At 40.9% G+C, this 288,358-nt stretch overlaps 12 protein-coding genes and 2 non-coding genes across 20 annotated transcripts in view; 8 read left to right on the top strand and 6 right to left on the bottom strand.

Annotated features, from left to right (window-relative positions):
• The window catches only part of LOC104673142 (olfactory receptor 11H12-like), a 942-nt gene extending 897 nt beyond the window's left edge, over positions 1-45 (bottom strand). The window contains exon 1 of the mRNA XM_010377089.1: positions 1-45. This exon is cut by the window's left edge and continues 897 nt beyond it. Within this exon, the coding sequence (XP_010375391.1) occupies positions 1-45 (45 nt within the window).
• A 32,096-nt stretch (positions 46-32,141) lies between these two features.
• Positions 32,142-33,119, top strand: LOC104673143 (olfactory receptor 11H6-like). Its single transcript, XM_010377090.1, has one exon. The coding sequence runs from the start codon at positions 32,142-32,144 to the stop codon at positions 33,117-33,119; it is 978 nt and encodes a 325-aa protein (XP_010375392.1).
• A 12,749-nt stretch (positions 33,120-45,868) lies between these two features.
• On the top strand, positions 45,869-49,084 carry LOC104673144 (olfactory receptor 11G2-like). Its single transcript, XM_010377091.2, has 2 exons — positions 45,869-46,793; positions 49,035-49,084. Exons 1-2 carry the CDS (start codon positions 45,869-45,871, stop codon positions 49,082-49,084), a joined length of 975 nt encoding a protein of 324 aa, XP_010375393.2.
• A 14,598-nt stretch (positions 49,085-63,682) lies between these two features.
• Positions 63,683-64,713, top strand: LOC104673111 (olfactory receptor 11G2). The gene has a single exon (XM_010377041.2). The coding sequence runs from the start codon at positions 63,778-63,780 to the stop codon at positions 64,711-64,713; it is 936 nt and encodes a 311-aa protein (XP_010375343.2). The 5' UTR covers positions 63,683-63,777.
• Positions 64,714-76,095: 11,382 nt separating this feature from the next.
• LOC104673145 (olfactory receptor 11H4-like) lies at positions 76,096-77,058 on the top strand. The gene has a single exon (XM_010377093.2). It carries the CDS (start codon positions 76,096-76,098, stop codon positions 77,056-77,058), a length of 963 nt encoding a protein of 320 aa, XP_010375395.1.
• A 10,393-nt stretch (positions 77,059-87,451) lies between these two features.
• LOC104673146 (olfactory receptor 11H6) lies at positions 87,452-88,507 on the top strand. Its single transcript, XM_010377094.2, has one exon. The coding sequence runs from the start codon at positions 87,452-87,454 to the stop codon at positions 88,505-88,507; it is 1,056 nt and encodes a 351-aa protein (XP_010375396.2).
• Positions 88,508-93,191: 4,684 nt separating this feature from the next.
• Positions 93,192-94,142, top strand: LOC104673112 (olfactory receptor 11H7). The gene has a single exon (XM_010377042.2). It carries the CDS (start codon positions 93,198-93,200, stop codon positions 94,140-94,142), a length of 945 nt encoding a protein of 314 aa, XP_010375344.1. The 5' UTR covers positions 93,192-93,197.
• Positions 94,143-118,334: 24,192 nt separating this feature from the next.
• On the top strand, positions 118,335-119,404 carry LOC104673113 (olfactory receptor 11H4). Its single transcript, XM_010377043.2, has one exon. The coding sequence runs from the start codon at positions 118,382-118,384 to the stop codon at positions 119,354-119,356; it is 975 nt and encodes a 324-aa protein (XP_010375345.2). The 5' UTR covers positions 118,335-118,381; the 3' UTR covers positions 119,357-119,404.
• Positions 119,405-154,093: 34,689 nt separating this feature from the next.
• On the bottom strand, positions 154,094-170,902 carry TTC5 (tetratricopeptide repeat domain 5). The gene is made up of 10 exons (XM_010377044.2): positions 170,750-170,902; positions 166,665-166,797; positions 165,432-165,643; positions 164,018-164,168; positions 163,521-163,612; positions 161,567-161,623; positions 160,882-161,028; positions 160,483-160,697; positions 156,831-156,975; positions 154,094-154,565 (listed from the first exon to the last, which is right to left on the bottom strand). Exons 1-10 carry the CDS (start codon positions 170,798-170,800, stop codon positions 154,446-154,448), a joined length of 1,323 nt encoding a protein of 440 aa, XP_010375346.1. The 5' UTR covers positions 170,801-170,902; the 3' UTR covers positions 154,094-154,445.
• A 3,309-nt stretch (positions 170,903-174,211) lies between these two features.
• On the bottom strand, positions 174,212-194,904 carry CCNB1IP1 (cyclin B1 interacting protein 1). Of its 3 annotated transcripts, XM_030930655.1 has the most exons (8): positions 194,794-194,904; positions 191,716-191,863; positions 189,235-189,312; positions 188,027-188,141; positions 185,590-185,668; positions 178,741-179,074; positions 176,316-176,649; positions 174,212-174,592 (listed from the first exon to the last, which is right to left on the bottom strand). In XM_030930655.1, the coding sequence occupies exons 5-8, from the start codon at positions 185,616-185,618 to the stop codon at positions 174,390-174,392; spliced, it is 900 nt and encodes a 299-aa protein (XP_030786515.1). In that variant the 5' UTR covers positions 185,619-185,668; positions 188,027-188,141; positions 189,235-189,312; positions 191,716-191,863; positions 194,794-194,904; the 3' UTR covers positions 174,212-174,389. The 3 variants fall into 3 exon arrangements, with proteins under 3 accessions (XP_030786515.1, XP_010375347.1, XP_010375349.1); XM_010377045.2 differs by lacking the exons at positions 185,590-185,668; positions 194,794-194,904 and adding an exon at positions 194,686-194,748 and having other exon boundaries at positions 191,667-191,863; XM_010377047.2 differs by lacking the exons at positions 185,590-185,668; positions 194,794-194,904 and adding an exon at positions 194,686-194,728.
• LOC115898032 lies at positions 186,251-186,398 on the bottom strand. Its single transcript, XR_004057794.1, has one exon. It is a non-coding gene; the product is annotated as a small nucleolar RNA SNORA79 (small nucleolar RNA).
• Positions 188,969-189,045, bottom strand: LOC115898044. The gene has a single exon (XR_004057803.1). It is a non-coding gene; the product is annotated as a small nucleolar RNA SNORD126 (small nucleolar RNA).
• A 15,296-nt stretch (positions 194,905-210,200) lies between the features above and the next one.
• On the top strand, positions 210,201-223,780 carry PARP2 (poly(ADP-ribose) polymerase 2). Its single transcript, XM_010377048.2, has 16 exons — positions 210,201-210,338; positions 211,603-211,758; positions 212,066-212,136; positions 213,493-213,543; positions 216,794-216,890; positions 217,315-217,390; positions 218,534-218,636; positions 219,973-220,135; positions 220,697-220,835; positions 221,629-221,692; positions 221,774-221,908; positions 222,186-222,313; positions 222,469-222,568; positions 222,928-223,026; positions 223,273-223,397; positions 223,513-223,780. The coding sequence occupies exons 1-16, from the start codon at positions 210,293-210,295 to the stop codon at positions 223,670-223,672; spliced, it is 1,713 nt and encodes a 570-aa protein (XP_010375350.2). The 5' UTR covers positions 210,201-210,292; the 3' UTR covers positions 223,673-223,780.
• A 3,446-nt stretch (positions 223,781-227,226) lies between these two features.
• TEP1 (telomerase associated protein 1) lies at positions 227,227-275,444 on the bottom strand. Of its 5 annotated transcripts, none has more exons than XM_010377049.2 (55): positions 275,348-275,444; positions 270,110-270,701; positions 268,474-268,644; positions 267,568-267,702; positions 266,729-266,890; positions 265,847-266,008; positions 265,500-265,571; positions 263,597-263,721; positions 263,130-263,287; positions 258,779-258,888; positions 258,017-258,107; positions 257,611-257,788; positions 253,091-253,259; positions 252,430-252,588; positions 252,174-252,251; positions 251,101-251,231; positions 250,729-250,788; positions 249,421-249,579; positions 248,272-248,448; positions 247,900-248,020; positions 246,826-246,950; positions 246,441-246,554; positions 246,232-246,349; positions 245,879-246,073; positions 245,584-245,759; positions 245,329-245,485; positions 245,015-245,194; positions 244,467-244,559; positions 244,067-244,199; positions 243,772-243,922; positions 243,411-243,544; positions 243,171-243,259; positions 242,792-242,906; positions 242,098-242,338; positions 241,789-241,912; positions 240,847-240,971; positions 240,618-240,717; positions 240,244-240,399; positions 239,887-240,099; positions 239,463-239,616; positions 239,142-239,354; positions 237,955-238,115; positions 237,605-237,718; positions 236,294-236,401; positions 235,532-235,664; positions 235,361-235,437; positions 235,124-235,256; positions 234,852-234,988; positions 234,579-234,703; positions 233,083-233,226; positions 232,812-232,908; positions 231,245-231,350; positions 230,907-231,139; positions 230,353-230,457; positions 227,227-230,120 (listed from the first exon to the last, which is right to left on the bottom strand). In XM_010377049.2, exons 3-55 carry the CDS (start codon positions 268,597-268,599, stop codon positions 229,998-230,000), a joined length of 7,275 nt encoding a protein of 2,424 aa, XP_010375351.2. In that variant the 5' UTR covers positions 268,600-268,644; positions 270,110-270,701; positions 275,348-275,444; the 3' UTR covers positions 227,227-229,997. The 5 variants fall into 5 exon arrangements, 3 of the variants coding, with proteins under 3 accessions (XP_010375351.2, XP_010375352.2, XP_030786792.1); XM_010377050.2 differs by having other exon boundaries at positions 229,878-230,120; positions 275,314-275,428; XM_030930932.1 differs by lacking the exons at positions 267,568-267,702; positions 268,474-268,644; positions 270,110-270,701; positions 275,348-275,444 and adding an exon at positions 267,078-267,241 and having other exon boundaries at positions 229,878-230,120.
• Positions 275,445-288,358: the final 12,914 nt, after the last annotated feature.

The raw sequence follows: 288,358 nt of genomic DNA, 5'->3' as shown, positions 1-288,358 counted from the left end.
CTCATTCACAAATCCAGAGATATTAGTAGTCTCCAAGGTCCTCATTGGTCTGCCCTGTAGAGGTGACAGAGATAGTAAGAACCACAGAAATTCTGCACTGTCTCTCTTCTATCTCTTCTTCTGGTGAATAGATATATGTTTATTTTCTTCAATTTGGGTTTGTGATACTGCTATCTTCCCCTTGGAAGGATGAGCTGTTCTTTCCATCTCCCTTCCTAGTTTATTCAATAAATAGTCATTTTGCAAATTATTGTTCTAGAAGATAAAGAACAATGAGTAAAATAAAAAGAGTCCCTGATCTTATAGAGCTTATGTCAAATACCTTTTGTTCAAAGCAACTTCAAGCAGTACGTTGACTGCTCCAAAAGTTTTATATAGAGGAGGCCTTGGAGCATACATTTACTGGAAGAGATCTGAGGAGATTTACCTTGGAACATCATTTGCATAGCAAAGATACTGTTTTTACTTAAATTGTATGCTTGTGATAACTTCACAAGAAGCTGATACAGATTATGGGGTTGATGTAAGCATCCCTCCACCTATACCATAATGCTGCCATTGACACAGTAGCAATAGAATGTGACAAAAACAAAACTTTTTGTGGTTGTCTGAGACACACAGAAATTATTCATTTGGAAATAATAACAAAAGACTTTTGAGAAGAAAATGAACCTTGACAAAATATAGAATTTTCCATGGTGATGGAGGGAGAATATTATTTGCATATAATAATAATGTAGAAAGATTTGGATACAAAAATTTATACCCAGAGAAGAGTCTAAAATAGTACAAGTGTATTTTCAAAAAAGTTGTGAGATATAAGGTATGAATATACGGTAATCACATGGCAGAGGACTTGCTGCCAGTCTAACTAGTTCAAGTTTAATTTGCTAGTCAAGGGAAAACAAGATGTACTAGCAGAAGAATGAAATAATTGAAGCTTTATGAAAACAGCATTTTGCAAGACCATTTGGTGCAGGTTAATAAAATTAGCAAAAAATTTTGGAAATTATTTCAATAGCCCAAGGAAAAAGTATAAAAAACTTGACCTGGGGCAATGTATATACAAACAAATACCAGGGAAGGGACAGTGGTAATTACATTCTGCCCAAGAGGTAGAGGAAGAGAACAAGAAAAAAAAAAAAAGCAAGGTTTCACTTTCCATTTGCCACAGATAGTCCTCTGCATGGAGTATCTCACAGGCAAGAGCCACTCCCAGCACAGTAGTTGTGCACTGAGGCACTGGGGACCTTTCTCTTCCTAAAGATTAGCCTACTGAAGGGTCATGTTGGATATCTCTTAGATCCCCCAGTCCTTTTTTCTTTTGACTCTTTTGAATCAAGGTGTTATATTTTATGAAATAAATTAGCTACCACTTACAAAGTTTTCTCTCCAAGTCACACACAATGAGTGAAGATGCGCTATGCTGTATCTGTGTGAAAGAGAACAATAAACAAGAGAGTTAGTCCAAATTATTGCCCAAACCTGCACCAAATGGTCTTGCAAAATGCTGTTTCCATAAAGCTTTGATCATGTCATTCTTCTAGTACATCTTGTTTTTCATTGACTAGCAAATTAAGCCTGAACTAGTTAGACGGGTAGCAATGACTCCCATTTTCTTGTCTTCTAAGAATATAATCCTTTTGAAGATAATCTGCAAAGACAAAATTACAATTTGACAAAAAATTCTTAATCCCATGCCTAATAAGCCTAATAATAAGAAAGCTGTTTGTAAAGGAAAATAGTCATGAAAATTTATGCTCCTTTTTATACCAACATCTAAAACAAAGTGGACTTCAAGATACAGAAAAGTTACTGCTCCACCTGCCCATAATTCCATATCCTAAATGTAGCCCAGGAGTAAAATCATCAGCCTCTAAGTAAAGCACCTTTTTGTCCTTTTCTTCACAAAGGCCCCTTTCAGGTTTTACTCAGATATAGGACATGCCACAGATCTCCCCATTCCTCATTACTTATCCCTTCCAGACTCTGAGGCTCTGTCTCTGGAGATCTCAATTCTGGGACCAGTGGGGGCAATTAATGTGTGTTATACAGCCTTGAGTATGTTTCATCTTCAGAGATAATAATATTGGAGACAAAAACTACATGAATATGCATACACACTCATGTGCACTCACACACACACACACAGATCAGGCTGTTAACATAGTAGTATTCCTTCCAGAGTTTCCTCTCCTAATCTTAATAAATTATCTTTGTGCTAACAAACTTTTTCTGCCATGAGAGGCACAATTACCTTCAAACTTTGTTAATCTCAGAAACCTAAACCCAGAATTTTTCATCCATGTTGCCCGATTGGCAGTTTGAAGATCTTGCCCACTAAATCCAGAAGGATCCTATTCCTAGAAATCCACAGAGCTACCCATCTTTATTTCTTATAAACTGTTTTTCTCCACATATAGATCAAACAAGATGGATGTTAGTCAACCCGGAAGTTAAGACATCAATTGTGTGAGACACACAAATCCATTTCCTCGTATTCAAGTGTAGATCACATTTCTAAGTCCCCTTTGGAGTTAGGTGTGGTCATGTGACTGAGTTCTAGTTCATAGAAAACTATTAAAACTGCAGTGCAACACTTCAGGCCCTACCTGGACAAGGGCCTTGATGATTTTTGATACCGTTGAGCACAATGACATTGAAAGACACTTTTGTAGATGGTGAAGTCAAAGAGAAGTCCTGAATTCCAGAATCAGCACTTGAAGAACCTGCCAATCAGAAGCACCCATTTGGATTTTAAGTGAGCAGTAAACTTCTTTCAGCCCAGCATGGTGGCTCACACCTGTAATCCCAGCACTCTGGGAGACAGAGGTGGGTGGATCACCCGAGGTCAGGAGGTCGAGACTAGCCTGGCCAATATGGCGAAACCCCGTCTCTACTAAAAAATACAAAAATTAGCTGGGTGTGGTGGCATGTGCCTGTAATCCCAGCTACTCAGGAGGCTGAGGCAGGAGAATCGCTTGAACCCGGGAGGCAGAGGTTGCAGTGAGCCAAGATCACGCCACTGCAGTCCAGCCTGGGTGACAGAGCGAGACTCCGTCTCAAAAAAATAAATAAAGAAACTTATTTCATGTTTGATCCACTTAAAAAAAAAATTGGAGAAGAACGTGACCAATTGAACCCAGTATTTTTACATTTTGAAGACTGTATTAAAAAAACAATTTGTGAATGGCTGTATCAACATATAATTCAGTGGCTTATTCCCTTCAAAGATTCAATTCTAAAATAACTGGAATAAATTAATGAAATAATTTTTGGAGACTGAACAATTACTAGGAAGGAATAGAAAGTGAATGTTAGTGAATACATTTACCACAAGATCACCATTAGGTTGTATTTGAATTTGAATATGATTTCCTTTGAAATACATGATCTTGTGCCTATCTACATTCACAGCAAGCATAATCTTTCTTTTAGCTTGAGCCAAAACCTGTGTTGCAGAAATAAGAAAAACTTTAAGCAGTAGGAAGCAGTGTGGAGTTTTTTAGTTTTTTGAATGCAAAAGTTTACAGAGACCTGAGGACCTTGAATTAAGTCAACATAGTTACAAGGGGAAAAAATAGTAAGAACTAGCCATACCATCAGCATTCAGTTAAGAGTAGTGAGAAAATACAGCTGTAAACCCAGCTGCAGAAAGTTGAGGATAGGACAAATTCAGAAGCTCTTAAAATCCTGGTAAGTAGAATTAAATTTTTTTTAAAGCCGGCCATGAAAATTAAAAGTTGTAATTAAAGTTTAATTAAAATGTAGAGTGTTTAAGACTTTTTGTGAGTGGTATATATCACTTTCTGAGATACTATAAAATTAAATTAGAAATATTGATAGAAAACATGTTCTTGAAAATATTATTTTACTACCCTGTTTCAGGTATCTCTATGTCTACCAGTTCAATTCCTGTCTCCCATGGGTTTGCTAATGCTGATCTTTCTGCCCATAATGCCCTCACTTTCTATCTCTGCAATAAAATGTCACCATCCTTCTTCGGCAAACCACACACTAGCTCTTAAAACTTCCATCTGAAAATTACATGCCATTACGTCTATTCAGAAATCGATAGGCAATTCAGTGTAGTCTTTTGGTCACACCTAATTTCCAAGTGTCAGGGAGGTACAATTCTATCATGCACTCAGGAGAATAAAACAAAATATTGGTGAACAGAGTAACAACTACCACAACCTTTAAGCTTCCTTTGTTCTTCGTGTAAGCATATAATTAAATATTCATTAAAAGAATGTAAAACAATTACATGTTTAAATTGACTGTAATACTTTAAGCTCTTTGATGCAAAGGTCCTTTCTTGCCTGTTGTCTTTTTACCTTAGAAAGCCCTCAGGACCGTGGTTTCTTACTTTGTATCTAATAAATTTTTTAAAAAATTTCCTTTAGTCAAAAATTCACTGAGTGAAGATGAGTACTATGTACAACCTCTTCCAGGATACTCCTTTCTGGATATTGGTCATGCATATACTCAACACCATTGCCAAAATGTTGACAACTTACTCTCAGAAAGATTTATTAGCTACTTTGTTAAATTTTGATTCTTCTCTTTTTCTACTTAGTTTCTACCCTTGAATCACAGCATTTCACATATACATTGCTATACATACCAGAGCTCAGTACAGGATAGAAAAACAACTCCAAATATTTTAAGCAGAAAGAAATTTAACAGGGAATTAATGCTTGATTAACCCTTTTTCCTTGTTATTCATATTCATCCTTAGAGAGTAGCATAATTTTACCACATTAGGATAATCTGCACTTTTGGTATCTTGTCTTTCAATATCTTAATGTTTCAAAATGTTCTGTACTATACATTTGATTATATTTATCATAGATGGTATCATTAATTCATTCAATCCTTGAGTCAATAAATATTTGTGGAATAACTACTATTCACCAGGCACTTTTTTCACTCACTCTTGATATCACAGTAAGGAAATCTTCCTCCAAAAAGTAATTAATTTGTGACATAGCAAACCGCAGAAGGAAAATTTGAGGTAACATGATGAGTTCACCTGAACTCATGGTGAACTATGTGTCACTGAGATATCCAAGTAAAGACAACCGGTCAGCAATTGGACATAAAAGTCTCAAGCTCAGGAGTGGGTAACAGATATATTAGATATTAGAAGCTGTTAGCACAGAAAGGGCATTTGGACCTGAAGTGGGTAATACTGCCTAAGAAATACGTATGAGAAAAGAGAAGAGAGTCTAATGTCAAGCCACCAGTAATGCCATAATAAGCACAAATAAATATATAGTGGATATAGTGTTTTTAGTAGAAATTTTGAGTTTTTAGTAGAAATGTTGGCCAGGTTGGTCTCAAACTCCTGACCTCAAGAGACCCGCCCACCTCGGCCTCCCAAAGTGCTGGGATTATAGGCGTGAGTCACCGCACCCGGCCTAAGTATGCACACTTTAAATTTTGGTCAATATGGCCACATTTCCCTCCAAAGAGGTATCAGTGCTTTCCTCATTACTGTTGCTTTTCTCTCTATCCTTGGCACCAAGGCCTAACTTTTCACTAGTTCTTCAAAATGAGCTTCACAAATTATTTTAGCCACAATGTTTTATGGCTTCATTATGGTGATATGAATACTGTCCATATCAGTGACATTAATTACTGTCAGTTGAGATAATATGGTACATATCCGAAGTAAGACTCTTTCATCAAAGGTGATCCATTGTCTACCCTTTAAATCTATATTGTACACACTTAATAATAAAAGGTTAATGACCACATGAAATAAAGATATGGAGTAGGAGAAGGCTGCACCAACTACCCACAATCCATTATAGAGCAAACCTAGCACTGCCACTATTTCAATATGGGCATAGATGGATACATGATTCTTCAGAACTCACTAGATCTGTTACCAGGTCAACCAGTTATTCCCCATATAACTCATGACTTTGTACAAATCATTTGCTGGAGAACTTTTATATCCTAATTTCTTGAGATGGGCTCTATGTTGTGGCAGATGGCTTTTTGACCTCTTAACTATACACTCAAATTTTATCTGGCTTGTAGAAGCTCTATGACATTGAGCACAGACTGTATCATACATTCTATATGACACAGAAAAAAGGCTCCCAAGGATATATGCTATAAACAAAGGTCTTGCAGTAATGTAATATAAGGGAGTTATAGTTGTTGCTATCATTATTATTATTACTTTTTCATTGTAATTGACATACTAATTATATGTATTTATGGGATAAAATGTGATGCTTCAGTACATGTATACATTGTGTAATGATCAAATCAGGGTAATTAGCATATCCATCACCTCAAACATTTATAATTTTTGCTGTGAGAACATTCAAAATCCTCTCTCCTAGCTATTTTGAAATAGTTAGTACATTATTGTTAACTATAGTACCCCTAATGTTCAGAATCCAAATATGTGACAGAGACCTCAGGGATTATTCTTCTCTTTGGTTCTAAGGTGAATTAAGTTTCTAAAATGTTAGTTTGAGCATGCACAATTAGAAATAAGATATGATTTTAATTGAATGCCTACCCAACTGAAATACCAAGCCATTAATCAATTTAAATTCTGACCACATTCATGTAAACCGATTTCTCACCATGATTTTTTCATACTTTGAGATGTTGGCAATGTTTTCAAGGGGAGTTGTGAAATTCTCAAAAGATTTCAACAATGGGATTAATTTGAATTCACCTTCTCCTTAAAGTTAATTGGATAGCTTACAACACAGTTGAGAAGGAGCTAAATTATGATATCAAACAATGAAACAACACAGAATCTCAACTTTAAAATGCCAAATTTTCTTTAACTTTTATTTGAAGTTCAGGGGTACAAGTGAGGTTACATAGATAAAATTGTGTCATGAGGGTCTGTTGTGCATATTATTTCATCACCCCGGTATTAAGCCCAGTACCCATTAGTTAGTTTTCCTGATCCTCTCCCTCCTCCCATCCTTTACCCTCTGAAAGACCCCAGTGTGTGTTATTCCCATCTCTGTGTCCATGTCTCATCATGTAGCTCCCACGTATAGGTGAGAACATGCGGTATTTGGGTTTCTATTCCTTTGTTAGTTTGCTAAGGATGATGGCCTCCATCTTCATCCATGTCCCTGCAAAGGACAGGATCTCATTCTTTTTGTATGGCTACATAGTGTTCCATTTTATATGTGTGCCACATTTTCTTTATCCAATCTATCACTGATGGACATTTAGGTTGATTCCACGTCTTTGCTATTATGAATAGTGCTGCGATGAACATATGTGTGAAAAACGGCAAATTTTCAAAAATGAAAATCTTATCATGTCACTTCCATGGATTCAATCTTTAAATATTACTTCTCACCTATGAGGTCAAGCTCATCCTATTTAGCTTATTTAAATTCCTGCATTTCTAATTTCATCTCCTTTCAGGTCTCTCACATTCACTCTATACTCCATCATACGTTAGGATGGTTCTATATGCTCCTCCTTGTGTAACACCAGTTTTCATAAATTTGAGAGCCCAGTACAAATGTTAGTTACAATTACTTTGCTCTGATTCCTGGGAAAATTAAATTCTCCTTTCTGTGAGTACTTTGCACTTAAAAATAAATAAACAAGACTCATCCTTCTGCTATCTGCAAGAGACCCATTTCAGGTGTATCTTTTCTTTTAGCATATTTTTTATTTATTCTTTACAATAGGACTTAAAAGAAATTTTATCCCACCAAAGTGTCTCCCATTCATGTATAAATGTTAAACTGTATACATAACTTTCCTCAGGTCAACTTTCATCTCCTTATTTCTGAGGCTATAAATCAGAGGGTTTAAAAGTGGTGTCACAATTGAGTGGAACATGGTCACAAATTTCTGTAGCCCAGGCTGATTGGCTGCCCCTGGGCTTACATTCATAACCATGACTGAGCCATAGAACAGGGACACCACCACCAGGTAGGAGGCAAATGTGGAGAAGACTTTTTTCCTACCTGAACCTTTGGGAGCATGAACCACAGCTCGAAGAACCAGAGTGTAGGATGCAAGGATTTAGAACAAAGTGATGAGGAGTATCACAGCACTGAAAGTGCTACAAGTCAGAGTTGTCTTGGGGACACAGACACATGATATGGCCAGCATTGCCCCTAGTTCACACAGGTAATGATCAATGACATTTCAACCACAAAATGGAACTTGGGAGACAAGGGTAGCCAGAAGAAAACCCCCACCCAGCAGGCAGACACAAGAGTTCTGCAGACTTTCCTAGTCATTATAGTAGATAGTGTAGTGGATGACAGATGGCAATATATCTATCAAATGCTACAAGGACCAGGAAAAAGAAATCTGTGGCACAAATGGAGAGGAAGATGTAGAACTGTAAGATGCAGCCATTATAGGAGATGGTCTTGATCTTGCAGAGGAAATTGAACATGTTTGGCACATTGGAATTGATGGAGCAGATCTCCAGGAAAGAGAAGTTAGCTCATAAGGTATACATGGGGATCTGGAGGTGCTGGTCCCACCACACATCACAGATAATAGCATCATTGCCCAAAAACAGCCAAGTTGTAGATGATGGAGAACAAAACACAAAGCAGAATTTCTACTTCTTGGCTATACAGGAAGCCCAGGAGGATGAATTCATGAATAGTAGCAGTGACATTACTAATATGTGAAATATGCATTTCTTTCTAACCTGTGATATGTATAGACATAATCAGAACTACATATTAAGTCTCCTATTTTAATTGGAAGTAGGTGGTATTGTAAGTAGAAAATAAAATTGAATGTTAATACTTAGTCAACATAGAAAATGTTTATCAAAATAGCACAATTGGAAGGCAAACAGGAAAACATCATTGGTGTTGGGCATTTTATTTTAAACGTTTCCTCCTGAGTAATTTTTTTCCTGTTTCAGCCTGAAAAATAAAAGAGAGCTAAATCATTATCACACCTTAACCATCTTTATTTAACTTAAATACAACTAATAAGCTTGAGAAAGGTATTTCTGTCCTTGAGGTGGGCTTGAAATGTTTCATTGCCTACATTATCATTTCAGTCAGAATCACAAGGTCTATAAATTCTCCCTATTTAGCTACATCAGTATAGACAATTACTAGGTCAGTCACAATAATAATGCACATTTTATATCTGTGCATTTATATTTATATTATATTTATATTTATAACTGATATATCACATTTATATTTATAACTGATATAATTATATCAGTTAATCCATAAATTAGTCAACCTCCATTTAAAACTCACACCCCCAGATGATTCTGGTAAGAAAGACAACTCCTGGCATTAGAGAATTACTGTTATGCTGTATGGATGACAGAGAAGTTTGAACACGGAGAAAATTGTTTCAGAAGCTTTAAATCAACAATAATGTTTCTTCATTATTGAAATATGCAGGCTATGTTATTGAATTAGAAGCATAAGTCTATAAAATAGACAGTTAATAAACAACTAGACATCAATTCATCAATTCACAGCCTAATTTGAGAAATGTAGCATGTGCATTAGAAATATGTTTAGAAATTTCTTTGTTCATATTCACTACAGCCTTCTAGCCCTATTTGCAAAATTTGCCAGTTTACTGTTTTTAGAATGATATCACCTACTTTGTCAGGTAGAACAAGTTCTTCACTCATCTATTTTTTCCTAAATATTTTACATTATTTTAAATACCCCTCAATTTTTATTAATTAAACATATAGAGCTTAGTGAAAAAACAGAGGTCTTGACATCTGAATGATTTCTGAGTGGAAAGTCAAAGTGAGTTTTTAAGAATGAAGAGTCATTACAACTCAATAGCAAAAAAAAAAAGAGAGAGAGAGAGAAAAAAAGAAAGGCAAAAGGCCTAGTTTAAAGACAGGCAGAGGACTGAGGCATTTCTCCAAAAAATACATACAAATTACCAAAAGGTGTATGAAAAGATGCTCAATCTCACTAATCTTCCGGAAAAATGCAAATTAGAACCACAGTGAGACATTATCTAACAGCTGTTAGGATGGCTAGAATCAAAAAAAAAAAGTTAACAAGCGCAGGCAAGAATATAGAGAAACTGAAACGTTTATACACTGTTGGTAGGAATGCAAAACTGTGAAGCCTCTATGAAAAACAGAAAACAAGTTCCTCAAAAAATGTGTTTAATTAAAAATAAAACTACCATATAATCTATCAATCACACTAACCCTGCTGAGATATAGCCAAACTCCAGTGGAATCCAAGGATCCTGTCTGCAGGAAAGCGTCATAAATTTCTAGCATTCACTCACTTCTGGCTTTGATGTATTTATTATTTAAGAAAAATACATCTTCTTTGTCATAGTTACTCCCTTTCCTTTAATGTGTTTGCTTTCTCCCAAGGTTCCAGTAAAAGGAAGACTGGGAGACATTCTGGTTGCCCTCTAGGGCACACAGATTTTTTTTTTAAAGAGTTGTGAGAAAGAGGCAGCTTGGATGCACAGTTTCCGGGTCCATTGTGAATGCTTCTTTGAGAACTATTTTTCAGATGAGAACAGATATAATTTGGCTGGATCAGTTTCCCTCTTTGTATCACAAACTTCAAAGTAACTGCCGTTTCAATTACCACTGCAGATAAGTAATAAAGATAAAAACAAAGAAAAGGTTCACATATTCTATAACTTGTGCCCCTCCTTCTTTCTTCTTTTTCCCAGTTTTTTGGTGGCAGTCATGCAGTTGTTGATTGTCAGTGCAAAATAAACATGATAGCACTGGGGTTGTTGCCATTATTTTAGTCAAAGAACATCTTTATTTCTGCCTTCATTTAGTTATTTACCCAGTAGTCATTCAGGAGCAGGTTGTTCAGTTTCCATGTAGTTGTGTGGTTTTGAGTGAGTTTCTTAATCCTGAATTCTAATTTGATTGCACTGTGGTCTGAGAGATAGTTTGTTGTGATTTCTGTTCAATTACATTTGCTGAGGAGTGCTTAACTTCCAATTATGTGGTCAATTTTAGAATAAGTGTGATGTGGTGCTGAGAAGAATGTATATTCTGTTGATTTGGGGTGGAGAGTTCTGTAGATGTCTATTAGGTCGACTTGGTGTAGAGCTGAGTTCAAGTCCTGGATATCCTTGTTAACTTTCTGTCTCATTGATCTGTTTAATATTGATAGTGGGGTGTTAAAGTCTCCCATTATTATTGTGTGGGAGTCTAAGTCTCTTTGTATGTCTCTAAGGACTTGCTTTATGAATCTGGGTGCTCCTGTATTGAGTGCATATATATTTAGGATAGTTAGCTCTTCTTGTTGAACTGATCCCTTTACCATTGTGTAATGGCCTTCTTTGTCTCCTTTGATCTTTGTTGGTTTAAATTCTGTTTTATCAGAGAATAGGATTGCAACCCCTGCTTCTTTTTTTTCTTTCTTTCCATTTGCTTGGTAGATCTTCCTCCATCCCTTTATTTTGAGCCTATGTGTGTCTCTGCACGTGAGATGGGTCTCCTGAATACAGCACATCAATGGGTCCTGACTCTTTATCCAATTTGCGAGTCTGTGTCTTTTAATTGGGGCATTTAGCCCATTTACATTTAAGGTTAATATTGTTATGTGTGAATTTGATCCTGTCATTATGATGTTAGCTACTTATTTTGCCCGTTAATTGATGCAGTTTCTTCATAGCATCAGTGGTCTTTACAATTTGGAATGGTTTTGCGGTAGCTGGTGCCAGTTTTTCCTTTCCATGTTTAGTGCTTCCTTCAGGAGCTTTTGTAAGGCAGGCCTGGTGGTGACAAAATCTCTCAGCATTTGCTCATCTGTAAAGGATTTTATTTCTCCTTCACTTATGAAGCTTAGTTTGGCTGGATATGAAATTCTGGGTTGAAAATTATTTCTTTAAGAATGTTGAATATTGACCCCCATTCTCTTCTGGCTTGTAGGGTTTCCGCCAAGAGATCCACTGTTAGTCTGATGGGCTTCCCTTTGTGGGCAACCTGACCTTTCTCTCTGGCTGCCCTTAACATTTTTTCCTTCGTTTCAACCTTGGTGAATCTGACAATTATGTGCCTTGGGGTTGCTTTTCTTGAGGAGTATCTTTGTGGTGTTCTCTGTACTTCCTGAGTTTCAATGTTGGCCTAGGTCGGGGAATTTCTCCTGGATAATATCCTGAAGAGTGTTTTCCAACTTGGTTCCATTCTCTCCATCACTTTCAGGTACACCAATAGAACGTAGATTTGGTCTTTTTACATAGTCCCATATTTCTTGGAGGCTTTGTTTCTTTTTACTCTTTTTTCTCTAACCTTGTCTTTTCACTTTATTTCATTAATTTTGATCTTCAATTACTGATACCTTTTCTTCCACTTGATCGAATCAGCTACTGAAGCTTATGCATGCATCACGAAGTTCTAGTGCCATGGTTTTCAGCTCCAACAGGTCATTTAAGTTCTTCTCTACACTGTTTATTCTCATTAGCCATTAGTCTAACCTTTTTTTGAGGTTTTTAGCTTTCTTGCGATGGGTTTGAACATGGTCCTTTAGCTCAGAGAAGTTTGTTATTACTGACCTTCTGAAGCCTACTTCTGTCAACTCGTCAAAGTCATTCTCTGTCCAGCTTTGATCTGTTGCTGGTGAGGAGCTGTGATCCTTTGAAGAAGAGGCACCCTGGTTTTTAGAATTTTCAGCTTTCCTGCTCTGGTTTCTCCCCATCTTTGTGATTTTCTCTACCTTTTGTCTTTGATGTTGGTGACCTGCAGATGGGTTTTTGGTGTAGATGTTCTTTTTGTTGATGTTAATGCTAGTCCTTTCTGTTCGTTAGTTTTCCTTCTAACAGTGAGGTCCTTCACCTGCAGGTCTGTTGGAGTTTGCTGGATGTCCACTCCAGACCCTTTTTGCCTGGGTATCACCAGCAGAGGCTGCAGAACAGCAAATATTGCAGAACAGCATATATTGCTGCCTGATCCTTCCTCTGGAAGCTTCATCCCAGAGGGGCACCTGCCTATATGAGGTATCTGTCAGCCCCTACTGGGAGGTGTCTCCCAGTTAGGCTACACAGGGGTCAGGGACCCACTTGAGGAGGCAGTCTGTCCATTCTCAGAGCTCAAATGCCATGCTGGGAGCTGCTCTCTTCAGAGCTGTCAGACAGGGACATTTAAGTCTGCAGAAGTTGTCTGCTGTTTTTTGTTCAGCTATGCCCTGCCCACAGAGGTGGAGTCTATAGAGGCAGTAGGCCTTGCTGAGCTGTAGTGGGCTCTACCCAGTTCGAGCTTCCCAGCCACTTTGTTTACCTACTCAAGCCTCAGCAATGGCAGATGCCCCTCCCCCAGCCAGGCTGCCACCTTGCAGTTCAATATCAGACTGCTGTGCTAGCAGTGAGCAAAGCTCCGTGGGTGTGGGACCCTCCAAGCCAGGCACGGGAGAGAATCTTCTTGTCTACCAGTTGCTAAGACTTTAGAAAAACCGCAGTATTTGGGCTGCAGTGTCCCGTTTTTCCAGTTACAGTCTGTCACAGGCTTCCCTTGAGTAGGAAAGGGAAATCCCCCAACCCCTTGCACTTCCTGGGTGAGGTGATGTCCCGTCCTGCTTCGGCTCACCCTCCAAAGGTGGGTGCACCCACTGTCCAACCAGTCCCAGTGAGATGAACCAGATACCTCAGTTGGAAATGCAAAAATCACCCATCTTGTGCGTAGATCACGCTGGGAGCTGCAGACTGGAGCTGTTCCTATTCACTCATCTTTTCTTTCTGTGTGTGTGATTGGGTTAATTTGAAAGCTTTATCTTCAATCCCTGAAATTCTTTCTTCTACTTGGTCTAGCCTATTGTTAAAACTTTCCACTGCATTTTGAAATTCCCTAAATGTGTTTTGTACTTCCCAAAGTTCTGATTGGTTTTGCTTTCAAATATCTATCATTTTAGAAAATTTTTCATTTGTATCTTGAATTGTTTTTTACATTTCTTTATGTTGATTATCATCTTTCTTTCATCTCCTTGAGTAACTTAATAATCAACCTTTTGAATTCTTTTTCTTTCCAACTTTTATGTTCAAAGGGTACATATGCAGCTTCGTTACATGGGTAAATTGTGTGTCACAGGAGTTTTGTGTACAGATAATTTTGTCACCCAGGTAATCAACATAATATCTGAGAGGTAATTTTTAAATTCTCACACTCCTACCACACTGCCCACTGAACTAGACTCCAATGTCTCATCTTTGTTCCTTTATCTGTGTCCTTTCTTCGTGCTCATGTGTTCTAAATATTTAGCTCCCACTTATATGTGGGAATATGTGTTCGGTTTTTTGTACGTGCATTAATTCACTGAGGATAATGGCTTCCAGCTACATCCATGTTGCTGCAAAGGACATCATCTCATTCCTTTTTACGGCTGCATAATATTCCATGTGCCTTTTGAATTCTTTATCTGACATTTCAAAGATTTTTATCTGGTTTGGATACATTGCTGGAGAGCCAGTGTGATCACTGGGGGTATTACAGAACCATGCTTTGTCATATTGCCAGACTTACTTTTCTGGTTCCTTCTTATTTGGGTAGATTGTTTCTTCTAATTATCTTTTAATTTATTTTTTATTCAACTGTGTTTATTTTTTCATTGTTTCTCCTTGAGGGTGACTTTAATGATTATAATTCATTGTAACCTAAGTTGACTCTAGGTGTTTTCAGGAGTAAAGACTGTATGAGTTCCTTGGTTATAGAGTCTTTGTATAATGGCTTTCTCAGATGGTGGTTGTAGTAACAGTGCACTCAGTGTGTGAGCAAGTTTACTGTCTCCTGTGGGGTTGGAATGGCAGAGGTCTCTTGAAGCTTATCTCATTCCCCAGTGGTATGCATTTATTCACTTATTTATATTCTTTTCCAGTATTTTATTTACTGGGTTGAACATTTCAGGCTTCAGGCCAGTATAGGAGGTGTCCATGGCTGAAAACTGGCTGTAGCTAAAGCAGGTGGGTAAATGCAATACCCAATGGTGAGGAGAGATCCCCACCTTGACAGAGGCAGCTGGGGGAGCTCTTAGTGAAACATGTTGATATCCCTTCAGGGAGAAAGGAGGGAGCCACCTTAGTTCCCCTACCATGCCAGCAGAAAGCAATCTGCCTCCCAGCCACACTCTTGACCTAGTGTTCCTGCCACTCAGATCAGGCAGGCACCTCTTTTCATCTGCAGGAATGTTGATGTTCCATGTAGAGAAGGATTGTGATTCTACCCTTCATGCAAGCCTGAACCTGAAGGGCATTCCCCCAGTGGAGATGCAGTCACCCTGAAGAGTTCCAGAAAGGCTGTCTACAGGTGCACTCCCACTGAGCTCCCGTGGGAGAATCCTCAACTCTGTCTGCAGTGGTGGGTGATGGGGAGAAGCCCCATTCTTTAAGAACCATCACTAGCACCAGGGCTGCCTGACTGTTGTAGTAGAGCCCACACAGACTTTCCCCCACTGAGCCCAGCACTGCACCTGTGCCTCTGCTGAAAGAAACTGCCCACAGGTGGAAGGTTCTGGGACTCAAGGCTTGCCATCTGAATTATTTTGTCCCACATGGTGCTCCCTTGATGTAGTGCACTGCCGCTCACACTAGGAGTCAGAGTCCCTGATAGCCAGACTACTGTGAATGCTGCTGCCCCTCCCGGTCTAGCTGCCCAGTGAGGCTGCCAAACTTCAGGCTGGTGCTGGGGAATGTCTTCAAGGGATCCAGTGATGTGACCTGTCCTCTGGTCTCCCAGCAGCAGGTACCAGCACAGGCTCTGATGGGGGTGGCAGAGGAGTGACACAGACTTTGAAAGATTCCTTTGTTATGTACACCCTTAGTGTGTTGGCTTTCTCAAATGCCAGCTGTAGCAGTAATGAACTGTCACATAGAAAGACTCGGGGCCTCTCATTACCCAGGGTGATACAGGAAATGGTGATAGTTGAGATTACACACAAGTTTTCTCCTTTCTGGGCAGTGTGTTATTCTGCCTGCAGATGCTGTAATGAACTGTGTTGGTTGGCCTCCAGTCAGTAGGTGTCGCTTGCAAAACAGCACCAGCTGCTGTGGTAGCAGTGGGATTTGTGCCTGCCTTATGTTATCCAGGTGAGGTACTCTGATGTCTCAGGCAACAGGTAGGGACATAGAGCTCCCAGAAGCTTCTGTCCTTTGTGTTAAGCTACCAGGGAGGGTGAAGGGGCAAAGCCAGGAAAGGACTGGATCAGGGGAGTCCACTCTCTGGCTCTCCACATGTGAGTGCCATCAGTGTCCCCAGTAGGGATCGGAAGGCATTACCCTGGCCACTGGGGTAATGTTCCAGGGAGGAGTGCAGCTGCCTCTGCTGCACAGAAGAGTCCACACTGGGAGTGGAAAGAAGGAGGTACCAATAAGCGCCACTCAGTTCCCACACACTTGGCAAGGCAGGTCTCACACGTGTTCCAGGTGTTCCACTAGCAGCAGCTAGCTAGGTTCCAGGCAATCTATACTTAGAACTCGAAACTGCTTCAGGCCATAGCCTTCCCTGCAGAGATAGAAACCTCTGCTCTTAGGTTACGCTCTCCTTGCCTGCCTGTGAAGCAGTGGTACCCAGCTCCTGTGCCGGTAACTACAGCCCACTTCCCACTCACTCCTTTGTTCTGGCCAAGGAGGCTCATCTCCACTTAAGATTATATTGCAAATCTCAGTTGGGAGCGTCTCTCAACCTATGACCACTGCCTGAGCTAGCTGGCAGACTTCTACAAGGTCCCCCATGAGATAATCAGGAATGGCTTCCCTCTGTCCCCACTGGAGACTGGGAGTGCATACAAATGATGTCCCAATGCCACTTGTTTCTCATATACTCCCCAGTGCTCACCAAATCAGCTCCAGCACTGGGTGAGGTTAAAGTCTTCTCCCATGTCCTGGATTGACAGGTTCCCCACTGGGAGTGTCTATCCCAAAGCCAGTTTATCACCCTCTCACACTCTAGGGACTTACAGTTTTCTGCCTGGCTCATAGTGTAGGCTGCAGCCCACCCCTTCTGTCAAAGGGTCTGTGGTTTCTTTGAGTTTTCTTCTTAAGTTCCTGTATTGCTTCTTAGAAAGAAGTTCACAGTGTGAATCTCTACACATTATTTTATCTTTCCAGGTAAAGAGGCATGCTAACAATGCCTTTAATTGCCATCTTGGAAAAATGAAAACATGAAATAAAATACCTCCCTAGAGTTTTTAGTACTAGCTCTAAACGTTCCAAAATTAAGGGCTTCAACCAACCTTGACAACTATTAGAGAAGCAGCTCATTTTTCTTCTAGGGCCACTTCCATTGAGAGAATAGCTAAAGACTAAGGCTGAACTGCGTGAAACATCCAAACAGGTATATATCGGTCAGAGTTCTAAAATACAGGGCTTGTCAAAATATGTTTCTCAAAATAATATTTTCATGAGACATTCATAGATCTTATGCAACAAATAGTATCATGCAGAATAATTTCAGTACTACTATTGTAGTATCATATAGTTTCACTATTCTGAAATGTGAAAAGTGCTAATATCCCTAATAATCTGTGCTCTGCCTCCTTTCTCCCCACTAATGGCTGACAACCACAGATCTTTTTACTGTCCCTCTAGTTTTGCCTTTTCCAGAAAGTTATGAATCATCCAGTAGGTAGCCTTTTCAGATCGACTTCTTTCACTTATTAATATGCATTTAAGTTTCTTCCATATCTTTTCACAGCTTGGTAGCTTATTTCCTTTTAGTGTAAAATAATATTCCATTGTCTAGATATAGCACAATTTATACAGTCACCTACAGTTTATCCAGTCACTTAAGATATCTTGATTGTTTCCAAGTTTTGACAATTATGAATAAAGCTGCCATAGACATCCATGTTCAGTTTTGTGTGAAGACAAAGTTTTTGATTTATTTGAGTAAATACCAGTGAATGTAATTGATGAATATTATGGTAAGAGTATGTTTAGTTTCATAAGAAATCACCAAATTGTCTCCCAAAGTAACTGTATCATTTTACATTCCCATCAGCAAACAATGAGAGTTTCTGTTGCTCCATATCCCCACCAGCATTTGCTGTTTTGTGTTTTGGATTGTGGCCATTCTAATGGGTGTGTAATAGTATCTTGTTTCAATTCACAATTCCCTAATAACATATTATGTTGAACATCTTTTTATCTGTTTACTGGCCATTGGTAGATCTTCTGTGGTGAAGTATATGTTCAGGTCTTTTGCCCATTTTGTTATCAGGTTGTTCATTCTGTTATTGTTCAGTTTAATGGTTATTTGTATGTTTTCAATAAGAGTCTTTTTATCAGATTTGTCTTTTGCAAATACTTCTCCCAGTCTGTAGCTTGTCTTACTGTCCTGACATTGTCTTTCACAAAACAGGTTTTAATTTTAATAAAGTCCAGCTTATCAATTGTTTCTTTCTTTGGATATGCCTTTTGCATTGTTTCTAAAATGTCATCACCATATCCAAAGCCTTAAAATTTTTCCTATGTTATGTAGACATTTTGTCATTTTGTGTTTTACCTTTAGGTCTATGATCCATTTTGAGTTCATTTTTGTGAATGGTGTAAGGTTGCCTGTGGATGCCCAGTTGTTCCAGCATCATTTATTGAGAAGACTATCTTTGTTTCAATGTATTGCCTTTGCTCCACTGTATTGACTTTGCTCCTTTGTCAAGATCAGCTGACTATATTTATGGGGTCTATTTCTGTGCTCTTTATTCTGTTCCATTGATCTATTTGTATATGCTTTTACCAATGCCACATTATCCTAAATACCGTAGCCTTACATTAACTCTTGAAGTCAGGCATTATCAGTCTTCCAATTTTGTTCTTCTTTCATATTGAGATAGCTATTCTGGGCTTTTTACCTCTCCACATAACATTAGAACAACTTTAATAATATCCACTAAATAACTGGCTGAGATTTCTACTGTAATTGCATTGAATCTGTACATCAAATTGGGAAGAGCTGATATCTTTACAATATTGAGTTGTCCTATCCATGAACATGAAATATCTCTCCATTTAATTACTCTTTCTTTGATATCTTTTATCACAGTTTTGTTGTTTTCCTCAAATAGATCTTATACATATTTTGTTAGATATATACCTAAGTATTTCATTAGGGAGGGGGATATAAATATAAATAATAATATTTTTAATTTTAAATTCCACTGATTTATTACTGATATATAGGAAAGCAATTGACTTTTGTATATTAACCTTGTACCCTACAACCTTGCTACAATTGTTTATGAGTTCTGAAAGTTTCTTTGTCAATTCTTTCAAAAATTCTACATTAGCATTTATACAATTATAAACAAAATTTTATTTCTTCCTTCCTGATCTGTACATCCTTGTTCCCTTTTTTTCTTCTTGCATTAGCTTGGAATTACAATATAATGTTGAAAAGCAGTAGTGAGAGAGGACATCTTTGCCTTGCTCAAATTTCTCACCATTAAGTATTGATATGGTTTGGCTGTGCCTCTACCCAAATCTCATCTTCAGTTGTAATTCATTAATCCCCACGTTTCGTGGGAGGGTCCTGGTGGGAGGTAGTTTAGTCATGGGGGCATTTACCCTCATGCTGTTCTCATGATAGTGAGTGAGTTCTCATGAGATCTGGTGGTTTTATAAGGATTTTTCCCCCCTTTTGTTTTGCACTTCTCCTTGCTGCTGCCATGTGAAGAAGGACGTATTTGCTTCCCTTTCCACCATGATTGTAAGTTTCCTGAGACCTCCCAGTCATGCTGAACCATGAGTCAATTAAACCCCTTTCCTTTATAAATTACCCAGTCTTGGGTATGTCTTTATTAGCAGCATGAGAACGGACTAACACAGTAAGTTGGCACCGAGGTAATGGGGCATTGCTATAAGATACCTGAGAATGTGGAAGCAACTTTGGAACTGGGTAATGAGCAGAGGCTGGAAGAGTTTGGAGGACTTGGAAGACAGGAAGATGTGGGAAAGTTTGGAACTTGCTAGAGACTTGTTGCAATGGCTTTGACCAAAATGCTGATAGTGATATAGACAATGAACTACAGGCTGAGGTGGTCCCAGATGGAGACAAGAAATTCGTTGGGAACTAGAGTAAGGGTGACTCTTGCTATGCTTTGTACAGAAACTGGTGGCTGTTTGCCCCTGCCCTAGAGATCTGTGGAACTCTAAACTTGCAAGAGATTATTTAGTGTATCTGATGGAAGAAATTTCTAAGCAGCAAAGCATTCAAGAAGTGACAGAGCATAAAAGTTTGGAAAATGTGCAGCCTGATGATGCAGCAGAAAAGAAAAACTCATTTTCTGTGGAGCAATTCAAGGTGGTGGCAGAAATTTGCATAACTAACAAGGAGTCAAATTCCAGTCATGAAGACAAGAGGGAAAACGTCTCCAGGGCATGTCAGAGACCTTCACATCAGCCCCTCCCATCACAGGCCCAGAGGCCTAGGAGGGAAAATTGACTTCCTGGGCTGGGTCCAGGGCCCCCTTGCAGCCTCAGGACTTTGTGCCCTGCATCCCAGCCACTCCAGTGGTGGCTAAAAGGGACAAAGGTACAACTCAGGCCATTGCTTCAGAGGGTGCAAGCTTCAAGCCTTGGTGGCTTCCACATGGTGTTGAGCCTGTGGGTGCACAGAAGTCAAGAACTGAGGTTTGGGAACCAACCTCCAGCAAGATATCAGAGGATGTATGAAAATGCCTGGATGTCCAGGCAGAAGTTTGCTTCAGGGGCAGAGCCCTCACAGAGAACCTGTGTTAGGGCAGTGCAGAAGGGAAATGTGGGGTCAGAACCTCCATACAGAGTCCCCAGTGGGACACTCTGGGTTGATCACCTGAGGTCAGGAGCTTTCAGTGAGCTCCCTTAGTGGACCTGTGAGAAGAGGGTCACCATCCTTCAGACCCCAGAATGATAGATCCACCAACGGCTTCCATTATGCATCTGGAAAAGCCACAGGCACTCAATACCAACCTCTGAAGGCAGCTGGAAGGTGGGCTGTACCCTGCAAAGCCACAGAGCTGAGCTGCCCAAGCCCATGTCAGCCCACATCTTGTATCAGTGTGCCCTGGATGTGAGACATGGAGTCATAGGAGATCATTTTGGAACTTTAAGGTTTAATGACTACTTTATTGGATTTTGACCTTGCATGGGGCCTGTAGCCCCTTTGTTTTGGCCAAATTCTCCCATTTGGAACTGGTGTATTTACCCAGTGCCTGTACCCCCATTGTATCTAGACAGTAATTAACTTGCATTTGATTTCACAGGCTCATAGGTGCAAGGGACTTGCCTCATCTTAGATGAGACTTTGGACTTGGACTTTTTAGTTAATGCTGGAATGAGTTAAGACTTTGGGAGACTGTTGGAAGGCATGATTATAGTTTGAAATATGAAGACATGAGATTTGAGAGGAGCCAGGGGTGCAATTATATGGTTTGTTTGTGTCTCTAACCAAATCTCATCTTGAATTGTAGTTCCCATAATCCCCATGTATGATGGGAGGTTCCAAGTGGGAGGTGATTTAATCATGGGGATGGCTACCCTCATGCTGTTCTCATGATAGGTAGTGAGTTCTCATGAGATCTGATGGTTTTATAAGGGGTTTTCCCCCTTTTGCTCTGCACTTCTCCTTGCTGATGCCATGTGAAGAAGGACGTGTTTGCTTCCCCTTCTGCCATGATTGCAAGTTTCCTAAGGCCTCCCCAGCCATGCTGACCTGTGAGTCAATTAAACCTCTTTCCTTTATGAATTACCCAGTCTTGGGTATATCTTTATCAACAGTGTGAGAATGGACTAATACAAGTATTATGTTAGCTACAGGTTTTTGTAGATGTTCTTTATCAAGTTATGGATGTTCTAGCCTATTCCTAGTTTGCTGAGAGTTTTATCACGAATGAGTGTTGGAGTTTTTCAAATGTCGTTTCTGCATCTATTGACATGATCATGTGATTTTTCTTTTTTAGCCTATTTATGTGGTAGGTTACATTAATTTTCATTTGTCACACTAAGTTTGCAGACCTGAGATAAACCCCACCTGCTCATGGTGTATAATTCTTTTTTATATATTGTTGAATTTGATTTACTAATATTTGGTTAAGGATTTTTACATCCATGTTCAGGAGAGATGTTTGCCTGAGTTTTCTTTTCTCGTGATGTCCTCATCTGGTTTCAGTGTTAGGGTAAGGCTTTTCCCATAATGAGTTAGATGTATTTCCTGTGCTTCAATTCTCTAAGAGTATAGAAAATTGGTATAATCTCTCCCTAAAATTTTTGGTAGAACTCACCAGTGAATCCTTCTGGGCCTGGTGCTTTCTGTTTTGAAAGGTTATTAATAATTGAGGCTCAATTTATTTAAAATATAATAGGCCTATTCAGATGGCAAGACCTCATCTCTTAAAAAAAGAAGAAATACAAATGTCTAATAAATAAATGATATATATAATTAGGGACCAAAAAATGCAACCTTAAAAGTGAGATATGAATGTTTTTCTTCTATGAATATACAGATAAAGTTTTCAAATACTGTAAGACAGCATCCTCATCAACACATATTTCAAGAATATATTTTGAGGCCAGGCACAGTGGCTCAAGCCTGTAATCCCAGCACTTTGGGAGACTGAGGTGGGAGGATCACCTAAGGTCAGGAGTTTGAGACCAGCCCAGCCAACATGATGAAACTCCATCTCTACTAAAAATACAAAAATTAGCTGGGTGTGGTGGCATGCACCTGTAATCCCAGTTACTCAGGAGGCTGAGGCAGGAGAATCCTTTGAGCCTGGGAGGCAGAGGTTGCAGTGAGCTGAGATTGTGCCACTGCATTTTAGTCTGGGTGATAGAGCAAAATTCTGTCTCAAAAATAAAAATAATATCTCTTGAAAACAAATTTAGCAATATGAGGCCGGGTATGGTGGCTCACTCCTGTAATCCCAGCACTTCAGGAGGTCAAGGCAGGCGGATCACCTGAGATCAGGAGTTCAAGACCAGCCTGAACAATATGGTGAATCCCTGCCTCTACTAAAATTACTAAAATTAGCAAGGCATGGTGGCTTGTGCCTGTAGTCCCAGCTGCTTGGGAGGCTGCAACACAAGAATTGCTTAAACCCACCACTGCACTCCAGCCTGGGTGACAGAGCAAGACTCCAGCGAGGCAGGAAGGCAGGAAGGCAGGAAGGCAGGAAGGCAGGAAGGCAGGAAGGCAGGAAGGCAGGAAGGCAGGAAGGCAGGAAGGAAGGAAGGAAGGAAGGAAGGAAGGAAGGAAGGAAGGAAGGAAGGAAAGAAGAAAGGAAAGAATTTAGCAATATGTATTGAGGACATTTAATTGTACATACCTTTTGACCTTAGAATTTGAGATAATCTACTCTAGGGAAATATTCTAATTTTAATTAACCCCAAAATTTTTGTTGCATTATTTTAAGGTTAAAACATTGAAAATAGCCTAAATACATTAGGAGAATGTTATAAACGTAAGATTCATCATTTTGCAGCTTTAAAAATATTTTAGTTTTAATTGCATGAAAAAATGCTTATGTAAACAGGATACAAAAATGTAAATGTATGATTTTGTATGTGTAAAGAAAAATGGTTAGGACAAAAAAATAGGAAATATGCCAAGTTTTTACCTGAACTTATGTTTGCCTGGCAAAATTACTGGTAATTTTTGCTTCATTTCACTTTTCTGAATCTTCTAAATGTTTACATGTTTAAACATATGTTGCTTTGATAACCAGAATAAAAAACCCAATTCTGAAAATTTGTAAGAGAGGTACCTGGCAAGAATTAAATACAATGACTTACACATAAGAATTTGTCACAGTGCCTGGCATGAGAAGAGTTATCAATAAGTATTGTTTTCCTTCCCTGCCATGTCAAGATTCAGGGCAAATAGTTTAATATTTAAGAACTCCGGTTCTTTTCTCAGAGAGAATTGAACTCAGAGATTGGATTTTTCATTTATTTCAAAGTAAGACCTTAAGCAAATTATTTATCTAAGCTTCAATGATCTCACCTATAAAATAAAGATAATATTAATATCTAACTCATTGTATTATTATGGGAATTAGATGAGCTTATTCATAAAGGTTATCTCAGTGCCTGAAATATTAACTGATAATATTTGTATGGCAAAGTGAAAGTTCAACTACAGGTGTGGATAGACTTTTGGGTCCATGTAATGAATTCAAAAATGAGTAAACAAAATAGATTTCCCTTTAAACAGAGAAGGGGTCTCCGAATTACATGCCAAATGGGCAAAGTGTCAAACAGAAAAAGAGTAGCTGATGTTTGAAATAAACTCATCCAAGGATGGGTCTTTGGGGTAATGTTAAACTAGCTGAGGAATCTCAGCAAAAAGATTCCCCTTTAGGGGAGCTGTCTTTAGCATCAAAATAGTTTCACCAGGGGCAGGTAGAGAATTCCAGCTTTCATTCTTATTACTCCTGGGGGTGCAAAGGGGTGGAGTGGGGAGGAAGTTTTGTTTTCTCCACATTTGATCTTAGCCAAAAGGCTGAGAAGCAATACGTCATGTTTTTTCTAACTTATAAAACAAAAATCCCCAAATGCACTCAAAGTGCAAGCACAAGGGACAGAACTCTGAGCTCCAGGGGAAGTGAAGAGCAGGGAAAAGGCTTATCTGCATTGTTCCCTATTCCAAATCAGTGCCTGAATGCACTCTTTTAACAAAGGCAGGTGCTCATATTTCATTAATATGGACACCAAAACATGAATTTTGAGTATGGAAATGTAAGTTTAAGAAAGTACCTTTCTACCTTACCATTTCTAGCTTTAAACAAAAAGCACACAAACATTACTTTCAAATGGTATCAACTGAAAAAGCAAAAGAAAAATGGAAAGATAATTATATTGCCATAATTTAATCCTTTCTACTATCGTCATAATTTTTTATCTTTATTCGAAACTGCAGCATTCTCCTTTAAATAAAACTTACTAAAGTAAAACCCAAAATGCAAACTAATGCCATTTTTTATTGTTTCTTTTAAGAAAGAAAACTAAGACTGAGGATATGACTTCTTCCAATGAGAGAAGAATAACAGTATAGGTTTTTTTCAGAAGCTGACAGTTATTCCTCATAACATTGCATTCATTTTTTAAACTTAACTTCTAATCCCTGCCTAGGTTTATGAAATGGTATCATTCATCTAAAAGCAAAATACAGCTTTTAGGATGCCGTTGGGAATTTTCTTTCTCCTCAACCCTGGCTGACACAGACGCTGACTTCATTGGCTTTAAATCCAAGTAGCAAGTGAAGGAAAGATGATATCCAACAACCTATATGGTAAGTCAAATGGCACAACAGGGCGCTTACTAGCACCTGGGAACACTCTAGGAATAGCAAAGGTCACAAAAAGTGCCTAGGGAAGGTAGGTGATCCAGAAGAGTGAGTACCTTCAAAAACAATATTTTATAGTGATTGTTTCTCTCAGCTTATAAAAGTAATATATGTTGCTTATAGGAATTTTGAGAAACATAGACTTGTATGCATAAAGAAGAAAATTACAGAACCTGTCATCTGATCTTGTAATACTTCCCCCTGTTAATTTTAAGTTTTATTTCTTTACAGGAATTTTTCTGTACCTTTGTGTTATCTACTTTTTTCTACAAAAATGTATATAAAGACTATATAAACTCACTATGCAAAGAACTCTGTAAAGATTACATAAGAAACGATATAAACCTTAGCTACTCAAAGTCAGCATTACCTTATGGCTTATTAGAAATGTAGAATCCCAAACCCCATTCATTTCTTTTGAGTCAGAATCTACATTTTAACAAGCTCCTCAGGAAATGTTTCTGCACTTCTATAATTAACTTCTTTATTATTAATTTTTTCCACATCTCCAATTTCTATTTAACGGGTAGAAATGTTTAAAAGCTCTGAGTATTTTTAAGTGTCCCAAAAGAACATTTTTTACAAGTTTATATTCCCTCCAGTAGTTTTTCTGCGCATCGTTTTATTGCACCTCCACCAACGGTGGTGTCATAATTATTCATCTTTGCAAAAGAGAAATTATATATCTCATATCTAAATTAACAACTTTCATCTAGAAATGTGAAAGTTATTAACTCTCAAAATATACACTGAAATTTTATATTCACCTTTTTAAATACCCCTTAATTTTATTGAAAAGAATATTTCCAATTTTAAAAGCATTTTAGCATGCACGTATATAAATATACGTTCCAAAATATACATTGCATTGAAAAGCATATAAAAACATAGTACTCACTTAGTAAATTTTTGTTGGATTTTTGAAGTGGTTTAGGCCAGTAATCGGCTATAAAGTAGAATAAAATTTTTAAAAGCCTGAAAAGATTGTATCTATCACATGTCTGCTCAATAAATGGTAACAAGGTGACATTTTATATAAAATGAACTAACATTCATAATGAAATAGTAATCAAAAAGTTAATGCTGTTATTTAAAGCAATTTTGCTGAAAATATGTTAAGAAATATTGCTCTTTAATTATACAAGTGCTGAAATTGTATCAGATGAATGATACTGTAGCCAGTTCTTAAATTACCCAATATCAGAAATCTCAAGTCATCATGTCATCTTAGAAGTAACCATAAGGGGAAAAAAAATTGGAGAGAGACAGAGATAGAAACAGAGATAGACAGAGATAGACAGAGAGGGAATGGTGAAATAAAGTGTTTATAAAGAAAGAATGGGCCGGGCGCGGCTCACGCCTGTAATCCCAGCACTTTGGGAGGCCGAGGCGGGCGAATCACAAGGTCAGGAGATCGAGACCATCCTGGCTAACACGGTGAAACCCCGTCTCTATTAAAAAAAAAAAAAAAAAAAAAAAATTAGCCGGGCATGGTGGCGGGCGCCTGTAGTCCCAGCTACTTGGGAGGCTGAGGCAGAAGAACGGCATGAACCCGGGAGGCGGAGCTTGCAGTGAGCCGAGATCCTGCCACTGCACTCCAGCTTGGGTGACAGCACGAGACTCCGTCTAATGAAAAAAAGAAAGAAAAGAAAAGAAGAAAAGAAAAGAAAAGAAAAGAAAAGAAAAGAAAAGAAAAGAAAAGAAAAGAAAGAAGGAAGGAAGGAAGGAAGGAAGGAAGGAAGGAAGGAAGGAAGGAAGGAAGGAAGGAAGAAGGAAGGAAAAGAAAGAAGAAAGAAAGAAAGAAGAAAGAAAGACAGAAAGAAAGAAAGAACAGAAAAGAAAGAAAAGAAAAGAAATAAAGAGAGAGAAAGAGAGAGAGAGAGAGAGAAAGACAGAAAGAAAGAAAGAAAGAAAGAATAAAGAAAGAAATAGAAAGAAAAGAAAAGAAAGAAAGAAAGAAAGAAAGAAAGAAAGAAAGAAAGAAAAAAAGAAAGAAAGAAAGAAAGAAAGAAAGAAAGAAAGAAAGAAAGAAAGAAAAGCTTTCTCTACAAAATTTGGTGATCTTGTCCCTGGACCAAGACCTAAACAAAAAGGTCTTTCAAACTTCAGCTGATAGCATTGTGGTGAGAGGGTCTTCCTGCTTGCAAGGTTTATGAGATATACGAAGGAGAACAAAAAAGACTGGGCCATCTCCTGCCCTCAGAAGAGAGAGGCACTGGACCCATCATAAACTAGAATACGAACAGTTCCAAAGGATTATCTCCATACCAGAGAAAAAAGAACAAAAGTGTAAAAGACAATTGACATGAAAATCCAGCAAATCTCAATTGCTTTAAATAGTGTAAGTTCCCCCAAACACAGGCAAATTAAATCAAAGGGTGCTGAGAGAATTTACAGATGTGATTTCAAGACCATTATTGATTTTCTTAAAGAAACCTGGAGAATGGAAGAAAATTTTTAAAAACTTAAATTGAGCCAAACTATTTTAATGCCATAAAGTACAAAAGTTGCTTGTAAAACATTTTTATAAACCATCTATTTAATAATGCATGCCAGAATGTTTTCCAGAGATACAATGTCATTTTTTTCTTATAGTTCAGAGGTCTTTTTTTTTTTTTTTTTTTTTTACACCTATTATGCTATGAATTCATAGGGAATAGGTTCCAGCAGCTCAGGCTCCTTTCTACTGGTTCTCACAAAGTGTGCTTCTCTGGGTGGCACATGGTGGCAAGTTGAACCCAGGTACCTTTTTTTTTTTTTGGCTTCTTTCTTTTTCTGATCATTTTCGCGTTTCAGAAAGCTATCTTGGCTCTTAGAGCGCTTAATGTGTTCAATACGCATGTTAATTCTCTTGGCAAGAATCTTGCCCTTCGTTTGTTTACAACAATGCCAACAGCATACTGGGTCACACTGTAGACTCTTCCAGTTTCGCCATGGTGACACTTGTGGGGCATTCCTTTTTGAATAGCACCCCTTCCCTTGATGTCTACAATATCACCTTTCTTATAGATTCGCATATACGTGGCCAAAGGAACAACCTCATGTTTTCTAAAAGGCCTAGAGAACATATATCTGGTGCCACTCCTCCTTCTCTTTGTATTCATCATTTTGGTGAAGTAATGGAAGATGGCGGTTCCGGCCGAAAGGCTACAATGTCATTTTCAATACCTTTGTACCATTTATCTATTTTTAGCTTAGCTATCTGTATACAATTGTTGCTAACAAGAAATGTTAACCTGAAAAGACATTTTTTCATGTCCTACATATTTTAATCAGACTTACATGAAACATACAAGAAATGTTTCTCAAATAAAATAAAATAGAAAGGAAAGCTAATGCTTTGAAAGTCAATGCAAAGCAAAAAAGATCTCAATAGACTGAAACCGTTGGTGCAATTCAATCATTAACCTCCCTCTCTTCAAAAACTCAACAACACGAGTATCAGATAGGGCCAATCTGATTTTAAACCAATGTATTTGTCTTGTGGGCAACTCTCAGTGCTTTAGTAAAATGCAAAACCTCAATAAAAATCAAAAGCATAAAGTAATTGACCACAAAAACTAATGTTCACTTAAGTCTGCATGAATTTCTAAAGCAAAAAAGGTTATAGCACCTCTGCTCTGTGTCAGTCACACAGTATAAGGGGTATTATGTTCAGTTTTAGTACATCGTATTTTCAGAAAAACATGATCAATCAAAGGAAGGCTACCAGGATGATGAGCGTCTGGAAATCACACCATATTCAATTGAAGAAACCAAGAGTGCTCAGTCTAAACAGAAAAGACTCAAAGAGGACATGGGTGCCTTCCTCAAATATTTTTCAATGCTGCTGTATAGACTTATTCTGAGCACAGCATAGCAAAAAGAACAAATTATGCCCAGTGTTGCCACTTACTGTGCATCTGGGCTGGTTACTCAATACTCCTGTGGCTCAATTATTATTTCTGTAATTATTGGAAGAGTAAGAAGGGTAATGCATGTTCAAAATCCTAACAGAGTATGTTCATAGGATGGGCATGTTATAAGTGTTAGTTTCCCCTTTCTGAGGCAGAAGTGAGACCAAAACAATAAATCAAAATGGGAAAGTGACTCAGAAATATAAGAGAGAACAAGAAAGTTTATTGCAACTTCTAAAACTGAAAGCTGCTCTGAAAGAGATACCCTACTTTCCTTTGTAATGAGCTGTTTATCATTGTTTATTCCAGCAGAAGCTAGATAATCAACTAGCAAGAAGGTAAAATAGAGGGACTCTTAGAGCTACTGGAAGTGAGGCTGGAGAACCCTTAAAGTCTCGTCCAGCTCCAAGATTCAGTGAGTTTAGATCAAGGAGAAAATGGGATCTTTAAGGTTCCATTCTAATCCATAATTTATCTGAGGCCAGTGAATGCAAGCAATACATTATTCCAAAAAATAGAAGGCAAACTGGACTGTATTTCCTCCAGAACACAGGAGAAAATGGGTGAACAAGGTACAATGTTCCATTTCCTTAAGAGGTTCCCTAGGACATAACACATTGAATCAGTTGTCCCTCGTGCAATATTCCATTTCCTTAAGAGGGTTCCTAGGACATAACACATTGAATCAGTTGTCCCACGTGCAATAAAAACAAGTAGAAAACAGGGGCTCAAGGAGACAGTGGGAGAAAGGGAATATATCTAATTGATGAAAACATTAGAAATAATAAAAGTAATCATAAATTAAGGGCTCCAAAACAGATTTAAAAACTGCTCACATCTTGGGGGTTACATTTATGCAGGAGTTTACTGGATTTTTTTTCTAAAGAACTGATGTGGTTAAGAAAAGGTGGACAGAGCATTTGAGTTCTGGGCTTCTAGATTGGAAAGCATGTAGAAGGAAAAAGACAGGTGAAGCAGGGATGAGAGGTCCATATTCCAAACTTCTAGACTAAACTTTGGCCTAAATCAAAGCCTAAAATTTGGAAAGATCTCTATTTCCCTATATTCAAAAAATGTAGCCAGGTTTCTCCAGGGATGAATACACCACTAAATCGAAAAACACCAGAGAGTAAAGAGGTTGCATGCAAACTGGACTTCCACACGGATGCCTGTTTTGAAATGATGGTTTTTAGTGCTGTTCTGTTATGGTTATGAGTGCAGTCTGATCCTCACTCCCATAGGAGTCCCCCAGAAAGCAGGGTGAGGGGGAGCAGGGTATGGGAAGAGATCAACCAGGAAGTTTTCCAGATTGCAACCTAAGTGGCCTTAACACAAACTACAGTGTAACCATCAAGAAATGATCCTATAGTTTAAGGCTACAGTGATATCCCTGCCAGGGAAGAGAGCCCATTAGGAAGAAAATGAGAATTCAGGTATGTCTGATTGGCAAAAAAAAAAAAAAAGAAAGTTTTTTTAAATAAAATGTATTGTGTATATTTAAGGTATACAACATGATTTTACCAGATACATATATAAAGAAAATGATTACTATAGTGGAATGAATTAATATATCCATCATCTCACAAGGTTACAAAGTTGTCTTATAATAACAAAGTCCACAGCCCATTCCCCCACCCCTTGTGGCAAGTGTACCTATAATCTACTCATTTAGCAAAAATCCTAAATACAATACACTAATACGAACAATTGTCTTCATGTCGTGCATTAGATCTTTTGGCTTGTTCAGCCTACATATTTGCTATTTTGTATTTTTCGACCTAAATATTTCCATTTTCTCAAAAAAAAAAAAGGAATCTTATCATGACAGAGTTACGTCTTTGGTGTGGTCTAAAGGGCCTGGAAAGTCATATATACAAACACACACACAGAGAGAGAGAGAGAGACACACACACACACACATACACACTTCTACTTAACCTGTCACAAGGCTAAAATTTCTCAGGCAAAAACACATTCTTTTGCATTTTGAAACCACTTTAATTTGTAAGATTAACAGGGGATTGTAATATCCTAGATAATAATACCTGAACAGTTTATAATAGCTCATATTTCTGTGGTGTTTTATAATCTGTAAACTACTTTTGCATATACATAACGTTTCATGCAATTCTCATGTCAGCTTTGCTATGTATGTATTATTATTCACATTTCACAGAGAAAGTAACGTAGGCTCAGAGATTAAGTCCTTTGCTGAAGAAACACGGCTTACTAAGTGACAGAGCAAGGATTTAAGCCCAGATCTGTTATGTCTTCAAAGCCCATGCTCAGCCATACTGGTGGATTACAAACCCCATCTGGATCCCAGAAATGTATACATTCCAAAGCCTTCTTCATACAACTCTTATAATAACAAAGTCCAGAGCCCATGACTCCACCATCTTACAGGTAGGAAGTAAATACTGATAATGGCCTAGAAATAGTCACTTAATGTAGCTAAGTTGTAACTTGCTTAAAATCACTTTGTCACTATGTGGTTATTTTCATGTCTGGTTTCTTAAGTCTCATGTTCTCTCCTATATTTTGCTTGAGTAATATTACTGTTTTGTTTAGTAAATCTGTTAATTTTAATTTTTTAATAAGTGAGTTGCCCATACCAACACTGACATCTCAGTTTAGCTTTAGCCAGCCACCTATATGTATTGTCTATCATGTTCTCCAAAGCTGGCTGCACCAGGCAGCCCAGTGAGAATGCAGAAAGGAAATTTTGAATTTTTATTTTTATTTTAATTCCAATAAAACTTTTTCAAAACTTTACCAATTTTTATTATGTTGATGGACGGTAGTTTATATATAATTTGTAAGTGAATAGTCTTATATAGAAGTCTACACTCAGTAACTGTATTGTTGTGGTGTCTGATCAAAACAGAAGTAGAAACCACTGGCCTAGTCTATACCCGCTTCCCTACGACCAGAAAAGTGTGCTTGCTTTCCTGGGGAGGAATTGGGAAGAATAATTCCCTCTGGATATGCGATTTGTGCTAATCCTCACAGGATGGCAGAAAATGACCTCAGAGGCCAGAAATATCTCCGACACTGTGAGTGACTTCATCCTCCTGGGCTTCTCTTGCCGCTGGGAAATACGGATCTTCCTCTTTTTCACATTCTTTGTGACTTACATAATGACTCTCCTTGGAAACCTGGCTATCATGTGTGCAGTGAGCTGGGACCACCGGCTCCACACCCCCATGTACATTCTGCTGGCCAACTTCTCCTTCCTGGAGATATGCTATGTCAACTCTGATGTGCCCAACATGCTAGCCAACTTCCTTTCCAAAAACAAAACTATCTCCTTTGCTCGATGCCTCCTCCAGTTGTACTTCTTCTTCTCACTGGGCACAACTGAATGCTTATTTCTCTCCATCATGGCCTATGACCGGTTCCTGGCAATCTGTCGCCCCCTACACTATCCTACTGTCATGACTATAAAGTTTTGTAGCAGCCTGATCATCATTTGCTGGGTCTACGGTTTCCTCTGGTTTCTACTCCCAGTTATACGCATTACCCAGCTGCCATTTTGTGGCCCAAACGTGATTGATGACTTTCTATGTGACCTCAGTCCCCTGCTGGCCCTGGCATCAGCCTGTGTCCCAATCCCAGGGACTGTTCTCATATGCGGCACCATGAGTTCCCTCCTCATCTTTGCCACCTTTTTCTACATTATTGGCTCCTATACCCTGGTGCTGAGGTCTGTGATGCAGGTACCCTCTGCTGCTGGCCAGAAGAAGGCCTTCTCCACCTGCTCCTCACACCTGACTGTCGTGTTTTTATTTTATGGCTCAGTCATGATGACATATGTGAGCCCAGGGTCAGGACAAGCAGAAAGCATGCAGAAGTTCACAACTTTGTTCTACTCAGTTTTGACCCCTTTGTTCAATCCAATGATCTACAGCCTCCGGAATAAAGAAATGAAGGATGCCTTGAAGAAAGTTCTAGGAGGCTCCTAAAATTGGTCTGTGATGTTAGTGAGTTATTCCCAAGTAAGTTCAGACTGTGAGCACCCTAGCAGTGAAGAGCTGAGAAACTGGCAAGTAGATGTGAACTTTTCAAAGGACCCATTTCAAAATCCTCAATGCCATATTATCAATGAAGCTTTCCCCAGGCAGAATTAATTGCCTCTTCTATAGCACATTACCTGCACTTCTATTTAACATGACTTTTATTCTTTCTTGTATTACACTTAGCTATTTACAAATGTGTCTTCACATGCCTCCCATCCTTATTAGATTTTAAGTTCCTTGAGAGCAGGAACTATGCTTTATTAATTTCTGTAAGTCCAGAACCTAACACAGTACCTAGCGTATATGTCAATAATATCAATTTAAATGAAACAGATATATTTCTTCATATTTCCTTATTAGTTTCTATCATTTTTCATGGTCAGGACAATATCTTAAAAAACCAGACAAACTCTGTAACAATCTAAATTTTATATGTTTTATACATGAAATGAAAGGAACTTTCATATAAGAACATGAGGTCAACCTTGACTGGTAGGACAAGCCATTACCTGATAATCAAATCAATGGAAAAGTTTTACCAGATGAAAGTGAATGTCTAAGAAATCGTCTCCTCCCTTCCCCTTGTCAATCCCTTTGTCTGATGTCAGTTGCATTATTTCATTTTCTTCTTACCAACCATGCTTCCACTCCTGTATATTTTAAAATATGTCCCACAATCCTTGCTACTGAAAGTGTGGTCTTTGATCATCAGCTGGGCATCACTGGAGAGTTTTTTAGAAGGCAGGATCTAAGGACTCTGTCCTAGGCCTATTGAATCAGAATCCATGTTTTAAGGACATCCTTAGTGGATTTATTTGCACATTAAAGTTTAAGAAGCATTTATCTACAAGAAATTCTCTGAAAGAGTCACAGTAATCACAACCACATGTAGGACTTCCTATTGACACCTACCTTTATCTGAACAACAGTTCTCTACCTACTGACTCAGAATTGGGGTTGGAGCCAAAGTACAAGCATTTTGAAAAGTTCCCTCAGAAGATTGTAATAAACAGAGAGGGTTAAGAACCACTGCATTGGAATTTAGGAATTTCCACACTCTACAATAACACAGGATAAGACCATATCTACATTTCTTTTCTTTTCAAAAGCCACCCTGGTACCAATCAACCAAATTAGATTTAAATCATGTTTCTGGACCAAACTAAGGGTCGGACTGCTATTTCTCATGGCCCAATAATGAGATGCAGATAAACTGGGAAGGAAGAGAGTTTTTATTTCTGTAACTAGTTACAAGGAGAAGGCCTGGAAATTATCACCAGACTAACTCAAAATTACAAAGGTTTTCAGAGCTTATATACCTTCTAAGCTATATGTCTACATGTAAGTGGGCATTCATCTAAAGACATAGTGATTAACTTCTTTTAATCTATAACTAAGGTCTGCATCTTGAAGACCTTCTGCTAGAGCCTCAGTAAGTTTACTTAATCTAAATGGGTTTAGGTGCTGAGGTGATTACCCTTATCTCGTCTCCTGCTAAATCACAGAGGTTTGGGGAGTTTCTTCAGACCTCCAATAAACTTGTTTGTGGAGGACTGGGGGATTTATTCAGACCCCCAATGAAACTTGTTTAATGCTGAGTATGTCCTGTTAAGAATTCCTTCATTATTTTGTCATGCTTTAAGGCCCAGGAAAGGCCTAGGCAAAACTCTTGATGGGTTTTTGTTACATTCCAGCCTTTGTTTAAGGGCACTGGCTTTTTTAGCTTCAAATATTTAACTTTACCACTCAGTCAGTACGGAAACAGTTGTGATGGAGGCCTGTGTCAGTAAAACCTGGCCTGCCACAATAAGACATGTTATAACCCAACTATAGTGTTCATCACTTTGCTAAAAAAATGTTGTATCCAATGTGGAGAAATAGGAACACTTTACATTGTTGGTGGGAGTGTAAATTAATTCAACCATTGTGGAAGACAGTGTGGTGATCCCTCAAGGATCTAGAACTAGAAATACCATTTGACCCAGCAATCCCATTATTGGGTATATACCCAAAGGATTATAAATCATGCTACTATAAAGAAACATGCACCCATATGTTTATTGCAGCACTATTCACAATAGCATAGACTTGGAACATAGACTTGGAACCAACCCAAATGTCCATCAATGATAGACTGGATTAAGAAAATGTGTCACATTCGTGAAGGCCCGCGGTGGGTGTTGACGCGATGTGATTTCTGCCCATGGCTCTGAATGTCAAAGTGAAGAAATTCAATGAAGCGCGGGTAAACGGCGGGAGTAACTATGACTCTCTTAAGGTAGCCAAATGCCTCGTCATCTAATTAGTGACGCGCATGAATGGATGAACGAGATTCCCACTGTCCCTACCTACTATCCAGCGAAACCACAGCCAAGGGAACAGGCTTGGTGGAATCAGCAGGGAGAGAAGACCCTGTTGAGCTTGACTCTAGTCTGGCACGGTGAAGAGACATGAGAGGTGTAGAATAAGTGGGAGGCCCCCGGCACCCCCCTGTCCCCGTGAGGGGGCGGGGTGGGGTCCGCCGGCCTTGCAGGCTGCCGATGAAATACCACTACTCTGATCGTTTTATCACTGACCGGGTGAGGCGGGGGGGGTGAGCCCCGAGGGGCTCTCGAGCACCCAATACAGGAGCACCCAAATTCATAAAGCAAGTCCATAGAGACTTACAAAGAGACTTAGACTCCCATACAATAATAATGGGAGACTTCAACACTCCACTGTCAACATTAGACAGATCAACAAGACAGAAAGTTAACAAGGATATCCAGGAATTGAACTCATTTCTGCACCAAGCGGACATAATAGACATCTATAGAACTCTCCACCCCAAATCAATAGAATATACATTCTTCTCAGCACCACATCGCACTTATTCCAAAATTGACCACATAATTGGAAGTAAAGCACTCCTCAGCAAATGTAAAAGAACAGAAATTATAACAAACTGTCTCTCAGACCACAGTGCAATCAAACTAGAACTCAGGACTAAGAAACTCAAGCAAAACCGCTCAACTACATGGAAACTGAACAACCTGCTCCTGAATGACTACTGGGTACACAACGAAATGAAGGCAGAAATAAAGATGTTCTTTGAAACCAATGAAAACAAAGATACAACATACCAGAATCTCTGGGACACATTTAAAGCAGTGTGTAGAGGGAAATTTATAGCACTAAATGCCCACAAGAGAAAGCTGGAAAGATCTAAAATTGACACTCTAACATCACAATTAAAAGAACTAGAGTGGCAAGAGCAAACACATTCAAAAGCTAGCAGAAGGCAAGAAATAACTAAGATCAGAGCAGAACTGAAGGAGATAGAGACACGAAAAACCCTCCAAAAAATCAATGAATCCAGGAGTTGGTTTTTTGAAAAGAACAACAAAATTGACAGACCGCTAGCAAGACTAATAAAGAAGAAAAGAGAGAGGAATCAAATAGATGCAATAAAAAATGATAAAGGGGGTGTTACCACCGACCCCACAGAAATACAAACTACCATCAGAGAATACTATAAACACCTCTACGCAAATCAACTAGAAAATCTAGAAGAAATGGATAATTTCCTGGACACTTACACTCTTCCAAGACTAAACCAGGAAGAAGTTGAATCCCTAAATAGACCAATAGCAGGCTCTGAAATTGAGGCAAAAATTAATAGCCTACCAACCAAAAAAAGTCCAGGACCAGATGGATTCACAGCTGAATTCTACCAGAGGTACAAGGAGGAGCTGCTACCATTCCTTCTGAAACTATTCCAATCAATAGAAAAAGAGGGAATCCTCCCTAACTCATTTTATGAGGCCAACATCATCCTGATACCAAAGCCTGGCAGAGACACAACAAAAAAAGAGAATTTTAGACCAATATCCCTGATGAACATCGATGCAAAAATCCTCAATAAAATACTGGCAAACCGGCTTCAGTAGCACATCAAAAAGCTTATCCACCATGATCAAGTGGACTTCATCCCTGGGATGCAAGGCTGGTTCAACATTCGCAAATCAATAAACGTAATCCAGCATATAAACAGAACCAAAGTCAAGAACCACATGATTATCTCAAAAGATGCAGAAAAGGCTTTTGACAAAATTCAACAGCCCTTCATGCTAAAAACGCTCAATAAATTAGGTATTGATGGAACGTACCTCAAAATAATAAGAGCTATTTATGACAAACCCACAGCTAATATCATATTGAATGGGCAAAAACTGGAAAAATTCCCTTTGAAAACTGGCACAAGACAGGGATGCCCTCTCTCACCACTCCTATTCAACATAGTGTTGGAAGTTCTGGCTAGGGCAATCAGGCAAGAGAAAGAAATAAAGGGTATTCAATTAGGAAAAGAAGAAGTCAAATTGTCCCTGTTTGCAGATGACATGATTGTATATTTAGAAAACCCCATTGTCTCAGCCCAAAATCTTAAGCTGATAAGCAACTTCAGCAAAGTCTCAGGATACAAAATTAATGTGCAAAAATCACAAGCATTCTTATACACCAGTAACAGACAGAGAGCCAAATCAGGAATGAACTTCCATTCACAATTGCTTCAAAGAGAATAAAATACCTAGGAATCCAACTTACAAGGGATGTAAAGGACCTCTTCAAGGAGAACTACAAACCACTGCTCAGTGAAATCAAAGAGGACACAAACAAATGGAAGAACATACCATGCTCATGGATAGGAAGAATCAATATCGTGAAAATGGCCACACTACCCAAGGTTATTTATAGATTCAATGCCATCCCCATCAAGCTACCAATGAGTTTCTTCACAGAATTGGAAAAAATGGCTTTAAAGTTCAGATGGAACCAAAAAAGAGCCCGCATTGCCAAGACAATCCTAAGTCAAAAGGACAAAGCTGGAGGCGTCACGCTACCTGACTTCAAACTATACTACAAGGCTACAGTAACCAAAACAGCATGGTACTGGTACCAAAACAGAGATATAGACCAATGGAACAGAACAGAGTCCTCAGAAATAATACCACACATCTACAGCCATCTGATCTTTGACAAACCTGAGAGAAACAAGAAATGGGGAAAGGATTCCCTATTTAATAAATGGTGCTGGGAAAATTGGCTAGCCATAAGTAGAAAGCTGAAACTGGATCCTTTCCTTACTCCTTATATGAAGATTAATTCAAGATGGATTAGAGACTTAAATGTTAGACCTAATACCATAAAAACCCTAGAAGAAAACATAGGTAGTACCATTCAGGACATAGGCATGGGCAAGGACTTCATGTCTAAAACACCAAAAGCAACGGCAGCAAAAGCAAAAATTGACAAATGGGATCTCATTAAACTAAAGAGCTTCTGCACAGCAAAAGAAACTACCATCAGAGTGAACAGGCAACCTACAGAATGGGAGAAAATTTTTGCAATCTACTCATCTGACAAAGGGCTGATATCCAGAACCTACAAAGAACTCAAACAAATTTACAAGAAAAAAACAAACAACCCCATCAAAAAGTGGACACAGGATATGAACAGACATTTCTCAAAAGAAGACATTCATACAGCCAACAGACACATGAAAAAATGCTCATCATCACTCGCCATCAGAGAAATGCAAATCAAAACCACAATGAGATACCATCTCACACCAGTTAGAATGGCAATCATTAAAAAGTCAGGAAACAACAGGTGTTGGAGAGGATGTGGAGAAATGGGAACACTTTTACACTGTTGGTGGGATTGTAAACTAGTTCAACCATTATGGAAAACAGTATGGCAATTCCTCAAGGATCTAGAACTAGATGTACCATATGACCCAGCCATCCCACTACTGGGTATATACCCAAAGGATTATAAATCATGCTGCTATAAAGACACATGCACACGTATGTTTATTGCGGCACTATTCACGATAGCAAAGACTTGGAATCAACCCAAATGTCCATCAGTGACAGACTGGATTAAGAAAATGTGGCACACACACACCATGGAATACTATGCAGCCATAAAAAAGGATGAGTTTGTATCCTTTGTAGGGACATGGATGCAGCTGGAAACCATCATTCTTAGCAAACTATCACAAGAACAGAAAACCAAACACCACATGTTCTCACTCATAGGTGGGAACTGAACAATGAGATCACTTGGACTCGGGAAGGGGAACATCACACATCGGGGCCTATCGTGGGGAGGGGGGAGGGGGGAGGGATTGCATTGGGAGTTATACCTGCTATAAATGACGAATTGATGGGTGCTGACGAGTTGATGGGTGCAGCACACCAACATGGCACAAGTATACATATGTAACAAACCTGCACGTTATGCACATGTACCCTAGAACTTAAAGCATAATAATTTAAAAAAAAAAAAAAAGGCAAATTTAAAAAAAAAAAAAAAGAAACCCAAGGAACCCGTTGCCCTTCCACCACATGTGGAAGGACACAGCAAGATGGCACCATTTATGAACCAGAAAGTAGGCCCTCCCCAGAGTGAATTTGCTAGCACCTTGATCTTAGACTTTCCAGCCTGGAGAACTGAGAAATCAATTTCTATTGTTACAAGCTGACCAGTTGATATAGTATTTTCTTATAGAAGCCCAAATGGACTAAATACGCTTTGACATTTTCTGGAGGGTAAAATTACTCCTACACATGCTGTTGGAGCTGCCACTGTGTGCTTGGGTGGTTTGGTTTTATCAAGATGTAGAGACACCTGCAAGAAATCTGGGAAGTGGGACAGAAAAATTAAGGAGGCTTCACTGCAGACTGCCATATTTACCAGGCTGAGGACTTTGAAATATTTTGAAACACAAATGGAAACAGGGAAGTGAGCTGAATTCATCAGTGTTTTAAATGAAAACTTATGACACGGTCGGGAGAATGAAGAGATAAGACTTCAGTTGTGTTAAATGATCTGCCCCTCTGATAAGGATAGGAAACCTCAGCACCCTGCTCCAGTTATATCTGGTCAAAGAGGGCGCTGGTTTAACTGACTATAGCTAGGAACATCCTTTGACTTGGAAAGTCCCTAGATGTAGCTGTCTTCTTAGAGAGGCCTAAATGAAGTCTCATGGAGAAACTTTCTGCTTCATGGCCACCTTATTCTATGTTAGGTTTGTCAGTGCCATTTAGTCAAAGATCTCAGGAATACCTGATGAACAAGTTGTGTTTATCACTCAGCATAGCAAGGGATAACATATTTCAAAGGAGAATCCTGGAATGTCTCAGTATGAAGATGTTAGAAAGAACCTATTACAGGATTTGTGCTATGGTTAGGTGATTTCAGGGAGGGTCTAAGGAAGTAGTAGTTTGCTCCAATTGGATGCTGTCAGAAAGCAAGGGCAGTTCTATGAGTAGGGTTTTTGTTTGTTTGTTTGTTGTTTTTTGTTTTTTACTTTAAGTTCTGGGATACATGTGCAGAAAGTGCAGGTTTGTTACATAGGTATACATGTGCCATGGTGGTTTGCTGCCCCTATCAACCCATCATCTGTTTTAAGCCCCACATGCAGTAGGTATTTGTATGACTGTGTATTTTAACAAATCTAATCTATACAGAAAGCAGAGAAGAAAGAGAATAAAGCTGTAATTGGCTTTTTTCTGAAAGATAGCAGTCACTTATTTTAGAATGTTTGATATTTTACGGATAGCAGTAATCTTGTTTTTGTCTGTTAGACAAGATAATGAAGTGGTCTTGTTTTGTCTCATTTTATTACTGTCTCAGAGAGAACTTGACTGAGGGTGTATTCTGTGAGATTACGTTCAACGAAAAAATAGCTATGAGTGTCAAACCAGCTTGAATATCTTGGAGATTTGCTGTAATATCAAATAAGTTATAGATGTCTGGGGCTGTTTTTCTACCTTCCAGCTTATAAGACTTTTTCATTGGCCACATGGTAGAGACAGTTAGGGAGTTAGAGATATGCTATTGGTTGATTGGTTAATCAGTCAAGTCAATTGATTTATTAATATTGTGTTCCACCTGCGAGAGGTTTGAAGAAAGACAAAGGCACTATTTCCATTTTCTTAGAAAAAATAAACAGAAATTAAGGAATGCCCCAAGGGATGTAAATAACAAGCACAGAACTGTCTCTTGACACTGCTCTCCTTTTAAAAGCAGAAAAATGTGTCCTCAAGGATCAGAATATATAGGCTAACTTACTTCTGGGAGGATCTATTTATACCCCTCCATCCTTCAGCAAAGTCAAGAATCCTTATCAGAATTTCCACCCTTTTTCTCCTCTCTAATTATTACCAAAAAGACTACCATTTTACTCTAAGAAAATAAAAAAGAAATATCTGAGAACCTTCATTTGGGACTTTCGTTGCTGATACAGGTAAAAAGATGATAGACTTTCCAGCCTTGAGAACTGAGAAATCAATTTCTATTGTTACAAGAATAGAAAAGTCATAGTATAGTTGCAGAATCTAATAGCCTCTACCCACACCTCTCTTTGAATTCACCACAACCACACACATACAACCAATATTTCTTAAGCTCTTACTGATCAGGCACTGGTCAAGGTACTCCATTTCATACAGTAATCTTTGCAACAGCCCTTAAAAAAGGCATAATTATGACCATTTTATAGTTAAGGAAACTAAGAAAGTATTAACTTCCTACGACTAGTAAAGAAAACTCTTGACTCTAAATCCAGGACTTTTTCTATCTTGCACAGCTGCCTGCCACTTGTCCCAATCTGGAAAATTATCTTATCCTTACTTTTTAAAGAACTTTCTAGAAACAGATTGCCCAACATTACAGACATGGCAGCCCCCTCACTGAACCTGCGCAAACAAACAAGAGGAGGCAAGTGTGTTGTCATGAGACGTCTCTGGGCTGGTTGAGGAGGGGGAGTCAACCAAGTTAGATGTCCAGACTTCTACTGTATTGAACTTTGGGGGAACACTAAAGCATCAGGGAAATGCCTTCGTATCACACTGCATGTGACACAGCTTGGCTCATTCAATCATAGTCTCTCTTCACCCCGCTTTCTGGGGTTGACTAATTTAATGAGTAAACAGATTTTTTAAGTAGTTTTTGTTGTTAATTAACTTGGTCCAAGCAGCCTGGGTAGAAAAACACAATGTTGTGCCCGTGTTCACAGTGCCCTCTACAGTCAATGCAGGGTGAATCAGCTAGATTTTTTTCTTTTTCTTTTGTTTTGTTTTTTTACTTTTTTTTCTTTTTTTTTTCAATCCAGCTGGGATTTGTGGCAGGTAAACATCATAGTTTCTTCTGCACAGAAGAGATAAGTAGTAAAAGGTGAGTAACAATACAGTCTGATTAAGACTGTTAACTCAAAAGAATATAAAGTCATTATGCAAAAGTATAACCACCCAAAGTCATTCTGCCTTGAGGTGTTCCCAAACAGTGATTGGAAAAGGAAGCAAAAATACGTAAAGTTTTTTTCTTATTTTCAAGTTTCCTGCTAAACCTATCTTAACATTGGATCACTAATATCAGGTTCTACTGTTTACATAACTAGAATAGGAACCAATGGACTTTGCAGACTCATATTCCCAACCAGACAATCAAAGACCTGTTTCAACAAGACAAAATTAAACCTGATTCTATTCCTCAGCTCTATCTACCCTTGATGGATGGGGAACTATTTTAACAGAAGTGAGAAGCAGCTACCTACTATTAATTTGAACATTTTACTCCTAAAATTGGTAAATTGCATCACCAAATAGCATGAATCAATGAGTTAGTTCACTATCTTAAAAGAGAAAAGTGATTTCAAATAGTTCCAAGGGTCTTTTGTTCCACAGACACATAATCTGAGTCATCCTTGCCCAAAAGTATTGTGTGGATGTGATCCCTTTCTGGGAAATAAGAAAGTGTATTTATTTATTCATTCATTTTATGGATATTTATTGAGAGCTTTCTCAGTACAAAGCACTGTGCTAATGCCTAATCATCTCTGGTAAAGTAACTTCTCAAATTGATTTCAAGCCCATGACAAAATTCTATTTGAAACTCGATGCTCAGGAAGATGCTGTTGAGTGAGTCAGTTCAAAGAATTCTCCCTGGGTAGGGGCATATAGGAAAAGTAAAAGGTACAGTAAAGAATGGTTTAAATAGTAGGATTGATAAGAGAACTCATCGCGACAGTTAATGAACTTCCCAGAGAGGCTATAAATTACATCATGCCTTGAAATGTTCTCCTCAGCCACGCTTGAGGACAGTTTTCTTTATCACTTCTGCAATATTTTATCTTGAAAGCAAAATGGTTTTGATATAACCACCTACTTTAAATAAAAGTACTACCAAGAAGAGAACTATCCACGGTAATATTACCAAAAGAAAAAAAAGAAATTGTTAAAATGTAATCTATATATCATTCTGAAGACTCTAGTAAATACAGACTTTAATGTTAGAGAAGGATATTGACAATGAGAACTCTAACATACTGCCAATGGTAGTGAAAAATAGTCCAATAATTATAGAAAACTTTAGCTTAATTTTCTACAGTTGAAGATACACACCTCCTATGATCCAGCTAATAGAAATGCATGTACATGTGAACCAGGAGAGATAAACTATATGGTCATAGTGTAGCGGGAAATCAGAGACTGGAGAGACCAACTGCAGTTCGGGGGGTATATTTTAGGTGTACATAGGCTCAGCAGACATGCATCCTGAAAGTGTGAGCAGCAAAGAAAGAAAACGAATGCCTTGGGCCGGTGCGGTGGCACAAGCCTGTAATCCCAGCACTTTGGGAGGCCGAGGCGGGCGGATCACGAGGTCCGGAAATCGAGACCATCCTGGCTAACATGGTGAAACCCTGTCTCTACTGAAAATACAAAAAATTAGCCAGGCGTGGTGGTGGGCACCTGTAGTCCCAGCTATTCGGGAGGCTCAGGCAGGAGAATAGTGTGAACCCGGGAGGCGGAGCTTGCAGTGAGCCGAGATCGCGCCACTGCACTCCAGCCTGGGTGACGGAGCAAGACTCTGTCTCAAAAAAAAAAAGAAAGAAAGAAAGAAAAAGAAAACAAACGCCTTTTTTGCACCTTGAGGCGGGAATTACAGGAAGCTGGCTTACAAAAGCGAGAACAACGCAATTAATTATCAGGTGACATTCTTAGGACTCAGCTTATATCTTGGGAAAACATGTCTTGCAACTCATGCTTATCTATCTTGTGACCTTGCAGCTGCACAGCAAGAAAAACAGGAGCTTACAGAACTTAGAAAATACGTGGGGGAGAGATATGGTTAATGCTTCACAGACCTTACAGAGGAGCAGTTAATATTCTTTCTTAACTCTTACTTCAGGGGAGGGGGGCTACTTCATGCCCATTCTAGCTTAACCTTACACTGTAAATTTAATTTCTCTTAATGTTTCCACTTTAATAGTAACATTACCCCCTAACAGCCCCAAACTGGAAGTAAACCAAAATATTTATCTGTTGTAGAATGTTTAAGTAAGTGATGGTTCCGGTCAGGCGCAGTGGCTCAGGACTGTAATCCCAACACTGTGGGAGCCTGAGGCAGGCAGTATCACTTGAGCTCAGGAATTCCAGACCAGCTTGGGCAACATGGAAAAACCCTGTCTCCACCAAAAAGCAAACAATACCAAAAAACATCCACAAAATTAGCCAGGCATGGTGGCACGATCCTAGCTACTCAGGAGGCTGAGGAGGGAAGATTTCTTGAGCCCGGGTGGCAGAGGCTGCAGTGAGCCAAGATGGTGCACTGCACTCCAGCCTGAGTGACAGAGAGCGACCCTATCTCAATCTTTTTAAAAAGTTATGGTTCATTCTTGCAATGTAACAGTATAGAGCAGTAAAAAATTGTCAGAATACAGACATATACAACAACATGACTTTCACAAACTTACTGTTGAACAAAGAAACCATCCAAACGTATAATAGTATGATTTCATTTATGCAAAGAACAAAAGCAAGCAAAACATAATACTGTACTATTGTTTAGAGGTGTGTGCTTAGTTACTAAATTGTAAAGAAAAACAAGGAAGTGATGATCATAAAGAAGAAAGAGGGTTATGATTAGAGGGAGGGAAGGGCAGAGAGTGATGGGGATGGGGCATGTGAGAAGATTCTAGGACGCAATATTTTATTTCTTGACCTCAGTGGTAGTTACAATGATGTTTCCATTATGATCTTTTATTAAGATGTATATTTATGTATTATGCATGTTTCCATACATTTCACAATAAGGAAACTTCTGTGTTTATTCATGATACTGACTTGTAGTATATTTTACAGACCAACAACTATTGTCCAAGTGGACAATATTTCAGGATTAGACAAAAATAGTCACTACTGGCCAGGCACAGGTGGCTCAGGATGGTAATCTCAGCATTTTGGGAGGCCAAGGCACGAGGATTAATTGACAAGACCAGCCTGAGCAATACAGGAAGACTCCTTCTCTACAAATACTTTTGAAATTTTCTTGGTATGGTGGCACATACCACATGGTGGTCCCAGCTACCCAGGAGGCTGAGGCAGGATTGCTTGAGCTGGGGAGGTCAATGCTGCAGTGAGTCATGATTGCGCCACTGCACTGTAGCCTGGGCAACAGAGCAAGACCCTGAATCAAATGTGTGTGTGTGTGTGTGTGTGTGTGTGTGTGTGTGTGTATAGAGAGAGAGAGTCACTATTGATAGATGTGCTTATTGCATTCCCAGAGATAGCTTAAATATAAATCTGAGTTCCCATCTATCCTTGCACTGTCATCCAGTAATTGCTAGTGATTTTACAGGTCACAGGCACATGAAAATCTTCAACACCCCCAGCAACTCCAGCACCTTCACTGGCTTCATCCTCCTGGGCTTCCCTTGCCCCAGGGAGGGGCAGATCCTCCTTTTTGTGCTCTTCACTGTTGTATACCTCCTGACCCTCATGGGCAATGGTTCCATCATCTGTGCTGTGCACTGGGATCAAAGACTCCACACCCCTATGTACATCTTGCTCGCCAACTTCTCTTTCCTAGAGATCTGTTATGTCACCTCTACAGTCCCCAGCATGCTGGCCAACTTTCTCTCTGACACCAAGATCATCTCCTTCTCTAGGTGCTTCCTCCAGTTCTACTTTTTTTTCTCCTTGGGTTCTACAGAATGCTTTTTCCTGGGAGCTATGGCATTTGACCGATACCTTGCCATCTGCTGGCCTCTACACTATTTGACTATTATGACCAAACATCTCTGCAACATTCTTGTGGGCAGCTGCTGGGTACTTGGTTTCTTGTGGTTCCTGATTCCTATCAGTGTCATTTCTCAAATGACCTTCTGTGGATCTAGAATTATTGACCACTTCCTATGTGACCCAGGTCCTCTGTTAGCCCTCACCTGTACCAGAGCCCCTCTACTAGAGTTGACTAGCTCCACCTTAAGTTCTCTACTTCTATTTATTCCCTTTCTCTTCATCGTGGGGTCCTATGCTCTGGTCCTGAGAGCTGTGTTGAGGGTTCCTTCAGCATCTGGAAGAAGAAAGGCTTTCTCTACCTGTGGCTCCCACCTGGCTGTGGTTTCACTGTTCTATGGCTCAGTGATGGTCATGTATGTGAGCCCAGCATCTGGGCATGAAGCTGGAATGCAGAAGATTGTGACTCTGTTCTATTCTGTGGTTACTCCCCTTATTAATCCTGTCATATACAGCCTGAGGAACAAGGAAATGAAACATGCAATGAGGAAAATACTGAGAACACAAAATTAAGAGTCTTAGTTTACAAGATTTTGAGAGACAGAATCTTCTTTATTTAAAGAAACATATCACTCAGAAAATTGTTTATATTGTTTTTGAACTTTATATACTGTAGTGTTTTATTTTCTAGAACTCATAGGGCTACAAGAAACGTCAAATATGTATTCTATCTCTTTAATTTTACAAATGATAGGCCTGTAAATTGAAAAAATTGGGTTGAGTTTGTTGGGGAAATATAACTAAAAACAAATCTCTTACCAACCCAGAAAACTTCTCCACAAAACTGTAAGAGAAAGAAAGTAGTTTTATTATTGAATAAGTATTAAACCAGAATGTGATACATATCACAAACAATCCACTGAGAGACTGCAAGGACAGAAATACATCTCTCCCTTTCACATAGCAAAGTAAATACAACCCAATACATGTATGTTCTCAAAATAAACAATAACTAGTCCTCAAGAGGACTTGACAGCACAATTTATCACACATAGTTCACCCTGGGTTCACCTGGTAATTGGAGTGACCATTGGTATTTGCTCATTGACTTTATACAAAGGAAAAATAAATTCATATCTTTATGACAGGAAATCGTTTTGCAATTTAAAAATTAGACTGCCAAAATTAGGGTTCTACCCTTTCACAGAAACAGGGAGATGGGAGCACTAACTTCCTTTTTTGAGGTCCTTGAGAAAGACATTCCTGGGTCATAAAGCTAACCAGAGGCTTGTTTAGCTTTTGCAAAAATTTATAGGCCAGGTGCAGTTGCTCATACCTCTGATGCCAGCACTTTGGGAGCCTGAGGCAAGAGGATCGCTTGAGACCAGGAGTTCCAGACCAGCTTGGGCTCAAACCAGCCTGGGCAACATAGTGAGATCCACCTCTACAAAATAAATAATTTTAAAATTAGCTGGGTGTAGCACATATTTGTAGCCTTAGCTACTCAGAAGGCTGAGGTAGGAAAATCACTTGAGCCCAAAAGTTCAAGGCTGCAACAAGCTATGACTGCACCATTGTACTCCAGCCTGAGCAAGAGTGAGACCCCATCCCTAAGATAAGGAAAAAAAAAATTTACATACACCTTCACCAAAAAATTACAAGTTTTCTAAAGTAAATGCTCTATGCAAAGGGAGAGAAGAAAGTCTCTTCCCTTATTTTCAACAGGGATAATTAAGCCTTTTATTTTTTTTTATTTGTATTTGCCCTTGCAAGTTACACAAGGTCATAACCTTAGGGCAAAATCTAAAGTTTTCTATTTCCCTTTCAGCAACAAGTTGACTTTATTTCTTTAATTGAGCTTATATTTATGTCTTCCAGAATATTCTTCATGGTAATATTATAGACAAAATACTAATATCTTTGATATATCATTATATCTTCAGATCAATAAGAAAAATGCCATTAGCACAACCATAAAAATTCTAGAAGATAGCATCGAAAACCCCTTCTAGACATTGGCTTAGGCAAAGACTTCATGACCATTAGCACAATAGGAACAGTGTCAAATATCTGAAAAAAGCCAACAGTAAAAAGCTTTTAAGCAAGTAAAAAGACACTCTGTTTTATCATAAGGTGAGAAAGCAAATAAAACTATAATAAATATATGGGGTTTTCCCCAAAATTAACAAAGATCAAAGATGAAGTTGGAAAAAATGGCAGTTTTTGCTAGTAGAGCATAAATTCATACACCATCTATGGAGGATATCATGCCAATAATTATTAAAATTTAAAAGTCATTTCCTCTGACTCAACAACTCCAAAATCCTAGATGTTTATCTTACTGGTATACTCACACAAGAAAAATGGCACATGTACAAGAATATTGGATCAATCTAAATTCCCACTGAGAACTGATCAGGTAAATTAGTGTATAATCATAGGGTGGAATACTATGTAACTTTTTAAAATGAGGATCTGTATGTATCTTTTAATATGAATGTATCCTTATGCTATATTGTTAAAAAGCAAGGTGGAGGAGTGCTCTATCTGCCTCTCTTTCATATGAAGAAGAAAGACTGTACAGATATGTATATATTTATGTCCATAAATACATAATATGTTTCTTGAAGAAGAAACTAGTAACAGTGATTGCTGTTAGTAAGGAGAATTGGGTTTCTGGGGACAGAGAGAGGAGATATTCCCCTTGACATGCCTTTGTATTTTTTAAACGTTCTATGTGCCTGTATTGTGTTTAAACAACATCTAATGTTAACATTAAAAAACAAATTTTAAAACTATCTCACTACTAAATTAGAAGCAGGGAAACATTTCTTCATAACTATTTGATCCTTTAGGAAACTAGGAAGAGAACTGATTATTGATGGAAAATGAAAAAAGAAGGCAATTGACACACTCTTAGTGTCATCTCACTCAAACGCTTTGGCTTTGTTCGGAAGAAGCAGGAAATGTCCTCCTTCCCTGAGGACCTGTGAGACTAAATAAACCATGAAAAACTGAAGTTAGGCCGGGCGCGGTGGCTCAAGCCTGTAATCCCAGCACTTTGGGAGGCCGAGGCGGGCGGATCACAAGGTCAGGAGATCGAGACCATCCTGGCTAACACGGTGAAAGCCCGTCTCTACTAAAAAAATACAAAAAAACTAGCCAGGCGAGGTGGCGGGCGCCTGTAGTCCCAGCTACTCGGGAGGCTGAGGCAGGAGAATGGTGTCAACCCGGGAGGCGGAGCTTGCAGTGAGCTGAGATCCGGCCACTGCACTCCAGCCTGGGCGACAGAGCAAGACTCCATCTCAAAAAACAAAAAGAAAAAAAAGAAAAACTGAAGTTGGTCATTTCATTATCATTGTGTATCATCTTCTTCATGGCCACTTATTTATTTAAAAAATCAGACTTATTTAGTATTCTAGGCCCTGAGCTAGAGGGTGAATCATACACGTAAGTGAACAAAACACAGTTCCTTCCCCTGTGGGGCCCATAAGCCAGTGGTAGGCCAGTGGCAGATGCAGCAAGATGTGCTATAAACCAGGGCCATTATAAATTGCCATGGGAGCAAGTAGAAGAAAAGCACAGATAAAAGCCAGGAGTATTAAGGGATGAAGGAGCAAGGCAAGTTCTGAAAACTGCATATAGCCATCCTCAAGTCACCGTCTATTTAGAAGCATATCACAATATACAGAATGAACGTGTTCTACGGATACATGGGATAAGTATCCATACAGCATTTACTATCTATCATAATTTATAATTAGCCACACCTATTGACTTATTAATGGGCATCCTTAATCAAATAAGTATGGCTCAAAGATGTAATATAATTTACAATTCAACTAACAATTAAATAGAGACATATACATAGATGAAAAGAAAAAGGCAATAAATACGTCATTTGGGTATTGAAATATGAAAATCAATATTCAAAGTGCATTAAAGTTCAAATATTATACTGATATTTAAAATATTATGCTCAGAACTTGTTTTCCTTTGAGACAGAATCACATTATCTGGAATGTACCTGTGTATCTGACCTTCTTTTATGAATTCAGTATTTAGCTTTCTTTTTAACTCCAAGGGACACAGTGACATTTATTTCTATTCAAGAAAGACTTATTTAATGCAATGGATCTTTTTGTTCGCAATAAGAAAAAATAGCTTGCTCTTTTATCAATATATAAATAATACTCACTGTAATAATTATCAAACAGTATAATATAAAAAATATTTAGAAATCATCTAAAATCCCACCACTCTGAGTAATCACCATTAATTTTAGTTAACAGCTTCTGTATATGCTTTCATACACACATGCACACACACATACTCACAAGCACAACTGGAAGTGTTGTATATGCTGATTTTTTTATAGACTCCTCTGTTTTTTCCTTACTACTCCCCCCCACCACCACCACTTCTTCCCCAATCTACTTTTCACTCTACCACCTTCCATCTATGCTAGACAAGCAACATTAACAACCCAGTATATTCTTTCATACTATTCTCCATGCTTCTAATTCTATATAAATATTTATTATCATATATCAGGTTTTTTCATTGTTTATCTTTAAAAAATCTAATTATATCACATAGTCTTCTCTGTAGCCTGCTTTTGCATTTAACCTTACAATATGCGAATCCCTCCAAAGTAAGATTAGGTATATCAAATATTTTTACTTCATATAGTAGGCCAGAAATAGATAATTAAGAAAACCAGAGTCCTTTGACAGGGCAGGAAGATCTGTTCCTGAGCTTTGGCTTATACTCATTCCATAAACAAAATAACTGAAGATAGGTTTCAAGTTCATATTGAGTAAGGTGTAACTGAGGAATTTTAAAACTAGAGTCTTTATGGAGAATATCATTATGATACTGTGATTTATCATCTTCATTTATACTAAATGGTCAGATATGAGATTCACACACATCATCAGATGGTTTCACAGGACAGAGACACCACCATTAAGTGAGACCCACGGATAGAAAAGACATTTTGTTGGCTAGCTGCTGAAAGCAGCTGAAGCATAGCTCTTAGGATCAATGTTTATGGTCCAGGGATGCACAAAATACTGAGAATAATAAGAAAATTTACATAGTGCATGTTCTAAGATGTGGCATCAGCATAGGGCAAGGCTGTCGGTGGGCCCATGTGTTGTGTAGTAGATGTTATAACGTGCTGCCCAGATCTTTCCTTCAGGCCTGAGGCATGCATTCCCCCAGCTGCCAGAAGTGTAGTATGCTGATGACTAGATCATAGCTAAATCCCTTGCCAGAAGTTGCCCTAAGCCAAAGGAACTTGTCATTGATTTTCCCTCCTCCCAGGGACAGCTCAAATCCAACAGTTGGTCAATGCTGGCATACAAAGGCCTGACACTTGGTGACAACTATAAATGGCCATCCCAGTTCCAGAGCTCCACATGGCATCAGCTGAGATGTTTGTTGCAACTCCATCACAACTCAGCTTCTGCCCGATCCTACTTTCATCACATTCTTCCCAAGAGAACTCCACAAGAAATCTTCTGCATACAAATGATACGATCTGTTTCCAGGGAACCCAACCTACAACACCATGCCACTTAGAAAGAAAATTTAAAAAGAAAAGAAAAAAAAAAGACACATCATGGTGTGTCTCTCTCGGCTGGTCAATTTCCTTAAACATTCAATCTCTATTTTCATCAATCACAAGGATAAGACAGTGCAGTGGGTGGCAGATGCCCAAGTGCTGGCCACTGTCCATGACACAGTGAATTGTGATGAAGCCATGTTAGCAATATTTTAAACTGAAGATTGTTATCAATCAAACTGTACAGTTTCTCCTGCCACATACTCCTGAGTAGATGTATCCCTAAAAAGTTGTCAGATTGTTCCTATTTCATTACTATTTAAATTGATTTTCTTACAAGTATAAATGAACTGCTAGAATGAAGTGAGTAGCCTGTAAAATATAACACAAATAACAATTGATAATCCAGTCTACTAATTTAAATATAGATAGATGATTAGATAGATAGTTGAGCTAGAGATTTGATATATACAAGTATATATACTTGAGAAAATATGAAAAATATTTCTTGGCAGATGTCACAAACTATAAATATATCACTGGAGAAGCTCTCATTTTACTCAGTGATAGAGCCTCATGAAATATGTTTTGGGTTATGAAAAGACCTTTATATTTACAATATGCATCTATTTCTATCTCAAGGTAAATGCCCTTTAGAGATCCAAAATTCTTATTTGTTAACTAATTTTATAAATTTTCTGTGGCATCTTTTTAAATTTTTATTTTAAGTTCAGGGCTACATGCAGATTTATTATATATGTAAACTTGTGTCATGGGGGTTTGTTGTACATCATGCAGGTATTATGCCTAGCACCCATTCACTATTTTTCCTGATCCTCTCCCTCCTCCTACCCTCCACCCTTCAACAGGCCCCAGTGTGCATTGTTCCCTCTCCCATGCATGTGTCCATGTGTCCTCATTATTTAGCTCCCACTTATAAGTAAGACCATGCAGTATTTGGTTTTCTGTTCCTGTGTTAGTTTACTAAGATAATGGCCTCCAGATTTATGAAAGTCCCTCCAAAGGACATGATCTCGCTCTTTTTATGGCTGCATAGTATTCCATGATGTATATGCACTACATTTTCTTTATCAAGTCTATCATTAATGGGCATTTAGATTGATTCTATGTCTTTGCTATTGTGAATAGTGCCGCAATCAACATACCCGTGGATATGTCTTTATAATAGAATGATTTATATTCCTTTGGGCATATATGCAGTAATAAAATGACTGTGTTGAGTGGTATTTGTGTCTTTAGGTCTTTGTGGAATCACCACACTATCTGGCACAATGGTTGAACTAATTTTCTCTCCTACCAGCAGTGTATAAGCATTGTTTTACTCATGGCATCTTTTTTATTTTTTTTTCTGGAATATTAGTGTTAATTTTCCCATGATAAATAAATGCACTGTATATGGGGACAATCTTTTACAGATATTTGAATGTCTACTTCTCCAATCCTCATAATCATTCTCAACCCAGAAAACTGGTATATACATAGTAAATGTTAACTAACTGATGACCGATTTCTAGGAAGTTGTATGCTTAGCCAGGCATAACCACAAAATATCTTTGGTAGAAAGCAGAATTCTCTCTACCTACTTACAGGTCACTACAACTAAAATCATTCCATACAGCTTTTGCACACATTTTGCATTTTTCCTTCTTGACATCTTCACTAGGACCCAGTTAAATCATAAGGAAAACTGAATTCTTTGCAAATGTTTAAAGAGAGAATGTTCTTTCAAATGTGACCTGGAGAACCAAAAAAAAAAAAAAAAAAAAAGCATTCTTGATAAGTACGGGTAATCTAATAATTTTTTGTAATTTTTTATTTTGAAATAATTTCAGGTTTACAGAAAAGTTGCAAGAACTTCCATATTCCCTTTATCCAGATTCCAAACTGTTAAAATTTTACCACATTTGTTTTAGTTTTCCCTTTCTGCCCTTCTGTGGCTCTGTCTTTCTCTACATATATGCCTTTTGAGAGCACATTACAGATAGCTTGCCCTTTACCCTAAAGTGCTTCTGCTGTGTCTTTTCTAGACGCAAGACTTGAAAGATAGGGCAGTGCTACGTTGCAGGGCCTTACTAAGCAGGATATGGATTTTGAGTTTTTTTCACTGGCCTTGGGAAACACTGAAGGTGCTTAAACTAGAAGTGAGAGGTTTAAGATAAAAATTTATCAGCTGGGCCAGGCGCGGTGGCTCAAGCCTGTAATCCCAGCACTTTGGGAGGCCGAGACGGGCAGATCACGAGGTCAGGAGATAGAGACCATCCTGGCTAACACGGTGAAACCCCGTCTCTACTAAAAAAATACAAAAAACTAGCTGGGCGAGGTGGCGGGTGCCTGTAGTCCCAGCTACTCGGGAGGCTGAGGCAGAAGAATGGTGTGAACCTGGGAGGCGGAACTTGCAGTGAGCTGAGATCCCGCCACTGCACTCTAGTTTGGGCGACAGAGCGAGCCTCTGTCTCAAAAAAAAAAAAAAAAAAAAAATTTATCAGCTGGGTGTGATGGCTTACACCTGTAATCCCAGCACTTTGGGAGACTGAGGCAGGTAGATCACTTGAGGCCAGGAATTTAAGACAACGTAGTGAAACTCTGTCTCCACTCAAAATACAAAAATCAGCCAGGCATGGTGGCACACGCCTGTACCCTCAGCTACTCAGGAGCCTGAGGCAGGAGAATCACTTGAACCTAGGAGTTGGAGGTTGCAGCGAGCCAAGATCGCACCACTGCACTCCAGCCTGGGAGACAGGGTGAGACTCTGTCTGTCTCAAAAAAAAAAAGAAAAGACAAAGAAATCCTTCACGGTATAGGAAAGGACAGATGATGAGTCATACTAAAAGACATGATCTTTTGTTGGGGATGAAGAAACCTTGAAGCCCAAACCCCAGTTGCAGCTTCTCTGCACACTGCTACAGAATGGCCCTGCTACGGGTCCCTGACCAAGAGCAGCTTCAGGCCTGGTAAGTGTCCTGTGAGAGGCAGGGTTCTTCAGTGAAACTCTTGTGATCTAGAAGCTCTAATTGCAAGAAGAGAGAGAAATATCACCAAGGAGGCCATGGTTTTCCTGAGGAGAGAGTGATGCCCACTGAAATACCACAGCCCCCTTGCCTAAGATCCATTACTCCCCCAGCCAGTCTGCCCTTTCTCGTGGGAACAGGTGATCTGTCCTTAGAACCCACAATTCACATCAACTTATCAGAAGGAAAAATTAAACTCCAGCAACACAGATATCTTACCCTGGGTCTCCAGACAAGAATGGGGGTGAGCAAGGGAATACCCAGTAGAGAGCTGTCTCCTAACACTGTTCTTCAACAGGCAGTAAATGAATCCTCAAGGAGCAAAGGACAGACTTAGCTTACAGTACTTGAATTCTACAGCAAATACATTTTGCTCCATCCCAACATATTTTCACACCTACTCTCCCAGCTGGTATTACAAAGACAACTGCCTCTGTTCTCGGGAAAGCCTACAAAAAGCTGAGTAAGGACCTCCCATGGAAATTCCCTTTCCTGCTTTCAGGAAAGAAGGTAATGTAGTGCTTAGATGAGAAGACACATTAAAATATAGCTGGAGAGGAGCAAGATGGCCAAATAGGAACAGCTCCAGTTTCCAACTCCCAGCGCGAGCGACACAGAAGACAGGTGATTTCTGCATTTTCAACTGAGGTACTGGGGTCATCTCACTGGGGAGTGCCAGAGAATTGGTGCTGGTCAGCTGCTGCAGCCCGACCAGAGAGAGCTGAAGCAGAGCGAGGCACTGCCTCACCTGGGAAGCGCAAGGGGGAAGAGAATCCCTTTTCCTAGCCCGGGGAACTAAGACACACAACACCTGGAAAATCGGGTAATTCTCAACCCAATACTGTGCTTTAAGCAAACTGGCACACCAGGAGATTATACCCACACCTGGCCGGGAGGGTCCCACAGCCACAGAGCCTCCCTCATTGCTAGCACAGCAGTCTACGATCTAACCGCAAGGTAGCAGCGAGGCTGGGGGAGGGGCGCCCGCCATTGCTGAGGCTTAAGTAGGTAAACAAAGCTGCTGGGAAGCTCGAACTGGGTGGAGCTCACAGCAGCTCAAGGAAACCTGCCTGTCTCTGTAGACTCCACCTCTGGGGACAGGGCACAGCTAAACAACAACAGGGAAAGCAGCAGAGGCCTGTGCAGACGCGAACGACTCTGTCTGACAGCTTTGAAGAGAGCAGTGGATCTCCCAACACAGAGGCTGAGATCTGAGAACGGACAGACTGCCTGCTCAAGTGGGTCCCTGACCCCTGAGTAGCCTAACTTGGAGACATCCCCACTAGGGGCAATCTGACACCCCACACCTCACAGGGTGGAGTACACCCCTGAGAGGAAGCTTCCAAAGTAAGAATCAGACAGGTACACTTGCTGTTCAGCAATATTCTATCTTCTGCAACCTCTGCTGCTGACACCCAGGCAAACAGGGTCTGGAGTGGATCTCAAGCAATCTCCAGCAGACCTACAGCTGAGGGTCCTGAATATTAGAAGGATAACTATCAAACAGGAAGAACACCTATACCAAAACCCCATCAGTACGTCACCATCATCAAAGACCAGAGGCAGATAAAACCACAAACATGGGGAAGTAGCAGGGCAGAAAAGCTGGAAATTCAAAAAATAAGAGTGCATCTCCCCCTGCAAAGGAGCGCAGCTCATCGCCAGCAACGGATCAAAGCTGGTCAGAGAATGACTTTGACGAGATGAGAGAAGAAGACTTCAGTCCATCAAACTTCTCAGAGCTAAAGGAGGAATTACGTACCCAGCGCAAAGAAACTAAAAATCTTGAAAAAAGAGTGGAAGAATTGATAGCTAGAATAATTAATGCAGAGAAAGTCATAAATGAAATGACAGAGATGAAAACCATGACACGAGAAATACGTGACAAATCCACAAGCTTCAGTAACCGACTCGATCAACTGGAAGAAAGAGTATCAGCGATTGAGGATCAAATGAATGAAATGAAGCGAGAAGAGAAACAAAAGAAAAAAGAAGAAAAAGAAATGAACAAAGCCTGCAAAAAGTATGGGATGATGTAAAAAGACCAAATCTACGTCTGATTGGGGTGCCTGAAAGTGAGGGGGAAAATGGAACCAAGTTGGAAAACACTCTCAGGATATCATCCAGGAGAACTTCCCCAACCTAGTAGGACAGGCCAACATTCAAATTCAGGAAATACAGAGAACACCACAAAGATACTCCTCGAGAAGAGCAACTCCAAGACACATAATTGCCAGATTCACCACAGTTGAAATGAAAGAAAAAATCTTAAGGGCAGCCAGAGAGAAAGGTCGGGTTACCCACAAAGGGAAGCCCATCAGACTAACAGCAGACCTCTCGGCAGAAACTCTACAAGCCAGAAGAGAGTGGGGGCCAATATTCAACGTTCTTAAAGAAAAGAATTTTCAACCCAGAATTTCATATCCAGCCAAACTAAGTTTCATAAGTGAAGGAGAAATAAAATCCTTTACAGATAAGCAAATGCTTAGAGATTTTGTCACCACCAGGCCTGCCTTACAAGAGACCCTGAAGGAAGCCCTAAACATGGAAAGGAACAACCGGTACCAGCCATTGCAAAAACATGCCAAAATGTAAAGACCATCGAGGCTAGGAAGAAACTGCATCAACTAACGAGCAAAATAACCAGTTAATATCATAATGGCAGGATCAAGTTCACACATAACAATATTAACCTTAAATGTAAATGGACTAAATGCTCCAATTAAAAGACACAGACTGGCAAACTGGATAAAGAGTCAAGACCCATCAGTCTGCTGTATTCAGGAGACCCATCTCACATGCAGAGACATACATAGGCTCAAAATAAAGGGATGGAGGAAGATCTACCAAGCAAATGGAGAACAAAAAAAAGCAGGGGTTGCAATCCTTGTCTCTGATAAAACAGACTTTAAACCATCAAAGATCAAAAGAGACAAAGAAGGCCATTACATAATGGTAAAGGGATCAATTCAACAGGAAGAGCTAACTCTCCTAAATATATATGCACCCAATACAGGAGCACCCAAATTCATAAAGCAAGTCCTTAGGGACTTACAAAGGGACTTAGACTCCCATACAATAATAATGGGAGACTTCAACACTCCACTGTCAACATTAGACAGATCAACGAGACAGAAAGTTAATAAGGATATCCAGGAATTGAACTCATCTCTGCACCAAGCGGACCTAATAGACATCTATAGAACTCTCCACCCCAAATCAACAGAATATACATTCTTCTCAGCACCACATCGCACTTATTCCAAAATTGACCACATAATTGGAAGTAAAGCACTCCTCAGCAAATGTAAAAGAACAGAAATTATAACAAACTGTCTCTCAGACCACAGTGCAATCAAACTAGAACTCAGGACTAAGAAACTCAATCAAAACCGCTCAACTACATGGAAACTGAACAACCTGCTCCTGAATGACTACTGGGTACACAACGAAATGAAGGCAGAAATAAAGATGTTCTTTGAAACCAATGAAAACAAAGATACAACATACCAGAATCTCTGGGACACATTTAAAGCAGTGTGTAGAGGGAAATTTATAGCACTAAATGCCCACAAGAGAAGGCTGGAAAGATCTAAAATTGACACTCTAACATCACAATTAAAAGCACTAGAGAGGCAAGAGCAAACACATTCAAAAGCTAGCAGAAGGCAAGAAATAACTAAGATCAGAGCAGAACTGAAGGAGATAGAGACACAAAATCCCTCCAAAAAATCAATGAATCCAGGAGTTGGTTTTTTGAAAAGATCAACAAAATTGACAGACTGCTAGCAAGACTAATAAAGAAGAAAAGAGAGAAGAATCAAATAGACGCAATAAAAAATGATAAGGGGGATATCACCACCGACCCCACAGAAATACAAACTACCATCAGAGAATGCTATAAACACCTCTATGCAAATCAACTAGAAAATCTAGAAGAAATGGATAATTTCCTGGACACTTACACTCTTCCAAGACTAAACCAGGAAGACGTTGAATCCCTGAATAGACCAATAGCAGGCTCTGAAATTGAGGCAATAATTAATAGCCTACCAACCAAAAAAAGTCCAGGACCAGATGGATTCACAGCTGAATTCTACCAGAGGTACAAGGAGGAGCTGCTACCATTCCTTCTGAAACTATTCCAATCAATAGAAAAAGAGGGAATCCTCCCTAACTCATTTTATGAGGCCAACATCATCCTGATACCAAAGCCTGGCAGAGGCACAACAAAAAAAGAGAATTTTAGACCAATATCCCTGATGAACATCGATGCAAAAATCCTCAATAAAATACTGGCAAACCGGATTCAGCAGCACATCAAAAAGCTTATCCACCATGATCAAGTGGGCTTCATCCCTGGGATGCAAGGCTGGTTCAACATTCGCAAATCAATAAACGTAATCCAGCATATAAACAGAACCAAAGACAAGAACCACATGATTATCTCAATAGATGCAGAAAAGGCTTTTGACAAAATTCAACAGCCCTTCATGCTAAAAACGCTCAATAAATTCGGTATTGATGGAACGTACCTCGAAATAATAAGAGCTATTTATGACAAACCCACAGCTAATATCATACTGAATGGGCAAAAACTGGAAAAATTCCCTTTGAAAACTGGCACAAGACAGGGATGCCCTCTCTCACCACTCCTATTCAACATAGTGTTGGAAGTTCTGGCTAGAGCAATCAGGCAAGAGAAAGAAATCAAGGGTTTTCAGTTAGGAAAAGAAGAAGTCAAATTGTCCCTGTTTGCAGATGACATGATTGTATATTTAGAAAACCCCATTGTCTCAGCCCAAAATCTCCTTAAGCTGATAAGCAACTTCAGCAAAGTCTCAGGATACAAAATTAATGTGCAAAAATCACAAGCATTCTTATACACCAGTAACAGACAAGCAGAGAGCCAAATCAGGAATGAACTTCCATTCACAATTGCTTCAAAGAGAATAAAATACCTAGGAATCCAACTGACAAGGGATGTAAAGGACCTCTTCAAAGAGAACTACAAACCACTGCTCAGTGAAATAAAAGAGGACACAAACAAATGGAAGAACATACCATGCTCATGGATAGGAAGAATCAATATCGTGAAAATGGCCATACTGCCCAAGGTTATTTATAGATTCAATGCCATCCCCATCAAGCTACCAATGAGTTTCTTCACAAAATTGGAAAAAACTGCTTTAAAGTTCAGATGGAACCAAAAAAGAGCCCGCATTGCCAAGACAATCCTAAGTCAAAAGGACAAAGCTGGAGGCATCATGATACCTGGCTTCAAACTATACTACAAGGCTACAGTAACCAAAACAGCATGGTCCTGGTACCAAAACAGAGATATAGACCAATGGAACAGAACAGAGTCCTCAGAAATAATACCACACATCTACAGCCATCTGATCTTTGACAAACCTGAGAGAAACAAGAAATGGGGAAAGGATTCCCTATTTAATAAATGGTGCTGGGAAAATTGGCTAGCCATAAGTAGAAAGCTGAAACTGGATCCTTTCCTTACTCCTTATACGTAGATTAATTCAAGATGGATTAGAGACTTAAATGTTAGACCTAATACCATAAAAACCCTAGAAGAAAACATAGGTAGTACCATTCAGGACATAGGCATGGGCAAGGACTTCATGTCTAAAACACCAAAAGCAACGGCAACAAAAGCCAAAATTGACAAATGGGATCTAATTAAACTAAAGAGCTTCTGCACAGCAAAAGAAACTACCATCAGAGTGAACAGGCAACCTACAGAATGGGAGAAAATTTTTGCAATCTACTCATCTGACAAAGGGCTGATATCCAGAACCTACAAAGAACTCAAACAAATTTACAAGAAAAAAACAAACAACCCCATCAAAAAGTGGACAAAGGATATGAACAGACATTTCTTAAAAGAAGACATTCATACAGCCAACAGACACATGAAAAAATGCTCATCATCACTCGCCATCAGAGAAATGCAAATCAAAACCACAATGAGATACCATCTCACACCAGCTAGAATGGCAATCATTAAAAAGTCAGGAAACAACAGGTGTTGGAGAGGATGTGGAGAAATGGGAACACTTTTACACTGTTGGTGGGATTGTAAACTAGTTCAACCATTATGGAAAACAATATGGCAATTCCTCAAGGATCTTGAACTAGATGTACCATATGACCCAGCCATCCCACTACTGGGTATATACCCAAAGGATTATAAATCATGCTGCTATAAAGACACATGCACACGTATGTTTATTGCGGCACTATTCACAATAGCAAAGACTTGGAATCAACCCAAATGTCCATCAGTGACAGACTGGATTAAGAAAATGTGGCACACATACACCATGGAATACTATGCAGCCATAAAAAAGGATGAGTTTGTATCCTTTGTAGGGACATGGATGCAGCTGGAAACCATCATTCTTAGCAAACTATCACAAGAAGAGAAAACCAAACACCACATGTTCTCACTCATAGGTGGGAACTGAACAACGAGATCACTTGGACTCGGGAAGGGGAACATCACACACCGGGGCCTATCATTGGGAGGGGGGAGGGATTGCATTAGGAGTTATACCTGATATAAATGATGAATTGATGGGTGCTGACGAGTTGATGGGTGCAGCACACCAACATGGCACAAGTGTACATATGTAACAAACCTGCACGTTATGCACATGTACCCTAGAACTTAAAGTATAATAAAAAAAAAAACAAAAACAAAAAATAAATAAACAAATCAATCAATCATTATGGATTGTGTTAAAATTACTCCCTCAGTTCACACCACCAACAATGAAATTGTATTCTTCCAACATAAACCTCTAAGTACCCACATCTATGATTGAGAAAGATATCAACTTGCTGCCAACATCTTTTGGTTTTGGTCTTGTACGTTTACAGAACTTAAATATTCTAGTAAGAAATTAGTAGACTCTGCAGGGGAGGAAAAAAAAATTTTTCTCCTATCCTTCTAGGTTCTTCAGCTGGGGCCTTTTAAGTAAGACTGACAAAACACAAATCAACAAGAGAAAAACAAACATAAGTTTATGAGCATATGCATCATAAATACACATGGGAGCGCTGGGAGATGAGTAACTCAAAGGTATGATTAGACGTTAGGCTTTCATAGCATCTCAACTAAAGAATAATAATTTTTTAGGGAAGTGACAAGACAAAGAAAAAGAATTTTGCATTTCTAGGGTGGGAAACTGGGGGAAAATAAATATTATGGGCAAACTAATGGAAGATACAGGCTAAAGTTGGTAAAACTGTTATATAGATTCCTCTGGTGCCATCTCCAGACTGAAAGGGTTTAGAGTTGTCTCTGGTAACTTTACCTAGTCCTTCATGGTAGCGAAGGGAGGAAGGCCACCCTTGCAAAATTATGTCCTGCCTCTATGCAAATAATAGACAGATAAGTTTTCTTGTATATGCTTTGTTCTCAATTACCCTCAGCTGAAAATAATCTTATGCCAAAGTGGCATATTTGGGGGCAGCAGATTCTGCTACCTTAAAACTTCCTGGGTCCCTGTGCCAACTTCAAAAAGTAAAATGTGGATCTAACATAGAAAGAGGGGCACAGACTTTCTTTAGTATGCTCATTTATGCACTCATTTAGAAAGGGCTCTAACTATTTCCAAGGCCTGAGTACATTAATGTTTAACAAAGATATTCTAATTCACTTAAAACAAATTAAAGGCATCATGCAGATATTCAGCCTTCAAAAACCACTCTACCTTGAGATGTTCCTAAGTGGTTACTGGGAGATGGACCACAGTTTTAGTCTAATATCACCTACAAATGAACTTGTTATTTAGAATGCCATGTTATCAATTATATCCACAATTTGTATTATTGGAATAGAATTAATTATATCTTTATAGTCTAGGCAAATTTGTATATTCTTCAAGGCAAGCACAGACATGTTTCAGCATGGCCAGTTAATAATTCTTGCCGGGCGCGGTGGCTCAAGCCTGTAATCCCAGCACTTTGGGAGGCCTAGACAGGCGGATCACGAGGTCAGGAGATCGAGACCATCCTGGCTAACCCGGTGAAACCCCGTCTCTACTAAAAAATACAAAAAAACTAGCCAGGCGAGGTGGTGGGTGCCTGTAGTCCCAGCTACTCGGGAGGCTGAGGCAGGAGAATGGTGTAAACCCGGGAGGCGGAGCTTGCAATGAGCTGAGATCCGGCCACTGCACTCCAGCCTGGGCAACAGAGTAAGACTCCATCTCAAAACTAATAATAATAATAATAACAACAACAACAATAATTCTTTCAGCCTGGTCTACTGAGGATGGCTAGGACTGCTGTCCTAACAAAAAAGAAACTAACAACAGCTAATTGCCTCTAACTGATTTGACTGTGTTACTCATGAAACGAGTGAATAATATTATAACGTTAATAAGTTAGCCATTTAATTTAGAATAAGACCAGTGTCAAAAGTTATATAAAAGAAGTAATTCAGTTTTATAGGCCCATATTGCATGGCTACACAGTTTCACTCAGTCTCTGCCACAAAAAGCTGCAATGATTTCACCTTCTGAAAATGAAATTCCATTTCTGTAAGAATATACATAAATACATATTCTGTTATGTATTTATACAAAGGTTCTTGAAGGGACTTGTTGTCAATGTGAAAACTACAAAGGCTTTACACTTGATAAAATATATATGACAGCTTATCAATATTGGTCAATATTGGTCAAAAGTTTTCTTGAGCCTATGGTAAAAATGTGAACGCGAGCAAAGAATCAATCCAGATCAACATGTCAGTTTAAAAGAAAAAAAGTGACTATTGATGTATCTGCATTCTTTTTTTTTATTTCAATAGCTCATAATATGCATTTCTTTCCCAAAATGATTTAAATATAAACCTGATTCCCCATCTATGTTTGCACTGTCATCCAGTAATTGCGGGTGCTTTTACAATTCACAGACACATGAAAATCTTCAACGCCCCCAGCAACTCCAGCACCTTCACTGGCTTCATCCTCCTGAGCTTCCCTTGCCCCAGGGAGGGACAGATCCTCCTCTTTGTGCTCTTCACTGTTGTATACCTCCTGACCCTCATGGGCAATGGTTCCATCATCTGTGCTGTGCACTGGGATCAGAGACTCCACATCCCCATGTACATCCTGCTCGCCAACTTCTCCTTCCTGGAGATCTGGTATGTCACCTCCACAGTCCCCAACATGCTGGCCAACTTCCTCTCTGACACCAAGGTCATCTCCTTCTCTGGGTGCTTCCTCCAGTTCTACTTTTTCTTCTCCTTGGGTTCTACAGAATGCTTTCTCCTGGCAGTTATGGCATTTGATCGATACCTTGCCATCTGCCGGCCTCTACACTATCCAACCATTATGACCAGACGTCTCTGCACCAATCTTGTGATCAATTGCTGGGTGCTTGGTTTCATCTGGTTCTTGATTCCTGTTGTCATCATCTCCCAAATGTCTTTCTGTGGATCTAAGATTATTGACCACTTCCTATGTGACCCAGCTCCTCTTCTAACACTCACTTGCAAAAAAGCCCCTGTGATAGAGCTTATCTTTTCTGTCTTATGTCCTCTGCCTGTCTTTATGCTCTTTCTGTTCATCGTGGGGTCCTATGCTCTGGTCCTGAGAGCTGTGTTGACAGTCCCTTCAGCAGCTGGGAGAAGAAAGGCTTTCTCCACCTGTGGGTCTCACCTGACTGTGGTTTCATTGTTCTACGGCTCAGTGATAGTCATGTATGGGAGCCCACCGTCTCAGAATGAAGCTGGAAAGCAGAAGATTGTGACTCTGTTTTATTCTGTTGTTACCCCACTCCTTAACCCTATGATATATAGTCTTAGGAACAAAGATATGCAAAAATCTCTGAAGAAACTATGGGGGACATAAAATGTTAATCAAAAAGGTCCTTGCATAATTAATCTTGTCTCTAATTTGGGGGGCTAAAAAATACTGGTCTTATACAATTAATTGTTCATCTTACTATTGGCCAAAGCTAAAACACCTGTGAGCATGTTTCTGTTATTTCTCCTTTCAGATCATGATTATTTGCCCAGTTGTGTAGCATGCCTCAGTGTTTTTTAATTGACTGGTGGGCATTTTTTTAAAAAACTATAAAGACAATATGTGCAGTAATGAAGGTTAAGTGTTGTTCTAGCAAGTAGATGGAGGAGAGGCAGATCACAATGATTCTATTCAAGCACTACTTGTATGTGTTCTTAAATGGTTTGTGCTCATTTTAGTTTTACTCCTATAGTGTGGCTTTTACTGCAGGAACATAGCCTTTCTGAGACCTTGGGGCGAATCTGGACTGTTTAGAAGGCCCCTCCACTTCAGCTGATCCTAGCCTCCTATTTAAGTGCTTCTTGAACCCCATGACTCCTGAAACGTCTGCTTTGCTCTTTAGACTCTCAGCTTTAGTTTCTGCTAGCTATTTTGAGGTCTCACCATGTACACACAGCTTAGAAATCCAAAAATGCCTTGAAGGAGAATTGCGTCGTATTTCTAGCCTAGCTTCTGTGGTCCTCCCCTCTCTAGGAATTGTTTCGCAAACACTAGCAACTTTGGCAACTGAAAACACCAAATTCTCTACCTTCTCAGTTCAGTAAAACTACTGCTTTCTGCTCAGGCTTTATTCCTCCTTTCCTCATACTCTCCCAACCCAGTAAATGGTCAAATATCCTCAGGGAAAAACACATGGTGAATGTGAAACTCACCTCCCTTTTCTTCCCTTCATCTTGGACTGTAGCCCATGAAGGCTTGCCCATGCCAATTGCTCTGAGTGCCTTCAAATAGTTGTTTTACGTATTTTGTCCAGATTTTACTTTTGATAGAAATTACTTTGGGTTTAGTACAAGTTTTTCAGTCATGACCAGAAAGTTTTTTCTACTCTATCTAGATTCCATACATTCTCACTTCTTCCTTCACTTTCAGAAGATGATCATGTAGCATGTGTGTTCCAAAGCCCGCAAATCAGAGGGACAGGTGGATATAGAGGCTGGCATAAACACAAATCGGGGATGCACACCTGCTTTTCTTTTCATTGCAACCAGCAAAGAATCCCTGAGGACTCTTCCCCTGCAAGAAGCAGGGGAAAGGTTACCTATGGTCAAATAAATGATAAAACCGGGACCACAGATTTAGGCCTTCTTTTCATGGAAGGCGCCCAGTAATTGTAGGTCAGGAAAATAGTTACCCAGAATTTGTATTAGAAGCTTGGGCTAGTTCTCCTTGAACTTTCCCCTAGGCCTGGAGTGAAAGGTCATGCTGTGAATGAAGTGTCTTCACTAATCCAAATACCTGTTTTTCAGGTTAAATCAATAGGAATTGGGAATCAGGGAGCAATTGGCTGAGGATAATGACTTTAACAATTCAAAACAAAAAAAAAAAGTTCCTATCCACCACCCTTTTAACTAGCCCAAGTTCCCTTCTCTTTGAAAAGTAACCCTGAATTTCCCTTTAGGACTTCTCGCTTATTTGCCAGTCATATCACAATAAGTTTATTTCCTTAATATAAATGAAACCTGTAAAATAGTAAGAGAACAGAACAGTATCGCAGTAAGAAAATGAGCAAAAGGATATAAATGAATAACATCCAGAAACAGATTCTTAAACATGGAAAGGGCACTAACTAATTCATAAAAAGGTAAAAATAGAATAAACCTATAAATATATCTCACATTTTATCTATTAAATTGACAAAGATCAAGAAGTTTGATAACACACTTTAAGTCTAAAGATTGTGAAATGGGTTCTCTCACACTTAGCTGGTGGGCATATAAGTTTTACAAACACTATATAGGGTGACAAGGCGACCTCCATCAAAATTTAGAAGGCACATACCCATTAAAACAGCAACCCAACTTTTAAGATGTCTAGCCTACAGATATTTTTACACACGTGGGAAATGTTTACTGCAGCATTGTTGTAATAGCAAAATATTGAAAAAAACATCAGTTCCCATTAATAGAAGACTAGTAAAATGAGCTATGGTGAGTTATACCATGCAATATTATGTCTTCAATTTATAAACTATGAAGCAGTTCCATATGCAATGATATATATGTCCAAGACATACTGTTAAATGAAAAAAGCCAAGTGAGTAGCAGAGCATATTGTAGTTGCCTTCCATGGAAACGTGTATATTTCCTGAAAGAGCTCCAAGAAACTGATAACAACGGTTGTTTCAGGCAGGAAGAATTTGGTGTCTAAGGAACAAGAGAGTAAAGGAGACTTTTTTCTCATAACTCCTTTTGTGCTTTCAAATTCTTTATCATTTGCCTGTATTATTTATTGCAAAAATAAATAATAAAACATATTTTGTCAAATTTTTTTATTTCCATAGGTTATTGGGGAACAGGTGGTGTTTGGTTATATGAGTAAGTTCTTTAGTTAAACAAAGAACAATTCTTTTTTTTTTTTTTTTTGAGACAGAGTTTCGCTCTTGTTGCCCAGGCTGGAGTGCAATGACACCATCTCGGCTCACTGCAACCTCCGCCTCCCATGTTCAAACGATTCTCCTGTCTCAGCCTCCTGAGTAGCTGGGATTACAGGCACCCGCCACTACACCCAGGTTATTTTTGGGTTTTTAGTAGAGACGGGGTTTCACGATGCTGGCCAGGCTGGTCTCGAACTTCTGACCTCAGGTGATCCACCCACCTCGGCTTCCCAAAGTGCTAGCATTACAGGTGTGAGCCACTGCGCCTGGCCAACAAAGAACAATTTTCTAGGGGAACTTTCTGATCATTCGATTTGGAAAATCATTTTTTCCCACAATGCTAGGGTTCCTTAGGAGCCTGTTTATTGACAGAAATGTTGAAGCGGGGTCTTCAGAGCCCCTTAACATCATTTCACTTGGACAGTTTTGTACTTTAGAAAAAACCTGAGATACATCTTCCTCATCTTAGGGCTTGTACAAATATACTGTTATAAAACTTTAACGAGTTTATCACAGTTATATTTAGACATCATCTCCCTTATTTTTCAATTATTGATTTTTATTGCCCTTATTCAGCACCTACAATGTACCAAACATTGAGCCAGAAAATAAATTTGAGACAAAGGTATGTAAGACACATTTTCTTCCCTCATGGGATTCACAGTCTTATGATAGAGAAAATTGGAAGGTTTTCTTTTTGTTAAGTAGCAAAAGTTCAGTAAGAGGGGAAGGCCTAATTACCATGGAAGCTCACGGGAAGCTGCATATGTGTAAGTATGGAACTTGTGTGAAAGAGGTTGTAAGCACAGCATAGGCATTTTCTCTTTGCAAGTGCACCTCAGGTTACAGAATAGAAGTGCTTCTAGAAATTACCTTATACCATCATATAATCAACCACACTAGTGGTTACTACTAAGGTCCCAGAGACAAAGCAAGTATGACTATAAAATATAACATAGGCTGGGCATGATGGCTCACGCCTATAATCCCAGCACTTTGGGAGGCCGAGGTGGGTGGATCACCCAAGATCAGGAGTTTGAGCCTACCCTGGCCAACATGGTGAAACCCCATCTCTCATAAAAATACAAAAAAAAAGTAGCCGGTCATGGCGGCGTATGCCTGTAATCCCAGCTACTTGGGAGACTGAGGCAGGAGAATCGCTTGAACCCAGGAGGTGGAGGTTCCAGTGAGCTGAGAGCGTGCCATTGCGCTCCAGCCTGGGCGACAAGAGTGAAACTTCATCTCAAAAAATAACAATAATAATAGTAATAAAATAAATTGAATACCAAAGAGAGATATTATTTAAAATGTTAAGTAAATATAGATTTTAGTAATGGAATGTTGAATTGCTTTGATCTACCATCTTGCTGTGATCAAATAAAAATACTAAATTAAAAAAACTTAAAAACATTGACGATCTGAAGAGAGAACAGAAAATGGCTAAGTCTTTTTTTTTAATGAAAGCCTGAGAGGTAAGCACTAAGGCCATTCATGCTCAGAGAGTACTTGATTGTAGTTCGAATCCTTATGCTTCAGGACAATGCTTAGCTAACGAGATGGAAACAGGAACCTGGTGCTGGGGAGGGGGAAGGTCACACAAAGCTGGTGCCCTAATGGTCTTCATCCTCAGGTAAGGATGAACCAGAGCTAGACCCGATGCCACTCAGAAGGGAATCAGTCATCCCTGGAAGTTTGTGGCCATGGTTTAGCTCGTTTGAATTTATACATGCCGTTTTCTTCAATTTCCCCATTACACTGGCCGCAATCTATTCTTTTTTTATTTTTATTTTTTATTTATTTATTTATTTTTTTTTTTTTTTTTTTTTTTTTTTTTTTTTTTTTTTTTTTTTTTTGGTTCCAAGGTGTTAGGCTTTCTTTTTGCTGTTGTTGTTTGGGTTTTGGGGGTGTTTTTTTTAAATAGTGTCTCACCCTGTCACCCATGCTGGAGTACAGTGGTAGGATCACAGCTAATTGCAGCCTCAACCTCTTGAACTCAAGCAATCCTCTCACCTTAGCCTCTCAAGTAGCTGGGACCACAGGCACATGCCACCATGCCTGGCTAATTTTTTTTTTTAAGAAAGTGGGTCTCTCTATGTTGCCCAGGCTGTAGGCTTTCTATTAAAGACTCTGCCATCCTCTTTCCTTTATTTCATTGTATGAATGGACACAACTCAAAATTTTTAAGTAAAATATTTTAATCCTCCAGCCTAGACCATCTGTTAAGTCACAAAACAGCCTTAATCATTTTGAAAGATTAAAATCGTACCTATCTTTCTCAAATCACAATGGAATAAAACTGTAAATCAACAGCAAAAAGAAAACTAAAATCTTCACAAATATGTGGATGTTCAACAACACACTCTAAACCAAGCGATGAGTCAGAGAAGAAGTCACAAGGGAAATTATAAAGTATCTTGAGACAAATAAAAATGAAAACACAACATACCGAAATTTACAAGATGAAAAGAGAGCAGTGCTAAGAGAGAAATGTATAGCTATAAAGGCTTACATTATAAAAGAAGAAAAATCTCCACTCAAAAACCTAACTTTATACCATAAGAAACTAGAAAAAGAAGAACAAACTAAATTCAAAGCTAGCAAATGGTAGGAAATAATGAAGATTACAGCAGGGATCAATGAAGTAGAAAATATAAAACAGTAGAGAAAATGAACAAAACCAAAAGTTTGCTATTCAAAAAGACAAACTAAGTGGACAAGACTTTAGCTAGAATAAGAAAAAAAGAAGACTCAACACAAATTAGAAATAAAGTGAGGACATTACAACTGATTTTCTAGAAATGAGGTTTTTATAACTTTTCCTAAGAACAAAAAGAAGTTATTTTGAATTCCACACAGACATCTCATCACTGCCTTTCAAAACATTCTTCTTGCCTTTGCTCTGGGGTCCAATTTGCCCTAAACTACATGAAAACTATGATGGAAGAAAGGATGCTATGCCAAGGACTCCTGAGGGAGTCATAAACCAGCCCAAGGGAAGACTGAAATCATCACATAATCTCCAAGATAAAACTTTAATTGCACCCCTGACTCGCAATGACACTTACTTCTTCATTCACCTGCACCCTCTTTCTGAAACCTCTTCATGAGGTTCATATACCACTGCTTTTGCGGCACTACTCTGCCACAAAAGTAATTCGTATATAAAACTCACCTGTTGACCTTTCTCTGCTGGACGAGATAATTGGAAGGTCTGGGTGCCTGGAGGTGACTGAGGTCCTTGATGAAAATAACCACCCTGTCAATCGAGGCCCACACCTCAAGGGCTGACCATAGGAGGGGTGTGCTTCTTTCCTCTGGCTATAACTATTGCCCAACAGAAATACCTATAAACATTTCTTTTGAGCACTTCAGGAAAGGAGAAAAGGGAGTTTCAACAGTTATCTTTATATATCCTAGGATTCTTTGGGTCAGGCTCCAGGTTTTGAGTCCACATAAGGCAAAGAGAGGTATCAATGAGAAGGCACAGGCTCGGTTTGTATTCCTAGGACTGTCCGCACATAGCTCTATTATGAAGGGTAAGTAACTTCTTCCCCGTCTAGGATTCACTTGACTTTTTCTAAGACATCTATACATGGATGCTAGCTCCAGTGAAATGCCTTTATAATATGAATACATTTTTGCAAAATTTTGTGAGTTTCTAGACATGTGATTTCATGCACAGCATCTCCAGTATAATAAGTGTTATAATGAACTGTTGACACCTGTGCCCAGCTACCCAGATCTTCCTCAGCTGAACACTTTCTTCAACATTCTTGCCTAATTATTTAGGAATTAAATAAGGAGGAATGCCTCATTATTTGGAAATTTGATAAATTACATAATTTGGTATTAGAAGTCATGCTTAATAACTCACTTTCTACAATGCCCCGATTAAATATAACTTATTCCCATTACTTTTATGCACATCCCAGGAAATGTAATGTCCTTCCTTTAATACTTTATCTTCTGCATTTTGAATTATTAACACTACTGTGTTTTTATATCTTCTTTCTTTATGTCAGACCAATCAGAATATACCAGAATATTGTGCCAGAATATACAAGAAGGTCAAAAAAATAAATCTGAGCAACTAAAAGGAGCTGTCCATAGCTTCACTATGAGATATATGGGAATTGAGTGACTTTTTAATCTAGTCATTTAGGCTCACTTAAATTCATTGGATGGGCGCAGTGGCTCATGCCTATAATCCTAGCACTTCGAGGGGCCAAGGGTTTGTAGAGAAAGGTTCTCATCATGTTCCTTAGGCTAGATACATGATGAGAACATGTCTCTACAAAACATTTAACAATTAGCCTGGCATGGTGGCATATGTCTATCGTCCCAGCTACTCATAAGGTTAAGGCGGTAGGATTGCTTGAGCTTGGGAGGTCAAGGCTGAAATGAACTATGATCCCACCACTGCACTCCAGCATGGGTGAAAGAGTAAGGCCCTGTCTCAAAAATAAATAAATAAAAATTTAAAATTAATTTATTGTTTTTCATTTAGGTTTTTAAATGATTCTGCTAAAAAATTATCCTAGCTACTTTGTAGTTATATTTATTAGTAGTAGTATTATGAACACTAACAGCTATGAGTGTTGCAGGTCCTAATATATTCCAGGAACTGCACTAGGCACTACCACATGTACTAGGAAACTGTACTTCAACTACGTTTTCCCAAAAGCTCAGCAAAACGGAAGGTAACTTGCCTACAGGCACATAGTATGCTGTACAGTATTTGAACCCAAGTCAATCTGACTTTATCATTTATTTTCTTTTAAGTCACTTACATAACAGGATTACTTTGTTAAGTATTACTAGAGTGAGTCAGTCAGTTGTAAACCTAATCCAACTGTGGTATGTCACCACATAGACTACTACAGTGAGTGTTCTCTTCCTTCCTCACCAAACTACGTGCTTGCCTCCTAAAACTATGCTCCCAGTTCTTCCTAAGGAGCAGCCCATTTTTCCTTCTAGTTCATATGTGTAGCTGCCACATTGCACCACTGGACTATCCAACTTTATGTGGTAACATCCAGCATTTAGTGATCTACCATGTGCACGAGACAGTGTTGAAAAACTTTGAGAAGGAAAATTGGCCAGGGGTGGTGGTTCATGCCTGTAATCTCAGCACTTTGGGAGGCTGAGGTGGGTGGATCACTTAAGGTCAGGGGTTCGAGACCAGCCTGGCCAACATGACAAAACCTCATCTCTACTAAAAATACAAAACTAGCCAGGCGTAGTGGCACGTTCTTGTAATTTCAGCTACTCAGAGGGCTGAGGCAGGAGAATTGCTTGCACCCAGGAGACAGAGTTTGCAGTAAACCTAGACTGCGCCACCGCACTCCAGCCTGGGTGAGGGAGTGAGACTCTGTATCAAAAAAAATATGTCTGTGGGTGTGTGGATATATATATATATACTATATATATATATACTTTGAGAAGGAAAATCAACAGGATTTGGAGATTGACCGCATATGGGAGGTGATGGAATTAAAAGGTTCCTTCAGTGTTTCTCAAGTTTCTGGCTTTAGCAAATGCTAACTGGATTGGTGAATGAAGAGTGGAGCCATTCACCAAGAAGCAAGTACAAAGTGGGACTCTTACAAAGAAAAAAAATGGAATAAAGATAAATACTGAGCAAAATGGTGATGACATGTTTGAAAATATAAATGACTAGAGAGACCAATATTTAGAGCGGATGCTCACAAATGACAGGGTCATGAGGCAAGGTAGAATTAGTGAATCACAAGGTTTAAATGTGATTTTGCTAAATGTGACCAAACTGACATGTTACACAAGACTGCCCAGTGATGTATGGACTGAGGACTCAGTGGTGATGTTCATAAACTCAGATTAGCTTTTTTGGTGACAGGCTTGGCAAGTCTGAAAGTCACCCAACCATTAATTTATTCAACAAGTGCCTACTGTGTACCAGAAACTGAGTTATCTGAGAAATGAAAGATAAATTAAACATCATTTGTGAATGATAGACGTTTTCAGTCTGTAGGGTAACATGAAACCATATGATTTGGTCATTATGGTGCATGCTCTAGTAGAAAAAATATATAACATGCTAAGTAAATATTAAACAGGAAATTTATATGTTACAGAGTTTTGTCTTCCTGACTTTAACATACGATAGGTATCAAAAGGATATCTAAAATCATCATGAAAATCTAAGACATCCGATATTGACAAGTGTAATTGTTAATTTTTAAATCTTGATAAGCTCAGGCTTTATGGGTCAAATGATACTGAGATATATGTCCAAGACTATTCATCACAGTGGTGATTATAATAGAAAACATTGATAACAATCTAAATCTATCATTAGAGGGTTGATTGAATCTATAGACAAGAAGAACAATGAAGCCATTGAGTTGATGATTCAGAGCTCTATTTTTGACACGGAAAAAAGACAAATATATTAAGTTTAAAAACAAATTATAAAACAGTTAATTTTGAAAAATTCCATTTTAATTATAAAGAAGAGAAGAGCACACTCCTCCAAAGAGTGAAAATTTGTTTTCTCTGTGAAGTAGAATTTTTTTTATCTTTTTCTATATCTTTTATGTTTATAATTATAAAAAACAATAACAGTATTTTGGTACATTTTGAACAGTGTAGCATTAATAAATTTAAAGAACAAGACATAAGCATTTTAGATCATTTGAAATGCATTGAAAAACTTAACGTTAATAAATATCCTTACATTTGGAGAAGGCTTATTGAATATTTTTACATATATATTTTCTTTCATCAACAAATGAAAGAAAATATCATCTGTGTTCAGCAAGAATTTGCCATTAGCAACATTTGGAGCTATGTTTATTTATGTCTGACTTTTTAAATTAACAAATAAAAAATTATATATATTTATTATGTGTAACATGTTGTTTTGAAATATGTATACATTGTATAATGGCTACCTCCAGCTAATGAACATATGCATTTTCTCATATACTTACCACTTTTTTGTGGTGAGAACATTTAAAATCTACTCTCTTAGCAATTTTCAAGAAAAAAATAATTATTAATTATAGTTATCCATGTTATACAATAGAGCTCTTGAACTTATTTCTTCTATCTAACTGAAGTTTTGTATCCTTTGACCAACATCTCCCCAACCTCCCAGTCCCTGTAACCACCATTTTACTCTCTGCTGCTACAAATTCAACCTTTCTGGATTCCACATATACATATAAGTGAAATCATGCAGTATTTGTCTTCCTGAGCCTGGCTTTTTTCACTTAGTACCATGTGTCTGGGTTCATCCATGTTGTCACAAATGACAGGACATCCTTCTTTTTTAAAAGCTGAAGAGTATTCCATTGTGTGCATATACCACACTTTACCTATTCATTCTGTTTGACTTTTGATCATTGACCTTCCAAACTTATCTAGATTCTGAGTTTCTTGTAGGTGGACAGTAGAGATGACATTTGAGATGTCAAAATCTACAATCTGTAACAAGTATAAGGATGAATTCTTGTAGCAGAACAATATATTGTAACAAATTGTTTATTTTAATGAGAGATTTATGTTTAAACGATTCAAAACACTGCATTTGTTTACAATAGTAGAAATTCCATTTACAGGGAAGTTTAAAAGTGTGAAGTAAATTCAAGGAACAACCTCAGGTAACTATTAACTCTCTACTCTCCAGAAAAATATTGCCATGATATTTTCTCTTGGATTCTATGCTTAGACTTAAAATTCACTAATACAGAGTAAATAATGGTCACTCATAGCTCTCAAGTATCTGAGAAGTATGTCAAATATTTTCCACCTCGGGAAAGATGTCAGAAAAAGCAGTTATTTTACTCCTAATTCTTGGTTTAAAAATTAAGTCAAACTAACAGCTGTTCTATTAGAAATAATTAGCTATAGGTGGGAAAAAGAAATACAAACAGCCACTTTGCTGGCTTTCATAGAGGATAATGGTTCTGAGCTTTCACAATTTCAAAGGGAAGGGAGATTTCTCAAAAATCACTCACTGATGAAAAATATCCAAATAATGTATATTCTACTGTTATAACCCTAATTTTTTTTTTTTTTTTTTTTTTTTTTTTGAGACGGAGTCTTGCTCTGCCGCCCAGGCTAGAGTGCAGTGGCCGGCTCTCAGCTCACTGCAAGCTCCGCCTCCCGAGTTCACGCCATTCTCCTGTCTCAGCCTCCCGAGTAGCTGGGACTACAGGCGCCCGCCTCGTCGCCCGGCTAGTTTTTTGTATTTTTTAGTAGAGACGGGGTTTCACCGTATTAGCCAGGATGGTCTCGATCTCCTGACCTCATGATCCGCCCGTCTCGGCCTCCCAAAGTGCTGGGATTACAGGCTTGAGCCACCGCGCCAGGCCTATAACCCTAATTTTAAAGAAATTTGGGGCCGGGCACAATGGCTCACTCCCATAATCCCAGCACTTTGGGAGGCTGAGGTGGGTGGATCACCTGAGAGGTCAGGAGTTCGAGACAAGCTTGACCAACATGGAGAAACCCCATCTCTACTAAAAATACAAAAGTAGTCGGGCATGGTGGTGCATGCTTGTAATTCCACCTACTTGGGAGGCTGAGGCAGGAGAATCACTTGAACCCAGGAGGCGGAGGTTGTGGTGAGCTGAGATCATGTCATTGCACTCCAGCATGGGCAACAAGAGCAAAACTCCATCTCAAAATAAAAAAGAAATGTGGGATCATTAGCATTGTTGATTTGTAGCTTCTGAATAAAAGTTAGGAGTCAGTGGATGGGTTGTTGCAAACTAATTGCCAAATAGCCAACATATATAGCTTGCAAAGATTTCCTACAAGTTTTTCAGAAAACAAAACTATTTGTATAAATGGTGTTTTCTGTCGTCTCTACAGCCCTGGAATTCATAAACAATTCAGAGACAAGCACTGTGACGGAATTTGTTCTCCTTGGCTTTCCTGGTTGTCAGGAGATGCAAAGTTTCCTCTTTTCACTGTTCTTTGTGATCTATGTATTTACCATAATAGGAAACGGGACCATTGTCTTTGCTGTGAGATTGGACAAACAGCTTCATACCCCAATGTATATTCTCCTAGGGAAGTTTGCTTTCCTTGAAATCTGGTACATTACCTCCACTGTACCCAACATGCTAGTCAACTTCCTCTCAGAGACAAAAACCATCTCTTTTGTTGGCTGTTTCCTCCAATTCTACTTTTTTACTTCCCTTGGTACAACAGAAGCATACTTCCTCTGCATCATGGCATATGATCGGTATCTTGCTATCTGCCGCCCATTGCACTACCCAACCATCATGACCCCACAACTCTGCTACATATTGATGTCTTCTTGCTGGGTGTTTGGATTCCTCAGTTACTCTGTCTCCACTGTGCAACTGTCTCAATTGCCTTTCTGTGGGCCCAACATCATCAATCACTTTTTGTGTGACATGGACCCATTGATGGCTCTGTCCTGTGCCCCAGCTCCTATCACCGAGATCATCTTCCATATCCTGAGCTCCCTCATTATCATTCTCACTCTTCTGTACATCTGTGGCTCCTATATGCTTTTACTGATAGCTGTATTAAAAGTTCCTTCAGCAGCTGGCCGGCAGAAGGCCTTTTCCACCTGCGGATCTCATCTGACAGTAGTGTGTTTATTCTTTGGGGCTCTATTGGCAATGTATGTGAGCCCCACAACTGATAACCCAGCTGCAATTCAGAAGATTATAACTTTGTTCTATTCTGTGGTGACCCCCTTCTTAAACCCCCTGATTTACAGCTTACGAAACAAGGAGATGAAGGCTGCATTGAAGAAAGTCCTGAGGATAGAATGAGAATAAGGTCATCTACCTGAGACCAAGCAAACCATTGTTCAGACATAAAAGATTAACTAAGAAAGACCTGATTTTCTGATTCTACTTCTCCAATACACACTTTAAAGAAGATATTTTCTCAGTGAGGTCCCTCATTGTTTTATTTCTTAACTAACCTGGCAGAGCTAAATCATACTGGATTCATATTACATTCCAAATGAAACAATCATATTTTCAACATGGGTGGCTCCAATAGATGATATTTGAGGGTATTTTATATGTCCTATTTCATACTGCATAGTTTTGATTACTGGAGATGGGGTGGAAGATAGAAAAGCAGTTATACTTAAGGTATTTCTTAAGACTGTGCAAAATTTTTAAAGTGAATAAAGAATCAAATTTAAATGCCTAATGAATACAGAACTAAAGGATTTAGTAACAGAACAATTTTCTTGCCCCCTTGGCTCTTGATGGTTGAAAGTCTTACAGGCAAGGGACGGACTGAAAGTTTAATGCTTATGTAAGCAGCATATGTTTTAACATCACATAAAATAGTAAAATAGTGGTCATTCTTCCATTCAACAAATATTAATTGAATACCTCTTATGTTCCAGGCACTAGAATCAAATACTAGGTCATATACTATGACCAAAAGAATCAAAACCACTATCCACCTGGCATTTACACTCTCGTAAGGGAGAGACAGACGATAAAAAACTAAGTAAAATATATAGCATATCAGAGAGTAATAAGTGCTATGCAAAAAGGGCAAAGGGGGCAGGAAATGTGGAAGAAAGAAAAGAGCTGCCATTGTTAAACAGGATGATCAGGGAGGCTACACTGAGAAGGCAACATTTAAGCAAATGCTTGAAGTAGATGAGGGAATGAGCCATGTAGACAGTGAGAGAAGAGCATTCCAAAGAGAGGGAAGCAAATTATCTTTAAGATCTGCAGGCAGGATTGTATCCAAGTAGTAGCAAGGAGTTTGGTTTGACTGGAGTAAAGAATTTAAGGCTGGGAACAGTGGCTCACGCCTGTAATCTCAGCACTTTGGGAGGCCAAGGAGGCTGGATCATGAGGTCAGGAATTCGAGACCAGCCTAGCCAATATGGTGCAACCCCGTCCCTACTAAAGATACAAAAATTAGCTGGGTGTGGTGGCATGAGCCTGTAATCCCAGCTACTCAGGAGGCTGAGGCAGAATGGTGTGAACCCAGGAGGTAGAGTTTGCAGTGAGCCTAGATAGCACCACCACACTCCAGCCTGGACTACAGAGCGGGACTCCATCTCAAAAAAAAAAAAAAGAAAGAAAGAAAATTTAAGGGGAAGAGTATTAGAGATGAAGTCAGGAAGTGAACGGCGTTCCAAATTCTGTGGGACCTTGTAAACTATAGTAATAACTTTTTCAAAAAATTATAAATTGACAAATTAGAGTTGTGTATATGTATGGGGAACAAAGTGATATTATGATTTATGAATATAATGCAGAAAAACTGAATCAGCTATCAAATCCATAACCTCAAATATTTTCTGTAGTAAGAATATTTGAAATCTACGGCCGGGCACAGTGGTTCATGCCTGTACTCCCAGCACTTTGGGAGGTCAAGGCAGGCAGATTACCTGAGGCCAGAAGTTCAAGACTAGTCTGGCCAACATGGTGAAACCCCCTCCCTACTAAAAATACAAAAATTAGTTGGGCGTGGTGGTGCGTGCCTGTAATCCCAGCTACACAGGAAGCTGAGGCACAAGGATCACTTGAACTTGGGAGGCAGAGGCTGCAGTGAGCCAAGATTGTGCCACTGTACTCCAGCCTGGGTGACAGATTGAGACTCTTTCTCAAAAAAAAAAAAAAAAAAAAGAATATTTGAAATTTATTATCTTAGCAATTTAAAAATGTATAACACATTATCATTTACTATGTTTACCACCCTGGGCAATATATTGCCAAAAAAAAAAAAACCACTATTCCTCCTACCAGAGGTTTTCCACCCTTTGCCCATCATTGCCTCAGCATTACCCACACCCCACTTCCCACAGCCTTTGGTAACCACCATTCTACTGTCCTGCTTCCTTGAGTTTGAAATCTGGGAATTCCACAAATAAGTGAGAACATGTGGTATTTGTCTTTCTAGGCTTGCCCTATTTCACTTAGCGTAATGTTCTCCAGTTCCCTCCGTGTTGTCACAAATGACAAAATTTCCCTCTTTTTAAGGCTGAATCGTATTCCATTGGGTACATACATCGCATTTTCTTTATCCATTTATCTATTGATGGACATTTAGGTTGATTCCATAACTCAGCTATTGTGAATAAGGCTGCAAGGAACATAGGAGAGCAGACATCTCTTTGACATATTGCTTTCAAATCTTTTAGGTAAATACCCAAACTGGGATTGCTGGATCATATAGTAACTCTATTTTAGTCTTCTGAGGAAGCTCCAGACAGTTTTTCATAATGATGGTACTAATTGACATTCTTACCAACTGTGTGCAAGGGCTCTCTTTTCTTCACATTCTCGTCAACACCTGTTATCTTTTGTCTTTTATTATAACAGCCATTCTGATAGCTGTGAGGTGAAATCTTATTGTGGTTTTACTTTGCATTTTCCTAGTTATTAGTGATGTTGAGCAATTTTCATATACCTATTGGCCATTTGTATGTCTTTTTTTTTTTTTTTTTTTTTTTTTTTTGAGAAATGTCTATTCAGGGCCACTGCCCATTTTTTAATCTGATTATTTGTTTTCTTTCTATAGAGTTGTTTGAGTTCCTTATGGATTTGGATATTAACCCCTATTAGATGTATGGCCTCAAATACTTTCTCCCAGTCTGTAGTTATCTCTTCATTCTATCGATTGTTTCCTTTGCAGATTAGAGCTATACTGACATGATCCTATTTGTCTATTTTTGCTTTTGTTGTCGGTGTTTTGAGGTCAAATCTATGCAATCATTGCCCAAACCAATATTGGGTAGTGTTTCCCCTATGTTTCCTTCTCATTGCTTAGAGTTTCCGGTCTCATGTCCAAGTCTTTAATCCATTTTGAGTTGATTTTTGTATATAGAGTCAAATAAGGATCCAATTTCATTCTTATACATATGAATGTACAGTTTTCCCAATACTATTATTAAAGAGACTGTCCTCTTCCCAATGTGTATTTTTGACACCTTTGTCAGAAATCAATTGACTATGCATAGGTTCACTTCTGAGCTCTATTCTTTTCCATTGGTTGATGAGTCATTTTTTTACACTAATTTTAATTGACATGCTGTTTTAATTACTATTACTTTGTAGTATAGTTTGAAATCAGTGTGATGTCTCAGCTTTTTTCTTTCTGTTCATAACTGCCTTGGCTATTTGAGGGATTTTGTGATTCCACATGGATTTTAGGGCTGTGTTTTCTATTTCTCTGAAGGCTGTCATTGGTATGACAGGAATTAATAGGGATTACATTGACTCTGGAAATCACATTGGGTAGTCTGGACATTTTAACAATATTAATGCTTTTAATTCATGAACACAAGATATATTTCTATTTATTTGTGTCTTCTTCAATTTATTTTATTCATGTTTTATATGTAATTTTGCATGAGATGAGAAGCATTTGGGAGGTTTTGAGCAGGGAAGTAACATACTCTTATTTACATTATAAAAGAATTATCCCCCTGACTGTTTAGTTGGCAATACACTAGAAAGAGAAATGGGCATTTTAAAACTCTTATTTCTAATTGTTAAATTTAGAAATTTTTTGTTTTTTATTTTTATTTTTTTTTCGAGATAGGGTCTCATTCTGACACCCAGGCTGGAATGCAGTGATGTAATCACAGCTAACTACAGCCTCAACCTCCCCAGGCTCACATGATCCAACTCAGCTGCCGAGTAACTGGGACTACAGGCATGTTCCTCCATGCCCAGCAAATTTTTGTATTTCTTTTTTTTTTTTTTTTTTTTTTTTTTGGAGAGACAGAGCTTCACCATGTTGGCTAGGCTATTCTCGAACTCCTGGACTCAAGTGATCCTCCTGCCTCAGCTTCCCAAAGGTTGGGATTACAGATGCGCACCACTGCTCTAAAAGTTCATTTCTTTTTAAAGGAATTTGTATCTGTAACCTACTGGAGGATATATATTTGGGGAGGGGAAAAGAATCCTCTAGTTGCCCCAGAGGAATAGGAAGTCCTCTGGACCCTAAGAAATTCTAATTCTGGAGTAGTTCCATGACATTAATTAAGAGACAATGCTTCTGAGGCTCTTTAATGACACTTAATCATAATTATAATTATATAGACATTTATAAAACATTTTCAAGTCTATTATCTCATTTAATCTTCATATTAGCCCTATGAGTTACACACGGAGGATAAACATGGCTTTAATAATTGAGGAAACTAGAACACACTAAGCTCTTACAGCTGATAAGTGAAAATATTCAAACTAAGACTCATACTTTCTATGTCATGATTTTCTTTATATTTTCTCACCACCTTCTGTTAAAGTTCAACTCTGTTCCCACCCAAGTGCTCCCTTTTTTTTTAACCCAGGTCACCTCATTTCATACAATGCCTGGATAATCTTCTCCACCATTTTCTGCCTATCCCAGACCTCTCTCAAAAGCTCCTCTAGATGTTTAATCTAGTAATGCTTTTCTAAATACCTAACTCTTAGCCTGACATACAAATCACCTGTAACTTAGTTCCATGGGCCAATTATCCCTTCAAATATCATTCTTAACCTTGTATCCTAAACATGTTTAATTAATTCCCAGTTCTACCGAAATCCCTCCCAAACTTAGAAGTGTTTTCAAACATCCCTAACCCAGACTCTAACGTTTTATGATCATCCATAGTGGCTTTCAAGCTTCCACGTGCGTTAGAAACACCTAGAGGGCAGGCACGGTGGCTCATGCCTGTAATCCCAGCACTTTGGGAGGCTGAGGCAGGTAGATCACCTGAGGTCAGGAGTTCAAGACCAACCTGGCCAACATGGTGAAACCCCATCTCTACTAAAAATACAAAAAAATTAGCCTGACATGGGGGTTCATGCCTGTAATCCCAGCTACTCAGGAGGCTGAGGGAGGAGAATCACTTGAACCTGAGAGGGTGGAGGTTGCAGTTAGCCGAGACCACACCATTACATACCAGCCTAGGCAACAAACTCCATAAAAAAAAAAAAAAGGAGAAAGAAAGGAAAGTAAAAGAAACACCTAGAAAGTTTGTTAAGACAGACAACTGGGCTCCACATTCCAAGTTTTTGGCTCACTAGATCTAGGTAAGTACTGAGAACATGTATTTCTAACAGGTCTCAAGTGATACTAATACTGCTGGTACAGGGATTTTATTTTCAAGAATCCACTCCACACTTAAATAGCCTTACCCTTAAGCTCAGTCATGTTCTCCATTTGAGCTCTTGCTATGTTTATATTAATCTCAGCTTCTCACCTCAGTTTGTTCTCTTTCCCCTTATATCATTGAAAGAATTCATAACCATTTACAGTGCCAAACTTTCATTTTCACTAATATTGTATCATGTCAGTCAACAGAATTAGAATTACAAATCTGCCTTTACAGATAACTGAACTTTTTCAAACACCTATGTTCAAGCTATACTTAAAATTAATAAGGGAGAAATTTTTTTTTTTTTTTTTTTTTTTTTTTTTTTTTTTTTTTTTTGAGATGGAGTCTTGCTTTGTCGCCAGGCTGGAGTGCAGGGGCGCAATCTCGGCTCACTGTAACCTCCGCCTCCTGGGCTCAAGCGATTCTCCTGCCTCAGCCTCCCAAGTGTCTGGGACTACAGGCATGCACTACCACGCCAGGCTAATTTTTTTAATTTTAGTAGAGATGGGGTTTCACCATGTTGGCCAGGACGGTCTCTATCTCCTCACCTAGTGATTCACCTACTTCAGCCTCCCAAAGTGCTGGGATTACAGGCATGAGCTACCACACCCGGCCAGGAGATTCTTTGTCTTATGTTCACTATAACAAAATTAAGCAAACATTATATAGATAAAAAAATTTTTAAGTGTTTGCAGGTTAGGCACCAAGTATGAAGCAAGCCTAGTTCAAATTATATAATAAAGATTTGCTTCATATCTTTTTATTTGAGCCCAAAACAAATATGTAATCTCTGTGAAGTCTTGACCTTGTTGGCTCCTATCTGTGTATACTCAATGTTTAACCCAGAGTCTGACACATAGTAGGTGCATAGTTGATGTATAACTGACAAATGTTTGTTAATTATATGGAATTTTTAAAAAAGAATGAAGTTTATTTTGGAGAGAAAAATCACACACAAATACATACACTCAGATACACACATGTATACACATATTCTTTCTCTCTTCTCCTCCTCCATTAACCTCCCACCTCCCACCTCCCATCCCCAGGTAGATCAGTTCCTTAGAAGGAGGATATCTCCACAAAGGGGAAAGTATTTATGGTATCTCTTAGATAGTTATCCTGACTTCTGTGTCTCACTAGTCAAACCACTGGGGAAAACATAAATTATACACAGATATAGATGGAATTCTATACATGCTCACAGGCAAAGGAGGTAGGTGCCTGCCAGTGAACACTGGGGAACTATGATCCTATTCAGAAGAGACTTGTAAACTCTTAATAATTGCTGATATGAAAAACACATTTCATTTGGTTCGGAATACTAAAGGAAGCAAGTTTCTGGAACCACAAATAACACTCTCCAACCATGACTCAGCTTGTTGGTTGTGTAAAGGATGAGATTCCTGTGACTGGAGTTTGTCTCACATCTTCCTCTTGGAGCCAAAAATGCCATTAGGTATGTAAGGAAAGTCTCCCTGCAGCAGTACACCACCGTTCCCCTGCTTTCAGTGCTGCCAGATGCTAAGAACATATGGTTCTTCTGCAAATTTGTGAATTCTTTGTTCCTTTGTTCTTTGCAGGAGCATTGGCCCCTCACTTCTCTTCTTCCAACATACTCCTGTGAATGCCCGGGTGATATATTCACATTAAGGGCTCACTCAGGTATCTCAGAGTTCCCACTATACAACTCAGTTAGGGACAATAATGGTCAAATGTCTTGCTTATTTGGGGCGACCATTAAATTCCCTTCCATTAGAATGTATCCTGAGTCTTATACCTCTTTGTTTGTAAATTAGTCAGTAAAGTTTTTATTGATAGACTGTTCTTCAGCTGCAGTAATTAAAGCAAGCTGTTATTTTTTTCAGAGTTGTTGGCAAGTGACAAGTGGCAAGTGAAAACCTCTCGAGAAAGAAGTAGAACAGCAGACTCTCCTTTCTTTTGGATTTACCTACAGATTAACTTTTAAAACGTAAATACTTAAGAGAAGAGCCCCAGCACTTATAATTCTAAAAGTGCTCTTCCGTGGGCACGTGTCTTAAATTCCCAGCAAGTGGATGGGACTGGAGGAGGATGTGACTCCCTTGTCAGTTCACATAGAATGTATTGCCCAAGCACTTTGTTCCTCCTCGTCTCTCCAATTGCCCATTTGTACTCTCACTTGAGGTGAACAGAAAGACAAAAGAGGTGAATTTGAGCTACAAATGAATGTACTTTGGTGATGGAGGCAGTAGAAATGAATTCAGTGAGATTTTTAAATTATCTGTGAAGTTTATTTATCCATCTTTCTCTGACCCTGTATTCCATAGATAACTAAAATTTCACTGCTTTTGAAATAATGTCACCAAGGTCTTGAACATTATGAAGTCAAATAATGAGCCGGTGGGGACCGGGAGCAGTGGCTAACGCCTGAAATCTCAGCACTACGGGAGGCCAAAGCAGGCAGATCACATGAGGTCAGGAGTTCAAGAGCAGCCTGACCAACATGGCAAAGTCCCGTCTCTACTAAAAATACAAAAATCAGTTGGGCGTGGTGGCAGGCACGTGTAATCCCAGCTACTTGGCAGGCTGAGGCAGGCTAAGGCATGAGAATCACTTGAACCCGGGAGGTGGAGGTTGCAGTGAGCTAAGATCAAGCCACTGCGCTTCAGCCTGGGAGACAGAGTGAGACTCTTTCTCAAAAAAAAAATAAAAATAAAAATTAGCCAGGTGTGGTGGCCCAAGCCTGTAATCCCAGCTACTCGGGGGCTGAAGCATGAGAATCCCTTGAACCCAGGAGGCGGAGGATTGCAGTGACCATGCAGTGCAGGGAGATCATGCCACTGTACTCCAGCCTGGGCCACATAGCAAGACTCTGTCTCAAAAATAATTAACAATAAGCAGGTGGGAGTCAAGACCTATGAGGTCTGGTTCCAGATCAATCATCAGTTGGAATTATATTTCTTTTCTCAGTACCAAAAATTTCCTGGCCTGTGAGTAGGATAAACTAATTAATGTTTCATTCTCTGCCTACTGCCTCGAAAGGCCCAAACTATCTAATTTATGCCAAATAAAATTTGTTATCATGTCCCCTGTACTATAAAGATGTATTCAAGTTATTTCTAACTGGAATAAATATATTTTTTCAGACCCACAGCATGCAGTTGGACATGCTGCAAAAATACACGACTCAAGGAATCTCCAGTCTATGCATGTGACTGGGCAGATGTAGGCTGTAATCTTGATTGCTTTCATAAAACCCAAGTTCCAAAAGGGGAGGAATTCTATTTTGTATATTCACCATTATACCCCCAGAACTCAACACACTGCTAGCAATATAATAAATGGTGAATAAACATGTGTTAAATTAAATTCTTGAATAAACAAACAAATATACAAAATGCTATGATTTAAATTTAGCATCCGACCTTTTTTTAAAATTGCAAGCCCAGTAATTATATTTTCCAAGAACGACGCAGCATGTAGCCTGGCAAATACAAGCAGTTATGGAAAGTATATTTGAAATTACAACTGTCCTAAAAATTTTGATACATGTGATCATGATAATTATCATTCATTAAACTGAACTGCTTGGACAAAATTTACATTTTCATAAAAATCATGTTTATTAGAGAAATTGTTGTATTTTTCCTAAAATATTGTTAACATGAATATCCAAAGTTACCTTGGCAATGAAACATTTATGCTTTTGGGTTTGTTCCAGGTTTGATTAAATACTGAAAGGCAGGCCCCTTGCTCTCTGTGGATCATATAAATGATGTAAAGATGGGATTTTGTGAGTATCTTAACAGTGACACTAACAATACAGTAAATGATCCTACTTTTAAAGTCATTACATTGCTAAACTTAAAATACTGATAGTGGCTTACCCAGCCAAATATTATGAACTTTAACAAGGATATTTGAGGACACAGAAATAAGCCTGCTGGACCAATAGTTTCTAGAAAATTGTTAGCAAAGTATCTAAGTTATTTGTCTTGTCTCAACTCCTGATTTAGCAAATATCAGAAAGATCTTTGTGGTCCCTTTTGTTCATTATTTAATTTAGTGAAAAGCAAGATAATGAAGGGACAAATTGTAAAGCTTAGGGTTTAATTTCTAGCAAAAATAAAGGCACGTGGTTTTATTACTAGAGAAATTGATTTACCCAACAGCAAGGTCCCTCAAGAGCTGAGCCATGACGTAGAATAGTGCAATTTGGTGGAGAAGGAAGCTGACAAGCAGGGAAAATGGTGGCCTGCCAAAGAAGTCATAGGTAAGGGACGTAACAGTTGCCTTCAGTTATTTAAGACCTCACTACCACCATCATGGGAGAGGAATTAGACTTATTTTGTGTAGTTTCAACAAAATTGAAGTTTACCTGCTGACTCGGGGAGTATCAAGATCAACGGGTAAAAGTAATAAAGGAGACAAAGTTTGCTCACCGTTTCGTAAAGAAGGGCTTTGGGAGAACTCGAGCTCCTCAGGAGAAAAAGGGGCTGGATTTTTCAGCAAATCCAGAGGCCACCAGGGAAAATGTGATCTAGTGGGAACTAGATTTGTAGCTTTCAAACCATTTTATAGATTCCTGAGGGTTCTGCAGCACCTCCCTGAGAGTAGCAAAAGGAAGGGAGGTGAAGACTCCCGAAAGTTTTATTCCTATCTGCTTGTTACTGGACTTCTACATATGAGGCTGTAAGAAGGCAATTTAATATAGCAGCTATTTTTGCTTCAGATTTATACTGAATTTTGCTTTAAGGTAAAAGGATGTGTCCAAAGTTTATATTTTTATGTAGAGTATCTAAGGGGCAATGATTTTACCATTAAAGATGAAACATTACTGAGACTCAGGGTTATAGAAACATTTGAAGTGAAATGTGATTTGTTCCAAACCAATCTCCAAATAGGCCAGTGTATCTGGGCGTTACTGGCTTTGTACATATGTTTAAGTGAACCCTTCAAATCTCTCTGAACTTCAATTACCCTGTCTGTGAAAGAGAAGGGTAAAGAATACCTCCTCGCAGCTCAAAGAGTCATTAGGAAGACCAAATGAGATAATGTATGTAAAAATACTTAGTACATCATCCAGCATGAGTTAGCAAAATCTCCAAATGCTCTTTATTATTCATTCTTTGATTACTTCTGTTTTTCTAACAGCTCTGGGACCCCAGAACAGAACAACGCATTTCGTGACTGAGTTTGTCCTCCTGGGTTTCCATGGTCAAAGAGAGATGCAGAGCTGCTTCTTCTCATTCATCCTTGTTCTCTATCTCATGACACTGCTAGGGAATGGAGCTATTGTCTGTGCAGTGAAATGGGACAGGCGGCTCCACACACCCATGTACATCCTTTTGGGAAACTTTGCCTTTCTAGAGATCTGGTACATTTCCTCCACTGTCCCAAACATGCTAGTCAATATCCTCTCAGAGACTAAAACCATCTCCTTCTCTGGCTGCTTCCTGCAATTCTATTTCTTTTTTTCACTGGGTACAACAGAGTGTTTCTTCTTATCCGTTATGGCTTATGATCAGTACCTGGCCATCTGTCGTCCACTACACTACCCCTCCATCATGACTGGGAAGTTCTGTGTAATTCTGGTCTGTGTATGTTGGGTAGGTGGATTTCTCTGCTATCCAGTCCCCATTGTTCTTATCTCCCAGCTTCCCTTCTGTGGGCCCAACATCATTGACCACTTTGTGTGTGACCCAGGCCCATTGTTTGCACTGGCCTGCATCTCTGCTCCTTCCACTGAGCTTATCTGTTACACCTTCAACTCGATGATTATCTTTGGGCCCTTCCTCTCCATCCTGGGATCTTACACTCTGGTCATCAGAGCTGTGCTTCGTATTCCCTCTGGTGCTGGTCGAACTAAAGCTTTCTCCACATGTGGGTCCCACCTAATGGTGGTGTCTCTATTCTATGGAACCCTTATGGTGATGTATGTGAGCCCAGCATCAGGGAACCCAGCAGCAATGCAGAAGATCATCACTCTGGTATACTCAGCAATGACTCCACTCTTAAATTCCCTTATCTACAGTCTTCGAAACAAAGACATGAAAGATGCTCTAAAGAGAGTCCTGGGGTTAACAGTCAAAACTGAGATATCTTTGAAAAAGAAGCCAAATTGGCCACTTCTGATGTTAATTTTTTATAACTATAGAGAGTAGCTTCAGTAATATGTTCTGGCTCATGCTCAGGTAGAGAGACTTATCTTTCACAGCTCCTTAGCAGTTAAGTTCAGCTCATTAATGATAAATGCCAATGCTAAATAAAACATTTTAAACATATATGGCCTCACTGAGTAGTTATGTGGTGGGCAGGTGTATATATACGTATATTATTTTTCTGTGATGTATCTTTGCTAGTTTTAATCTTAGCTGACGGAAGAAATAAATTGCATGTGTACTGAAGCCTTTCAAAAGAGTGAGATCTGGCTGGGCACAGTGGCTCATGCCTGTAATCCCAGCACTTTGGGAGGTCAAAGGGGGAGGGTCAACTGAGATCAGGAGTTCAACCCCAGCCTGGGCAACATGATGAAACCCTGTCTCTACTAAAAATACAAAAATTAGCTGGGCGTGATGGCACACACCTGTAATCCCAGCTACTCAGGAGGCTGAGGAATGAGAATTGCTTGAACCTGGGAGGCAAAGGTTGCAGTGAGCTGATATCACGCCACTGCCCCCTAGCCTGCATGATAGAGCAAGACTGCATCTTAAAAAAAAAAAAAAAAAAAGAAATCTTTTCAATTCAGAAAAAATATATATGTTTGTTTGTTTGTTTGTTTGTTTGTTTGTTTGTTTGTTTCTGAGATGAAGTTTTGCTCTTGCTGCCCGGGCTGGAGTGCAATGGCGCCATCTTGGCTCACTGCAACCTCCACCTCCCGGGTTCAAGTGATCCTCCTGCCTCAGCCTCCCAAATAGCTGGGATTACAGGTACCCATGACCACACCTGGCTAATTGTATTTTTACTAGAGACGGGGTCATTTTTGTATTTTTAGTAGAGACGGGGTTTCACCATGTTGGCCAAGCTGGTCTCGAACTCCTGACCTCAGGTGATCCACCACCCCCCCCCCACCTTTGGCCTCCCAAAGTGCTGGGATTACTGGCGTGAGCCACCACACTCAGCCAGAAAATACATATTCTTAAAGAATATGTGTGTGTCAAGAGGCTACCAGAAAAAAAAGTAGTAATAAACATCTTCCATTGTTTGAGGTTGTCTTTCACACCAAGAACAGATTATGCTTTAAACCTCTAGGCTTTATACCTCTATCCCTTAGAGATAAAAACCAAACTCTTTGCCATTCAAAGCCTTCACTCAAAAGACTGCTCCATTCAGTTTTCTCTGCTAGTGATCCATTGTACAAGTCTTATACTTCATGATCAGTCCTCAAACATATTTATTCCCAACTGGATATCTTTACTCATAGTACTTCCTCTCTAAATTAGTTGTGACAACCCCTAACTATGGAACGATGCCCTAAACATTATTTGTACCTAGCAGTTTTCATGTTAACCACAAAGCATCAGGTGCCTCTCAGAGGCTGTAGGGCAAAGTCTAAGTTCGAAAAATATTCAGAGAAAATTATGCCAAGAACAAATTTCATTTGTTGAAATAAAATGTTTCTCTATGCTGAAACAAAAGGCCATCAACTGAGAGTCGAACCTACTTAAAATGAAAACACACCTTTTAGTTATGGCCATCCCCACAATGAAATCAGGTGTGCAAGGAAGATGGGCCTGCCAGTGCTAGGTGATGTAATGCTCTCACACCGTGTTTCTCGAATCTTTCCACCAAAGCATGTTTAGCAACAGTGGTCAGAGAACATGGGGCATTGGGGGATAATATTTCTTTAAATTCAAAGTTTTATCTTAAAAATTATCATAAATTATACTTCCTAATTCATAGTACATACATATTTGGTGTGATATAAAATTACCTTTCTAGATAAAATTGGCCCCTCAGGAAGACATTTAGTCTGGGGCTTTACATATCCCATAGCACATGCTGTTTGAGCACAACTCAAGGAGACCGTGGGGTTTCCTCAGAGTTAATGTAACAGGTTATTTTAAATAATTCCTATAGGAAATGTTAACAAAAATATCAATTAAACCCCCAGGTAAAAATGTATGAAGGTCCCTAGGGACAGCACAGAAAGTTACAGAATCACATGAACATGAAGGGAGACCTGAGAATTCTCAACAGTGGCTCAAATGAGGCACAAATTAAGACCAACACATGGTTCAACACCCTCAGTGACAAACAAGCCACTAGAATCTTAGGGTACAAGAGAAGTTAAATGAGCCACGGGTGAAGCTCTCACACAGGACTTTCATATTAGAGCCAGTGAAGGAGAGAATCCACGTGGCCTCCCTGCAGGCTCTCTCCGGGATGACCTAGGAAAGCTTCCCGGTATGCAGGACGGTATTCTTTGTTGGGTGTTGCTGCTGTTATACACCACAGAGGAACTACTCACCTATACATTTCTTCATTCAACATGCTTCAGAGGTTGAGTATCAAAGAATATTGGTTTATCTTTCAGCTCAAAAACCAAAAGAAAACAAAATCCCTCAGAGTGTTTAGATCACCACGCAATTCACACTTTCCAAAATAAGTGCACTAGTCATCCACAGGTCTTCTCCTTCTCAGGAAGTGCCAAGGCACCAGGAATGCTATGACATTTGTAGAGATTTTGAGCTTAATAGTATGGAATTAGCTATATCCACTGGGACTAAAACCAACAGAAAATTGGAATTTTTTTTAAATCTTCTCTCTCAGTTTTCCTCTCTCTGTCCCTTTCATTACTCATTCTGCACCTTCAGAAGTAACATTTAAAAAAAAAAGAAAAGATAAAATCAATGTTTTTGAGGACTAAGATCTCACATAGATTTAGTGGTGAATATATTAGGAACCATTTCTTAAAATTATGTTGGAAATTATCTGTGATATTTATTTACCATGCTTTCCCTGTGGCGAATTGTTTCTCTGCAAGGTTTTTGTTTGTTGTTTTTAATGTCAATGAATGTAGTCTGAGCTCAAAGAAGCAGCTCAGTCTTGTGCATTTTGATTTTGGGTCAAAGTCTGTCAATCTGAGTTCAAAATCATTGTTCCTCCTTCTCTGTTCCAAGCACAAGTGGCTGCTCCCTACATCGCTGCTTTCTCATTGTGTTGAGGAGAGAGGTTTCTTGCTCGGACAGAAGGGGAATGTATAGAGGACCCATAGTGGGGAATCATTCTTTTATGATGTCTTACAAAAATGACCATTGATGCAGGTTTAACTTAGCTCTTCATAATCATCCTAGTTTTAAAAATTAAAAATTAGTGATCCCCATCTTGCAGTTTCTTTCTCTTTTTGGCTTCTTGTCCACCAGACTACAACCTTTTGCAAAACTAGCTCTACGAAAAGGTTTACATTTCCTTCTAGATGGGTAGATTCATAGTTCACCTTGTGCATTAGTAACTGCAACAGCTTCATGATCATAAATATATTTCTTATTTAATATAACCTCACTGAATAGGAGGGTTTTTTCTATTTATGTTCAGTGAGTACTATAAATAGTATATATATGCACCTCACTGAATAGGAGGGTTTTTTTCTATTTGATTATGTTCAATGAGTATATAAATACTATATATATGCATACACACACACACGGACACACACACACTATATATGTGTGTATATATATACACACTCACACCAGTTCAATCAAATACTATATATGTGCTACTTCTAATTGAAAAAAATATAAGGCAAATTATCCTCTTATCAGTCAAAAAAGTTAAAGGTAACTTGTTAAAATTTTTCTGAAGAGTCTCATTTGTTAAAGCTATCATTTATTCTTTTCTTGGAGTTGTATCTGATTCTTGAAAATATATCTTCTTTGGTGATGGTGTTCTAAAGAAAACAAACCAAATTTTGGAAAATGGGTAAATAATTATGTTTGAAATAACACCTTTGATTCTCTTGTATCTTGTATTTTGAATCTTTGGGGGCTATTCTTTTACATGGACTAAAGAAAGATCTTACAGTGAATTTTAAAGAAAATTCTGGCAAAAGGAATAAGAGGAGCTTTAGAAGAAAATACCTCAGTAACTGTAGTTTTCTTCTCTAATATATCTTATATGTTATCTTTAATGAAATATTTATTTTTAAATGTATATGGAGCATGATAAATTATAATGTGAAATTAATCACCAGGAAATAATTATGACATTTTGTGCTAAAAGGAAATGGTTAAATACCAAATTGTAAATAAACTGTAGTACTATATAAATGTCTGTAAATAGGAAAAAGCAAAATATATAAAGAATTTTATCATCTAAATATCCTTGTTGACTTTCTCCTGGTATCACAAAAAAAAAATTGGAAGAAAATAAATTCTCCTAATAGAAATAGCTCCAGAAAGAAAGAATCTGAAATAATGTCAAAGCACAAACCACTCAAAGCTGCAAAAAGTCTCAGATTTGAATATATTAAAAATGATGGCATATGTCTTCATATTTTGAAATGAAGAGCACTAAGGAATTGCTATATGAACATCTTTCACTGAAAAACAAATTAGATATAAAACAAACCATTTTTCCTCTATTTCAAGAATTTCTTTATATATCAAAAAAAGATGAAATGTTGATTTTTGTCCAATGTCACAGAAAATTCAAACAACCTTTTTCAAAGAATCAGACCCAAAGGACTCATTCAAGAAAGATAAATCAGGGTTTGCTTAAGAATTCTTTTAGAATATCCAATATATTCACCTGCAAGAGTCAAACTCCTTATCCCAAAAAAAGCTTCAAGATGCTTCATCAGCAAAGTAAATTGTCATTGCCTATCTGTGTTCTCTCCACAGTCTGGGAAGCATGAATAACTCACAGATATCTACTGTGACACAGTTTGTCTTGTTGGGCTTTCCCGGTCCCTGGAAAATTCGGATCATCTTTTTCTCAATGATTTTGTTGGTCTACATCTTGACTCTGACTGGGAATATGGCCATCATCTGTGCAGTGAGGTGGGACCATCGACTCCATACCCCTATGTACATGCTCCTAGCCAACTTCTCCTTCCTAGAGATCTGGTATGTGACCTGCACAGTTCCCAACATGCTGGTAAATTTTTTTTCCAAAACTAAGACCATATCCTTCTCTGGATGCTTCACTCAGTTCTACTTCTTCTTTTCCCTGGGCACAACTGAATGCTTCTTCCTCTGTGTCATGGCTTATGATCGGTACCTGGCCATCTGCCACCCACTGCACTATCCCTCCATTATGACTGACCAGCTCTGCGGCATCTTGGCGTCTCTTTGTTGGCTCATTGGTTTCCTTGGACATTCAATTTCCATTTTCTTCATTTCTCAACTACCTTTCTGTGGTCCCAACATCATTGATCATTTTCTGTGTGATGTGGACCCACTGATGGCATTGTCCTGTGCCCCTACTCACACAATAGGGCACGTGTTCCATTCTGTGAGTTCTCTTTTCATCATCCTCACCATGGTGTATATCCTTGGGTCCTATACCTTGGTGCTCAGAACTGTGCTTCAGGTTCCTTCTTCAGCTGGATGGCAAAAGGCCTTCTCTACCTGTGGATCACACTTGGTTGTGGTGTCTCTGTTCTATGGAACCATAATGGTGATGTATGTGAGTCCCACACCTGGCAACTCAGTTGCTATGCATAAGATCATCACACTGATATATTCTGTGGTAACACCTGTCTTAAACCCCCTTATCTACAGCCTACGCAACAAGGACATGAAATACGCCCTTCATCATGTCTTCTGTGGAATGAGAATTATCCAGAGCTCATGAATAGGGTCTTTTATAACCCAATGACTCTTTATGTGATTGGAAGAATAATCCTCTTCTTTTAACACAAACTGCCTTGATTTTATTCATGGTCATCACAATTCTTTTGTACAAGCAAAACTCTTCATGTATCTGATCATATTTTGATGAGCTTCTGATTTCAGAAATGTGTTCCATGGGAGGTTGGCCCCAACATATGGTAAAAATAACACTTAAAAATCTTAATATCTATTTCCAGAAAGGTTTTTACTTTGGTGTGCAGTCTCCATCCACACAATTTTATTAAGACATATGAATCCAATTGATGGTTTGCTTACATAGTTGTCTATCACTTCTTTTAAAAAACACAATATGCCTGTTGACCTGGATTTTTGGTAACACATCATTATATAAACTAAGATACACTTAGAGATTGTAAATTCAGTTTCACAATTCTTAGTTCATCATCCTCATCAACAGTGTACAAGGGGAGGCTAGAAGTTAGATTTAGAAAGAGTTGTTAGTGTGAAATCCAGCTAAGTGAAGTGAGGGTCACATCAAAAGAGCCACTTAGAAGGCTTGACCTTGTCCCCTGAAATTTGAGGGGCATCTTGACCATTCTTGATTTGAACCTGGAAAAAATGTAAAGACTGTGAAAGCAATGACTCAGAGAGAGTAAAAGGAGATGGGCTGTAGCAAGAACAAACTAAACTCCCACTCATAACAGAAAAAATACAGAATACCCACATTTGACCTAGTTAGACCCTATGGAAAGTAACCTTCTTGCTGTCTTAAAAGGAACCCTACCCAAAAGTGCTACTTGGAAAAGTAAGGCCATTTCAAAAGTCTATACAGAGTAGGTCACCCAAATCCAGGGTTAAAAGAAGTCATATGGAGCCAGCCAGTGAAGCATTGCCCACATCAGAGAACCTGCAGTTTAGACAGACCACCTCAGAAAAAGAAAATGGTTCATGAAAAAGAAAAACAACATTTAGACAATTGTTAAACCTATAAGGCAACAATATCTAAGTCAGGAAAAAAACTTTCTGCCTTTACTTCTTTCCCACCCTAAACCTAGAGTAACTGGAGTCAGCAGAGTAATATGTAGAAAAAGAGAAATAAAGGTCAGAGGGAAACAAGCAGATCAAGCCTAAATCAGATCCAGTTTAGAGGAATGAGCTTTAATTTGGATAAAAGAATAAAATTTTAGTTTTAGACTATACAGTCTGCCTTCAGTCATCTATGGATTCCACATCCATGAATTCAACCAACCTCAGATTGAAAATATTTGGGTAAAAATGCATCTTTACTGAAGACGTACATACTTTTTTTTCTTGTCATTTTTCCCTAAATAATACAGTATAACAGCGATTTACATTGCATTGGAATTTTAAGTAACTTAGAGATGATTTAAAGTATATGGGAGGAGGTTACAGTGAGCTATGATTGTGCCACTGCACTCCAGCCCTGGCAACAGACCCTGTCTCTAAAAAAAAATAAAAAATAAAAAAAGTGTAAGGGAGGATGTGCAATAAAGTGTTCTTGCATATACTACACCATTCTATATAAGGAACTTGAGTTTGTGGATTATGGTATCCACAGGAGGTCCTGGAACCAATCCCTCATGTATACTGAGAAACAAATGTGCTAGACTCTCTAATGCCTGGATAAGAGGTCATATATTAAAACTAAAAGTAGTTATAAAAGCTATCATACCACCCCAAGACAATATCCATAGGTGGAAATAAATCAGACATCAGAAAGTGTTTACAATAGACGTGGTAGGGGAAAATTAAGTTCCTTTATGTTTATGTCCTACCAAGTACAAATCATTCAATAAAATAGTTGTAGCTACAAAGGCTTAAATGTTGTGGTAGCCTAAGAGAGGAAGAAAGTTTCTACCTGAAAGACCAAGGGACTCTCCTGGAAAGCCTCCCTGGGGAACTGTAAAACACTATGCTTCAAGGTTGGTAGAAGGGCCTAAAAAGAATGGGAAAACGAATTAGAAAATCTGCTTAGGATGGTATTAAAGATAAGCTTGAACTACCAATCACAGTTTTGCCTTAAGTCAGCCCTAATATTTCAGTGGCTCAGCTGAACTCATTAGTTGAAAAGGGGCAGAAAATACTCTGTATTACTCTCAATAATTCAAAGTATCCTCCTACTGCAACTTATTAGATGTCAAATATGTAGCGCCCCCTGTCAAACACCTATTCTTTTGTTAATATTCAGCTCGGATATGACTTCTATCTGAAGACTATTCTCACATCCCAAAGCTAGACTGCATTTCTCTTCTTGATATGTCTAGAATATACAAGCTCATATTCCAATTATTGTACCTAAAGACTATGAGCTCTGTTATGTGTCAGGGTCTCTTCCCCTAAGCAATTAGGCTTTTGAAGATAAGAACAGTATCTTACCTTTTTATCCCCAGCAACTAGCATAAACCCGATTCATAGTAAGAGTAAGCATACAGGGAAAGAAACAGCTTGTGGAATTGGATAATGAGCTAGTTCTTTAGTCAACTTTCTTTAGAATTAAACATATTTTAGTCACAAAACCATTAATTGATTAGATTTTTTAATATTCATAGAACTTGTCTGTTTTCAAACCTATATTTTGATATTTATTTCTATTATAAAATAATACAAGCTTCTCATACAATTTTCAAACAATAAAGATGAGTATAAAGTTGTGGGGTTTTTATACTTTAAGTTCGAGGGTACATGTGCACAACGCGCAGGTTTGTCACATAGGTATACATGTGCCATGTTGGTTTGCTGCACCCATCAACTCGTCATTTATATTAGGTATTTCTTCTAATGCTATCCCTCCCCCTGCCCCGACCGCATGACAGGACCCAGTGTATGAGGTTCCCCTTTGTCCAAGCTCATTGTTCAATTCCCCGCTAGGAGTGGGAACACGTGGTGTTTGCTTTTCTGTCCTTGTGATACTTTGTTGAAATTGATGGTTTCGGCCAGGCGCGGTGGCTCAAGCCTGTAATCCCAGCACTTTGGGAGGCCGAGACAGGCGGATCATGAGGTCAGGAGATCGAGACCATCCTGGCTAACACAGTGAAACCCCGTCTCTACTAAAAAATACAAAAAACTAGCCGGGCGAGGTGGCGGACGCCTGTAGTCCCAGCTACTCGGGAGGCTGAGGCAGGAGAATGGCGTAAACCCGGGAGGCGGAGCTTGCAGTGAGCTGAGATCCGGCCACTGCACTCCAGCCTAGGCGACAGAGCGAGACTCCGTCTCAAAAAAAAAAAAAAAAAAAAAAAAAAAAGAAATTGATGGTTTCCAGCTTCATCTATGTCCCTACAAAGGACATGAACTCATCCTTCTTTATGGCTGCATAGTACTCCATGGTGTATATGTGCCACATTTTCTTAATCCAGTCTATCATTGATGGTCATTTGAGTTGGTTCCAAGTCTTTGCTATTGTGAATAGTGCTGCAATAAACATACATGTGCATGTGTCTTTACAGTGGCATGATTTATAATCTTTTGGGTATATCCCCAGTAATGGGATGGCTGGGTCAAATGGTATTCCTAGTTCTAGATCCTTGAGGAATTGCCACACTGTCTTCCACAATGGTTGAACTAGTTTGCACTCCCACCAACAGTGTAAAAGCATTCTTATTTCTCCACATCCTCTCCAGCATCTGTTGTTTCCCAACTTGTTGATGATCGCCATTCTAACTGGTGTGAGATGGTATCTCATTGTGGTTTTGATTTGCATTTTTCTGATGACCAGTGATGATGAACATTTTTTCGTGTGTCTGTTGGCTGCATAAATGTCTTCTTTCGAGAAGTGTCTGTTCATATCCTTTACCCACTTTCTGATGGCGTTGTTTTTTTCTTGTAAATTTGTTTAATTTCTTTGTAGATTCTGGATATTAGTCCTTTATCAGATGGGTATATTGCAAAAATTCTCTCCCATTCTGTAGGTTGCCTGTTCACTCTGATGGTAGTTTCTTTTGCTGTGCAGAAGCTCTTTAGTTTACTTAGATCCCATTTGTCTATTTTGGCTTTTGTTGCCATTGCTTTTGGTGTTTTAGACATGAAGTCCTTGCCCATGCCTATGCCCCGAATGGTATTGGCTAAATTTTCTTCTAGGTTTTTATGGTTTTAGGTCTAACATGTAAGTCTTTAATCCATCTTGAATTAATTTTTGTATAAGGTGTAAGGAAGGGATCCAGTTTCAGCTTTCTACATATGGCTAGCCAGTTTTCCCAGCACCATTTATTAAATAGGGAATCCTTTCCCCATTTCTTGTTTTTGTCAGGTTTGTCAAAGATCAGATGGTTGTAGATGTGTGGTGTTATTTCTGAGGCCTCTGTTCTGTTCCATTGGTCTATATCTCTGTTTTGGTACCAGTACCGTGCTGTTTTGGTTACTGTAGCCTTGTAGTATAGTTTGAAGTCAGATAGGGTGATGTCTCCAGCTTTGTTCTTTTTGCTTGGTATTGTCTTGGCAATGTGGGCTCTTTTTTGGTTCCATATAAACTTTAAAGTAGTTTTTTCCCAGTTCTGTGAAGAAAGTCATTGGTAGCTTGATGGGGATGGCATTGAATCTATAAATTACCTTGGGCAGTATGGCCATTTTCATGATATTGATTCTTCCTATCCATGAGCATGGAATGTTCTTCCATTTGTTTGTGTCCTCTTTTACTTCATTGAGCAGTGGTTTTTAGCTGTCCTTGAAGTGGTCCTTCACATCCCTTGTAAGTTGGATTCCTAGGTATTTTATTCTCTTTGTAGCAATTGTGAATAGGAGTTCACTCATGATTTAGCTCTCTGTTTGTCTGTTATTGGTGTATAGGAATGCTTGTCATTTTTGCACACTGATTTTGTTTCCTGAGACTTTGCCGAAGTTGTTTATCAGCTTAAGGAGATTTTGGGCTGAGATGATGGGATTTTCTAAATATACAATCATGTCATCTGCAAACAAGGACAATTTGACTTCCTCTTTTCCTAATTGAATGCCCTTTATTTCTTTCTCTTGCCTGATTGTCCTGGCCAGAACTTCCAATACTATGTTGAATAGGATTGGTGAGAGAGGGCATCCCTGTCTTGTGCCAATTTTCAAAGGGAATGCTTCCAATTTTTGCCCATTCAGTATGATATTGGCTGTGGGCTTGTCATAAATAGGTCTTATTATTTTTGGATATGTTACATCAATACCTAGTTTATTGAGAGTTTTTAGCATGAAGGGGAGTTGAAGGCCTTTTGTTGAAGGCCTTTTCTGCATCTATTGAGATAATCGTGTGGTTTTTGTCATTGGTTCTGTTTACATAATGGATTATGTTTATTGATTTGTGTATGGTGAACCAGCCTTGCATCCCAAGGATGAAGCCGACTTGATCATGGTGGATAAGTTTTTTGATGTGCTTCTGGATTTGATTTGCCAGTATTTTATTGAGGATTTTCACATTGATGTTCATCAGGGATATTGGTCTAAAATTCTTTTTTTATTGTGTCTCTGCCAGGTTTTGGTATCAGGATGATGCTGGCCTCATAAAATGAGTTAGAAAGGATTCCCTCTTTTTCTATTGATTGGAATAGTTTCCGAAAGAATGATACCAGCTCCTCTTTGTATCTCTGGTAGAACTCGGCTGTGAATCTGTCTGGTCCTGGACTTTCTTTGGTTGGTAGGCTATTAATTTATTGCCTCAATTTCAGAGCCTGATGTTGGTCTATTTAGAGATTCCACTTCTTCCTGGTTTCGTCTTGGGAGGGTGTATGTGTCCAGGAATTTATCCATTTCTGCTGGATTTTCTAGTTTATTTGTGTAGAGGTATTTATAGTATTCTCTGATGGTAGTTTGTATTTCTGTGGGATCGGTAGTGTTATCCCTTTTATCTTTTTTATTGCATCTATTTGATTCTTCTCTCTTTTCTTCTTTATTAGTCTTGCTAGCAATCTATCAGTTTTGTTGATCTTTTCAAAAAGCCAGCTCCTGGATTCATTGATTTTTTTGAAGGGTTTTTTGTGTCTCTCTCTCCTTCAGTTCTGCTCTGATCTTAGTTATTTCTTCCCTTCTACTAGCTTTTGAATTTGTTTGCTCTTGCTTCTCTAGTTCTTTTAATTGTGATGTCCGGGTGTTGATTTTAGATCTTTCCAGCTTTCTTTTATGGGCATTTAGTGCTACAAATTTCCCTCTACACACTGCTTTAAATGTGTCCCAGAGGTTCTGGTACATTGTGTCTTTGTTCAAGAGCTCCTGAAGGAAGCACTAAACATGGTAAGGAACAACTGGTACCAGCCACTGCAGAAACATGCCAAATTGTGAAGATCATCAATGCTAGGAAGAAACTACATCAACTGACAGGCAAAATAACCAACTAACATCATAATGACAGGATCAAATTCACACATAACAATATTAACCTTAAATGTAAATGGGCTAAATGCCCCAATTAAAAGACACAGACTGGCAAATTGGATAGAGTCAAGACCCATCAGTGTGCTGTATTCAGGAGACCCATCTCATATGCAGAGATGAACATAGGCTCAAAATAAAGGGATGGAGGAAGATCTGCCAAGCAAATGGAAAACAAAAGAAAAGCAGGCATTGCAATCCTAGTCTCTGATAAAACAGACTTTAAACCAACAAATATCAAAAGAGACAAAGAAGGCCATTACATAATGGTAAAGGGATCAGTTCAACAAGAAGAGCTAACTATCCTAAATATATATATACACCCAATACAGGAGCACCCAGGTTCATAAAGCAAGTCCTTAGAGACATACAAAGAGACTTAGACTCCCACACAATAATAATGGGAGACTTTAACACCCCACTGTCGATATTAGATAGATCAACAAGACAGAAGGTTAACAAGGATATCCACGACCTGAACTCAGCTCTGCACCAGGCGGACCTAATAGACATCCACAGAACTCTCCACACCTAATCAACAGAATATACATTCTTCTCAGCACCACATTGCACTTATTCCAAAATTGACCATATAGTTGGAAGTAAAGCACTCCTTGGCAAATGTAAAAGAACAGAAATTACAACAAACTGTCTCTCAGACCACAGTGCAATCAAATTAGAACTCAGGATTAAGAAACTCACTCAAAATTGCACAACTACATGGAAAATGAACAACCTGCTCCTCAATGACTACTGGGAAATAACGAAATGAAGGCAGAAATAAAGATGTTCTTTGAAACCAATGAGAACAAAGACACAATGTATTAAGTTAAAGGTAAAAGTGTCCACCCTCTCTCTTTTCATAATCCCACTTCCTGCAGATAACAGTTAACTACTAATCTAAATTTCTATGCATAGACAAGCATGCAAATGCATGCATATATAATTGTTTTCTTTTTCTTTAACAGATTATAATATAGAAAGTATTCCATGACTGCATTTTTCTTCTCTTAAAATGTTGCGGCCGGACGCGGTGGCTCAAGCCTGTAATCCCAGCACTTTGGGAGGCTGAGGCGGGCGGAACACAAGGTCAGGAGATCGAGACCATCCTGGCTAACACGGTGAAACCCCGTCTCTACTAAAAAGTACAAAAAAAAAACTAGCCGGGCGAGGTGGCAGGCGCCTGTAGTCCCAGCTACTCGGAGGCTGAGGCAGGAGAATGGCATGAACCCGGGAGGCGTAGCTTGCAGTGAGCTGAGATCTGGCCAGTGCACTCCAGCTTGGGTGACAGAGCGAGACTCCGTCTCAAAAAAAAAAAAAAAAAAAAATGTTGCAACCTTCTATAAGGTCAAATAGATATGCATAGTTGAATATTGCCCTGATATATGAATAAACTGTAACTTATTTAATTATTCCCCTATTACTAGACACACATTTTTAGAGTGGTTTTTTTTTAATGTAAGTTCAAGGTATTTTTTAAAAAGCTCTATGAAGGGTCTTGTTAAAGACACACTAAATTTATAATAAATCCTTTTTAAAAATTATGTAATATACCATGCATACAGAAGTCCATATAATATATATGTGCAAGTTTAACAAATATAAAATTTAGAAATGCCTATGCCCTTCTTTACCCAAGTTAAAAAAAAAAAAAAGGAATATTACCAGCACTTTAGACACCCCCTCTGAATAACTCCCCAACTGTATCCATCTTGCTATGTACAAAAGTATTTGTCTCAATTATCCCGTGCTTTTCTTTATCTTTGCCACTTATGTATGTATATAACTGAAAATAGTACACTAGGAAATTCCAAAGACCCATTCCTCTACAGAAACATAGAGAAAAATGTCAAAAACTGTCCAAATCTGCTTTATCAGAACTCTAGAAAATAGTCAAAGATGTACAGAAATCAAGTGAATCCTTCATCAAGTAAAAGGTGACTAAAACATGGTAGAACTCTGTGGCATTTTAATTTACCCTTGCCATATCCCCTCCTCCTCAGCTCAGCAGTCATCTTGAAGATGGCAGTCCATGTTCCCAGTATGGGTTCCTTGTTCTCAGAAGTTGTTTGTCTCTTTTGACTTGTCTAGGAGCTTCCTAAAAAATCACTACAGAGGGCTTGCCTTTATTTCACCTAAGTTGGAACTCTCTCATGGCAAAGAAAGAGCTAGAAGGAGAGCATTCCTCAAAAACATTAAAAGGCAAATAAACTACCCACTGCTTCCTGGGAGCAAAGATATCAATTGATATAAACAATAGATTCACTTAAAAGCCTAGAGGAAAACCTGGGGAGTGAGTTATTTTGAGAAATAAGGACTGTGAAGAGCTTTCACATTATCGCTGGGAATCTCACCAAATAGAAAATATCAGTAAGAAAATCAAAATTATAGTCCAAGGTAGTGGTTCATGCCTATAATCCTAACACTTTGGGAGGCCAAGGTAGGAGGACTGCTTGAGTCCAGGAATTTGAGATCAACCTGGGAAACATGGTGAGACCTTGTCTCTGCAAATTAAAAAATTGGCCAAGTATAGTGGCACATGACTGTGGTCCTAGCTACTCACTGGGAGGCTGAGGTGGGAGATTCACTTGAGCCTGGAAGGTTGAGGTTTCAGTGAGCTGTGACTGTGCCACTGCACTCCAGCCTGAGCAACAGAGCAAGACCTCTACTCAAAAAAAAAAAAAAAAATTATAAGAAGGCATCAAATAGAAATTATGGAGCAAAGCAATACAATAACTGAAGTGAAAAATTTATTAGAGGGGTTCTACAGTAGATTTGAGCAGGCAGAAATAACAATCAGTGAACTTGAATATAAGTTATTTGAGATTATCTAGTCTGATGAACAGAAAGAAAAACACATTTAGTAAAACTAACATAGCCTAGGAAACCTGTAGAACACTACCAGTTGTACCCTGTACACATAATAGGAATCCTAGAAGAAGGGGAGAGAGAAAAGAGACAGAAAGAATATTTGAAGAAATAATGGTCAAAAATGTCCCTAAGTTGGCCAGGTGCAGTGGCTCATGCCTGTAATCCCAACACTTTGGGAAGATGAGGTAGGCAGATCACTTCAGGCCAGGAGTTTGAGACCAGCCTGGTCAAAACTGTAAAACTTTGTCTCTACTAAAAGTACAAAAAATATTAGCCAGACGCGGTGGCACACATGCCTGTAGTCCCAGCTACTTGGGAGGCTGAGGCACGAGAATCATTTGAACCTGGGAGGTGGAGGTTGCAGTGAACTGAGATTGCAACACTATACTCCAGCCTGGGTGATGGAGAGAGACACTGTCTCAAAAACAACAACAACAACAACAAAACCTTAAAACTTCCCAAGGTTGGCTGGGTGCAGTGGCTCAGGCCTGTAAACCCAGCACTTTAAGAGGCCGAGGTGGGTGGATCATGAGGTCAAGAGATCGACACCATCCTGGCCAACATAGTGAAACCCAGTCTCTACTAAAAATACAAAAATTAGTCAGGTGTGGTGGTGCATGCCTGTAGTCCCAGCGACTTGGGAGGCTGAGGCAGAAGGATCACTTGAACCCTGGAGGTGGAGGTTGCAGTGAGCCACGATTATGCCACTGCACTCCAGTCTGGCAACAGAGCAAGACCCTGGCAAAACAAAACAAAAAAACTTCCTAAGGTTGATGAAAGACATGAAACTATATATCCAAGAAGCTCAATAAGCATCACATAAATAAGCTTAAAGAGATTTAGAAAGTAGCAAAAGAGAAGTGACTATCAACAAGGGATTCTAGATGAGATTAACAGCCAATTTCTCATCAGAAACCATGGAGACTAGAAGGCAGTGGAATGACATATTAGAGTGCTAAAAGAAAACAAAAATGTCAACCAAGAATTCTAGCAAGCCAGAAATGACACTAGGGACATTAATACTGTTCTTACATATAAATGGGATTATAAGAGAATACTATGAGCAATTATATATCAACAAATTAGATAACCTAAAATAAGATGCATAAGGGCACTGCCAAAACTGACTCAAAAAATACATAGGAAATCTGAATAGATCTCTAACAAGTGAAAAATTGTAATCAATAATCAAAAACCACCCAAAAAAAAAAAAAAAACAGGACCACATTACTTCACTGGCATATTCTACCAAATATTTAAAAAGAACTAACATCAGTTTTTCTCAAACTCTTCCAAAAACAAAAACAAAAAAAGGAACACATTCTAACTCATTTTATAAGACAGCATTATAAACCAAAGCCATAACAAGAAAAGGAAACTCCAAATCCATATCTCCAGTAAATATAGGTGCAAAATTCCTCAACAAAATACTAGCAAGTCAAACCCAGCAGTATATTTAAAGAATGAAATACCATGACTAATTAAGATTTATTCTAAGAATGAAAGGGTAGCTCAATATAAGAAAATAATTCATCAATATACCACATTAATTACACTAAGTCAATAATCAGAAGAGGAAATTAAGAAGCCAAATTCGTGGCTCACACCTGTAATCCCAGCACTTTGGTAAACTGAAGCAGGTGGGTCACTTGAGGTCAGGAGTTCAAGACCAGCCTGGCCAACATAGTGAAACCCTGTCTCTACTAAAAAATAAAACAAAACTTAGCTGGGTGTGGTGGCATGAACCCATAGTCCCAGCTACTCAGGAGGCTGAGGCAGGAGAATTACTTGACCCCAGGAGGCGGATGTTGCAGTGAGCCATGATCATGCCACTACAATCCAGCCTGGGTAAAAGAGTGAGATTCCATCTAAAAAAAATAAAAGCCAAATGCATTTCTAATAGCATCAAAAATAGCTAAATGCTTAGGAGTTAATTTAATTAAAGTGGTATCAGACTTATACATTAAAAACTACAAAACATTGTGAAATAGATTTAAGACAAGTAAACGCATAAACATCTCATGTTCATGGATTGGAATGCATAACATCATTAAGGTGGCAATATTTCTCAAAGTTATTTACAAATTCCATACAATCTATATCAAAATTCCAATGGGCTTTTTCACAGAAATGCAAAAGTCAATACTAAAACTTACAGAGAATCTCAAAAGACCCAAAATAGCCAAAACAATCTGGAAAAAGAACAGAGTGAAAGGACTCATACTTTCTGATTTCAAGACTTACTACAAAGCTATAGGAATCGAGGCAGTGTGGTATTGGCATAAAATAGACATATAGATCAACAGAATATAATTGGAAGTTTAGAAATAAACCTGTATATCTGTGGTCAATTAACTTTTAACAGGGGCGCCAAGATCATTCAATAAAGAAAGAATAGTCTCTTTAACAAATGGTGCTGGGACAACTGGATATCATGTGCAAAAGAATGAAATTGGACTCTTATTTCATCCCATATAAAAAATAACTCAACATTAATCAAATACCTAAATGTAAGTGCTAAAGTTATAAAACTCTTAGAAGAAAACATACATTTAAACCTTTGTATCCTTGAATTAGTCAACGGTTCTTTAGGTATAAGATGAAAAGTGCAAGAAATCAAATTCAAAAATAGGTAAGTGAGCCAGGCTCATGCCTCTAATCCCAGCACTTTGGGATGCTGAGGCATGAGGATCACTTGAAGACAGGCGCTCAAGACCAGCCTGAGAAGCAAAGCAAGACCCTGTCTCTACAAGAAAATTTAAAAATTAGCCAAGCACATGTGCCTGTAGTCCCAGCTTCTCAGGATACTAAGGTAGGAGGATCCCTTGAGCTCAGGAGTTCCAGGCTTCAGTGAGCTATAATGGTGCCAACTCCAGCCTGGGTGACAGAGCAAGACCCAGTCTCAATCAGTCAATCAATCAATAGACTTCATCAACATTTTAAAAATTTTGTGCCTCAAAAGACACTATCAACAGAGTGAAAAGGCAACCTATGGAACGGGAAAACATACTTCCAAGTCATATATCTGATAAGTGTCTGGTGTCCAGAATATGTAAAGCATTCTTACAACTCAACAACAAAAAGATAACCCAATTTTAAAATAGGCAAAGGACTTACGTAGACATTTCTCCACAGAAGCCATATAGATGGTCAAAAAGTACATAGATGCTCAATAACATTAGTTATTAGGGAAATGCAAATCAAAACCACAGTGAGATACCACTTCATTTCCACTAGAATAGTTATAATTTTTCTAAAAAGCTGAAAATAACAAGTGTTGATGAGAATACGAAAAATTAGAACGCTCATGTATTATTGGAGGGAATGTAAAATGATGCAGCCACTTTAAAAAAGTCAGTTTCTAAATAAGTTAAAAATAGAATTAACCTAAGACTCAGCAATTCCACTCCTAAATATATACCCCACATAATTAAAAACAGATGTTCGAATAAAAACCTATACATGAATGTTCATAACAGTACTATTCACAATAGCCAAAAGAACACAAACATCCATCAACTGATGGACGTATTTTAAAATGTGGTATATCCAAATGATGTAATATTCAGTCACAGAAAAGGAATTAAGTACTGATACACAATACAACACAGACAAACTTCAAAAGCATTTTGCTGATTGGAGAGATCATGGCGGACAGGAAGCAGGACTAGATTGCAGCTCCCACTCGGACAGACAGAGCAGCCTATGGAGGCTCGAATCATGAACTTTTGCTTCAGAACAACTGCAGGAATAAATCAGGAAAGCTAAGAGAATCCACAGACCCTCTGAAAGAAGTGGATTGCTCCTGCAGGGTCCAAGAGACACTCCAAACATTGCGAGTGCCCAAGCTGTGGAAGTGGGAAAGGGGAATTGTCCACTCCTGAAAACAAACGCTCACTGTGGAACCTGAAGGTCTAGATCATGGGAGAAGATACTGACCTTACCTGCAGCTGAGTCAATTTAGAGAGCCGAGTGAAATACAGCAGTAGAGGAAGATGCAGGAAAAGCCCTGTGTGCTTGCTGGGTCCCCTAGCAAGCCATTTCTGCCTTGCTTCACAGGGGTCCTCAGAGAGCGCTGCGCATGCACTAGGGAAGGGCCACATAAGGAAACCTCCAGATGAACTTTGTAACAATTTAAACTAATTAAGAAGTCTCCTGCCCAGAACTCAAGGGAGGGTGTGAATCCGGTGTGCAGACTCCACAGCTCTACTTGCTTTCTCAGCTGGAAGGCAGGTAGGCTGAGGTAAGTTCTCAGCCCCGCTTGCCCACTGCCTGGAAACAGACTCGGTGTTATTGGGGGAAGGAGCATGGTGGGAGTGAGGCCAGCCTTTTCAATTGCGTGGGAGCTGGGTGAGGCCTGTAACTACAGGCTTTCCCCCACTTCGCTGACACCTGCACGACAGGGTAGAGGCAGCCATAATCATTCTAGGAACATAACTCCATTGACCTGGGAACCACACCACCAACCCCCACAGCAGCTGCATCAAGACATGCCTGAGGAGAGTCTGAGCTCAGATATGCCTAGCCCTGTCCCCACACTAATGGTCCTTCCCTACCCACCCTGGTAGCTGAAGACAAAGGGCATATACTCTTGGGAGTTCTGGGGCCCCACCCACCACCTGTTCCCTCCCCTTACTACCACAGCTGATGCTCCTTGAAAGCACCACCTCCCGGCAAGAGGCCAATCAGCACAAAAATAGTGCATTAAACAGCCAAAGCTAAGGACCCTCAGCGTCCATTTTACCCCCACCCCTGCCACTTCCACCAGAGCAGGTGCTGGTATCTATGGCTGAGAGACCCACAGATGGTTCACATCACAGGACTCGGTGCAGACAACCCCCAGTACCAGCCCAGAGCATGCTAGACATGCTAGGTGGCTAGATCCAGAAGAGAGATAACAATCACTACAGCTCACATCTCAGGAAGTCACATCCCTAGGAAAAGAAGGAGAGTACTACGTCAAGGAAGCATCCATGGGACAAAAGAATCTGAACAACAGCCTGGAGCCCTAGACCTTTTCTTGACAGAGCCTACCCAAATGAGAGGGAACCCAGAAAGCCAACTCTGTTAATATGACTCAACAAGGTTTTTTAACACCCCCAACATATACCAGCTCACCATCAATGGATCCAAACAAGAAGAAATCCCTGATTTACCTGAAAAAGAATTCAGAAGTAGTTATTAAGCTAATCAAGGAGGCACCAAAGAAAGGTGAAGCCCAATTTAAGAAAGTCAAAAAAAAGATGCAAGAAATGAGGGGATAAATTTTCAATGAAATAGACAGCATAAATAAAAAACAATCAAAACTTCAGGAAACAATGGACACTCTTATATAAATGCAAAATGCACTGGAAAATCTCACCAATAGAATTGAACAAGCAGAAGAAAGGACTTCAGAGCTCAGAGACAAGGTTTCTGAATTAACCTAATGTAACAAAGACAAAGAATAAGAAAATATGGGCTGGGCTTGGTGGCTTATGCCTGTAATCCCAGCACTTTGGGAGGCCAAGGTGGGTGAATTACCTGAGATCAGAAGTTCAAGACCAGCCTGACCAACATGGAGAAACCCCGTCTCTACTAAAAACACAAAATTAGCCAGGCGTGGTGTCACATGCCTGTAATCCCAGCTCCTTGGGAGACTGAGGCAGGAGAATCGCTTCAACCCAGGAGGCAGAGGTGGTGGTGAGCCGAGATCATGCCATTGCACTCCAGCCTGGTCAACAAGAGTGAAACTTTGTCTCAAAAAGTAAAAAAGAAGAAAGAAAGAAAAGAGAATATGAACAAAGCCTCCAAGAAGTCTGGGATTATGTTACATGATCAAACTAAGAATAATCGGCATTCCTGAAGAAGAGAAATCTAAAAGTTTGGAAAATATATTTGGGGAATAATGGAGGAAAATTTCCCTGGCCATGCTAGAGACCTAGACATCCAAATATAAGAAGCTCGAAGAATGCCTGGGAAATTCATCGCAAAGAGATCATCGCCTACACACATTGTCATCACGTTATCTAAAGTTAAGATGAAGGAAAGAATCTTAGCTGTGAAACAACAGCACCAGGTAACCTATAAAGGAAAAGCTATCAGATTAACAGCAGATTTATCAGCAGAAATCCTATAAGCTAGAAGGGATGGGCACCCAGTTTTGTGCTGTCTTCAGCCTGCTTAAAACAATTATCAGCCAAGAACTTTGTATCCAGCAAAAATAAACTTCTAAAATGAAGGAAACATTTTTTCCTTTTTCAGACAAACAATGCTGAGAGAATTTGCCACTACCATGCCAAGGCTACAAGAACTGTGAAGAGGGGATCTAAATCTTGAAACAAATCCTGGAAACACCTCAAAACAGAAGCTATTAAAAAAAAAAAAAAAAGAGGGCTAGCAAGATGGCCAAACAGGAACAGCTCCAGTCTACAGCTCCCAGCAACATCAACACAGAAGGTGGGCGATTTCTGCATTTCCAACGGAGGTACCCAGCTCATCTCATTGGGACTGGTTACACAGTGGGTACAGCCCACAGAGGGCGACTGAAGCAGGGCGTGGTGTTGCCTCACTTGGGAAGTGCAAGGGGTCAGGGAACTCCCTCCCCTAGCCAAGGGAAGCCGTGAGGGACTGTGCAGTGAAGAACGGGGTATTCTGACCCAGATACTATGTTTTGTCCATGGTTTTCACAACCCGCAGACCAGGAGATTCCCTACACCACCAGGGCCGTGGGTTTCAAGCACAAATCTGGGTGCCCATTTGAGAAGACACCGAACTAGCTGCAGGAGTTTTGTTCTGTTTTTCATACCCCAGTGACACCTGTAACACCAGCGAGTCAGAAGAACCCTTCACTTGCCTGGAAAGGGGGCTGAAACCAGGGAGCCAAGCGGTCTAGCTTAGCAGATCCCAACCCCACAAAGCCCAGCAAGCTAAGATCCACTGGCTTGAAATTCTCACTGCCAGCACAGCAGTCTAAAGTTGACCTGGGATGCAAAAGAAACTATCATCAGAGTGAACAGGCAACCTATGGAACGGGAGAAAATTTTTGCAATCTATCCATCTGACAACGAGCTAAAATCCAGAATCTACAAGAAACTTAAACAAATTTACAAGAAGAAAAACAACCCCATCAAAAAGTGGGTGAAGGATATGAACAGACACTTGTCAAAAGAAGACATTTATGCAGCCAAAAAACATATGAAAAAAAGCTCATCATTACTGGTCATAAGAGAAATACAAATCAAAACCACAGTGAGATACCATCTCATGCCAGTTAGAATGGTGATCATTATAAAGTCAGGAAACAACAGATGCTGGAGAGGATGTGGAGAAATAGGAATGCTTTTGTGCTATTGATGGAAGTGTAAATTAGTTCAACCATTGTGGAAGACAGTGTGGCGATTCCTCAAGGATCTAGAACCAGAAATACCATTTGACCCAGCGATCCCATTACTGGGTATATACTCAAAGGATTATAAATCATTCTACTATAAAGACACATGCACACATATGTTTATTGTAGCACTGTTCACAATAGCAAAGAATTGGAACCAACTCAAATGCCCATGAATGATAGACTGGATAAAGAAAATGTGGCACATACACCTCATGGAATACTATGCAGCCAAAAAAGTATTACTTCATGTCATTCCCAGGGACATGGATGAAGCTGAGAAACCATTCTCAGCAAACTAACACAGGAACAGAAAACCAAACACCATATGTTCTCATTCATAAGTGGGAGCTGAACAATGAGAACACATAGACACAGGAAGTTAGCATCACATACTGGGGAGTGTTGAGGGTGGGGGCTAAGGGAGAGATAGCATTAGGAGAAATACATAATGTGGTTGATGGGTACAGCAAACCACCATGGCACATGTATACCTATGTAACAAACCTGCACATTCTGCACATGTATCTTAGAACACAAAGTATATGGAAAGAAAACACAATTAGAAAACAACAACAAAAAAAAACAAGGTATTGGCAACACATAGCATGATGAATGGAATAGCGTCTCACATCTCAATATTAACGTTAATGTCAATGATGTAAATGCTCCACTTAAAAGACACACAACTGCAGAATGGATAAGAATTCATCAACCAACTGTTTGCTGCCTCCAAGTGACTAACCTAAACTGAAGCTAAAGAGGTAGAAAAAGACATTCCATGCAAATGGACACAAAAAGCAAGCAGGGGTGGCTATTCTTGTATCAGACAAAACAAACTTTAAAGCAACAGCAGTTAAACAAGACAAAGAGATATATTACATAATTATAAAAGGCCTTGTCTAACAGGAAAATATCACAATCCTAAATGTATGTGCACCTAATACTGGGGTTCACAAATTTATGAGACACTTACTAACAGACCTAAGAAATGAGATAGACAGCAACACAATAATAGTAAGGGACATCAATACTCCACTGACAGAACTAGACAGGTCACCAAGACAGCAAGTCAACAAAGAAACAAGAGATTTAAACTATTCTCTGGAACAAATGGACCTAACAGTTATTAACAGAACATCCTACCCAACAACTGTAGCATATACATTCTATTCATCAGTGCATCGAACTTTCTCCAAGATAGACCATATGATAGGCCACAGAACAAGCCTCAGTAAATTTAAGAAAATTGAAATTATATCAAGCACTCTCTAAGACCACAGTGAAATTAAGCCGGCAACCAACACCAAAAGGAACCTTCAAAACCATACAAATAATGGAAACTAAATAAGCTGCTCCTGAATGATCACTGGGTCAAAATGAAATCAAGATGGAAATTTTAAAATTCTTAGAACTGAACAACAATAGTGACACAATCTATCAAAACATCTTGGATGCAGCAAAGGTGGTGCTAAGAGGAAAACTCATAGCCCTAAATGCCTACATCAAAAAGTCTGAAAGAACACAGACAATCTAAGGTCACACCTCAAGGAACTAGAGAAACAAGAACAAACCAAACCCAAATCCAGCAGAAGAAAGGAAATAACCAAGAGCAGAGCAGAACTAAATGAATTTGAAACAGAAAAAAAAAATAGAAAAGATAAATGAAACAAAAAGCTGATTCTTTGAAAAGGTAAATAAAATTTGATACACTATTAGCAAGATTAACCAAGGAAAGAAGAGAGAAAATCCAAATAAGCTTGATTAGAAATGAAACGGGAGATATTACAACAGATGTCACAGAAATACAAAAGACCATTTAAGGCTACTACAAACACCTTTATGTGCATAAACTAGAAAAGTTAGGGAAGATGGTAAATTTCTGGAAAGATACAACCCTCCCAGCTTAGGAAGAATTACAATACCTTGAATTCTAGAATACCTAGAATCAGGAAGAATTAGATACCTTGAACAGACCAATAACAATCGGCAAGATTTAAACAGTAACAAAAAATTACAAACAAAAGAAAGTCCAGGATGAGAGGGACTCACAGCTGAGTTCTACCAGACATTCAAAGAACAGGTACCAATCCTATTGATACCATTCCATAAGATAAAGAGGGAATCCTCCCTATGTCATTCTATGAAGACAGTATCACCCTAATACCAAAACCAGGAAAGAAAATAACCAAAAAAAAGCAAATTTTAGACCATTATCCCTGATAAACATAAATGCAAAAATCCTTAACAAAATACTAGCTAACCAAATCCAACAACATATCAAAAAGATAATCCACCATGACAAGTGGGTTTCATACCAGGGATGCAGGGATGGTTTAACATATGCAAGTCAATAAAAGTGATACATCACATAAACAAAATTAAAAACAAAAATCACATGATCTCAATATATACAGAAAAAGCATTTGACAAAATCCAGCATCACTTTATAATTAAAACTCTCAGCAAAATTGGCATACAGGGGACATACTTCATTATAATAAAATCCATCTATGACAAACCCACAGCCAATATAATAGTGAGTGGGGAAAAGTTGAAAGGATTCCCTCTAAGAACTGGACCAAGATTAGGATGGCCACTCTCACCCACTCCTCTTCAACATAGTACTGGAAGTCTTAGCCAGAGCAATCAGACAAGAGAAAAAAATAAAGGGCATCCAAATCAGTAAAGAGGAAGTCAAACTGTCGCTGTTTGCTGATAATACAATTGTTTACCTAGAAAACACTAAAGACTCCTCCATAAGGCTCCCAGAACTGATAAAAGAACTACCCTGAGGCCAGGTGTGGTGGCTCATTTCTGTAATCCCAACACTTTGGTAGGCTGAGGCAGGAGGATCACTTGAGCCCAAGAGTTTGAGATCAGCCTTGGCAACATACTGAGAGTCTGTCTCTACAAAAAAATGAAAAATATTAGCCAGGCATGGTGTCACACACCTGTAGTCTCAGCTACTTGAGAGGCTGAAGTGGGAAGATCAATTGAGTCTAGGAAGTCGAGACTGCAGTGAGCCAAGTATTGTACCATTTCAGCCTAGGCAACAGAGCAAGACCCTATCACAAACCAAAAAAGTACTGAGGCTGGGTAATTTATAAAGAAAAGAAGTTTTGTTTGACTCATGATTAAGCAGGCTATACAAGCATGGCACCAGCATCTATTCAGCTTCTTCTGAGGAAGCTTTTACAGCAAAAGTGAAAGTACAGCAGGTGTGTCACATGGTGGTGACAGAGAGAACAAGAGAGGAGGTGCCAGGTTCCTTTAAATCACCAGCTCTTCCATGAACTAATAGAGAACTTATTCATTACTGCAGGGAGGACACCAAGCCATTCATGAGGGATCCACCCCCATGAACCAAACAACTCCCACTACACCCCACCTTAAACATATTTCAGCATAAGATTTGGAGGGGACAAAACTCCAAACCATAGCACTAAAGATAGAAAATACTGATGCAGGAGCTCGATCCAAAGATTTTTATTTAATTTGTCTGCCATAATATCTGGATATCAGGAGGTTTTTTCTTTTTTACTATGTGACTCTAGCCAAAGAAAGTGTTAAACAGCCCCCCAGGTGTTTCTAATGACTGGCCTATACCATTGCTATTCACGTGTCCTGTGAACCAGCAAGATCAGCATTACCTAAGTGCTTGTTAGAAAATCACTCTCTCAGGTCCCAACCTGCTGAATCAGACGCTGCAATTTAACAAGATGTCCAGGTGATTCATATGCACATTAAAATTTGAGAACTCCTAGAACAGACTTTCATTGAATCTCAGTTTCACTTACAAGCTGCCCCAGTAGCCATCAGTGAAGATTTTCTCCTTGCTCATCCTTGCCAACTTTTCCTAGGAGGCATCTTTGAAGAAGTAGATTAAGAGGATCCAAGGAAGAAATCCCAATTTTTCAGGAGAAAAACAAAAGTCCAATTAATTTTTTTTAACTGAAGCTAAATCTATTTCTAATTTGCACTAGTTTCAAATTCTCCACTGTTAGAAAGCGAAATGAGTGGAAACTGACAATTTGACTAAATTTGTCGATTAAATGACTTCTCTACATAAACAATTTTGAAATTCCTTGCACATTAATTACACATCATCAAGGTCACTCAAGGCAGCTCCTTCCCAATACCAACCACGTGGTCTTTACAGTGAAAGACTTCGAGAAAATTTAGTGAATTTAATTTTTAAGTGACCAGTAGAATATAGTGTTCTGTTCCTCTATGTTAAAGCACTTCATTTAGGCTACAGAGAAAAGATGTGTTCATCAATAGTCTCAGTTTCAGAATTAGAGTCATAGGCAAAACTACCATTTATTTCACTGATTCCCACAGATGATTCCTTAATGGAATGCAATCTCTTTGCAATAGAAAGCCTCCTGCAATGTGTCTGTAATTCCTGTAATTCCACTGGCTCCTCTGCTTCCCTAATTCTAGCCAATATACTAGAATTAATAATATATATATATATATATCTACAAGCTAATATACTGAATTCTAGGTGAGCCCCCAGTGCTGGAAAGAGAATGCACTCCAGGGAAACGGGTAAGCCACTGAGACCACACGGGGAGAAACACAGGGCTTTACAGTAATCCCTGAGAGAAAACATAGATTTAACACTGACAGAGTTAAACCTCAGCAAATCCTGACAAAAGCCTCTAGGGTCTCCAGGAATGAAGGAAGGGCAATAAACCACATATAATGCCCTCAGCTGGAGTTTTCCTCATCAGAGCCAGTGAAGTGGAGATGCTTGATGCTGAAGTTATGCTCAGCTCTGCTATGCCCACCACTCTCTCCAAGCTGAACCAGAAAAGCCATCATTGTGGGTAAGAAACCACTGCTATGATCTACTACGGAGTCTCTTTGACTTTATAAACCTGATTAGGCACTGTTTCTCTGCAAAGACTCAAAGGAGGCAGTATAATAGTATAGTATAAAAGTTCCATATGTGAATCCAGGACATTCATTGGGTAAAAAGTCATGCCCCTCTCTAAGCCTCATTTGTAAAATGAAGTTAGATTATTATACCATTTCTTCTAATTCTATGATTTTATGGTTATTAACAACCATCTTTCTGAAAACAATCTTACTTTCCAGCAGTTACCAGGTGGTATGTTCCTTCTCTCAGAATACCTGGGAAGACAATATACTAAGTGAGGGGCATTCGAAAGAAGGCTATCAAATCAAGCTATCACACTTAGGGTGGGTGGATTGGTGGGTTGATTAGTTGGTTGGTAGTTTCTTGTACTGGAAAGGAATACAGTACATGAAAAAGCTGGTCTCAGCCGGGCGCAGTGGCTCACGCCTGTAATCCCAAGACTTTGGGAGGCCGAGGCAGGCGGATCACCAGGTCAGGAGATCGAGACCATCCTGGCTAACATGGTGAAACCCCATCTCTACTAAAAATACAAAAAATTAGCCGGGTGTGGTGGCGGGCGCCTGCAGTCCCAGCTACTCGGGAGGCTGAGGCAGGAGAATGGCATGAACCCAGGAGGCAGAGCTTGCAGGAAGCCGAGACTGCGCCACTGCACTCCAGCCTGGGCGACAGAGCAAGACTCCGTCTCAAAAAAAAGAAAGAAAGAAAGAAAGAGCTAGTCTCCCAGGATTGTAGCTCAAACAATGATATATCTCAAAAAACAGGAGAAACAGTATGTTTGTGGCATAAAATAATGAATATTCCATTCTAATTACCTAACTATTCCCAGATAGCATTTTGGAGACTTTGGAGGGTGGTGTTATATAGAACTTTGTGGAATCTGTTTATTCCATCAATACGAAAATTCTGAAATTGATTACTCGGGTGTTTCTATTAAGCTCTCCACCATCTGATCACTCCATTACTTATCTATATTTCTCCAAGGCTTCAGGAAAAACAATGTTGCTGCTAATAAAGCACTTACAGAGAAGGGTAGTAGAAAAGATGAAATGTAGTGTAAAGTTGTCAGTGTATAATAGAGAATGTCCTAAACTGTTACTCTCATCAAGCAGGCATTCAGAACAAAGGGCAGGGAGACTCAAATCTCACAATTCTGGTTCCCAATTTAAATCTGAGCCTGGACTTGTTCTCTGACCAGTGTATAGCAGAGAAAGGGATTTATTTATGCTTTATAAATAACAATCTGGAAATCACCTATTGAGCACCTTATTCAAGGACGACTATAAACACATGTATTTTACAATCACTGTTGATTGCAAAGCTGCAAAATTTTAGAACTCAGATACTCCAAATTTCCCTTTTTATGCATCCTTAAAGACTACCAAAGAACTAGTGATGTTGAAGTTCAAATCTTTGTTCCCAAGACTACCTGATCCTTCCTTCAAATTCTGTGTTCTTTGTTGCCCTTCACATTTGTCTTTTTACATTTCTGACAAAGTTATGGCTGGTGACCTGCAATACACAAGACAAGAGATCTGAACTTAACAAGAAACTCAATAATGAAACTATCTTTTTTTTTTTTTTTTTTTTTGAGGTGGTGTCTTGCTCTGTCACCCAGGCTGGAGTGCAGTGATATGATCTCGGCTCACTGCAACCTCCACCTCATGAGTTCAAGCAGTTTTTCCGCTTGGCCTCCCAAGTAGCTGGGATTACAGGCACGTGCCACCACATCCAGCTAATTTTTGTATTTTTAGTAGAGATGGGGTTTTGCCATGTTGGCCAAGCTGGTCTCGAACTCCTGACCTTGGCAATCTGCTCACCTTGGCCTCTCAAATTGCTGGAATTACAGGCATAAGACATTATGCCCAGCCAAAACTACCATTTTTTTAAGGCTTAATCAGCAAATTTTAAGTATTAATCAAGTATAAGATTACTGTTGTTTAAACACATTTGTATATTTTATTTAATTCTTAAATACATAATCTTGTTGCTACTGAAAAGTACATACGTAGTCAAATATTTGAAAGGGTCCTTACCTTCCTTTCAGTAACCAATATTCTAATAGATAAGATTGTAGATAAAACCCCATTTGACCTCAGATTCTTTTAGAGAATCCCTTTGTTTTCATGACCGAAAAAGCTCACTAAATAAACTAAATTTTTGTATTGAAAACATCATTTTCTTTATTTCATCTATATGGTATCTGATTACAAAAAGTAAGATAGTTCCTTTTTGTATAATATGTGTAAAAAACATAAAAATAAATACTGCAGATGTTTTTAAAATATTATCATGGAGTTGTATCTCCATGCAGCAGTCAATCTATTTTGTTTTGTTGTCAAAGATCTAACCCAATTTTACATCAGTTATCCTCAAAATATTTTTTCTAACAAGTTGGGCTAAATAAGAGAAAATTGATGAGCTCGTGCTAGAAAATCCATAATCAACATTGGAAAAACAAATCAAAAGCTGAAAAGGTCTTCTCAAGCATCCAAGGAAAAGAAAGAAAATACATTTGTCTGGTTCTGCCACTAGTGTTGAAATTCTAGCTGCATTGGATGGTATCGGATTCTAGCAAAATAACACTGAGACTTAGAACCACAATCAGTTCAAAATATAGTAGGACGTATTCTCACCTGATCTCAGAATGTCTTGTGTATTTTCCTGTATAGCTCAAGTTCTCGTCTCGATAAAGTCCTTGAGATATGTAGCAAGCAATTGGATTATACTCCAAGAGACTTGGATTACACTCATGTCTTTCTTCTTCATAGATTTAAGACCCATGAACAGGTCAGTAACACACGTCATGACAGAGTTTATTCTCCTGGGATTCCCTGGTTGCTGGAAGATTCAGATTTTCCTCTTCTCATTGTTTTTGGTGATTTATCTCTTGACCTTGCTGGGAAATGGAGCCATCATCTATGCAGTGAGATGCAACCCACAACTACACACCCCCATGTACTTTTTGCTGGGAAACTTTGCCTTCCTTGAGATCTGGTATGTGTCCTCCACTGTTCCTAACATGCTAGCCAACATTCTCTCCAAGACCAAGGCCATCTCATTTTCTGGGTGCTTCCTCCAGTTCTATTTCTTCTTTTCACTGGGAACATCTGAATGTCTCTTTCTGGCAGTAATGGCTTATGATCGATACCTGGCCATCTGCCACCCACTGCAGTACCCCGCCATCATGACCGGAAGGTTCTGTGGTAAGCTGGTGTCTTTCTGTTGGCTCATTGGATTCCTTGGATACCCAATTCCCATTTTCTTCATCTCCCAACTCCCCTTCTGTGGTCCTAATATCATTGATCACTTCCTGTGTGACATGGACCCATTGATGGCTCTATCCTGTGCTCCAGCTCCCATAACTGAATGTATTTTCTATACTCAGAGCTCCCTTGTTCTGTTTTTCACTAGTATATACATTCTTCGATCCTATATCCTGTTGCTAAGAGCTGTTTTTCAGGTCCCTTCTGCAGCTGGTCGGAGAAAAGCCTTCTCTACCTGTGGTTCTCATTTGGTTGTCGTATCTCTTTTCTATGGGACAGTCATGGTAATGTATGTAAGTCCTACATATGGCATCCAAACTTTATGGCAGAAGATCCTCACACTGGTATATTCAGTAATGACTCCTCTTTTTAATCCTCTGATCTATAGTCTTCGTAATAAGGACATGAAACTCGCTCTGAGAAATGTCCTGTTTAGAATGAGAGTTCATCAAAATTCGTGAGCCAAAGATGTGCCATATTTATAAGTTCTAATGAAGAACAAGGTTGAGATGTTGTCAGTTCTTTAGCAGTCTTTTAGTCCTCAGTCTGAGTAATTGGAGGTTGTATATTTTACCTGGAAGTGTACCCAGCTGAAATACGTTTTCAACACTGACTCTTTAAACCTTAATTAACTGGTCGACATCCACTAAAAAGTTTTCAAAGCCTGTCTTTATTAGAATGATAAAATGGAATTGCCATGTGAGATGCCCTCCTGCTGTCATGCCCCATGGTTCACCATTGTATAACTTCTTCCTCATAGCAACAAGACAATAAACCCAACTTTGTTCAATTGCAGGTATGTTCCTAGGAGTCTTTGTCTGATGGGATTCAATAGTAGCACAATACCCAGCAAAGAGTAAGGCCTCAAACATGTTTTTTAAATATCTCTATCTCGGGCCGGGCGCGGTGGCTCAAGCCTGTAATCCCAGCACTTTGGGAGGCCGAGACGGGTGGATCACGAGGTCAGGAGATCTAGACCATCCTGGCTAATACAGTGAAACCCTGTCTCTACTTAAAAATACAAAAAACTAGCCGGGCGACGAGGCGGGCGCCTGTAGTCCCAGCTACTCGGGAGGCTGAGGCAGGAGAATGGCGTGAACCCGGGAGGCGGAGCTTGCAGTGAGCTGAGATCCGGCCACTGCACTCCAGCCTGGGTGGCAGAGCAAGACTCCGTCTCAAAAAAAAAAAAAAAAAAAAAAAATATATATAATATATATATATATATATATCTCAATTTCTTTACTTACAACAATAATATGTGATTGTTGTAACAATTTCCATCTTCACTCCCATATTCACCAATTTTCCTCTCTGCTCCTCAGAGTCAATACATCTAAATCCCTCTCTCTGGTCCTCAACACCCTTCGTAATACAACCCCAGTAAATCTATTTCATTCGTTTTCCATTTCTTCCCAAAATGAGCCCTCAGTTCTAGTCAGGCCAGTTACTTTATTTATTCCACTCTATCATCTTTTCACCTTTTCTTAGGCTTGCTTGCTTGCTTTCTCTCTCTCTCTCTCTTCTTTCTTTCTTTCTTTCTTTCATCTTTCTTTCTTTCTTTTTTTTTTTTTTTTTTTTTTTTTTTTTTTGAGACAAAGTCTCACTCTGTTGCCAGGCTGGAGTGCAGTGGTGTGATCTCAGCTCACTGCAACCTCCGCCTCCAGGGTTCAGGTGATTCTCCTGCCTCAGCCTCCCAAGTAGCTGGGACTACAGGGGCACGCCACTACTCCCAGGTAATTTTTGTATTTTTATTAGAGATGGGGTTTTACCATGTTGGCCAGGATAGTCTCCATCTCTTGACCTCATGATCCACCCACCTTAGCCTCCCAAAGTGCTGGGATTACAGGTGTGACCCACCACGCCTTGATAATTTTTGTATTTTTAGTAGAGACTGTGTTTCACCAAGCTGGCCAGGGTGGTCTTGAATTTCTGACCTCAGGTGATCCACCTGCTTCGGCCTCCCAAAGTGCTGGGATTAGAGGCGTGAGCCACCAGGCCCAGCCTAGGCTGTTCTTTCAACCTAGAGAACCTCACCTCATCTTCTGCCGTGCAACTTGAGAAAGATATTTAACACTTAAATTCTTAAGTTCTTATTTTATAAGATGGGTATAATTCATGCCTTGTAACAACGTCATAAGAATTAAATCTGATCATTTCTGTAAGAGCCATAGCACAGAAAGAGACACATAGGAGGTTCTGAGTATACGTTGTTCTCTTCTTCCTGTCTTTCAAACCTGGCTATGGATACTTTTCTGACTATCATTTAGATGTTTTATAATCCTCATGGAAACCTATATACTTAAAGATGGCTTATTTAAAAGCCAGTTGGGATAGATATATATTTTATGTAACTTTATATGTAATTATATATCTTATACATATTTGTATATTTATATATGAAGTTTATATAAATGTGTAAAATCTCATATATGTATATATAATATGTATGTGTATAGATACATGTATATAGAGAGAGATAGATATAGATAAAGATTAGATGTAGATTTGGCAACCATGAAGGGATTGATTAGACGGCCAACTTTGAGTCAGACTTGTTGTGTCCTGGCTTATCTGCTTACTAGTTGTGTGACCTTCACAAGCAAGCTGCTTAAATGCTATGAACTTCATCTGTAAGATAGGGTAATAATAACACCTTAGAATTGTTGGTTTGTTATGACTTAATATTTATAAAGCACTTAGAACTATGCCTGGATGGCCGGGCGCGGTGGCTCAAGCCTGTAATCCCAGCACTTTAGGAGGCCGAGACGGGCGGATCACGAGGTCAGGAGATCGAGACCATCCTGGCTAACATGGTGAAACCCCGTCTCTACTAAAAAATACAAAAAAACTAGCCGGGCGATGTGGCGGGCGCCTGTAGTCCCAGCTACTCGGGAGGCTGAGGCAGGAGAATGGCGTGAACCCGGGAGGCGGAGCTTGCAGTGAGCTGAGATCACGCCACTGCACTCCAGCCTGGGCGACAGAGCGAGACTCCGTCTCAAAAGAAAGTGAAATGACAACTGCTATGGCTTGAAGGTCCGTGTCCCCTCCCAAATTCATATGTTGAAATCCTAACCCCCAGAACAATAGTGCTGGGAGGTGGGGCCCTTGAATTTGATTAAGTCATAAGAGAGGACCCCTCCTGAATGGAATTAGTGCCCTTATAAAATAGGCCAAAGGAGCTCATTCGCCCCTTCAACCACGTAAAGACACAGTAAGAAGGCACAATTTATGAACTAAGAAATGGACCTTCATCAGACACCAAATCTGTTGGTGCATTGATCTTTGACTTCCCCATCTCCAGAACTGTCAAAAATAAATTTATGTTTTTTATAAATTACCCAGTTTATGGTATTTTCTTATAGCAAACTGAACAAACTAAGACAAGATTTTTAGCCCCTAACATTTAGAGACCAAAAGTACATTAGTAGTGGCCAAGGACTAGAAGGAGAAGATGAGAAATGACAACTGCTAATGGGTACTCAGTTTCTTTGGGGGTGATAAAAATTTTCTGGAAACAGATAGTGTTGATGGTTGTACAACCTTATGAATATACTAAAAATGACTGAAATACATGAGTAAATTTTTCATCAGGAAACTGCAGATCAAATTCATATTAAGATATCAACCTCACATATGTTAGCATGGCTACTACCAAAAAGACCAAAGATAACCGATGTTGACAAGGATGGGAGTAAAGGGAATCCTCATATACTGTCGGTGGGAATGTAAATTAGCACAGCCAAGAATACATGGAAGTTCCTCAATAAATTAAAAATAAAACTACCATATAATCCAGCAATTCCACTTCTTGATATGTATCCAGAGGTATTGAAATCAGGATCTCGAAGAGATATCTGCACTTCCATGTTCATTTCGCATTATTCCCAATGGCCAAAACATGGAAGCAACCCAAATGTTCATCGATGAATGAACGTATTTTTTTAATGTGGTATAAACACACAATGGAATAGTATTCAGCATTATAAAGGAAAGAAATTCCGCCATTTGCAACAACATGAATGAATCCGAGGACATTATGCTAAGTGAAATAAGCCAGATACAGGACAAATACCACATAAATGATGAATGCAAAATAGTTAAATTCACAGAAGCAGAGAGTGGAATGGTGCTTATCTGGATTAATGGGAGAGTAAAATAGGGAGGTATTAGTCAAAGGGTACAAAGTTTCTGTTATGCAAGATAAGTCCTAGAGATCTACTATATAGCACAGTGCTTATAGTTAACGATATTGCTTTGTATACTTAAAATTTTGCTAAGAGGGTAGATCTTATGTTAAATGTTCTTATCACAAAATAATAATAATGATCAATAAGTGGATGGGAAGAAACTTTTGAAGTTGATGGATATGTTTACGGGCTAGAATGTAGCAATGATTTCACAGATGTATACTTCTCTCCAAACTCATCAAGTTGTATATGTTATATACCTACAAATGTTTGCATGTAACATCATATCTCAATAAAGTACTTTTTGTTCATCTAAGTTTGTTCTCCAAATAAATCTGAAAAAAAAACTCAGCTCCGCAAACTGTATGACTCTGTATGACAGAACCTGGTCTTAACTATCTACCTGTGCTCTACTAACCTCTACTGGACATTATGCTTCCATGGTATGCCTAAGAATGCACAGGAAAAAACCTCAACCCACCCAAAAGTAGTATGAAAAGGAGTATAAGCCAGGTATGGCAGCTCATGCCTGTAATTCCAGCACTTTGGGAAGCCGAGGCAGGAAGATTACTTGAGCCCAGGAGTTGAGACCAGCCTAAGCAATATAGTGAGACCCTATCTCTGGAAAAAAAAAAAAAAAAGTAAAAATTAACAGGGCATGATACACACGCCTGTAGTCCCAGCTATTTAAGAGGCTGAAGTGGGAGGATCTCTTCAGCCCACAAGTTTGAGGCTTGCAGTAAGCTGTGATCACACCACTGCATTTCAATCTGGGCAACAGAGGAAGACCCTGTCTCAAGAAAAAAAAAAAGAGAAAGAAAAGAAAGAAAGGAAAGGGGTATATTGGTTAATAGAATTTTCTAGTTAATTGCTGGCCAGAAAAAAAAAAAAAAACAACTTTGATACTGAGTGTTAAAGCATTCCAGGCTGGGTGCAGTGGCTTTTCCCTGTAATCTGAAAAGGGAAAATCACTTGAGACCAGGAGTTGGAGACCAGCCTGGGCAACATAGTGAGACCCCCGTCTTTAAAAAAAAAAAATTAGCAAGGCATGGTGGCGCATCCTACCGTTCCAGCAACTTGGGAGGCTGAGGTGGGAGGATCGCTTAACCCTGGGAGATTGAGGCTTCAGTGAGTTGTGTTTATACCACTGTACTCCAGCCAAGGAGACCTTGTCTCAAAAAAAAAAAAATCTAAAGTCTATTTTCCCACCTTTATATCTTATTATGTTGAAAATAATTTAATCTTTTACCCCACAAGAACTCAGGAAGTGCAGCATATCCGGAAAAGCAGTGAACAGGCAATCAAATGATGGGGGTGTCCAATCCCAGCTCAACACCAACCAGCTATGTGTCCTTACACAAGACGCCTGACCTCTCTGGTCTCAGCTCCCTTATCTGTAAGATAAGAAAGTTGAACCAAGTGAATTTTCTACGATTGCCTACACTCATGTTTCCTCAAAAATGTAGTATGTCTTATGGTACATACAGTGTAAGGGAGGGAAAACAGATAAGTGAAAAACCAATTTTAATTTAGTGTGGGAAATTCTATAACAGAGTAAATATAGAACGCTGTCAGAGCACATGAGAGGAGCACATAACCCATTCAAGATCTAAGGGTGTATGGGGAGGTGATGGAGAAAGTGTTAAGGAGAAGTAACATCTAAGCTGCTGACACCTACTGGGTGAAAAGGAATTATCTGATGAACGGAGATGGAAGAGAAGGAACAATATTTACAAAAGATCAGAAATGAAAGTGAGTAAGCATTCAGGAAACTAAAATTAGTTCGTTTTGGCTGGAATATGCAGTGTAAGGAAGAAATGTCAAAACATAAGAAAACAGGGGTAAGCATGGGCCAGCTCACTGAAGGTAATATACATCAAAATGAGAACTTTGGACTTTATCCTAAGACCGACGAGAAATGTTTAAAAGGTTTGACTCAGGAATGATATAATCATTTACATTTTTGAAAGATTGATATGACTACAGGATAAAGAACACACTGGAGAATAAAGGTCAAGGTTTCTTTTGTTGTGGTTTTTTCAGACAGGGTCTCATTTTGTAGCCCAGGCTGGAGGACAGTGGAATCATCATAGCTCACTGCAGCCTTGACCTCCAGGGCTCGCTCAAGTGATCCTCCCACCTCAGCCTCCCGAGTAGACGGTGCTACAGGCACACACCACATCCAGCTAATTTTTTGTATTTTTTGTAGGGATGAAGTCTCACTTTGTTGCCGAGGCCGGTCTTGAACTTTTGGGCTCAAGCAATCCTCCTGCCTCGGCCTACCAAAGTGCTGGGATTATAGGCATGAGCCACCATGACTGGCCAAAGAACACACTGGAGAAGAAAGGTCAAGAGTAAACGGAGGGGACAGGTTATAAGAGTATTGCAGCAGACAAAAGAGGATAGGACGGTGACCTAATCTCAGACAGGGTTTCTCAAAGTATGGTCTGCAGTGAGAAAAGAACAGAAATTGAGAGAAAGCTTTAGAAACTTTCATAGCAATTCAACATTGTGGTAACATCCAAGCACACGATCAGTGGTCTCTTCTCCTTGAACAAGATATAAATAAGTTTGGGTATTGTAGTACTATCCATTTACACTAGTCATGCACAGTTGAACTGCATTAAAACATAATATTTTAAAGTTGGCTTGTAAACTATAATCCAAACATAAATAAAAATTGAGAAAACATATACTTTATTTTTATAGCTTATTTTCATAATCCTTTTAAATTTTTAATTAGTAGTATAAATTTTGGAAATATAATTTATGTTATTTATGTTTAATCCTAATTTATTTATGACAAAATAACTTTACTGGACTCTTTTTCTAGAAAAGATACATCCTTTCTGAATGTAGTCATTGTAAAAAACCAAATGATAACAATAAAATGGTTCCCAAGAAATGAAGACTAGTCCATACTAGTTTTACTCAAAAGTGTGAACCATCATGTATTTTTAATTACATAGCTATAGTTGAGTGTGAAGTACTAAAACCACAGTGTGTTACTTGGCAGAGATACATTGGCTAATGATGCAATGAAACCATCAAAAATTAAGCATCTTTTGCATACAAAACATAGAACTAAGTTCAAAACCAAAAAATGTTTTAAGCAAACATTGAATTAAAAAAATTTTTTTAAAGTAAAGATTCGTTATTCCATATGAACATATGGAATATGTTCTTATGGAACATATTTGAGCAATATCTCTTAATAATGCTCAAGTATGTTCCATAAGAGCATTATCTCTTAATGCTTTGAGATCTTATAAAAAGGAATTCAAGTTGCTAAACCTAAGAATACATATACAATTCTGAGTCATTAAAGACTGTATCAAAGATGATTCCCAGCAAATCTTGGGTGAATCAGTGGCAATGAAGATAGCTCAACTACTACTTTTTAATGACTCCATAGCTCAATGTACTAAATAACTAGACCATATGATGGTTGTACAACAGTATGAATTTGCTTAACACCACTGAATTGTATACTTAAAAGTGGTTAAGTTGGTAAATTTTCTGCTATATGTATTTTACAATTAAAAAATGAAAAATAAAACTAGACCACAGAATAAAATTAGCAAATTATTTTCCATCAACTTGATGAATGCACAACTACTGCTAAAATGACAATTATTTTTGTATATATGCAACCTGCTTTATTTTATTTTTTTATTTTATTTTAGGTTCAGAGGTACATGTACAGGTTTGTTATATAGGTAAATTTCATGTCACGGGAGTTTGGTGTACATACTGTAATATACAAACGGCAAATAAACACATGAAAAGATACTCAACATCATGTCATTAAAAAAATGCAAATTAAAACTACAATGAATTGCCACTACACATCCATTAAAATGGCTAAAATCCAAAAGACTGACAATAATAAATGCTGACAAGGATGTAGATTAGCAAACTCTCAATCATTGTTGGTGGGAATGCAAAATGATACAGCCACTCTGGAAGACAGTGTGGCAGTATCTTATAAAACTAAGTATACATTTAACCATATGGAGAGCAATCATATTTCTAAGTATTTACACAAGTTATTTTAAAATATGCCCACACAAAAATCTATATACAAATGTCTATACCAGTTTTATTCATAGTCACTAAAAACTGGAAGCAACTAAAATGTCTTCAACAAGGAAATGGATAAGCTGTGGTTTATCCATACAATGGAATATTACTCAGCAACAAGAAGGAATGAGCCATTGAATCATGTAACAACACAGCCATAGATGATCTTAAATGCATTTTAGAAAGTGAAACAATAATCCAAAAAACTACATATTGTATGATTCTATTATACAATAATATTCTGGAAATAGCAAAGCTATAGGGATGGAAAACATAGTAGTAATTGCCAAGGGATAAGAAGGAAGGGAGGCCAGGTGCAGTGGCTCACACCTGTAATCCCAGCACTTTGGGAAGCCGAGGTGGGTGGATCACGAGGTCGACAGATCAAGACCATCCTGGCCAACATGGTGAAACCCTGTCTCTACTAAAAATGCAAAAATTAGCTGGGCATGGTGGCACATGCCTGTAGTCCCAGCTACTCAGGAGGCTGAGGCAGAAGAATCACTTGAACCTGGGACGCGGAGTTTACAGTGAGCCAAGATCATGCCACTGCACTCCAACTTGGTGATAGAGTGAGACTCTGTCTCAAAAAAAAAAGAAGGGCATGGCTAACGACAAAGAAAATGCACAGGAAAACTTTTAGAGTGAAGGAATTATTTTTTATGGTACTGGGGTGGGTAGTAGATACATAACTCCATGCATGTGTCAAAACCCATAGAACTGTACATCACAAAAAGTGAACTTTAACATATGCATCTAGAAAAGAATAAACCAGGATGTAGGGGAATCCAAAGGTGGGATAAGGACTGTGACAAATGAATCTAACCATATCACAAATAAGTGACATATCTACACTGACAAGGGTAGAGAAAAGAGGCACTAATCTAAGTAACTTCAAAAAAAGTATGCTTTGATTGGAAATTGTAAGGCTAAAGATAAAAGCAATTGTACATAAATACTGTGCTTTAGTTGGTTGATTTCTTTATAGTGGTGTGGTTAGCAATTCTGAAACTGCATCAGAAACAGCTTCAAAAGCATACTATGGTTAAACAAATAAGTAAATGGTAGATGGTAGCATCCAGGTTCCTCAGTTTCTGATTGCTGCTGTGATATCATTTGGCTCTGTGTCCTCACCCAAATCTCATATCGAATTGTAATTCCCAGTGTTGGGGGAGGGACGGGGTAGGAGGTGATTGGATCATGGCGGGGGGTATATTCCCCCCTTACTGTTCTCATAATAGTGAGTTCTCACTAGATCTGATTGTTTGAAAGTGTGTAGCACTTCCCCCTTTGCTGTCTCTCTCTTCTGCCATGTGAAGATGCGCTTGCTTACTCTTCACCCTTTCATCATGATTTTAAGTTCCCTAAGGCCTTCCCAGCCATGCCTCCTATACAGCCTGTGGAACTGTGAGTCAGTTAAACCTCTTTTCTTTATAAGTTACCCAGTCTCAGGTAGTTCTTTTTTTTTTTTTTTTAGATGGAGTCTTGCTCTGTCGCCCAGGCTGGAGTGCAGTGGCGCGATCTCGGCTCACTGAAAGCTCCATCCTCCTGGGTTCGTACCATTCTCCTGCCTCAGCCTCCCAAGTAGCTGGGACTACAGGTGCCCGCCACCACGCCCAGCTAATTTTTTGTATTTTTAGTAGAGACAGGGTTTCACCATGTTAGGCAGGATGGTTTCGATCTCCTGACCTCATGATCTGCCCGCCTCGGCCTCCCAAAGTGCTGGGATTACAGGCATGAGCCACCGTGCCTGGCCAGGTAGTTCTTTTAGCAGTATGAGAATGGACTAATACATGGTGCAACAAATCACCGCCAATTTAGTGGCTTAAAACAACAAACACTTATTTATTATCCTGTAGTTCTGGAAGTCAGACGTCCAGAATCAGCCTCACTAAAGTAAGGATGTCCAGGTTGCCTCTTGAGGCTCTGGAGAATCTGTTTTCTTTGACTTTGCCAGCTTCTAGAGCCTACCTACATTCTTTAGCTAATGGCCTGTTCCCCCATCTTCAAATCTAGCAACATAGGATCTTCTAATCTTAGTATCCCTCTTCATCTCTCTCTCTCTCCCTCCTTCCATCCCTCCCTCCCCCCTTTAGTTATCACATTGCCTTCTTTGTCTTCAACCCTCCTGCCTCCCTCTAATAAGGACTCCTGTAAATACATTGACCCACCCAGATAATTCAGAATAAACTCCCACATTACAATATCTTTAGCCTAATAATATATGTGAAGTCTCTTTTGCCATATGAAGTAACACATCTAAAAGTTACAGAAATTATAATGCAGACATCTTGGGATGGCCGTCTTTCAGCAGCCTACCAGCCCACCAAAGAGAGACATTACAGTAAAGCAAGAAACCAAAGCAAGAATAAACTCCGTGCTACCAGTTAGAGTCAGAGACACCCTTATAAATTCATATTTAGTGTAATAGATATACAGATAAATATAGAAATAACTATAGACATGTGTATATACATGCATAATATATGTATAAAGACATATATTATGTAGTTCTGTCTGCCGAAAGTGCCTAGAAGCAATAAGCACACTCAGCACCTTGATCTTGGTTTTTAAATACTATTCTTCAATAAAAGGTAGTAGGGCTCCTTCAAGAAATGACTGTTTCTAGGGCTGGGACAAGGGAAATACAGAATGAACCCAGAGAATTTTGTAGCACCAAAAAGCACTCAAAACTCAAAAGGATAGAAACACACATGAAGGTGATACAAGAGCCAATCTAAAAGAGCTCTCAAGATCAAAGCTGGAACAATTTGAGCAAGAAAATAATAATGTAGTATTGGATTATAACCCAAAGTATGAAATAAATATATGTAAGTATACACTGGTGTTAATAAATGACTGAATAAACAAACAGAAAAAGGGAGACAAGTTTTCCTTACAGATGACTTCCAAATAATGTATGTATATTCTCCCCCAGGAGATGGAGCTTAATCCCCTTTCCCCAAAGGTGGCCTAGACTTAGCGACTTACTTCCTAAGAATATTAGGGAAAAGGGGAAATAGTAACTTTACAGTGGAGATCCATGGCAAACACTACACTGACCAAGTGATGAACACTAACATCACCAGTGATGTCATGTGATAGTGTTTACCTCTGATATGGTGCTGATATGGTTTGGATTTGTGTCCCCACCCAAATCTCATGTCATATTGTAATCCCCAATGTTGGAGGTGGAGCCTGGTGGGAGCTGATAAGATCATGAAGGCAGAATTCCCCCTTTGGTGCTGTTCTCATGATAGAGTTTTTATGAGATCTGGTTGTTGAAAAGTGTGTAGCACCTCCGCCCTCTCTCTCTCTCTCTTCCTTCTGTTCCAGCCATCTAAAACATGTCTGCTTCTCCTTCGCTTTCCGCCATGATTGAAAGTTTCCTGAAGCCTCCCCAGAAGCCACTGTGCTTCCTGTGAAGCCTGCAAGACCATGAGCCAATTAAACCTCTTTTATTCATAAATTATGCAGTCTCAGGTATTTCTTTATAGCAGTGCGAAAACTAACACAGATGTATTGAGAAAGGCACTTCTTCTGCATGGTCTCTTTCCCCAGAATCCATAACTACAGTCTAATCACAGAGAAAAACATCAAACCCTGAATAGGGATCATTCTACACAATACTCCTCTGTACTGTCAAGGTCATAAAAAAAACAAGAAAAGACAGAAACTTTCACAGACTCAGATGGAGAGACATGACATCTAAATGAAATGTTGTACACTGGATCAGATCCTGAAAGAAAGAAAGGGCATTAATGGAAAACTGGTGAAATCCAAATAAAATTCTGGAATTTAGTTACTATCAACATGCCAGTTAAGTAGTTAGCTTCTTAATGTACCATAGAGATGGAAACAGAAGTTATTAACAGTGGGGGAAACTGGTAAGGAATATGTGGGGATTCTCTATATTATCTTTGAAATTGTTCTGTAAATATAAAATTATTCCAAAATAAGAAGTTTATTTTTTTTAAATGGCTTACCTGATATTTCTGATCATGTGAATGATCTCATTCAAAAATACCAAGGCCAACATTAATTATATTAATGTACTGAAAATGTCTATAAATTCAAAACAAAAGACAACTTTTAAAAAGTAAGCTTAAAGTGGTTTACTAGGCCAAGTGTGGTGGCTCACACCTGTAATCCCAACACTTTGGGAGGCCAAGGTATACGGATCATTTGAGCTCAAGAGTTCAAAACCACCCTGGCCAGATGCGTGGCCATCTCTACAAAAATACCCCATCTCTACAAAAAAAAAAAAAAAAAAAATTACCTAGGCATGGTGGCACACATCTGCAGTCCCAGCTACTCGAGAGGCACAAAAGTGGCTTGAACCCAGGAGCCAGAGGTGACAGTGAATAGAGATCATGCCACTGCACTCCAACCTGGGCGACAGACCGAGACTCTGTTTCAAATACAAACAAACAAAAAAAAAAAAACAGTGGTTCACTAGTAATGTTTAGTCACTTTTATTATTTGAATCCTGAAGATTTATTAAGACTAGGAGAGCAATACTGATGTATGCTTGAGGGAAATCTTAGCCATTTTTTTATACTTGATATAAGAAAGTCTGATTCACTATTAATGTAATGTTAAAAGTTTCCTCACAAGACTCTTTAACATTACATTTGTCAATGACAAGAAAAGAAGAGCTATGAGACTTAAGGCACAATCCATAAAAACTGATTTATCCAAGTTCTCATTAACAGAAAGATGTCCAACTATTATTACAGTAAAATATAAAAATCTAGAAAAGGCAATATATACCTTCTACCACTTGCTACCATGTACTTTAAGAAAACTTCTAATCACTGGTGATTATCTAGAAGTTGAAGAAATCATTACTTGAAGTTTCTATCAGGAATTGTATGAACCAAACCAAGCATAAAAATTAATATTAAAAGTCACATATTTAAAACTTATGCCCAGGCACAGTGGTTCATGCCTGTAATCCCAGCACTTTTGGAGGGCAAGGTGGGCGAATCACTTGAGGTCACAAGTTCAAGAGCAGCCTGGCAATATAGTGAAACCCCGTCTCTACTAATAAACAAACATTAGCCAGGCATAGGGGCGTGCACCTATAGTCTCAGGTACTCGGGAGGCTGAGGCAGGAGAATCGCTTGAACCCAGGAGGCAGAAGTTGCAGTGAGCCAAGATCATATCACTGCACTCCAGCCTGGGCCACAGAGCAAGACTCCATCTAAATAAATAAATAGATAAACTTACATACATATAAACAAGCTCAGTTTTTATTGAAAATGTGGTCCAAGTAGATGTGGTCAGTGAAAAGAAAAAAAAATGGAAATTATTTTATTTATAAATTTTATAGAAATTTAAAATTTAATACATCTTAATTTTTGTTGTGAATTTAATCATATTGTTATATTTTTCTTCTAATATAAAAAGAAGACATTTTTCAACATCTCTATAGAGATGCCTCCAAATCCCTTCTAGTTTACTCCACTATGTCAAACATCATTTTCTTAATGCACCATTTTCTAAGCACTGCCTTAAGGAACAGCAAGTCTGTTCAGTTAATGAATCTCTATAATATCCTAGTGAAATTAAGTTACTCTAATTCAGTTTCTCCTCCAAGAATTGTTCTTAAAGATGAATATATTTATAGCTTTAAAACTTTATGAACTTGGCTGGGCACAGTGGCTCATGCCTGTAATCCCAGTACTTTGGGAGGCCAAGGTAGGTGGATGATTTGAGGTCAGGAGTTCAAGACCAGCTTTGCCAACATGGTGAGACCCCATCTCTACTAAAAATGCAAAAATTAGCTAGGCATGGTGGTGCATGCCTGTAATCCCAGCTATTCAGGAGGCTGAGGTAGGAGAGTAACTTGAACCCAGGAGGTGGAGGTTGCAGGGAGCCAAGATTGTGTCACTGCACTCCAGTCTGGGTGACACAGTGAGACTCTGTCTTAAAAATATAAATAAATAAAAGAAAACTTTATGAACACTCTTAGGAGGTTGGTCCTATCCAATACAATTTGTCTGTATTATTCTGATTCTGTGCTCTCCTCAATTCTCTAAACATACCATCCCTGGGCAAGTTTTTTTTTTCTTTTTTAGACAGGGTTTCCTTCTGTCACCCAGGCTGGAGTGCAGTGGTGTGATCATTGCTCACTACAGTCTCCAACTCTTAGGCTCATGCAATCCTTCCACTTCAGCTTCCCAGGTTACTGGGATTTCAGGCACACACCGCAATGCCCAGCTAATTTTTTTTTCTATTTTTTCGTAGAGACGGGGTCTCTTTATGTTGCCCAGGCTTGTCTTAAACTCCTGAGCTCAAGTGATCCTCCCACCTCAGCCTCCCAAAGTGCTGGGATTACAGGTGTGAGCCACCATGTCCACTCTTATGTTTTTTCATAACAGTATTTACTACAACCACCAACTCAATGCACCCCTTGGTTTAATAAGATTTTCTCATATTTTTTAGAATAAAATTTGCCATCATTTTGAGGTTTGACTTTGGCTGCTTACTTTTTCCTAGGGTCTTGAAAGATAATATTAAGGAAACTACCACACTAGTTATGTTCTAACTATGAATAACTAGAAATCCAAATAAGTGGTTTACTAAAAGGCTGGATTAACACAGTTTTATCCTCAATTATATATTTTTCTATAAAACAGGAAAGTATAAACATCAAATATGTGAAAAACTGCATTTAAAAATTAAATCTAAACACTTAAGGAGAATTAGGCACTGTATTCACTAATCTAAACAGAATTTAATCTTTCTTGCATTATATTTTCATGGGTTTAAATAAGAAAGCAATTATTTTCACTTTCTTACTTTGACATAATAACCCCACAAATAACCCCACAAAACAGCCTGGCATAAAAGTACTGACTTGGTGGCAAGAGACCCAGACTTAAGCCTAGGCTTACCATTTACCAGCTGTATGACCTTATTTCTCTTCAAACCATTGTACAGCTATATCAAATACTAGAGAAGGTATTCCATAAACACTTATGACTTCACCTAGGAAGTCAAGTTCTCCTCTTTGCTTGCCAACTTATGAGTGGTGCTACAGCAACAGGCAAATAAGTAAAAGGAAGGGTATAGTTCTCCCTCCCAACAGTTCAACCATCTGGCAGGGCAGATGGTTGACTAGAAACAGAAAATGACCACATCAGGAAAGGAGTACAAAAAGAAGTAAAACTAGAGAAAGTGAAAAGGATAGTGGGTTTACCCCCTCACTGGGATTCCATATATCCTGGAAAGCATTGCTTTGTCCTTATCCACACTGGTCAACTATGTACTCTCCCATTCAGTGGGACCATGCTCTAAAATCTTAACACCCTGGATCTATTTCTATATTTATCTGCTGAGATTCTGGTGTAACCTCCTCTACAGCCATCCTGCCCTGAGCAAAGATAAACAGGACCATGAAGCCTTTTCTGTTTGTTTGTTTGTTTATCCTCTCTATCAATATAAATATGCAAATGCATGAAAAAATGTGAGAATCTAATCTTATAAATCTGAAGTGAGCAGGTATAGAAAAATATGCATTCAGAGAATTGTAATCAACAACAGAATAATGTTTATTCATTAAACATTTATTGTGTACTATAAATTAACACTACACTAGAATTAGACACACATTTTAGAAAGATATATTTTCTATCTAGAAGACACCACAGTATCGTAGGAGATCTTTATAGTTTACAAATTACTTATACATTACATAATAAAAATGTATACATACGATTGCTTTATCCAGAACACAGTTCCCAATAAACACTGATGAAACTATGTATAGACTAAGACTTCCGTGTCTTTCTTGGTTTTTTAAGCAAGTTTATCTAAGGGCTAAAAACTACCCTATCATCCAGTAAAAAGATTAATTCAACTCTCAACAAGTGTTTTCCAACCAGACCTTAACTGTGGCCTGGCCAGAAAGTGTTGGTAATAAATAAAGCACTCAAAGTCAAACCTACTGCATTGCTTGTCCAAGAACAGACTAAACTGGGTACTAAGAATATTCCTTTAATACTATCCATTTGTCAAAACAAAGGTTACAGGCCAAGGACAGTGGCTCACACTTATAATCACAGCACTTTGGGAGATCGAGGCAGGAGGATCACTTGAGCCCAAGAGTTTGAGGCCAGCCTGGTTAACATAGTGAGACCTCATCTCTACTACGAATTTTTAAAAAATTAGCCAGGCATGGTGGCACATGACTGTAGTCCCAGCTATGTGGGAGGCTGAGGTATGAGGATTGCTTGAGACCAGGAGCTTATGGGTGCAGCAAGCTATGATCATTCCACTGAACTCTAACCTGAGTAACAGAGCAAGACCCTGTTCCCCCAACCCCCCAAAAAGAGGTTACACAAATATGCTTGCGTATGCCATAGATATATTTACCCTCTATTGTAGCTTTAGTATCATTCTAAAATTATTTTTAAATATCCATTTTGAAAGGTAATCCATGGAGTAAGGAGTCAACCTGAAAAGGCTACATACTCTGATTCCAACTTTATGACATTCTGAAAAAGGCAAAAGTATAGAAACAGTAAAAAGATAGAGGTTTCTGGCAAGGAAGCCCTGGGATGCATAAGAAAAAAAATTTTTTTAATTAAAAAATGAAAAAAGATAGTGGTTTCCAGGGGTGAGGGAGGAGAGGAGATAAGGACAGACAGGTAGAACACACAGGATTTTACAGCAATGAAACTATTCTGTATGATAGTTTAATAAACACATGTCAGGATACATTTGTCAAAACACATAAAATGTACAACACCAAGAGTGAACTCCAATATAAACCATGGATTTGGAGTGATAATGATGTGTCAGTGTAGGCTCATGAATTATAGGAAGTGTGCCACTCTGGGGTGGGACATTGATAATGGGGAAGGTTGGGCATAAGGTGGGTGAAGAGGTATATAGAAACCCTCTGTACTTTCCATTCAATATTGCTGTGAACCTGAAACTGCTTTAAAATACAAAGTCTATTTTTAAAATAATTTTTTAAAATGTAACCCAATAATAATACTGGCCAAAGCTGCACAACTAGATTTACTTTCCTTTGGGTAGTGACAAACAGAAGCAGACAAGGTAAGTTTTCCACAAGGCCTTTTGCTAATAGAGAAGCAGTATGTAGAACAATATGTTGAGGCTCACCTTCCTCAAATGATAAGCTTTTTCATCTACTCTTTTCTCCTATCATTCGCCTCCCCCACTGTGGACACATGAACCAGATACCTAATCTTCTCCCCTCTCTGCCAGCATGAACAAAAAGTTTCAAGCTGAACACAATAGTTGCCAAAGTCTAGAAGATGTTGACATTATTAAAGCTGTCTCTGCAAAGGCAATGCCCAAAGGAACCCCATTCTCCCAGGCCTAATCCAAAGGCAAAGTTTTTTTGACAGATTAGAAAAGAAAGTTGAAGAAGCAGAGTCACAATAGAACCTAGGGTCCCTGAGAGCCAGTTTAGGGCTCTCTGCAGCAGCTCTGCCTTGGTTGATTAGCAGGAGTTGGAGTCCCCTGAGAGCCAATTAGAGGAGGAAGTCAGGGTGAGGGAGGAAGAAGTGATTCTATCAACTCCCAATTAAAAGTGAGTGGATCCCACAGCACAGAGGGACAGTGACTCAAACTCTTTCATCAGCCAAAGTTCCAATACTAACTCCCTGAACGCGAGGAAGGGCAAAGGGAAGGAGTGAAGGAGGAAGGTGAGGTGTCTCACACTCTGGCAAGCTTCCACTTCCTATCTCAAGTGAATAGATCTCTTCATTAGCCGTGAAGTAAACCCCAACACACTATGAGAGGAATTAGCCAGGGGGCTGCTGACACACAGCCGGACTACCAATTCAGAATCACTCTTGTCCAGTCAGATCCCATGTGACTCATTGTCTTTTGTGTAGAACAATAAAACTTCCATGACTACCCTCCCCTCCATCTCACACTTATAAAATAACCGGTGATTTTCAAAACATGTTCACAAACACTACTTGATCGATTTCTACAAAATCACTGAGTTTTTCCAGGTTTGTATAAGTATTTTCATCTAGGAATTTAAAGAAGTTAGTAATGAAGTTCAAGAGATTTTCCTAAAATCACACAGGCAGTGTTATTTGTATAGTTTTAAGCAATATACCACTATGCTTATATAGATAGAATATCTCTGGAAGAACACAATAAAATGGAGTAGTTACTCCAGTAAGGGAAGTAGAGGTCAGGGGTGAAAAGGAAGCTTTTTCTCTGTATAGTTTTTAATAACTTTTTGATTTTACACCATTCTATATATAACTTCCTGAAATAACCGAAAAAGAAAGTTACAATTAGGGAGCAGAAAACTGTAATCCAGTTCTCTTTCCCACTGTACAGCACCATCTCCTATGAGGGGTAAGGAGTAAGAACAGTTTGCTTTTTCCCGTATCTTCGCACATATGCCCCATTCCATCACCTCCCTATCCACATATACATGTAAAATTTTCTATGAGAACTTTCCCATTGTTGCCTGCTCTATGCAAATCTGCCAGGAGCTGAGAGTGTGCGGAGAAAATCAACCAAGTCCTAGGAAAATGTAAAACGTGACTCTGACTTCTACAGAGACTAATCTAACAACACAATTTTCATTTTGAAATTAAAAATAGCATCTTCGTCTAAATATCTTCTGAGAATAGATAAATAAACTAACACTTCAGCATAAAAGATCAAGATTAGAAAGAATGAAGGCAACAAACCTGCCAGTACCAGGCACTGTGGTTCCTCAGTACTCAACAGGGTGACAGGTCACTGACAGATGAGGAACAAACTGTCCTAGATATCATTAAAGGAGATTATTGGCTTGATGGAGAGACAGGCTCCCACAAAAAGAAAAATGAGAGGATGTCATGGGAATATATTACAAACAGTTTAGAGGAGCAAATTTGAAAATGTAAATAAAATGCATAAATTACTATAAAAATACAAAATATTAAAATTGACTCGAGAAAAATTGGAAAATTGAATAATTCAAATCAGTAAACATCAAAGACTTTAAATCAGTAGTTAACCTTTCTATTTCAAAATGTGCAGAACTGATGACTTTACAGGTAAATTTTACCAAAAAAAAAAGAAACCAATTTTATATAAACTCTTCAAATAATCACACAGAGGAAACACTCTTTAATCATTGTATGAGCTTAAATTTGATACCAAAACCAAAGTAGAATACACTAAGCAATAAAAACTAAACTAAAATCACTTGTCACCCACAGACACATAAACCTAATTAAATGAATACAGCCATGTATAAGAATATATATATCCTAGGCCGAGTGCAGTGGCTCACACCTGTAATTCCAGCACTTTGGGCAGCTGAGGTGGGTGAATCACTTGCGGTCAAGAGTTCGAGACCAGCCTGGGCAACATGGTGTGAAACCCTACCTCTACTAAAATAAAAAAATTAGCCAGGCATGGTGGTGCATGCCTGTAATCCCAGCTACTTGGGAGACTGAGGCAGGAAAATAAATCGCTTGAACCTGGGAGGTGGAGGTTGCAGAGAGACAAAATTGTGCCACTGCATTCCAGCCTGCAACAGAGATCCTGTCTCAGAAAAAAAAAGGAATAAATATATCTTGACCAAGTAAGGTTTGTAACAAGAACACAAATTTGATTTATTGATTGAAAGTTGAGTACTCTAATTCACTGCATTGACAGGTTAAAGAACAGAAAACAATCATTTGTCATTTCAATAAATACGAAAAGTCATTAGATAAAAAAAGATAAATTAGATAAAATTTAAAATTTTTGATAAAAGCTCATAACAAACTTAGTGTCTAAGAGCAATTGTATGTAAAGCCACATAACAAACATCTTATTTGACAAGAAAATGTTGAAAGTATTTTCTTTAAGTACAGAAACAAGACAAAGACGCTTGCTATCACCATTTCTACTCAGCATACTAGAGGTCCTAACTAGTACAGGGAAAAAAAACTAAACAAGGCTAAAATGATTGCAGAAGACCCCAAGTGGTCATTATTTATATACAGAAAATCCAAATGAATCATCAAATTATTAGAATTAAAGAGTTCTAAAAAGGCTATAGCTACAAAAAAAATACTAATTGTGTTTCTATTCTGAAGCACAGTTAGAAAATTTAATTCTTAAAAATGATACTACTACAAAGGACACAAACTCATCCTTTTTTATGGCTGCATAGTATTCCATGGTGTATATGTGCCACATTTTCTTAATCCAGTCTGTCACTGATGGACATTTGGGTTGATTCCAAGTCTTTGCTATCGTGAATAGTGCCGCAATGAACATACGTGTGCATGTGTCTTTATAGCAGCATGATTTATAATCCTTTGGGTATATACCCAGTAATGGGATGGCTGGGTCATATGGTACTTCTAGTCCTAGATCCTTGAGGAATCGCCATACTGTTTTCCATAATGGTTGAACTAGTTTACAATCCCACCAACAGTGTAAAAGTATTCCTATTTCTCCACATCCTCTCCAGCACCTGTTGTTTCCTGCTGGAAACCATCATTCTCAGCAAACTATCGCAAGAACAGAAAACCAAACACTGCATGTTCTCACTCATAGGTGGGAACTGAACAATGAGATCACTTGGACTCGGGAAGGGGAACATCACACACTGGGGCCTATTATGGGGAGGGGGGAGGGGGGAGGGATTGCATTGAGAGTTATACCTGATGTAAATGATGAGTTGATGGGTGCTGAGAAGTTGATGGGTGCAGCACACCAACATGGCACAAGTATACATATGTAACAAACCTGCACGTTATGCACATGTACCCTAGAACTTAAAGTATAATAATAATTTTTAAAAATGATACTACTTACAATAGTAGCAAAAACTATAAAGTGGCTAGGAATAAATCTAATAAAAGCCAAAACAAACTTTCTGGAGAAAGTATACAATTATATCAAAAGACTAAACCAGAAAGAAATAGAAATCCTGAACATATCAATAAAAAGTAGTAAAATTGAATCAGTAATAAAAAGCCTCCCAAGCACAACTAAAAATCCCAGGACTAGATGAATTCACAGCTGAATTCTACGTAATGTACAAAGAATGACTGGTACCACTCCTACTGAAACTGCTCCAAAATATCAAGGAGAAAACCTTCCCTAATTCTTTCTACGGAGTCAGTATCTCCTTGATACTAAAGCCAGGTAAGGACACAAACAAAAAAGAAAACTACAGACCAATATCTCTGATGAACATAGATGCAAAAATCCTCAGCAAAATACTAGCAAACCAAATTCAACAGTACATCAAAAACATGATACATCATGATCAAGTGAGTTCTACTGCAGAGATGCAAGGATGGTTCAGCATATGTAAATCAATAAATGTGATTCATCACATAGAACTTAAAAACAAAAACCCTATGATCATCTCAACAAATGCGGAAAATAATTTCATAAAATTCAGCCTCCCTTCATGATAAAAACCCTCAACACACTAGACATAGAAGAAACATACCTCAAAATAATAAAGGACATTTTTACCAAACCACAGCCAACATCATACTGAATGGGGAAAAGCTGAAAGCAATTCACCTAAGAACTTAAATAAGACAAGGATGCCAACTTCCACCACTTTTATTTAACATAGTATTAGACATCATAGCCAGAGCAACCAGGCAAAAGAACGAAATAAAAGGCATCTGTGTTAGGTTGTTCTTACATTGCTATAAATAAATACCTGAGACTAGGTAATTTATAAACAAAAGAGGTTTACTTGGCTCAGAGTTCTGCAGAGTGTCCCAGCATGGCTCCAGCATCTGCTTCTGGTGAAAGCCTCAGAAACTTTACAATCAGGGCAGAATGTAAAGCAGAAGCAGACACGTCATTGGTGAGAGTGAGAGTAAGAAAGAAAGAGAAGTGTCACACTCTTTTAAACAACCAGATTTCATGAGAACTCATTATCTCAATGAAAGCACCAAGTTATTCATGAAAGATCTGCCCTCATGACCCAAACACATCCCACCAGGCCCTACCTACAACATTGGCAATTAAATTTCAATATGAGACGTGATTGGGACAAATATCAAAGCTGTATCTTTCCACCCCTGGCCCCTTAAATCTAATATCCTTCTCACATTCAAAATACAATCATCTGCTCCCAATAGTGCCCGAAAGTCTTAACTCACTCCAGTATCAAACCCAAAGTTCTAAATCTCACCTGAGACTCATCTCCTTCCACCTATGACCCTATAAAATCAAAGCAGGTTATTTAATCCCAAGATACAATGGTAGTACAGGCATTGGGTAAACATTACCATTCCAAAAGGGAGAAATTGGCCAAAAGAAAGGGGTAATAGGTCCCACACAAGTCTGAAACCCAGCAGAGGAGTCATCAAATCTTAAAGCTCCAAAATAATCTCCTTTGATCCCAAGTCCCATATCCAGGGCATACATATGCAAAAGTTTGGCTCCCAAGGTCTTGGGTAGCTCTGCCCCTGTGGCTTTGCAAGGTACAGCCCTCACGGCTGCTCCCACAGGTTGCCGTTGAGTGTCTGTGGCTTTTCCAGAAGCAGGGTGCAAGCTGCTGATGGATCTATCATTTTGGTATCTGGACGGCAGTGCCCTGGTGGGGACTCTGTGTAGGGGTTCCAACCCTACATTTACCCTCCTCACTACCCTAGTAGAGGTTCTCCATGAGGGCTCCACCTCTGCAGCAGGCTTCTGCCTAGGCACCCAGACTTTCTCATATATCCTCTGAAATCTAGGGGGAAGCTGCCAAGTCTCCTTCACTCTTGCAATCCATACGCCCACAGACTTAACACCACATGGAAGCCACCAAGGCTTATGGCAGCTTGCTCTCTCCAGAGCAGCAGCATGAGCAGTATTTAAGGTCCTTTGAGCCAAGGCTGGAGCCAGAGCAGCCAGGAAGCAGGGAGCAGTGTCACAAAGCTGCACAGGGCAGCGTACTCTGGGACTGGACCACAAAACAATTCTTTCTTCCTAGGCCTCTGGACCTGTGTAGGAGAGGCTGCTTCAGAGATTTCTGAAATGCCTTCAAGGCCTTTTTTCCCCATTGTTTTGGATATTAGCACTTGACTCCCTTTTGTTCATGCTGATCTCTCTAGCAAGGGCTTGCTCCACAACCTGCTTGGATTCTTTCTCTGCCATATGGCCAAGCTGCAAATTTTTCAAACTTTTACACTCTGCTTCCCCTTTACATATAAGTTCCAACTTTAAGTAATTTTGCTCCTACATCTGATCATAGGCTGTTAAAAGCAGCCAGGCCACATATTGAACAATTGTTGCTTAGAAATTCCATTCACTGCATACCCTAAGTTATCACTCTTAATTTCAAACTTCCACAGATCCCTATGACATGAACATAATACAGCCAAGTTCTTTGCTGGGGTGTAACATGGGTGACCTTTACTCCAGTTCCCAATAAATTCTTTATTTCCATCTGAGACTGATATGGTTTGGCTGTCTTCACCCAAATCTCATCTTGAATTGTAGTTCCCATAATCCCTACATATTGTGGGAGGGACCACGTGGAGATAATTAAATCACGGAGGTGGTTTTCCCCATTCTGTTCTCGTGATAGTAAGTTTTACAAGATCTGATGGTTTTAATAGGGGCTTCCCCCTTTGCTGGATTCTCATTCTCCTTCCTGCTGCCATGTGAAGAAAGACATGTTTGCTTCCCCTTCTGCCATAATTATAAGTTTCCTGAGGCCTCCCTCACCATACAGAACTGTGAGTCAATTAAACCCCCTTCCTTTATAAATTATCCAATCTCAGATATGTCTTTATTAGCAGCATGAGAACAGACTAATACAGTAAATTTGTACCTGAGAGAGTGGGACACTGCTGTAAAGATACCCAAAAGTGTGGAAGCAACTTTGGAACTGGGTAACAGGCAGAAGTTGGGACAGTTTGGAGGGTTCAGAAGAAGACAGGAAGATGTGGGAAGTTTGGATCTGCCCAGAGGCTTGTTGAATGGCTTTGATCAAAATGCTATAGTGATATGGAAAATGAAGTCCAGGCTGAAGTGGTCTCAGATGGAGATGAGGAACTTGTTGGGAACTGGAGCAAAAGTGACTCTTGCTATGTTTTAGCAAAGAGACTGGCAGCATTTTGCCCCTGCCCTAGAGATCTGTGGAACTTTGAAATTAAGAGAGATGATTTAGGGTATCTGATGGAAGACATTTCCAAGAAGCAAAGCATTCAAAAGGTAACTCAGGTGCTATTAAAAGCATTCAGTTTTATGTATTCACGAAGATATGGTTTGGAATTGGAACTTATGTTTAAAAGGGAAGCAGAGCATAAAAATTCAGAAAATTTGCAGCCTGATAATGCATAGAAAAGAAAAACCCAATTTCTGAGGAGAAATTCAAGCTGGCTACAGAAATTTGCGTAAGTAACGAGGAGCCAAATGTTAATCACCAAGGCAATGGGGAAAATGTCTCCAGGGCATGTAAGAGGTCTTCATTGCAGGCCCTCCCATCACAGGCTCAGAGGACTAGAAGAAAAAAATGGTTTTGTGGGCCAGGCCCAGGACCTTGACACTATGTGCAAGTCTAGGGACTTGGTGCCCTGCTTCTTGGCCATGGCTACAAGGGGCTAATGTGGAGCTCAGGTGAGTGCTTCAGAGGGTGCAAGCCCCACACCTTGGTGGCATACATGTGGTGTTGGGTCTGTGGGTACACAGAAGTCAAGAATAGAAGTTTGGGAACTTTCAGAAGATGTGTGGAAATGCCTGGACATCCAGGCAGAAGTTTGCTGCAGGGGTGGAGTCCTCAGGGACAACCTCTGCTAGGGCAGTGCAGAAGGGAAATGTGGGGCCAGAGACCCCACACAGAGGCCCCCCTGGGGCACTGCCTAATGAAGCTGTGTGAAGAGGGCCACAGACCTCCAGACCCTAGAATGGTAGATACACCGACAGCTTGCACACTCAATGCCAGCCGATGAAAGCAGCCAGAAGGGGGGATTTACCCTGCAAAACTACAGGGGCAGACCTTCCCCAGGCTGTGGGAGCCCACTTCTTGCATTACCGTGACCTGAATGTGAGACATGAAGTCAAAGGAGATTATTTTGGAACTTTAAGTTTTAACAACTGCCTTATTGGATTTCAGACTTGCATGGGGCCTGTAACCCCTTTGTTTTGGCCAATTTCTCCCACTTGGAATGGGAGTATTTACTCAATACCTGTACCCACATTGTATCTAGAAAGTAACTAACTTGCTTTTGATTTTACAGGCTCATAGGCAAAAGGGACTTGCCTTGTCTCAGATGAGACTTTGGACTCGGACTTTTGAGTTAAATCTGGAATGGGTTAAGACTTTGGGGGACTATTGGAAGGGCATGATTGTGTTTTGAAATGTGAAGACATGAGATTTAGGAGGGGCCATGGGTGGAACGATACAGTTTGACTATGTCCTCACCCAACTCTCATCTTGACGTTTAGTTCCCACGTGTCATAGGAGGAACCTGGAGATAAATGAATCATGGGGGCAGTTTCTCCCATCCTGTTCTCATAATAGTGAGTGAGTTCTCACAAGTTCTCATGGTTATATAAGGAGCTTCCCCCTTTGCTGAATTCTCATTCTCCTTCCTGCCACCATGTGAAGAAGGATGTGTTTGTTTCCCCTTCCACCATGATTGTAAGTTTCTGAGGCCTCCCCAGCCATGCTGAACTGTGAGTCAATTAAACCTCTTTTTTTTTTTTTTTTTTTTTTTTTTTTTTTTTTACAAATTACCCAGTCTTGATTACCAGTATTTTGGTCACAACCTTTGAACTAGTCTCTGAGAAGTTCCAAACTTTCCCTTATCGTCCTGTCTTCTGAGCCCTCTAAACTCTTCCAACCTCTGCCCATTATCCAGTTGCTACCACATTTTCAGGTATCTTTATAGCAATGTCCCACTCCTGATACCAGTTTTCTGTTAGGCCATTCTTGCATTGCTATAAAGAAATACCTGAAACTGGGTAATTTATAAAGAAAAGAGGTATAATTGACTCAGAGTTCTGAAGGCTGTACCAGCATGGCTCCAGCATCTACTTCTGGTGAAGCCTTCAGAAACCTTAGAATCATGGCAGAAAGTGAAGCGGGAGCAGTCACATCACATGGCAAGAGCAGGAACACAGAATGGTGGGGAGGTGCCACACACTTTCAAAAAGTCAGATTTCACAAAAGCTCACTATCTCAAGGACAGCACCAAGCCATTCAGAAGGGATCCACCCCCATCACAAAAGTGCCTCCCACCAGGCCCCACCTCTAACATTGAGGATGACATTTCAATATGAGACCTGGAAGGAACAAACATCCAAACTATATCAGCATCCAAATTGGAAAACAAGAAGTCAAACTATTGGGTTGGTGCAAAAGTAATTGTGGTTTTTGCCATTTGCCACAATTACTTTTGCACCAACCCAATATCTCTGTCCACTGATGATATAATCTTATACCTACAAAACTCCAAATACTTTTATTTAAAAACTCTTAGATTTGATAAATTAATACAGCAAAGTTTCAGGATTCAAAATCAATATACAAAAATCAGTACCATTCGTATACACCAATAACAATCAAGCTGAGAATCAAACTAAAAAAGCAATCCCATTTACAATAGCTACAAAGAAATAAAATATCTGCATCCTGGCTAACACGGTGAAACCCCGTGTCTGCTAAAAATACAAAAAATTAGCCAGGCGTGGTGGCGGGTGCCTGTAGTCCCAGCTACTTGGGAGGCTGAGACAGGAGAATGGCGTGAACCCGGGAGGTGGAACTTGCAGTGAGCCGAGATCATGCCACTGCTCTCCAGCCTGGACTATGAGTAAGACTCCATCTCAAAAAATAAATAAATAAATAAAGTATCTGGGGGTACATATAACCAAGGAGGCGAAAGATCTTTACTACAAAACACTGATGAAAGAAACTGTAGATGACACAAACAAATGGGAAAATATCCCATGCTCAGGGAGCAGAAGAATGAATAACATCAGAATGAGCACATTGCCCAAAACAATGTACAGATTCAATGCAATTCCTATCAAATTACCAATGTCATTTTCACAGAACCAGAAAAAACAATCCTAAAATTCATATAGAACCAAAAAAAAAAAAAAAAAGAGCTTGAATAGCCAAAGCAACCCTAAGCAAAGAGAACAAAGCAGGAGGCATTGCATTACCTGACCTCAAATCATATTATACAGCTATAGTAACCAAAACAGCATGGTACTAGTAGGAAAATAGACACATAGATCAATGACATAGAAAAGAGAACCCAGAAATAAAGCCACATATCTACAGCCAACTGATCTTTGACAAAGTTGACAAAAATATACATGGGAAAAAAAGGACACCCTTTTTAATAAATAGTACTGGCAAAATTGGATTGCCGTATACAGAAGAATGAAACTGGATCTCTATCTCTCACTATATACAAAAATCAACTCAGGATGAATTGAAGACTTAAATGTAAGATCTGAAACTCTAAAAATGCTAGAAGAAAATCCAGGGAAAACTATTCTGGACATTGGCCTAAAGAATTCATAACCAAGACCTCAAAAGCACGAGCAACAAAAATAAAAATAGACACATGGGACTTAATTAAACTAAAAAGCTCCTGCACAACAAAAGAAATAATCAACAGAGTGAACAGACAACCTGCAGAATGGGGGAAAATATTTGTAAACTATGATCCAACAGGGGACCAATATCCAGAATTTACAAGAAACTCAAACAATTCAGTAACAACAGAAATCAAAAATACAACTAAAAACTGGGCAAGGGAAATGAATGGACATTTTTCAGAAAAGACAGACAAATGGCCAACAAGCATAAGAAAAAATGCCCAACTTCACAAATTACGGGAGAAATGCAAATTAAAACCATAATGGGATATCATCTTATATCAGTCAGAATGGCTATTACTAAAAAATAAATAAATAACACGCTGGAGAAGATACAGAGAAAAGGCAACTCCTACATACTGTTGGTGGGAATGGAAATTAGTACAACCTCTATCGAAAACAGTATGGAGATTTCTCAAAGAACTAAAAATAGACCTACCATTCAACACAGCAATCCCACTACTGGGTATCTACCCAAAGGAACAGAAATCATGATATCAAAAAGACACCTGCGCTCATGTCTCTCATAGCACTATTTACAATAGCAAAGACATGTAATCAACCTAAATATCTACCAATGGATGACCAGATAAAGAAAATGTGGGGTGTGTGTTTGTGTACATATCTATATATGTATCCAGATAGATAGACAGATAACGGAATACTGTTTGGCCATAAAAAAGAATGAAATCATATCTTTTGCAGCAACACAGATGGAACTGGAGACCATTATCCTAAATAAAACAACTCAGAAAGTAAAATACAGCACGTTCTCACTTATATGTGGGAGTTAAATAATGTGTACCCACAAGGATACAGAGTGTGGAATAATACTCACTGGAGACTTGGAAGGGTGGGAAGGTAGGAGGGGGGTGAAGAATGAGAAATTACTTAATGGGTACAATGTTCCCAATTGTGTGATGTTTACACTGAAAACCCAGGCTTCACTGCTAAGCAATACATCCATGTAACGAAACTGTACTTGTACTCCTCACATTTATACAAATGTTAAAAATAGGAAACAAAAGCAAACTGGGTGGAGAAAAAAATGCAGATCATTCCATTGTATTTAGGAAAATCAAAGAATTCAAATATATTTAACAACATCCAAATTCATTTTGACAATCAAAAATATGCAATGTTTTCATAGTTTGTTAGTTCTGCTAACAAAATACCTGACAGTGGATAATTTATTAAAAAAGAAAAAAAAAAAAAAAACACTTATTTCTGACAGTTCTGCAGGCTGAGAAGTCCAAGATGAAGGTGGCAGATTCAGTGTCTGGTGTTTTGCTGCATCCTCACTTGGCAGAAGGGCAAAAAGGTATGAATTTTAAAAGGACACTACTCTCGTCCCTGACAGCTCTGTCTTCATAACTTAATCACCTCCTGAAGGTCCCACCTCTTATCACATGGGTAATTAATGTATGAAATTTGGTGGATACATTTGGACCATAGCAAATGCCAATTAATCATTTTTAATTTTTAAAATAATTTGAAATAATTTCAAATGTATGGATATTTATCCTTCACCCAGATTCCTCAACTGTTAAACTCTTTACCTCATTTGCTTTATAACTTTTTTTGCTTTATATATTATGGCATTTTATTCATTTTTTTCTGAAACATGAAAGGGGCAGGCATGGTGTCCACCCCTAAATTTGCCATTGTGGTTTTCCCCAAGGCAAAATTTTCTCTACATAATCATGCTACCATTTAAGTCAAAAACCAATGTCAAAACATGGCTGCCCGAGCCACAGATGCCCTTTAAAGGTTCCCTCGTATGTGACAGTGTCTTGTTTTCCTTTCTGCTACAGGATCCCTGCCCTGGAACATGTGTTGCATTCGGAGGTCATACCATTTTCTTCTTCTCCAATCTCAAACTGTTCTTCATCATTCCTTGTACTTCTCACTCTCAATATCCTATAAATGAAATTGAATGATCCTCTACCGGGTCTTTCTGATGATTCTTCATGACCAGATTCAGTGACGTTCCCTTAGCAGGAAGAATACAGAAACGGTGCTGTGCCTTTAGTGTCTCCCACCAGGGATCACAGTTGCTATCGTTCCCACCCCAGTGATGTAACCATTAATGACCTGGTCTGGTTGGCATCTGCCATCCCTATGCAGCTTTAATTTACACTTTTTACTTTATATTGAATAGTATTTTGTGAGGAGATATTCTAAGGAACTGTCAGTAAGCTGTTCCTCATCACATTTCCACTACCAGCTTTTCTGTATAACTCCTGTCTGAACCATCTAACACTACGATGATTGCCTAATGGCAGCTCTAGACATGCTATAGTTGACATCTGCTCTAAGAAGGAGTATTCCCTTCTCCTCCATTTATCTATTTTTAAATTTATCTTCGTATCAAAAATACTCCTCATTTAGTATATTATCCAGTGGGCTCCATTTTGTTACAATCACTTATTTTCATGCTTATGTGCCAGATTTGGCCAGTGGGAGACTTCTAAAGCTCATATTTTTACACAAGAAATCCTAGGCTCAGCTTAGACAACTCCAGATGCCATGCTGATACTGGCAATTTCATCAAGGAATATGATTCCCTCTCATGGAACATGTTATGCAGACACCAAGAGTGTTCATACTTTATACCTTATGTGTTTCAAAATCCAATCTGATAATCACACCGCCAATGTTCCCTGCCTCTATCTCACATTCTCCTAATGCCTCCATGTCCTCAGATGCTAGCTGGCTGGCTAGCTGCCAACATGCCTCCATGTGACTATTTCCCCACTTCCTATTTGAATCCTTAGGTGCTGGCTAATACACCACTAACACACATCTTCTCTGTTCACCTTTTCCCTCACTGCACTGCCTTCTAGGGTGTTCTAACACTACTACTAAGGTAACCCAGCAACCAAGGCCAACTTCTGTGGCCAAAAGCAGATGGAAGGAAATCATAGGAAGAGAGAAAAGAAAGAGCAAGGGAAAGATACACATTTTCACTGGAAACAAAATTCTGGGCTGACCATTTTTTTCTTTCCTATTGTACCCTAAGATTGTACAACTCAAGGGGCAGAGCCGGGATTAAAAAAATTGACGGGTCTGATTGCAGTCAGTAAATGTAGAAATTAGAACGAAATTAGAATACCACTATTTGGCAACTACTACAGAAATAGTAAAATTATGTAGTCACAAAAAAAAGAGACAATGAAGACTGACTTACATAAAGAAAATGGTAAGAAGATTCAACATTATGAACGATGCCTATTCTTCCTAAACTGATCTATAAATTCAATGCAATTCCAAATAAAGTCCCCAGGAATTTTTCATGAAAAGTTACAATCTGATTTTAAAGTGTAAATGGGACACCTGTGAAGAACAACATAAAAAAACTTGTCTGATCAGATACTGACTTTTTTTTTTCTTTTTTTGAGACAGAGTTTCACTCTTTGTTGCCCAGGCTGGAGTGCAATGGTGTGATCTCTGCTCACTGCAACCTCCGTCTCCTGGGTTCAAGCAATTCTCCTGCCTCAGCCTCCTGAGTAGCTGGGATTACAGGCATGCACCGCCACACCAGGCTAATTTTGTACTTTTAGTAGAGACGGGGTTTCTCCATGTTGGTCAGGCTGCTCTCAAACTTCCGACCTCAGGTGATCCACCTACCTCGGCCTCCCAAAGATACTGACTTCTTATAAAATGATAAGGCAATATAGTACTTGCATAAAAATAAACAGAGCAGAACAGATCAGAATAGAGGCCCAGGCATGGTGGCTCATGCCTGTAATCCCAACACTGGGAGGCCGAGGCTGGAGGATCACTTGAGTTCAGGAGTTCCAGAGTAGCACAAGCAACATGGTGAGATCCTATCTCTACAAAAAATATATTTTAAAAAAATTAGCCAGGGATAGTGGCACATGCCTGTAGTCCCAACAACTTGGGAGGCTGAGGTGAGAGGATTGCTTGAGCCTGGGAGGTCGAGGCGCAGTGAGCTATGATTGCGCCACTGCACTCCAGCCTGGGTGACAGAGTGAGACTCTGTCTCAAAAAAAAAAAAAAAAAAAGAATAGAGAACTCAAGAAAGTTGGTTAAGACAGGCTGGGCTTTAAAGATCAGTGTGTGTGGGTAGGTGGAAGGATGGATGGATGGATGGATGGATGGATGGATGGATGGATGGATGGACAGACAGAAAGATAGGTAGGGAGAGAGAGAGAGAGAGAGAGACAGAAAGTTGGTTTAAGACAGACTGGGCCTTAAAGATCATTAGAGAAAGGATTGATTCTCTAATAAAAAGTGCTGGGCTATTTAATTACTCATCATGAAAAAAATTATATCCGTACATCATAACATAAAGTCATACTGTAAGAAAAGGACAAAATGATATAACTTCATAAAACAATAGAGGGAAAATGTCCTTATGACTTTAGGAGAGCTAAGAACCTCTTAAAACACAAAACGTATTACCATAAAAGATGAATAAATTCAATGACATTGAAATTAAGAACTTCTGTTCAGCGAAAGACCCAATAGAATGAAAAACAAGATAAAACTGTATACAGCACATAAAATGACAAAAGATTAGTACAGGGAATATATAAATCAATTTGACATCCAATACAGAAGTGTGCAAAGACACAAACAGGCATTATACCGAGAGAAAATATTAGTGGCTTGTAAATATACGAAAAGATGCTCAAGCTCATTAATAATCAGAGAAATGCAAATTAAGGCCACAAGGAAATAATACTCAAATCTCCTGTATTTGCAATACCTAAAACATAAGATAATACCAAGAACAGAAGAGGATGGGGAGCATTGGGGTGACTCCTCTATTGATAGTAGACACATAAACTAATATAAACACTTTGGAAATGCTTAGTTTCTCAAAAAAGCTGAACAGGTATATACTCTATGATCCAGCAATTCCATTCTATGTCAATATTCTTAAACAGTGGTTCTCAAATTTTAGTGTGCATCAGAATCACCTGGAGGGTTTGCTAAATACAGATTGCTGGGCTCTTCCCCCAGAGTTTTGAATTCAGTAAGTCTGGGTAGGGGGCTTGAGAATTTGCATTTCAAAGAAGTCCCAAGGGATGCTGATGCTGCTGTTCTGGGAACCACTCTTCAAGAACCATTGCTGTAGAAGAAACGTTTGCACTTACATATCAAGACATCTACAAGAATATTAATAATGTAGTGCTTTGATAGTAAAAAGTGAAAAACTGGAAACCCAAATATCCTTTAACAATAGGATGAATAAATTATGGTATAATCATACAATGAGATATTATATAGCTGTGAAGACAAATGAGATCACGGAGAGGTACACAAGGGCTTCTAAGTTATCAATGATGTTCTAGTTTTTAAGGCAGGTGGATATTTTACGGGTATTCTAGTTATTCCTGAAACCATATGTACAATCTTTGCATACTTACTTGTTTGTATGCACTGATTCTCTCTGGCTACCACTTACTGGCCATTTTTCTACTCTCTAGCCCTACACACAACATGTCAACTCATCTCAGAACTTGAGTAAAAGGGGAACAGTACTTGGGTCCCACATCTCTACTGCCTCAAATGCTTACACACACTACTATCCCCATCTTCCCTAGTTGCTTTCAGTCATTTCTCAAGATATTTTTATACCCCACAAGCTCCTAATCACTCTTCTATGACTGTAGGCCTCAAAATGACACCCAAAACTAAATTAACACTCCATATGTGGTATAACAGACAGTACTTGTAATAAAAACTGTCTCTTGCTACCATAGGTTTTTTTGGTGCAGTTCACGAACAGTGTTCTTGCAAACTATATCAGACTGGTTACTCATACTGACTTTAGCTTATCTATTAAAATTCTTAGTAATTTTCATACATGATGTTGAAGCTATATCTGAGAAAGTTAGCCTTTTTGAACCAAAAGAATGGACTGAAAATTTTCTTATTAGACTCAGTCTTTATGACTTCTTAGATAGATCAATCTATCGATAGATAGATAGATAGACAGATAGATAGATAGATAAACTTCTCTTATCAATGGGTTACTATCATCCATTCTCTGAGGAGGCCTCTGCATTCTTTAGAAATTTAGTGACTCATCAATGATATTCAAGGCACTGATAAAGAACTGAACAGTACTGGACCAAGAACAAAGATCTGAGTCATTTCACTAGAAGTCTTCTAAATTCATCTGTATACATTTATGTATTATAGCCATTCAGTTATTTATTGTTGTTGTTTGAGATGGAGTCTTGCTCTGTTGCCCAGGCTGGGGTGCAGTGGCATGATCTTGGCTCACTGCAACCTCCACCTCCCAGGTTCAAGCAATTCTCTGCCTCAGCCTCCCCAGTAGCTGTGATTACAGATGCCTGCCACCACGCCAGCTAATTTTTGTATTTTTAGCAGAGACAGAGTTTCACCATCTTGGCCAGGCTGGTCTTGAACTCCTGACCTCGTGATCCACCCACCTCAGACTCCCAAAGTGCTGGGATTACAGGCGTGAGCCACCGTACCCGGCCAATTCAATTGGCTATTAATCCTCACTCAAATTTCTCCATTTTACCACAAGGATATTATGATAAACTATTATAAAACATGTCACTAGACTCTAAAGAAACTGAATATCTATCTAACTCTCTCTGATCCTTCAGCCTAGTAACACTATTACAGTATTGTTCTGTCATCTTGGACCACAGTGAAGACCAACCCTAGGGAATGACAGAATGGGAAAATGGAAGAAAGCTGGTCTCTAGCAACTTTGTGGAGTTGCCATTCCTGCCCTGGGCTGTCTATTGTCAGAATTCTTTTAACTGGGAGAGAAATAAACTGCCTTGTATAAAGAAAAAAACGGGATTATTACTCCCATAAATTGAAGTGATCCTAAAGCCAAGAATACAAGCCTAGGGAGAATAAAGCAGGCCAAACTATATGGTATTTTTTTTTTCCCAAACAAATTTATTCTGTTCCAGCCCCAAAGAAGAGGAAGGACCTAAATTTTAAAAATAACAATAAAAATTGCTAAAAACAAAGCCATTACAAAATTAAGCCCCCTCCTTTAGCAATAAATACTGAACTGATATATACATATGAGGCTTAGGAAGGAGGCAACAACAGGAACCTTGGGGACTCTGTCCCATGGCAAGATCCCAAGACTTCTACCAATTCCATGCTCTTTGCTTAAAACATAGAGAGCAGGCCGGGCGCAGTGGCTCAAGCCTGTAATCCCAGCCCTTTGGGAGGCCGAGACGGGCGGATCACAAGGTCAGGAGATCGAGACCATCCTGGCGAACACAGTGAAACCCCGTCTCTACTAAAAATACAAAAAAAAAAAAAAAAAACTAACCGGGCGAGGTGGCGGGCGCCTGTAGTCCCAGCTACTTGGGAGGCTGAGGCAGGAGAATGGCGGGAACCCGGGAGGCGGAGCTTGCAGTGAGCTGAGATCCGGCCACTGCACTCCAGCCTGGGCGACAGAGCAAGACTCCGCCTCAAAAAAAAAAAAAAAAACAGAGAGAGCAGTGGAAGAGACAGGAGAGATAAGCCAGAAGAGTATGTGGCCCTGGAGAGAACTGGAACATGATGAGGACAGAGGAGAGAGAAGAGATACGAAGTGTAATACAAGCAGGGAAAAGGAAAGTTCATTTAAAACATTCCTCCCATTCCTGCTGAATCACTGGATGTGGCTGGACCAACTGCACAGGGCCTTGTCCCCTCTCCTCCAGTCCCTGTTGAGCACACAAGTCAAAGAAGGTCATTCACACTGTGGTCGCGATGCCACTGTAGCAACAGCCTGGCTGCTGGATCCCTGAGGCTTCCCATTCACCACTAGCAGGAGGGGCGTCTCCACTCGAACACTGGAAAAGGAATAGTCCTAGAAAAGACAGACAAAGGTTCAATTACAGATTCCAAGATGGAAAAAGCTCCAGCATGGGGATACACCACTTGCAACTCTCTGCACCACCTCCCCCATTGCATACCCCCTCTACTTTCATCTCACATCAGACAAAACTGAGCTAACAAAGGGGACGAAATTTTCCCAAAGTTTTCAATCTTCAGAAGGAAAACATGGAGCATTTAAGCTTATGCAGGGCCACTACAAGAATAAGATAGCTCTTTGATTCAAAAAAGGCAAGTTCCTGGCATTACCTAACAAAAGAATGCAACCAAATCTCACAGAATCTGCCTTTTCCCATGGTGTTTCCTGATAATTAACTAGACACACATGGCAGCCAGCGAGAGCCAGTGGGAATCCTGAGAAAATCTCAGTCCAAATGTTTATAAGGTCCTAAATTTAATCCACCAAATACAAATTAAAGTTACTTCTCTTTTTTATATCAAGAGGAGGAAATAGAATATGTAACAGAATTGTTATTTTCCTAATAACAAAAAGGATATCAGCTCACTTTATCAGTTCAAGTGTATTTTAAGTTGTAAAACATGTTAAATAATCTTCATCCAAAAAATGTGGCAATGAGAGGCAGGCTCTTAAGTCCAAGTAAAGTAAATTTAAAAGTTCTCATAAACCAATTTTTTTAAGTCTTCACAGAAATATCGACAAGTGACACACAAAAAATGGCAATTTAAACAAGAAATACAAATTAAAATAATATTCATACTATATTTTTCACATAAAATTAGAAAACAACTTTTCAAAGGTTTCCAACCAGAGTTGAGAAAAAAACTAGAGAAACACTTATTTACATCCCTGTTGGTAGTGACAACTAACTAGTACAATTTTCCAAAGAAATATTTGGCAATATGTATCAAAAGCATCCGAATTCTGCATACCCTTTGGACCCAGGATTCTGCATTAGAAATTCATTTAAGGAAATAATCATAGATACAAGCAAAGATACAAAAATCCTCACTGTGTTTCTAATTTTTTTTCTATTATAAAAGTACTCATCTAGATCTGAGATCATCAAAGTCTTTCTGTAAAGGGCCAGATAGTAAATATTTTAGGCTTTGTAGGTCAAATGGTCTTTGTTACGGAACAAGTCACCTCTGACACCACAGTGCAAAAACAGCCACAGACAAGCAAATGAGTGTGGCTGTGTTCCAATAAAGCTTTATTTGTGGACACTGAAATCTGAATTTCCTGTAATTTTCACACATCACAAAATATTATGCTTCTGTCAATTTTTTCATTTAAGAACACAGAAACCATTCTCTTTTTCTTTTTTTTTTTTCTTTTTTTTTCTTTTTTTTGAGGCAAAGACTTTATCACCCGGGCTGGCATGCAATGAGACAATGATGGCTTACTGTAGCCTCAAACTCCTGAGATAAAGTGGTTCTCTCACTTCAACCTCCTCAGTAGCTGGGACTACAGGCATGTGCTGCAATACCTGGCTAAGTTTTTAAACATCTTTTTGTAGAGACGCGGTCTCACTATGTGTTGCCCAGGTTGGTCTTAAACTCCTGGGCTCAAGTGATCCTCCCACCTTGGCCTTCCAAAAGTGCTGGGATTTTAGGGATGAGCCACCATGCCCAGCCTAAAAACCATTCTTAATAAAAACAAGCAGTGAGCCAGATGTGGCCCATGGGCTTTGCCAAACCCTGATCTAAATGGTTAAACAGTGGTTAAATATCTACATTCATAAGGTTTTTGTAAGAATTGAATGGGGCAAGGCAGGCAATAAAAACTCTTAGCACAGTGTCTGGCACTCAATTAAGTGTGAAATAAATGTTAACTATCATTACCATCTTCATCACCCCGTCTACTCAATGTGTGAAATATGTAAAAACATAGGAAACATTCACAAACATTTGCATATAATATCCCACTCATGATTTAAAACATAGATATAAATATATGTGTATATATTTATGAAAAGAAAAAAGACTTCAGGTATATACACCAAACTGTTAACAGTAACAGTTAAAAAGTAGTAACATCTGAGTAATAATATAACACCTGAGTGATAATATTTCACTCCATTTTTTTATTTTTTTGCTTACCAGTTTACCTTTTTAGTAAAAAACAATGTATATATATAAAACATATATACACAAATATATACACACATAACCTACACACATACTCACATATAATTATTTCTATATCTTTTATAAAAAGATAAGCTTGGTTCTACTTTTAGAGCCTATGAGTTGGAAGAGAATCCTCGCCATCGCTCACCTTTCCTTTGTGCTGAATTCGGTGAAGACGCAGGTTAGGCTCAGGGATGGCTACAGAGTCTCCAATGAGCACTCCCCAGCTCTGCACTATATTGTACACCATCACTGCATAGCAAGGTCCATCTGAATCTACCAGGCCAAATGTACTGCCACGTAAAGATAGATTAGGAGAGAGGACAACAAAAAGGTATGCAGGTAGGAAAGAAGAGCAGAAATAGTGGTTTAAAAATACTAGCAAAATACTGGACTTAAAAGTCAGTGACGGGTAATTAAAATAAAATATAAAATTTAATTAAAGTTTAAAAATAAAATACTAACAAAATAAACAAATGCTTTCTCTCAGTTACTCAGAAAACCTATGAGAGGTAACATCCTCCACTTTGTACATCTGAGTCTTCATTTTTCTGAAACTCATCAATCTGTCACTTTGCTAAGAAAGTAGGACAAAGCACACTGAAGCCATTCAACAAATATTAATGAAGAACTAGACCAAAATGTTACAGTTGTAACATTATTCCTGGTCTATCAATGTAACTATTACACTCTTTTTTTTTTTTTTTTTTTGAGACAGAGTCTTGCTCAGTCGCCCAAGCTGGAGTGCAGTGGCGCGATCTCGGCTCACTGCAAGCTCCGCCTCCCGGGTTCACGCCATTCTCCTGCCTCAGCCTTCCCAGTAGCTGGGACCACAGGCGCCCGCCACTATGCCCAGCTAGTTTTTTTTTTTTTTTTTTTTTTTTTTTTTGTATTTTTAGTAGAGACGGGGTTTCACTGTGTTAGCCAGGATGGTCTCAATCTCCTGACCTCGTGATCCGCCCGTCTCGGCCTGCCAAAGTGCTGGGATTACAGGTGTGAGCCACCGCGCCCGGCCAACTATCATGCTCTTAACCAAAGCCTCTAACCATCACTGTCTGTGTAGTTTAATTCCACAAACTTTCACCAAATATTACATATGTGCCAAGCATTGTGTTTAGCAGTAAAATACCAATCCAGCTATGAATGACCTATAGTCTAGCAGGAGTCAAACAATGAAGTCATCACTTACAGTAAAGTGTGATGGGTGCTAGAATAGCTTTTCCCTTGTGCTGAATTCAGTGAAGCCACAGATTGGACTGTGGGAGCCCAGAGGAGAACTATCTAAATCAAAACTGGAAAGCAGGAAAGATTTCCTGGAAGAGGTGATGCTCGAAGTAAATCTTAAAGGGTAAAAAACCAGCTGGGTTAAAATAGAAAAATTAATCCTTAGTAAAAATTTTAAAAACCTCTGAGGGGACAGGAACAGAGATTGCCTTGGAGGGAACATGAGGGAACTTCCCAGAATGGTGGTAATGATCTCTGTTTGGGTTATACAGATATTTTCCATTTGTTAAAAGCTATGAAATGTACACTTAAAATTGTACATTTCATTGTATGTAAATTTTACATAAAAAGAAAAAATTGAAATACTGAACTCAGTTAATGACTGCATGCTAAAGTATGTAAAGTATATTGATCTCTGCAATTTACTCTGATAGCAGGATAAACAGACCGATACGTAATAAGCTAAGTAAAATAAAATGTTTATGGAAGAATATAAGTGATTGAGAACACAACTGTTCAATGTAAAATTCTTTCAACTTAGCTGTATGTTTGAAAATTTTTAAAACAAAATGTTAGAGGCAGAAGAGGATGTTAGGTATGTCAAGAAGCTAGAGATTATCCAGGCAGAGTAACTGTATGCAAGACACAGAGGCATGAAAACAGCTGTTCTAAAACCAACAAAATTGTTCCATGGTTGAAACAAAAGGCACAGGTGGGAAAGAGACAGAAGATAATGGAAAGAGAAGTAGGAAGCAAATCATGAAGGACTTTGTATGCTAAGCTAAGTAGTTCACACTTTATCCCAAAAGCTACATATAGTACCAGCACAGCAAGGAATCTTTAATAAGAAGTAGCAATGGTCAGATTTATATCTAAGAAACATTTCTCTGGCAGCACTGTGGAACACTGGAGGAAACCAGAGAATCAAGGAAACCTATTTGGAGAAGTGATAAGGGGGTTAATTAAGGTGGTAAACACAGAGAAGTCAAGTCTATAGGAAAAAAAGGCAAATCTTTTTGGAGAATGGAGAAGCCTGCTCTTCCAAAAGTCTTAATCAAGTGACTGAGAGGTGATACCATTCATTCACAAGGAATCCAGGGAGGAGAAACAGGTTTACAGAGAAAGATTTAGGTGAGTAATACTGAAATACTGAGTTAGAGGTTTCTTATTGGAACCCAGAGGCAGTTGGTTATAGGGATCCAACACTTGGAAATGAAGCTTGGGCTAGAGATACATATAGGAGACTGCCAAAGCCTTGGGTTTATACGACATCACAAGGCAAGATGATCTATAGACAGGATGGAGAAGAATCACACTCATGCCATCACGTGACACACCTGAATTCACAGGAAACATTGCAATCAAGCAAAGCACTCTCCTGATGAATCCAAAGCCTCGGAATCCTTCTACACAGTATGTCAGGCAACCACTGACAAGTGATCAAAGTTGGCAACTATAGGCCATCCTGCTATAAAGAGAAAAAAAGGAAAGAAACAAAAATAGAGTCCTGGGAATCTAAGATTTAAAAGTTGGGCAGAAAAAGAGAAACCAAGGAGTGGCAAAATATCTATTTGTTCTCAAGGTCTTCTAAAACCTACCTTTGTCTATATCCCTTTCTAATTCTTCTCAGCTCTAGGATTTGCTTTAGTTAACTAAACTGTGTTCAGCTATCTTTTTGCCCTTCAACTCATCAAACACACAAACCCCTAGAAAATGCCATGGAGAAAGCTGGGCCATATAATGGGAATTGTGAATATTTCTGTTTAGATGGAACAGAAGGCAACTGTGAAAGGCAATAGTTACAGATAAGTCAGAATGTTTTGGAACCACACAACAGAAGTTGCTGGATCCAGTGCCTAGAAAGACAATGGTGATCCTAGGAAAATAACAATTTCAGTAGAAAAAGAGAAAGGGGAAACCAGTCAACCAGGGATTAGGAAGTGAGTGAAGGACCAAGGAGTGGTGGCATTCACTAAACCCTAACTTTTCAAGATCCAAAAATTTTCTAAATAAATATTTTAATTCATTTCCTCTGCTGCTAGCAGCACCTGCACCTGGGTCCTTGACATTTCTTTTTTCTCACTCCCTATGACACATATACTACACACTCAACAAATATTTGTTGAATGACATCTAAGACAATCTCCCAACCAGACTTTAAATTATAACTCAAAGCTCACTTTTCAGAACTGCCTAAGTATACCTAAGTACAAACAGGACTAAGAATTTGTCCTCCTTCAACTTCTATGATCATGAAAATGCAAAGGGACAGAAGAATTTTGAGGTTTCTGTCTTATAAAAAAAAGTCCTGCCAAATTTCAACTATGGACATAGGAATCCACATAGCATCAAACTCAGGGATAAAAAACAGGCAGTGACAGAATCTACAAAAGCCTCTGATCAAAAGATTGTTAAACATCACCTAGGCAATATCTGCCCATGGAACAGTCACCGAAGGAAATCAGAAGTCACAAATCTGTGACCACTGACAATCTCCTCAACTGCCAGGGAAAGAACAGGAAGTGACAGCAATTAGTTCAAAAGGGTAAAGCAGGGGAAATCCAAGAGAAACTCACAAGGGGACTTTCTCCTCTGTGGTAAGGCTAAACACCACCTTTCCCAGGATGACGGCACCGCTGTTCACCCCAGGCTGAAGCATACTCAGTGGCTTGAGCTCCAGGGTCACTTTCTGCCCAGAGGCTGACTGGTAGTGCCCATCACCGCAAGGGCCTAGATGGGCTGGGCGCAAGCTTCCCAGCATGCTCTGCAGCTTTTTGGTCTTCACCTTTCCCTGCAAAGAAGAGGAAATAGGTAAGAAGCTGGAAACTAGTCGCCTTCCTTGAGATTCTAATCCTTCCCTCCCACCCACTTCTATAGGGTCACGACCTCCTAAACCTATTTATTCTTATTTTATTGACCCACAGCAAAATGAAAAATAAATAAAAAGTAGAATTCAGCCCTTTAGACATGTTTACCTTACTCTCAAGGAGGCTGGTTAATCTATCCAGGAATTCCAGAAGTTGTTGCTCTCGTTGCCGGGGCTCTAGCCAGGCAGGGTCCAGGGCGGCAGCCCGAGAGAAGCCCTCCAGGGCCTCCCCATAACTCTCTTCGTATTTATGCAACTGTACAAGAAGTATATCCCAATTATAAGTATATCCAAACAAACTATCCCGAGGGAATAATGGCACCATGGACTAGGAATCTAGAGAAATAAACTGTTTTCCTTCCTGGTTATTTTTCTGTGCTACAATAAACAGCCTCAAGAGCTGGTAACACCTTACATCCTTCTTCCTAGCCAAGATGATCACAATCCCAAAGATGGAATCATTTCAAAGAAGCTAATTTCCAAACTCTAAAATAGTTAAGTTGTATACATTGGGTCACTTGACCTTTATATTTGCTTAACATTTCAGAAGTCTTCTAAAAGATGCCCCCATTGTCTACATATTCTTCTACCTCCTCAGCCCCTTCTCCTTTCCCCCCAGTGACTACACCAGATACTGAAGCCAAACCGAGCTAGCTGTTTATAGAACAACACGGCTTTCCTCTTGCAGTCTGTACCCAGTCTGTGTCCCTATGCACACTCAGTTATCCTCACAAGCTAAGACCTAGGTGTCTTACTTATTTGACTCTCAGATGACTATACCCCAAAGGTCTTACCGTCGCCCTGTTCAAATGAAGGTCAGGATTGCTAGAAGCTTTTCTGTCAACCTTCTCCTATAATGGGATAAAAAGATTATCAGGACATCCTGTCTCAATGTTAAGGACTGACATGCCGAACATGTCCTACACCTCCTCTTCCTAGAGAAATGGAAGTTTCTTCCTTGCCAAAATGTAATCTATACCACAGAAGCAGTTACCGTATAACAAGTGTGGGTATCTTAGTCCCTAAAACCTTAGGGATGTAAGTGTTTTTATATGTGTAAGACTTTAAAATATTATTATAATTTATCCATGTAGTATCATAAAGATAGAATAAATCTTTATATAAATGAAATATGTGGCCCGGGCACAGTGGCTCACGCCTGTAATCCCAGCACTTTGGAAAGCCGAGGAGGGCAGATCATGAAGTCAAGAGATTGAGACCATCCTGGCCAACATGGTGAAATCCTGTCTCTACTAAAAATACAAAAATTAGCTGGGCGTGGTGGCGCATGCCTGTAATACCAGCTACTCAAGAGGCTGACACAGGAGAATCACTTGAACCTGGGAGACGGAGGTTGCAGTGAGCCAAGATCGTGCCACTGCACTCCAGCCTGGGTGGCAGAGTGAGACTCCTTCTCAAAAAAAAAAAAAAAAATTAAAAAGCGACTATTTAGCAGAAGCCAAACATAAAATGTTGAATGAATACACCATACTACTCTTTAAAATGTAAACATTCACCAAATTAAGAAATCAGAGTAAAATATAATTGCTCTAAAAGTTCCATGATTGAAAAAAGGCAGTTTAAAGTTAGAGTTGCGGGGAGAGTGGCAGGAATGGGAGAAAAACAAATTTAAAAGGTAAAAGGGCAGTCCCTGAATTGCAAACATGAACATACAGTAGCTGTGTTCTTTATTCTACCACATGGAGTAGAGTAAGTAATGATAAGTTAAAAAGCAATTCTCTGTATCAAGAGAAGCAAAAGAAGAAAGGTAAATATGAGAGCTAAATAAAAAGTGCTCAGAGGACCAATGTGAAGTCAGAAGCCAATTCTAATAATGAGAAAAAAGGCACTCAAAGTCTGAGGGAAAGCCCTATGCAAATGCCTATCAATATAAAAATGCTTGAAAACCTAAATAAATTTCTTGAAAACCTAAATAATCTAATTCACTTAATTCCTAGGAAATGACACAGAACAAGTTACACACTGTTTTCTCTTTCAGCCCATGGGAAATCCAGAACCACATTATCTAACGGTTAATTTGGGAATAGCACTTAATTTACACTGAAGTATAAGTTTTCATTGTTCTTTAAAATGAATGTGGCCAGGCGCGGTGGCTCAAGCCTGTAATCCCAGCACTTTGGGAGGCCGAGACGGGTGGATCACGAGGTCAGGAGATCGAGACCATCCTGGCTAACACGGTGAAACCCCGTCGCTACTAAAAAATACAAAAAAACTAGCCGGGTGAGGTGGCAGGCGCCTGTAGTCCCAGCTACTCAGGAGGCTGAGGCAGAAGAATGGCATGAACCTGCGACGCGGAGCTTGCAGTGAGCTGAGATCCGGTCACTGCACTCCAGCCTGGGTGACAGAGTGAGACTCCGTCTCAAAAAAAAAAAAAAAAGATGAATGTACAAAAATATTAATAAGCATTATTTTAATAACTTTCTTCTCATTAAGAAAGATGAACACGTTGAGGCAGCTCTGTGATTTGGTTATGTATGTGTGTAAGAAACCTAGACAGGTTAAGGAGCTATCCAGCATCAATGCACCACAATGCAAGTGGTTCCTCACACTTACGTTATAAGAAGTCAGTCATCTCTGCAGACACTTTTTTGCAAAATCACACAAATGAAATGCCAGCAAACACTGCCACTGCCCGTGATGCTTGCTAAAGGGCCACAAAGAAGACTGAACAACGCTTTTGCTTCTGTTGTTGCCTATTCATCTGGCCTGGTGACCATAAGTACTTACTGCTTGGGCATAGGCACTGAGGGCTTGCTGGGAGATCTTAGGGTTCTGGCCAGTAGAGAAGTAAAGGGAAAGATATGAATTCCCAAGGATATCTGAAAGAGAAACACAGTGACGAATCATCTCAGAGTCCAAGTTCAAGATATGACTTATTTTGATCATTCTTGAAAGTATATTTGAGAGGTCCCACATGAAACCCAAATCAGGAATGACACAATACTTAGTATACCCAAAATTCCCCTACAATAGAGCAACAAGGACCCCAAACTGAAATCTGAACAGACCGTACAGAAGCCCTGCCTTGCTTATGTGAAAACTAGGATCAAAAGATCGAAGAGTTCCTAGAAAAGCAGTTCACCAAAATGTCTTTCGTGTGTCTTCAAAACAAAGATGCCCTGGCTTAAACCTCAGAGTCAGACTCAAAAGATGGACTGCAAATGTTGCTCTGATTGAAAACATCTGCTCTAGAACCCTGTTGGAGATCTTCTGAGAGCACTCACACCAGGAGCGGCCATCATGGACATCCATCTGAACAGCCAACTTAGCCTGTCGGACACTGTCCATGACATGGTGAGAATGTTCATCTTCAGTGCCAGTCCGCAGCTGGCGAAGCACCATTGACAGGTTTTGCAAAGAGACTTTGTTCCTGCACTGCAAATAGAAAAGGCACATACTCATTCTTCCCGATTCTACCTCCCCTTCCCAGATGTATTCTAAATTCAATCTTCTAAATCTAATTTTTTACCTTTTCAAATTTTTTGTTTTGGTTTGGTTTGGTTTGGTTTGAGGTGGAGTCTTGCTCTGTCGCCCAGGCTGAAGTGCAATGGCGCAATCTCAGCTCACTGCAACCTTTGCCTCCCGAGTTCAAGTCATTCTCCTCCCTCAGCTTCCCAAGTAGCTGGGACTACAGGTATTTACCACCATGCCCGGCTAATTTTGGTATTTTTAGTAGAGACAGGGTTTCACCATGTTGGCCAGGCTGGTCTCAAACTCCTGACCCCAAGTGATCTGCCCACCTCAGCCTCCCAAAGTGCTGAGATTACGGGCGGGGGTGAGCCACCGTGCCTGGCCATATTTTTCTTTTTCAAACAGGGTCTCACTCTGTCACCCAGGATGGAGTGCAGTGGCACGATCTTGGCTCACAGCAACCTCCACCTCCTGGGTTCAAGTGATTCCTGTGCCTCAGCCTCCTGAGTAACTGGGATTACAGGCACGTGCAACCATGCCCAGTGTATTTGGTAGAGGTGGGGTTTCATCATGCTGGCCAGGCTGGTCTCAAACTCGTGACCTCAAATGATCTGCCCACCTCGGCCTCCCAAAGTGCTGGGATTATAGGCATGAGTCACCACATCTGGCATATATATATATATATATATATATATATATATTTATTTATTTATTTTTATTTATATTTATATTTATATTTATTTATATATTTATTTATTTATTTTATTATTACTATTATTATTATTTTATTTTTTTTCTTTTTAGAGACAAGGTCTCACCATGTTGCCTAGGCTGGTCTCAAACTCCTGAGCTCAAATGATCCTCCTGCCTCAGCCTCTCAAAGTGCTAGGATTACAGGTATAAGCTACCACATCCAGACTTAATTTTTTCATCTAAATTCTTGCTGCCATCTGTATCTTCAACCCCCATCTATAAGGATCAGCTTAGTTGCTAACTTTTCTTCATTTCCTTTCTCCCCCTGAACCTGATCCCATCATCATCTGCCTTTCCCAGGACCCTGCCTCTATTTTCCTCATTCAGGTCTGCTCTCTGACCTTTCCTCCCTCCTGATTCTGTCCTAGTTCAATTTCAGTTCTACTCTGGCATTCACGTCCTAGGGAAACTCATAGAACCAAAGAAATTCATCCTTCCTATCTGTGCTTTCCAAAAGGATAGGGCGCAGCTCACATGGGTAAGGGCTCCTGAGAAGCAGGTGTGGGCAGCTGCAACATCCCCTTTTTTCCAGTACACCTCACCCAGCTGGTTCCAGGCTTCCACCAGCTTGGGCTCCAGCTTCACAGCCTTTGACAGAAGCTCCTCAGCCTTAGGGCTATAGTCAGGAGTCACATTTAGTGCTTTCCCAGTTAGCATCAGAACTTGCGCCTTGCCCTGGACAGAACCTAAGAGGAAGAAAAAAAAGATAAAGTGGGAAAAAAAACAAGCAATCTTACAGTTAAAGACCAGGGCACTTTCTCTCAAAAAATAACTCCATGTCAGTTTTAGGAATAAAAAGAGTTGAGGAAAATATTTATCAACAAACCATTTATTGAAAGTTCACCATAAGCAGAGTGCTATGTTAGCTAATTGGGCAACAAAGAAAGCATTATTTCTAGAGCTTCTGCCATCTGTTTCTTGGTCCCCTATCTATAAGGATCAGCTCGGTTGCTAATTTTCCTAGAGGGGTTTACAATCCAGGTGAAGACAAAGCATAAACATAGAAAATTAAAACCATGAAAAAGAGCATACCGCATTAGCCCAATGAATGGGCTTTAACAAGTCAAGAGGAGTCAGGACAAATAGCTATCATTAAAACAAAAGAGAGAGAGAAAGAAAAGACCCTCCAGGTTAGAAAATGACATAAACAAAGACACAGAATCAAAAGTACATGTGGCCATGTTCATGGAAGAATAGATGGTTCAACCTGGATGAAACAGAAAGTTCCTCTACAAGTAATTAGTCAGAGATAAGGTTAGAAAACAGAGTAAAACAATGGACACTTAAATACCAGGTTAAGGGGGTTAGACTTCAGCAAGTCAATAGCAGGAATCTTTAAAGATACCTGAGCAAAAAGGCAGACAAGAGGATCAGGTTAAATGCATGAAGTAATGATTTAGGAAGATGACCATGGCCATCGTGTTATATAAGTGGATTTGAAAGTGAAAGAAATTAGAGGCAGAAAGTAAAATTACTGCAATAGTTCCATTAAGTATGCTCTTTCATTTCACGCCATTTGCTATAATCAAATTTTAGGAAAAGTAGCTTAGGGAATGAAAGGTTGCACAGGGGCCCTGAGAAGTTATATTACATTGTACTACCCCATAGCAGTAACAGATAGGATACCAAAGAGTCTACGAGGAGGGAGTAAAGGTCGATCACATTTCACTGAAGGATGGGGGGTTGTACAATCTCTAGGGCTCATACCCACTACTTCTTCCATCTGCTGTAAGGTCTTCTCCATCTCCTTCCGCACATCCTGTTGCTTCCTCCCAGCATCCTCAACACTATGTGTCTCAAAATAGCAGTCTCGAAATGAATAGAGCTGATCCACTAGTTCCTAAAAAGTATGACAATGGAAGCATTAAGTGGAGAGAGCACTGGACAGGGAAACTTGAAATTGGCTAGCCATACCGTCTCTTGGTCTAGAAAGACCAATTCTCTTATCTCACCTAGGAATGGCACAATAGGCAAGTGGACAGGTTTACTAAAATGCCACAAATCATAAGGAAAAGCAGCCAGTACCCCAGGCCAGGTCTCATGGTCCCATGTTGTCCCATGTCAGTGTCTGTACTGTGATGACCGTTTTCTCTCCCTGCCCCAGCAGGGCTTCTAATATGACTAAACACTTCACATACCACAGTCACGAGGAGGGAAACACTGCAACTTAAGATAAACCAAAAGTTAGTAAGATCATTCTATATGGTCCTGGTCCTCAAAGAATAACACTTTGAAATTTACACTTAAAGTTGGACTTCTCAACTAAAACCATTTTATCCCTGATTTTTCATACGCTGATATCTGAAAATACAATACAACCTTTGTGAATATAATAAACATGTTAGAGAGTCATTGTTTTCCACCACAAACATACCAATTTGAACTTGGTAACTTTGGTATTTTTGCAGCATTTTGTTATTTTAAATGCTTATTGTGGTTTTGTTTAGTTCAATTTTTTTTTGTCAAGTCATCTTCTGGGTGTCTTGGATTTTTTACAAGTAAATATTCTCTTTCCTCTTAAATGCCTCTGAGTCTTCCTGTCAGATGAGGCAAAACTTTTCCACTACAGGTCAAGCATCCCTAATCCAAAAATCTGAAATCCTCCAAAATCCGAAACTTTTGAAACGCTGACACCACAAGTAGAATATTCCACACCTAACACACAGTCAAAATGCAGTCAAAGCATTGTTTCAGGCACAAAATTATTAAAAATATTGTATCGAATTACTTTCAGCCTATGTGTATAAAGTGTAAATTAAACAATTTTTTTTTCTTTTTTAAAAGACAGGGTCACCAGGCACAGTGGTTCATGCCTGTAATCCCAGTACTTTGGTAGGCCGAGGCAGATGGATCACGAAGAGATCGAAACCATCCTGGTCAACATGGTGAAACCCGGTCTCTACTAAAAATGCAAAAACTAGCCAGGCATGGTGGAGCACACCTGTAGTCCCACCTACTTGGGAGGCTAAGGCAGGAGAATCGCTTGAATCTGGGAGGCAGAGGCTGCAGTGAGCCGAGATCGTGCCACTGCACTCCAGCCTGGCAACAGTCTCAAAAAAAAAAAAAAAAAAAAAAAAGACAGTCTCATAGGTTACCCAGGCTGGTCTCAAACTCCTGATTTCAAGCAATCCTCCCACCTCAGCCTCCCAAAATGCTAGGGCTACAGGCATAAGCCACCAAGTTTCATATTTAGATTTGGGTCCCATCCCCAAGTTATCTCATTATGTATATGCAGATATTCCAAAATGCAAAAAAATCTGAAATCCAAAAAACTTCTAGTCCTACGTATTTTGGACAAGAGATACCCTATTCTTACCTGAAACTGAACAGATAGCAGCAGAAATATATAATCACTTCCCATCGAGTCTAACCAACGGTCTTCACAACATATCCTGAATTCATCCACCTGTCTCCGTCCCACTATGACCATTCCTGGATTACATCAGCTTCATTACTTGCCCGGACTGCAAGAGCTTCTTAACCAGTCATCTTGTTTCTGTTCTCTCTCATTCTCCTCACTGTAGTGGGAGTGCTCTTATAAAAAACGTACATCGTATCACAAACCTTCAAATAGTTTCCCATTGCAGACAGAATAAAATCCAAGTCCTTATCATGGCCTAGAAGACTGTATGAGCTGACTTACCACCACCCATCCTGACACAAACTTCACTTCTCAGCACTCTCTCTCCTACGATACTCAAGCCAGCGTGGCCTTCATGCAGTTTCTCAAACCCATCAAGCTCAGCCCACCCGGAAGCCTTTACACATGCTTTTCTTTATGCCTGGACACTTTCTCCAGATCTCTGCATAACTTATTCCTCATCACCATTTAGATCTTAGATCAAATATCAATTCCAGAGAGGTATTCCCTGATTACTCAAACCAAATGAATATCTTCCTTCTCTCCTCTACTGTTAAATCATACTCTTATTTTTCTCCATACTTATTTTAAATCATGTGGCCTATCATTAATTGTCTATTGTCTGCCTCCATCACTGAAATGTAACCTCCAGGATGGAAAGGACTTTATTCTGTTTTGTTTCGAGCTACATCCGAGCATCAGAACAGGCCTTGGGACATAATAGGCTCTCATTCACTATACTTGATTGAATTAACTAACTAACCCCTGTTCTAACAAATACATATGTGCTATACTTAATTTAAAATTCTATCCAGAATGAAGAGAACAGACTAGCACCCTCTGCAGTAATGCTTTTCAAATTTTATTGTATTATATCCAAGACCCAGCCTGCAGAAACTCTGATTTTAACAGTTTAGCAGAACTCAAAATTCTACATTTTTAACAGGCACCCCAGATGATTGTAACGAAACTGTAAAACACACTTTGAGAAATATCCTTTTATACATTCCTTTTACACTAAAATGTCTATAACAATGAAATGAAAGTTTACCACCATCTCCATGAACAGCAACACCATTATCTAATCCTTTTCCTCTTCTCTACTTCACTCCTTTATTCCATTCCTGCACCGACCCCACCCCAACATAACCGAAGTATCCTCTCCCAAGCTGCTTAGGACATTTACCACAAATGAAGCTAGGAAAAGACAATTCTCATAAAAAATTACAACCAATTTCCTTTTGTCCTGAAATCAACATGGCTGCAAATTAAGAGTTTTAGAGGGGGGGCTTATTGATTGGTTTTAGTTGTTAAATCAAACATTCAAGAACTTGTTTGGTTTTATTTTCCCCTGGACTGAACGTTTTTAGAAACTTATTTTCTCATGGCAAAATCAATACATGTAAGTTGTTAAAATTCAAATAGATACATGTAAAAAACAGAGAGTAAAAAATTCCCCCAGACAACCTCAGTGATAACCACTGATTTGTATACCTTTTCAGATTTTTTTCTGTACATATACAAACATATATCCACCAATAATGTTTCTAATATAGAACCAGAATTGAGAATCTCTGTTTTCAGTCAGTCACAATTAGGGAATAAAATGAAGTTAATCCAAATCACTTGGAACACTCTAAAAAGTGTTACTATTTTAATCTACTCAAGAACAAAGAAATTTCACCAATATTTAAATTTGTGCGTTAAACACCTTTAGGCAAGTTACAAGCCTGTCATAGCTCTAATATTTAAGTTACAGGCTGTCTTGGAACGAAGAACTGAGTTCCTGAGGTTTAAGGAAAATCGTGGGTCCTTAAAGGCAAAGAGCCAAGCAACTAGTTAACGCCTCCCTACCAAGCCCAAAAGCCTAGTCTTACTCAGAAGCACAGTCACCTGTGGACTACGTGGAGTCTGGACCCCTCTGCATCAGACCCCAAAGTGGAACTACACATGTTGAAAGAAATCAAAACTGAAATCGTAAGGGGAGTAACCAGGACACTTGCAGTGCAGGTCATTAGTGTGATTGTTGCCAAATTCAAAGCAGAAAGGTGTTAAATGGCTTTTGTAGGGATCAAAACAACATGTGATAATAGTTCATGCAGATCTGCCATACACATGTATATGCTATTCGCTATGGATGAATCGAGAAAACAACGTCCTCTCTAAAAATGTACATGAATAGTTAGGAGCAACAAATCCTCTTCCATACAGGACTGAAATTAACCGCAGTCAGGTCGACAGCAGGAGGTTCCAACACACTGGGAGGCTCCCTCGCTGGCTGCGGCTGCACCCTCAAGGGTTGTTATAGTAACCGCACAGACGCACGTAGCTTCGCTTGTGTGCCGGGGAATTCGCGGGCACTACATAAACTGGACTCCCTGCTTCATTCGGAGTAACAAAAACACATACAGATTTTAATCTAAGGCCCCACCTGCAATTTCTGCAAGATCGGCTTGACTTCTTCCTCCTCATCAGCCATCATCTCCCGGCCACTCCACCCCCAACTTTATAACCACAGAGACGCACGCCCTCGCTCATCGCGGAACCACAGCGACATCTGGCGTTCTGGAGGCTTTTCTGCCCACGAAGGGCTTTGCTTCAAACCAACTTAACTATTTCCTACAGCACATAGATGCTCTGCAACCACTTTTGAGTTCATAAACTTGTTTCTTTCCCAGATCCTGGAAACAAAATGTCCTCAGCTTAATTTCTATATTCTTGTTTCATATCTTCCTACTTATTTATACTAAGATTATAATACTCCATGAAGAAGAGAGTTTAAGAAGTGCACACCTGTGTTGTTTGAAATTTTTAAAACCATGTAGTACAACGGCTACTTTACTCAATCTTTTCCAAACTTTGCAATAATTTTCCATGTATGATTAACTTTACCATTTTAATGCACTATCCTAATAAATACTACACTTGGGATGGCTCATAAAAACCACCGTGCTGTACACTAATAATGCCTCCATATTTATAGACAACATCCAGAAGGATATATAAGAAACGATGAGTGTCTGCAGAGGGAAACAGAAACTGGGGAGCTGTGGGTAAGTGAAGAAAATTTTCACTGCCTGCGCTTTTGAATTTTCTTGCCATCTATATGTATCACCTATTCAAATATAAACATAATTTTTAAATAAAAAATTATTTGCTTCTACATAGTCTCTGGAAAGATACAAGACACTGGCAACACTATTGCTTACAAAGAGCAGAAGTGAGCTTACAAAGAGCATTTTGCTCCTAGTTACTGGAGCAAAAATGAGTAACTAGGGAACTGGGGTAGACTTTTCACTCTATGCCTTTTTGTAACTTTCAAGTTTGTACCTTGTGAATATATTAAACTTGTGAATAAATCTTTTAAAGTGTCATTTAATATTCCTGACAGTTTTGCTTTACTTTTTTAGTTTTAATTACAGCTTCAAGCTGATTCTGTGAACCTAACAAAGAAGCAAAACGTTCAAGGCAGAAATCATGAATGTACATAAAATCATTTCCTCAAATCATTTTCCAACATAAAGGAAATAGTTTGTATTGTAACCTATAAAATCTATGTCATTAGCTATAAAATAGGGAGGGATGTTTTAAAACTTTTTTTTTTGAGACGCAGTCTCACTGTGTAGCCCAGGCTGGAGTGCAAATGGCGCGATCTCGGTTCACTGCAACCTCCACCTCCGAGTTCGAGTGATTCTCCTGCCTCAGCCTCCAGAGTAGCTAGGACTACAGTGGGACCACAGGCGCATGTCACCACGCCCGGCTAATTTTTTGTGTGTATTTTTAGTAGAGATGGGGTTCACCATGTTAGCCAGGATGGTCTCGATCTCCTGATCAAGTGATCCACCCGCCTCGGTCTCCCGAAGTGCTAGGATTACAGGCGTGACGCACCACACCCAGCCCTAAAACTTTTAACATTTTTCATCCCCTTTCTCAGACATTTTAACTTTGGTGCACACGAAGCTGGGCACAGTGGCTCACACCTGTAATCCCAGCACTTTGGGAGGCCAAGGCGGGCGGATCACTTGAGGTCAGGAGTTCAAGACCAGCCTGGCCAAAGTGGTGAAAACCCTTCTCTACTAAAGATACAAAAATTAGCCAGGTGTGGTGGCGTGCACCTGCAATCCCAGCTATTTGGGAGGCCAAGGCAGAACCACTTAAACCCAGGAGGTGGAGGTTGCAGTGGGCCAAGATGCTGCCACTGCACTCCAGCCTGGGCGACACAGCAAGACTCCATCTCAAAAAAACAGTAATAAATAACTTTGGTGCACACTAAGAATAATTTTTAAGAGATTTTATACTTTATATTCCTAGTGAAGGAAACACTACTTGCTTTTCAATTATGTAAAGCAGGGGTATTTAACTGCCTTTCTACAATGACTAAACATAAACGATCTTCAAATGATTTCAGTATTATTTTTATTACCTAAAAAACAATGGGATTTGGCATTTAGGGTAATTCCATTGTTAACACATCCTAAACCATTAAGAATCAATCCTAAAATTTAAGAGTTAGAAAAGGCTGTAAGGATAATTTAATCCTTCATTTTACAGATACAAAGTCCAAGCAAGTTTAAACTAAATAGAAACCAGAACCCAGATCTTCTGCCTCCCCAGCCAGTATGCTTTCAAGTATTTCCTCTAATAGGACATAAAGTTACTGAGAAGTCCTTCAAATTTCTATCATGGCTCTACATTTTAAATTAGTATATGCATAATTAAACAGAATTTAATTTCCATAATAATAGTCAGAAATGCTCACTAAATAAAGGAAAACAATGAATAAATCTTTTAAATTATTTTAATACAGTCTCTTGAGATCAATAACACATTGGCAAACTTTCTGCAGAAGTGCATTCCTAAATAAGTAAACCCAAGGCAACAGTTGACCAAAAGGTAAAGAAGTAGCTTTATTTTAAAATACAGTCTTCCTTTGGTATCTTTGGGGGATTGGTTCCAGGAACCCTCACGGATACCAAAATCCTTGGATGCTCATGTCATTTTTATAAAACGGCATGGTATTTGCATACAACCTACAGATTCTCCCAAACACTTCAAATCACCTCTAAATTATTTATAATACCTACAATGTAAATGCTATCCAAATAGTTATACAGTATTTTTAATTTGTATTTTTTATTGTTATATTGTTAATTTTTTCTGAAATATTTTTGATATATGGTTGGCTGAATCTGCAGAAGCAGAACCTGTGGATACAGAGCGCCAACTGTAAACACCAAAAAAATTAACTTTAAAAAATAACTATCAACGTGAGTTATTTTTAAATACAAACAGGGACTGAACATACATGCATCAAATTGTACTCTCGTTCACTGACATAAGCACACCTCCAAACAAGTTAATATGAAGGTAAATACATAAATATATACAAATAAATACACATACCCAAATAACAAGCCACACACACATCACCCACCATTTTCCAAGACCAAAATTTTCACATAAACATACTGACAAATACAGCAAAATATCAGTGTACGTTAACATACTTACATATACAGATATGCATAAATACCAGAATTCAAAGCAACATGTAGCATATAACACAGGTACTTAAGGCATAAACAACACAGCTCAGTCAGAAACAGCCCAGGGAGAAACAGTTATCTATTGAAACAAATACAATTGTAACCTTCTCACCAGGGATGAAAATTCAGCAGTTCACAATGGAATTTAGATTAATAAAATGCTTATGCTTTAAATAATAGAAACAAAGAAATCAGACTCTAAACCACTCCCCACTGCCAATGAGTTTGTTATGTTGGTAATGTGAAGACAACTTCAGAGATTTAAAAGCACAGGGAACCTGAAGAGTCCTAAGTAGGAAAAAGATTTGCTAAATGAAATCACTAAAGAGGAACATAGAAACATTCTGTAAAGTTAGCTAAATTATCTTTATTTTTTTAGAAACAGGGTCTCACTCTGTTGCCCAAGCTGGAGTGCAGTGGCATGATCTTAGATCACTATAGCCTCAGACTCCTGGGCTTAAGGGATCCTCCCAGCCTCAACCTCCTAAGTAGCTGGGATCACAAGTGTGTGACACCATGCGTGGCTCAAATTCTTTTTACTTTGAAGGCCCTGCTAGAAACTTGCTGCTGCTCTAATTCACGACTTGGAGAGGCAAAACTAAAAAAGCTGTTGCTGGGTTCAGGTGCTGTGGGAGAACCCACAAAAAATGGTCTGAACTGAAAATCTCCATCTCCATCGCCCCGATTTCGAACAGGTGTATTATCCAAAGGAAACTTGGAGTTGTTACCTAGTGGGGAAAAAAAGGGAAAAACATAATTTTATTCATTTGTTATCTACATAATCTACTTCAGAGGAATCATCAAATATATATATATATATACACTAATATATATTTTTTCTCCAGTATTTGTCTTAGAAAAAAACAGACATATAAAATCTTTTGCCCCAGGTTAAGAATAATCTTTTTTAAAAACATTGCAATAAACATTCTAGAAAAAATATAATGATGAAATATTGGCATATACCATGACCCAATATCAATTAGCATAGGATTAAGACAAAGCAGATAATAGATCTGATTAAATAAACATTTAACTACTTCCACTGAACCCTTCCTTGGCTTTTACAGGTTTTAAAGGATTAAATAACTAAAGGAAAATGCTGACTATATATCCTTCAAGCTAACAGTGGTAGCAGGAGATAAAAAGGTTAACTGTGTACAGAAAAAGGAATGGGAAAGAACTGGTGAATATGAAAAAAATAAGACAAATGTGGACAGTGACAAGAAAAAAATAAGTATATCCATAATACCCATTTACAGTAACTCTGACTAAATTACATTATGTAAGTAAAACTGAAAGTTAAGCAGAAATTTAGGTTTTTGTTCTTATATCTGATATTACTCATCTCATCATCTCATACCTGCCCCCCACCTTTTTTTTGTAGAGACAGGGTCTCACTATATTGCCCAGGCTGGTCTCAAACTCCTGGGCTCAAGTGATTCTCCTACCTCAACCTCCCAAAGTGCTCGGCCACACCTGACCACCTCATAACTTTTCTAAGACATCATCTCCTCCCCTATTAAATCTTTTTCCTCAGCCTATAGTAAATATCCAAAAATGAGTATTAGGAAAGTCCAGCACAAGAAGCTTTACTTTTTTGTATGCCAAAAACAATTTCCATTAATAGCAGAGCAAAAACCTATTGGATTTTGTTGCATAAAGAGTAGTATAAAGGAGAGAGCGCAGGAAGATATGAGATTAATTTCATCTGCAAGGCACCTAACAAGCAGACAAGAGATGGCATCATGCTAGATTGTGATTTCCAGAAAGAAAGAATCCTATTTGGATAGTCTTTATATCCTCATTAGTTAGGATCATACCTAACAACCTGGTACATAAAACATATTTGCTAAATATTTGATAAATGGAAAAATGATTAAACAAAAGAACAAAACAACCAAACTGACAACTTAAGAACTGTACAATCAGTACTGGCAGGTGAAAAAAATCGAAACATGGCCTTCTTGGAGAATAGCAAATGATTAAGAGTATCGGCTCTGAAAACAGGTTAGTGATATTGACCAAATTACTTAACTTTCTGTGCCTCAGCTTTCTCATCTGTATAAAAGGATAATAATACTTATTTCATAAAGTTTTATAAATTATATGAATTAACATAAAACACAACAGTGCCTAGCACTTACGAATCAATAAGTGACGGTTAATATTATTATTACTACAACTACGTAGCTTTTATTTTAATGTAGCAATTTGCAAACTTTCATTTTGCACAGATAAACTCTGCTCAAATTAAAGCTTTAATTTAAATGTAAGCAAATACAATGGATGAAAGCAATGATGTACAGGTTGAAACATGGGTGAAGAATTCATAGCCTACCACAACTCAAGACCCTTATCATCTCCACTGAATGCTTGGAAGTGGGCAGAGCAGTATAAAAAATCATTGATTTAAAGAATAGACACTGGATATCACATGTCCTTTCTTACCTAAGGGGAAGCCAAGAACACCAGACTGTGCAATCATGGATGGTTCAAGGGTGCCTTCATGGTTAGCAATAGTGATGTTTCGTAACCTAAGGCTATCATAGAGGCCTTGGAGCTTTTGATACTGACGATTGCGCTCCATAAGTTTCTCAGAGATGTCACTGAACTTTTTCTTGTATTCTTCTAGTACTTTCTTCATGGAGGTGACCTCCCCTTTCATAGAGGTCAATTCTACATCCTTGCTTTGTATTTGCTGAGTATATATCTTCTCCATCTGTTTCAGATGGCCCTCAGCCTTGCTGAAATTGTATTCTTGATAAAGACGTTCCTGATGTACCTGGTTCCAAAAGAAAAAAGATTTTTAAGGTATGGGGTACAAAGTTATACATTGTAAAATGTTATACAAACACAAAAGGAAAAGAAATATGCTTTTATAGGGATGTTATTTTAACATTTAGAACCCAGTTTAAGAAGCAATCAGGATACACAAGGCACAGAAAACAATAAGTTATGTTATTAAATGCATAGAAAAAAAGTCTGGAAGAATACTCTCAAACCACTAACTTTATACCACCAAAAGAACTGAGTATTTGTCTTACTTTAACAAGTGACATGTTTTCCAAAGGTTTTTAAGAAACATAATCCCATTTTTCAAGTCATCAGAGCATGAAGAACAGACTCTAAGACAACCCCAAATTATCATTGTCTCCTGGTACATACACCCTTGTGTAACTCCCTATCCCCTTGCATGTGGGCAGGACCCGTGACTACAATACTACATAAAACGTGGCAGGTTGTCACTTCCTAAGTATATTACCTAAAACTATAAGGTCTGTCTTACTACGAGACACACTCCTTGCTGGCTTTGAGGAAGCAAGCAGCCATGTCAGGAAGGCCCAAGAGGCAAGTAACTAAGAGCCTCTGGCGAATAGCCAGCAAAAAATTGAGGACCCAATGAATCTAGACACATCTTACATTTTTCACAAAAATAAACTCAAAATGGTTTACAGACTTAAATGTAAAATGCAAAACTATGAAACTCTCAGAAGATAACATAGGATAAAATCTAGATGATCTTGGATTTGGCAGTGACTTTTAAAATACACCAAAGGTATAATCCATGAAAGAGAAAATTGATAAGCAGGACTTCATTAAAGCTAAAAATCTCTGCTCTGTGAAAGACCCTGTAAGAGAATGAAACGACAAGCCACAGATCAGGAGAGTATATTTGCAAAAGATAGCTCTGATAAAGGATTAAAGAATACTTCAAACGCAATAAGGATACAAAGAACACTTAAAACTCAACAATTAAAAAAATTTAAAAATAGACCAAAAACTTCATATACACCTCACCGAAAAAAAAGGCAAAAAAGCATATGAAAAGATGCTCCACATCTTATGTCATCAGAGACATGGAAATTAAAATGAGATACCACACCTATTAAAATGGCCAAGATCCAGAACATGGACAATACCAACTTCTGGCAAAGATGTGGAGCAACAGGTTCTCACTCATTGCTGCTGGCAATATAAAACGGTACAGCCACTTTGGAAGACGATCTGGCAGTTGCTTACAAAAATAAACATACTCTTACCACATAAGCCAGCAAAAACACTATTTGGTATTTAACCAAAGGAGGTGAAAAATACAGGAGCATGTAAGAGAAACAACTTACCCAGAAAAATATAATAAACAGTTACTTGACAGATGACAAACATCCTTAATAAGTATAAGTGTATATGTAAGATACAACAATACATTCAAGGACATGCTTAAAGTTATCCACAGGGAGGTCTTTCAAAGGAAATACTAAAAGTAGAACTCATAAAGGGAAGAAGTTAAGGACGTGTATTTGATAAGAATACTTATCATAGTATTTTAATAACTTGGAAATAAATTATGCTAAAAACAATATAACCATTAAAATATGATTATAGAATAGTTAACTAAAAAATATTTAATAAGATATTCATATCCAGTGGAGCATAGGCTACTCAGGAGGCTGAGGCGGGAGAATGGCTTGAACCCAGGAGTTAGAGACTAGCCTGGGCAACACAAGAAAACCCCATCTCAAAAGAAAGAAAAATACATACCAGATATAATATATTGTCAACTCTAACAATAAAACAGTGTGTGTGTTATTATCTTACTTTTATACAGAAGACAGAGTGTGTGTGTGTGTGTGTGTGTGTGTGTATACCCAAAATATCAACAATGGTTATCTGAGTGATGGAATTATGAGTGCTTTAATTTTCTTCCTTTGGATTTTCAACAATAAACATTATTGCTTTTGAAAACAAAACAAGCTAATAAGAAGAGTTTCTCATATACTCATAAAAAAATATATAAAATAATGAAGGAAAGACACTAGAAGCTCCCACAAATGCCTGAAATTATATGTTCAAGAGAAATAGACTAAGCACTAACCTGGTATGTCCAGAAGGCCAGTGCTCGGGAGCTAATGTCCAACACAGTCTCTGGTCGCAGTCCTGCCAATACCATAGCTTTATATTCCTCTGATGGACTGAGTTCTGTGCGGACAATATCGAGCTTTCCAGAAAGGGTACTGTTGCAGGCAGGACAGATAGCTGGTGAGCGACTAAACTCACCACTGCCATGTTGATCACAGAAGATGTGAGAGCAGGCAGTGACCCATGCATAGCCAGAGAGTTTGATGCGACACTTTCGATAATTACAAAGCAGCATGTCTTCACACAAAGACATAATAGGATAGTGAGGTGTCCAGAAGCTGAAGAGAGTCCTAATAAGCGGTAAACAAAAAGGCCAAGTAAGTTAAATTGTGATAAAAATAAAATAAACAAGTAAAAAATAAATACAACATGCATGTTTTTCTTATAAAATACTGCACATTTTATCATATTCCTTGTATTTAGTATAATTGATATATTGATTTCAGTTACTCAATAATATTAATTGTGCTCCTTGTTTGTCCGGTTTTCTAAAAACACTTTAAGGATAAAGGTAAAGACAAAGGTGGTTATAGATCTTGCTAAAGTCAGAAATAATATATACGTGGGCCATGGGCAGTGGCTCACGCCTATAATCCCAGCACTTTGGGAGGCCAAGGCAGGCGGGTCAGGAGTTTGAGACCAGCCTGGCCAACATGGGGAAACCCAGTCTCTATTAAAAATACAAAAATCAGCCAGGCGTGGTGGCTCAAGCCTGTAGTCGCAGCTACTAGTGAGGCTGAGGCAGAAGAATCACTTGAATCCGGGAGGCAGAGGTCGCAGTGAACCGAGATCGTGCCACTGCACTCCAGCCTGGGCGACAGAGCAAGAATCTGTCTCAAAACATATATATAGGCCGGGCGCAGTGGCTCACCCCTGTATAATCCCAGCACTTTGGGAGGCCGAGGCAGGCGAATCACGAGGTCAGGAGTTCCACACCAGCCTGACTAACACGGTGAAACCCCGTCTCTACCAAAAATACAAAAAATTAGCCTGGCGTGGTGGCGTGCGCCTGTAGTCCCAACTATTCAGGAGGCTAAAGCAGGAGAATCGTTTGAACCCGCGAGGCGGAGGTTGCAGTGAGCTGAGATCGCGTCATTGAACTCCAGCCGGCGACAGAGCGAGACTCCATCTCAGAAGAAAAAAAAAAAAGGTTGCCTTGGCCCTCCGGGTCGACAGAAAGGAACACTTGGACACCTTTATCCCAGTAGCCCCGCTGAGTGAGTTTCCTCAGGTATGCCACCTGGCAGCCACAGTTAAGAGGCCTATTTTACGTCCAGCAGAGTAGGGGGCAGAGGCGAAGCAGAGGAGCTGGGAAGCTTTAAAGCGGAGCCCTCGCTCAGGCAAGAGAGGCGCAGCTAATTCGAATCTTCCACCAGCTGGGAGTAAGCGCCTATCTAATGGCTGTACAAGCTACGTGAGGGGCAAGTTTTAGAGAAACAGCCCCACAGAAATTACACTCTGGAATTTTCAGTCAGCTTTCCGCGCTCAGTAGAGAAAATAATAATAACAAATGATACTTAATCTGAGGCTGAAAGAAAAAGCGCGGAAAACCTCCGTTGCCTCCACAGCTCCACAAGCGAAGATTCCAGGATTCTCTGCGCGCGAGTGCTTCAGGGAACTACGCCAAAGCGTGCGTGCGTAGGGTTGCCCCGAAGCATCCTGGGACCTGCCAGGCCCTGTGGAGGTGCGGCGGGCGGTTCCGGCTTTCTAAGAATCAGGAGAAACTCCCAGAAACGGTGTGACAGCTGTAATTGGACAGCTGGCACCTCCAAGTTGGGGTAATCCACCATTTTTTTTTTTTTTTTTTTTTTTTTTTTGAGACGGAGTCTTGCTCTGCCACCCAGGCTGGAGTGCAATGGCCGGATCTCAGCTCACTGCAAGCTCCGCCTCCCGGGTTTACGCCATTCTCCTGCCATTCTCCTGCCTCAGCCTCCCGAGTAGCTGGGACTACAGGCGCCCGCCTCGTCGCCCGGCTAGTTTTTTGTATTTTTAAGTAGAGACAGTGTTTCACCGTATTAGCCAGGATGGTCTCGATCTCCTGACCTCGTGATCCGCCCGTCTCGGCCTCCCAAAGTGCTGGGATTACAGGCTTGAGCCACCGCGCCCGGCCCACCGTTTTATTTTTTATCCACCTTGGAATAGACATCTTTCCAGCTCTCACACATCCTCTATACACATTTAAGTAAGTTATAATTTTCTTTGAGTCTGCATTGCAAACATGCATTACAGGGCTTTACATTAAGCGATAGTGGGCTGGGCGTGGTGGCTCACGCCTGTAATCCCAACACTTTGGCAGGCTGAGGTGAGCGGATCACCTGAGGTCAGGAGTTCCAGATCAGCGTGGCCAACATGATGAAACCCCGTCTCTACTAAAATACAAAAATTAGCTGGGCGTGGTGGTGGACGCCTGTAATCCCAGCTACTCCAGAAGCTGAGGCAGGAGAATCACTTGAACCCAGGAGGCAAAGGTTGCAGTGAGCCGAGATCGCACCATTGCACTCTAGCCAGGGCAACAAGAGCGACACTCCATCTTAAAAAAAAAAAAAAAAATTAAGCGATAGTATTGAGGGTCACAACTTTGAGGTGACCTACCTGCGTGCTCTCCTGGAACTGCTGGCAGTTCCAGGCATTACCTATAGCAGCTGCTGTAGGTAATTATTTTCTGCTTAATCTATATGGATGTTAGAATTCAGATTAAAAATTAACCTGAAGAGGAAAGCTAGAAGGGTCCTCAGAATATAAACCTTAATGAAGCTTTGTTTTCTTTTCCAGATAGGGTCTCACTCTGTCGCCCAGGCTGGAGTGCTGTGATACGATCTCGGCTCACTTCAACCTCCGCCTTCCAGGTTCAAGCGATTCTCCCGCCTCAGCCTCCCGAGTAGCTGGGATTACAGGCGCCTGCCACCACACCCAGCAAATTTTTGTATTTTTAGTAGGCACAGGGTCTCGCAATGTTGGCCAAGCTGGTTTCAAACTCTTGACCTCAAATGATCCACCCACCTCAGCCTCCCAACGTGCTGGGATTACAGGCGTGCGCCACCATGCCCAGCCTCATACCGTCTTGTGTAGCCATCCTTCCAGATGTTGTGACCCTATTATGAATTAGTAACAGATGCTATTAGCCACACAATGGACATCAAACCCTGCAAACCCCTTTCTGAGTAGTGCCAAACCATAATATCAAATCTTTTTCCTTCAAACAAAAACTGTCAAAAACTGTGCAACTTCCTACAAGGTTTGTCAACTGGTTCACAGTAATTAGGCCTTTGTACATTTCCTAAACTATATTGTGATAACTTTAAAGTGGTAACTTAATTCTGGTATAAACCAGTTTCAAAAAAATGAAATCTTCATGTGTGAACCATGTACTCCTTAACATCTGTTTTTGGCTGTTCGAGCCTTTTGTGTGAATTCTGATTTTAACTATGCCAAATGTAGAAATATTAATACAAAAAAAAGTACAACTCATTTAAAGTTGAAAAATGCAAAATATTCTAATTTGACTAGTACCTAACTTTGTGATCCTAGCCTTTGTACTGCACCATGATCACTTCCTGGAGATGTATCTAAGTTAATACATACTTAACATTAATTCATTTTAACACCATGTACTGCAAATATGCTACAATTTATCCATTCTTCTAATAGACATTGATTGCGGGTTTTTACAATTAAAAACAATACTGCAACGAACATTCTGTACATGTCTCCTTGAGTACACATGCCAAAAATTCCTCTAGAATATAACACCCAGAGACTGGGTTAGTATATAAGCAACCTCAAATCAACCAAATGTTGCCAAACCACTCTCCAAAGTAAAGGCATAAATTTCACTGCCACCAGCAAAGTATACAAGAGCCCAATGCTATAAATTCAGCAACATGCAGACATGTCAAGGTGTTTTATTTCATTGTTGTCTATCTGATGACAGTGAAATGGTATCTCAGTGTTTTTTTAATGTACAACTCTTTCATTACTCGTAAGAGTAAGCATTTTTTCATCTGAATGACTACTCAGGGATCCTCATCTGTGATTTGCCTGTTCACATCCTTTGATGATTTTCTTGATTTATATGGAGTCATTTAACAGTAATATGGCATGCAAACATAAGTTTGAATTTTAGTGTACACAAATGTATCAACTTTCCCTTTTTGTACTTACGTCTACTCCAATGTCATACTCTTGCTTTTCAATAGTTTTAAAGTTTTGCTTTTCACATATACAACTTAATTCATTCTTCCCAACATAAAGAGTCTGAATAACTTACAATAAGAGTTGTGAAGGCCACAGTGACCACAACATTCAAGAAAGCAAACATTCCAACAACTTCACTATTTGATGGAGTGGTAGTCTAGCCTATAACGTTCCTAGGTTATATTTACCATGCAAGGGATACAATATGCATCAAAATATTAGGAATGTTGTATTTCATTGCTTTTAGAATGACATTTAATCATATTTATTGACTATACAAAACAAGGCAACCAACCACAAAGACAAAACTACTCAGGATAACAAAATCATATTCCAACTCTTCGGGAGGCCAAGGCAGGTGGATCATCTGAGGTCAGGAGTTTGAGTCCAGGCTGGCTAATATGATCAAACCCCATCTCTATGAAAAACCACAAAAATTAGCTGGGTGTGGTGGTGGGCACCTGTAATCCCAGCTACTCAGGAGGTTGAGGCAGGAGAATAGCCTGAACCCCGGAGGCGGAGGTTGCGGTGAGCCGAGATTGCACCACTGCACTCCAGTCTAGGCAACAAAGTCAGACTCCATCTCAAACAAACAAAAAAAAAATTATAGATATGAAATACTTTCCATGAGAATCAGGACAGGCGCAATGGCTCACACCTATAATCCCAGCACTTTGGGAGGCCGAGATGGGCAGATCACCTGAGGTTGGGAGTTCGAGACCAGCCTGACCAACGTGGAGAAACCCCGTCTCTACTAAAAATACAAAAATTAGCTGGGCGTGGTGGTGCATGCCTGTCCCAGCTACTCAGGAGGCTGAGGCAGGAGAATAGCTTGAACCTGGAAGGTGGAGGTTGCGGTGAGCCAAGATCACGCCATTGCACTCCAGCCTGGGCAACAAGAGCAAAACTCCGTCTCAAAAAAAAAGAAAAGAAAAGAAATACTTTCCATGAGAATCTATATAGAGAAAAGCAGTCTGAAGATATTATAATGAAGGAGAAAAGACACTGAGTTTCAAGTAGTAGTTGTGCTATATTTGAACATACAGAAGTAACTTCCTGTTTGTTTTGATACCTTGTTTTTATAGCCAGAAGTTGAGGTTTGCAACAGACAGAAAAGTCTGACAACCTGAAGACCGATTTCTTGTAATTTATGAAATGGTTTAACTCAGTTGTTTACTATTTTTAGACAAACTACTGAATATTCATAAACTGTATATTATTGATGAAGCAATTTCAACAATCTTAATCTAAAGAATAGGTTTCATATTCTGGCCAACACAAGTTATTACAGTTGCATACCATTTGTGAGATTCTGGTATAAGCATGAGTATTAAATCTCATTACAAAAACAGTGAAGTATACCAGACTTTCAATATTTAGATTTTTATTTTGTACCCCTTGTATTTAAATATACCATCATGGATATAAACACAGCATATAGGACAGTATACTTTAGCCAAAACAATTGAGAATATTTCTTTTTTTTTTTTGAGACGGAGTCTCACTCTATCGCGCAGGCTGGAGTGCAGTGACCGGATCTCAGCTCACTGCAAGCTCCGCCTCCCGGGTTTACGCCATTCTCCTGCCTCAGCCTCCCGAGTAGCTGGGACTACAGGCGCCCACCACCTCGCCCGGCTAGTTTTTTGTATTTTTTAGTAGAGATGGGGTTTCACCGTATTAGCCAGGATGGTCTCGATCTCCTGACCTCGTGATCCGCCCGTCTCGGCCTCCCAAAGTGCTGGGATTACAGGCTTGAGCCACCGCGCCCGGCGAGAATATTTCAACATGAAGCAGAAATGAGTTTTTAACCATACCTGAGTGGTATGTGCAATTTAAGTCAATGATAAATATCAAGTAAGATTGTAAATAAAATATTAACAATAAAAGATTTTTAAATACCAGTAAGCTTTTATATATCTATTCCTCACATAGATTGGTTTTGGCAGTCATTCTTATAATAGGCATTGATTCCAGGTTTTACAATTAAAAACAATACCACAGGCCGGGCGCGGTGGCTCAAGCCTGTAATCCCAGCACTTTGGGAGGCCGAGACGGGTGGATCGCGAGGTCAGGAGATCGAGACCAACCTAGCTAACACGGCGAAACCCCGTCTCTACTAAAAAATACAAAAAAAAACTAGCCGGGCGAGTTGGCGGGCGCCTGTAGTCCCAGCTACTTGGGAGGCTGAGGCAGGAGAATGGCGTAAACCCGGGAGGCGGAGCTTGCAGTGAGCTGAGATCCGGCCACTGCGTGACAGAGCGAGACTCCGTCTCACAAAAAAAAAAAAAAAAAAAAACAATACCACAGTGAACATTCTATACATGTCTCCTTGAGTACACATGCCAAGAATTCCTTTTGGAAACCGCCCTGTTTTGTCAATCAGGGCTTCCCCGCCTTCCCCCACCCCGCCCCCCCCCGAACCCGCTATGGCTCCCACACCCAGAGACTAGGTTAGTATAGAAGCAAATATTTTTTTGGTATCTCTTCTGGGCCAGGTCTTAGGGGAAAAGAAGGTATCCTGCTTTCATGGAGTTTACAATCTATCAAAGGATCTAAGAATGACAGAAGAAAATGAAAATATTATTTTATTCTTTCCTTTGCCACCTCTTACATTTTTGCAAATTGATTCCATAAAGCCATTTCTGGTAAGAAAAGTCCATCTTTAACTTGAAGAATTATCTATCTTCATACTGCAAAGAAAAGTTATATGTATAATTTTTTTTTTTTTTTTTGAGACGTAGTATCTCACTCTATCACCCAGGTTGGAGTGCAGTGGCACAATCTTGGCTTACTGCAATCTCCACCTCCCAGGTTCAAGCGAGTCTCTTGCCTCAGCTTCCCAAGTAGCTGGGACTACAGGTGCGCACCACCATGCCCGGCTAATTTTTGTATTTTTAGTAGAGACAGGGTTTCACCATGTTGGCCAGGCTGGTCTTGAACTCCTGACCTCAGGTGATCCGCCCACGTCAGCTTCCTAAAGTGCTGGTATTACAGGTGTGAGCCACCGCACCCAACCAAAAAGTGTCTTTTTAAAACTGCCCTGACTTGTGTGAGCAACCACTCTAGAAAACCAAGTAAACCATTTAAAATTCGAACATGAATGACTTTATAGTATAATGTTTCAGTAACTCCCAGAACCAACTGGCTTTCTTTCATAGCGCTAGATGAGAGCTATCTAATTACTATATGTTCATGTTTTGAAACTAGGCTGCTGCTTTTATTTTTTTAATCACACGTACATTTTCTTAATCTAGAATCACCACCCGTTTAGTAATTGTTTGACTCCGCAAAAATCAGAAGGCACTAACAGACAGCCAGCCCATCCTCATGGTGCCCTGAGTGAAGATAAGCCATTTTTGATATATGATGGATCAAAATCCCACTGCCTAAGGCTCCAAGCAGTGAGAGGAACAGCCATCAAAGTTTACCTCCAACCACATTAAGAAACGTTTATAAAAAATAAAGACATCCCAACCTGGGCAACATGGCAAAACCCCGTCTCTACAAAAAATACAAAAAATTAGCCAGGCATGGTGGCCTGTGGTCCCAGCTACTTGGGAGCCTGAGTAGAGAATCACCTGAGGCTGAGAAGCTGGGGCTTCAGTGAGCCCTGATTGTGCCACTGCAGTCCAGCCTGGGCAATGAAGTGAGTCCCTGTCTCAAAAAAAAATAAGACATCAAGAGACTCTTATAAGATAGGAATCATTACATCTAAGTAAGAACTAGAAGAGATCATTAAGGATCAATTGATTTGGCAATGCAAAATGAGGAACTAGATAAAAAGTTAGTACCAAAATCAAGATTAATCAACTAAAGAAAATGTTATTCCAACAATTATGTAAAGATACACACTATAGTGCCTGTGACTAATTCTAGAACTTAATTAAGTTTTGAGGGGCAGGGTGAAGGTAATGAGGGGTAGTCTAATTAACAGAAAGATATATAAGCAATAAAAACAAAGATTTCCTCTTTTTTTTTTTTTTTTGAGATGAAGTCTAGCTCTGTCACCTAAGCTAGAGTGCAGTGGTACGATCTCAGCTCACTGCAACCTCTGCCTCCCAAGTTCAAGCGACTCTCCTGCCTCAGCCTCCCGAGTAGCTGGGATTACAGGTGCACACCACCACACCCAGTTAATTTTTGTATTTCAGGTAGAAACAAGGTTTCACCATGTTAGCCAGGCTGGTCTTGAACTCCTGACCTCAGGTGATCTGCCCACTTCGCCTCCCAAAGTGCTGGGATTACAGGCGTGAGCCATCACGTCAGGCCAAAACAAAGAATTTTCATCAATCTATTATGCAGATGTCAAAAATTGCCAGGTAGTACAGAATCTAAGAGAAATATAAACATGGATTCTGAAGACAAAATAGTTAACATCAAACTGAGCATTTACTATATGCTTTACCCACACCCTTACTAATTTAATCTTCAAAATAACCACCCTGAGTCAAATACTATTGCCATTCTCTAAAATATAAATATAAAATATAAAACTAAGACACAGATAATTAGGAAACTTGCCAATACTGCATAACTGGTGAAGTGACAGCATGGGTTTGAACCCAGTCTGACTCCAGAACCCATATATATACTATACTATGCTACTTCTCAACATCTTTAATTGACTTTTTTGTTTTTGTTTTTTTTGGAGATGGAATCTCGCTATCACCCAGGCTGGATTACAGTTGCACTATCTCTGCTAACTGCAACTTCCGCCTCCTGGGTTCAAGCAATTCTCCTGCCTCAGCCTCCTGAGTAGCTGGGACTACAGGTGTACACCACCACGCCCAGCTAATTTTTTGTATTTTTTTAGTAGAGATGGGGTTTGCCATGTGGGCCAGTCTGGTCTCAAACTCCTGAGCTCAGACAATCCACCCACCTTGGCCACCCAACGTGCTAGGATTATAGGCATGAGCCACCACACCTGGCCTCAACTGACATTTAAAAAATGAAACTTATAGCACCTTAGCAGCTGGCCATGAAGTCACAAACCTGAATTTTCAAAGACTCATATATATGTCAAAGCTTCTCAATATCAACGTAAGCCTTACCATAAAAGAAAAATGCAGTAATCATCTACTGTATATCCAGGATTTACAGCACCAAAGAGGTCCAGACTGCAACAGTGAGACTCAGATCTGGTTTCAGTCTCTTGAAATTTTACTTCTGCAAAAGACAACAAAAGCTAAAAAATTATTTCAAGTCCTGACATTACTTTGAGTTGTTTGTATTTCCCATATTTCACCCTTCTTTCTACCTAATTCTCTGCTGAAAATGCAGGCATGGGTAAAGAATATAAGCTTGTCCTAAGTTACTTCAAATAACTTTTAAAATATTACAATACATAAATACAATAAAATTAGAAAATAGGTTTATAATAATGCAAGATTACTTGTAGAACTCAATTCTAGAGAAAATAACCCCTAGTATTTTAGTATATATATCCTTTCCGATTTCTTAAGCAAACATATGCATATAAAAATATGTAAGCAGAAACACATTGCTCTATAATGTTTTTCATGTGTCATGAATATCATTCTATTTCAATAAACATAAACCTGTATCATAACTTTTAAGTGACTATGTAGTGTTGTATTGTATAGTCTTCACGAAATTGATTTAACCAACTCTGTGTTTCCCTTAATCTATATGTATAGATTGATAAAACAGTGATTGGTTTAAAACTGCCAGGCTAAATTGCCTATAGAATTATACCAGTTGCCAGTGCTTTTTCTGTAGTATTTGAACTTTTAGATTAAGGATTCCTGACCCTAGTTCTAACTCACAAAAGTGATTTTTTGGGATTATAGAGATATCACAAAAGATCAAAGCACAATAAATTAGTCTCAAATTCCTAACTTATTATTTATATAAATTTATTATATATAAATTCTTAATTTATTAAGGTTTAAGAATCACTTGGGATTACAGACTAAATCCCAGTATGAATTCCAACAAGCAGAATTCAATTGCAGGTGTTTGCCCCTAGCTTTAGTCTGCTCAGAGCATGTGTTTAATCAGGCTGATCAGCTGAAACACGGACTTAACATGCATTTCATCATGGCAAACTGTAAATGACTGGGGAAGGGCAAACCAGCACTGGCTCCTTATCCCTAAACAGGAAAATTCTCTTAAGGTTAGAAATGGGGATTTTTTTCAATTACCAAATTCCATCCACTAATAACACTGAGTCCCAAGTCTTGCTAGGTGATTAGAAATCCAAATGAGGTAAAAATGAAGATTTTGCTCTTACTCTTACCTCTGGCATCACATGAATCCAGCTTCTATCTAGAAATCCAGTTGAACCACAGGATCTATCAATTACCTAGGATCATTTCTGGAAAATTTTAAAAAAATAAATTCACAAAGGTTATGATTACATGACAATTCACACCAGCATGTTCTACACCAAGTCACAAGAAAATTTAGAGTAACTGTTCATCCTTTATTTAACTCTCCATTCGTTAATATAAACTATTGACTCATCTTTCGGAGAATGTCACCAAATGCCCAAGCTCAATACCAAATAGGGCAGGATCAGGAGTTCAAGGTTACAGTGAGCTGTGATCATGCCACCGTACTCCACCCTAGACAACAGAGTAAGACCTGTCTCAAGAAAAAAAAAAAAAAAACAGAGCAGGACCTGTACACAAGCTTAATTTTGTATAAATTTACAAGTTTGGATAAAACTGCACAATAGTCTAACCAACTTCTGAAAGGCTATAAAGGTCAACAGTCTCACAGTAAGAAAACAGTTACGCAAGAGAAAGGAGTCAAGAACTTGTAAGATTCAGCTAAATGAGAAAATAATCCAAAATAGTTTTTTCAAAGCATGTTTCAGTTTCATTTGAGCCAATGCCGGATTGTATTTAACCTTTACTCTTCGTAATCCTTTGTCAAAATAATCTGAAGAAACTCTTCCCTTTACACAGGAAAATTGAATTAGTAACATTTGGAACCCAAGTCTGCCACAAGATGGCAACGTAAGAAAGAGACTTGCTTTAATTTCCTCTTCCAGCATTTGAGTGTAATCTGAACTTTAAGGTCAAATACACATTAGATGCGCAGTTCATCTTTGCAGGCAACCTTCACACTATTCCCTACTCTTCCCCTAATTACTAGCTAGAAATTGTTTTTATTTACTTGTAATGATCATCTAAAACTTGTTAGCTAAAAATACTAGTTATACTTTTATCATTGTGTTCTTTTTCATGCAGCAATGTGGAGATTTAAAAATCCATAACCTCAGATACAATCAGCCAGAAAGACAAGACTCATAGAAATTAACATACCACCAAATAAGTGGTAGAAAGCAAGTATGGTTAAGAAAAAAAGTAGGATTGGTCAAGGAAGGCTTCATGAAGCAAAAACAGTGGGTCATAAGTGGACCTTAAAGTTGCATGTCCAATAAGCAACCACCTAGAGTTAAAAATTAAATTTCTCCATTACCCTACTCACATTTTCATTACTCAATAGCTATATTGGCAGTATAAACATAGAACATTCCCATCATATCAGAAGGCTGGACATCAGTGCCTTTAAGAATGGGTCTAAAATAAGCTGACAGAAAGAAAGCAGTGGCTATCATTCTTTGGAAATCCTATCTGTCAAGCTGTATAGAATTTGTATCATTTAAATTTTACAACCCCCTATTTACAAGGAAAATTGAGGCTCAGAAAAATTACATAAATTTCCTAAGGTCACCTAACTAGTAAGAGCTAGGATTTAAATTCAGGTCCATCAAAACTCCATACTCTTTTCACTTCACCACGGTACTTCCTACAGAAAATAAGCAGAGCTAAAGATGGTTTGCTTTAAAATGTAATGCAGTGACATGCTAGCTAGCTCAGACGGTTGGAAAGAAACTGAAGCATTTTAAATATCTCAGACAGATATGATCAAAATGTTATTTTACTCCTTCCTTGCCCTACATTTCTATAATGCTTTAACTATGTAAAATGTTTTCAGATCAATAGGATTCAAGGTTAACTAAGAGAATGAAGACAAGAAGCAAGACATGGTGTGAAAGGTTTCTACAGTTTTAACAATGTCTACCTTAAAACTCCTTTATCTCTCCAAACCTAAAAATCAATTTTTTAAAAAAGGAAATAAAAAAAAAAAACCTACTTGATCTAAGTATTCTTACAGGATAATAATTATAGGTTGAAAGGAACAACTTCTCTATGAATCTCAACTCACAAACAAAACCCAGATTGCAAGAGGCCTGGTCTTTTTGTTTTGACACATAGCACAAAGCCTGGCACATAAATCCTGATGTTAAATATGGGATACCTTTCCCAATGGGTGATGCCCCCCGCAGGATTCTAGTCATGCATGCTTCAACAAGTGTCATTCCAACATACAAAGGACATTTCGTATTTACTAAGTATTTTGGAAATGCTCCATAAACAATCAATGATCCCAGCATTTTGTTGACTGTGGGCAGTAATCACTTCAAAGTACTAGTGTTCATAGCCAAAAAGTACATTTTATATGTGTGAACAGATGCTTCATGAAGGCCTAATACAAACTACAAATTGATACTAAATCAGCAGATACTTGTGTTAAGATTTCATTACCATTCCATTTGACTCTATTCCAATTTACTCAGTGCCACCTAGCATTATAGGATACAATAGTAACTCAAAGAATCTCTAGGCTAGGCTTTTTAGATAGAAAAGATACACATACGTGTAATAAAGAGAACTTAAGGCAGCTTATGTGATCAAAATTCAAGTACCAGGCTTTAGGTCCCATCAGCCTTTAACCCTTTCTGTTGAGAACATCCAAATCCAAGCCCATGATTTTCAGGGGGTCTACAGATGGGCCAGTTCTGGAATGGCACACAGGGTGCTGGACTTCCCTCCTCAGTGGATTTCATCTTCAACCTGAAACAAAGTGAAAACACAAAATTTTGTTCATACGAAGTAAATACTAAACTGATAGCTTGGCATAGTTTTCCTTTAGAGATAGTTATATAAGGTACTGCTATCAGAACAGACTCCAAGTTTTAATTCCCACTCACTATCAGAGTTTCCTTCCTTTTTAAGGCAGAATAGTATTCCACTGTACATATATATCATATTTGCTTTATCCATTCATCTGTTGATGGACCCTTAGGTCAATTCCACATCTTGGCTTTTGTGAATAATGATGCAATGAACATGGGAGTATAGATATCTCTGACACACTAATTTTATTTCCTTTGACTATACCCAGAAATGGGATTTCTGGATTATATGGTAGCTCTATTTTTAATTTTTTTGAGAAATTTCCATACTATTTTCCATAATAGTTGCACTAATTAATATTCCCTAAAATAATAGATTTTGAAATCATACAAAACTAGATTTTAATCCTGGCTCTCTCATGTATTTGCTGTGCCCATGGGTAAGTTATGGAACTTCTCTAAACCTTAGCTGTCCCCTCTTTAAAATGAGAACAAATACTACATACCTCTTAAAACTTCTGTGAAGACTGAGGTAATAAATACACTTTGCACTGTAGCTGGCATGGTGTTAAATGTTTAATATGTTATTTTTATGTCTTGCCCAAGCTCAACCAGCTAGTGAGTAAAAAGGCAAATATTCTGCCTAAAAATTTCACACTTTTCCACAGCCATTAAAAAAAAAAAAAAAAAAAAAAAAAAAAAAAAAAAAAAAAACCATGTCCTTTGCAGCAACTGGAGCTGTTGGATGCTGCTGGAGGCCATTATCCTAAACAAATTTAGGCAGAAACAGAAAACCAAGTATTGCATGTTCTCACTTACAAGTGGGAGTTAAATCTTGGGTAGGGAGCTAAATACTGGGTTCACAGGGACATAAGGTTGGGAACAATAGACACTAGGTACTCCAAAAGGAGGAAAGGAGAGAGAGGGGCAAGAACTGAAAAACTTCCTATTGGGTACAATGTTTACTACCTAAATGGCAGGATCAACAGAAGCCCAAACCTCAGCATCATGCAATATATACCCTGTAACAAACCTGCACATGTACCCCAAACAAATTTAACAACAAAAAGTCACACTTCTCACAATAACCCAGAAGCCAGAAAGGTCACTCATATAGTACTCATAAGGGCCCTTCCAACTCCAAGATAATGGGTCTTTTATTTTTTATTTTTTTGAGATGGAGTTAGTTTACCCAGAAAATCTACTAAAACAAAAAATATATCTTTTAAAAAAATTATTTTTAAAGAATACTATGTGATCATTATAAGGAATGTGGACACTCTACTCATGGAACTTAAGTGGAAAAAGTAAGACACAGAGTAGAGTAGGTACAGTAAAAGGGAAGGATACCCACACATATTTGCTTATATGCATAAAATATCTTAGTAACACTGTTATGAGGGAGAGGAATTGGATGGCTTAGGGAAGGGGATAAGAAACTTTGATATCTTTTGAATTTTAAATCATGTGAATGTATTACCTATTCAAAATATAAATATGTATATATATGTATTCAAAAAATATATATAGTATTCAAATATATATATATATATATATATTTTTTTTTTTTTTTTTGAGACGGAGTTTCGCTATTATTGCCCATGCTGGAGTGCAATGGCGCCATCTCGACTCACCGCAACCTCCACCTCCCGGGTTCAAGCGATTCTCCTGCCTCAGCCTCCCGAGTAGCTGGGATTACAGGCTTGCGCCACCAAGCCCCAAAAAATAAATTTTAACAATGCTTGAGAATTATAAAAATTATGGGAGGCCTACAAATACCTATTACTACATTCGATTAACTGGTTTATTATTTGTCTTTCTCACACGTTCTGCCTGTATGGATTTCCAACACATACATCAAATAAAAATTAACATGTATCAAAAGAAAGGAATTCAGTGAAATTACATTCAAGGTCACTAGGCAAAACTTTTTATGAGAAAACAGATATCCAAAATACTTACTTTAAATAAATAAGTACTGCTTACTTCTAAAAGTACCTAACGTTTATTACATACCAACTAGAGCCTAGTTTTTATATATTTTATCTGATCTTGGAAAGCTAAGCCTCGGAATGGCTCACTGCTTCTCCCAAGGTCACCAGAGCTGTAAACTGTGGCGCTGGAATTTGAATCTAGAGGCTTGTCCTAAACTAAGGTCCCTGACCTTGTTCCATAGCTTTTACGGACACACTCACCACAGTGGCAACATTAAAAATTAGCAGCTTTTCTTAGGGCTTATCTGTCTTCAGAGTTTGCTGTCCAGGTTCACCAAGAAAGCCGAAATGATCTGAGCAAAGGCCAAGGTAAAGACAAGGTCCGCTACAGTTTCCACAAACCCAGTAAGGACCTGGGCCCTCGAGACACTCACCGGAGAATTAAAATCTACTGAGCTGAACGCCTTCTCCCGAGATCTGACCTCACCCAGAGAAATATAAATCAAAACAGCATTGGAATGATAATATCTTTCCCTCAAAGCAAAATGAAGTCGGCGTTTTCCAAGAACAGACGCACTATGTGCATGAAGCACAGTCAGGACACGGAGATGGAAGGCAAACCCAGTACTGCAGAGGCCCACGTGGAAACAAGCCAGGCAGAGCATTTCACTGCCTTCTCCCAACCTCCACACAGCAGACATTAACCTCCTTGCGACTCACACACACTCCAATGCCGACTTGAAATCAAGGCCTGCCACCTGGGTATATAACTCAAATGGAAGAGAAATTCAAAACAATTAGAGAGCAAAATTAAGTGCACACTCACCAGCCCACCAAAACGGAGAAGGAAAGAAAGTGGAGAGACAGGAAGTCGCCTTGGGAAGTGTCTTCAGAACCTGATTGGCTAATGAGTTCAGATTCCCTCCTCCTTTACCTTAAAAGGTGCTGAAATGACGTAACCCGGCCGGGCGCGGTGGCTCAAGCCTGTAATCCCAGCACTTTGGAAGGCCGAGATGGGCGGATCACGAGGTCAGAAGATCGAGACCATCCTGGCTAACACGGTGAAACCCCGTCTCTACTAAAAATACAAAAAACTAGCCGGGTGAGGTGGCGGGCGCCTGTAGTCCCAGCTACTCCGGAGGCTGAGGCAGAAGAATGGCGTAAACGCGGGAGGCGGAGCTTGCAGTGAGCTGAGATCCGGCCACTGCACTCTAGCCCGGGCAACAGAGCAAGACTCCGTCTCAAAAAGAAAAAAAAAGAAAGAAATGATGTAACCCACTCCACCCCTCTCTATGGACCAGTGATGCTGCTTGCAGTATTTTTAGAGTGAACTTCTTAAACCAAGTTTCCTTTTTAGTTAATGTACTTAGGCAAAAACAGGCTAAATTTATACACATTCTTGTTTGCATGGGCCTACTGTATTCTATTCCAAAGAATTTTCATCCCTTAAGGGTAATTTCGTATCCTTTGTGACCTCAACATGGTTAATTTATGCTAGGCAACAGATTCCATTATAAACAGCCTACCTAGATCTATTCAAGTTAAAATTTACCTTTATTTGTCCCCCCAAATCCAAAGCTGGCCTGATAAAATTTACCTTCAGGAAATCTTCGAACTAACAGGCTTAGTAGATAAACGGTAGATGGTTAAGTGTTTTAGGTTTCAAATAAAATTTAGCTGATTTTGAATCTGAACTTGCCACTTATTTGCACACATCTAAGCCTCAGTTCCCTCAACTATAAAAAGAGGGAAAAAAGATGAAATCTTCCTACTCTGATTGTTGTGAGGATTAAGTAAAATAATTTATATAATGTACTCAGTACAATGCCCGGTACACAGTACTCAACAATGTTAGCTGTTATTATTGTTATTATATATTTCTTGTTAGGTTTATCTTCCCAAGTAGGCTATAAACAACTAGAGAGCAAAGTGTACGTTTTACACATCTCCAGACCAAAACAATGACTTTCAGTGCTGAAGACATAATTGATTAATCAATTATTTTGACTCCTCACATTGCCCTCCAGTTAAAGTATAGGTTCTTAGTCTGTTAAAAAAAAATTTTTTTTTTTTTTTGAAACAGGGTCTCACTTTGTGTCCCACGCTGGAGTGCAGTGATGCAATCTCTACTCACTGCAGCCTTGACCTCTCGGGTTCAAGTGATCCTCCTACCTCAGTACCCCACTAAGTAGCTGGGACTACAGGCATGCACCACCACACCCAGCTAATTTTTGTATTTTTTGTAGAGACGGGGTTTCGCGGCCGGGCGCGGTGGCTCAAGCCTGTAATCCCAGCACTTTGGGAGGCCGAGACGGGCGGATCACGAGGTCAGGAGATCGAGACCATCCTGGCTAACCCGGTGAAACCCCGTCTCTACTAAAAAATGCAAAAAACTAGCCGGGCAAGGTGGCAGGCCCCTGTAGTCCCAGCTACTCGGGAGGCTGAGGCAGGAGAATGGCGTAAACCCGGGAGGCGGAGCTTGCAGTGAGCTGAGACCCGGCCACTGCACTCCAGCCTGGGCGACAGAGCGAGACTCCGTCTCAGAAAAAAAAGAGAGACGGGGTTTCGCCATGTTGCCCCAAGCTGAAAGATGTCTTTTTAAGCCATAATTAGAGGACTCCCTGGCACAATATTCATCATTATTCTTAATAAATACTAATATAATATATAATAGGGAATACGTATACAAATATATGTTATATATACAAATATACATGTAATGTGCAAATATTTGAAGTATAAAAATTAAAGGTAAACGAAGAAATGATACAACTCTAACCCATAGTAGTTCTCATTTTTTAATCATTTCATCCTATCCAACCTGCTTCCACCTTACTAGAAATTACCTATTCTTATCCACTTTAGCGTTTACCTGCCCCAAATTTCCCAACATTTAGCATCAAATGCTACTTTGTTGTTTCAAAATTGATTTATTGTAACCTCTAGAGTCAAAACATTTCTTGAATGTTTACTGTAAACCAGGAATGATGCTAAGCACTTTATATTCATTACGTTGTTTAATCTTCACATTAACCCAAGAATGTAAGCACTTTCATTATAACTATTTTACCAAAAAAAAAAAAAAAAAGGAAACAGAGTTATAGAGATTAAGAAATTTGTCTGTTTAGCAAGTGGTAAAGTCAGGATTTAGATCTCAGTTATTATGGTTTGAATGTCCCCTTCAAAGTTCACGTTGAAACTTAATCCCTAAAGTGGCTGAAACTTAAACCTCATTAGAAGTGGGGCCTTCAAGAGGTGACTGGATTATGAGGGCTCTGCCCTCATGAATAAATTAATCTATTCATAGATTAATAGGTTATCATGGGAGGGGAACTAGTGGCTTTAAAGAAAAGGAAAAGAGACTTAAGGATAGCCTGTTAGCAGTCTCAGCCTCCTGGCCATGTGATTTCCTGCCATGCCTTGGAACATCACAGGGAGTCCCCTCCAGCAAGAAGTTCAGATGCAACCCAGAGGCAGTCCCTTAACCTTGGACTTCACAGCATCCATAACTGCAAAAAATAATTTTTTTTTTAAATAAATTACCCACAGCCTAACCAGCATGGCAAAACCCTGTCTCTACTAAAAATACAAAAATTAGCTGGGTATGGTGGTATGGGCTTGTAGTCCCAGTTACTCAGGAAGCTGAGGTAGGAGGATCGATCACTTGAACCTGGGAAGTGGAGGTTGCAGTGAACCAAGACTGTGCCACTGCACTCCAGCCTGAATGACAGAGTGAGGCCCTGTCACAAAAAGTAAATAACTAAATAAATAACCCAGGCCTGGCGCGATGGCTCACACCTGTAATCCCAGCACTTTTGGAGGCCAAAGCGGTCAGATTTCTTGAAGCCAGGAGTTTGAGACCAGTTTGGCCAACATGGTGAAACCCCATCTCTACTAAAAATACAAAAAAATTAACCAGGCATGGTGGTGCACACCCGTAATCCCAGCTACTTGGGAGGCTGAGGCAGGAGAATCGCTTGAACTAAGGAGGTATAGGTTGCAGTGAGCCAAGATTGCGCCGCTATACTCCAGCCTGGGAGACAAAGCAAGACTTTGTCTCCAAAAAACAAATTAATTAAAAAACAAACAAACTAATAATTAAGTGACCCAGTTTCAGGTATTCTGTTATAAGCAACAGAAAACAAACTGAGACAGCAGCCATCCAACTTGAGAGCCCAAACTCAACCACCACATTACACTGCCTCCTATTGTATGATTTCAGAAAACCTTAGCAAGTACAATATTATTTTCAAATTCCCATTAAATATCTAACATCTCTTTATGATATTCTGTATTCCAGGTTTTAATACTCATAACAATCCATTATGAAATTCTCTTCAGCTGGTAACATCAAAAATTTTTGCTCTGTAAAATAACTTTGAAATTGTTTAAAAGTAGATAGATTCCTGGGTCCAGGCACAGTAGGTTACATCTGTAATCCCAACACTTGGTAGATGGAGGCAGAAGGATTGCTTGAGCCCAAGAGTTTGAGAGCAGCCTGGGCAGCATGGTAAAACAACTGTCTCTACAAAAAATAAAAATAAAAAATTGCCAAGAGTGGTGATGCCTCTGTAGTCCCAGCTACTAAGGTAGGCTGAGATGGGAGAGAGCATGAGCCCAGAAGGTAGAGGTTGTAGTGAGCTGTGTTTACACCACTGCACTCCAGCCTGGGCAACAGAATGAGACCCTATCTCAAAAAAAAAAAGTAGATTCCTGGGACATACCTTCAGAGATTCTAAATCAGTGGGTGGGACTCAGGAATATGTATTTTAATAAGCACCCTCAGGTACTTCCGGTAGATTTGAGGCTCACCCTTTGGAGAACACGGACTGAATGACTATCGTTTAAGGATGTTATCACTGAAAGGGTGGTGGGGGTGAGGGATAAAAGACTACACACTGAGTACAGTATACACTGCTCGGGTGATGGGTGCACTAAAATCTCAGAAATCACCACTAAAGAACTTATTCATATAACCAAATACCATCTGCTCCCTAAAAACCTATTGAAATAAAAAATAAATTTTAAAAAAAGGAAAAAAGAGATGTTATCACTGCTGCAGTGAGTAAACTCTTGGAAAAGGTAGCACTCTTTTTTTTATAGATACTTTAAGTTCCAGGGTACATGTGCACAATGTGCAGGTTTGTTACATATGTATACATGTGCCGTGTTGGTGTGTTGCACCCATCAACTCATCAGCACCCATCAACTCATCATTTACATCAGGTATAACTCCCAGTGCCATCCCTCCCCACTTCCCCCTCCCCACAATAGGCCCCGGTGTGTGATGTTCCCCTTCCTGTGTCCAAGTGTTCTCATTGTTCAATTCCCACCTATGAGCGAGAACATGCAGTGTTTGGTTTTCTGTTCTTGCGATAGTTTGCTGAGAATGATGGTTTCCAGCTGCATTCATGTCCCTACAAAGGACACGAACTCATCCTTTTTTATGGCTGCATAGTATTCCATGGTGCATATGTGCCACATTTTCTTAATCCAGTCTGTCACTGATGGACATTTGGGTTGATTCCAAGTCTTTGCTATTGTGAATAGTGCCGCAATGAACATACGTGTGCATGTGTCTTTATAGCAGCATGATTTATAATCCTTTGGGTATATACCCAGTAATGGGATGGCTAGGTCATATGGTATTTCTAGTTCTAGATCCTTGAGGAATCGCCACACTGTTTTCCACAATGGTTGAACTAGTTTACAATCCCACCAACAGTGTTAAAGTGTTCCTATTTCTCCACATCCTCTCCAGCACCTGTTGTTTCCTGACTTTTTAATGATTGCCATTCTAACTGGTGTGAGATGGTATCTCATTGTGGTTTTGATTTGCATTTCTCTGATGGCGAGTGATGATGAGCATTTTTACATGTGTCTGTTGGCTGTATGAATGTCTTCTTTTGAGAAGTGTCTGTTCATATCCTTTGCCCACTTTTTGATGAGGTTGTTTGTTTTTTTCTTGTAAATTTGTTTGAGTTCTTTGTAGGTTCTGGATATTAGCCCTTTGTCAGATGAGTAGATTGCAAAAATTTTCTCCCATTCTGTAGGTTGCCTATTCACTCTGACAGTAGTTTCTTTTGCTGAAAGGTAGCACTCTTTAAAATTTTCATTTATAATTTAGTCAAAATGAAGAACTGAGAACAGCCATTTGTCTGTACTTAAAAATTAAGCATCTCCTTTGCAAGTTCACATTTGGTTATCTACCCTGGAGAAATATTGTGCTCAAAGGGGCATGTTCAAGGAAGGATGTTCCTTGTAGCACTGGTTATGACAGCAAAACAGTTAGAAACACCCATGTCTATTCAAAGAAGATCATTAAATCATGATACAACTATTCCTTGGGGGTAGGGATGGTTAATGGGTACCAAAAAATCTTTAAAAAAAAAAATGAATAAAACCTACTATTTGATAGCACAATAGGGTGACTATAGTCAATAATGACTTAATTGTACATTTTAAAATAACTGAAAGAGTGTCCATGGTTAAAGGTTTCAGGGGATGGTACCCCATTCTCCAGGGTGTGTTTCTTTCGCATTGCACATCTATATTAAAACATCTCATGTGCTGGGCGTGGTGGCTCACGCCTGTCATCTCAGCACTTTGGGAGGCAGAAGCGGGTGGATCACAAGGTCAGGAGTTCAAGACCAGCATGACCAACATGGTGAAACCCTGTCTCTACTAAAATATACAAAAATTAGCAGGGCGTGGTGGCGCATGCCTGTAATCCCAGCTACTCAGGAGGCTGAGGCAGGAGAATCGCTTGAACCTGGGAGGCGGAGGTTGCAGTGAGCTGAGATCGCGCCATTGCACTCCAGCCTGGGTGACAGAGCGAGACTCAGTCTCAAATAAAAAAATAAATAAATATCTCATGTACCCCATAAATATATATACCTATTATGTACCCACAAAATTTTTTAAATGATACAACCATTCTACGAAATACTACCCAGTAGTTAAACAGAATGAAGTAAATCTGCATATACTGACATGAAAACATCTCCAATGCATGTGAAGTGAAAATAGCCAAGAATAACACCATGTAATATGCTCACAGTTATGTAACATTTCCCTCCTCCCCACAAAAAAGGCAAAATGGAATAATTCTGTATGTGCACATCTTTGCAAGTGAATGAAAAGAAAATAGTCTGGAAAGAGACACACCAAACTGCTAACAGGTTACTCCTAGGAGCAGGGTTGAGGGAATTAAGGAAGGAGTTTTTTGGTTTTGAATATCTGCAATGTTTTACAAGAAGAAGGTGTTCATGTTTAAAACATAAAACAGTACCTCTCCACAAAACAATGATAGAGATCCAAGAGTAGGTTTCAATTTAGAGGGGAGAAGAGAAAAGTAGGAGATCCCAACCCCCTAAGGCAGCAAAGTACAGGCTTCAAAGGCTAAATGGATACCACATTGAATGCCTACCCCCAAGTTGAACCTAGGACTCCAGAGACTGGGCCTTCTACGTGTTCAACACCTCCTACTCCAACTCTGAGCTACTACTTTCCCCCTTTTAATATGTCTTAGAACTCTCTCCATTTTAAATTATTATCTCTTGAGTATCCTTTCCTCCCAAAGTTGTAGTAAAGTAGAAGGCTCTCATCAACATCCCCTTTCCTAGCTATTCCTGAAGACATGTATGCAAATTCCTTGAAATGGTGTTCTACTCCACAGCTTTGCTGATCACTTTTGGGAAATTGGCAAATAAATAATAAATAAATTTGGAAATTTATTTGTAACATCAGGCAATATAATATATAAATAAACATAAATAAGTTTGGAAATTTATTTATAACATCAGGCAATATAATAAACCATACTTGTGGAATTTCAAAGCTTTTAAAATTTTATTATGTTCCTTCAATTACTGATTTTTATGATTCTGAATTTCTTTTTCAAACAACTCTCAAGATCCACCTCTTTGAATAAGGTAGAAAAAAAAATCCTCAAGAGAGTGAAGGTCAATAAAGTCTCACCTTTCCTTCAGAACCCACATTCTTTTTTAGTCACATCCCTTGCTCCTTGACACACTGTGTTATTTAGTATCTCATTCAACAAATATCATTGAAAGCTAGATACTATTCTAGGCATTGGTTATAGAGCAGTAAACAAAACACACAAAGCCCTGGCTCACTTGGAGCTTACAGTCTAGTGGAGAGAGTCAGATATCCTAAAAATTAAACAAATATATGTTAGGTTGTAATTAGTACTCTGGAAAAAAATAAAGCAGAGTAAGAGGTTACAAGTGATGGTGGGAGTGATGTTATTTATATCAAGGAAGGCACTACCGCTACTAAGAAGATGACATTTGAACAAAGACCTGAAGGAAGTCAGGGATCAATCATGTTAGCTGGAAGAAGAGTAGACCAGGTAGAGAGAACAGAAGCCTGTAGGGAGAAGGGTGACTGGTATGTTTGAGACAAAGCGGAAAGAGGCCAGAGTGCCTAACAGGACTGAGCAAAGGGAAAAATAGTAGTAGATGAAATCAAAGCACTGGGGTAAGAGGCAGATCATATAGAACCTGGTCAAGCCACAGCATTTGAGATGGGGAGCCATTGGAACAAAAATCTAACATGATCTAACTTTCATTTTATTTATTTATTTTTAAATTTATCTTATTTTTCAGATAGGGTCTTACCCTGTTGCCCAGACTGGAGTGCAACAGTGCAATCAAGACTTGCTGCAGCCTTGACCCCCTGGGTTCAAGCAATCCTCTCACCTCAGCCCCCTGAGTATCTGAGACCACAGAGGTGCACCACCATGCCTGGCTACTTTTTTTATTATTTGTAGAGATGAGGTCTCCAATGTTGCCCAGGCTGTTCTTGAACTTCTGGACCCAAGTGACCCTCCCACCTTGACCTCTCAAAGTGCTGGGATTACAGGCCTGAACTACCATGCTTAGCCTTAACTTCCATTTTAAAGGATCAGTCTGGCTGCTACAATAGGGTGATTAACTCATTCTTTGCCTGGAGATTTTTTCAGTGTTAGCACTGAAAGTTCCACATCCTAGGACACCCTCCAATCTGAGCAAGAATCTGTTGATCACTCTGGCAGGGGCAAATGGAGAAATGGAGAGATTAGGTAAGAGAGCATTTCCCTAAAAAAAAAAAAAAAAAAAAAAAAAAAAGAGAGAGAGAGAGAGAAGAAAAGAAGAAGAAAAACAAGACACAAAGTCTTATAAATTTGTGTATACTTAGGAAGACAATAGAACCAAAATTTGTTTTTGTCGCTCTGGAAAAAAATCCAATTTCTAACGTCACCCTAGTCAGTGATGGGGCATAGTAAATGCTACCCCCAAAATATGGCACCTTGGAAAATGAGAAAACAGCAGAAGCAGGAAAGTCACTCTGACCTTCTTTCTGCTTTCTCCACTAAAGCAGGTCATAGAAACTAGAATTTCCCTCACCCTTTCTTCCTTGAAGCAGGCTATAAAACTTAGGAAGGTCACTCTCTGACCTTCTCCTTTCCTTCTTCCCTGGAGATTCTCATATGGCAGGTGTCTGGCCCTATACCCGGAGGGAAGAAATGTCACACAGGAATGCCAAGAAGAAATTAAACAAACAGGCCTTGCTAAGTTCACACTCTCCAGTTTATTACCATTAGATCATATCTTTTGTGTTCCAATCATACTTTTGCATGACCATCCATAAAAATAGACATATCTCTTTATTTCTTTGTGTGATACTGGAAAAACAAACTGTTCTTCCTCTGTTCTCACACCACAACAACAATCAACACAGAAGGCTTCTGCAACCAAATGTGTGCAAGCAATCAGTTCTGCAACAGACACCAGCTGGGTGTCCTCCAATTCAATTCCATTCTGAAACCTTTGTCTACCTAGAGACTGTCTCAGAAACCACAGGTTGAGAGCTCAGTCCCTTAAGACTGCCTCTCCTTCCTAACAGTCACAATTCCAGGCTTCTAGAACTTCTGACCCACTGGCTTCAAGGTGGAGTTTCCACAGCCCCTCTTTGGGTTTGATTAATTTGCTAGAGGAGCTCACAGAACTCAAGGCAGCACTTAGATTTCCCTGTTTATTATAAAGGATACTTTAAAGGATACAAATAAATAGCCAGATGGAGAGATAACATAGGGTGAGGTCTAGAAATATCCCAAGCACAGGCACTTCTGGTCCCCTGGAGTTGAGGAGTGCCACCCTCCCAGCACATGGATGAGCTCTTCTTCACCTTCCTGTAAGCTTCCAAGCATTCAGCTATGCCCAAGCTCTCTGAATCCTGTCCTCTTGGGCCTTTTATGAAGATTACATTGGATAGGCATGACTGACCATCATGTAGAAATGTGATTGGACAAAAAGAGTATGGTTTAACGCTAATACACCAAATGGGGAAACCCAGCAAGGCCTATCTGTTTGGATTCTTCTTAGCCTCTCTGTGCAGCATTCCTTCCTCCAGGGTGTGGGACAGAACCCCTTCTGAAATGGGTCTTATGACCCACAATCAGAAATGCAGGGGAAGATTAAAGTCCTGCCTTGAGCAGGTGAAAGGAGGGCAAAAGAAGCTCAGAGAGAAACATTCTGCTTCCTGAGGCCTGCTTCTAAGGCCTAATGCACCCCAATATTAGAACAAGATGGAAGCTATTAGCCAGGAACTGTGGACGAAAACCTGTGTGTGCGTGTGTGTGTGTATATATATGTATATATGTCTACGTGTGTGTATATATGTATGTGTATGTATATACCCTTTTTCTGAGCTAATTTCATTTGAGAGGACAATAAAGATAATAAAGTTTATAGTATATTTAATTTGCTACAATTTTTTTTTTTTTTTTTTTTTTTTTTTTTGAGATGGAGTCTCACTGTGTCGCCTAGGCTGGAGTACAGTGGCACAATCTCAGCTCACTGAAACATCCACCTCCCAGGTTCAAGCAATTCTCCTGCCTCAGCCTCCTGAGTAGCTGGAACTACAGGCGCCTGCCCCATGCCCGGTCAATTTTTGTATTTTTAGTAGAGGTAGGGTTTCACTATGTTGGCCAGGTTGGTCTCGAACTCCTGACCTCATGATCTGCCCACCTCAGCCTCCCAAAGTGCTGGGATTACAGGCGTGAGCCACCACGCCCGGTCAATTTGCTACAATTTCTTATGCTAGTCAAAGTGCTGATCCCTAATTAAAAGGACTCCTTTTGTTATCAATAATAAGAGACATAATATTCTACATATTTAATCACATTTTTAAAAATCCTTGGTACAGTTCTCAACCCTGATATTGAGAAGTCATCCTAAGGAGAGATCTAAAGTCCATGTCATGGTCATATTTGTTGGTACATAGGAATCAAACGGACTCCAGGTAGAATGAGTGCTAACAAACGCTGGGTTCCTGCAGGGTGACCTCCTCAGCAAATAACCACCCTCTTGTCAGTAGTTATTCACCTGAGTGGTGATGAAAATATCTGCCTCAAAATGCTGTGCAAAAGCATTCTGGGACACGTCTCATGTAAACTGTGATTGACTCCAGCATACTTTCTAGTTGCATGATCTGCTATTTCTCCTTATTATATTTTATATATTCTCAGACTATTTTTCCTAGGGTTTCAGAAATGTTACTGGATCCTATTTCTACACCTTATTGGAACCCAAATAAAGAAAATAAATCCTACATATCTGTATATTGCTTCAGGCCATAATCTTAGGTACAAATTAAATTATTATTTATTCAGATATAGATGCTAATTGCTTAGTCCAATGTGATGCAAAACCAAACAAGCAGTCATTAGGAAGAGTTCTTTTCTATTTAAGAGGCCTATTTGTTTTCGAATCATGGGAGCTTAAGAAAAAAAAAGGGGTGGCCTATTTTTTTAAATTTGGTTATCATAAATTTCTGCTTTTCAGATAGATTTTATTTTTTGAAAAGAAAGGAGTCTTTCCCAAAAGTTATACAGCTTTTATGTTTAGCTTGATAAATCCATTTTCCTGTCATTATGATATGTCAATCTAAACTACAGATATTTAAATTTTTACAAAAGTCTTAGGAATTGATTTGCACAGCTGGCTTTTCTCTTTAGAACAACAGACTAATTTGTCATTTTTTTCTTAATATTTTTCTTTTTACTATAGCAATTTTAACCATATAGAAAAGCAAAGAGAGGAATATAATGGACATCTATATGCACATTAGCTAGAAATTAACAATTGTCTTCATTTTGTCCTATTTGCTTCATTTGATTTATTTAGTTGAAGTATTTTAAAGTAATTCTAGACTGAGCAACGTGGCTCACGCCTGTAATCCCAGCATTTTGGGAGGCTGAGGCAGGTGAATCGCTTGAGGCCAGGAGTTCGAGACCAGCCTGGCCAACATGGCAAAACTCTTGTCTCTGTTAAAAATACAAAAATTAGGCCGGGCGCGGTGGCTCAAGCCTGTAATCCCAGCACTTTGGGAGGCCGAGACGGGCGGATCACGAGGTCAGGAGATCGAGACCATCCTGGCTAACACGGTGAAACCCCATCTCTACTAAAAAAATACAAAAAAAACTAGCCGGGCGAGGTGGCGGGCGCCTGTAGTCCCAGCTACTCGGGAGGCTGAGGCAGGAGAATGGCGTAAACCCGGGAGGCGGAGCTTGCAGTGAGCTGAGATCCGGCCACTGCACTCCAGCCTGGGCGACAGAGCGAGACTCCGTCTCAAAAAAAAAAAAAATACAAAAATTAGCTGGGCATGGTGGCGGGTGCCTGTAGGCCCAGCGCCTCAGGAGGCTGAAGCGGGGAATTGCTTGAAACCTGGAGGCAGAGGTTGCGGTGAGCTGAGATCACATCACTGCACTCCAGCCTGGGCAACAGAGTGAGACTCCATCTGTAAAAATAAAGTAATTCTAGATAACCTGATGTCTTATCAGAAAATACTGTAGCATGCTTTTTTAAAAAAACTTTTTTTTTTTCTTTCTGAGAAAGATAGTGTCTTACTCTATCACTCAGGCTGGAATACCGTGGCATGATCACAGTTCACGGCAGCCTTGACCTCTCAGGCTCAAGTGATAAATTATCCAGCTAATTTTTGCACTTGTAGAGTCAGGTTTCGCCATGTTGCCCAGGCTGGTCTTGAACTCCTGGGCTCAAGCAATCCTCCTGCCTGAGGATCTGAGTGCTGAGATTACAGGCATGAGCCACCACACCTGCCCTAAAGGACATTTTAAAATCGTAAATAGAGTATCATTATTTTAAACATAACTAGAATATCATTATTCTAGTAATTATTTTAAACATAACTAGAATACCATTATAATATCTAATAAATAATTCCCTAAAATAACCCAATTTTCAGTCCATATCCACATATCTCCATTTATTGCTGGTTTGTTCAAACCAACAGCCAAACATTGTTTGTTATGCTTCAATCAATGCTTCAATCAATGCATTGATTGTTATGCTTCAAATGTCTCCTTTACTCTAGAATAGTCCTAACAATTTTTTTCTTATTATAATATGAAGAGAGTAGGCCAATTGTCCTGTCGAAAATTAATTTACATGTTTCATACTATGTGAGCCTGAATATCTTTTCCATGTATTTATTTATCAAATGCAAACTGTTTGTTAATATCTTTCATCCACTTATCTATAGAGGTTTTGGTTTTAATTTTGAAAATAAATTCGTTGGTTTCTTCCAGGTTTTTTTTGTTTTTGTTTTTGAGACGGAGTCTCACTCTTGTCACCCAGGCTGGAGTGCAGTGGCGCGTTATGGGGAGAGCCTAAAAAAAAAATGTAATTTTTAATTTTAAAAATTAAAAATAAAGGAGATTAGGACATTGACGCACACAGAGGAAAGACAGCATCCATCTGCAAGCCAAGGAGAGAGGGAGGCAGGCCTTAGAAGAAATCAACCGTGTCAAGACCTTATCTTAGGCCTCTGGCCACCAGAATTATGACAAAATAAATTTATTGTTTACAGACAGCTATCCTGTCTGTAGTATGTAATTATAGTAGCCCTAGCAATACACTGTGTGATCTTGAATAAATTAAATTTTTCTAAAGCTCAGTTTCCTCAACTATAAAATGGAGATAAATAACATATGCCTCATGAGGTTGTTGTGAGAATTAAATAATGTATGTAAAGCTCATAGCATAGTAAGAACTAAATAAATTACAGCTATTATTCTTAGGAAGATTAAATGAGGTTATGCCTGTAAAGCATTTAGCTCAGCCTCTAGTACATAAGAAAGTTCTACTAAGTATTAGCTTTTAAAATAAATTTTCATTTCATAAAGGCTTACATTATATTTTATATTTTATATTATATTTTTCCTATCTTCAAAGTATTTCCTTTAAGACCTAGTCTAATTTATTTGTGCCATAATTAAGTCAGATGTAACAGGCTTTGTACCACTGAAACAGTTTAAGCAATCCTATCCAACAAACATTTATCGAGCACCTACATTTTGTTAGATTTATTTCCAACTACTTGATATGCTTTGGTGTTATTATAAATGCTACCTTATCCAAAAATTTTATTTATAGTTGTTTGAAGCTCTTTTATAAACATGCAATTTATTTCATATGCTATTTTCTATCAGTCTTGCTAGGCTTTGTATTAAGGTAAAATTTTTATCCTGTAGTTTCTTCTAACTTTTAAAATATTCATAATCAAATTACACACAAATAATGAGATTTGGGGTTTTTTCTTTCTAAACTTTACATCTTTTGATGAAAAAAATAAAATGTATCAATTTTTTCTCTCTCTCTTTTTTTTTTTTTTTTCCAGACGGAGTCTCACTGTCACCCAGGCTGGAGTTCAGTGGCGCGATCTCGGCTCACTGCAACCTCCGCCTCCCGGGTTCAAGCGACTCTTGTGCCTCAGCCTCCCAAGTAGCTGGGACCACAGGCGCCTGCGACGACGCCTGGCTAATTTTTTACTCTTTTTTTTTTTTTTTTTTTTTTTTTTTAATAGAGACGAGGTTTCGCTATTTTGCTCAGGGTGGTCTATAACAGGTACTCTTTTATCCTAACAATATGTTTCTAAATGATATTGATGCCAAAAGCAGGATTACCCAGTGATTTTGTTAATACATGCTTATTGAATCAGAAGGTCTAGGGTGGGGAATTTGCTTAAGTATGCAGTCCCCATACTTGGTGATTCTCATGCAGCCAAACATTTGGGCGCCCCTCACCCAATCTCACCAAGAACCAGAAGATCAATTAGCATTTTCGTGGGCTTCCTGCCCCATGGTTCCCTCTGTTCCCAAAGGGTTTTTGCAGTTTCACGGAACTTTTTCGCATTCCACTCAGTTTTTGTTGTTGTTGTTGTTGTTGTTTTAAGACAGAGTCTCGCACTGTCACCCAGGCTTGAGTGCAGTGGTGCGATCTCGGCTCACTGCAAGCTCCGCCTCCCGGGTTCACGCCATTCTCCTGCCTCAGCCTCCCGAGTAGCTGGGACTACAGGCGCCCGCCACCTCGCCCGGCTAGTTTTTTTTTTTTTTTTTTTTTTTTTGAGACGGAGTCTTGCTCTGCCGCCCAGGCTGGAGTGCAGTGGCCGGCTCTCAGCTCACTGCAAGCTCCGCCTCCCGGGTTCACGCCATTCTCCTGTCTCAGCCTCCGGAGTAGCTGGGACTACAGGTGCCCGCCTTGTCGCCCGGCTAGTTTTTTGTATTTTTTAGTAGAGACGGGGTTTCACCGTATTAGCCAGGATGGTCTCGATCTCCTGACCTCGTGATCCGCCCGTCTCGGCCTCTCAAAGTGCTGGGATTACAGGCTTGAGCCACCGCGCCCGGCCGCCCGGCTAGTTTTTTGTATTTCTTAGTAGAGACGGGGTTTCACCGCGTTAGCCAGGATGGTCTCGATCTCCTGACCTTGTGATCTGCCCGCCTCGGCCTCCCAAAGATTACAGGCGGGTTTTTTTTTTTTTTTTTTTTTTTCCAAAAATGGGCGGGGGAGAGTAGTCTGAATTGGGTTATGAGGTCCCCTCCGGGGTACCTCACCTCAGCCATTGAACTCACTTCGCTGGCCGTGAGTCTGTTCCAAGCTCCGGCAAAGGAGGCATCCGCCGGGCCCCTCCCCGAAGGGCGGGGTCCACGGCATCTCCTGCCCAGTCTGACCTCGCGCGGAAGCCCCATTCTCTGGGAACTCACCTCCCCGAAGATCAGGGAGAGCCCTGTTAGGGCCGCCTCTGGCCCTAGTCTCAGACCTTCCCAAGGGACATGGGTGTGGAGTGACAGGACGCACTCAGCTCGTGGCCCCACTGATGAGCTTCCCTCCGCCCTATGGGGAAGGGTGGTCCTACACAGAGCTTATAAGACTCCCATACTCAAAGACATTTCTCGTTTATGGTGACTTCCCAGAAGCCATAGCGACATGCAAATATTGCAGGGCGTCACACCCCTGTCCCTTACAGCCATCTTCCTGCCAGGGCGCACGCGCGCTGGGTGTTCCCGCGTAGTGACACTGGGCCCGCGATTCCTTGGAGCGGGTTGATGACGTCAGCGTTCGAATTCCATGGCGGCGCGGCGACGACGGAGTACCCGCGGCGGCAGGGCGAGAGGTTTGGAGCTCAATATCGCGGGAGGGAATGCGGGAGCGAGGAGTCAGAAAAGGAACGATGCCACCTACTGTGACCGCCTTCCCCTTCCACCTCCCCATAACCTGCACTTGGCTACCAAACCAGTTTGGGTGCTAAATTTTGTAAATTTCGGTTTTCAGAGCTTTGGGGATGACATAATTGTGCATAAAGCCTTGCAGAGCTGTAACAACTAATGTGCCAGTACTGTTGTTAATACCTAATGTCATACAATTTACAAAAAGTAATTGTGAGGCACATCATTATTTTATACACAAGAAAGGATAAGCACTGAAAATGGTGAACTATGATTCACTGCTTATGCCATCCATTCTAAGATGGATCCCAGTTCCAGACAGTAAAATGCGAGTCTAGACCTATTAAGATACGGTATTATGTGTATAATGTTCTTAAGTGCATAGGCCCACCCTATAAATTAGGTACTTATTGTACTTCTCTAGAAGTACAGTATTGTACAATATTCTAATATTGGAGCAAGTGAAGTAGGAAGAGATCAAACACTTCTCCAAGTTTCCACAGATAAAAGCAGCAGAGCTAGGCTCTAAATTAGGCACAGACCCTTGAGCACTTTACTAACCTTTATCCCATACCGCCTCATGTATGAGTTGGGTATTTGGGGGACATTGGGACACAAGTAAACAAAACAGATAAGCAGGCCTCAGTCTATGAGCTTACAAGACTCCTGGGCTCCCATTTATTTTGTTTTATTTCATTTGGCTAGAATAGCACTTTAGGAAGAATTACACAGACTGTTACACAACAGTAGTATGGTGACAGTTTTTATTGCCTCTTTGTAAACTTAGAAAATTATCTTAAACCGGCAGGGTGCAGTGGCTCAGGCCTGTAATGCCCCACTTTGGGAGGCGGAGGAGGGCAGATCACTTGAGGTCATGAGTTCAAGACCAGCCTGGCCAACATGGTGAAACCCTGTCTCTACTAAAAATACAAAAATTAGCCAGGCATGGCAGCGAACGCCTGTAATCCAAACTACTTGGAAGGCTGAGGCATGAGAATCACTTGAACCCGGGAGGCAAAGGTTGCAGTGAGCCGAAATCGTACCACTGCACTCCAGCCTAGGCGACAGAGTAAGACTCCACCTTGAAAAAAAAAAAAAGAAAGAAAAGAGAAAGAATGATCTTAAACCATTTCTTTAAAAGATTTTTTTCAATCCTTAAAATCTACACATTTTCAGGTGTACTCATTCTTTGCTCATTTCCAAATTTTGTAGCATTAAATGAAAGCAAAAGAGTTAATAATGGCAACACGGCTCCAGACGACTCTTCCCCTGCCAAGAAAACTCGCAGATGCCAGAGACAGGGGTTGAAAAAGATGCCTGTGACTGGAGGAAACGCTAATGAGGACAGGACAGAAGACAAGCAAGATGGTATGCCGGGGAGGTCATGGGCCAGCAAGAGGGTCTCTGGTAGGAGTGGATCTGGGGATGATATCTTGTTACTTCAACTCTTATTTCTTCCTTCTTTTCAGGATAGAATTAATTTCTCTATCCTTTGGGCATACCACAGCACTAATCTACTGCCTTGAATCTTCATTTTCATGTATTTGAAATGGATTGAGGCCTAAGGAAAGACCAGGATTGGTTGGGAGGACAATGTTAATTCTGACAAGTTGCTGTTTAACCACAACAGCTGTTTTTGATTCCCATAAAGTAGTACCTGTCTGTCTTTCCTCAGAATCTGTGAAGGCCTTGCTGTTAAAGGGCAAAGTTCCTGTGGACCCAGAATGTACAGCCAAGGTGGGGAAGGTAAGACACTCTGGACCGATCTTTAGTCCATGGATGTCTCAGAGAGCATCCTTTGTTATAAGGACTCCTGTCTGGGATGCTGTTCGTATTCGTTTTAGGAATCCTCTCCAAAATATGATGAGTGATTAGTTTTCTCTAATGGCAAGAGATAAGAGTGGTAAGGCTTGGGGTTAATAATCAGGGCGTTTTTAAACATGGTGTGTTAGACCATTCTTGCATTGCTATAAAGAAATACCTGAGACTAGGTACTTTATAAGAAAAGAGGTGCCTGGAGGCTGTACAGGAAGCATAGCAGTATCTGCTCCTCAAGAGGCCTTAGGAAGCTTTTACTTATGACAGAAGGTGAAGCAGGAATAGGCACTTCACATGGCAAAAGCAAGGGCAGGAGAGAGAGAGATTGGAGGAGGTGTCACAGAGAGAGAGAGAGAGAGAGAGAGAGAGAGAGAGAGAGTGGGGGAGGTGTCACATGCTTTTAAACTACCAAATGTGTGAATTCACTATCAAGAGGACAGCAGCAAGAGAGTGGTGCTAAACCATTCATGATTGAATCACTTCCCACCAGGCCCCACCCCCAGTACTGAGGATTATAATTCAGTGTGAGATTTGGAAGGAGACAAATATACAAAATATATGACATGCGTACCTTCTGTGATTGCCATCAGCTTTCTACACCCCATTCTCTTTTTAAACCAGAAAATGGTATCATTGTTAAAGGAAAAGTGTTTTCTTGTTCTAATGAGAAACTGTACCCTGGAACAGTATGAGTTGACTGATGAATGGGGAAAAAAGGCTACCTCTGGAGTAAGTTTTCTTTAACTCAGAATCTTTTTTTTTTTTTGAGATGGAGTCTCACTCGGTCACCCAGGCTGGAGTACAGTAGTGTGGTCTCAGCTCACTGCAACCTCCACTTCCTGGTTTCAAGTAATTCTCTTGCCTCAGCCTCCCAAGTAGCTGTGATTACAGGTACCCACCACCACGCCCAGCCTGGGCTAATTTTTATGTTTTTAGTTGAGATGGGGCTTGACCGTGTTGGCCAAGCTCATCTTGAACTCCTGACCTAAAGTGATCTGCCCACCTCAGCCTCCCAAAATGCTGGGATTGCAGGCGTGAGCCACCATGCCCAGTCTAACTCAGTTAGAATCTTTTGTATTGTTAAAAAAAGGAAGCATGTTTTCATTTATAGTAAGGTTACACCCAGGTTACTGGTAGAACATAGGTTTGCAATTCTTTGCTGGAAGATGAATGTTGATGTTGCTGTAGAATGACAACTTGAGCCATAATAAAATTTAGAGCCTCATTTAGGATCTAAGGGCTGAACCTATACTAATGTTGATTTTTTTCTCTCTCTCTTTCTAGGCTCATGTGTATTGTGAAGGAAGTGATGTCTATGATGTCATGCTAAATCAGGTAAGAGGTAGAAGAGGTGGAACCATTATATATATGAGACCGTCTTCTTGATAATTATTGATGATAGAATCCCAGTGCTCAGATCTTTAAAGTTCTTTTTTTTTTTTTTTTTTTTTAATTTTGTCTTTTCTTTTTGAGATGGAGTCTCACTTCATCTCCCAGGCTGGAGTACAGTGGCACAGTCTCGGCTTATTATAACCTCTGCCTTCCGGGTTCAAGCAATTCTCCTGCCTCAGGCTCCTGAGTAGCTGGGGTTACAGGCATGCACCACCACACCCAGCTAATATTTTGTATTTTAGTGGAGACAAAGTTTTGCCATGTTGACCAGGCTGGTCTCGAACTTGTGACCTCAAGTGATCTACCCGCGTCAGCCTCCCAAAGTGCTGGGATTACAGGTGTGAACCAGCATGCCTTGCCTAAAGTCCTTTATATACATATATAAATATATACGTATATATAATATATACGTATATAAATATATACGTATATATCATGTATACACATATAAATATATCACATATTTATAAATATCACATGATATGAATATATATCATATGATCTATATCATATGTGATGTAGATATATATGATGTAGATATAATGTGATATGTATAATATATGCTATAGGTACATGATACATATCGTGTATGATATGAATATATTGTGTATCATATACATATATATCATATATGTGATATAAATATATATTGTATATCATATATATGTGACATGAATATGTCTATATCATATATATAATTTGTATAATATCTATTTTATATATGTAATATATAATATATATTTTACACATATACTTATATATAATATATGTATATTTTTATATATATATATTTTTGAGACAGAGTCTTGCTCTGTCGCCCAGGCTGGAGTGCAGTGGCTCAATCTCAGCTCACTGCAATCTCCGTCTCCTGGGTTTAAGTGATTCTCCTGCCTCAGCCTCCCAAGTAGCTGGGATTACAGGTGCCCACCACCATGCCCAGCTAATTTTTGCATTTTTAATAGAGATGGGGTTTCACCATGTTGGCCAGGCTGGTCTCGAACCCCTGACCTCAGGTGATCCACCTGCCTTGGCCTCCCAAAGTGCTGGAATTACAGGCGTGAGCCACCGTGCCCTGCCTTCTCTGAGAATTTTATAAGTGTATAGCTTATAAAAAACTTTTATAACTGTTAACTCTCTGTTCATATCCTTTTGCACTTCTTTTTTTTTTTAAAGACAGGCCTGGCCTTGAACTTGTGGCCTCGTGTGATCCTCCAACCTCAGCCTCCCAAGTAGCTGGGACTACATGCATCTGCCCCCAAGCCCAGCTTTCTTTTTAATCAAACTTTTTCTCTTGTTTATCTTTGTGGTTTTGAGTAGATAATACATTTGCCTCATTAATATATTTCCTGGATATGACCTCATGTTTGAATTTATTGATCCAACATACGTAATTTTAACAACTAATTAGTATTTCTTTGTTACTATTTCTTCTACTTAAAATACCACAAGCAGATAGAAAATACCTTAAGGTTAGCTGGGCACAGTGGCTCACGCCTGTAATTCCCATACTTTGGGAGGCTGAGGTGGGCGGATCACCTGACGTCGGGAGTTTGAGACCAGCCTGACCAACATGGAGAAATCCCATTTCTACTAAAAATACAGAATTAGGCGTGGTGGCACATGCCTGTAATCCCAGCTACTTGGGAGCCCGAGGCACAAGAATCGCTTGAACCCGGGAGGCAGAGGTTGCAGTGAGCCAAGATCGCACCATTGCACTCCAGCCTGGGCAACAAGAGCAAAACTCTGTCTCAGAAAAGGAAAATACCTTAAGGTGACCAGGTGTGGTGGCTCATGCCTATCATCGTAGCACTTTCGGAGGCCAAGGCTGGAGAATCACTTCAGGTCAGGAGTTCAAGATCAGCCTGGGCAGCATGGTGAAATCTTGTCTCTACAAAAAAATACAAAAACACCTGGGCATGGGCCAGCTACTTTGGAGGCTGAGGTGGGAGGATTGCTTGAGCCTGGGAGGTTGATGCTGCAGTGAGCTGTGATTGAGCCATTGCACTTCAGCCTGGGTGACAGAGGGAAACCCTGTCTCAAAAAAACAAAAACAAAAACCATATACATTTTTTAAAGGAAAAGAAAATATCAAGCCAGGCGTGGTGGCTCATGCCTGTAATCCCAGCACTTTGGGAGGCCGAGGTGGGCAGATCACTTGAGTCAGGAGTTCAAGACCAGCCTAGCCAACATGTTGAAACTCCATCTCTAAAAATACAAAATTAGTCTGGCGCGGTGGCGTGCGCCTGTAATCCCAGCTACTAGGGAGACTGAGGCACAAGAAATTGCTTGAACCTGGGACACGGAGGTAGCAGTGAGCAGAGATTGCACCACTGCACTCCAGCCTGGGCGACAGAGCAAGACTCCATCTCCAAAAAAAAAAAAAAAAATTATCTTAGGCTCCTTTTTGTTCTAACATCTTGACCTTTTTTTTTCGCCAGTGGGCTAAGGTCATACAGTGGCTTTAGAATGTGAGCAAGCAGGAGATAGAAGTAGGAAGAGGCAGCATGCTTAACAAAGAAGAATGCCTCCATATCCAGCGCTCAGCCATACAACACCAGCTGCTGTGCCTTATCATGGACTTCTCTCTCTCTGCACTCTGAGTGATTTACTTACAGATACCTCTCTTTAGATACTGGCCATATTCTCTCTCAGTATCTCCAAGTCAGGTCAGGTTAGGTATGGGACAGATGAGGCAGTGGTTTTGCACATCCCTTGTCCCCTCCCAGTATTGCACTGCTCTCAGCTCATTGTCAAATTTCTGCAACTGACAAACAAAAGTTGTGAGTAGAACTGTCAAGGAGTAAGTCATTTAACAGTTGAGCATAACAGTTTTAGACCTTTGGAGCATCAAAATTGTTTTCATTTGGGAAATAATTATTGGGAGTGGATTGGGAGCTGGAAAACACAGATAGCTTAGAAAACATCTAAATAGGGAGCTGAGGCAGGAAAAAACAGGAGGAGCCATTCAATGTAGGATATTTGAGGTTAGATAGAGGGTTTAGGAAGCTTCTAGGCTCCCATTTTAATTCCTAAGAATCCAAAGTTTAATGCATAAGCCCTATTTCTTCTTTATATCTTTAATCAACTGGCACCTGTGATGAGGGATGAGTCATTGGTTTATGTGCTTTCCATTTGCAAAACTCTCTGCTTTTTGTTTTTGTTTTGTTTTTGTTTTTGTTTTCACTCAACATAGACCAATCTCCAATTCAACAACAACAAGTACTATCTGATTCAGCTATTAGAGGATGATGCCCAGAGGAACTTCAGTGTTTGGATGAGATGGGGCCGAGGTAATGATTTTTATTGAGATTTTATGAGTTGGCATTCAGAAAGTCAGAAGTAGCTTAGTGGGTGGCCAAAGGATTCTCTGGGGTTAAATTGGGTCAGTAGAGGCTCTGAAGTCTGGGAGAGGCTTAGGAATCAAGTTGAGCATCTTGAAATTGGGGAATGGCAGGCATCCTCCTTAGAGTTCCCACTGGAAAAACTAAGAGCAGCCCACTGAGGCTGAAAACTCTTCTATAGTTGAACTGCTAGTAGTGCTCATAGACTATCGCCGTTAGCAGGTAACTTGTATCAACATGATTAGTTCCCTAAATCCTTTCACCTTTCCCTTCTCCCTTTCCTGCCTGTTTGTCAGATGTTAAACAGAGAGACCTTGGAGAGCTGGCCTGTTCCTATTAGGAAACTATCTTACGTGTGGCATTTACTTTGCAGTTGGGAAAATGGGACAGCACAGCCTGGTGGCTTGTTCAGGCAATCTCAACAAGGCCAAGGAAATCTTTGAGAAGAAGTGAGTGCTAAAAAGTGACTACAAAAAAAATACCCTCTTCTTAGATGTATCTACTCTAAGAATTTTGATTTAGACAGAGTTTCGCTCTTGTTGGCCCAGGCTGGAGTGCAATGGCATGACTTCAGCTCACTGCAACCTCCGCCTCCTGGGTTTAAGCAATTCTCCTGCCTCAGCCTCCCAAGTAGCTGGGATTACAGGTGCCCACCACCACACCCAGCTAATTTTTGTATTTTTTAATAGAGATGGGGTTTTGCAATGTAGGCGAGGCTGGTCTCGAACCCCTGACCTCAGGTGATCCACCTGCCTTAGCCTCCCAAAGTACTGGGAATATAGGTGTGAGCCACCGTGCCCTGCCTTCTCTAAGAATTTTATAAGTGTGTGGCTTATGAAAAACTTTTCATTTTATAGGTGTGATTTGGCCTAAATGTTAATGTCTTTTCACCCTGACATTCTGTGGTTGAAACACCAAACCGCATCCTTAGTGATTAAATCAAAAGAGAACCTTGAAAGTCACTAAAAACAGAATAATATATTTAACACATGGCTGACAAATTTGGGAAATTTGGGATAAGTGGAGACTATCATGGGGTAGAGAATATTCAGCTAGGGGCCGAGCATGGTGGCTCATTCCTAAAATCCCAGCACTTTGGGAGGCTGAGGCAGGAGCATTGCTTAAAGCTAGGAGTTTGAGACCAGCCTGGGCAACAAAGTGAGACCCCTGACTCTCCCAGAAAGAAAGAGAGAAAGAGAGAGAGAAAGAAAGAAAGAATTCAGTTAAAGTTTTTAAAACTTTAACTCTGATATAGATGAATAACTTTCTGGAGAATTTAGGAACATGTTTCTTTCAGGGAAAGGGATTAGATGGATATCTTTTGTTTAAAATCTCAATGGCTTTGGTGGTGTTTGGGAAGGACAAGCATTGTTTTTCCCCATTTTTTAAATTCCATTTGTCTCCAGAGCTTTTTTATACATTTAGTGTCCTCATTTAGAATTAGACTAATTTTGATTTATGGAAAGTTGACATGTAAAGGAGCTCAGTGGTGGAAAATAAATTCTTTGGAGATTTTCTAAGGAAACAGTTGTAAGTCCTTCTTCATAGTAGACCTTTATTTGTAAGGTTTTCTTACACCTTGGACTCTACAGATTCCTTGACAAAACGAAAAACAATTGGGAAGATCGAGAAAAGTTTGAGAAGGTGCCTGGAAAATATGATATGCTACAGATGGACTATGCCACCAATACTCAGGTAACTCTCACTATACTTTTCGGAGGAAACTCATCTTCTTTTTTTATTTTATTTTATTTTTTAGGGGCAAAATTGTGCTCTGTTGCCCAGGCTGGAGTGCAGTGGCACAATCATGGCTCACTGCAGCCTCAAGATCCCTAGGCTCAAGTGATCCTCCTACCTCAGCCTCCTCAGTATCAGGGATTACAGGCACGTGCCACTCTGCCTAGCTGATTTTTTTTTTTTTTTTTTTTTTTGTAAAGATAAGGTTTCACTATGTTGCCTAGGCTGGTCTCAAATTCCTGTGCTCAAGCAGTCCTCCTGTCTTGGCCTCCCGAAGTCCTGAGATTACAGACATGAGGCACCACACCTACTCCTGTTTCTTCTTACTCAGGATACAGCAGAATAGCTTAGATCATTCCTAGACTGGGACAGGCCAGGATATCTTGAGTCCTTTCTACTTCTCACCTCAGGGGTGTTCTCACTGATCTTTGTAATCCCGAAGGGACAGTAAGAATGAGGATAGAATGTGCCTTTCTACTCTCGGCTGTTATTTACTAAGGTTCTTTTTTTTTTTGAGATGGAGTTTCATTCTTGTTGCCCAGGCTCAGTCTCGGCACACTGCAACCTCCAGCTCCCAGGTTCAAGCGATTCTCCTGCCTCTGCCTCTCAAGTAGCTGGGATTACAGGTGCCTACCACCATGCCTGGCTAATGTTTTTTGTATTTTTAGTAGAGACGGGGTTTCACCATGTTGGCCAGTCTGGTCTTGAACTCGTGACCTTGGGTGATCCACCCGCCTCAGCTTCCCAAAGTGCTGGGATTACAGGCGTGAGCCACCACGCCGGGCCTACTAAGGTTCTTATAAAATCTTAGGCCCATTTAAATTTCTCTTCACTTCTGGATATATACCACCATAAAAAAATAAATTTAGATAAACTGAGGTATACCAGGATGCTGAAAGTGTCCTGAAACAGTCACATATCCAAAAAAAAAGAGAAGTTTTAGTCTTTTTTAAGATGGGAAGATCTGAACCATAATAGCTATCTTTATACACTGACATAATGAGGAAAGCCTTTTTTTCCTAGACTTATTCTGAGTTGTAAAATGTGGGAGGCAGAACTAGTATGGTTAACCCTCTATATCCATGGATTCAATGAACTAAGGATCAAAAATATCTGAAAAAAGAAATTGCTTCTGTACTGAACCTGTACAGCCTTTTTTTCCTTGCTTGTCATTATTCCCTAGACAATGCAATAAAAACTTCACAAAGCATTTACATTGTATAATATTGAGTGTTATAAGGAATCTAGAGATGATTTCTTAGATTTTCTTTTGTTTGTTTGTCTTTTGCTATAGGATGAAGAGGAAACAAAGAAAGAGGAATCTCTTAAATCTGCCTTGAAGCCAGAGTCACAGCTAGATCTTCGGGTACAGGAGTTAATAAAGTTAATCTGTAATGTTCAGGCCATGGAAGAAATGATGATGGAAATGAAGTATAATACCAAGAAAGCCCCACTTGGTAGGACTTCACATTTTCTTCTGCATTCTCTCCTCATAATTCCTAGTTTCTTTAATGGATATTTTATTATCATTATGATTTAAAGCTTGCTGATAGTACTGAATGAAGAAAATGGGATTTGGGGTGACAGGTTGTATGGAGGGAGGAGGAACTATTTTGAAAGTTGAGGCTGGGTGTGGTGGGTCATGCCTATAATCCCAACACTTATAGGGAGGCCAAGGCAGGTGAATTGCTTGAGCCCAGGAGTTTGAAACCAGCCTGGGCAACATGGCGAGACCCCATCTCTACTAAAAATAGAAAAATTAGCCAGGCATGGTGGTGTGTGCCTGTGATCCAGCTACTTGGGAAGCTGAGGTGGGAGGATCACCCGAGCCCGGGAAGTTGAGCTGCATTAAGCTGTGTTCATGTCACAGCACTCAGCCTGGGCAACAGGAGTGAGACCCCATCCCAAAAAAAGAAAAAAAAAAGTTGAAAGGTGAAAGTCTTTTTTAGGCAAGGACGTAAGTACAGTTCACTAGCTGGGATCCTCGTTTGGAGTCTGATCTCTGGCTGGGCCTGCAGGGAAGCTGACAGTGGCACAAATCAAGGCAGGTTACCAGTCTCTTAAGAAGATTGAGGATTGTATTCGGGCTGGCCAGCATGGACGAGCTCTCATGGAAGCATGCAATGAATTCTACACCAGGATTCCGCATGACTTTGGGTAAGGCCTGTGCTGTTACTTCACTTTGTTCTTCTACCTGTACATATCCCCTGTATCTATCAGCAGCAGCTATAATCTTCTGAATCTTTTATTCCTAAGAAAATGATCATCTTGAATACATACAGAAACCAAATGATACATAGGTAGCCTATTTAATCAGCTTACAAATAGGGGATGCAATCTCCTGGCTTGACCACAGCCATATTCTCTGACAGAGTGGAAGTTACCAACCCAAGAGAGAATGGGTCTAGCTATCCAACCACCAAGTAAAACACCTTCAGGCACATCACGCCCTTTTCCTATTTGAGGTGACTGAAACCACACAAACACCATTTCTGTGAACTCAAGTGATATTAGATAGACAAAATAACATTTTACATTTGCTGATTCTGTTTTCTGGTTTTCATCCTATTTCTATTTCTTTTATTGCTTTATAGAGCCCTGTGACCTAGAAATAACCCTGAGTGGTCAACAGGTCTACTGAGATAGAACTCTATCCACACTGTTCCTTGTTGATATTGATACAATTTTAAAATGATTTGATAAAAAAGAATTCTAACTCTAGTCTCAAAAGTCAAAATCCACGTAGTTCATCTTATACCGAGTATATATTTAATATTATTTTATATATTTGGAAGTTAAGATCTCTTTACAGATCTCTTTCTCTCTCAAATGGAAAACCTGTTTCTCATACCTGTTTTCTAAAGGACCTATCTGTCATTTTCTGTTTTTAGTCAAGTGCCTTTTAGCCACATGTCAGAAAGCTTATTATGGGTTATATCTCTGTTCTTAGACTCTGTACTCCTCCACTAATCCGGACACAGAAGGAACTGACAGAAAAAATACAATTACTAGAGGTGAGATATGTATGAATTGAGAAGTATTATATCCCTTATACCAGTTTCCTCCCACATTAATTCTATATCTCATCTTCTCAGGCTTTGGGAGACATTGAAATTGCTATTAAGCTGGTGAAAACAGAGCTACAAAGCCCAGAACACCCATTGGACCAACACTATAGAAACCTACATTGTGCCTTGCGCCCTCTTGACCATGAAAGTTGTGAGTTCAAAGTAAGAAGAATGATCATTTATTTTCATACTCTTGCACCCTTAAGACCACCTCCCCCATCCCACTGATCTCTAACTACTTGTGGTCAAGAGCAAATTGTCAATTAGGGCAGACTTTTTATGTACTAGGGATTTGGGAAGGCCAGGCTTTTCCTAGCTGCCTTGTAAGACTGTTTGGGAGCAGAAAGGTCTGCCAAGTTATATCAGAATCCCCAAATTCTTCAGTTCAGCTCAGTCTCTTGTAGAGTCCACATCGGCCTTTTTGTCTTATTTTTCACAGGTGATTTCCCAGTACCTACAATCTACCCATGCTCCCACACACAGCGACTATACCATGACCTTGCTGGATTTGTTTGAAGTAGAGAAGGAGGGTGAGAAAGAAGCCTTCAGAGAGGACCTTCATAACAGGTCTGAGTCTAGCTTTGGGTTTGGAAAGACACTCCTTGCCCAAAAGTGCAGCTATAGAACTTGTAAGAGGGAGTCAGAGGAAGGTGTCAGCTTTTTTATGCTTATGACATATCTGTGCAGAACAACAGAGTACAATAATACTGGCTTTTCCTTAGGATGCTTCTATGGCATGGTTCCAGGCTGAGTAACTGGGTGGGAATCTTGAGCCATGGGCTTCGAATTGCCCCACCTGAAGCTCCCATCACAGGTTACATGGTGAGTGAAACTGAATTCTGGGAGGAGCACAGGGGAAAAGGATACAGTAATGTTGCCAGTGCTTTTTTTCCTAGATTAGGATTAGGTGGTTCGCCTCCCCAAGAGTTCAGCCAGCTCACTGATAACCTTGTCATCTCTTACTGTGTCCCTCTTTCTTTAAATTCCTAAAGATACCTCGCCTTTCCCTCAGAAGGCAGAAATTCACAGGTGCTTCTACCCTCTCTAGAACAGAATTGTGAGGGGAAATGGAGAAGGGTCTATATTGTTTAAGGGAATGGAAAAACAGGGTCAGTGGTATGCACCTTCTCTCTAACACAGTGGGTTAGAAGCTGACCTTGGTATTCATTTATATATTTCAGTTTGGGAAAGGAATCTACTTTGCTGACATGTCTTCCAAGAGTGCCAATTACTGCTTTGCCTCTCACCTAAAGAATACAGGACTGCTGCTCTTATCAGAGGTGAGGCAGGAGTATGTCTGTGATCTCTAGTTTATTAATTCCAGTTGTTTTCCAATGAGAAAAGTTTGACCCCAGAACCAAGAGGTTTACCTGGGATAACTTGAGAGAGGACCAAGTACAATTTCTAGTACATTGGATTCCTCTGCTGGAGTAGGGAAAAAAAGTACTGATGGGATTTTCTGTTTGGCTTTGGAGCCATCTAATTCTTAGTAGGATATGGGCATTCAAAGGTTTTTTGCTTTGCAGGTAGCTCTAGGTCAGTGTAATGAACTACTAGAGGCCAATCCTAAGGCCGAAGGATTGCTTCAAGGTAAACACAGCACCAAGGGGCTGGGCAAGATGGCTCCCAGTTCTGCCCACTTCGTCACCCTGTAAGTACTCAGAACCAGGAGGGCTAGAAGACTCCTTTTGGCTGGATAAGACTGTTCTCTATTCCAGCTTCTGAACCAGAGACTGATGTTGACACACTTTTTTTCCATTTGGCAGGAATGGGAGTACAGTGCCATTAGGACCAGCAAGTGACACAGGAATTCTGAATCCAGATGGTTATACCCTCAACTACAATGAATATATTGTCTATAACCCCAACCAGGTCCGTATGCGGTACCTTTTAAAGGTTCAGTTTAATTTCCTGCAGCTGTGGTGAATGTTGATATTAAATAAACCAGAGATCTGATCTTTAAGCAAGAAAATAAGCAGTGTTATACTTGTGAATTTTGAGATATTTTATGTAAATAAAAGCTGTACAAGTCTGCCACTGGCTTCTTTGGGCTTTATTTCTCCAAGAACATATTTCTTCTGACATTAGTAAATCTCCATTTTCAGGACAGAAAGTACTCATCGCTCTGAGGGTTATTCAGTATCCTTTTCTTTTTTTTTTTTTTTTTTTTTTTTTGAGACGGAGTCTCGCTCTGTCGCCCGGGCTGGAGTGCAGTGGCCGGATCTCAGCTCACTGCAAGCTCCGCCTCCCGGGTTTACGCCATTCTCCTGCCTCAGCCTCCCGAGTAGCTGGGACTACAGGCGCCCGCCACCTCACCCGGCTAGTTTTTTTTTTGTATTTTTTAGTAGAGACGGGGTTTCACCATGTTAGCCAGGATGGTCTCGATCTTCTGACCTCGTGATCCGCCCGTCTCGGCCTCCCAAAGCGCTGGGATTACAGGCTTGAGCCACCGCGCCCGGCCCAGTATCCTTTTCTTAATGGCATCTGTGCATCAAGGACACTAATGGGGGCGCTAATGCTTAATTAATTTTTAAGCATTAAAATTGAACCTGTTTAATTCAATTTTTCTGCAAACTGGAATTTGGTGAGTGTTATCGCAGGAAGGGTAGAGGCAACAAAGGCTAAGCTGTTTTTTTCTTTCCCATCCATATGTATTCCCTTGCCTTTTTCCAATTTATCCACTGCAGCCCAGTCTCCCACTACTCGACACTAGGACTCATCACATGTCCAAAAATTTGGGAAGCCCTTGGAGGACTGTCACTAAGCCTGAATACATCTTGAGGAGGAAAGGAAAAAAGTAGAATGAGTTTTTACATACCCTGCCCCATCTAAGAAGAACTAAAGACCAGATCAGATCCTGATATGGTTAGGCTTTGTGTCCCCACCCAAATCTCATCTTGAATTGTAATCCCCAGAATCCCCACATTTCAGGGGAGAGACCAGGTGGATGTAACTGAATCATGGGGGCGGTGTCCCCCATGCTATTCTTGTGATAGTTCTCACAAGATCTGATGGTTTTAAAAGGGGCTCTTCCTGCTTCGCTCGTCACTTCTCCTTCCTGCCACCCTGTGAAGAAGGGCTTCCCCTTCACCTTCCTCTATAACTGTAAGTTTCCTGAGTCCTCCTCAGCCATCGTGAACTGTGAGTCAAACCTCTTTCCTTTATAAATTACCCAGTCTCGGGCAGTTCCTTATAGCAATGTGAAAACAGACTAAAACCAAATTGAAGAACATTCTACAACATTCTTCATCACTCTTGTTGCCCAGGCTGGAGTGCAGTGGTGCGATACTCGGGAGACGGGGGCAGGAGGATCACTGAGCCCTAGAGGCCTAGGTTGCAGTGAGCTGTGATTGCACCACCACACTCCAGCTTGGGCAACAGACCCTGTCTCGAGAGTAAATAAATAAATAAATTTATTTATTTTTTAAAAGTGTCAAGATTTTGAAAAGACTGAAAAGCTGTCACAGTTGGAGGAGACTAAGAAAACGCGATGACTAAATGCAACGTGGGATCCTGGACTGGCTTCTGGAACAAAACAAAGTCATTAGTGGAAAAAATGGGCAAATCCAAATCCTGACTGTAATTTAATTAACATTTGTTAATTAACTTTGTTGTAATTTAATTAACAAATGTTAATTTCCTAGTTTTGATAAACGTAGCACGGTTATGTAAGATGTTAACATTAGAAGAAGCTGGGTGAAGGGTATCGAGGAACACTTGGTACTATCTTTGCAACTCTTATGTAAATCTTACATTTATTTTTTTTGAGACAGAATTTTGCCCTTGTTGCTGAGGCTGCAGTGCAGTGGTGCGATCTCGGCTCACTGCAATATCTGCCTCCAGAGTTCAAGCGATTCTCCTGCCTCAGCCTCCAGAGTAGTTGGGATTACAGGTGCATGCCACCACGCCCAGCTAATTTTTGTATTTTTAATAGAGACAGGGTTTCACCGTGCTGGCCAGGCTGGTCTTGAATTCCTGATCTCAGGTGGTCTGCCAACCTCGGCCTCCCAAAGTGCTGGGCTTACAGGCGTGAGCCACTGTGCCCGGCCTAAATCTTACATTATTAAAAAAGAAGGATTAAGAGCCATTCTAGTAGGAAAGCACCAACACAGATATGTTCTTCGGGGATGCTATCTGTGTATTGGTTCCTGGTTCTTCAGACACATCGTAGGATACTTCCTCCCCATCCCTTGATATTAGGTATGGCCATGTGACTTGCTTTGCTTGTATTTATGAAATATGAGTGGAAGTGATGTGTTTTATTTCCACGTAGAAGATTTAAGAGTTACTTGCCACATGAAGCACAGATCTCAAAGTATGAGCAAAGTAGAGCAGGGCCTTCTCGCTGACCCTTAATGGGCCATGTGGCATGATTTAGAAATAAATCTTTGCTATTTTAAGTTGTTGAAATTTTGGGGTTGCTATGATAGCATAACTTTGATATTTTAACTGACAAAGAAACATACCCATCGTTCTGGATGAGAAGATTAGGTACTTGGAGGGTGAGAGGAGAGAGAAGATCAAGAAAAACAACTAATGGGAACTAGGCTTAATACCTGGGTGATGAAATAAACCATGCAACAAACCTCCATGACACAAGTTTACCTATATAACAAACCTGCACTTGTACCCCTGAACTTAGAAAGAATACTAGTTTCACATTTTTTTGAAAACTGAAAAATTCAGTCCAGATTTTCTGATTGATTAAATATATACTAATAAATAAGACATTTATGAGAAAGAATAATGAGGTGATACTTGTACTGCTAGATAACAAAAAGAACAGTCAAGTTAGCACTTACTGAACACTTACCACGTAAGTGTCACTGTTCTGTGTTTTATACCTTAACTCATTTAGTCCTTAAAACACTCCCATGAAGTAAGCTCCATTATTATGGCTGTTGTACAAATGGGGAAAAGGAGGCATGGAGATTTGAACTCAGTCTTATTCCAAGTCCACGCTTTTTGCTGCTGTTACCCAGTCTCTCTAGAGTAGTGCTTCTCAAACCTGAGATGAAGGACTAATTGTTCCTTTGTCTTTTTTCTTCCTTCCTTCCTTCCTTCCTCCCTCCCTCCCTCTTTTTTTTTTTTTTTTTTTTTTTTTTTGACCGAGTTTCACTCTTGTTGCCCAGCCTGGAGTGCAATGGTGCGATCTCAGCTCACTGCAACCTCCACCGCCCCGAGTTCAAGCAATTCTCCTGCCTCAGCCTCCCAAGTAGCTGGGATTACAGGCGCCCGCCACTACACCCAGCTAATTTTTTGTATTTTTATTAGAGACGGGGTTTCACCATATTGGCCAGGCTTGTCTGGAACTCCAGACCTCAGGTGATCCACCCACCTCAGCCTCCCAAAGTGCTGGGATTACAGGCGTAAGCCACCATGCCTGGCCTGTTTTAATTTCTTACCTGTCATGGAACAATATTTCATAAAATATAATCAAATGGATTATTAAGAAAATGAAATTAAAAAGCACACAAAACACAAGCCTCCATTTTTATTATTAAATTTGTCAGATATTACTTTTAAAATTCCTATACAGTTTCTAAATGGTTACTCTCAACTTCTATACTTACCTCATTATGAAACATTAACAATTTGTGAACTGGCACTAGTCTATGGACCAAACTTTGAGTACCTCTGCTCTAGATTTCAAAATCAGATGTGGATATATGTGTAGAAATTTGGTATATAAAAAAGATGCTTTTCTAGATGGATAGAATAAAAGATTGTTCAAATGTCTTATGGTCTCACAATCCAGTGGTTAGAACCGCAAAACTCATCCAGCTTTGGGAGATGCTGAAACTCCATTTAATGATAAGAACTTGAAGGATGTTTAATGTAAACCTAAACATCAAACATGATTTTCACTTCAACTCCTTTTGGGTACATAATTACTTTACCTAGAATCTGTTCTTGACTTTACTCATAACAATTTACCATGACCTCACTGTCTGTCTCCAAGATGAGACAGAAAAAACCCTTCAAGTGGACCTGGTCAACAAGACTGAATCTATTGAGCTTATTGGGCAAGTTAGCCTTTGCTTAACTTTCCCCATCCCCTTCACTCCAGCCTTAGCTGGTATGCTTTTATATAATTTTCAGAGCATGGAAGACAGACAAAGAGAGCTTCCTCCTGCCATTGGCCCATGCTTTTAGAGGAGCAGAAGGCAAAAGACTGAAATCAATGACTAGGATGATGCCATGCCATGGTACTCTGCAGGATTTCTGGCAAGGATTATGGATCGTAAATTTCAAATACCATAACTAGGACTTCTGGTCACAAGGTAGATGTGGAAATGATGGTCCAGAGGTATATTTCGAGGTTTGGCATGAAGCACATAAGAGAAGACAGAAGCATGGCCTATCAGCTGATGTCATCATCCTCTAGTCAGGATGGAAACCAGGGCATTGGATAGAAATAAAGTCCCTCAGGTGATTTCTCCATGTAAAACCTGGAATCAGGGTTCAGTGAGAGCAAAACTCAGTGCCCTTTAACTCCCCAAGTCTTCAAAACTCATTTCTAGACCAGAGTGTAGTAGTATTTCTCCGAGATAAACCCACCAAACCAGGACAAAATTCCTGTAATAGCCTTCACTTGTCTCCTACAAGTCCTTGAATTCTTGGCTACAGAAGACATTTCCTTCTTCTTTAACCCTTAGAAAGAAAGGGCCTGAGGAAACTAAAGTCACTGGTTTCAATCTTTTGCCTTTTGCTCTCCTAAAAGCACGGGCCAAGGGCAGGAGGAAGCTCCAGTTATCTGTCTTCCATGCTCTGAAAATTCTACAAAACACCCCAGCCAAGGCTGGAGTGACAGGGAGGAGGAAAGTTAAGCAAAGGCTAACCTGCTCAACAGACTCTTTCATATGACTGAATTGTAGGAATATAATAAAGTTCTTTTATGGGCCAGGCATAATGGCTCATGCCTGTAATCCCAGAACTTTGGGAGGCTGAGGTGTGCAGATCACCTGAGGTCAGGAGTTTGAGACCCACCTGGCCAACATGGTGAAACTTCGTCTCTACTAAAATACAAAAATTAGCTGGGCATGATGGTGGGCACCTGTAATCCCAGCTACTCCGGCAGGTCGAGGCAGGAGAATCGCTTGGACCCAGGAGACAGAGGTTGCACTGAGCCGAGATCGTGCCGCTGCACTCCAGCCTGGGTGACACAGCCAGACTGTCTCAAAAAAAAAAAAAAGTTTTTTACTTAAGAAAATCAGAGTTCATGGCTATGACTGTGCCATCTCTCAATTCGTTTTAATCTTTGTGAATTTCAATTTGAGAGTAAGACACTTTTGTGTGATCTCTTCTGAGAATGCCAATTACCATATTGACTAAAGTTTGAAAGTCGTGTCAGAAGTTGGGAAAACCAGGTTTGTTCCGCTTTCAATGGCTTGGCTCCTCACCTCTCATCTGGGTAGTTTCTTTTTCTTTTTCTTTTTTTCAGACGGAATCTTGCTCTGTCACCCAGGCTGGAGTGCAATGGTATGATCTCGGCTCACTGTAAGCTCCGCCTCCTGGGTTCACGCTATTCTCCTGCCTCAGCCTTCCAAGTAGCTGGGACTACAGGTGCCCGCCACCACGCCCGGCTAATTTTTTGTATTTTTTAGTGGAGCTGAGGTTTCACCGTGTTAGCCAGGATGGTCTTGACCTCCTGACCTCATGATCCGCCCACCTCAGCTTCCCAAAGTGCTAGGATAACAAGCGTGAGCCACCACGCCCGGCCTTGTCTGGGTAGTTCGGAGAAAAGGTTTGTCTCTGTGACAGAAACATAGCTCTTTTTAAATGCTTTGATGCGTGACTGACTTAATTCTCCCTCCCTCATTCTTTCCCGATGAACTGAAAGGTCTTCCATGCTCTGTTCAAATTGAATGTTGGCCAACATCACTCTCATTCCTCCTCCTGGCAAGAATGGCCTCCTAAGGTCCTAGGGTCCGCAAGTGATGCAAGAATTCTAAAACCTAGCTTCAAAAGAGTACCTACTAAAGATTTCATTCACTTTCTTGTGGTGCTAGTAAGGATTAATGTTAAATTAGAAGAGACACACATTAGAATGTACATATACATATACATATGCATAGAATATCCTCCTGTCTAAATCCACATGAGAACACAGACAGGCCCACACTTGAGATTTTTTGACACTTCATTTTTATAATTGTTAAGAAATTATTAATTTTATAATTATTAAAAACTACCAGTGTCTTCAGGCTTTGCATCTCTAGCACAAGGGGTATCATTTTTCCCCACATCTTCATTCCCAGTTCAGAAAGTACACATTGCCCTGCACATCTCCCACGGCAAGCTGCAGGGTGGAGTTAGCGCCCAGCCAAGGTTCCAGGCAGCTCACTGACCCTTCGCATCGGAACAGGCCCAGCTACAACGGGAACAAAAATGGGGGAGGTCAGGGCTACAAGCCTAGGGCCTTCTTACTATTTTTTCTCACATTAATGCCTTTTATTTAGAAACAGGTTAGTCATACATTGCAAGTGATTGAAGAAAACAGAATTTTGATCTTTTGCCCTTTCTTACTCTAAGTTTGCTGTCTTGTGACATCCCTTTGGGATAGGTGTGCGCACACACTCACACACACACACACACACACTTACCAGCTGCATACTGGGTCTCTCCCATAGCTTAACATCTCTATCCTTTGAAGCTGTCACCAGCAACTCAGGTAGCACATGGAGGGCTGTGACAGAGCCCGAGTGAATCTCAAAGAGGACAGGGGAGAGCAGGATGGTGAGTTCTCAGGGGCCCCTCCTCAGAGAAGCATCACAGTGAGCTGTGTCAGAACTAGAGCCCTCCTCCCCTAGTATTTCTTTTTTCTTTTTTTCTTTTTTTTGAGATGGAGTCGCGCTCTGTCGCCCAGGCTGGAGTGCAGTGGCGCGATCTCAGCTCACTGCAAGTTCCGCCTCCCAGGTTCACACCATTCTCCTGCCTCAGCCTCCCGAGTAACTGGGACTGCAAGCGCCTACCACCATGCCCAGCTAATTTTTTGTATTTTTTAGTAGAGATGGGGTTTCACCGTGTTAGCCAGGATGCTCTTGATCTCCTGACCTCGTGATCCTCCCGCCTCGGCCTCCCATAGTGCTGGGATTATAGGCATGAGCCACTGCGCCCAGCCCTCCCCTAGTATTTCTGATCCTTCCTTCAAACTCACCTTTCTACGCTGCCGTGTCTTTAGATGTGATGTTGGCTCACTATCCATGCTGGCATCGGTATCCATGCTGGCATCAGATTCCCTGCAGGTAGATGGGTCTGTCCCTGGAGTGTGGGTTTTAGGAATGTTTGCTTTTTTCTGCCAGATGTTACCTGTGGTCCATTCTCCTTCTGGGCTGCATTTGGCCAGGTTCCATAGCATCCCATCAGAGCTGGCACACAAAAATGAGGACTCTGCCATTTTAAGGACAGAATTAGAGCCAAGTCTCGGGCCTTGAGGGATCTGCCATCCACCCTGGGCCATCTCCTGGCTCCTCAGGTCCTCCTGTTACCACTCACCAGATTCAGGTTTGGCTTGAGTTATCGATATTAGGGTTCTACTAGGATTCTCTAAGTTTATATCGAAGTCCAACCTCTCTTCAAACTCTCCTGATTCCTTTTGCCTCTGTGAAAGGATAGGTAATTTTGTTTAGCCTACCCATACGAGTCAACTTGTACCAGACAAAGCAACAGTTTTCTGCTCTGGGCTGGTCAGGATTTTTTTTTTTTAACTATAACTTAGACACAATCAAGTGCACAAATCTTTTTTTTTTTTTTTTTTTTTTTTTTTGAGATGGCGTGTCACTCTGTTGCCCAGGCTGGAGTGCAGTGGCACAATCTTGGTTCACTGCAATCTCTGCCTCCCAGGTTCAAGCCATTCTCTTGCCTCAGCGTCCCAAGTAACTGAGATTACAGGCTCGTGCCACCACACCCAGCTGATTTTTGTATTTTTACAAAATACAAAAAGAGACGGGGTTTCACCATGTGGGCCAGGCTGGTCTTGAACTCCTGGCTTCAGGTTATCCACCGGCCTTGGCCTCCCAAAGTGCTGGGATTACAGTTGTGAGCCACTGCACCTGGCTAAGTGCACAAATCTTAAATGTACATCGCGATGTATTTTCACAGGTGCATCCATCCATGCAGCCACCCCATAGATCACAATGTAGAGCATTTCCATCGCCCCAGAAAATTGCCCTTATGTCCCTTCCCCATCAATACCAGACCATCACCACAAAAGCTAACAATATTCTAATGTCTGTCAACTGAAATTAGTCTTGCTTGTTCTTGAACTTCATCTAGGTGACATCATATAGCATGTACTCCTTTGTAACTGGTTTCCTTTGCCCAGAATAATGTCTATGAGGTATGTCTGTATTATTCCATTCAGCACCATGCAGTATCACATTAATTGTTTTGTCATGTAGCAGTCCATTGTATAAATATAGCACAAATTATTTATCCCCTTTCTATTTATTAATATTTAGTTATGATGAATAAAGCTACCATGAAGATTCTTGTACCAGGCTTTGCGGAACATATGTACTCCGTTTCTCTTGGGTATCTATTTAGGAGTGGAATCACTGGGTCATGAATAGGCTTTAGTAGATAACTTTAGTAGGTAGCAGATCAGGATTTAATAACCTTCCCAGTAACAAGGTGCTCCCAGGAACCTGCATGTGAAGTGAACAGCTAGCTTTGGCACACTCAATCCAAGAAGTGTTGAACATCTATTAAGTAACTGATAAGTATGATGACAAAAACAAGATGTAGTCCTTGCCCTCGAGATGCTAATATTCACAGGGGCAAGACAAGAGAGTCATGGGAAAAAATACAATTGAGAAAACTTCTAGGTTTATGGTTTCCCACGGCTTTTTAAAATGGTAGAGTCCTTTCTCGTACCAATGAAGTCTTGCATGGGAACCCAATATACAATGTCCTAAATTAGAACTACTCCAGTTGAAGGAGGATAGGAGGATTTGCAGCCAGCTGCCTTTCCCTTCCCCTATCCTCCACCATGGGCCCTAAGGTGTAAAAGCACTGGTCCTAGATGAATGTTTGCTTTAACACACACTCAAATAGGACTTACCAAGAAAGAAAGAACTCCAGGATCCTTGGGCTGCAGGACAAATATGCCATACTCCTTGTGGGTGGACAATATCATAGGATTTTCTGTATAGCTGCTCCTGGTTTGTAAGAAGGGAATAGGTTGAGCCCAGGATTTTCAGAGAGGTAAAGAGAAGAACACCCCTCTTTAAGTCTCTAGTGTTTTCTTCGAAGTCAGACTCAACCTCAGGACAAGCACTAACTCACATTTCCTTTCTCCCCAGCTCGGGAGGAAATGGCATTTTTTATCTTACCAGATTTCAGAAGGAGCGTCCCCTGGCTTCATGCAAAGTAACTTCAAATCCGCTTTGGCCAAGATGAGAAAGTGACCATCAGGAGCCCAACCCAGACTTGTCAGCACCCCTAAGTCCTCCTGTAGAATTCGGTTCAGGTGAAGACTAGCTCAAAAAAGTACACGGACAGAGAAAGATCCTATTTTAGTTAACCTCTCTTGGCCTCCTCAATCCCACATGAATTCCTCAGGAATTAAGTATAAAGCAAAATGTATCACCTTTGCTGAAAATCCTGTTCCACTTTCTGTTTTTTTTTTTTTTTTTTTTTTTTTTTTTTTTTGAGACGGAGTCTCGCTCTGTCGCCCAGGCTGGAGTGCAGTGGCCGGATCTCAGCTCACTGCAAGCTCCGCCTCTCGGGTTTACGCCATTCTCCTGCCTCAGCCTCCCAAGTAGCTGAGACTACAGGCGCCCGCCAACTCGCCCGGCTAGTTTTTTGTATTTTTTAGTAGAGACGGGGTTTCTCCGTGTTAGCTAGGTTGGTCTCGATCTCCTGACCTCGCGATCCACCCGTCTCGGCCTCCCAAAGTGCTGGGATTACAGGCTTGAGCCACTGCGCCCGGCCTGTTTTTTTTTAACATTAGTATTCATCAGTGCCATCCCATTACTTGCTCAAACTAGGAATCTCTAACATTCTTGACTTTTCCTTCCCTCTCTACTTCCAACTCATCAATAAGGCCTGTAGATGCAACATATGCCTAAATCTGTATCTCCCCTTCTTGTCTCCACGGCCCAGGTCAGGCCCACAGTATGTCTTTCCTAGGCTATAGCTACAGGTGTAAAGTGATCTTACTTTTAGTATCTCTCTACTACCATCCATCTTCCATACTGCCACCAGAGTTCTCTTAATAAAATCCAGATCATTATTCCACTCAAATTCTTAGCACTGTGCCCTGTATAGCCTGACCCCAGTTTATCTTTTCAATTTCATTTCCCTTACTCCCACAGGAATCCGAGGAGCTGGCTATACCGAGAACATACACTCTCAATATCTCCATATCTTCTGTACACGTTCCTTCTTCCTGAAACACTGGCACTGTTCCCTTTTCTTACTGGTCCAGAAAACTCCTACTCATTCTGTAAGTGTCCAACTTTAAATACCAACAACTCCTTCCCACAATTTCTCAAATTTTGAAGCCCCAGGAATATATGTGTGCTTGTGTGTGTGTGTGTGTGTGCACATGTATCTTCATTATAGCACTAGTCAGTCAAGCTTCCTTAATTAAAGAATGAATTTCATCTGTAACTGGTTCATACTGCCTGGCCCAGAGCTTGGCATCAAGTAGGCACCTGAGAATTATTCATTTACATTGCCATGGACAGAAGCAGAAAATAATGTCCCGCTCAGTAACTAACATCCAGTTGACCTAGTTCCGAAGCAGAAGTGCAGTAATTTGAGTAAAATGCCAGGAGTGAGGAGACTGTTGTTTCTATCCCATTAACCCGTCAGCCTGTTTCACCTGAAATTTCCGGGTGCTGAACCCTTCCGCAGTTTCACTTGCCACTCGCTGATTTTCTCATCAGCACTGAGGATAAAAAAGGTGCGTGCTGAGGACCAGATGAGAGCACCAATGTGGCCTGGAGCCTGGTGTACACACAAGTTCAATTCAGTGCTTCTGATGAGCCAGGTTGCACCATCTTTTCCCTCCCAGGCAGATATGCAACCTCTAACGCCCAGTAAATACACAGCCAGGATAGAATTCACACAAAGAACCAAGGGTACATCGACTCACCTGTGCTGTGGCCACAGCCTTAGCTTCCTGCCACAAGATTAGTTCCCCAGCTTGATTTCCAGATACTGCCATGGAACCATCTGGTGCCCAAGCCATAGCAGTGATGGCTGCAGAACTCCTTGGTATACATGTGTCATCTGGAGAAGAAAGAAAGTGTTTCATTAGGAGCTGGGATACTGCTGGGATAAGAGATATCAGGTCACCCTCGACCTTTTTTTGTACCAGTAACACACCCTCTCTCCAAACACACCCTCTCTCCAAACCTCACTCACCTGCTTCCTTAGGAACCTGCCAGAGCCGTACAGAACCATCCTCAGAGGCAGTCAGCAGGAGGCCTGAGGTTTCTGAAACAGCAGCAGCACGGACTGGGCCACTGTGTCCCAGGAAGGTGTGGGTTTGGCACACCTAGGAGGAAGGGATAGAGATGGGCTCATGGGAGTGGGCACAACAGAAGGTTATTCCACATACCTTCCCCACCTCCCTTGATCCTGGTCCTTTCAGGAACTCACCAAGAGTGGATGCCATAACCGTGTGGCCCCATCTAGCCCGATGGTCACCACCAGAAGCTCTGACCCAGGCTGTCCAGCTGATAAGACACAGACACTGAGTCAGAAGAAGGGACGGAGCAGGGCAGAAAAGAAGAGGCAGCAGGGAAGGGGAGGTGGCTGATGTTTTGTTACCTGCACGGGGCTCCATGGCAGCTGCACAGTGGCTAATGGGTCCTGAGTGAGCAGGGATGCTGGTCAGCTCCACGCCTTGATGGTCCCACACTTTCAAGGTCCCATCCCGGCCCACAGACACCACGTGCTCCTCCTGCCCCCAGAGCACAAGATCAGAGCAGAGTCATATTGAGCAGGACATGGGAAACAGAACTCCCTCCACAGAGGTGTGGGCTGAGCATTAGGAGCATGGAAGATGTCAACGAGGGAGAACTCGGGAACAGCGGATTGGGCGGTCAGGACAGTGGGGTTGGGTGGCTGAAGTTCATGATACCAAGAGGCTGTGTTTTCATGCTCTTCTTTCTCCCTTTACACCAACCGTTAGCCTCAACACCATAATCCCCTCCCAAGTATCTCATTTTCTTTTTCTCCTTTTGTTTTTTTTTTTTAAAGATAGGGTCCCACTCTGTCACACTGGAGTCTGGAGTGCAATGGTTTGATCACAGCTTACTGTAGCCTTGAACTCCTGGGCTCAAGTGATCTCTCTCCTCAGCCTCCTGAGTAGCTAGAACTACAGGCATGCACCATGGTACCCAGCTAATTTTTATTTTTATTTTTTATAGAGATGGGGGGTCTCACTGTGTTGCCTAATCTCCAGGTATCTCATTCTTTATGCTCATTTTGCCTCTGGGATTAGATACTCAATGCATCCAGTCTCTCAAAGCCTCCTTAGCCCTTCCAGAGACCCCACCCCCCACAGTGGGATCTCCATTGCCTTCTCACCACAGCTGCCACAGCGCTCACAGCACTCTGATGACCCAGGAACTGACCAAGCTGCTGTCCCGACTCTGGGTCCCAGAGCCCCACAGAGCCATCACTGGAGCAGGATATCTGCAGAGTCAGAAGTCAGAGGAGTGGGATTATTAGCGTCCCTCCAGCAGTTTTGTATGTCTATAATGTAGGATGGAAGGCAGTAAGCCATGTAATGAAGGGCCTGGGTTCTCCTGGGTTCAAATCCTAGCTCTGCCACTCATTACTTTCTGCTTTGTGGTCTGTTTCTCTTTCTGAGCCTTGGGTTTCTCAACTATTTAATGAGTATAATGATAATGTACCTATCTGATATCGTGGTTTGGGGCTGAGTGCATCTACATAAAGGACTTAGGCTGGGCACGGTGGCTCACACCTGTAATCCCAGCACTCTGGGAGGCCGAGGCAGATGGATCACCTGAGGTCAGGAGTTCAAGACCAGCCTGGCCAACATGGGGAAACCCCGTCTCTACTAAAAATACAAAAAATTAACTGGGCGTGGTGGCAGGTGCCTATAATCTCAGCTACTCAGGAGGCTGAGGCAGGAGAATCATTCGAACCTGGGAGGTGGAGATTACAGTGAGCAGAGATCGTACCACTGCACTCCAGCCTGGGTGACAAGAGCAAAACTTTACCTCAAAAAGAAAAAAAAAGGACTTAGCATGCTGCCTGGCACACAGTGAACATATAATAAATATTAGCTATTGTCCATATTATTATTATTATTATTATTATTATTTTGAGATGAAGTTTCATTTTTGTTGCTGCCCAGGCTGGAGTGCCTCCTGGGTTCAAATGATTCTCCTGCCTCAGCCTCCTGAGTAGCTGGGATTACAGGCATGCATCACCATGCCTGGCTAATTTTGTATTTTTAGTAGAGATGGGGTTTCTCCATGTTGGTAGGACTGGTCTTGAACTCCTGACCCTGTGATCCACTCGCCTCAGCCTCCCAAAGTGCTGGGATTACAGGTGTGAGCCACCGCGCTCGGCCCTGGGCTTTCTTATTAGAGAGTTCGCTGGCTCAGCTTCATCACTGACCTTGGAAATGTTCTGAGTTCAATTTCCTTGTCTGTAAAATAGAGATAAAAGGAGTATCTACAGGGTGTTGTAAAGATTAAGTGAAGCAATATATGAAAAGAGCTTAGTTCAATGCTTGGCACATACCAAGTTTGACAAATATTAGCTATTACTATTATTAATGGGTGCCAGAAAAAGGATGAGGTGGGGAATGTTGTCTTGCCCCAGGAACCCAGCTGGGCTCTGTGCCACCCCTGGCCCTTTACTCACCAGTAGGTTATCTTTGGTCCAGGCACAGCCAGTGACCCAGTCACGGTGACAGGCGGGGAAGGAGTGGATCAAAATAGGGGCTTTGGGTGTCCGCACATCCCAGCAGAGGAGACTCTGGATAGGCCCCAAGGAGAGGGAGCAATCAGGACCAAAGGAGGGATGGGAACCCTGGGGCCATTTCAGGCAAGAAATTTCAAGGAAAGAGGGGGCGCGAGGAAGCACAGGTAGACAGATCTATACTAGATTTGGCAAAACAAAAAGCAGGAGGAAGCAACGGGAAATGGGTTGTTAAGAAATCTAGGAACTAGAGGGGCTATGGGACCCCAGGGTTGCATCCTTCTGCAGCTCACCCGATCCCGGCCCCCAGTGGCCAGCCTGCCTCCATCAGTGCTGAAACTACAGCAGCTCACAGGGCCCTCATGTCCCCGCAGCTCAGTGCCACAGGGAAAGTCTTCTGCCTTGTGCGGCAGCGTCAGCAGCTGCCTTGGCCACAGCCGCACTGTGAAATCCTCTGCATTGGAAAAAGAGAGAGGGAACAGCTTCCTGAAAGAGGAAGCCAGACAGGCCCTGGGAGGCCAAAGACAGGAGCAGCCACGGGGACTGAGGGTGACGCCCAAGGCACAGCTCCATGGGAGAGATGCAGGGAGTCACAAGGCTGCGGAGAGGCCCTGGACAAGGGTCATCAGCAAGTGTGTACATAGGACAGGAACGCCAGGCACTCCCAGCTCCAGCTCCACAGCTCAGGCCAGGAACATGGCTCCTTGTCTCTGCTTCTCTAACGGTACTCCCACAGCAGCCGCTCCAGACCTCTCCTCTTCTCAAGTGCCCAGTGTCACTTCCACCTCAGAACCTGAGAGGACCAGGTCTCCCACATAGAGAGGGCCTAGGTCATTCTACATTTTCACCTCAACATTTCTCTCTCTCCTTCTAAGGGAAACCTCCCTTTACACAGCAAAGTCTCCCAAGGGGCAGAAACTCAAAGGATTACTGGGAGTTTAGAGGTCCCAGAATGAGGGTGAAGAAACGGGTAGAAACAGTCTAAATAGATTATGCAAGATAAGTGCATTCAAAAGCACTTTAGAAGTTGTAAAACAAAATCGCACATGTGTATTTTCATACACATATACATACAACTTGGAGAAATGTATTAGTGTCTTTAAAAGGAACAGTGATTTGTCGGCCAGGCGTGATGGCTCACGCCTGTAATCCCAGCACTTTGGGAGGCCGAGGTGGGCGGATCACCTAAGGTCAGGAGTTCGAGACCAGCATGACCAACATGGTGAAACCCCGCCTCTACTAAAAATACAAAATTAGCTGGGCATGGTGGTGCATGGCTATAATCCCAGCTACTTGGGAGGCCGAGATGGGAGAATTCCTTGAACCCAGGAGGCAGAAGTTGCAGTGAGCTGAGATTGCACCACTGCACTCTAGCCTGGGCAACAAGAGTGAAGCTCTGCCTTAAAAAAAATTTAAAAAAAAAAGAATTAAAAAAAAATTTTTTTTTGATTTTTTAACCCTGCCCACTGTCCAGTAGTACCTGAGGCAGAAGCCAAGAGCTCCTGGGAAGTGGCCAGTCCTAGCACAGGCTTCTGGAATCTGGACAGGAGCCAGAGGGACTGAAGGGAGCATTCCCTGAGTGCCCAGCCCTGCAAGGACCCATCTTCTGCTCCAGTCACCAACACCTTGGGGCTTAGCCAGGCCAGGGCGGATACTGCCACATCCAGTGCCTGACCCTGAGCCCCCTGGGAACCTAGAGAATGAGAGAGAACAAGGGAGTAAGATACTTGGGAAGGGTTGGGGGGCAGGGGCTGTGCTCTTTCTAAAGGCTCAAAAACCCACCCCATTCCCCCTTCAGTACCTGAAGAGATTTTGTAGATCCTAATGCCATCTGCTCGATACCCAACAGCCACCCGATCACCATCTGGGCTGAGTGCCACGGAGAGGGCAGGAGAGAGAGGAAGGGAACCCAGGTGCCCACGGGGTCGACCCAGAGACCCTGACCATACCTGAACCTAGGAACCAAGAAGAGGGCTTAAGGTTACTACCTCCACCACCCGGTCCTCCTCCCTGCTTTGAGTTACAGCCACCTCCATTAAAGTCCTCCTTCCAGAGACTCCTCTCATGAGAGCTGCCCCTGCACACAGTGGCACCCCTCTCCCTGTGGCTCCTGCCATCCAAGCTCCTCCACAGCCTCCTCAACAAAGGACCCCCACACCTACCCAGATATTCTTTGCCTTTGCTACTCTTCCTCACAACCCACCACCAGCCCTCTGCAAGCTGACCTTGCCATCCTCTCCAGCCGTCAGTAACTGGCAACCCGCATGCAGGAACAGCGCAGCAGCAACGAAGCCATGGTGGGCAGGGAAGGTAGCCAGCCGTGCCCCTTCTCTCCAGGCCCACAGCTCCACCATACTGTCCAGCCGGCCCACAGCTACAACCCCACCAGGCACATTGAAGGCCAAGGTACGGACAGAGGCTCCAGGTGCCCCCAGGTCCTACACACGGAGGTAGAAATGGAAACTTGAAGACCTGCTCTCAGCACAATCCTAAAGTCACCCAGTATGCTGCTGTCTGTCATCTGCCACCCTCCACTCCTATCCTCCTGTGCTTCCCCCCAGAGCCACACTGGACCTTCTTACCTTGGTGACTTTGAGCCCATCCACCTGGAAGAAGCTGATGCTGCCAGCCCAGCTGCCTGTGGCTATTACCTGCCCCTCTGGATGGAAGGCAACACAGTTCAGGGGCTTGGGGTAGGTGTGCTGGAAGGCCAACTGCCCACGGACTGTGTCCCACAGCTGAGGGAGAGAGAGGAGGAATCAGGATGCTGAACAGAGATGCCTGAACTTCTCAGTCCCAGATCTCCTGGAGCAACCTTGTCCAGTTCCCCTGCCTTCAGCAGGGAAAGCCTTCTCTGGCCAGGCAGTCAGCAGCCTCTGCCACACTGAGAGAACAACCTCACAACGGTGAGTCATGACTCAGGGCCACTCTGACCACTGCAGCCCCCAAGTCTTACCTTTAGGCATCCTCCCAAGCACACGGTGGCTAGCAGCCGGTGGTCTGGGCTCAGGCAGCAGCCAGTGATTTGGTACTGGTGGGCCTTGGTCTGCAGCACCCTATCCCAGGAAGATGAAGTCAGTCCTCTGGGCCCCCTGGCCATCACCTCCCTCCTCATTTCCTTCTCCTGGGGCTTCCAACAAATGGGGAAGGCCCTCACTCCAAGACAAACAGGGAAGACCCCCTACCGACAACCATGCTGCAGGTCCCAGAGCTCCAGGAGTCCGTCGAAGGCAGTAAGAAAGAGTGTATCATCGGAGAGGAACAAACAAGCAGAGATTCCATCACAGCCACTCACCAGAGACTTCTCCTCCTGTGACAGGGGGTGAGAAAGTGCGGCTCTGGCCATCCCCTTGACCCTTCAAGTCCCACCACTCCAGACCCCACCCAAAAAGAAGGCCAAGGCACAAAGGCCATGAGTTCTTGGCTCTCTATGTTGCAAGTCAAGCACACGTTCAAGTGGGGGCCTCATGATCCAAGTGGGGCCACATTTTCTCCCCAACTCCAAACCCCATACCTAGTCCCCAAGTTACAGAAGATGTTGATGGTCTTGAGAAAATGGGGTTACATGGGGTAGGGGATGATATGGTTGGAAAGAGGATAGAAAGAGGCCATGGTTCTAGGACTCACCTCTCCAGCCCAATGTACTATTTAGCCTCCCATAAGCACTTTGTGCTGCCATAATTCCCAGCAATTTATAGGGAATATTCTCCCCCTGCATCTTTGCTCAGGTTCCTTGTTCAAACAAGAATGCCTGCCCTTCTCTACCCTATGCCCTCCTATAACTGCACAGCTCACTCAGGTCTTAATTAGATTACATGGCTATGTTTTGGTTCCTTTTTTTAACCTTATATGTCTTATCTTCCAACAAAACTGACCACTTGGTGGGCGATGACAATGTCCCAAGTCCTGTGTTTCTTGCCATGCTTAGCACAGTGCCTTAAATGGAAGGTGTGCAGCAAATATTTGCTGTGTGATTGATTTCTTGATGAAGCCCTTTGAGCTGATGTGCAGGCAGTAAAGTTGCTGAATCAATCAGAGTGATAACAGGTGTGTGGCTCATCTAGGGCTTCAGGGCAGTCTGCACAGATTTTCAGAGGGTAAAGTCTTCCCGTCCTTGATTGTCATACCTGCCAAGTTCTCAGGTCCAACAGGTAAACTGTCCCATTGGCAGTGCCAACAGCTGCTCTTTGTCCACTGGTGGAGAAAGCCACGGCAGTAGGGGATGAGGAAACCACCAGAGACAGGCTGGAGCTAGAGAAAGAGTAGGAAGAAAGGGAGGAAATAAAAGAGGGAATGCAAACAGGAGTTGATTTCTGTGCTTCTGTGCCTAGATCCCCCTCTCCACAGTGTTTCTGGTCATCCTTATTCTTCAGTTTCAGAAAGAGCTGCAGCTTGCTCTCTGGTGGGCTTACTAGGGTCTGGGGTCAAGGTCTTACCTTTGCTGATTTTTCATGGTCTGGGGTTTATTAAGCCATCGTAGTGTGTGTTGGAGGTGCCATCTCTGGGAGAGCAGCGGGGCTTGGTGGCAAAGAGGTGAGTCCAGGGGCTGGTTGGCTGCTTGCTGGGGCAGGAGCTGGGGGTACTGGCTGAGGATTGAAGCCTGCTGCCTCAGGAAGGTGCGAAACACCGCAACATCAGCCTCGGGGAGCCTTTGTTCCTCTTTGGGGACTGAAGAAGCTATAAAAGAGTGGCAGAATGTCACTGGGGAGCCAGCCGGACCCCATTAACCCCAGCACCAAATAAAACCATATGGTATGTCTACAATAGTAAGTCTCAAAGTGTGGCCCTCTGGCTCTATATCAGGAATATCTGTTAAAAGTACAAAGCTTTGGGCCCCACTCCAAACCTAGGGAACCAGAATATGGAGACCCAAAGATCTGCAATTTGAACAAGTTTCCTAGATAGTTTTATGCTAACTAAATAAAGTTGAAGAATCTCTGGTCCAAGAGACCGAGGTGAAAGGTCTCCTGAGAGTCACATGCTCACCCTCTTGGCATTTTCAACTTGAAATGGAAATTTGAATCTTTTTTCCCTGATACCCACATCCCAACCAACCCTGAGCAGGGCCCTCATAAGCACACCCAGGAGTCCCATATCTCAGAAAAGAATTCAGCCAGTGAATCATCTCACCATAGAGGGCATGGGTCTCCAAGAGCCGAGAGACCAGACCCAATTCCAAGTGTGCAGCCACCACATGGATGTTGGTAAGAAACTTCGAAAGAAGTCCACGGTTCCCGCTCTGGAGCTGAGAAGGTCAGACTGGATTCATTAGGGATGTGAAGGGGCTGGTGAGAAGGGAGAGTTTAGTCTCAGAACCTGAATACAGAGATAGGATCTGAGCTGGGACAAAGGACTTGAAGAAGGGCAGGAAAACTGAAAGGAAAGAGGTCAAGGGAGTTTGGGAGGGGTAATGGCAGCAGTGATGGTGGAGATGGTAAGGGGGAGAGGGGTCTCAGAACAGCCAAAGCACTCACTTTGGGAAAGGTGTCTATGGGGTCTAGGAACTAACCAGGTGGTAAGGCAGGTCTACCAGAGCCTCAGGAGGGCAACTTCGGAAGGTGCCTGAGGCATCAGCGTCACATGTCTTCCAGAGCTGAGCTGCATGAACAGATATTGAGAAAGGCTCAGCCTTGCATCATTCCCAAGGGCAGTAGGTGAGCTGGCCAGCAGATAGAAGCACAGTGGGTGGTCCTGGCCTCCAAGCCCAAGCTCCACACTCAGTGCCCAGGCTGACGTGGGCTGCAATCACCTGCAATGAGGATGTGTGCCGTGTCCTCTTGCCCTGGCCTCTTCCCATAGCGACGTTTAGCTGCTGTTCTCAGGGGCCCATCAGGGAGGCACAGCCGGGCACCAGGGCGCTCCAGAGGGCCCTCCCCTAGCAAACTGTCCTCATGTGAGGAAGAGAGAGAGGAGAAGGAAGAGGCCTGTCAGTGAGTACCCTGGCACAGCAGTGGGCTCCTATGGCCCCCTCAAATAGCGGAAACTGGAGCAGCTGGAGCAGTAACCCATTCATGGTCTGGGAGCCAGATGTTGAAGCTATACACAGGGCCCTGGCTCAAAGAAGGGAAGGCATAGAGAGGTCAGCAGGAGCTCAGCTGGGGCACCTGTACCTGCGCAGACTCTGGACGAGGTAGGCAAACGGGCCCATGGGGTAGGGGTCTCCACTGTTACCAGCAGCCACTGCTTCTTCCCAGCTCTTAGTCCCCTTGGGTAGTGTCCGCCACACACTCAGCACTCCATGCAGCTGGTCCACAGTCAAACCTGAAAACTCAAGCTCTCTGAGGCCCTCACCTAACCACACAGTGTCCCCCCCGACCCCCACCACACCTGCTGAGAACCCAGTGGAACCAATGTAATGTGAGCCCTGGCCCTCAGCGTCCCAACCCACCCACCCCAAGCACTGACCACTCCGTGTGACCTCTAGGGTGGTCAACGCCTGGGGAAGGACATCAGGCCCGTGTTCCTGTTCCAGTGTGCTCAGGATGTGCTGCAGCAGCAGGGGGACACTGGCAGGCAGAGTCCGGAGTCTCTCAGACACCTAGGATGGCGGGAGGACAGCCTCAGTTCAGTGTGGCGGGAGGAGAAGCAGCTTGGGTTGTGGGATAGGGAAGGGGCAGCAGGAGGACAGTGGGGAGGAATGAAAAAGTAAAGAACAACTGTGGGAGAGAGGTGAGGCGAGGTGTGAGGTGAGGATGGGGAGTAGGTGATCACAAGACAGCAAAGGACATGAGATAGGGATGAGACAAAGCAGCTGAAGAGAGAATGGGAAGTGGTGATTGGGACTTGGAAGGTGAGGGGAACCGACCTGCTCATACAGCGTGAAGAGCCTCAGATGATCGGTGACCAAGCGCAGGTAGAGCGGCCGGCCTGATTCTCGCTTCACCAGCAGCAGTCGCATCTGACAAGACTCAACTCAGGGTGGGGTCCAGGAGGGCTGCCCACAGCCAGCCCTCTGCCCAAGCACCAGCCCTTCTGCCAGGCAGCTCCTCCTCTGAGAGTCCCCAGCAGGCGCCAGGTCCATGGCATCACCCCAGGACATAACCATCCCTCTCCTACAGTGCTCTGCCCAGTCAGCCCTGCTAGAAAACCCCTGTGGCTCAGCCTACCCCACCAGAAACCACTTTACTCATCCCCTCAGCCCAAGAGGCCCCAGAAAGGCCATTCACCAGGGGAAGAGGGCTGGGGGACATTATCAGGAACCACAATTTTCTTATTAACAACTTCCCATGGACAGAACTTCTGAGAAAACAAAGGAGCAGGTCTGTTCAAAGCAGCTAGCAGCCTCAGCACCTCGGGTCCTCATAGTTCCCAGATTCACCCCACACACCCACCAGCCCTGGCCTAGAACCCAACCTGGTTATTAAACGGTGACTCCTCCAGCCGCTTCCCATACAGGGCCAGCTCCTCTCTCACCAGCCGGGCCCGAGCAGAGGCCTCCAGAGGCCCCAAGGCCACCACGTGGGCACCCTGGCTCTGCTCAAGGGTCTCCCCTAGGCCTGCATCCCTAGACACACTCAGCACCAGGTGTACACACTGTGATATTTGGGCAAAGGGAAAGGAAGGTAGAAAGAAAAGGAGAACCACATTGGAGAGGCCCCTCTCCTCCCTGCTGTACCCCTCCTTCCCTCCAGCCTGCCTCCCCAGACCCACCTCCTTCTCACACTCACCCGGGGAAGCTTCTTTGGGATCCAGTCTGAAATCAGCTGCCCATTCTGGTCCACCAACCTATCAGCCCCATCAATGATCAGGACCAGCGTCTGACCAGGATGCAGGGACTCAGAAGACTTGGGCAGCAGTCTCTGCTGCAGCTCCCACACAAGGCTTCTGTACATGGAGATGAAGTCAGGGTCAGTGGGAGAGACAGAAAAGCAGGGGTGGCACCATGGGCATCAACAAGGCTGGGCTCATTGGGGGATACCCACCGGTAGGTGTTGGGGAGGGCACCTGGCTCTTTTAGTTGGCCACGCAGAAAAGTACAGAGGCGTCTGAGCAGAGTGAGGGCAAGACCCTGGTCAGGACGAGCCCCGGAAAAGTGGAAGAAGACTAATGGTGCCACCTTGGCCCCATCAGGAGCCTGCAGGGCTGACACAAGAGATGCCTGCATGTGACAGGAACAGAAAACATGGTCACATTTTACATGCCTGAGCTCCCTGTGCCTTACCTCCTTAGCCCACACAGCCTTCTCTCCCTCCTGCCCAGGCCCCTGAGACTCTGTACCAAGAAGGCTGTCTTGCCCTGTCCTGACTGCCCTGTCACCAGGCTCAGCCTCCCATGGTACAGCATCAGCTGCTGCACTGTGTCCTGAAGAAGGCGTGGCCGGGCAGTACTTGGTGGCTTCTGCAGCTGCTGGAAGGTGGCCTGGACCAAGTCATCGTCTGGGATGGACACTGGCTGCTCCAGCAAGGCCCCAGGCTGAGGGTAAATGGGTCAGTGACTATCCATGGTGCTATGCTCCTCAGGACCCCCAGGCTAAAACTCACAGAGGCCCCACCAAGTTACTTCCTACCCAGGACAACCCAGACCACCCCATGTCCCTCTGCACGTCTCTGGTCACCAGTGCTTCTGCTGACCTGCAGGTAGAGCTCCTGGATCATATTCCACACATCCTGCAGAACCAACTGACCAAACTCCTCCAGCCCGCCAACATAGGGCCTGCCAGCTGCCACACCCCCCCACTCACAGGCGTACCTGTGGGCAAATCAAGCACAACCAGGTCAGAGCAGGCCTGGCTCCTCTCACTACATCTCTGTACAGGTGCTCCCTACCCCCCTCAGCTCACCTGCGGCAGGTAATCCCTTTCTGTCTGCTTAAGCAGCTCTTCAGTTCTGAGATCCGACATGCGGCCTCTTCAGACTCAGAAACAAAGTCAGATTTCCAGGTATCTGGCACAGAGCTGACCACCAAAGACCCCAAAAGTTGGAACAGACTCAGACCCCAGCCAGCCTCCCTCTACCAACCACCAGGCATAGCTGTAATTTCCTGAAGCTCCTCAAGTAGAGATCTCCTGACTCCAGCACCAAGGCTGGCGTGGGGCTGCAAAGGCATGCTGAGTCCTGTTTCTGCCTCACAGCACTCCCCTTCTATACTCTGAATACTGAGGAGAGAAGACTAGCCTGTCTGACCTTCTGGGGAAGGAGCCCCAACCTGCAGGCAACAGAGAGTACCTGAGGAAGCTGGAATCCCGGAAGTAGATGAGAGCTTGGGCAGAGGGCTGCAGACGTTGGTTCCGGTTCAGGAACTGCATCACCTCCATCTCTGTCACAGAGCGCCCTGAAGGGTACTGCTGGGCCTGTGGGGAGGGCAGAGACGGTGGGTTTAGTCCTAGGCCACAGTGACCCTCCCTCCAGACCTGCCAAGGCCCCAGGCCTCCTGTATCTGTGATGTTCCTCTCTCCCTCCCTCCTGGCGCAAGCAATAAAATATAGCTAATAGCTAATTTTTTTACTTATTTTTATTTTTTTTTCTGGAACAAGGCACTAGTAGCTAACATTCATTGAATGCCTATAATGTATTGAGTATTCTGTTAGACTTTTGTTTTTGTTTTTTTGTTTTTTTGAGACTGAGTTTTGTTCTTGTCACCCAGGTTGGAGTGCAATGGCATAATCTCGGCTCACTGCAACCTCCGCCTCCTGGGTTCAAGCAATTCTCCTGCCTCAGCCTCCTGAGTAGCTGGGATTACAGGCACACACCACCACGCCCAGCTAATTTTTGTATTTTTAGTAGAAACAGGGTTTCGCCATGTTGGCCAGGCTGGTCTCGAACTCCTGACCTCAGGTGATCCACCCACCTTGGTCTCCCAAAGTGCTGGGATTACAGGCTGAGCCACTGCACCTGGCCCTGTTACAGACTTTTAATTCTCATAATAACCCTCCAATATAAATGTCATTGCTTCTCTTTAATATACGGCAATTGAGGCTAGGTGAGAGTAAGCTGCATTCCACAAAGCCACATAACTTGTAGATGACAGAAGGGAGATCAGTATCCAGATCTATCTGATGGCAACACCTAAACAGACCTACCCTCTTACTTTTGCTCTTGGCCAACCCCAGAGGCACTTCTCAAAGGACTTTTCTCATCTAGAGCATGGTCACTTGCAGTATCTTCAGCCTATATTTCTCTTCAAGTCTCAAAGACCTACCTGTTCATAGTCCCAGGGTTTCTGACAGAATGTGGCTTCTCACAGCCTCTGCCCCAACCTTTGCTTCCTCCCCAGCCCTCCTCCAAACCTGTCTGCCTTACCCAGTGGAAGTGTGGATAGTCAGGAAGGTTGTAGCTGGGGGGAATGTATCCATAACGGGAGCCCAGAATCCCCACAAACAGCTGTGCGTTCTCCACCTCCCCAAGGCACACTTCCAGTTGTCTGTAGGCATGGTTATAGGGACATGTGGGAGTCACTGGGGGCATGGTATCAGGGAACATAGGCATAAATAGGGAGACAGGACCCTGGCTCACAACTGAGAAAAGAGAAGGTAGGCGGCTCTTGTTAGTATCCAAAGAGCGACTCCCGCCTTCACCCTCATCCATTCTTACAGCCCCAATCCTGCCCCACTCAGGTCCACCACTCAAGCCCCTCATCCCCAACCCAGCCCCTCTTCTCTGCAGCCCCCACACCTGTTCCTACGGGTCTCCTCCTCAGTGACACCCCAGCGGAGGTCAATTCCGTGAAGGCTGATACGGTGAGGGGCCGCTCGGGCCTGCAGTGCTGGCAGCACAGACCTCAGCAGCAGGTCCCGCTCCCCATGCATGTCTCGGAAAGTGGATGAAATAAAAAGCCGGATGCTGCGCCATCTGGGGATAAGCAGAGGGTTGGGCTCAGTCTAGGGATGAGCCCCATCACCTAATCCACAGACACTGCTGTGATCACTCTTTAGCACTGAGCATGAGCCAGGTATGACAGACAGCAGACAGGTGCCCAGCAGGCCTTCAGAGAAGCACGTGCTAGTGGTCTCAACTGCACAGCCCTGGAATTTAAAGCCCACTTGCTACTTCTTGTACACCTCTCCTTTTTCTCGTAATCATTATTACGTATTTACTGTTTGTTCATGACAACACTGTGAGGTAAGCACTATCATCTCCATTTTAGCAATCAAGAAACTAGGTTTTGTTTTTGTTTGTTTGTTTAAGACAGTTTTGCTCTTGTTGCCCAGGCTGGAGTACTATGGCGCAATCTCGGCTCACCGCAACCTCTGCCTCCAGGGTTCAAGCGATTCTCCTGCCTCAGCCTCCCCAGTAGCTGGGATTATAGGCATGTGCCACCACACCCAGCTAATTTTGTATTTTTAGTAGAGATGGGGTTTCTCCATGTTGGTCAGACTGGTCTTGAACTCCCGACCTCAGGTGATCTGCCCGCCTCGATCTCCCAAAGTGCTGGGATTACAGGCATGAGCCACCGCGCCCGACAAGAAACTATAGCTTTAAGAAATTAAGCAACTAGGTCAGAGTCAAACTGCTATTTGGCAAAGCCACAATGAAAAAGCCAGAACCTGTGCTCTTAAGCCCTCGGCCTACACCCCGGCCATACGGCCATGATGTCTGCCATCATCTTTGTATTCGGACTTCCTTTCCTCAGTAGAGAAAGGAAGGGCTTGCTCACAACCTGACAACTCCCTGTGGTAGAGAAACCCCTGCCTGAGAAAGAGGAAGTGTACCTTCATGAAGAGAACAAGCGGCACCTCACCAGCTAGAATTTCAGTCCCAGAGTTTCTCCAGGTTTGACTGCAGCCTCTCCCAATTCACAAAGGCATAGAAACACAGACTGACCCTTGCTGGGAAATAGGAGCCAAGGGGCTTGGAGTGTCCTCTTCCAGTGGCCGGAGAGACTGGACCCCTGTCTTTCCTGGGGGCGGTGGAATCTTGAATATTTTGTCCATTTGGCCCACATGTTCCAAAAGATGGGAGGCCCCATGCTCTGCGATGAACCTGACATAAATAACAAGAGTCAAAATCAGTGAGGTCTCCCAAAAAGGGCAGGGGGAAAACGATACGTCTAGGTTTGGTCACCAGTTAAGTGAAGCTCCTTAAGAAGATAACCATAAGCAGTTTACACAGACTTAAAATAAATGAGGATGCAGAATCATAGGAATGAAGGAAAAAAGAAGCCCAACTCTAGCCCCTCCTGCTGTGCATGGTAATCATCAACTTGCTGTTGGGCCAGGGGCAATGGGCTAGGTAAGGTGTAAAACTTAAAGCCATCCCAGTCTGGGCTTGAGCAGCTCTGTGCCAGTCATAAAGGCTCCCTGGAGAAGGAGGAATGTGTCTGAGGCTTCCTAATAGGAGTTGAGGGAAATGGATGGTATCCAAAGGAAAAGGCAGTGGAGAAAACAAGTACATAAGAAGGCAAGGATGGAGAGAGAGAAAAAAATGTGAAAAGATTTCTATAATTTAGCTTAAATAAATGTAATTTTCTCTGGATCAAGAATGAAACAGAAGCCGCAGTGACATGGCCATCTCTTGATAGTGAAATCTCCTATGTCCATTTTCTTCTTTCCTACTGGATATAATATAATACAAACTTGGGTGAATACCAAGATGGCTGGAGCTGAAGCTGACATATTGAATCATGTGGTAGAAGCTGAGTATTTGAGGATCATGCAGCAATAGGAGAGAAAATGCCCAGGTCCCTTTGACACTGTGTTGCTGCTATGCCTGGATGGCTGTAAAAGAGGAGTGAACTATCTTACTTTAAAAAAGAAGTGACTGGGGCCGGGCACGGTGGCTCACACCTGTAATCCCAGCACTTTGGGAGGCAGAGGTAGGTGGATCACGAGGTCAGGAATTCAGGACAACCCTGGCCAACACGGTGAAACCCTGTCTCTACTAAAAATACAAAAATTAGCCAGGCATGGTGGCACATGCCTGTAGTCCCAGTTACTTGGGAGGCTGAGGCAGGAGGATCACTTGAACCCGGGAGATGGAGGTTGCAGTGAGCTGAGATTGTACCACTGTACTTCAGCCTGAGTGACACAGTGAAACTCTCTCAAAAAAAAAAAAAAGTAACTGGAGTAGAGATAATCTCCTAAAAACTTCCTACCAAAGTCTCCAACCCTTCAGTATCCATTCTATACTCACTTCAGTATCCCATCAGTGCAGCCTGAGAGTGTCACATCATTGGGATTCAAATCTGGTGACCTGGCAAAGGAAGAAGCAGTCACTAACCATCACAAACAATACCTGGAACACAGTCACTGCCCACTAACATCCCAAGATGAAAACCCCACTTCTGCACCTTTAATAGGGTTATGTGGTAGGCTAGGGCTAGGGTAGACTCTCACGGAGGGGTACAGAGTTAGGCTAAAATGTCCACCCGAAGTGCAACAGAGGTAAGAAGGCAGAGTTGAGGAGATCCCTGTCAAGTGGGAGTGTCCTATGCTTTGGCAGGCGTAGAGAGGAAATGTAGACCACTAATTTCTGACACTGGGCAGGAAGTATAAGCACCCTTACAGGTATTGTACCCTTCTCAGGAGGAGACCAACAAAGAGGCACTTGCAATTCACACGCTGCCAGTAAAGCTGTTTGGCCACATTGATCATTCCTTCATCCATGCTTTGGCCAAAGAGGATGACCCTGTCCACCTGTAAGATGAAAGGGGAGAAGATGCTAGAGAAGGGATGCTAGAGAACCCACGACATTAAGATATGAGCTTTCTGAGGACAGGAGGGTTAGGAGAACTCTGAGAGGAGTACCTCTCCTGAGAGCACATAGAATGAGGGAAGCCACTACATTTTAACTTACAGGGGACATCAAAGTGGAGGTTGGAGTGGGGCACTGGTATACTGTATCTGGCTCATTCAGGCTCAAAAGAGCTGGTTGTTAAGCTTTCAGGAATTTTGTGGGCAGTTGTTAAAGACGGACATTATTAAACATTAAATGGTATACATTTAAAAAATTAAATAAGTTATATTTAATACAAATGTGGCTGGGCATGTTGACACACACCAGTAGTCCCAGCTACCTGGGAGGCTGAGACAGGAGAATCACTTGAGCCCAGAAGTTTTAGTTGCAATGAGCTATAGTCGAGCTACTTCACTCCAGCCTGGGCAACTGGAGTGAGATCCTGTCTCAAAAAATAAAAATCAGAAAATAAAACAAATGTAATAAATACTCAAAATGCATAACTTCCTAATAATTTTACTACATTTTACTACTATCTACTCGTGCTTATTTACATCTACTGTATCAGGTTGTGAGAATACCACACAGCAGTGTGCTCCTGAGGGTCTTTTCCCAATTCTGTGTTCAGTAGCATCGTGTTGGTAGCTTGAAATCAGCCACGGTAGGACTGTTCACACCACGGAAATTTAGGAGATGCTATTAACCAAGACTTATTTTTCCAGGCAGCTGGTTGTTGAATATTTACCAGCACACCACTGAGTAGGGGGTTGTAGCCAGTAGAGAGCTGATCTGACTATTTTATGTGGTTGGAGAAGTCAGCTTTAAAGGTCAAGAAATGAAATATATCAGTTGTAGAGGAAAATGTGGGGGAGGGAGAGAGTTTCTCAGGGATTAATACTCACAGGAACCCTTTGGCCAGCCAGAGACAGCAGGTATTTCCCAAAAGTATTCAGGGACCATTCACCATTTTCATTAAATTCCTGAAGGAAAGAGACTTCATGTTATCTGGTTGCACAGTAAGCCACAAACACTGCAGTCTTGCAGTCTGCTTGGGAAATCTTCAGAACTGTGTATATCTGTGCCTTTACCAAATATCTGGGCTATTCCCAGGCCTGTGTTCTTCATGTATTTTTGGATGGTGGGTATTGAGTATCTGACCTGGACTTGAGCCTGGAGCCTGATGGCAGTCTTCAGGATGCCTTCTTCTGCCTTAAGCACTGCAGTCTTCAGAGTGTCACCTCCACACAGCATGACATCCACCTGCTCGGCCCTCGTGATCATCATCCCAATCAATAGCAGCGCGTAGTTCAGTGGAGGCTGATCGGACAAGTGTCAGGGGAAATAAAGCTCCCCTGCTTTGGAATTCACCCTTGCCCAGCCAGCCCTGAAGGCCAAACCCTTCCACTGGTTTGAGGGAATAAGAAAAGGCGTAAAATCCCAAGTTAGGAGGGGTCAGCTTCAGCAGCCCTCAGGAGGAGCTGACTGTGGAGGGAGGAAGAGAGGAGCCAGGATCCCTGCCCAAGTTCAACCCTGGGATGTAGTGAGATGAAAGTGAGACATATTTTGGTGATGGAAATTTAGAGAGTACCAAGTACCAGCCAAAGGTGAAATGTTAGTATTATAATCCATAAACCTCGTTGAAACAACATCCTAGGAATTGTCCCTAGGAACCGAGGACTGATACTTGGAAGCAAATTCGTATCATTTATTTCAGCTGGAGTGCTTGCCTGGGAAAACCAGCTCTGGAAACAGGATACCACTCAGGATCCCCAGCATCCTGCCAACCCAACCCCTTGGAGGATGCTTTTTATTTTCTTACCCCTTGTGGGTTGCTCTTTGGACAGAGCCTGTCTGCATTAGCATCTGTCAGATAGACCAAGATGGTGCGGCCTGGCAGCAGGGGCAGGCTGTGCTTCACAGAGAGGTTCACAGCTGTCTCCAGGGCCTGTCGGTACCTGGTCAGCATCTCACCATCATATTTCCACTGTCTACAGGCAAGAAAGACACAGACACAGGGGCTCAGGGACTTACCTGCCCCTTAGAGCCACACAGGGAGATGAGAACTTGCCACTAAGTATTGAATCTTCTCCTTCCCTCAAGCACCACACCCCATTCCACAGCCCACTCCATTTCTGGTGTAGAGGACTGGGACAGAGCTTCCCTAAGCCCCCATTCTATGGGATTCTTCTAATCCACACTCATGGTAGGAGAGGGAAAGTCACCTGTGGATCCAATAGCTACACTTACCACATGAATCCATTCTTACTTCATGAAGCAAGATTTAATGGCTACATGGTTTTAAATAGTATTTTAAAAAAACAAATACTAACTCCTTACTCTGAAAACTGACAATTAAAGGAGAATAAATTGAATATTCATCCCACCTTTCCCATACAATCTATTTCAAGGTAACTAAATAAATATAGTTGCTAAGGGAGGCTGTTTTTTTAAATTCCAGTTAAAAAATATTGAGGAATGATAAAACCCTCATTCTGCAACCACCAATGAAACAATTGGTTCACGCAAAGATCAGCAAAGGATGAGCCATTAACTACTGTGGAGAAATGAGGCTATTACTACCTAAAAGCGCTGATCAATATCAGCATTACTGAGTAGTAGTCCCACTTAAATAGTACATATATAGGATCACCTATGAACTACTTGAAAAAAAAAAAAAGCAAATCTAAATCTGTTCAAGCCTTTAGAGCTAACGCCCTGTGAACATGAAATAGAAAAACAAGTTAGTGACATCATGAAGAAGGAGGGAAATCCAGAATATGGGATATTCTGTGGGGTCCCTGAACCTGGTTTTCATAGTAGCTCAACAGCATAAGAACAATTAAAAGATTAAAAGTGGGCCGGGCGCGGTGGGTCAAGCCTGTAATCCCAGCACTTTGGGAGGCCGAGACGGGTGGATCACGAGGTCAGGAGATCGAGACCATCCTGGCTAACACGGTGAAACCCCGTGTCTACTAAAAATACAAAAAAAAACTAGCCGGGCGAGGTGGTGGGCGCCTGTAGTCCCAGCTACTCGGGAGCCTGAGGCAGGAGAATGACGTGAACCTGGGAGGTGGAGCTTGCAGTGAGCTGAGATCCGGCCACTGCACTCCAGCCTGGCGATAGAGCAAGACTCCGTCTCAAAAAAAAAAATAAAAGATTAAAAGTGACATAAGAGACTTAACAACCAAATGTAATGTGTATACCTTGTTTAGATCTTGATTTGAATAAAACTGTGAAATGATATTTTTAAACAATTGGAAAATTTGAATATGGACTAAATAACAGATGATTTTACCAAGGAATTATTTTTAGTTTTGTCAGGTATATTAATGACATTCTTATTGTATAAAAAATGTCCCTTTTTAAAGAAACACACACGAAATAAGGAAAGGTGAAATAAAATGTGTCTTATTATTTGACATTTGTTTTAAAAATATCTTCAAAGGAAAAGAAAAAGGAAAAAAGATCAGTAAAGAAAATGTAGGCTGGGCGCGGTGGCTCACGCCTATAATCCCAGTACTTTGGGAGGCCAAGGTGGGCGGATCACAAGGTCCAGAGATCGAGACCATCCTGGCTAACACGGTGAAACCCCATCTCTACTAAAAAAAAAATACAAAAAAAAATTAGCCAGGCGTGGTGGCAGGCGCCTGCAGTCCCAGCTACTCCGGAGGCTGAGGCAAGAGGATGGCGGGAACCCGGGAGGTGGAGCTTGCGGTGAGCCGAGATCGCGCCACTGAACTACAGCCTGGGAGACAGAGCAAGACTCCGTCTCAAAAAAAAAAAAAAAGAAAGAAAAGAAAATTTAATAAAATCTAGATAATCACTGAATCTGACAAATAGTTTTATGTAAGTCTATTTTATTTTTATTACTTGTGCGCATATTTAAAGTTTTTTATACTAGTTTTTTTTTTTTTTTTTTTTTTTTGAGACGGAGTCTTGCTCTGTCGCCCGGGCTGGAGTGCAGTGGCCGGATCTCAGCTCACTGCAAGCTCCGCCTCCCGGGTTTACGCCATTCTCCTGCCTCAGCCTCCCCAGTAGCTGGGACTACAGGCGCCAGCCACCTCGCCCGGCTAGCTTTTTGTATTTTTCAGTAGAGACGGGGTTTCACCGTGTTAGCCAGGATGGTCTCAAACTCCTGACCTCGTGATCCGCCCGTCTCGGCCTCCCAAAGTGCTGGGATTACAGGCTTGAGCCACCGCGCCCGGCCGTATACTAGTTTTTTAATCTAACAAAATCAGTAGTCTTCCCAGTGCTATCCAATAGAATTAAATTACAATTAAATCAAATTAAACTTAAATTATACACATATAATTTTCTAACAATCACATTTTTAACAGTAAAAATAAACTGGTGAAATTAAATTTTCTTTTCTTTAAGAGACAAGACGGGCGTGGTGACTCATGCCTGTAATCCCAGTACTTTGGAAGGCCGAGGCGGATGGATCACTTGAGGTCGGGAGTTTGAGAGCAGCCTGGCCAACATGATGAAACCCTGTCTCGACTAAAAATACAAAAATTAGTGGGGTATGGTGGCATGCGCCTGTAATCCCAGCTACTTGGGAGTCTGAGGCACGAGAATCACTTGAACAGGGGAGGCAGAGGTTGCAGTGAGCCGAGATCACACCAGCCTGGGTGACCAAGTGAGACTCTGCCTCAATTTAAAAAAAAAAAAAAAAGAGACAGGGTCCTTGGCGCATGCCTATAATCTCAGCACTTTGGTTTGGGAGGCCAAGGTGGTTGGATTGCTTGAGCTCAGGGGTTTGAAACCAGCCTGGGCAACATGGTAAAACCCTAACTCTACAAAAAATATAAAAAATAGCTGGGTACAGTGGTGTGTGCCTATAATCCCAGCTACTTGGGAGGCTGAGGCAGGAGAATCAATTGAGCCTGAGAGGTAGAGGTTGCAGTGAGCTGAGATTGTGCCACTGCACTCCAGCCTGGGTGATGGGAATAAAATCCTATCTCAAAAAAAAAGGGGGGGGGGGCACAGGGTTTTCCTCTGTTGCCTAGTCTGTGCAGTGGCATGATCATAACTCACTGCAGCCTCAAATTCCTGAGCTCAAGAGATCCTGCCACCTCAGCCTCCCAAGTAGGTGGGACTACAGGTGCAAGCACCTGCACCTGGCTAAAATTAATTTAATATTGCTTTGTATTTAACCCAATATATAAAAACATTTTCATGTCAGCCTGTAATTAATACAAAAATTATGAATATTTCACATTCTTTTTTCAGACTGCCTTCAAAACCTAGCATATCTCAACTCAGACTTCACTAGCATATTTCAGCTGCTAAATAGCCACATGTGGCTAGTGGCTACCACATTGGTCAGTACAAGAATACCATTTGGACTGGCCCCCCCTTTTTTTTTTTTTTTTTGAGACAGAGTCTCGCTCTTGTTGCCCAGGCTGGAGTGCAGTGGCGCGACCTCGGCTCACAGCAACCTCCGCCTCCCAGGTTCAAGTGATTCTCTTGCCTTAGTCGCCCAAGTAGGTGGGATTACAGGCACCCGCCACCACATCCGGCTAATTTTTGTATTTTTAGTAGAGAGGGAGTTTCACCATGTTGGCCAGGCTGGTCTCAAACTCCCGAGCTCATGATCCGCCTGCCTCATGATCCGCCTGCCTCAGCCTCCCAAAGTGCTGGGATTACAGGCGTGAGCCACCGCACGTGGCCAGGCTTGACACTTAAATGGCCCTCTCTGTTCAGCTACTGTTTCAGGAGATTTCCGGTTACTGAGCCCTCTAGAAGATTAAGTGAGTCCTGTGTTTGTTTTGAATAAAAACAAGTGAAAGATACTGATGAACCACTTAAAAAGACAGCTGAGACTTCATCACGCCTACAAAACAGATTGTACATCTGTCTGAGCCTGCTGATGGTAACTATCTTTGTGTGTATGTCAAAATACACACACACACACACACACAACAAAAACAAAAAAGATGAATGGGTCAAAAAATACAGAAAGAGATAGAAACAAAGAGAAAAACAAACATGTCACAGAAAAGAAAAAGAAAGAAAACCATGAATCAGAGCAGAAGCAGAGAGGACACCAGCATATACCACCATACATCAGCATAACTAAAAGGAATCCACATAAACCAATAAAACAATCACAGATAATAGAGTGGAGGTCCAGGAGTAGATTTCGTTTCATGGTCTCTCTTTCGGACAATGTTAAAGACAAGCTGTGCTGTGCAAAAAACCAGGCAGTCCTGAGCCATTGCGATGACTGACAAGCAAACCTTTACAGAAAAACAGCTGGGCTTCCCAGATGACTTCCAGCCTGTACCAGGGTAGCCCCGATTGCCCACCCTTGGCTCCCAGACAGTGCATACATACCTGGCCTTGTGTACTCTCAGCTTCTCCCTCTTAAGCTTCTCATACATCACAGGTACCCTCATTACTGTCCGAAGCTGCCGACGGCTTAGGTGGCAAAGAAACCTCCGCCTGGGACGGTTGTTGTCATTTCTAGTTAGTATCCGCCCCATCAGTGTTGTATTAGAAGGAAAGGGCAATGCTGTATGACAGGAAAATTTCTGAGTTAGGCAGCTTCTATTCCCTCATCTTTTCCTACCAGTAATGTGGCCTGAGCCCCAACCCTTGGGGCTGGCAAGTGCCTGACTTCTGCCCCCCACCCCAACACACCCTGTGACTGCAAGGCAAGAGGCTGAAAATATTGGTGCTGCTGCTTCATTTATTGTCAGATATGAGAGGCAAACAGGAGTTGGAAGAAGGGGGAGAATACCTTGGTTTCTGAGTTGAGCCTCAAGGGCATCAATGGAATCATGGGCATTAAGAAATCTGAATGGAAACTGCCGACTGTGGATCACCGACTCCTAGAAAGCAAGGGAGGGAGGGGTCATGAGCAGAGGAGCTGGGAGTATGGGGGGCTTCAGGGGTCCACTCTATTAGTTTTGTGAGAAGGCACAGAAGGACAAAATGAACTTAGACAAGAGATATAGAAAAGGGATAAGAAGAAGAAAGAAAAAAGTCATCATTTTAGGGTGTGAGAAGAGGTAGCAAAAGAAGAGAAAGTAACAGAAAGAGCCCTGTTTCTTTTAAGACTCCCTCTGGGCAGGGTGTGGTGGCTCACGCCTGTAATCCCAGTTCTTTGGGAGCCTGACACCAGTGGACTGTCTGGGCTCACGAGTTCAAGACCAGCCTTGCCAACATGGCAAAACCCCATCTCTATAAATAAAAAATAAAGACTCCTTCTGAAATCAGTTACATCACAGAAGTGTCTCTTCCTGGTAAGTCACTGAGCTCAGAAAATTAAAATGAAAGTTCTTATACTCTTTTGTAACTTCTCAAAGGATGTACTGAACCCCCAAACTTATGTCCCTCAACCTATCTGTATTTCCAGACCTACTTACAGCCCACATGGAAACAACTTGGTGGCCATACCTTCCTCTGCCACGTGAAAAGGCCTGGCCTCCAAAGCAGCAGTGGCCTGTCCACATGCACATCTAGTTTCTGGGCCCCATGGCTACCAGCCCCTCACACATACCGCATGCTGGAGTCTCTGCAGAATGAGCTCATGGTGGCGGGCACTGATTCCAACCCGCAGCAGGTTGCACAGGTTCCGAAGCATGGCCATGAAGGGAAGCTTCCCATTTTCTGTGGAATGTGGGGCATAGAGTGAGAAAAACAAATGAGGCCAGGCACAGTGGCATGCACTTATAATCTCAGCTGCCAAGGAGGCTGAGACAGAAGGATCACTTGAGCCCAGGACCCTGGAATTGGAGTCCAGGCTGGGCAACATAGCAAGACTGTCTCAAAACAAAAACAAAAACAAAAACAAAAAAACCAGCAAATGAGGGATGATTAGAGAGAGGTCAGAGACCAGAGCAAGAAGTTCAGAGACCAGGCATGCAGAAAGTCCAAGATAGAGGAAGTGAGGAATTCACATACAATCTACTCTACTCAAAATGTTTTAAACGCTTAAAAAGATTAAAAACAGGGTTGGCCTGAAGTTTGGAACAAAATTTATGCAACACTGTTTATAGGATGGCTGTTTCAATAAACAACTTATGTTACCACTTTATCTGTTGGCCCTAGCCCTAAGATTGGGTTCAACTGGCAAAATGTATTCCCTAGTCCAGAGCAAAGGTTTGTAAACTTTTTAGATGGCCAAAAGAGAAATTTCATAGTGTAAGTTGATTTATGAAGTATATACTAACATAATGTAGTACATTCATTAGTTAATATTTCAAGGCACAATATCCACTTAAAAGAAGGTTCACCATTTATGAAACCCCGTCTCTACAAAAATACAAAAATTAGCCAGGTGTGGTGTCAGGTGCCTTTAATCCCAGTCACTTGGAAGGCTGCATCAGGAGAATCGCTTGAAACCAAAAGGCGAAGGTTGCAGTGAACTGAGATCATGCCACTGCACTGCAGCCTGGGTGACAAAGCAAGACTCTGTCTCGAAAAAAAAAAAAAAGTTCACCATTTGTAATGATGAATGTAAATCCGTATTTCAAATAGTCTTCATAATTTTTAAGTTTTTAAACCAATTTCTTCTATTTGATTAGTCATTACTTTTTTTGCTTAAATATAGGTGAAAAAGATTTGCACTGGAGATAGAATTTCACCCCTGATCTCTGTCACTTTCTTATTGTTCACTTGTCCCTGTGTTATTAATATTATCTTCAAGCCATAGTTTCTTTTCTTTTTTTTTTGAGACGGAGTCTCACTCTGTCACCCAAGCTGGAGTGCAGTGGCACGATCTCAGCTCACTGCAACCTCTGCTTCCTGGATTCAAGTAATTCTCCTGCCTCAGCCTCCCAAGTAGCTGGGATTACAGGTGCCCACCACCACGCCCAGCTAATTTTGTATTTTTAGTAGAGACGGGGTTTCACCATGTTGGCCAGGCTGGTCTCGAACTCCTGATCTCCAGTGATCTGCCCACCTCGGCCTCCCAAAGTGCTGGAATTACAGGCGTGAGCCACCATGCCCAGGCCATCGTTTCTTAATAATAATATTTTTAAGGTTTATATCCATTTTAAAGAGTTAGTTCGGTTAATACTGAATAATATAATTCCAAATCCATCTACAAGTGAAAGAAAAATTGCTATAGATCAAATTATGTAGAAACCAAAATTTAAAAAAAAAAAAAAAGAGTGAAAGGGTGCCGTTAATGCCCTCAGATTGTAGATGCTCAGAAAACCTCAACTATTACACATAATATGTAACACTGTATCATATGGACTGAGTGACTATGTGGGTTCAATCTGCATGGTAAATACTGGGAAATTTTTTTTCTTTTAGATAAAAGTAAACATAAATAGGAGGTGTGATTTTCTTTTCCTGGACAGAGGTGCATTCGAACCACTTTAGAGGACAGGTCTGTCAGTCCCACACTGTGCTTGTGCACCCGCCCACACCATCAGCAGCTTCCATCAGGTAAACGGTGTTCCCTTTGTAAAGGGGATGTAAGTCTCATTTGAATTATAGCTGGAAGCTTTTAGCCCTCTGGAAGTCTTGGGATTCTCCAGTCATAATTCTTTTACTTATTGTTGAGATGGAGTCTCACTCTGTCACCCAGTGGCACAATCTTGGCTCACTGCAACCTCCACCTCCCAGGCTCAAGCAATCTTCCTGCCTCAACCTAACAAGCAGCTGGGACCACAGATATCAACCACCATGCCCAGCTAATTTTTGTATTTTTGGTAGAGACGGGGTTTCACCATGTTGCTCAGGCTGGTCTCGAACTCCTGAGCTCAAGCGATTTGCCCGCCCCAGCCTCCCAAAGTGCTGGGATTACAGGCGTGAGCCATGGTGCCTGGCCTCCAGTCATAATTCTGATTCACAAACTGTACAGAACAATCAGGTTGTATATGTACTGTAAATGAACTATTGCATCCATTGTCGACTCAAGTTTTTTCCACTGTTACTATGTATAAAAGGTTTTCTAGATCATTTCTGATGAGAAAGTAAGTCCAATATCATACTGGTGATATTAGAAAATAAACTGGACATTTATCCTTCAGATTGCAAAATTCACTAATTTCATTCCAAAAAATGTTAATGAGTTATTAATGAGATCTGTGGTCTCCAAAAAGGGTTCTGTATACCCAATTACATTTTTACGTTATATTTTATACTTACATCTTTTTTTTATATTTCCTTTTATTTATTTATATTTATTTTTGTCTGGGCACAGTGGCTTACATCTGTAATCCCAGCAAGTGAAGACCAACCTTGGCAACAAAGCGAGGCCCTGTTTCTAAAAAAAAAAAAAAAAGGTACATATACATACATTCTGGTGTATCCTAAAAATTGTTTTTGTAGTATATATTAAAAAAAGAGACTCTAGCCACCATAGGATTAGACTGTGGGCATCTGCCTCAGCCAGGATAAATGATATTAAAAGAATAAATTTACATTTTCAGGGACAATGGTTCTCAACCAGAGGGAGGAAGTGGAGATGGGTGCACATAGAATTATCTTCATATGGGCCGGGCGCGGTGGCTCAAGCCTGTAATCCCAGCACTTTGGGAGGCCGAGACGGGCGGATCACGAGGTCAGGAGATCGAGACCATCCTGGCTAACACGGTGAAACCCCGTCTCTACTAAAAAATACAAAAAACTAGCGGGGCGAGGTGGCGGGCGCCTGTAGTCCCAGCTACTCGAGAGGCTGAGGCAGGAGAACGGCGTAAACCCAGGAAGCGGAGCTTGCAGTGAGCTGAGATCCGGCCACTGCACTCCAGCCTGGGCCACAGAGCGAGACTTCGTCTCAAAAAAAAAAAAAAAAAAAAAAAGAATTATCTTCATATGGCTGGGCGCAGTGGCTTACACCTATAATCCCAGCACTTTGGGAGGCCAAGGCGGGTGGATTACTGGAGGTCAGGAGTTCAAGGCCAGCTGAGCCAACATGGTGAAACCCCGTCTTTACTAAAAATACAAAATTAGCTGGGCGTGTTGGCATGCACCTGGAATCCCAGCTACTTAGGAGGCTGAGGCAGGAGGCGGAGGTTGCAGTGAGCCAAGATTGTGCCGTTGCATTCCGGCCTGGGCAAAAAGAGCAAAACTGCGTCTCAAAAAAGAAAAAAAAAAGAATTATGTACATATATCAGCTTCTATCCAGGCCCCTTTATTCTACTCCACCCCAAGTGGTTTCAACTATCAAGGAAGAGGCTGTCAATTGGGGGCAGGTGTGTGTGTGTGAGTGTTTGTGTGTGGGTGTGTGTGTGTGAGTGCAGTGGCTCACACCTGTAATTCCAGCACTTTGGGAGGCCAAGGTAGGAGAATTGCTTGAGACCATGAGTTTGAGACCAGCCTGGGCAACATTAGAAAGACCTTGTCTCTAAAATTAAAAAAAAAAGTAAAAATTGTATAAAGTAAAAAATGAAAGAAACAGCCTGCTATCGTTAAAAGTAGACCAAAAAAAAAAAAACAGAGAAAGACAACTTGGTCCTCCTCTATTTGAATTTTTTTTTTCTGTATCAGTGTGGGCAAATTACCTAAAACTTCCATGTCCTAAATACAATATGAGTTTCTGTACAGATTCCAATATGCCATGTGCCAGTTCTACCTTTTTTGGAATGAGTTACAGAGATTGATACACGCACAATCAGAGAGAAGGTACTTTTGTCAGTATGTTGATAAAAACTTGTGCATCACCTAACTACATCTGGTACAATGATCGATGATGCCAACATTACTCAAAGCAGGTACCACTGTTTACTTTGGTGTAGTCAATAGCAGACCTTATAAATCAAGTCATTTTCAGTAATACAACTACCAGGCAAAACAATAACTTCATCATTCCACAGAAATCTTCTAGTGAAGCTCTAAAATGTGGAGGCATAAATGGGGAAGAGAAGGAGGAAATGTGATGGTCAAGGTCACTCTACCAATGAGTTCCTCCCAGACCGATGCTTTGTTTCCCCGTAGGCTCAGCTCCCGCTCCCAGGTCTCTGGCCTAGACAGCTTCATCCTCTTCCCAGCTCTGCTAGAATCCCAGGGCCCGGGAAGGCGACTTCGAGAAAAGAGCTGTAGGTTGGAGGGGTATCTGAGGATAGGCAAGAAAGAGGTCTATCATTTCAGAGTCGGCAAGAAAAGAACTCAGAAAAGGAAAGGTGAGTCATGTTTACAGGGCATGTCTGCCCAAATATGTCTAAAAATAACTCAGAAAAGGAAAGGTGAGTCATGTTTACAGGTGAGTCAGAAAATGAAAGCCAGCAATTGGAAAGCCAGTCATGTCTACAGGGCATATCTGCCTAAAGTCATGTTGCTGGGTTTGAGAACTACTGGGATGGGGCCATGGATGTTAAAAAGTTAAGGAATTACTTAGACAGAATGCATGCTCAGGGTGGAGCACCTGTAACCCAGCAGGGCTTGAACGTGCTGCGCAGGCTCATGGATGTGCAGTCGCTGAACCAGCTTCTTCAGGGTGAACCTTGGAGGATTCTTTTTCTCTGACACTGTATCACAGGCCTTCTCAAACTGTGGAAATATCCCCAAGTCCCACAGGGGTCCTTTCATCCATGACCATGGGAACTTTCTTCAGTAAAGCAGATTGTAAAACCATCCTATCCCTATGTGGTAATTTCTTTCCTCAAAATAGATTTGGCCAAGGAGTAGGAATAGAGGATACAAATCTCTGGCAACAAGAGTTCCCATGGTGAGCACGGGATGGCAGCTCTTTGGGGTCACCGTTTCATTCACACAAGCGGTCAACATGGGATGACTGGCTTGTGAGAAACAAGGTGGGGATAGAATGAACGCAGGACAGCTTTGTTTGTAGAGGAGGGAAAAGGGAAAATCAGCTCTGATTTAAATCACTGAGACTCTAATAGATAAATGAAGAAACAAGCACAATGCAGGTTACGAGGAGTTTAAAAACTAAAAGTAGGCCAGGTGTGGTGGCTCATGCCTGTAACCCTAGCACTTTGGGAGGTCCAGGCAGGTGGATCATTTGAATCTCAGCTACTTGGGAGGGAGGAGTAGGAGGTCAGGAGTTCGAGACCAGTCTGACCAACATGGTGAAACCCCCTCTCTACTAAAAATACAAAAAAAATTAGCTGGGCGTGGTGGTGCACGTCTGTACTCCCAACTACTTGGGAGGCTGAGGCAGGAGAATTGCTTGAACCCAGGAGGTGGAGATTGCAGTAAGCCAAGATAGTACCACTGCATTCCAGGCTGGGCTATAGAGCGAGACTCTGTCTCAAAAACAAATAAATAAATAAAAACTAAAAGTAGGTAGCTTTCAGAATCTTCTATGGTAAAAGAACTAAATTTAGGATATGTTAATGGGATGAAAAGACGAGTTGACCAATGGAGAATGTGTTCTTTCTTGTAACGCTAATATATATTTTCCTAATCATCTGTTTTAATAATGATGATGGTAGTGATAGCTAACACTTATTTACTGCCAGGAATTGTTAGATCTACTTTAAATATAGTAACTTATTTAATCTTTATAACAATCCAACAATGTAGGTTCTGCTTTATTCCCATCTAATACATGAGAAAACTGAGGCAAGAGAGGTTAAATCATTTGACCATTGTCTCATAGCCAGTAAGGGGTGGAGGGAAGATGCAAACCCAGGTGACCTGAATCCAGATTCTATGCTCTTAACTGCTAAGTACGATACCTTATTTGTATGAAAGTAAAAAAGATTTTGTTTGGTTTGTTTTTAAAACTTCCTGTGAAAGGTAAATATTTCATAATGTTTTTAACTCACTTATCCAACTTTACTGACATGTCACCTGGCAGTAAAGTACAATATCACCTGGGCGCGGTCGTTCACGTCTGTAATCCCAGCACTTTGGGAGGTCAAGGCGGGTGGATCATGAGGTCAGGAGTTCGAGACCAGCCTGGTCAACATGGTGAAACCCCGTCTCTACTAAAAATACAAAAATTAGCTGGGCGTGGTGGCACACGCCTGTAGTCCCAGCTACTCAGGAGGCTGAGGCAGGAGAATCGCTTGAGCCTGGGAGGTGGAGGTTGTAGTGAGCCAAGACCGCGCCACTGCAGCACTTCAGCCTGGGCAACAGTGTGTGACTCTGTTTCAAAAAAAAAAAAGTACAATACCAAGGAGAGTGAAGTGAAAAAAAATAAAACCACATGCCTTTCCCAGTGCTCTCAGAACCTTACCCACAATCACAGCCAAGAATCCCGAGGCAGAAAGTATTTTTAATCCTAATGGAATTTTGTTCCTAAATATTATTCCAGAAAAGATTGTACATGCACATATACAACCCCAGAAGAAGGAACTCACCTTTGTCTGCTCATCTCTGAGAAACACTATGTACCTTGGAAAAGGTCTGCTAGAAAATGGAGGCTCCATCCTCTGTAGGGACAGGAGAAGCAGTTTCGAAAAGGGAAATGGAGGCTGTCCCTGAAGAGACCCAGTCAGTAGCCCTGAAGGTGCATCTCTACCAAAAAGGAAGCCAGCTAGAAAAGAAGCCTGCCCTGCACCATGTGCACCCGAGCTCTACCCCGCTCCCCTGAATTTCTCTGACTCTCTTTGCTCCTGGTGTAGGACTCCCCAGCATCAGCATGCTCCCTTGTCCTGCCCTTCCCGGAGAAAAGGGGTGTGGGTCAAGGGCTGGGGCAGTGACTGACTGGAGAGCGGGGTGGCCTGCGGGGGTGTCTCTTGGCCCGGTGCTTCCGAGGGTTATACTTAGCCAGCTGGTACTCGTCAAACTGGGCAAATTTGTCCGTCATAGCAGCACGGAGACAGGCGGGCAGTGGCACCAGCTTATTCTCATCTCCCTCAGCCAGGCTCTGTCAAAGAGAGAGGAGACCATTAGAAGCAAGACCCAAACCAACCCTCCAAAACAAAACGAAGCCACTTCACGGAGATACATGAGAACACAGAAAAGCGAGCAACTTCCCAGCCCTAGCTCCAAAATCACAACTTCTGTGGTACTGATTTTCATTTCTTCATTAGAAACATGAGGTCCAGGCTGGGCAGGGTGGCTCGCCTTTATGCCTGTAATCCCAGCACTTAGGGAGGCCAAGGCCAGTTGATCACCTGAGGTCAGGAGTTCAAGACCAGCCTGGCCATCACGGTGAAACCCCATCTCTACTAACAATACAAAAACTAGCCAGGCGTGGTGGTGCACACCCGTAATCCCAGCTACTTGGGAGACTGAGGCAGGAGAATCGTTTGAACCTGGGAGACGGAGGTTGCAGTGAGCCAAGATCACACCATTGTACTCCAGCCTGGGCAACAAGAGTGAAACTCCAAAACAAAAAAAAAGAAGAAGCATGAGGTCCAAAATAAGACCATTTTTTTCCTCAAACTTTGATCCAGCCCTTCTCAATCATCTTCTCCATGCTGGGCAACCTAGCCTAGTAGAGGGAGAAGCTGTCCTGTCTGGGCACCAATGCTGAGGAAAGCTGAGGGGAAGCCAAACTGCCTGAGAATTTTCTCCAAGGATGCAGTGAGCATAAGAGAAGGAACCAAGGGAAGGCCCAAGCTCAGGGAAATGAGCACCATACCTGGTAAAGCTCAGCCACCTGGATCCAGTCAGAAGGCAGCTGGACAATGGCACAGAAATATCGTCGCAGGTGGGGGCGGCACGTCGGCAAGAAGGCAGCAATGGCCAAGATTTTATTGGCCACATTCCGGACATTCAGCTGCTGCCTGGCATACAAAGATGCCTAGGACACAATGTAAGAGGACTACAATCTCAGCCACTCCTCCCATAGCTTTCTGCCCTGAACTTACTTGCTGATTGAGTGTGCCTGTATAAAACCCTTCCTGAGCCCTCCACATTGTCCACAAAATACAAAGCCCAGGCTGCCTGACTTGGCATTCTAAGTCCTCCATATTCTATCCCTTACCCACCTTTCCAGCATGTCTTCTTCTGAGTCTACTGACTGCCTTGCAAGTCAACCAGGCCTTTTCCTTCTTTGGAAGACCTCTTGCATCAATATCTACCAAAAAGTTATCCAGGGTTTACATCATTGATTAAACCTGCCATTTTCCAAAGCATCATAGAAGATATTTCCCACCCCGCTCTTCTCTGGTTCAGAAATGTTCACTATGTAATATTCCAGCTGTATTTGTATGATATTTGGAAAAGTATTTTGCTTCCCTAACAATACTATAAGCTCCTTGAGAGAATGGGCACTTACTAACAAACCAAGCCTAGTATACTCTTTCCCTACTCTTCACTGAACCACAGGGACTAGGCCTCAGACTCACCCACAAATTCTTCCTCAGAGAAGCTCCTCCCATCCTCAACTTGAGGCTAGTCACCATCCCTCCACACACAGTAACCACACTCCCTGTCTACCAGCTTTACACCCCCATCCCCTCCTTCACACCACAATACCTTGAGGATAAACTCAGGCTCCAGGGGCGCAAGTTCACGACAGTTTTCAAAAATGGCAGCCAGGGTGGGGTCAGATGCATCTTTCATGTTTACTTCTGAGACCACAGTAGAGCACAGCAAGCTCAATAGAGCCATCTGGGAATTGAGAAAGAGAGGGAAGAAATGAGAAGAGAGGTAATAAGGACCAACTTAAGCATCCATGCAGACTAACTTACAAAACCAAGGACAGAGAGAATGGACCCGAGATGTGGAGTCCAATTGAGAACTTAGAAAAGGGGACTAGGACCAGGCATGGTGGCTCATGTCTGTAATCCCAGCACTCTGGGAGACTGAGGCGGGCAGACCACCTGAGGTCAGGAGCTCGAGAGCTACCTGGCCAACATGGCGAAACCCCATCTCTACTGAAGACCCAAAAATTAGCCAGGCATGGCGGCGCATGCCTGTAATTCCAGCTACCCTAGAGGCTGAGGCAGGAGAATAACTTGAACCCAGGAGGCACAGGTTGCAATCAGCTGAGATCGTGCCATTGCACTCCAGCCTAGGTGACACAGCGAGACTCCATCTCAAAAAGGAAAGGAGGAGAGAGAGAGAGAGAGAGAGAGAGAGAGAGGAGGAGGGAGGGAGGGAGGGAGAGAGGAAGGGGGGAGAGAGAGAGAGAGAGAGAGAGAGAGAGAGAGGAGAGAGAGAGAGAGAGAGGAGAAGAGGAAAGGGAAAGGAAAGGAAAGGAAAGAAAAGAAAGAGAAGAGAAAAAAGAAAAGAAAGCAAAGGGCATTAGGAAGTGAGAAATAAGAGCTGGGTTGTATCCCTACCTTCCCCTTCCAACTGGGGAGGGGACCTGGTTCAAGTACTCCACCCCCAACCTCCCCTCCACACCATTAACCTTTCCCCAACTCTTGGAACATTTACCTTCTTTTCCTGAAGGACCTGGTCAGTAGGCTCTGGATGAGATTCAGAGTCTCCAGAGGTGAGCTTCATGGCCAGATCCTCCACCTCCTCCTCCTCCTCTCCCAAGCTCAGACTATAAGAAGGCATTTGGGTCTCTGCCCCTTTCTTCTCTTCTGAATCAAACCAACGACCCTGGGGATAGTAGTGGCAGTTATGAATCACAGCATGTATCCACAGACCCTCAAACCCAGATGGATCTGCAGGCAGCACCAGGACATGGGAAAAGTCTAAATCTCCATTAATAGCACCTCTAATCTCCTCTCCCTCTCCCTTCACACGCCAGTACTGATGTGTCCTGACTTACTGCTCTCACACACCACCTTGCTGTACTCAACCTTCGGAGCCTTCGCCCACATGCTTCATAATCTGCCCCTGCTTTCATCTCTTCATTGATGTCACAACCAGGGAGCATGGGGCTCTTCATACACCTTTTAGGATATTAGTAAGATGTCTTGGGGGTCAGAAGAATAAGGGCAAAGTCCCATATTAATCCCCCAGCAGCCTTGGGCTGCTTAACCTCTCTGAACCTCAGCTTTCTCTCATTCACTACCACCTATCTGATAGGGCCTCTGGGAAATTAAATGGAGTGATATATGTATGTGTGACTCTGCAAAATGCAAAGCCCTAAATGAATGTTAAGATGGCAGTAGTTGTAATCCTGATAACAACCCTGTGAAGTAGATTTTCATTAAATTCATTTTAAAGGTGAGGAAATTAAAGCTCTAAAGGGTTAAGAGGTTGCCCAAGATTACATAGTTTGTAATTGGCAGAGACAGAAGAAGGTTCAGATTAGCCTGTCCCTCAACCCGAAACACAAGTATATACAGAAGCAATGTGTGTCTATCTAGTGATTCTGAATTGTATACTAAATGTAGGCATGTAGATGTGTAAAAGTGGATATGTGTTTGCATATGCACACACAATTAAGTGGTCTCTGGTCTAGGCCCTGATAGGGCTGTTGGAAAATTCATTAGTAGATGTATCTCATGCCTGATCTCAAAAGCACCTAATTGACTCTGCTATAGTGACATTATGCTGGCTCTCCTGAGCAGAGGCTTCCTAAGGACAGGGACTGTCTTTTGTTATGGTCTTTTGGGCTTTCATCTTTTTGAGACAGTCTCGCTCTGTTGCCCAGGCTGGAGTGCAGTGATGCGATCTCGCCTCCCGGGTTTATGCAATTTTCATGCCTCAGTCTCCAAAGTAGCTGGGATTACAGGTGCACACCACCACACGCAGCTAATTTTTGTATTTTTGGTAGAGATGGGGTTTCACCATGTCGCCCAGGCTGGTCTCGAACTCCTGGACTCCACCTGCCTTGGCCTCCCAAAGTGCTGGGATTACAGGCATGAGCCACTGCGCCCAGCCAGGACAGGAATTGTTTTTGATCTATTGCACAAAATCTCCAAAGCAGATATGCAATAAAAGTAACAATGCCAGTGAAGATGGTCCTGCAGCAAAGTGTGTCTTAGGAGAGGCTCTGAGGAGAGAAGATAGCCAGACACAGAGCAGCACAGAGGGAAACTGAGACACTGAAAGCTAGAGACAAGAGAGTACAACGGACACGGCTGGAGTCAAGATGAGTGCCTGGAGCTATTACCAAAGTTGCCTTCCTGAACTGTCTCTGTGGCAGACACAGATTTCAGGGCTGTAGGGCAGGATGAAAGGTCTAGTCCCTTAGAGAAATGCTGAGCCCTCCAACTTGGAGGCTCAGAGAGCAGGCAATTGCTGTTGTTCACACAGTACAAATCAGCTTGCGTCATGTGAGATATCTGTAGACTCTGAAACAAGGGGCTGGCAGACACAGTGCTCTTTAGACTAGGGAGGGTGGCCAGGCACCGGTTCTCCAAGGAGAGGATGTCTGGGTAGGCAGAAACATGTCCATGTGGTTTCTCCATGGTCTTCAGGTCAGAAAGTGTGGCCAGGCACCGGTTCTCCAAGGAGAGGATGTCTGGGTGGGCAGACACATATCCATGTGGTTTCTCCATGGTCTTCAGGTCAGGAAGCGTGGCTAGGCACTGGTTCTTCAAGGAGAGGATATCTGAGTGGGCAGATATATGCTGATGTAGTTTCTCCATGGGCTGTAAGTCAGGGAGCATAGCCAGGCACCGGTTCTCCAAGGAGAGGATGTCTGGATGGGCAGACACATACCCATGGGGTTTTTCCATGGCTGAAACTCAGTTTGTATATGCCTAGAAGGAGAGAAAGACAGGAGATGAGCACCTGGCTGCACTGAGCGTGTATTTGTAGGAGAGCATATCTTCCCCACAGCCCTCCTGATAATACCAGTGATTAGCAAGTGGAAAACAATGAATGTTGTTTTTCCCAGGACTGGGTTCATCCAGAGAATATTCTAAGAGAGAGGGATAGGGAAAAGGTAAGGCAGAGGCTTAAGAGCAGAGAAATTAAGAAAAGGCCGGCGCAGTGGCTCATGCCTATAATCCCAACACTTTGGGAGCTAAGGCAAGAGGATTGCTTGAGTCCAGGAGTTCAAGGCAAGCCTGGGCAACACGGTGAAACCCCATCTCTACAAAGTTTTAAAAAATAAAATATATTTCTTAAAAAAGAAACAAAAAGGAATGACTGGAGAAGAAGGGACATGCCTTCTCATAAGAAGGTAAAGGAGACTCCACCCCCTCCCCGCGACCCCCTCTACAGGACTATCAGTTTAATCCCTACTTAGTAGAGGGGCCTCGCAATATAATCTGGACTGTGGGTTCTTAGCTCCAGAGAAACAGGTACTTTAATCAAGTTGTCAATACTTATCACCTCAGCTTCCTTGCCTCCTATTCACTCTTCAACCAACTAAATGGGATTCTGTCCCCACCAGTCCACAAGTCCTCTTAGGTAACCAAGGAACTTTTTGTTATTCCCATAAATAAATATATCTTGGCCCTTATCTCATTTCACCCCTCAAGTAGAATATGACATTGTTGATTACTCTCTCGTTAAAACTCTGTCTTCCTTTGCTTTCCATGATGCTACTGTCCTGATTTTCTTCTTAAAACTATTCTGGCTAGATCTTCTTAGGGATTCTTTCTCTGCCATGTCTTAACATCAATGCTCCAAAGAGTTCTATTCTAATCCTTTTACATACTTTCCTGGGGTAGTCTCACCCACTATGTGGCTCCAAATAACATTTCTATGCTGGCGACTCACAGATCTATTCCTGGACCTAGGTCTCCCTCCTGAGCTTCATATTCACTTATCCATTTGCCTCTTGGGCCTCCCCTCTGGATGATTCAAAGGTGCTCCATATTCCACAGATCTTAAATGCATCATCTTTCTCCTTCTCTTATCTCTGCCCCAAATCCATTCCCCTTCCTTTGCCCCCTCTGCCTACTGGAGTTTGAAATGAGACAGACTTTAGTTTGTATTCTCCTTTACCTTGGGATCTTGGTTGGGTAAGACACTTAAATTCTCTGTATCTCTAGGGTTTTCACATTTATAAAATTAAGAAAAATGCTTACCTCACAGAGTTATAGAAATAAATGCGAAAAAAAATTAGGCAGTTTGAGCATTGCCTGGCACTAAGTGTTCAATATAGAAGTTATTATTATTTGTTATTATTATCCAGTAAACTACCAAATCCTATTGATTCTACTCCCTCAGTGTCTCTCAAATCTATCCAATTCTCTCCATTCCTCCTATCACCACCTTTGTTGAAACCTTCTAATCCATGTGGTGACACGCTGTATATAGACATGTCTAAAGGACCTCCCTGCTAGAGCCAGATGTGGTAGCCTGTAATCCCAGCAAATCTCGAAGTCTGAGACAGGAGGATCACTTGAGCCCAGGAGTTTAAAACCAGGCTGAGCTACGTAGCGAGACTCCTTTTTTTTTTTTTTTTTTTTTGAGACAGAGTCTTGCTCTGTCACCTAGGCTGGAGTGCAACAGCATGATCTTGGCTCACTGCAACCTCCGCCTCCCGGGTTCAAGCCATTCTCCTACCTGAGACTCCCAAGTAGCTGGGATTACAGGTGCCCACCACCATGCCCAGCTAATTTTTTTTTTTTTTTTTTTGTATTTTTAGTAGAGACAGGGTTTCACTATGTTGGCCAGGCTGGTCTCGAACTCCTGACCTTGTGACCTGCCCACCTCGGCATCCCAAAGTGCTGGGATTACAGGCACGAGCCACTGCGCCTGGCCGACTCTTTTTTTTTTTTTTTTTTTTTAAAGCATGTTTGCTTCTTAGCCCACTTGCTAATTGTTTCTCCTTTGTTTTTGTTTTTTTGTTTTTTTGTTTTTTGAGACAGATTCTCCCTCTGTTGCCAGGCTGGAGTGCAGTGGCGCAGTCTCGGCTCACTGCAACCTCAACTTCCCGGGTTCAAGTGATTCTCCTGCCTCAGCCTCCCAAGTAGCTGGGATTACAGGTACAGGCCACCATGCCCAGCTAATTTTTGTATTTGTGGTAGAGACGGGGGTTGCACTATGTTGGTCAGGATGGTCTCGATCTCCTGACCTCATGATCTATCCACCTCGGCCTCCCAAAGTGCTGGGATTACAGGCGTGAGCCACCGCACCCAGCCTAATTGTTTCTCCTTACTGAAATAAAACTCCTTAAGGTAAGGGCTCCTTTGTCTCGCTCCCCTCTGCATCCTCAGCATCACACACAAAACCCGACTTCTGGTCACCTCCCAGCATCATCTCTCACTAACACCCCAATTTAACTCTCAGCACTCTAAGCTTCAATCATACAAATTTTATTTAGCTTATTAATTGCCAAGGTATCTCTTGACTCTGGGCCTTTGCACAGGCAGATCCCTGCAACACTCTTTCTTCTACCAACACCACCCCTCCTTTACAAGGCCAAATGCTACTTTCCTCTCACTTTACAGGCTTCAGTTTCCTCCAAATTCCTCCAAAAAGCCTGTGCTGACACCAAGCCCCAGTCTGGTTTAGGTGGCCTTCTCCTTGTTTTCACTACACCCATACTTCCCCTATCATACAGCACATCACCTGTTTGTCTTTCTTCCCAATAGACCATTAAGTTCCTAAGGAGAGAAAACCTTTTAGCCTTGTTAACCATTGTTCCCACAATTGCTGGTCAGTGGGATTCAGAGGCTTTTGAGAATCTGGTGAAAGCTATGGAGATTTTTCACAGAAAAAATAGAGTATATACTGTTTTGTGCTCAATTTTCAGAGTGTCTATGAAGCCCATTTATGGACCGCCCAGGATCTCCATAAACTGCAAATTAGAAACCTCTGCCTAACAGAATGCTTGAATTATACCATCAGGAACTTATTTTCTGGCCGGGTGTGGTGGCTCACACCTATAATCCTAGCACTTTGGAAGGCTGAGGTGGGAGGATCACTTGAGGTCAGGAGTTCAGGACCAGCCTGGGCAACATAGTGAGCTCTCTATTAAAAAAAAAAAAAAAAAAAAGGAATGTATTTTCTTATTTATTTGGACAAAGGCTAATCTCTCATTCATATGTAAATATTTTGGGAATAATATTGTTAAGTCAACCACTTAAACTTAGTGTGAAAAAGCTTAGGGACAGGAGTATAGAATACTTCCAAGAAGACCTGAATGACTAACAATCCAGGGCCAAAAAGGACAACAATGTCTCACTGGACGTCAATGTGACAAACACATAAAAAATGATGTCTTCTGTGCCCTGTACATTTTGCTCATGTCGTTGCCCTACATGAGCCCCCAAGGAAAGGAATGGGGAATCTCAGAATTGACTCAGATTTTTTTTTAAAGAGATCTCAAACCAAAAATAACAGAAAAATAAGGACACTTTATTTGAGCAACATAGTGAGACTGTCCTATCCTAAAAAGGACAGTCTCACTATGTTGCTCATTTTATTTTTTTGCCACCCTGGAGTTTTTGAAAGGAGATTCAGCTGAACCACAAATGAAAAGTTAAAGTTCCATCCCCACTTCCATCTCTAGTTCCCTTCTCTGGAAGTAAACATTGCTAACAGTTTTATACTAACAGTTTCACAGTTTCTATGCATATACAAATATATGCCTTCACCATCACCGCTGCTTTTGCTTTTGCTTTAAACAGGATCATAAGTTAGACACTATTCTGCGCTTAGTATATCTCAGAGACCTTGCCGTGTTAACACATTAATACCCACCTCACTCCTTTTTTATTTTTTTTTTTTTTGTTTTGAGGTGGAGTCTGGCTCTGTTGTTCAGCTTACTGCAATCTCTGCCTACGGAGTTCAAGCGATTCTCCTGCCTTAGCCCTCCCGAGTAACTGGGATTACAGGCGCCCACCACCACGCCCGGCTAATATTTTGTATTTTTAGTAGAGAGGGGTTTCACCATGTTGGCCAGGCTAGTCTCAAACTCCTGACCTCAGGTGATCCCCCACCTCCGCACCCCCAAAGTGCTGGGATTACAGGCGTGAACCACCGCGCCTGGCCTCCACCTCACTCTTCAAGTGGCTGTATGGTAGTCTAGCACATTTAAGCAGTCTGGGTTTCTATTATTACAAACGGTTATCATACTACCATTTGTTGGTGACAGCCACTATCCCCTTTCAGTGGGCACACAGAGCAAGGAAGTAAGATGGGATGATTCTCACATGGTCTCTCTTCCTGTCCCTCCCTCTCCTTCAGCCTTGTCCTCCTTTCTCACCTCCCCTTTCACGGAGTGTACACTCCCTCCCCTTCCCGGAGCCGCCGGGGCCGGGAGGAGCAGGGTGGATGCACCCCTAGCTTAGTCTCCGGTGGTTCCTAACTGGCCCCGCCAGGCCCTTCCCACCCAGCTCTCAGCCTCAGAGCCCAGAGCCCAGAGCCCTAGACCCAGGGCCAGGGCAAGTTCTGCCTGCGCTCGGGCCCCACCTTAGACTGGGGCTGGAGACCCTGGGCGCCTGACCTGGGGCGTCCGATTCCCGCAGCAGGAAGCAGAAACTTCGCTCCGGGTTCTGCCAGTAGGAAGGGTGGCAGCCGGGGGAGGAGCCGGATGCGGATCTGGGAAGAGACAGTGCGGGCGGAGACTCTCGGGCCTGGGCGGGGCGCGGGCAGCTGCTGGAGGGGCAGCGAGCCGAGGGCCGGGCACGACGACATGCCAGGACGGCGACGCGAATGCCCAGGACCCCTGCAGCCTTTTCTGGGACCCGAGTTTAGTTTGTTGTTGTTTCTCTTCTTTTCCCTTTCTGGTGCTGTTTTCTCCTGTCCCTAGGGCTTCCCCCCTACCAAATTCGTCTCCTCTGGCTAATTTTCGTCTTTTTTCTCCTATTATCTCTTCAACCACCGTTTCTTGGAAAAGATTTTAGCATGTTCGCTGCCTATCTGTACACCTCTCCTTCCTAGCATCAAAGATGGTCAGACTCAATTCATCCTAAAGTTCCTTTGAGGAACTCCTTGAAAGGAGACGGAAAGTCTAAAGCAACTGCCTGTAACCAAGTGTAGACATCAGTCAATCCAAGTTCGCTGAACTGAGAGCAAGTCCCTCCCCTCCTGTTGATCAGAAGAGAGATACGTGGATCACAGAATCTATCTGGAGCCATCCTGAATGATTAATGCTGAACCCTTTCCAGGAAGATGGAACCAGGCTTAGGAAAGAGACAAGTAACCCTTAGGTTAATAATGCTAGCTTCATAAAGACAGGACCAAACACAGTAGCAGGAGAAATGTGCTTTCTGCCTATATAGCAGATTAGCTGTCTTCTGGAAAGTATCATTGCTTTCCTTAGAGAGGTACCCTTGAGTCTCAGGTAACAGCTGAGCTTCGGCTCAGAATTGAGGACATTCTATCCTCTATTAACTGAGCCAGTACCACTTTCCTTCCTTAGAAACCTCCATTGCCACCCACCCCATCAGTCCCAACACTCCCTGCAATGGTGTTTATGTTTGTGTCTCCCCAAAATTTATATATTGAAACCCTAATCCCAATGCGACGGTCTTTAGGGTGTGATCTCTGGGAGGTCATTAGGTCATGGAGTTTAGAATACTCATAAATGGAATTGGTGGCTTCATAAGGAAAGACGGAAGAGCTAGCTAGCTCTTTTTCCACGATATGAGGATATAAGAAAACAGCCATCTGCAATCCCAAGGAAGGCCCTCATCTTCAGAAGCAGACCATGCTGGCAATCTGATCTTGGACTTCCATTCTCTAGAACTGTGAGAAATAATATTTGTTGTTTAAGCCACCCAGTCTACGGTAATTTGTTATAGCAACCTGAACTAAAACATTTCCTTTTTATAACAAATATTTTAATGCTCCTTTTATTTTCCTGAAACATAATCATAAAAAATGTAACTTAGTTCCACACACAATTTTAAACAAAAATTTAAAGACAAAAAATAGAGACAGGGTTTTGCTATGTTGCCCAGTCTGGTCTCAACCTCCAGGGCTCAAACAATCCTCCTACCTTGGCCTTCCAAAGTGCTGGGATTACAGGCATGAGCCACCATGCCTGGCCTAAAAGATTAATAAAATCTCTTAAAGAGATACAAAGGAGTCTACAGCCATACCACCCTGAACGCACCCGATCTTGTCTGATCTTGGAAGCTAAGCAGGGTCAGGCTTAGTTAGTACTTGGATGGGAGATAAAATGAATAGTAGAAGGAATATGACTTACAATCAAATACTATGTGTTTAGATACGTAACTGCTTGTGCATAACATTCAAGAAGACACAATGTGGTACGCGGATATATGCATCTCTATGTAAAATCACCTCAAATGTAACAGCTACAAATGCAAAATGATACAGGCATTATAATGGCGATTCAAATACCATGAACAGAATTACTGATGTGGTATGATTTTCCAAAATACTAAATAACTTTTGGCAGATTTTCAAACAAAACAACATATGATCTACCCATGATTTTCATGGTAGTTGCATCCCTGGAAAGTTTAATGTGTATTAAAACTATGCATAAAATGCCTTGTGTTTATATTTAAAATTAAATTATGGCTGGGCCCGGTGGCTCATGCCTGTAATCCCAGCACTTTGGGAGGCCAAGGTGGGCAGATTACTTGAGGTTAGGAGTTTGAGACCAGCCTGGCCAACATGGTGAAACCTCATCTCCACTAAAAATACAAAAACTAGCCGGGCGTGGTGGCAGGCACCTGTAATCCCAGCTACTCGGGAGACTGAGGCAGGAGAATCGTTTGAACCCAAGAGGTGGAGGTTGCAGTGAACCAAGAGCACACCACTGCACTCCAGCCTGGGTGACGAGCAAAACTCCAACTCAAAAAAAAAAAAAAAAAAAAAAAAATTAGATCCTAATTAAAACAAGTTTTTAGCTACATGAATGACTGGCAAGTTATTCAAAGTTAAAGATGCAGAAATGTCACTCATCGTGTGGTAGTGTTCTAAACAGTTCCTGAATGTTGAGCTATCCTGAGCCCTACCCATTTAAATGTGTAAAATCATCCTAATTATTGTGAAAGCCAAAAACACCCCCTAGAGAGCAGTGCCACTCACATCAAAAACCATCACTAGTGATTTGTTTATAGGAGAAAGAGAGGAGTTTGGTGAGGGAACACAAGAGCTAGGAAACCTGAAAGAAAGGGTTATGTGAGGTGACTACAGTGGGAGCATATTGAGGAGAAGGAAGTGAGGGGAGGGATTGGAGGAGTCCATACAGGGCCTTTCTTCTGAAGGCCAACTTTATCAGGCCTCTTCCCATAGAATATACCTTAGATAATAATCCCAACCTCAACACCTCGTAGTCTGTGACTCTCTGTGGGAAACACCTGCCCCACCAGTGAAAGAACAGCATATGCAAGTCCTTCCATCATATTCCCATAAATATCAGACCTGAGAAGACTGGCGATACAGGAGGGAAGGCAATTGGTGATGGCTTACTGATTGGCTTTGAGGATCTAGATTTGCTTTCTGGTTTCCTGAAGCAGCAAAGAGATTCAAGGCCAGTAAGGCCTGTACATTGGAACTACCTGGAGATCTTTTATAAATTCCAAAGTCTGGGCCACACCCCAGACCAATTAAATCACAATCACCCAGAGCAGGACCCAGGCATCAGTAGTTTTTTAAGTTTTCTAGGTGCTACAGGTCTGATTGTGTCCCCCAAAATTCATGTTGAAACTCGATCTGCAATGTGAGAATATTAAGGGTTGGGGTCTTTAGGAGAGATTAAGTCATGAGAGCAGAGCCCTTACGAATGGAATTTGCAGCCTTATAAAAGGGCTAGAAGAAACCACCAATCACTCCTTTGTTTGCCCTTCCACCTTCTGCCATGAGAAGATGCAGCAAGAAGGTATGTTCTCACCAGACACCAAATGCTAGTGCCTTGATCTTGGACTTCCCAGCCTCCAGAATTATGAGAAATAAATTTATATGATCTATAAAATTACCCAGTCTCAGGTATTTTGGTATAGCAGCACAAATGGGTGGACACATCAGGTGATACTAATGTGCAGAAAAGTTTAGGAACCTGTGCTCGAGGGTCTCACTAATCGAAGTATGGGATTGTGGACCACAACATCAACATCACCTTGTTAGAAATGCAAACTCCCAGGCTTTACCCCAGATCTACTGAATCAGAATCTTTTAACAATATTTCCAGGTTATTTCCACTCACATTACAGTTTGAGAAACACTGATCCAGACAAGTGGAGTGGAAACTGAGAATCCATATTTCCAAACACTGGGGTCAGGGCCCAGTGATTTGTATTTTTAACAAGGTCTCCAGTTGGTTTTGGTACGTGCTTAAATTTAAGAACCCCTGAGTAGGCAGGGTGTGGTGGCTCATGCCTATAATCCCAGCACTCTGGGAGGCCGAGTGGGCAGATCACTTGAGCTCAGGAGTTTGAGACCAGCCTGGGCAAAATGGTGAAACCCTGTCTCTACAAAAAATGCCAAAAGAAAAAAAAAAAAATAGCTAGGCGTGGTGGCGCACACCTGTAGTCCTAGTTACTTGTGGAGCTGAGGCAAGAGGATTGCTTGAGTTCAGGAAGTCGAGGCAGCAGTAAGCTGTGTTCGTGCCACTGCAAGCTGGGTGACAAAGCAAGACCCTGTCTCCAAAAAAAAAAAAAAAAAAAGCTGTGATTGAAACAAAGATTGTTGCTCATCTCTTTTGAAAATTTCTGGCTTGGTAGGTAGGTCTGAGATGGAACCTGAAAATTTGCATTTCCAGCAGTTTCTCAGGTAATCGTGACTCGTATCTCTGATCTGAGGTAAACATTTTAAAAACTATTAATCTAGGATGATTACCTAAACGGGAGAGATAGTTACTACCTACCACATGGCAGAGGTGGGTAGTAAATAATGCGCCTGTCACACTTGAATTGCATATATAAATTAAAAATTTGGCCCAATTCCCAGATATTCTGTTCCAATCACACAGCCACTGAATGATCCCTAAAGGACATTTCAGCTGTGTTTTGAGAAGCCAGATGAACTATCTCTGTCTTGCAACAGAGAAAACCTTCCAACTGGCAAGATGTTCACAATGTTCACGTTTAGCTTTTGATACCCGTAGGAAGTGCTAGTCATATTGCCAATATTTGCTTCTTTGAGTCATGCTTTCCTAAGTTAGCCATTCCCTTGAGTTGAAGCAATCTTTCTTGAGATTGCTATCATTCGAATAACTCAGGAGTCTTGCCAATCAGATAACTATACCAGGGCAGGGAAGATGTGCCACTTCCCACTGGAATGAATTCACTTCACTCTCACAGAACTGTCTTACTTTCCTTATTTCCAAGTTCTTAAAGGACCATTCACTTTCTCCTGCATATACGCCTACACCACCTTCCTGTTGATCAGTAGCATTGAGCTGCAGTGGCCAACTGATGAGGGTAGTATCCAAACTGATTTGTCTCTGGGACAAAGGAGTGCCACCCCCTCAGTCTTCCCTTTTGGGAAGGGTCCTACCACCTATTAAAATTGCTCACTTGTGGTCAGTTTTCTTGCACACTCATTAACCTCCTCTACTTTGATCAACAAACATCTGCTAATCCCCTGTCAAAGAATAGTGCTAGTACATGGGTAAAATGTATACCACATGCCTTCTTCTCAAGGCTTCATCATCTTGTAGAGATAGACACATGTAGAAGTCACAAAAATACAAGGCAGATAATGAGAAGTGCTATAATGGACTAAGAAACAAACTATAGGGTTATATAGGTGAGGGCAAGGATCTCGAGCAACTCCCTGGAGAGATGGACTTTGAACTGGGAAGGGCAGGCTTCTGATAAACTGGGAGGAGAGTGACCAGTGAGAAGTGGAAAAGCCATTGGTTTTACCTGATGTTTTTCTTATTTGTGAATGATTACCTTCAGATTCACAGTATGCGTTTGTTTGACGGAACCACCACAACTTAAAGCATCACACAAGCTGTGATATGTGGACAAGAACACACTTACTGGATAGCCACTTGTCACCTCAGACAAGCCCTTCTGGGCCATCTGAAAGCAGATTACAAGAACCTCAGTATCTTCTCCCTTCTGACTCTTCTGAATCAAAACAACCCTGCATTTGGCCTCTGGTCTGTTGCTATTTGCCAATGTATTTCTTCATCTTTTTTTTTCTTTTGAGACAGAGTCTTGCTGTGTCACCCAGTCTGGAGTGCAGTGGCACGATCTTGGTTCACTACAACCTCTGCCTCCTGGGTTCAAGCAATTCTCCTGCCTCAGCCTCCCAAGTAGCTGGGATTACAGGTACCCACCACCATGCCCGGCTTATTTTTTGTATTTTTAGTAGAGATGGGGTTTCACCATCTTCGCCAGGCTGGTCTCAAACTTCTGACCTCAGGTGATCCGCCCGCCTCAACTTCCCAATGTGCTGGGATTATAGGCATGAGCCACCATGCCTGGCCTCCTTCTTCAATTTTCTTCAAGGACATTCCTCACTGACTAGTCTCCCTAATCAGGTACGGTAGGTTAAAATAGGCCACAAATTCTTTGCTTCCCCTCCCATTGAGAGGCAAAGTCTAATTTCTTACTTCTTGAAACTGAGCTGGCCTGGTCACTTGCATTCTGGGACTTCTGAGGCTAGGTCAAAGGAATCTTGAAGTTCCTCCAGGACTCTGGAACACTCCCTTGGGAACCCCTGAGCTGCCACATGAGTCCAACTACCCTAAGACTGCCACTCTAAAGAGGCCACATGAAGGTGTTTCAATTAACACACTCAACCGAGCTCAGCCTTTTAGCCATCTACACCAGGACACCAGACATGTGCCCTGTCTGGTGCCATGGTGGAGAAAGAAGCTGTCTTAAGCCCTTCAGATCAGTTCATCTACCAATTGTCTATCACCAAGTAACTTCCACTAATGACACATGAAACAGAAGAATCATCTAGTGGAACCCTGCCTAAATTTAGTGAAGTCAGTTACACATAAAATTGTGAGATATGATTAAATGGTTGTTGTTTTAAGTCTCAAAGTTTTGGGCAGTAAAGGATAACTGGTACACTAGGCCTGCAAAATATAAGACAGTTTACATCAGGGTACTCTATAATCATCCCACTTTTTTTTTTTTTTTTTGGTGACAAAAACAGGACACTTGATCTCAAAAAGGATTTGAGTCCTGCTTTTGGATGGGATGAGGCAGGGGTAATTGGAAGTAAAATTTGGATTTCAAAATAGTGAACTTGGGGCTGGGCACAGTGGCTCACACCTGTAATCTCAGCACTTTGGAAGGCAGAGGCAGGCAGATCACCTGAGGTCAGGAGTTTGAGACCAGCCTGGCCAACATGGTAAAACCCCGTCTGTACTAAAAATACAAAATTAGCTGGATGTGGGGGTGCGTGCCTATAATCCCAGCTACTTGGGAGGCTGAGACAGGAGAATTGCTTGAACCTGGGAGGCGGAGGTTGCAGTGAGCCGATATCACGCCACTGCACTCTAGCCTAGGCAACAAGAGTGAAACTCCATGTCAAAAAAAAAAAAAAAAAAAAGTCCAGGCATGGTGGCTCACACCTGTAATCCCAACACTTTAGGAGGCCAAGGTGGGCGGATCACGAGGTCAAGAGATCAAGACCATCCTGGCCAACATGGTGAAACCCCCGTCTCTACTAAAAATACAAAAACTAGCTGGGCATGGTGGCATGCACCTGTAGTCCCAGCTACTCAGGAGGCTGAGACAGGAGAATTGCTTGAACCTGGGAAGGCAGAGGTTGCAGTGAGCTGAGATCGCGCCACTGCACTCCAGCTTGGTGACAGAGAGAGACTCCATCTCAAATAAAAAATAATAATAATAGTGAACTTAGAACATTTTAATGCCTTGTAGGAAGAATGTAAAAAATATGGAAATTCAAATAATCAAGGAAGAACTGGAATACTTGGCTGCAATACAAGATATGGGTGAAGATAGATTATTACATATATATATATATATATATATATATATATATATATATATATATATAATTTTCTTTTTTTTTTGAGATGGAATTTCAGTTTTGTTGCCCAGGCTAGAGTGCAGTGGCATGATCTCTGCTCACTGCAACCTCTGCCTCCTGGGTTCAAGCAATTCTTCTGCCTCAGCCTCCCGAGTAGCTGGGATTACAGGTGCCTGCCACCACAGCTGGCTAATTTTTTGTCTTTTTAGTAGAGACAAGGTTTCACCATGTTGTCCTGGCTGGCCTTGAACTCCTGACCTCAGGTGATCCGCCCACCTCTACCTCCCAAAGTGCTGGGGTTTCAGGAGTGAGCCACCACACCAGGCCAGATAATATATTATATATTAAATACGGTTGTTTAAACATGCATTCTGGAGTCCAACAGATCTGGGTTTATTTTTTATTTTTTTATTTTTATTTTTTGAGACAAGGGTCTTGAAACATGTGCCACCACACCTGGTCCAATGGATCAATGTTTAAATCCTCCTCTGCTACTGACTAGCAGTGTGACCTAAGCTGTAGAAGAAAATAAGGTTAATAATCTCATCAAGCCTCAATGGGACCAGAGAGTGGTCCTTGAGTCTGCAGTAAGATCACATGATGCTGATGTGGCAAAGGGGCCAGGTTAGGTTCTCCATTTGAAAAGTCTCACCTCCTGTCTCATTTTCATAACAATCTCCAGCTCAATACATCCTAATAAGTGAAAAAAACTGTTTGAAGGAAGAACCCACTATCCCTTGCTCTGGCTGAGCATCTTTTAAATTCACAGCTATTTGCGTTACAGCAATTGGATGTTAATTTTTCAAGACCATGTCTCCAAACCGCCAGTGGCACTTATACTCACTCATTGCTCCCACTTGTAGAGCCCATGTATGAGTTTCGTGGATAAAGCTTGCCACTCAAGTGGAGATGGAGCTACATCAGAGAGGGGCATAATAAAGTCCTTCTACCAGTTTAAATACATGCTCAACATTTACAAACTGTTGTGTGAGTTTGGGTGGGTTAACTCCTCTAATCTTCTAGTTTTCTCATCTATAAAGTGGGAATAATAATAGCACCCACTTTTTATGGGCTGTATTGTCATTCAAATTAGATAATATACGTAAAGCGCTTAGCATACCACCTGGCATATAGCTAGCACAAACAATAACTATAATCTAAAACAAGCAGTTCTAGCCTGGGCACAGTGGTTCACATCTATAATCCCAGCACTTTGGGAGGCTGAGGCAGGTGGATCACCTGAGGTCAGGAGTTCAAGACTGGCTTGGACAAGATGGTAAAATCCCATCTCTACTAAAAATACAAAAATTAGCCAGGCATAGTGGCAGACTCCTGTAATCTCAGCTACTCTGGAGGCTGAGGCAGGAGAATCACTTGAATCCGGGAGGCAGAGGTTGCAGTGAGCCGAGATCGCACCACTGCATTCCATCCTGGGCGACAGAGTGAGACTCTGTCCCCAAAAAATAAAAAATAAAACAAGCAGTTCTTACTCTGTAATGAAAAAGTTGGCTTTCATCAGTGACAGTTTGCTTGAAAAGTCTGTATTGGGGTTTAGATTGTCTACCTGGCAATTAGTCAAACTGATATATAGGCCGGGTGTGGTGGCTCACTCCTGTAATCCCAGCACTTTGGGAGGCTGAGGTGGGTGGATCACTTGAGGCCAGGAGTTCAAGACCAGCCTGGGCAACATGGTGAAACCCTGTCTCTACTAAAAATACAAAGATTAGCCAGGCATGTGCCTATAATCCCAGCTACTCGGGAGGCTGAGGTAGGAGAATCACTTGAACCGGCAGGTGGAGGTTGCAGTGAGCAGAGACAGAGCCACTGCACTCCAGCCTGGGAGACAGAGCAAGACTCTGTCTCAAACAAAACAAAACAAAACAAAACAAAACACCAACTAACTGATACATAGCTCTCTAACTATATGCCTTGGCCTCAGTTGGAATCCAGATGAATCTGCTTCCCTGTCTCAGGAGTACATCAGGCTGGAGTAGCTGATAACCTTCTGTACGGTACTCATGATCTCAGGAGCCTATCACTACAGTACACTGGCTTCCTTGTTTGGCATCGTTTAGCTCTCTGATCTAAAAGGATGTGTCCTAGGAACTTGATTTATAGATTACCAAGGCACACTTTTCCAAATGTGCCTAGAGGTCCTTAGGACTATCCCAAGCTCTGGGGTTCATGAGCTATAATAACACTGTGGTGTTTACAATACCAGTCATGGTGCTTATTTTATGGGGTAAAACTTGGAATTCAAACTGGTTAAAGGACTTACTCATAATTACCAAAGCAACAATTGAATTGAAACTTGAAGCCAAGTTACTGAATCTAGCTCAGTACACTTTCAAGGCTATACTCTCTTTTCTTTTTGTCATTCTTCTAATACTGTATTTGTGCTCACATTACTATAAAGAAATACCCAAGACTGGGTAATTTATAAAGAAAAGAGGTTTAATTGGCTCATGGTTCTGCAGGCTATATGGGAAGCATGGCAGCATCTGCTTCTGGGGAGGCCTGAGGCCTCAGGAAGTTTCCAATTATGGCAGAAGGCAAAGGAGGCGTGAAACCTCTTACATGGCAGGAGCAGGAGTCAGAAAGAGAGCAAGGCGGGAGGTGCTACACACTTCTAAACAACAAGATCTCACGAAAACTCACTACCAGAAGAACACCACCAAACGAATGGGGCTAAATCTTTCATGGAAACCACTCCCATGACCCATCACCTCCCACCAGGCCCTAGGCTCTGACACTGGGAATTACAATTTGACATGAGATATGTGCAGGGACTCAGATCCAAAACATAACAAATAGGAAATATAGATTATTATATTCTGAATCAGCTATGGTAATAATACCATGATCATTTCTCTCTCAGAGAAAAAAGACTATAATCTCACCACTAATGATATAAATGTATGTATGTATATACACGTAAGTACCTATCCATCTATAAATTTTTTGGTAGATGTTTTACCAGGAGCTGTGATAAATTCACACCTTTTCACTTAGGGCTTCTTGATCTCAAGGCTAGACAGGATTTAGAATATAGTCTGTGATCCTGAAAGAGTAATTATGACTGTCCTGTCTACAGACCTCACCTGTGATGTTTGTCTTAGCCTGCCTGTTGGTCCTAATGTATATGAGAGACTAGTTTCATGAAAAGCCTTCCTCTTCATTATCTAGACTGTGTATCACATACCTTTATTTCCTAAGCTGTGTAACAAAAGGTTTGAATTACATGATCTCTGAAACCTCTCCATTCTATAATTCTATTAAATAATCTTTCTATGCAATTTTTCCTTTATTCCTTTTTTTTTTTTTTTTTTTTTCTGAGATAGGGGTCTCACTATGTGATCCAGGCTGGACTTGAACTCCTGAGCTCAAGTGATCCTCTCACCTCAGCCTTCTGAGCAGCTGGAACTATGGGCATGTAGCACAGTGCCTGGCAGTTTTTCATTCTTTTGATTGGACATTGTTGCTGCTACAACCCAGAGTGTCTGTCTGGGTAAGTAGAATTTTTGGTTTCACAGCTAGTGAAATTTTCATATAAATTTACTCTTCTATTTTTTAAAATCTTCCTTGCTATCAAATTTCCATATATCATTATTATTATTATTATTATTAATTTGAGACAGAGTCTCACTCTATCACCCAGGCTGGAGTGCAGTGGCGCGATCTCAGCTCACTGCAACCTACATCTCCCGGGTTCAAACAATTCTCGTGCCTCAGCCTCCCAAGTAGCTGGGATTACAGGTGTGTGTCACCATACCTGGCTAAAAATTTTCCATATATATTATATTCAACATAGAAAAGATTGGGAGAAGACACTAAGTCGGTTTTTATTTCAGTAGTCCAGTATTACATGATGAGTCAAGTGAAGAAAAAAAGATAAGGGAGAATAAGCTCAAGATGATTCCAAAGCTTCAGGTCCACGAAACAGGGGAAATGATAGTGCGAATAAAGCATAATGAATCTGAACTAACAATGCTGGTACATCTAAATGGAGGTGAGAATCACTGAAAAAAAAACAGACTAGAACCCAGGTGAACCATCAAGGTTGGAGATAGAGGAGAGGTGAGCTTCCTGACAGGAGCTTAAAGCAAAGGAAAGGAAGAACGTAAGCAACCTAGGACTAGGCACAGGAGACAAGTGATACATAGAATCCCACACACTTACTTGTACTAAACATTAACCTGCATGTCCAGTCCTACCCAGTACCTGAGTCAACCTTGAAAAGATAAGAGAGATATCAGAAATTTCACCCTCACCAACAAAGGGGGTTGAGGGACGTGTGTTGAGGGAGCTATTAGAGAGCATCTAGAACATGTTGGCTTATTATCTGATTCACCAAAGTTAAGAATCCCAGGCCTCTACAGTCATCAAACTAGCCTTGCCAGGTCCCCACCATGGTTGCCCAATCTGTATGCATGGTTTCTATCCCAGTTCCTACTTCTCACTCCACTTCCCTTCTGGGGTTGAAATGTTACCCTGATATTATTTTATTCTTAGTCTGCCTGTCTGAGGCCCCAGGCTGTTACCTTGCCTATATTCAGTCCCTTCTCACTGACAAATCGACTATTGAACAGGGTCCTCCTTCAAGTCAGAGATCTCCTCTCTCCTCACTCTACCCTCAATTTTAAAGATAAATAATGAAAGTCAGAACTTTCTGCAATGAACCACCCACATCCACATACCTGTGGATCCTTAGCTATCAGCTCCACTAGAGACGAAGCCACACCCCCTTGGACACTTTGATCTGGCTTACTGGATTTTGGATTGGAGAAATAAGAGAAGGTCCATCCAGGACAGTGTGCTATCTCTAAAGCCAGGAGAAGAGAAACTTTTAGGGTAAGAACCAGTTTTCAAGCCGATCAGTTCCTGCAGAAAGATGAAAGAGAATGAAGATGGCCACAGATTGTTAGATTTGGTAAGAAGCAGGTCACAGTAACAGTGGAGGGAGATGATTTCAATCATGTGGTAGACCTAGAAGGCAGATTACAGGGGATTTTATTTTGAATGCTTTTTATAGTAGAGAAACTCAGATAAGAAAGATTCAGTCACTATGAAGTCTTTATTTAAGCCTGTCTTTAGGTACAAATCACAAAAAATGTTCATAGAGGTTCATCCAATTTTTATAGCTTCTCATCTCCTTCAATTTCCTTCTTCCCTTTCTTTATTCTTCCTTCTCTTATCTCTTATATGTCCTACTTACCCCTTCTCATTTTCAATTACATTCCTAGTCTATCTTAAATAGAGATACAGAGAAAACCTTACTAAAATAACGAAATCTAAAAATAAATAAATAAAATACATGCCAAGTACTTCTGGGGCCAGAATGAAGAAGGGTGCAAGGGAGACTCCTTCATCACCCTTAGAAACATGAAAATCTTAATAAACAATGGTAATAGAAAACTGACCTACACAGGCCGGGCACTGTGGCTTACACCTGTAATCCCAGCACTTTGGGAGGCCGAGGTGGGTGGATCACCTGAGGTGGGTGGATCACCTGAGGTCGGGAGTTCAAGACCAGCCTGACCAACATGGAGGAAACCCCATCTCTACTAAAAATACA

Source organism: Rhinopithecus roxellana, chromosome 5 (assembly GCF_007565055.1).
Source record: "Rhinopithecus roxellana isolate Shanxi Qingling chromosome 5, ASM756505v1, whole genome shotgun sequence".
Taxonomy (NCBI): domain Eukaryota; kingdom Metazoa; phylum Chordata; class Mammalia; order Primates; family Cercopithecidae; genus Rhinopithecus; species Rhinopithecus roxellana.
The sequence above is the reverse complement of the archived record's forward strand: the minus strand, read 5'-3'. Positions and strand labels throughout refer to the sequence as shown.

Bases quoted from the DNA above. Each gene is read 5' to 3' on its own strand.
- LOC104673113 (XM_010377043.2), top strand. From the start codon at position 118,382: ATGTCTTTCTTCTTCATAGATTTAAGACCCATGAACAGGTCAGTAACA.
- LOC104673145 (XM_010377093.2), top strand. From the start codon at position 76,096: ATGGTGTTTTCTGTCGTCTCTACAGCCCTGGAATTCATAAACAATTCA.
- LOC104673112 (XM_010377042.2), top strand. From the start codon at position 93,198: ATGAATAACTCACAGATATCTACTGTGACACAGTTTGTCTTGTTGGGC.
- PARP2 (XM_010377048.2), top strand. From the start codon at position 210,293: ATGGCGGCGCGGCGACGACGGAGTACCCGCGGCGGCAGGGCGAGAG. The intron at 213,544-216,793 runs GTAAGAGGTAGA...CACTCAACATAG, and splicing joins ATGATGTCATGCTAAATCAG to ACCAATCTCCAATTCAACAA. The intron at 217,391-218,533 runs GTGAGTGCTAAA...TGGACTCTACAG, and splicing joins AAGGAAATCTTTGAGAAGAA to ATTCCTTGACAAAACGAAAA.
- TEP1 (XM_010377049.2), bottom strand. From the start codon at position 268,599: ATGCCTTCTTATAGTCTGAGCTTGGGAGAGGAGGAGGAGGAGGTGGAG. The intron at 249,580-250,728 runs GTGAGTATAGAA...TATTTATGTCAG, and splicing joins TGCACTGATGGGATACTGAA to GTTCATCGCAGAGCATGGGG. The intron at 232,909-233,082 runs GTAAGATAAAAA...CTTACAAACCAG, and splicing joins GACGCTCCTTCTGAAATCTG to GAGCAGCTATACAGAAAATC.
- CCNB1IP1 (XM_030930655.1), bottom strand. From the start codon at position 185,618: ATGGCTTTATGGAATCAATTTGCAAAAAT. The intron at 179,075-185,589 runs GTAAGAGGTGGC...ACCGCTTATTAG, and splicing joins TGGAATCAATTTGCAAAAAT to GACTCTCTTCAGCTTCTGGA. The intron at 174,593-176,315 runs GTAAGAAAGGAC...TTTCCCCACTAG, and splicing joins TGTTCTTGGCTTCCCCTTAG to GTAACAACTCCAAGTTTCCT.
- LOC104673144 (XM_010377091.2), top strand. From the start codon at position 45,869: ATGAAAATCTTCAACACCCCCAGCAACTCCAGCACCTTCACTGGCTTC. The intron at 46,794-49,034 runs TGAGAACACAAA...AATTTTAAAACT, and splicing joins ACATGCAATGAGGAAAATAC to ATCTCACTACTAAATTAGAA.
- LOC104673143 (XM_010377090.1), top strand. From the start codon at position 32,142: ATGCGATTTGTGCTAATCCTCACAGGATGGCAGAAAATGACCTCAGAG.
- TTC5 (XM_010377044.2), bottom strand. From the start codon at position 170,800: ATGATGGCTGATGAGGAGGAAGAAGTCAAGCCGATCTTGCAGAAATTG. The intron at 161,624-163,520 runs GTAAGTACTTAT...ATCCCATTATAG, and splicing joins TCAGTGCCTATGCCCAAGCA to GAGAAGGTTGACAGAAAAGC. The intron at 161,029-161,566 runs GTAAGACCTTTG...CTTCTTGTACAG, and splicing joins TTCATTTGAACAGGGCGACG to TTGCATAAATACGAAGAGAG.
- LOC104673146 (XM_010377094.2), top strand. From the start codon at position 87,452: ATGCTCTTTATTATTCATTCTTTGATTACTTCTGTTTTTCTAACAGCT.
- LOC104673111 (XM_010377041.2), top strand. From the start codon at position 63,778: ATGAAAATCTTCAACGCCCCCAGCAACTCCAGCACCTTCACTGGCTTC.